The sequence below is a fragment of the Podarcis pityusensis genome, assembly GCF_964106645.2.
Source record: "Podarcis pityusensis genome assembly, chromosome: 12".
NCBI classification, from domain to species: domain Eukaryota; kingdom Metazoa; phylum Chordata; class Lepidosauria; order Squamata; family Lacertidae; genus Podarcis; species Podarcis pityusensis.
The window spans coordinates 11,170,251-11,458,608 of record NC_138037.1 but is presented as its reverse complement, the minus strand read 5'-3'; the positions used below and the strand labels follow the sequence as shown (position 1 = coordinate 11,458,608).

The window sequence follows — 288,358 nt, the reverse complement described above, 5'->3', positions numbered from 1 at the left end:
CCACTCCTGCAGCTCTTATTTAGAAACGGCAGGGGAAGGGGGTGGATTTGACATGGTACAGGCAATTCTATCTATAACGTTACACCTTGTTGTTGTTGTTTAGTCATTCACTCGTGTCCGACTCTTCGTGACCCCACGGACCAGAGCACACCAGGCACTCCTGTCTTTCACTGCCTCCCACAGTTTGGTCAAACTCATGCTGGTAGCTTTGAGAACACAGTCCAACCATCTCGTCCTCTGTTGTCCCCTTCTCGTTGTGCCCTCAATCTTTCCCAACATCAGGGTCTTTTCCAGGGAGTCTTCTCTTCTCATGAGGTGGCCAAAGTATTGGAGCCTCAGCTTCAGGATCTGTCCTTCCAGTGAGCACTCAGGGCTGATTTCCTTCAGAATGGATAGGTTTGATCTTCTTGCAGTCCATGGGACTCTCAAGTGTCTCCTCCAGCACCATAATTCAAAAGCATCAATTCTTCACCCAGGCCACATGTAAAGCACTACAATACCACTTCCCTCAAGAATTCTGTGAGCTGTAGTTTGTTACTGATGCAGAGAGCTATTAGGAAACTATTTGCCTCCCCGAGCTACAATTCCCAAACTGCCCTGGGGAGAGGGATTTATTGAACCACTCCGAGAATTGTAGCTCTGTGAAGGGAACAGGGGTCTCCAGGCAGCTAGCAGCACCCTGAACAAACTACAGTTCCCATAATTCTTTGAAGGAAGCCAGGGCTATTTAGAGTGGCATCATAGTACTTTAAATGTATGGGGTAAACAGGGTCATAGTGTGGGCCTTCTTGACGGGGGTCATGCTGAGACTGCTGGCTAAGAAGACACCCACCTTTCCAAAGCTGCTCAGCAAAGTTCACTGGGCAATTATTAGCATGAGCAAGTCAGCTTCATCTTAAGTGACACTTTGCTAACCAAGAGGTGATTTTGTTTGAAATTAAAATAAACATGGGGATTTGGGGGGGGGGAGAAATGTAGAGCACCGTGTTGCGTCTCCAAAGGTGTACATAAAACAATTTCACGCAAGGACAGCCAAGCACAACAGAAATGGGCACAGCTAAGGGAAACGGCATTACTAAGATGTACTAAAGGGACAGCTACAGCCTCTGCTTCTAGCCTAGGTGGCAGCTCCTTCACACACATTTGCCCTAGTTTCCCATTCCTGCAACAGGCTTCTCAGATCTAATGCCAGTATAAAGTTTAATCAGTTAGGATTTGTTATGCATCAGTTATCAAAAACTGTACAATCTTATTGCGGGAGATTAACAGCCAAACCGAACAAGTGCATATTCTTCCTAGTTATCATGAGAAAGGGCCAGTACCACAGAGTACTGCTGAGAGGCAAATACTCAGACCATAGAAATGCCATTGGTAGAGTGAGCTCTGTATGATGTCATTTCCCCTCCTCTCCCGGAGAGGAAGAAGCATATAGTGTGTTCCTTTCTTTCCCTTCCTGTGACCAGGGCTGGATACAGACCTGCCTCCGCTTGCTCCAGCTTGAAGCTGGTTATACTGTAAATGTGTTTTGCCTGCGTGGTTTTCGCTGCTGCCATTGCTATGAACCAATGCAAGATAATAAGTAAATTATATTTTTAAGCTTACTTCCCAAGCTGTTGCCAAGCAGAATATGAAAGGGAGAGCCAGCTACTACAGAGCTGAACTTGCTCAAAACAAGTCTAATTCTTATGCTTTAAATTTTGCTGCCAAGGATGGGATTTTGAAACTTTGTTCTACCCACACATGTGGGCATCAGAAGGGATAAATTGCAATTCATATATCCTCTCCTACCCATTAAATCCATCACACACTTATTACACACATACAAAATCTAAGGAAATTGGTTTTTTAAACTGCAGTTAAAAGTTTTCCCCTGTTCTATCATATCACTGCCTGTTTGTAGCTACCGTAAAATATCTCATAGCAGACCTGTGTCTGGAGCTTAAGTTGACATTAATTCATTCATTCAGTGAATGAATAGGTACCATATGTACTCTGAAATCTGGACAGGGATGTAGGATCTACCTTTATTTTTAACAGAACTCTTTAACTGCTCCACACCAGTCAACTAACAGAAACCCAGCAGCGCTACACAACCTTAAGCAGCTGTTCGTAATGGAAGTTCCCTGCACCATTGAGACAGTAATGGCACTGCTGGCTCCATTATAACATCTTTTAGCAGGGAAATTCAGCAGAGGTGAGGCAGCCCCTCTCTTCCACCTGGAGCTCCCTGTCCATGCATTGTCAGAACAGATGGTGCTGGACCGATGTGGATGGTAAGACACATACAAAAACCCTCCAAACCTCTCCTCTTATACCTCGAACAAGAAGGCACAGCTCAGTCATGGAACATATGTGCTTGAGGCATACGATCCCAAGTTAAAAAGAGAAACCGCCTGTAAAAGGCCTTTTTTAAGAAGTGTATTGGGTTAACAAAATTCATTTCTCTGGAGAGGAGCTGCTATTCAAAGCAGACCATTGTATTCTGTCAGACAGGCCAATGGTCTGAGAAGGCAGCTTCCTCTATGTTCAGTTTGACTGGCAAAAGACCAGTCAAAATATTGTAATTAGCATAATGACTAGTATCAATGTTGATGCATTCTTAAGAAGCCTTCAAAAGATCAAAGCACAGAAGATTTTAAAGCTTTAGTGGGTCATACTTTTATAACGTATTATGATTTGAATCTGACTCTGCTGTGATGAGAGGCAGTTCGGCACTGTGGGCAGCCAGAGTCAACCTAATGTCCTTCTGATTAAAAGCCGCCTTTCCTGGGAAGAAAGCACAGGGCACCTCCTTATTGCCACTGAAACGCAAACTGCTTAGCGGTGAACTGCGTGTTCAACACGAACCATTTGCAATCCCCACACAATTAATCCTAGCTCATCAGGGCACGGGCAGAATAATTACAGTATAGGCAGCACCAAACCCATTTAAGAACTTATTCCACAGGGCTGTAATTATAGCCTGTCCCTAATCCTTTAATTGCCACCAGCATTTGATGTGTTGCGGGCGAGACCACAGGATAAATGGGGGTGGAAGGGTCTCAGCATAGTCCAAGGCACCAAGCAGAGCAAGTAGTTGCCTGGTAAAAAGAACGTATGACAGCCAAACTAGACAAAATGTGTATTTGCCTATAACATGGGTGCTGGTGGTCTCTTTTTATAAAATGCAAACAGCAACCACTGAGGATGGCAGTCAATAATTATCAGGGGGTTAACCCTTTCCTCCTTGATACAGTCCTGATTAAAATTGCTCCTCTGTAGCTGCTATTTGCAATGGGAGGGAAATCCCCCCCCCATTGCTATCAACAGGAGTTTCCATGGCAAGATTATCTTTCTCCGATCCCCGCTTACATTCTGCAGCCCTTTGTGCAATAGCCCAAATGGTCCCCAATGCTCAATAGGAGTTTTTGGGTGGCGGGCATGGGAAGCTGCAGTGGGTGGGACATGCTTTGTGCTAGCGCAAAGCTGGCGCTGGAAATGGACGTGTTCCCCCTCTTGTAATATTGTTATTTCTGCAGGTATGGCTAGCGTGGTACTGCTTGTAAGATGCATTGGAATGGGGCTTCCATAGCCAGAGGCACTATAACTCTGTATAAGAGAAGCTGGCGGCATACCATGGAGAAGGGCTTTTGCTTTCATACCCTATTTGTAGGGGTATGAAGAGGCATTTTGACTGACCGTAGCTGGAAACAGAATACAGTGGTACCTCTGGTTAAGAACTTAATTCGTTCTGGAGGTCCGTTGTATTTTAATATTTTGTTGGAAGGCGCCCAGAGTGGCTGGGAAAACCCAGCCAGATGGGCGGGGTATAAATAATAAATTATTATTATTATTATAACCCCAAACTGTTCTTTACCTGAGGTACCACTTTAGCCACCGTGCAATTTCTGTTCTCATCCTGAAGCAAAGTTCTTAACCCGAGGTACTATTTCTGGGTTAGTTGAGTCTGTAACCTGAAGCGTCTGTAACCCGAGGTACCACTGTACTGGGCTACTGGGCTTTGTCTGGCACAACAGGGGAGCACATATATATTCAAAAGCAAAAGATGACAACTGGAGCACAAACAGTATGTGTACAGTATTTCAGTGTCTATCTTTATTATCCTTCTGAGGCAGAAAAGGGAGGATATTCCCAATGGATACTTAAAGTCCAGCACACCTTCATACATTTTGCCTTATGATTGTCCAGGTATCTTTAGGTGATTTCCCATAAATGCTGACTGAAATAGAGACTGCAGGGCAACTTCTATGCTCTCTTCAGATTCCTGCCAATTCCCCATCCGGTCACAATAGACTCCACAAGCAATTTCCACGGAAATACACCTTTTATGGAGGGGGAAAGAAACTGTGATATATATATATTACTGCAATTCGGTTACACTCCTGGGACTCAGCTGTACAGCTACAAATAAAATGTTTTAAGTGTGTTTTAAGTGCAATATACAATGTGACATTAAATGGCGATGGGGAGCCTTATGGAAAATTCAATGTATTTTTTATTTAAAAAATTGAAAAAGCATTTTCAGAACGGTTTTTATATGTGTGTAGATTCCACCTTGCTTTAAGTACCGAAGAGCAGAACTGCAAGTTTGCACAAAACTGAAATCTAGAAAAAAAAATCAGAGTACAGTACTGATTTTTGGATTTTGAAGCTCTGTTAAATGATACTACTTTCTAGCTTGGTAATAATGCTACATTGTTAATACAACTGAAAAACAGTGCTGTTCTTTGTGTCATACACCAAGTATCCTTTTAGAATGACTCTTCCTTGCCTGTTATCTCCACATCCTGTATTTTTCATTTGGTTCTTTTTTCACAGTTGTGCTTTTTTAGGTATTCTACTGGAGATTATTTTAGGCTATCCTCTAAAATAATAGCTCTACGCGGGGCTGCCCTTGAAGGTGTCCCAGAAACTCCAGCGGGTGCAGAATGCTGCAGCGAGGCTCCTCACGGGGTCTCTGCCATGGAAGCATATTCACCCAGTGCTTTTCCAGCTGCATTGGCTCCCGGTGGAGTACAGGGTCAGATTTAAGGTGCTGGTTTTGACCTTTAAAGCCCTTCACGGCCTAGGACCCTCGTACCTACGGGACTGCCTCTCCCAGTATGCCCCACGGAGAGCCTAAAGGTCCATAAACAGCAACACCCTAGTGGTCCCGGGCCCTAAGGAAGTTAGATTGGCTTCAGCCAGAGCCAGGGCCTTTTCAACTCTGGCTCCGGCTTGGTGGAACACTCTGCCTCATGAGACCAGGGCCCTGCAGGATCTGATTTCTTTCCGCAGGGCCTGTAAGACAGAGTTGTTCCACCTGGCCTTTGGCTTGGAGCCAATTTGATTCCCTCCCCCTCTTTCTTTTTTATTTCCCTTTCTCTTCCTGCGGCAAGGCTGCATTTTAATATTTTAATGTTTCAATATTTTAATGTATTTTAATTTTGTTTTTAAGTTGTATTCATTCAACTTATTTTTATTATTGCTTGTTAGCCGCCCTGAGCCCGGCCTTGGCTGGGGAGGGCGGGGTATAAATAAAAATTATTATTATTAAAATGTTTGCAGTTTTCCTCAGTTTTGTGTCACCAGCTAATTTGCTAAGTGTTATATCCCCTCCCCTCAGCAAGCTCACTAATGAAGATACCGATACTTAAGAACTCCACCCTGACCAGACTATTGCTGATTACTTCTTTCCAGTTTGGTGTCAAGCTTTTACTACCTATTGAAAATATGTTTTCAACCAAATGTACATGTAGATTGTTGTTTTTATGCAGTCTACCTTTCCCAAACTGTGCTACAAAGTATCAAAAGTGTTTTTTGAAGTTTTTGACTGCTTCGCTTTGCTCCCACAAAACTCCTCTTCCCTTCCCTTGCCCTTCCACGAAGCCCTTAACAAAAATGTGTTAAAACAAATTCTGGTCAAGAAGAAAAATCGACATCACTGGTCACAGCCGTACCAGACTGTATTACTTCATTTCACAGCAACTCCGACATTATGTAATGCTTTTCAATTAAGCAGAAGATTATACATTCCTGCTTCCATCCCTTTCCCTAGTGGTTTTGAGTAAGCTTTTCGCTCTGGCATCTTCAGACACTCGTTTGGCAGAACTGTGTTTTTTTTCCAGATGAGAGAGAACAGCATGATCATAAAGAATGAATTATTTACAGGAAGATCAGCACTTCAAGTCACGTCAAGGCTTTGCTAATTGTATTTAATTGAAAGTTCCATGGCGAGACATATGCACAATGTTCTTCAGATTTATAACAAGGAAACCCAAGACTTATTAAACATTTACTAGTGAGACAACCCAATGGATAGGCTGGTGGGATGGAAAGCCAACCACCTCGAATTAACAATTAAAAAAAAAAATTGAGCTCAAATTCGTTGACAATAAACTATTTGGTGGTCAGGAGTTTGCATTCTTTTATGATTGTACATTAGACACAATGAGTTAGCTCCTGACCAAGTTGGTTGCACTTAGTGCCTACTGAAATCAATGCAACTTTCTACATTGATTTCCATGGGAACTAAGTGCAATGAAGTCAGGATCTCATCAAGAATATATGCGTTGGATGTGTTAACCAAGAACGCAGTGGATGTAGCCTACCTTGATTTCAGCAAGGCATTTGACAAGGTGCCCCATGATATTCTTGTAAAGAAGCTGGTAAAATGCGGTCTCGACTATGCTACCACTCAGTGGATTTGTAACTGGCTGACTGACCGAACCCAAAGGGTGCTCATCAATGGTTCCTCTTCATCCTGGAGAAGAGTGACTAGTGGGGTGCCACAGGGTTCTGTCTTGGGCCCGGTCTTATTCAACATCTTTATCAACGACTTGGATGATGGACTCAAGGGCATCCTGATCAAATTTGCAGATGACACCAAACTGGGAGGGGTGGCTAACACCCCAGAGGGCAGGATCACACTTCAAAACGACCTTGACAGATTAGAGAACTGGGCCAAAACAAACAAGATGAATTTTAACAGGGAGAAATGTAAAGTATTGCACTTGGGCAAAAAAAATGAGAGGCACAAATACAAGATGGTGACACCTGGCTTGAGAGCAGTACATGTGAAAAGGATCTAGGAGTCTTGGTTGACCACAAACTTGACATGAGCCAACAGTGTGACGCGGCAGCTAAAAAAGCCAATGCAATTCTGGGCCTCATCAATAGGAGTATAGCATCTAGATCAAGGGAAGTAATAGTGCCACTGTATTCTGCTCTGGTCAGACCTCACCTGGAGTACTGTGTCCAGTTCTGGGCACCACAGTTCAAGAAGGACACTGACAAACTGGAACGTGTCCAGAGGAGGACAACCAAAATGGTCAAAGGTCTGGAAACGATGCCTTATGAGGAACGGCTAAGGGAGCTGGGCATGTTTAGCCTGGAGAAGAGGAGGTTAAGGGGTGATATGATAGCCATGTTCAAATATATAAAAGGATGTCACATAGAGGAGGGAGAAAGGTTGTTTTCTGCTGCTCCAGAGAAGCGGACACGGAGCAATGGATCCAAACTACAAGAAAGAAGATTCCACCTAAACATTAGGAAGAACTTCCTGACAGTAAGAGCTGTTCGACAGTGGAATTTGCTGCCAAGGAGTGTGGTGGAGTCTCCTTCTTTGGAGGTCTTTAAGCAGAGGCTTGACAACCATATGTCAGGAGTGCTCTGATGGTGTTTCCTGCTTGGCAGGGGGTTGGACTCGATGGCCCTTGTGGTCTCTTCCAACTCAATGATTCTATGATTCTATGACACCAATTCACCTGAGATTTGATGGGCAAATGCAGGTAATCTCTTCTAACATTGGACAGGGTTTCAAAGCTCCAACAACTTGGACTTCATAACTTTTCCTGAATTCTTATGGCTGTCACTGAATGTCTTCAGCCCATGTTTTATGAAGAAAATACTTGTATAATTCCCGTAACAAAGGTTATTTGCTTGCTTCTTGCATATGACCAGAGAAAGACCCAAGGAGGAGCTCTGGAGGTTTACCACCTTTCACATAATCCCCACATTTGTGCATAAATATACAATAAAAGGCAGTGGGGAGAGCAGGCTTATTTACAGTCATTTGCACTCAGTGGTTCCTTCTGACCACACAACCCAATTTTCCCTGATCCCTGTACCTACTGCAGACCTTTTTGCAATATCCAGAACTATTCCAGAGGGTCCCCTAACCCTCAGCATCAACTTTTTGGGTGTGGCAATTAAGTGGGTAGGAGGGACCAGCAACAATAGTGGGGGGAGGGGCGCTCCTTGCATGAGTGGAATATGCTTTCTGCTACTGATTACAACCCACTATGTCAAAGTGCCAACCTGAGGTTATGTATTTACTTCAATATAGCAGCGCCAACCAACTAAATCTTCTACATTCTTCTACTGCTACTGTTGGTACACGATATGAGTGGGACTGATCTATTTACAGTCATAAAGCTTATATCTGCGACCCCCAGGCATGCTCTTTCCCAAACGTATAGGGACAAACTAGCCCATTCTTGAGCAAATGTGGAATTTCCCAGAAACGGAACCTTCAACAAGAAGCAATTTAACCACAAGAACAGTTATCTGTGTGACCATGTTCACAGCTTTTATTTGATCAGTAGCCAACTACTACTCACTAGTCCCCCAAATTAAAAAATAGGAAACACAAATTAAATAAATAGCAGTAATAAATCTCATACATTACTTTCGGAGGCTTAAAAATTCATCTCACTCACATAAAAAGCAGTACCATTTTCAAAAACACACTTACATACTCATAGAGAGCCCTCTTGCTTCACCAAGGCATTCCACTCTATGCCTCAACCAGAAAGCGGCAGCGCTCCCACAATCCTCATGCATCGCTAGTTCTTTGTGCTCACTCAGAAAACCCACCTGATAATTGTCGTAAAATACAAAATTCTCCAAAATAAAACATTTGTATTGCAAGGTTACAGTACTTTTAATTTTTCTACAAACTAAGGCCCCATTTTACAATCTCATCTGTTCAGGGAACCATGAAGTCTCAAGAGGACCCACTGAAATTGAAGGGGTAATTTTCAAGCATAAAATCTCCTCCTTACATATTGGGCTGCAGGGCTGAGATCAATGCAGGAAACTTTTGAGCACTCTTCCCTGTTCCAGAAGTTTTAAAGCAATTTTGGCTTTTTTTTTCTTCTTGGCCTCTGTTTATCCCTGCAATTCCTGTTTCCACCATCTTCCAAACAGGAGCTGCCTCTTACGTCTAGAATCTAATGCTGAGGAGAGTCTCAAATCGTCAGCATACGTGTGACTTTTGTTCAAAAGGTTCTGGGTTGTCCATTTCATTGCAATGCATGATTCCACTGCACACGGTAGGACTGAAGTCTTCCTCCCCAAGGCAAGCGAACATCCACACTTGTGTTCTGATATTTACACAAAGTGCTTTCTTCTCCTTGCCAGCAAAAGGATCTCCATTAGACACAAGAGCAGGCACCACCACACGACGAGAATTAAGACATAACTCCAAAGACAGGATTGTGGCGGCAAATACCAGGACCGTATTCCTCATAATCTTTCTTGGTGTGACATACTTCAAAGAACTCTGACTGAGAAAACAAACAGAGAAAACGAGGTGCATATGAAGAAGCAAACAAACCAAGATTAATAACAAAGCATACTACAAAGCAAGTACGAAACAAGTGTGGTAAGTGCAAAAGAAGGTTAATCAATGTACAGTGGAACCTCGCTTTTGGAGCGTCTCGGAAGCCGGATGGTTCGGAACCCGAACACCGAAAACTCAGAAGTGAATGCTTCCATTTCCAAACATGCCTTGGAAGTCGGACGGCTTCTGAGGCACGTTTCTCCATTTTCTCCATTTAAATTGCTGACTGCCCATTGTATCTCGGTTGTCGAACGTTTCGGAAGTCGAACCTCTTCCGGAACGGATTACGTTCAACAACCAAGGTTCCACTGTACTCTAATTCCCCTCTTGGATGTTGGATTGGAAACGGTGATAGTAGCAGAGAGATTGGACTTCAGAAACAACAGTGGCCAATTGTCTTGGTTTCAGGCATACACATACACAAACACTCCAAAATGCATTGCGACCCTCAACAATAATTATTATTACTTAATAATACAATACAATTCAGGAGAGGTCAAGGCATACCTTCCTACAATTCACCACAAATTATGCCATAATGAGTAAATATGAATGTAAAATTTCAGATCTAGCCTGCAAAATTAAACAAAACAGAAAATAAAAAGTGGTGCCCTCCCAACGTTTTTGGAGTAAAACTCCCACAACCCTTGACTATTGGTCATGCTAGCTAGAGCTGATGGGACTTGAAGTCAAACAACATTTGGAGGAAACCATGTTGGCTACCCCTGAAACAGAAGACAGTAGAGCTCCATATGATAATGCAAAATAAAACAATACCCAGCAATGGAAAGAACACCAAACGAAAGTTAATCTTGTAATAATTCTCCTTTATCTAAGGAGAATTATGCCACCGTGCATGGGATTGGAGGAGATGGCCTCCAATTATTTTCCAGTAATGTTATTCTATAACGAAGTGTTTTCATAAGAAACATACTGTTGATGCAAGCATTGATCCTCCAAACCAGACTGCATAGCGCTGCATATGGTGACTTATCACTTGAACTTCAACAGGTTTGGGCTGAAAAAGCAAACACAACCAGCAGTTCAGTATCATCAAAACACAGCATGACCTTGATTAACTGAACCTGGTCAGAGCAGCAACTGTACCTTGATCCCAGATAGTTGCTATGAGAGAAGGGAAGGAGAATTCTGAATGTCCAGCTATGCAGAGACAAACAGATGTACTGAGGCTGGTACAGATTACTTATCCAGCATTCATGCAGCTTGCCCTGTCTGGATCCCACACCTGTTGCAAGTCCCCACCGCTTCAAACAGCTTCTACCTCCTCTCCTGCATAGTTGGCACATGCCAGATCCAAGCACCTCAAAACACATTCTCATCTCCCCACCCACGCATCCCACCTTCTTGCAAAAGGATGCTAGAATCACAGCATTGTCATCTACAGTCCAGAGGGAAATGGACAAGGAATTGCAGAAGTATATCCCTGCTTCTATCATTTCTACACTGTGGTTCCATTTTGCAGGTCTAAATTTTCATATCAGCACCTCCAACTGCTGAAGAGACCTAGTTCAGTTATGAAACAGCAACACCTTGCAGTTGTGGCAAAATGGAAACTCTAGAGAACAGATATTGGAGGAATGAGCTAAAATGCTTGGGGGGGGGGCAAAGAAGCAAAGCTATATCTGGCACTGCTGAATATATATGATGGTCAGAAACAAGATGCTCCATATAAAAAAAAATGTTATGTTTATCCTGGTGATGGCGAATAATTGGTGGTATAAGGGAGGAAGTATAATGGAATGGCGTAGTTATATGAGGCATGTTGATTTCTTAGAGAAATTAACAAAGTGCAAACACTAAGGAGGATGACTTTACAGGTAATTGGTATGGCTTTTTGCAGCAGGCTTGAAATTCTTCGAATATAGCACTTGTTTTGGTCACCCATGGCACACTGTGGAGAGACCCATGAGGATGAGTGGACTATTAGTTATTGGATATGGGGACTATTTTTGTATTTCTTTGTATTATTGTATTTATCATGTTATTGTTCTGTTTTTGTTGTTCAAACAATAAAAATGTTTCCAGAAAAGAAAAGAAAATTCTAGAGGCCTTCTGAATGTTGCGATTCCTTTGGATTGGGAAAAATCCAGAAACAGTCAGAAGCAGTGCTCATCACATCACCTCCTCAAGTGCTAGAGCCAGTTAAAGCCATCTCCCCTTTGCTGCAGCATCTCAGGTCTGGGCTTTGGCTTCACTAGATGCTTTTAGTACTCTAGTAAAAATGTCATCTGATTTAAAGGCCTCATTAACAGAGCTACGTGTGCACTTGCTTTGCTCGTTCAGGCATTTAATAGACAGTAAAACCCGTTTACCTTTATCCGACCACCACTGAGCTCTTCGCTGGTTTTCAGTCGAGCATCTACGACCCTCTTCAAGTCTCTCTGCAGCCGGCGCCCAAAATCCCTGAACATCGTGGATCCTCCTGAAAGAACCACATTCTATAGGGCAAAGAAATGGAACAGTTTTTGCCCTTTAGGCTATATGACCCAGGAGCAGCACTGAGCACATGGTAATTCTGAGATAAAGCGCCATGTGCACTGCCACTGGAGGAAGAACAGGACACAAATATGCTAAAGCCACGTTACATTTGGTCATTCGGAAAACTGATCATGCCAGTGACCATAAGCCACTGTGTAGCCATAAGCAGACAACCAGCTTACCAAGCTAGCAACTATAAAATGCTGCAAGTTTACAATGCGCTCAAGGCTGTTTTGGGGTTATGTAAATCTGCCCTTAGCCTTAACAACACAGAGAGACTTTGAAAATAAACACGAAGAAAGGGACTGCAATCCTGAAAGACCTAAGACAGACCTGCCTCAATAGGCACAGAAACACATGCAGGGTCAACTAAAAGCAGCAACATTAATACAACAGCATAGGTGGCTTTTAAAGGTATATAGCAGGACTGAGGGGGTGGTTCAAACTGGCCCATCTAGTCCAGCATCCTGTGCTCACGTTGACCAACCCACCAGCAGGACAGAAGCACAAGAGCAATCTCCCCTCCTGAAGTTTCCAGCAACTGGTATACAAAAGAAATTCCACCTCCAAGGTCCCTGGAGGCAGAGCATAGACTCTATCATGGCTTGTAGTCATTGACAGAATTACCCTCAAGTAATTGGTATAATCCTTTTTTAAAAGCCATCCAAGTCGGTGGCCATTACTGTCTCTTGTTGGCTTATCTCATACATGGGGTGATTTGCGCTCAGGAACGGCCTCGGTCCTGTATACCTGAAGGAGCGTCTCCATCCCCATCTTTCAGCCTGGACACTGAGGTCCAGCTCTGAGGGCCTTCTGGCAGTTCCCTCGCTGCAAGAACTGAGGTTACAGGGAACCAGGCAGAGGGCCTTCTCAGTAGTGGCACCTGCCCTGTGGAACGCCCTCCCAGCAGATGTCAAGGCAATAAACAACTATTTTACTTTTAAAAGACAACTGAAGGCAGCGCTGTTTAGGGAAGTTTTTAATGTTTTATGCTGTATTGTTTTTAATATTCGGTTGGAAGCTGCCCAGAGTGGCTGGGGGAACCTAGCCAGATGGGCGGAGTATAAATAATAAATTATTATTATTACGAAGGAAATTAACCTCTTCCTCCATGCCCAGTTCTTCCAAAACTTTGTTTATGTATCTTGAAGTCTTGTATCTTCTGCATGTTTTCCTTATTCTTAAAATACATATGACTGGGGGAGAGAGGAAGGCACTTGGGTCTCCCATAGCAACAGCCTATATCTTCTTGGACAGACTCTGACTTTTGAGTGCCATGAGTCTTAGTGGCATTTTTTTTAAGTGCTCTAAAAAGTACAGAATGTATAAGTATTGTGACCTAATGATGAGAGTCTGTCTGCACCTGAATCTTCATTATTCCTCACTCTCCCCCTTGTGCTGACCCACTTTCATATAAGCAAAAGAAGTTGAGCTACCCTGCTATCACCTTGCATGCTGCAATCTATATTCTGCAGTTTTCACTGTGCTGAACAAGAGCATTCAAGTAAGTATAGTCCTACCATGAACCAAGGGCAGCTTCTGAAAATAAACTCCAGTTGTAATGAAAAGAAATACCATATTTAATTATTAGGCAGTGCAGCCAGGTATGTCATGTTGATCAGACAGTGCCACCTATCTATCACGGTCAGCTTTTAAGCTAACATCTTTGAACAGCCTTAATGGTTTGAAGGCATTTCTTTAATCAGCCTTCACAGCTTAGGACCTTTGTTTTTATCCAGCAGACAGTAGGGCTGTGTGATAAATCGCTGTATCATTGAATACCAGTACTGAAATAACATCATGGTAAGTGTTTCAATAAGGCAATATACCAGTGACTAGTAAGTCACTTAAACTACTTTTAAAAATAGCTGAAAAAATATTAAATATATTATATGGAAGTTTATTTAAAGTTTTTATTAAATCTACTACTTCCTTGCATTTTAAGGCCTTTCATCACCGCAGGGAGCCTCGTCAAGGTCCTCGGCTGCTGCGGGGAAGCGCGGCACACCCTCCACTGCTGCGGGGAGGTATGGCGGGACACTCTGTTGCCGCTGGGAGACTCAGCAAGGCCCTCTGCTGCCACAGATATATATCACAATATTGATATTGTGATATTTAAAAGTAAAGGGACCCCTGACCATTAGGTCCCGTCGTGACCGACTCTGGGGTTACGGCGCTCATCTCGCTTTACTGGCCGAGGGAGCCAGCGTTTGTCTGAAGACAGCTTCCGGGTCATGTGGCCAGCATGACTAAGCCGCTTCTGGAGAACCAGAGCAGCGCACGGAAACGCCGTTTACCTTCCCATTGGAATGGTACCTATTTATCTACTTGCACTTTGATGCGCTTTCGAACAGCTAGGTTGGCAGGAGCAGGGACCAAGCAACGGGAGCTCACCCTGTCGTGGGGATGCGAACCGCGACCTTCTGATCGGCAAGTCCTAGGCTCTGTGGTTTAACCCACAGCGCCACCCACGTCCCCATTGTGATATTTAGCTGGTGATATATCGTAATGTTGAAAACCAGGTATCGCCCAGCCCTAGCAGACTGCCTTTTGTCCAGCAAGACAATAGAGCTATTTAAGTCAAATATATTGATTTCCATCACATTTGGACTTTAGAAAAGGAAAACTTCCCAAAACAGAGGAACTTGGTAAAAAAGGGAAGTTGGCAAAAAGAATAGGAATAAGATCAAATCTCTCCAGAATGGTGTTGGGTGAGTGAGTGTCAAAACAACAACAACAGAAGCTCAGCTAGAATGCATACTGCAGCTCAAGAAAGGTACCACTGAGAGCAAGAGGATGCCAGCATGGCTAATGGGCAGAGTGAAGAAAGCTAGTTGAGGAAAAAAGGCTTCTATCTTCCGAACAAAAAGGAACATAAAACTCTGGCAAAAGAAAAGGAAGCAGGCAATACAGCATTTAAATTAGAAGAGCACACCACGAAAAGAATAAGGCCACCACTAACAAAATGTTTTAATACATTATGAGAAGCTTGAATTCTGCTAGGGAGGTGGCTGGACTTTTGGACAAAAAGGGAATCAAAAGGAGGAAAAGGAGATTGCAGAGAAGCTGAATTCTTCCAATCTGTCTTCACAGTGGAAGACATACAACAGATCCCTGTGCCTGAACTAACTTTCTCAGGAAGGGAATCGGAGGAACTGAGGCAAACGGTTATGACAAGAGACAAAGTTCTAGGCCTTACTGACAAATTGAAATTTGAAAAATCACTGCATCCAAATGGCATCCACTTGAGAGCTTTTAAGGAACTCAAAGGTGAAAATTGCTGATCTTCTAACAAAAAAAACCAGACACCACCGCTGAGCAGGCCCATCGCACATGTCCCATCTGCTGTATTTCAAGCAGTGCAAAGTTACAGAGCATAGATACACCCATGGTGTGTTTCAAAATTGCATCAGTCACCAACTATAATAGTATTTGATCACTTAAATTTCATTTTTAGAAACAACTGATTTACATCCATATGTTTCCTTTAATGTTCAACCTCCCTTGTTCTATTACAATCAGCTACAATTCCAAAATAAAATACTATTTAAATTGTGCAATTTTAATTTTATTTTTAAAAGATAAGAAAGTACCCAAAATGAGGGTGATTAGAACCCTGTACGATTGGGGAGAGCTGGAACACTCTGAAATGCAGAATGGAGGTGATCATCTTTGATTACTGCCTCACATGGCCAGCCATGTTGAAAAGAGCACAATTTTGTCAGCTGAGTATAAGAGAATATTGACTGATGCTCAGAAAGCAGCATAACAGGGAAAAATATGGAGCGCTCCGGGGAAGATCTAAGTAATTTAATCCCAGTTGGAAAAGATTTAAGAAAGAGAAACCAACGGAAAGACAGAAATTAATAAAAGCAGACTTCAGCTAGGCTCCCTGCTATGGAGAGTGCAGTGGGACTCCCAAATACAGTGTTTAGCATTTAAATTACTAACATACCCTAGAAATACAAAAAGGAAGGAGCCAGCAGGGAAGGAGCAGCACTCTTTGTTATTACCAGAGTGCTAACAATCAATTTCTTCTCAGAGAATCCACATGACAATAAGGCTCCCATTTTCCTTCAGTTCTTTTCTCTCAGGGTTGCCTCCCAGCTTATTTTCCTTCAATTCTTTAGACACATCTAGGGAAGTAGCCAAATAATACCCAGAAACTGGCATCATTAATGCATGAATAGCCAGACAAGCTAAGGGCTGCATCTTCAACCTACACATAATTAGCTTATACAATTCACAAACATCAATGGGGTTAGGTACAGGAGAGAATTCACAAACAAAAGCTAGCTACCAGATTAGGTGGCTTTCAAAACCTATTACAGAAAGATTCATGGAGGGGAGAGGGATCCATCTACAGTCATTACTGAAGCAGAATCTCCACAGACAGTGTATGTCTGAAGTGTCTGCTATTTACTAAGTTTCTCGAAAGGTATGTTTACATGGCAAATGCCAGATCTTGCCACACTAAGGACATTCTGATGAAAGTGAGATGACTATATATATAAAAAAGAGTCTCATCTAGTATTATCATGCTAATGAATAGCTTGAGAACCAGCCTGTGGAAGTCGAACCTATCAAAAGCACTCATTCTCACTTTATGTCTATACAAACCTTCAGGAACTTTTCACCAACGTTCTTACCTATTTTAAGGGAAATAAATGCAGGAAGTGCCTCTCAAAGTTCAAGTTTTCCCCAATTCCCACCCCTGGCTGCATTTGGATGGTTGTATTGCAGCTTAATAAGCCCAAATATGCATTCCCTGCTCTCCTCTTCCTGCAGGGCACATCAACAGAGTGAGTTCTCCAAGGAACCATAATTTTCTGTTTTATCCAAACAGAAAACTATGGTTATTACCTTTGGAATAAGTCAGGATCTGTGAGATGATTTCTCCCGCCATGTGATCTTTAGATGATGAGTGGTATACGAACGTAATAAACAATAATAACACAATCAACTTCTAGGGATTGCAGTTGGTTAATATTACTTGTACTGCCAATCTATCACACCAGCAAGACATGACCACTGCTCTTAGATATTAAAGGATTAAGGGCTTCTGTCACTTATAAAACTAACTGCTTTCACTCTTTGTTCATTCGTTTTGGGATTTGTACACATAATACGCTTTACAGAGGCTCCTCTATGTCAGAGGTGGCTCAACCATGGTCTTCCAGATGGTGCTGGATTAGAGTTCCCTCCCATCATTGATGACCACTGGCCATACTGGATGGGGCTGATGGCGTCCAACAATATCTGGGAGACCAAATGAACATGCATTAAGTTACCCCCTCCCCCAAAAAAGACAACCCCCCCAAACTGTACCTTATATAAAGGGCGCCGAACATCAATGGGGCAGTTCTGTACAACGTCATCAACGACATGTGAAATGGATTCCATAAAGTCTGGATTGGCAAACTAAAATAAATGTAAGTAGAAACACAGGTGATGGGTTCATTATATGCACACACAAGCAAGGCTGCGGTGAAAAGGCTAAAGAGACATAGTTTAGAGGACTATGTTAGCCCATTGCAACAAGAAACGTCTCAGAGTGCTGTGCCACAGTGAAGACTGACAAGGTCCTTTTGCAGACAACAGCCTACTTCATCAGATCCACCCAAAAGACAGCTCAAGTTGACATTGGTAATAGCACCTCCTTACTACTTAAACCTCACACGTGCAGCCACAGTAGTAATTAATACCATTTGTCTACCACCAGTTTGTCCCACAGATAATCAGTGGGTGTTAACTTTCTTTCTTTTTTTCATTTTCATTCACTTTGTTTGTATGTCGTTTTCCACACATGAAAAAATCATGCTCAAAGCAGCTTTCAACAAAGAAAGCAGGAATGCATTAAAAAAACCCAACTCAGTACAAAAACAATTTTGTAATAACACAGGGGAGCAACAAGTAACTTCTGTAATACATTGGCATCAGTGCAGCCACCACAAACTTATCTGCAAGAGTTATAAGTTAACATAATATGTTAATATCATATCATGGAAGAAGTGCTTCTTCCATGGCTTATACAACGCTTAATACCCATTCCTAGTTGTTCTCAGTATAGAGACTGCAGGAGATTAAGGGCTAACTCCCTCGTAAATTCTACAGTGTTACATGGTAAGCTCCCCTAAACTAGAAAGCAAAGAGAACTGTTAATAACAGTTGTGTGTGTACATTTAATTCTAATGCATCTTACTATGATTCAGCCACAAGGTGGTGCTCTCTCACAAGAAGTGCCATTACATTCCTTCCTAATATGACTAGTACAATTATTACTTTTAATATTATTGTTGTTGTTGTATAGAGTGTTAGAGGAGGGGCAGTACCTCTGGCGGGGGATACATCGTGCTCCTTCTGGGGTAGTCTGTCCACCTGTGGCTCTTAGACGCTGTCAGCATGTGACAGTGGACACACACTGGAAACACCTTTTAACTGGCCGGTTAAACCAGGTAAGGGTAGCTGATGGGTCTTAAACCCTCAGTGAGTCAGGGGCCTCCCCTGCATGCAAAGACACACTCCGGTGGATTGAGCAGACAAGACCAATAGTGGGTCTAACAGTCAAGAAGGCAGGTTTCTGCACATACTATAGAGGGAAGTGAGGGGCAGATGGGGCTCGTCAACCTGGGAAGGGAGTCCATCTAGGAGAAGGAAAGCTCTGATCATAACCTCTTATGCCTTGCAGGGTATCTTCAGGAAAAGAAAAGGATAAGGAGTTAACCCTACACAAATCCGGAGTGGAGTCCCTAAGGTGCTTGGATGGCGCCTTGTACACCTCCTTCCAGCAACTCCTGCAGTCAAGACGGTGCCAAAAGCATTGCTTTCTCTGAGAGGAGGGTCTTGTCATCTGGGCAGCCCAGGACCTCCATACACACTGCCCTGGCTTGCGTCCCAGAGAGCTCACTCCAGTGCCACAGTGGCCTGTCTTCACCCCCTGAGGCACACTCCATTGTCTCTCGAGAAAGATGGATGCCAACAACATGCACTACTACAGCAGACTCTTACCTCTGGATGAAAGAAGATTTCTGGCCCAAGAAACCTTTCATAACCAACATCTATGATAAATTTATTTTTGTTGATTGAATTGATGCCTGTATACTGCTTTATCCACTTGCGTGGATCTGTATCATACTTGGCAAATTCCTTCACTATGTCTGGACAAATATAACAGTACTTTTCCTATGAAGAAATACAAAGATGAAGAAACACAATTATTTTATTGAATTAAAGGGATAGGCCATCTGAATGCAATAAGGTCTCATTCCCAATTAAGTGTACATCTGTGGCCTTAGGCATGCAATTGAGAAGAGACACAGCAGCATCCAAATCAGTAGGAATCTGTCTTAAAAATGCTACAATCAACTGCTTGTGAGCAAATGGCACTCTGTGCTTGTAAAGAAGCACTCTCCTCTCTGGCTGATCTGCAGTCGAAGAGAGAGAATATTCCTTGCAAAACAGCTATATGGGAAACACCAGTGGGAGGGTTTGCCATCTGAACCAAAATTCAGGGTCTCAACCCCTTGACACCCATAATAAGCACAAGTAAAAAAAGTGGAACTGCAGCATATCAGACTGCCTGTTTACTCAAAATATGATCTTTCTATGTCACCAGGAACATCAGCTCCTGCAGGCAATTATGGCCAGAAGCAATTCCCATGCGTAGCCAATGCAGAGAAAAACATAGCTCACATGAATTGCTTGCAGGCATGCCTGCAATCATCTCATGTGATTGGATAGCCAAGGGGCTTATGCCACTGAAGTTGATGCCCTTCCCTATGCCTGGCAAGCGGGACAGATCTAGCTGGCTGGCTTTGCTCTGGTTGTCAATAAGCACCATCTATCCCTTTCTGTTATAAGGAGGAAGAGGACCAGAACTCTGAGGACACCTTGCTGAAACAGAACATATAGAACCATTGCCTCAGAGGAAGAAATGATTGCCAAATAAAAAGTTTGGGGCTTTTGAAATTAGTTTAATAAAAGTCTCGACTCTGCACCAGTTTTGAGTTTCACCTCTTCTTGCTTTCTCAGTCACCGCTACCCTAGTTTCCCTTTCACAACTTATTTTCCCCATCAACCCCCTCCTTTATAGGACACAAAGGGACAAGAGTATGTGCAAGATTACAGGAGATTATCCTTCTTACTTCCTTTCCCCAGGTCCCAAAAACTCTAACTAGCTGTCTATGCATGGCACCGCTGTGCTGCAACAATCACAGAACACAGCTACTAGTAATAAACTGAGAAAAGATGGGGCAGGGGGAATAACAAAGTTGTTATATTTCAATGATTCACTGGCAATCTATTTCTGGACAGGCTGGTTAGTTTCACAAAAGTGTTTACCTTTATGGCTTTAGCTGTCTCCAATGATTGTTCGGGTGGAATTCCCACCTCCCTCTCCCTTAGGAGCTGTTGAATGAAATATGTAATATCTCTACCTGCAATGGGGATGTGTTTGATGCAACTGCCAATTACATAACCTTCTGCCTATAGGAGAAGGAGAAAAAGGGGTTATGAGTAGTAGATCCATAGCAACATGTTCAAACAGTTGCTGCTATCTAGCGTTTATAGCTCAAGAGAAGCCATACCTATAGCACAATCCTATACATAAGTCGATTAGACATAAGCCCAATTTAGTTCATTGGGACTGACTCCCAAGTAAGTTGGTATCAAGCAACTACAACCTCTCTTGCAGTTCCTACAACCTCTCTTGCAGGTGACTAACTTTTTTCTCCCTCAACTTGGATTGCACTGGGCCCACAGCAAACCAGTCCCTGAGATGCCACCTGCTACAAGAAGCCACCATTTGGCACTGCTGTCGCCTAAAGCGTAATAGGCAGGCATGCAAAATATGTACTCATGAGAAATGCTCAAGACAACCCATTTGCCAAGTGCATAATATAAACTAGGATGGAAATAAGAAGGGCCCTGGTTCAAGCAAAACAGTTGTGTGAACCAGTTCTTACTTTCATGCTCTAAATGGAAGTTTTGCTTCTTCAGGGTCCCAAAAGAATTAAGCTGCAGTGACAGAAGCACAGTTGAAAGCATGCCCTAAGGGAGAAGCAGCTATTTTAATCAACCTGGGCAGGGATCCAAAAAGCTACTTTTCATGCACCCAAAGGTTTGCATGGTCCCAGTGGGGATTTTGCCCTTTTCTTTCATCCACGTCACCACCTTGCCATACTGCACTAGAAATTACTGCAAAGCACTCTTCTTCGTGAGCCTGCCTTTGAAAAGCGTTCAGAAACTACAGCTGGGGCAAAAGGAGATGCCCTTTTTGGGCTTCTACAGATGGAGCCTTCTTTGAAGAGCACATTAGTCAAGCTTTGCATAATGTCCTGCTCATTTCCAGCTGCAATTCAAAATGCCAGTTATTACCTACGAAGCCCTGAACAGTTTGGGACTAGGATAGTTGAAGGATCACATCCTACCACATGAATCTGCCCCACCACTGTGTTCAACATTCAAGGCCCTTCTCAATGCTTGACACCTTCAAAGGCATGTGGGGGACACAGGACAAGGCTTTTTTGGTTGCAATATCCAGACAATGAAACCCCCACCCTAAGGGAGGGTTTTATTTCTTCAAGCATTTGGCATGTGTTGAATTTTTTTTTTCCACCTTTCTGTGTTGGTTTTGGTTTAATGTGCTGTCTGATGCTTTATTTGTCAACTTTATTGTATCTTAGATTTTATGGTATGTGCTATTTAATTTTAAGTGGAAGCTACACTGAGGACTCTTCCAAAGCAGGATATAAATCTTTTAAATGCAATACCACTTGTATTGCATTTTAAACGCATACTACTTGTAAATCTGAATGGACTTTCAAAGTGGTTTACAATAAAACAAGAGTTTTTTGTTCAAGAAACAGGAATCAAAATTTCATTTGGGTTCTTTGACTTAATGTATAGATTCTGAGATCCTGGACAACTTAGTTTTTCCTACACAACACCGTTTTTATATGTCCTTATTTTCAAAAGGCAAGCAAGATCTTCACATGCTTCACTTAAAAGCATGGTCTTATTTGAGATCAAATCAGTGTGTATCTACCACATTCTGATACTAAATGTTAAACGTGTTGATTTAATAAATTCCCTTGCTTATTATTTCAAAAATTCACATAATAATATGCCTGTGCTTTTCAGCTGTGGTAAGAAAAGCACATAATGTTGAATATACATGATGCAGAACACATATACTACTTACCACTGGAATGACATGGGTCACACCATCACCACTGTCAACAACAGTTCCAGTTAAAGTACGTTCCCCAACTTGCCGTGAAGTCCAAGACGCAGCTAAAGCCAACACGGCCTGCACAGGGTAAAAAATTACAACCACCACCATTCAGCAGCCATAAAACCACCACCCAAATTTCCAGCCAAATTGAGAACTAACAGATTAAAAACTAGAAACGGAAGAGCTGATAGGAACTTGAGCTATGAAACAGGAAGCCTTCCGTTCAAATCCAGCTTAAGCCAAGAGTTAGCCTGAGGGTGAAACCAGCCGCCATGATAATTGCATGAATGCAATTCACATGTGCTTTTTTGTTATGTAAATAGAGTGAAAGCCTGAACAGCTAAAACTACTATTTGTAGTTCAAGGAAAGCTTGTATTGGTGGCAACAGTGGCTTCATTCAAGATGTAAGTAGCAACTTTCAAGAAACCAGTTTTTTTCACTGTGATGGGGTGGGAAGAGAAGTGACATCATAAAGAGATGATAAAATGATAGAACCATAGAGTTAGAAAGGACCCCATGGATTATCTAGTCCACGCTTCCTCAACCTTGGCCCTCCAGATGTTTCGAGACTACAATTCCCATCATCCCTGACCACTGGTCCTGCTAGCTAGGGATCATGGGAGTTGTAGGCCAAAAACATCTGGAGGGCCGGGGCTGAGGAAGCCTGATCTAGTCCAACTCCCAGCAATGCAGGATATGCACCCATACCGGGATCAAACCCGTGATCTTGGTATTATCAGCACCACACTCTAACCAACTGAGCTAACCAGCAACTTTCCCTCCTTAGCCCCTCTGCCACAGTCCAGGGTTTGCCCAGGATTCCCCATAGGTGCTATTAACACAACAAACTAACAAAAAAACAAGCATGTGGGGCAGCAGTGGCCCATGCGGCAGTGAAGGTGAGGTACCCCAGACCTCCTGGCTTCCGAACACAGCATGAGGGGAAGGGACAAGGCACAGGGAGCTCAGCATTGTGTGGTGCACCAGAGCTAATCCAGCACTTATATACCTGCCCAGCACCAAGCTCCCTGCACCTTGCATTTCCCTTTCTGGGAAGCACCAGTGCCACGCTGTGTTCAGAAGCCACAAGGACACTGGTGTTGTGGTGGAGCCACAACACAGGCTGCTACTGATGTGGGAAAACATACAGGGATAATAATGCCAGTGTTAAACAGGGATTGCCAAGACAGCAATATGTTAAGAACTTTAAATATTGGGAAGGAGTTAAGTCTTATCTAAAAGAAATAAAATCTCCATCTGCTATATAAAGCATGCAGGAAGGTTGCCTGCTGGGCCACCTGGGAGAGGAGGGGAGAGAGAGAGAGAGACTTCATATTATGCCACTTCTAAGAAAAGTCTGTCCCAGTACCATTAGATGTAGCTTCTTGAAATGAAAAGTTTAGAGCTTAAAGTGCTTTTATCAATCACTTTCCACAAACATAAGTAAAACAAGAACATCTAGATTGAGTTGTAGCAAAATCAGAGGTAAATAGCAGGAACATAGGTAAAGGTAAAGGGGTCCCTGACCATTAGGTCCAGTCATGACCGACTCTGGGGTTGCGGCGCTCATCTCGCTTTATTGGCTGAGGGAGCCGGCATTTGTCCGCAGACAGCTTCCGGGTCATGTGGCCAGCATGACTAAGCCGCTTCTGGCGAACCAGAGCAGCACACGGAAACGCCGTTTACCTTCCCGCTGGAGCGGTACCTATTTATCTACTTGCACTTTGTGCTTTCGAACTGCTAGGTTGGCAGGAGCTGGGACCAAACAACAGGAGCTCACCCCGTCGCGGGGATTCGAACCGCCAACCTTCTGATTGGCAAGCCCTAGGCTCTGTGGTTTAACCCACAGCGCCACCCGCATCCCTAGCAGGAACATAGCATGCATTAAAATCCACATAAAAAGGTAGTTCATGTACAAAACAGATACAGGAATGCTCTATTGGTCCTGTTCACCTTCAGTTTAACAAATGATCTATTTGCTCCCTTCTCTCCCTCATTAGCTATCCTTTAGCTGGCACTCTTCCTAGCCACATTAGATGGAGAGGTGAGGCCACAGGACCCACTCCACTGGTTCAGCTGAGAGACCCATCGAACCCCATTTGGCTCCTCCTCTCCCCTCAAGTGTTTCCATTTAAGCTGATCATTATAAAAACATCATAATTTTAAGAACTGGTGCTTGAGTTTGCTTGCTCATCTTCCCTCCTCATTCCTTTGATTTTCCATCCTTTAAATTGCAAACCTACAGGCTGCAAATATATCGTTTCTCACTTATTGTTTGTAAGGTGCTTTTTGTAAGAAGCCTTTTTGGCTGAACAATAGATAAAAAAGCACCAAATAAATAAATATGGATTTCATCACATCTAACAAAAGTTTTCACCTCCAAATTAAAGCAACCGTCACACTCTAAAAACCCTTAATTTAGGTAATACGCACAGAGATGTCCATACTTTATTCTGCGAAGATACTGTTCACTGTTAGAGAGATTCACTGTTTACCTGAACCGCAATGTAAAGTCCTGGCACGTTAAAAGATTCAAACATGATTTCCGCGAGGTATTCTCTGTTCTCAGGAGTATTCAGTGGTGGCTCAGTCTGTTTTTAAAAGATATTATTAAATTATAAAAGCATAAAACACATTTTATTAAACTTGGAATTGACACTGTGTGTGTGTGTGTGTGTGTGTGTGTGTGTGTGTGTGTGTTTAGCAGTCCTGTTTTTATAAAGATATGTGAATCTAAGACAGCCTTCCCCAACCTGGTGCCTTCTAGATGTTTGTACTGCAATGCTATTCAGCCCCATCAGGGACAATGCAGTCCAAAACATCCACAGGGGAGAAGATGAGGAATACTGACCTAAGAGAACATGGGACTAACTATTCCCCAGTATTCCCCAGTTTTTAAAAAAGTTGTAAAACATACATTTAAGAATGGCAAACCTTTGGCCTGTTCTTCTTACCATCAAGAAGTAGTGATCTTCTGGTTCAGCTCGAAGATATTTAAAAATAACCTGCTCCATGAATCTTTCCATAAGATCCCAGTCTTCCACAATACCATGTCGTATAGGCCACTGAAGTAAAGGTAAATGGAAAAATATCACACTACTGAAAAGCATGTCCCTTTTGCATAACATGAGTAGGTTTATATTCTGTTGTCTCAGTCCAGCAGACACGCTGTACACAAGGAACTCATCATGAGCAGGGCCCAATTGGCTTCCAAATAAGAAAAACAAGTCATGCCTGACACTGAAATGCTGAAGGGAAGAGTCCCTTTGCACGCCATGTTCTGTGTACACATCATCATTCAATGGCTTTCAGTTGGCAAATAATATGAAACTGTCAAGGCAGTGTGTGCTCTGACCTTGCCATGCCCTACATACACCAAGTGAGAGTGCTCTCAAAGTCCTTTGCAATACCTTAACTCAGACAGCAGTCATAAAGGCAACAGTACCAGGACAGGAGACAGGAGATGCAGCATGGGAAGGGAAGAACCCTTGCAATGCTTGGCCTCTGCCTGATCAGGAGAAAGCCAACATAAACTTGAACAAAACATGTAGACACAGTGCCATAGCTTATGGAGTCACATATGCAAGGAGCTTGCAGTCTAGGTTGCAACAGCGGGAGAGAGAAGAGAGAAGTAAAGAGAAAGGCAAGGGGACAAATACATATGTACACATAACCTTGATTGAAATGAAAAGGAAGTAAGGACTAAGGGTTAAGCTAAAGACTTCACAGGTTTTAAAGAGAGATTTGAAGGAAAGAGGCACCAAGTACAGGGAAGGGCTTCAAGCATATAGGGCAGCAAAAGAGGAAGAGTGGAGGTAATTAAAGGAGCAAGATACTTTTGCGTGGTAAAGGATAATCAAATCAGAACTCTCAAATCCCCAATTCTTCTCTGTGCATTGGTCATACCCTCTGTGCATTGGTCATACACTCTGAGGTTGCTACATCTTAACAACACATCCATAAAAGAAGTATTGTGGAATCAGATTGGTTAAAAACATGTGTCCTCACTAAACTGAACTGCGCTACATCTTGCAACAGCCTGCAGAGCTGCATCTTGCAAGAGGAAAGATCAGCCTACCCCACACCTTCTTTCTTCCTTTCTTTTCTTTCTTTCTTTTGTTTGAAGGGTGCTTCATTTTTTACTCCAGCCTTACCTTTGTAGCATAGGTAGGTTTATCTACGGCTTCATCTCCAATGAAAAAGTCTAGATCATCAATTCCTTGGGTAAGCCTCCTCTGTGCTTGGTCACCAACTTTTGCCGATTCTCTTATTGCAATACCTACATTAAAAGAATTACAAGGCGCCATCCCATTAACACCACCCTTTTCTAAACTCTAAAATCCTAGCCAAATATGTACAATTTCACAGCCAGGTGGCATCTGCAATTCAGCATATAAATGGACTGGCAGATTATTCAAGTTGTATCCATGGTGTCAGGTAAAGAGGAAGTCCCTTGTCTGCTAAGGCAGATCCCTGGCAGCAACACAATGGAGATAGGCAGGAAACAGGACTTGTCATAGCAACCAGAAACTGGTCTAATGAGGGCTGGACCTGGCAAAGAAGGAAAGCAAGCTTTTCTCTTCAGTTATCCACTAGCCAAGCACAGTAGTGTAGTAAATACCATTTCTCAAAAAAGAGCAAAATGTACTCCACCCAAAGAAAGCTGAGCTAGAGAGCTGAAAAGCAGTCGCCTCTCTTCATCAATCAGCACATATTTTATAACGAAGAGTAAAAATTACTTACATGATGGGATAATGAATTGTGGTTCTGTATTCCCTGCATAACCCAGTTTTGTATACCTAAAATAAGAAAGTGAACCAGTCTTCAAATGCGTATTGTGGAACAACAAAGCTGCTGTTATACAAATGTGCTACACAAAATACTGTATAATTAGTGACTCACACAACACTTAGTGTTTGGACTAGCCTTGTGTTTTAACAACTCGCTTGGTAGCCAAAGGTGATGAGGTATATTTCCTGAAAGTCTGTAAGTTGGCTGGCAAAGCAAGGATAGGTCCCTTCAACCAGGTAAAAACCAGTAACTATTTCACCAGGCTACAGTTTTAACCCTGTTCTTCAAGAGACAATCTGAGGACCTCATCAAGGATCGCTATGCCTCTCATAAAATGCTAGTAAAATTGAATTGCCATGTCATGAAATAATGCATGTCTAAAAAGTGTGTCACCAACATGTAAAGTTTGGAAAGCTCTGGTCTATGGTGTACTCGGGGCAGCATCAGGGCCAACTTGAGGGCCAGGGAAGGGGCGCTGCTGTTGTCTATAGAAACTCTCTCTCTCCAGGGTCTCTGTCAAATTGTGGGGGGATCTAGACTGTGTGTTTCTGACACTGGGCAATCAGGACAGATTAGAGATTCTGCTGGTTTACCACCCACCTCGCTGCCCAGCAGTCTCCCAACCTGAGCTGACAGAGCTGGTCTTGGAGGCAGTACTGAGGACTCACAGACTGCTGGTTTGGGGGGACTTCAACATCCATGCTGAAGCGACTGGTCCTGAGGTGGCTTAGGACTTCATGGCTTCCATGATAACCATGGGGCTGTCCTGACATGTCTCTTGCTCAATGCAAGGCACACTCTAGAGTGACCTTGTTTTCTCAACAGGGCAGGAAGAGGGTGGTCTGAAAGTGGGGGAATCATGCCAATCCTGGCCCAACTGCACTGGCTGCCAATTCATTTCCAGGCCCAATTGAAAGTGCTGGTTTTGACTTATAAGGTCTTAAATGGCTCAGGAACACAACACCTCAAGGACTGCCTCTCCTCACAGGAACCGACCCAGACCTTGCCATCATCATCTGAGGCCCTCCTTCACATGCCTCTTCCATGAGAGGTCTGGAGGGCGACAACATGAGAATGGGTCTTTTCTGCAGTGGCCCCCTGCTTGTGGAATGCTCTCCCAAGGGCGCCAGGCAATCATTCCTCTTCTCCCAGGCCTTTGGTTAATTAAACAATTATGTGGAGTGGGCATTATTTTTTCTTTTTATATTGCAAACCACCTTGTGATCTTCAGATGAAAGACAGCATAGAAAACGAATAAATAACAGTGATAATATACCACCACTTTTAGAAGTTGTATTAATTTACAGCAGAGTCCTGAGCATGCTTTCCTAGAAATAAGTCCCACCAATTCCAGTGGGACTTGTTCCCCAGGCATGTATGTTTAGGGGCACACCCTTAATCCAAATACAGCAAGGCCTCAACACTAGAAATTTATAAGGCTCCCAAGGAGACCTTACACTGCTGAAACTAACAGTTAATATGAAATGCAGTTTGACTTCAACATCAAGGCACATGTCATTCCAAACAATCTTAATATAGATCATTCTGACCATGTGAAATCAGGGGCATGTAAACTGATCGCTAGGGAAACTTGTCAGAGAGAGAGATGATTTATACAACTGAAAGAGGAGCAGAACCTGGCAGACAGTGCGTTTAGGTAGAAGAAATGAAGTAAAATAAAAAATTCAAATCATGGCCAGGGAATGAGATACAGGATGAGTGGTTGTTAATCAAAGGATCAAGCAATTGCTGAAACCATTTTGGGTTCTACTAATGAAACACATGCCTGCAATCTAAAGGGCTCACATCTGAAGACTGCTTAGTTGGGGTGTCTAGAGGGCACTATCTTATTATATCCAGTGCTAGCTAATATGTATATGAAGCCACTGGGAGTGGCCGTTAGGAATTTTTGGGCCAGGGGCCATCCATATGCTGATAACACTCAGCTTTATTTCTCCGTAACATCTTGAGTTGGGAGAGGCCATGAAGTCCCTGGACAGGTGCCTGGAAGCATTGGCAGGATAGATTTGAGAAAACAAGCTGAGCTTGAATGCTGGCAAAATGGAGCCACTATAGGTGAGTGGTTTCCATGTCTGAGACACTGGTCAACTCTCTACCCTGAGTGGGATTACACTCCCCCTGAAGGGCTAGGTTTACACTCCGGGTGTGCTTCTGGATCAATCTTTGTCACTGGAGGCCCAAGAAGCCTCAGTGGCTAGAAACACCTTTTACCAGCTGCGCCTGGTACAACTATAGCTGCTCCTGGCCCAGGAAAGCTTGGCTACAGTAGTTCATGCACTGGTTACTGCAAGTCTGGATTACTGCAATGTTCTCTATGTGGGGCATCCCTTGCGCTTGATCCGGAAGCTTCAATTAGTGCTGCAACACAATTGCTGGCAAGAGTGAAACCCTTTCAGCAAGTAATTATCTTTGCTCAAAGACCAGAAACTGGTTGCTGATTTGCTACCAGACCAAGTACAAGGTGTTGTATTTTTTATTATTTATTTGCTTGTTTTATTTATTTAATATAATTTATACTCCACTTGATTTTTGCAAAAAAACCCAACAAAAACAAAACACTTCCTAGTGGTTTACAAGAGATAAAACAGTAAAATCAAGCCCTTAACAGCTTGGGGCCAGTTTACTTGTGAGATCACCTTACCCCATATGTGCCTATTCAACCACTAATCTGTGGAAATGGCACTGTTATAGGTCCCACATAATACAGTACTTGTTCTACATATATAAGAAATCAATAATTTAGTGTGGCAGCACTCATTGTCAACATACAAATGCTTACAATAATGATATGCTTATTTCCAGAACTAGAAAAATTTCAGGCACATAGTTTTGTGCGCAATTTGACATTTTTCAAACTAAACTCATTTTGTCCTATAAAAATTTTACACAAATGCTCAAATTATGGGGAGGCTTTTTGGAGTTTAGGTGGGTGTGAGAAGTGAGTGCATTTTAATGGCATCTTGAAAACACCTGTTAGGTTTATCCACTAATTGCTTTTTATAGCTCAGTCGGTAGAGCATGAGGCTCTTAATCTCAGGGTTGTGGGTTTGAGCCCCATGTTGGGCAAAAGATTCTTGCATTGGAGGGGTTGGACTAAATGACCCTCATGGCTCCTTCCAACTCTACAATTCTATGAGATCTCTGACTGCCCCCTCCAAGCAAAATGTTAGCTAATCCACGGCCTTGCTGTAGCCTGTGTCTCCTCTGCTCTCCATGTGATTTTAACATTAGCCAAATACCAAGGAGAGCACCTTCTCCACTGTGCAATCTCCATGGTCCATCAAGGAGGCCTGCTTTGTACCAAGCAGAGACAGAAGGGCAGGCAGAAAGGCATTTTTAGTTACTCCCCCACTTATGGAACTTTCCCACTTGCCACATCCAAACCAGCATTTGTTTTTATTTTATTTTTTATCAATATTCTCTCTATTGGGGCTGCTTTCCGGTGAGCAGGTTTAAATAAGCAGATAGATTAGAAGTTTTACTTTTCTACATATTCTGAACTTCCAGCATAGAGCAGACCATAAAACCGAAACAAATGGATCTTCCAAATCATTTGAAGAAGGAAAGAGGGGGCGAAAAAGATTTCAGAGAAGAACTCATTTTCATTTCCTAAATTAACAAGAGTGTGTGTACATACTACAGATAGCATCTAGAGAGCAAAACTAGTCTCTGGAATTCTACACTAAAGGAAAAAGTCAATTCCACCTGTAAGCACAAAAACCGACATCTGACATCAGAATACTATCACAAATTGTGCAGCTACACTTAATTTGCGTATTTTAAACCAAATGGCCCAGATCACAAGAACCGGACAACTAGCTATGTGTGTCCAGCAGGGCTTTGGACTCATGTTTCTCAAACCCTGGTCCCCCACTTTGCATGGCTAATCTTTCAAAAGGAGCAATGTTTTAAAAGTAGCTTGTGTTGTGTCCTCTAAAAGCCAAGTGCTCTATGGGGACACCCAAGCCCTGAGGAGGCACTAAAAATAGGACAGATCCAAGCCGTTTTCTCCTAGACTTTTACAGTCTGGTTAGAGTCGTTTATTGGTCATGTTACTTAAAAAGGAAAGTCTAAAAATAAATGCAATGGGCTGTGAGAGAGGGGCATTGGAAGAGGCACTGCTGTTTAGAAGCATGGTGCTGAATTTCCAGAGAGGCAGTTGTGCTAGCCTGCTATAACACGAAACAGCAGAGAGTCCTACAGCACCTTTAAGTCTAACAAATCTATTATGGCATAAGTTTCAGTGGATTTCAATGCATGAAGTGCTCCCTAGAGTTGCAGGTATAGTGGTTGTGGTAGGTTGTAAACAATAAGGTCAGAAGGAAATTAAATGCAGAAAAACAACAATTATGTTAACAGTGGTCATCATAAAAACAGTTGTTGTTGATAACACAGGCATCCTGGCATTGGAAATCCAATTTACTGTACACCTAAATTATTTTTATTACACTTTTTCTCGATTCCATCATCATCATCAAACCTTTATTGGCATCACTTCTCGATTCCATATGGATACTGAAGATACAGTCAAAATTAATCATCTTCACAATGTTTTGTGGGTTTCATACTCTCCTGGCAACAGATGGAGACTGACACAGACTCCAGCCTTACTTGCTCAACTAGGACTTGCTTATCTGTGACTGTGACATCAATCATATGTCTTGGCAAGAAAGCACTGGTCAATTGCTATACAATTCCTACCATATGGCACATGTGCACTTCCTAAGAGAGTTCTATCCAGTGTTACTCAAATTCAGAACAAACCAACAAAAATGAATAGATATGCTTAACTTACATCCAGTGGCGTAGCGTGGGGGGTGCGGGGGGGCCGGCCGCACCGGGCGCAACATCTGGGGTTAGGGTTAGGGGGCGCAAATTACTTGCCTTGCCCCGGGTGCTGACAACCAACGCTACGTCACTGCTTACATCCATTAATTATCAAGGATCTGCTCCAAGTAGAAATTTGTTGGCTACAACCCAGGAATCCTGCAATCCAGGAACTTTAGGTGATCAGCCAGCACTTGCCAGAAAGCCTGGAAAGTGGCAGGTCTCCAGCATGCCAGCCAGACGTAAGAGGGGTTTGCCTTCTTGGCAAACTTGGCCAATCATACACTTGCAAAATGTGAAGTGTGTGTGGAGTAAATTGGGCAGGGCTTTCAGGAGGGTGTTGGCAGAATTTGTAGTTGTGGGATTTGGGGATGCACGTGCAAGAGGACTTCAAAAAGAAGGGTTGTAACTTGGGTAAATATTATTCCAAACACAGGAAGAACTACATTGTTGCCCATCTGGTGACCATATACAAAAAAAAAACACCTTTTAACAGTTGTACAGAGAGGTGGTAATTTAAGAAGATCCTCATCTGCAGCGCTAGAAAGTGACAAGCTGCACATGTCCAAGTGCTACAAATAAGAACCATACTAAGTCAAAAATTCCCCTACCCAGTGACTACTGGAATTATCACCCCTCCACCTGTTGCTTCTATGAGTCAGTTCCAGACTAATGTTGCTGCAGTGAGTTCACCTTCACCTTAATATCAATGTAACAACTGCTTCATGATGAATTTAAGTGTCATTTATTTTAATTAGAACCAAGTGTGACTAACAAAGATCCAGCCCTATGGTTTTAACCTTCCTCCACCATTACTTTTCTTTTAAACCAATATGGGTTTAAAAACTTGATTTTTCCCCTTTTACAAGAAAGCTGCAAGAGTTTTTGTAAATCAAAGATTTATACAACCTGTAGCACACAACTGCAGGTATGCACATGCATTTCAAAAAGTATTCAATAAATAGATAATTGCAGGCTTATAACACTGATAAATTTCAAGGTTATATAGATCAAACCACAATGTGAGAATCAAATGCTTTAGCATGTATGACCAAAAGCTTCTATAGTCACCAATTCTTCTACAGGAGGTTAAGCAAGAAAACAGAGGGTGGGGGACTGGGTGGGGTACAAGGGCTTTACATTCTGGCTTAAGAGATGGATTTTGAAATGAATTTGTGATTTAACTCTGTCATTTGCATAAGGGAAAAGGTGAGGAGAGAGGGAAGGATAACATCATCACACTGTACATATAAAACACTTTCTGTTTCCTACAAGAAACTCCTTCAACAAATTCCAAAAACTGACCAAGTGGTGGGGAGCCTCAACATGCCAGCATATTCTCAACATCTTCTGAATATACAATCAATCATATCAAAATATATGAAATATGAGGTTGGAGGAAGAGTTTAAGAGGTAGGAAAGCTGGCAAAATAATATAACTGGGAGAAAATCCACAAGGGATCAGAAGAACAAAAAGGATGACAGTAGGGCAGAAACCCAACAGAGGCAATCATTTTAAATATGCTAAATTGTGGGTATGGCAGGCAGAGAATCCATGGACTGCGTGCTGAGCTAAGGGTGCCTCAACAGCATGATGAAGGTCAATCCAGGTAATACACCATTAAACGAGAGAACAAAATGAAAGGTGGTTGGTTGCTTTGGAGATAGCCCTTGTTGCTTTGGAGATAGCCCTGGTTCAGGGGAGGGTGTGCTGTTTGTGTAAAACAAGGATGGCACAAATTAGCGAGGCGGGGGTGGGGAGAAGTATTATGAGTTCATTTTGGACACTTTGAAAGCACTGGCAATGGAGGACAAGAGAGCAGGAAGGGCAGAACAGAGAATCCTTAGGATTTCAGACTCCTGGCACCTCTGTTCATAAGAAGGAAACCTAGACAGAGGCTTGCTTCTTAAAGCTGCGGAGATGAAGGGGCATTTCTAGAGGAGATAAAGCAAAGCAGCTATTATTATTTTTAAATTTATATACTGCTTACCGGTATGTGCCGAAATGACTTCTTATTAATAGAGGCCACCGAAGGCATCAAGGATAGAAGGGAGAGCGAACGGACCCTGGGGTGCAACCCTTCACTAATCTCTTTCGGCTGTTTTCAAGGAATAAATAGGCCATTAAAACTTGACACTATAGCGGCAGGAAGGGGAGAAGAGGCACCAAGAGAAATCTCACATCCTTTGGGGAAGGGAAGATGCCGGAGGAGGTTAGCCTAACAGCAAGCATCCCTGAGTGGGTGGAAGAGAAAGACGAAAAGGCAAAGCTGGTTGTGGCAAGGATGGAATTTGGGCTGGGGGGTTGACAATGAGAACACGTACCCCCACCCTGGGGAGAAGGGGGTCAAATACTAAGCCGCATCAGTATTTGGGGTAGGGTGGGGTGGGAAGATGCTGGCAGGGAGAGGATGCCATGGACAACCCCGAGATGGAAAGAGGAGATCGAGAGGAGAGGCAGCGAGTCTTTTTAGGGGTGAAATAGAACATGCTAAGGAAAGGGGGCTATATATGGAAGGGCCTTGGTGGTGGAAGGAGGGGGCTGGCTCCAGTTCTCCGAGAGAAGGTGCCCATTCTGGGGCGAAGGAGAGGAGGGTTTGGGGGCCGCCGCGCAACGCCTGAGGCCGGCGCCCGCCTTCACTCACCCGGTGCCGCCGTCCACGACGCACGGCGGCAGGTGGCTCGCCATTTTCGGGGAGGCGGAGGGGCCTGGGAAAGCCACCGCCCACCACCAGCAGCAGCACCAGCCGCCGCCGCCGCCGCCACAGCAACGCTCCGCAGCCGACGAGCCTGACAGCGGCGGCCGCAGCAGCAGCAGCACGCTTGCGCCAAGGCCCACGCTTCTCCCGCTGCCACCCCCCACCCCGCTCCTCCGCACCCGCCGCGGCGGTTTTAAGCGAGGCGACGCAAAAGCCACCCGTCGTCGCCGCCGCCGCCGCCGCCGGCGCCTCCCCCGGCGGCCATTTTGGGATGTGGCCCAGGCTAGGCCTTTGCCCTTGGTGTCAGCGGTCGCCTAGCAACAGGCGCGGCTGAGGCTGGAGGGAGAGGAGAGGGCCGGTGTGCCCGGGGAGAAGCCCAGGGGCGAACAGCGGGGAATGTGCCTCGTGTTGTTGTTATTCTTGTTTATAAATAAAGTGACATTAAAAACGAGAATATATATATAGTATGACCTGTAATACTGGCTGTTCCCATCTATCTGGGCAACCAAACCAACTGCCATCTTCCCGCTTTTCTCTCTCCACCATGCCTTTCTCCTCTTGTGTCATGGCTTTTAGATTGCAAGCCCGAAAGCAGGGCCTACCTTGTAATAAGAAATTCTAAGGTCTCAAATATATAATAAATATTCATAAATGCACATATGTAAATATATGAACCATGTGTCTGAAACAGTACAGGATAGCAATCCTGAGGCCATTTTAACTCTCCCAATGACCTCAAATATTCCTCTGCAGTAAGGGAGGCATTATCTTTTCACTTACAAATCCTGTCTTAAGGCCGTATTTGTGTATGAATAGGGTGAGCCTGTGACTTGGATTCAGGAACTAAAGAATTAATCATCACAAGAAAATGGCCAGGCTGCCCAGGTAATGCAATCAGCAACTATTATCAGGTATCCTGGCAGACAGGATTTCTGCGGTACATACATCTGCGCCTCCTATGATGTATGTATGATGATTTTGGGGTGGTCTTTGGCTAAGAGGGTTGGGCAATGTCAAAAGTCCTTAAAGGTTCCCATAGTGCTTTTTTTCAAGGGGGACGCAGGGGGACACATACCCCTAAACAATTTGTGAATCTAAGTTTGGCCTCATTGAGGGGCAGTATTTCAATATAAGTAGGAAAATAAGAGGTCCCCTATATTTTTTTAAGAAAAAAAAGCACTGGGTTCCTGCACACTTTTGTGCAGGGTCTCTCCTTCCTTGGAAGGAGGGGAGGGAACTCTGCTTTGTGATCCTGCCTCCATCCATTTGCCAAGCCCCAATTTTTATATCAATCTTCTTCTTTTTTGTAAGCTGCTCTGAGAGCCTTTTTTGTGGGGGTTGGAGCTGGATATGCTTATTTTAAGAAATAAACAGGAGCAGGGAAGGAGAGTTGGGATCTGGAGGTTTTGGGGCTTTTTCCTCAGGGTTCGTTCTTGCACAGTCCTAACACATGCGGTAAGAAAATGCTATAGGCTGCAACATGCATCTTCTTCACAGGCATGCAGCAATGCCTTCCAGCAACCGTCTAAATGCCAACAAAAGACTCAAGGACATAAACCAGCTTTAAGATGCAGCAAGGCTGTTATTTCAATGGCTGCTGTTGTGGTGTTTTTCAGGGTCCTTAATGTTGAACAACACATTTTGAAAACACTGATACATATAATAGCATTCAAATATTGCAGCACATGAGAATACTATAACAATAGATTGCCACTTTTTATAGACATTATGTCCAAAGCAATGCTGTACGTTTCTAGGAAACCTTTCTAATATGAAAGGAGTTCTCTTGAGAACATTTTTGCAGCAGTGAGTTGCCATGGGGTGGGGTAGGGATACAGATACAGATTATACAGATACAGATATATAGATACAATATAGATGATACTGATTTGTCTTCTGCTGCTTACCTAGGGAAGGTACAGGATCAGGATTTTGTTTCGTTTCATAGGTTGATTTTGATATAAGTAAAAAAAAAAACTGCTCCTTTTCCCTTACGGGGTACCCAAGAGCCCATATAGAGTCCCTTTGTAGGTTCTCTATCAGTAGGAGAAAAAATCAGAGACCAACTAGAGAATATTGAGAAGCAAAGCAGCTAGTAAGCCTGAACATTATTGACTGTTGCAACAGCGTGCTCTGCCACACGCAGGAGAGAGGAGGAGGAGGACCACAAAGCACGTGTGCTTGCCCTTATATAGCCATTTTGAAATTCCCTGCCCTGGAGCTCAAGACCACCCCTCCATACATCATGCATACATCACAGGAGAGGTGTAGCCCAAGACCACCCCCCAAAAACATCATACCTACATCACAGAAATGGCGGTCTACAACAGAAATTTGAATGTTGTTTTTCCCTGTCTGCCAGGTTATCTGATAATGCCTTATCTGATTGCCTTTTCTGGTAGTCTGGCCATTCCTTTGAGATGGTAATTACTTAATTCCTGAGACAATGGGAAGGCTTTTTCATTTCCTCCCTTCTTGCAGAGAAACATTTGGTCAGTTTAGGAGTTAAAATGGTTTCAGGACTGTCTTCCTGTGCTGCTTCAGACATGTGGTTTATATATTTATGTACGTGTTTGACTGGTACATTTATGACAGTAACTGAATCCATTTCAGTTAAACTCCCTTAGTCACCCTGGTTGATGATGTTCATTGGGAGAAGGATCAAGGGAGCGTGACTGCTCGTTCTTCTTGACCATACTTGACCCTATTACATGAGAGTTACCTTCTGATGCACCTCACGTGCCAGTGATACCATATATACTTGAAGCGCAAGTGGAAAAGACAGCAAACACTCTGTTCCGCCCCCACCCCACTCCACCCCTCTTTATGATGTTTTTGAGTCATTTCCATGTTTGGCGCAATGCGCATGTGCGTGGATGCGCACATATTTAACGTGCACAATTGGGGGTTCTTTCCTAAGTAAGGTGGTTCATTTTCTAATGAACCTCCAATTCGAAAACACTTTTAATTCCAAACACACTATCACTTCAAATTCAAATTCTGTCTGATAAGGAATTACCTGGGGCAAATTCCCATGAAAGGTGGTATAAATGCAATTTAATCTTACCTAATCTATCCATCTTTCAGTGTTGTGAAACAAGGTGGAAATGTTTATATAAGAGAAATTATGAAGAAAACACAATGAGGATTCAGAGAAATGAAGTCCTTAGGCAGGTAACAAAGGTACGTAATGCTGCCAGATTAAAAGTCTGGCAGCTATTGTTAAGATTTATCAGAAGCATCTCCATGATGCAGCTTTTTAACATCACTTTCCATGATGTTCTTGTTAAGACCTGAAAAGTCTGAAAAAGTGTTGAAGGTGTAGATTTGTGCAGGAATACATCCTGCAAGCAGCAACGTCAAATCCTACCATCAGAATAAATTAAATAATGCCCTGGAATTATCTTTCTTAAATCATTTCATTTGTGAAAGCTGTGCAGGAGTAGGAATGTTTGGAAAAGATGGAGAAGGGACATTCAGGCGACAGTAAGGGGACGCGGGTGGTGCTCTGGGTTAAACCACAGAGCCTAGGACTTGCCAATCAGAAGGTCAGCAGTTCAATTCCCCATGACGGGGTGAGCTCCCGTTGCTCAGTCCCTGCTCCTGCCAACCTAGCAGTTCGAACGCATGTCAGAGTGCAAGTAGATAAATAGGTACCGCTCTGGTGGGAAGGTAAACGGCGTTTCCATGCGCTGCTCTGGTTCGCCAGAAGCGGCTTAATCATGCTGGCCACATGGCCCGGAAGCTGTACGCCGGCTCCCTCGGCCAATAAAGCGAGATGAGCGCCGCAACCCCAGAGTCAGTCACGACTGGACTTAATGGTCAGGGGTCCCTTTACCTTTTTAAGGGGTGTGTGGAGAAAATGGCCACAATAACTTTAAAGAGACCAGCAAATTTCTGTTCTCCAGAGCCAAGCTGCAAACTGAACTATGGGAACTCATAAAGCTTACCTGCTTCCCCAATCTTTTCCACACCCACCCAATGCCTAAAACAAAGCTTTCCAAACTTTTCATGCTAGGGACACACTTTTTAGACATGCATCATTTCAAGACACAGTAATTCAGTTTTACTAGCAAACCGGAGGTTAAACTAACCCCTTTCCAGCCCCGGGAGGAGTGCGGGGAGCGTTTGCGCAACACAGCTACACATTGCAGCGGACACACTAACGTGTCACGACACACAGTTTGAAAAGCTCTGCCCTAAGAGATTCCTGCAAACACCCACACAGAGTGCAAACTAACTTTGGGGAAACTTATCTGTCCTTTCCCACACTCCAGCTTACTCTTAGACCACATAATTGGGTGATAGAGGTTGAAGAGGGGGGAATGTTTTCTTCTCTTATTGTTTGTCTTTGCTGCTGCTCCTTTGTTGTCTGTCTCCAGTTTAATGTTTGGAGATACAGAGGTTGGCAGGAGAACCGTAGTTTCCCCACTATTTTGGAAAATTCCCAAGTGAATCTTCTAAGAAGAGCTTTAGATAGCTCACCCATCTCTGGTACTCAGTTTGTGCCAGGAAGCTAGTGGTCTGGGGTGCTCACTCACATCTGCACCACACATCCAGAAAATTCAGTGGGGAACAGATTAATATTAATAATAATTTATAACTTCACAAATATACATGCACATCCAGATGTGCATCAACTGCACATCTGGAACTACCTTACTAGATTGAGACAAAGGCACGTAACCCAATCCAAGTAATGCCACAATCTCTGCATTCATAATTTTCCTTAAATATAATGCAGAGCTATTTACATACTCCTCTTTGGACGCAGGTGGCGCTGTCGGTTAAACCACAGAGCCTAGGACTTGCCGATCAGAAGGTCGGTGGTTCAAATCCCCGCAACGGGGTGAGCTCCCGTTGCTCGGTCCCTGCTCCTGCCAACCTAGCAGTTCAAAAGCATGTTAAAAGTGCAAGTAGATAAATAGGTACTGCTGCGGCGGGAAGGTAAACAGCGTTTCCGTGCGCTGCTCTGGTTTGCCAGAAGCGGCATTGTCATGCTGGCCACATGACCCAGAAGCTGTACGCCAGCTCCCTCAGCCAATAAAGCGAGATGAGCGCCGCAACCCCAGAGTCAGCCACGACTGGACCTAATGGTCAAGGGTCCCTTTACCTTTACCTTTGAATCTTTCATAATGCAGTTAGTAAAAGAGCTAGTGGATGGTTACATTTGACCCATAGGTATGTCCAGCGCTGGTGACAGCATTTTATCTAATTTTTTCTGAATTTATAAAATAAATGTAGGGCAGTCAAGTATACTTTATCTTACTAGTGGACGAAAATAAGCAAGTTCATGTCCCCCGCCCCTTTAAGGAAATGAATCAAGCTCTGGAATCTTGGGGAAGAGGGAGGAATTCTCCCTTTTACACAAATTTAGCATTAAAGTTTCTAGACTTTTGTAATCCCGGTGGACCATATGCCACAATATAATATACATTTGATTATTTTCTTTTTGATCTTAACATTTGTAAGCCATAAATAATAGATTGCAAATGGAATTCTGGGAGTGAATTCATTTTAAGCTGCGCACTAAACTATTTGCAAATGTACTTAGGCAACAGTCCAAGAGAAACATTAAAAAATGTCAATCGGCTATTGGGAAGCAAAGTGTCACCATATGTTAGATTAGGAAATATAAATTATAAGTAATATCTGTCAGATCTACTAAGAGTAAAAGTAAGGAAAGATGTTATTAGGGGCTTAGGAAAACCTCTGTTCAAACAAGACCAGACTTTCAACTGAGGATGGCTTCACATGCTGTGTTTCATACACAGAAAGCACTTCTGTGTAGGATAATAAATCATGAAAATATGAATGGGGATTGTGTGATGAATGTGACAGATAAACCCCAAAGCAACAAGCCAGCAGTGTTTGTAGAAAACAGACACCCAAGATTTTGAAAGGTAATGAGTAAACTGCATTATTTCAAGAGCTCATCAGAGTAGCCACATCAGACTCTTGACCTGGAAATCCCAGCTGAGAGGGTGGGTATAGCATAGTGTCTCAAGGATTCTGGCAACCCTGTAACTCTGGTTGTGAAAAGAGGCTGCTAAATAGGTTAAGCTTAGCCTGCTAGATTCCCTTTTCCTGGGAGAACTGTATTTTGCATAATTAAATATATGGTCACATACAGGTGGTTTGTTGCCATAGGGCAATGGTGGCCAGGTGGCGTCTTCCAGATGTTGGTGTTGTTTGACTTCAGCTCCCATCACTCCTGACCACTGACCACTCTCCCACAGGAGGTAATGATGGTGAGCGACTAGGATGGCTTTAAGAGAGAATTAGACAAATTAATAGGATAAAGCTATCAGCAGATACTAGCCACGATGGCCCTGTTCTTCCTGCCTTTGGCCTGATCCAGTGTTGTTCTCATGTTTACTATCTGGAGTTCACCATGTTGGCTATTCCTGCAACAGAAGCTAATCAGGTTTAAGGTGCTGGTTTTAACCTTTAAAGCCCTATACAGCCTAGACCCTCGTACCTATGGGACCGCCTCTCTTGGTATGTCCCATGGAGGACCTTACGGTCTTCAAACAAAAACAGCTTGGAGGTCCCAGGCCACAGAGAGGTTAGGCTGGCTTCAACCAGAGCCAGGGCTTTTTCGGCTGTGGCTCCGATCTGGTGGAACGATCTGTCACAAGAGACTAGGGCCCTGCAGGACTTGACATCCTTCCGCAGGGCCTGCAAGACAGAGCTGTTCCACCAGGCCTTTGGCCAAGGCACAGCCTGACCCCCTCCTTTGGTAATTCTTCACAGAACTCTAGCCCAATGGTTGCCATCAATTTGATTTGAACTGATTTTATAATGAATTGATTTTAGAATGTTGTATTCTTTTACTAAGGGACGCGGTTGGCGCTGTGGGTAAAACCTCAGTGCCTAGGACTTGCCGATCGTATGGGCGGCGGTTCGAATCCCCGCGGCGTGGTGAGCTCCTGTCTTTCGGTCCCAGCTCCTGCCCACCTAGCAGTTCGAAAGCACCCCCAAGTGCAAGTAGATAAATAGGTACCGCTTTATAGCGGGAAGGTAAACGGCATTTCCGTGTGCGGCTCTGGCTCGCCAGAGCAGCTTCGTCACGCTGGCCACGTGACCCGGAAGTGTCTGCGGACAGCGCTGGCTCCCGGCCTCTTAAGTGAGATGAGCGCACAACCCTCGAGTCGGACACGACTGGCCTGTACGGGCAGGGGTACCTTGACCTTTACCTTTATTCTTTTACTGTTGTTAGCCACTCTGAGCCTGGCTTTGGCTGGGGAGGGCAGGATATAAATAAAAAATTATTATTATTATTATTATTAGTCAGAGAACCTTCTGAAAGGGGACTGGTCTTTCTTTCCCCCTCCCCAGGCTGGAGGTGGCGTCATCAAGGATCTGTGAAAGAGGACGATAGACTGGTAGTGCTGGAAATTAGTCTGAAAGAGATACAGAGGCGAGAGTCTACTGCTGTGGTTCGGGAAGGGCCGTAGCTCAGTGGCAGACCATATGCCTTATGCCCACGTAGGACTGGGAGAGAGTCCTGCCTGCAATCCTGGCCAGCTGCTTCCTGTCAGTGTACTGTATACAATACTGAGCTAGATGAATCAATGGTCTAGTTCTCTATAAGGCAGCTTCCTATGTCTCCACCCCCATCGTTCTGCCTGGACACTGAGGGCCAGTGCCAAGGGCCTTCTGGTGGTTCCCTTGCTGCGAGAAGCCAAGTTACAGGGAACCAGGCAGAGGGCCTTCTCAGTAGTGGCACCCACCCTGTGGAACGCCCTCCCACCAGATATCAAAGAGAAAAACAACTACTAGACTTTTAGATGACATCTGAAGGCAGCCCTGTTTAGGGAAGCTTTTAATGTTTAATAGACTATTGTATTTCAAAATTTTGTTGGAAGCCACCCAGAGTGGCTGGGGAAACCCCACCAGATGGGCGGGGTATAAGTAATTTTTATTATTATTAATAATAATAATAATAATATTATTATTATTAGCCCCCTGGAAAGCTAAATGGGGAGCAGGATCTGCTGCAGTATTCACGCTGTGAACCCCATGCTTATGTTCCCCATGCCTGTATATACTTATGTGTAAATGAAACTTGGCACCCCATAAATGCCTCAAGTCTCCAGTGACCTCTTTCCAGGAAAACCAACCCAGAGTGCATGCTGGAACCCCTGAAAATTCTCAGCGTAATGTGTGACATTATGTAGGATATGGTTATGGTTGTATTCCATGTGAAGGGAGCATAACAATCCAAAAATATGACACTGTGCAAGAAATGTTAGCTCAGCCCAAGAAGTTCACAAATATTTTTGACGATTGCAATAAGCCAAACTCCCTTAGTTTTTGCAAACAAGGGAAGTAGAATTTTCACCTTCACATTTTGCTTCACATACAAAAGAGTTTCCCATAGCAGTTGATTTCTCATTAATTGGTGGCACCTGTTATAAGAAAAGAGATCAAACAGAGCTCACATGGAGATGATGAAGCCGAAGCAACCATAAAGTCCAGTGCAATTGATTTTCTGCCTTATGTAAATCTAGGGAGGAAAGTGTTGTCGGATCTAACTGTCATTTTTGAGCTACTATCATCCATTATAAAATGAAGGGTTGCTTTTTTGAACAGAGAACTGCTGAGTTTAATGTGGCGTTTTATCTTTTGTTTGTTTTGATCCATCAATATATTAATGGGCTTTGAACACCGAATGCATTTTAACACATTAGCCATTACAAAGCTAAGCCTTCTTCCATAAGTTATACAGAAACTCACAGGTAAACTTTTGAAATTATGAATTCAAAGGAGAGCCTACAACACCGACATGCAAGTCCTTCATCCTCTTGTTCTTGCAGTTTGATTCTATTTAGAGCTTTTACAAATGCTATCTTGTTTAGTCTCTTAACAGGCTCTGTTATCCTTCTCACAGTAGACAAAGCTAAGATGAACTTTGGGAGCAAAAAGATGAAGGGGAGAAAAATTTACCAGCCAATTGAGAAAAAAAACATTTCAGGATGCACCATAAGGCAGGGGGAGGGACATTTACGCATCTCAGCTTCAATCTATAATACTGTATAGTGTTCAGAATTTAAAATATGTATTTACAGCGCAATCCTAATTGTGTGCACTCAAAAGTAAGCCCTATTAAATTCAGTGAGGCTTACTCTCAGGTAGGTGGGGCTAGGCAGCCTTATTTAAGATATTGTTGCACACCACCCCGGCCTATTATTATTGTTGTTGTTATTATTATTAGTTGCCTCAACCATTCTGGGCAGCTTTCAGCATATATAAAAACATAATAAACATTAAACATTGAAAAGCTTCCCTACACAGGTCTGCTTTCAGATATCTTCTAGAGACTCCAGCTTGCCCAAGGTTCATGTTTCCTTCTGGAAAATGAGGAGCAGTGGAGACTGTTTTGTTTTATGATACAGTATATGGTATATTTACATATATATACAACCTGAGCCTACGATGGAGGGGCTCATAGCATTGACACCGCAAGAGGGTCATACTTCTTCCATAGCCGCAGCAGCCTTGGATTAAAAAAAGACACGAGCCTTTCTCCAGCTTGTCGCGTTTTACAGACTGTCCCTATTTAACTCCAGTCCACATCATCCCCAACTGCAATCTTAAACTCCCCACTTTGCGTTCTCTCTGCTATCTCAGAGCTCAGGGAGGGGCTCCAACCATTTGCCGGCTGGCACAGAGTCTTTGCTTTGATGATGGCCCATCTCCCTGTGTTTGTTCTTTGTTAATGGCTCTCTCAGGCGATCAGCTGAACACGAGAATCTATTAAGAGTCTGACTTCCAGTTTAATTCTCCACATGTTGATTAAATTCTAACACCTACCAAATCCAGGAATTATGGGTACCTGGCACCCACAAACTCATTTAAAAAAATTGTATTACTTACGTCCTGCTTTTCAGTCAAACCTCCCAAAGCAGTTTACGAAGAAATATTAAAACAACTCACATTGATTAAAACTATATAATAAAACAGCCAAGACAACCTAGGTGGGGGAATGGACTATTTGAAACTTGGGCTGTGTAAATACTATGCCTTTAAAGTTCCTTCCCGCAAAGAATTCTGGGCAGTACATACCCCTCACAGAGTTACAATTCCCCGCAACCCTTCACAAACTACAGTGCCCAGAAATCTTTGAGGGAAGGAATGTGTTTTTAAAGATATAGTGTGTACACACCCTAGATTTCTCATCTGAACGACATGTTCCTTAGGTGGTGGCGATCATGGGAGGGAGAAGCCATCTCACCTGGAACCTTTGCAAGTAGGTAATGGGCAGCTCTCTGTGCTGTCATTCCCATCTTTCTCTCTTTCCCTTCAAGGCAAAATGGTTCTCAGAAAGCCCTACACTGGCAGTTGCAGGATGGAGAGGCCATCTTCCTCATGTTAACAGGTCCCCCTAGAACATTGTATTAAGTGGCAAACACATTCCAGCATTAGGTCCAATCTTAATATATCCCAGAGGGTCTGGGGCAACCCAGTCAGATGGGCAGGGTACAAATAAAATAATATTAAAGTTAGTAAACATGTAAACATGGGCCACTTCCTCCATGATGTAGAGGTAAAAAAATGTATGAAAGGGTAGATCGTACACCATGTATTCAGACCAGCCTTTGGTGGAGAAAAATAGGCATGTCTGTGCATAGGACTGCAGCAATAAGGTAAAAGAACTAAGCCACACTCAACACAGTGAATGTAGATACAGTGGTACCTCGGGTTACCTCGGGTTGTTTTTCTGACCTGCTGGCAACAGTTAATGCAGGCAGATGGCCACGCCCCTAGTAGGCTGTAGTGCATGGCTGATGTACAGTGGTACCTCGGGTTACATACACTTCAGGTTACATACGCTTCAGGTTACAGACTCCGCTAACCCAGAAATAGTACCTCAGGTTAAGAACTTTGCTTCAGGATGAGAACAGAAATCAGGCTCCGGTGGTGCGGCGGCAGCAGGAGGCCCCATTAGCTAAAGTGGTACCTCAGGTTAAGAACAGTTTCAGGTTAAGTACGGACCTCCGGAACAAATTAAGTACTTAACCTGAGGTACCACTGTACACACAGGTCCACACAACAAGGCAATTCATACTAGGGCAGTGAGCATGTGAAAATAAATGCCCATTGGTTCGTGTGGGGGCATTTGTTCCCTTTCTCCCCAGCTCCTGCAGGTATCGCCAGCTGGCTTCCACTTTGGATTTGCCCCATTGAAGGTAAACAGATCAGAAGGTGGTACGAGTTCAAGGGCTGCTACCTCAGGGAGCTAGAATAGTCTCATGCCATATAAATCCGGGTGGGCAGATGTGTCGAACCAAAGTTGAATGTTCCAGAAGCTTTGCGAACGCCATCTTGGCAGTCAAGATAACCCCACAATTACCGTAATTGGTAGTTGTTGTAGCAATGAGCTCATACGTGCTTATATTCACTTGCTTAGAGATAAGCTAATTGGCGTGCTTTGATGTTATCCGTGTGGGCTTGGGGTGCTGGGATCTGAGCCCAGAAAGGGGAGCTATCTGTAAGGTTTGGGTATTTGCCACCTGTGCCCTCATCTAGTCAGGTGGAATGACAGGTGCTGCTTTGTGTATAAAGAATGGATGCACGTTTGCTTGGGCACGGACAAGCCATCTCCTTTCTGCAGTGCCATCCCTTGTCAGCAAAAACTAGGCAACCTGGCAGGCTTCTTTAATATGTCTTTAATAAAACACTAGAACTGGCCATTCTGTTGTTTTTGGCATCCTTCTTTGGTATCCCTGCACCCAACCACTCCCACACACTCTCCTTTGGGTCTACTGTTTGGAACAGCAGACTTCAGATGTGTCAGATGTGCTTTGTTTAGTTTTTAGTAGAACCGCAGAGCCAGGTGCAAAAGACATATCACTGAGAATTAAAGAATAGGGTATCTGAGCACACTAGAAGCCTAGGAATTTGTTTGCAATAGCAGAACTGAAGTGCTTTCACACAAAAGTCCATTCCTGGGCAGCAAACACATGACTTCTCTCAAAAAACCCTGGGCACTGTTGTAGCTTATTAAAGGTGCTGGGAATTGTAGTTCTGTCAAGGGTAAACTACATTCCCAGGCTTCTTTGTGGGGCATTCATGCGCTCTCAAATACCTCATTTCACTGAAATGATTTCAGTAGCCTGAAAAGTCGTTTCTGCCATTAAAGAATTGTGAGTCATGCATTTACTGTATTTCATGCTATGAAAGGCATACTTACCCAGAAGTGTTAAAGGAGCTCCCTTGTTGCTGCCTGTAGTGCAAAGCTTCACTTTCATCAGGCTTCTCATCACAAACGACCCACATTTGCTGTGTGTGACTCATGGAAACAAGTGTCCCTCTTGGCCCGAGCTTGTGGGGAATGACATGTAATCTTAGTTAGAAAATGAGCAGGGGGGAAATTCACAGGCAGCTTCTTCTGCCCTCAGGCTGCTATTCAACTTTAAACATTCCCTTCTTAAAGCACAGCCCACATATGCCTTCCTTTTGCAGCATAAACTGGCCTGCAGGGGTGCTGACTTGAGCTTACTAAACATACTACTCATTTCCTAGTATGAAGGACAACATGGCGAGTGGAGGAGGGGAGAGATGTGAACACCTATCAAGGATGCGGGGAGCATTATTACGGGTTAAGTTGTACAGAATGCAACCTGCAGGTGCTGTTACAACACAGGCAGCGCTGACAGTCAGGTTGTGTATCCACAGCAGCGACCAGAAGAGGAATGACTGCTGGGAGGAGCACAGACAGAAGAAACTCCATGGTGCATCTGCAGCAGCACAGCCGTTCATCTGCCCCAGCTGCAACAAAACATGTCTCTCCTGTATCAGTCTCTATAGCCACAGCAGGTGCTGTCTCCTGAGACAGATGGATGTCAACATGCCGAGAGCTGTGGGGACCGCCCTAGACTTTGCGCATAGGAGTGTGCCAATCTGAACTTTTCTGGAAATTACTGTAGATCATGGCATGAGTAAAAAGATTGGCATAACTTAATATGACAGGTGGGTCGTGGGTGGTGCTGTGGTGTAAACCACTGAGCCTTGGGCTTGCCGATCGGAAGGTCGGCGGTTCAAATCCCCGTGACGGGGTGAGCTCCCGTTGTTCGGTCCCAGCTCCTGCCAACCTAGCAGTTCGAAAGCACGTCAAAGTGCAAGTAGATAAATAGGTACCGCTCTGGTGGGAAGGTAAACAGCGTTTCCGTGCGCTGCTCTGGTTTTGCCAGAAGTGGCTTAGTCATGCTGGCCACATGACCAGGAAAAACTGTCTGCAGACAAACGTCAGCTCCCTCGGCCAGTAAAGTGACATGAGCACCGCAACCCCAGAGTTGTTCGTGACTGGACTTAACTGTCAGGGGTCCTTCACCTTTACCTTTAATATGACAGGAGAGACCTTACATTATGAACTTCCTTGAACCCTGGTATCTGCTGTAAAACCAGGCCTGAGATCTGCTATCAGGGATTGTCTAGCATCTTCAAAAAGCATTCATTTCCTAGGGTGGTGAAGGCCAGGGACAGCTGATTGTGCTTTATTTATTTAGTCAAAGCATTTGCTCCCGTTCTTCAGCCAAAAAGGTTCCCAGAGCAGCTTACATACAATCAAAACAAGACAGTCCCTACCCGCAGGCTCACAATAAAAAAAAAAATGACACACAAGGGGAAAAGGATAATAAAAATCAAAACTCAGGCACCAGTTTCTAAACAGTTATTCCCGTAATGACCAGCTGGCACAGTTTAGGGGCAGGAAGTGCCTGATGGAGCTGGGGCCCCAGCAAAGCTAATGAAATGTACCTTCTGCTTCCTATCTCTCCCACTGAGAAGATAGGCAGCCTGATGGAATGGCTGGCCCCAGATGTCAGTTCAGGGAAGAGCAGGCCTAATGGAGAGACATACTTTCCCACTGGTGAAGTCAAAATCTCTGCATCGTTACATATAGCTGCAAACAGGCTCTGCATATTTTCGTTGAGATAACATGAATATAATATACCTGTGTTTGGGGGGATATGGAGCTTCTCCACATGCAAGAACCAACCCAGGTTTAAGTAACGAATGGCTTAGAACTCATGACTGTTCTAATGTTGGATGTTTTTCATCCTCTTGTATATGCCCCATGAGAAAGGCTGCTGTCGATAGTTAAAGAAGCGCTCTTTTTCTTACATGGTTTAAAGAGCAAAAGACATTTAAAATGCCAGTTAATTATAACTGGCATCTGGGTGAGCAGCCATAGAAATAGGATATTGCTACTCTTCTCGCCTTTTCCTATATCTGCACTAAGAGATCTTATGCAAACAAGCTGCTTCAAATTGCCATCTTTCTTTTACGCTTTATGGTTGATTAGTCTGAGCCGTTTTGGCTGATTTCCACTGTGCCATTCTTCATGCATTATGTTTTGACTGCGGCTTGTAGTTTTATCTTTCTGGCAATCCAATCTCATCTCAGTCGCATCATAGTGCAGATGGACAGCATAACAAGGCCTTACACTGATTCAGACTCTTGTCCATCTAGTCTTTCCTGTTCCTGATGCTTGAAATCCTTTTACTGGAGGTGCACTCTGGGGCATGGGGGAAGTTTGAGCCTGGAACATTTCTGCATGAAATGCATGTACTCTACTACTGCTTTATAACATCTCCTTTCTATCGCATCTTAAAACAAAGTTGGTTCCAGAGGAGCTGCAGTACTGCACAGAATGGAGGGGAAATCCCAAATGATACAAACAATTCACATTACATGGAGAGAACTTGCCTAAATTAGATTAAATATAAACTTTTGCCCTTTTCTTCCCAAATTTTCCATTTAGTAATGATGGCTAGAAACTTCTTCTCTAAAGAATGGATACTTGTGATTTTACAGATTCAGCAGCATGCCAGGTTCTGTATTATTCACAGCTGGGAAAGAGCTCTAGCTGAGGGGCAGCAACCTTTTTTAGCAAGGGGCCGGTCCACCATCCCTCAGACCATGAGGTGGCCCGGACTATATTTTTTTTGGGGGGGGGTAATAAAAATGAACGAATTCCTATGCCCCACAAATAACCCAGAGATGCATTTTAAATAAAAGGACACATTCTACTCATGTGAAAACATGCTGATTCCTGGACTGTCCATGGGCCAGATTGAGAAGGCGATTGGGCCGGATCTGGCCCCCGGGCCTTATTTTGCCTACCCCTGCTCTAGCTCAATGCTAGAGAACATGTTGTCACACATGGAGGCTGCCATATTCAATATCTGGCTTCTCCGGTAGGGCTAGGACTCGTCTTGGACACCATGGACAGCCCCTGCCAGGCAGTTTGAAAAATACTGAGCTAGGCAGACCCAGTACAATAGTTTCCTGTGTTTCTAGATTTCTACCCCACCATCCCCATGGGCCTTGCTCTCTCCTTCTTTAGAGAAGAGCTGTAGCTCAGTGGTAGAACATTTGCCTTGCATGCAGAAAGTCCCAAGTTTCTATCCCCTGCATTTCCAGGTACCAGCCACCTAGCAGAGGGTATGGATGCTACAGATAATTCTAACTGCTAGTCAAATCTGTCTGCTTTGAGTGCCTCCCATCTGAGTAACAGCAGGGATCATCATTCCATATGGGTTACCTCTGTTAGTGTTAAGGGTCATCAAACCATGGTGGGGAATGGAGATGTTGCTTAGCAACTAGGCAGAGTGGCATGATGTTCCTGAAGGTAACATGCACTCTGACTGGCTGTGTAGTTCTGAAGGAATCTTCTCCTCTGTATGTTTGGTTGAATGGCTCCCTGATACGTACAAGGCCTTAAGTAAGAATGACAAAAAACTTTCTCCTCAAATTACAGTTTTCATTCAGTTTCAGCAGAGTGTTTTCAGGATTTTCTTTCCTCTTTGGATTCTGTCTGCTTTATTTAAGATACTTTGCTAATTGAGGGGTGGGGCTGAAGATGCAGAACCTGAGGTAAAGTTATTCCCATCACTGTCCCAGGAGTGGCTACTCCTGATCAATTGGTCTTCTATCAAAGGCATAGGAGCAGGTTCAGTAAAACAGGAAATCCTATTAATCACACCCAGGACTCCCTCTCAAAAATAAAATCTTATATATACCTAATACCCCATGTTAAAAATTGCAGGTGGAAATCTGATTGTACAGGTGTTTATTTCAGGGGAAATTGCACAAACAGTCACACACAGAGAGAAATTGGAAATATCTCCTTCCATGTACAATAGTCCATGGAATGATCGCTTTGGTTCTTGCAGTGCCTCTGCTAGACAAAGGTAATTGTATCTTTGTTCAATTACCTTAGTAATTTAATGTATGCTCTCTCTTGGGATATTAAGAGGATTAATTCGCTCTTATTTGCAAAGTGCTTAAGGATCCTGTCACGGAATGCACCATGAATGCAATTAAAAGGAAAGTGTGTCTTTATAAGCAGCAAGAGAAATACGAAATATGATTGATCCTTCCCCCCCCCCCCCCCAAGTTCTGGTCAGGCTCTTGCCTTGCTGCTATTCAACATTTCAGGGGTTTTAGATGTTCGCACTAAGGCTCACCTTGTAACAAGTTTTAATTCTAAACATTTGAATACAGTATGCCCACAACTTACATGGGGATTATGTTCCAGGGATCGCGCCTAAAGCCAAGTCTCAACCCATTGGGTTCAATGGTGAGTGAGATTGCCATAAGTCATTTTTCGGGTGATGGTGGCTCCCCACCCCCTTTTTTTTGCCACACACCTAAAAAAGAATGCACAAAAATTAAATATGCATAAATTGTGGGCTTACTGTATGCACCTAAAATTGAAATCTTACACGTATTTACTCACTTATCCCATTATGTTCAACGGGTTTTACACCTCACGTAAGTTTGCTTAAAATGGTTTTTGGCCAAAATCCTAACGTCTAATCCGAAGTACAGTAAATCCTACTGAATCCAGTGGATCTTAAAGGTAAAGGTAAAGGGACCCCTGACCATTAGGTCCAGTCGTGACCGACTCTGGGGTTGCGGCGCTCATGTCGCTTTATTGGCCGAGGGAGCCGGCGTACAGCTTCCGGGTCATGTGGCCAGCATGACTAAGCCGCTTCTGGCGAACCAGAGCAGCGCACGGAAACCCCATTTACCTTCCCGCCGGAGCGGTACCTATTTATCTACTTGCACTTTGACATGCTTTTGAACTGCTAGGCTGGCAGGAGCAGGGACTGAGCAACGGGAGCTCACCCCGTCATGGGGATTCGAACCGCCGACCTTCCGATCGGCAAGTCGTAGGCTCTGTGGTGGATCTTACTCCCGGGTAAATAAGTGGAGGCTAAGACTTGTTCGTATGAGCAAGCCCCACCGAACATAGAGTGATTTCCGAGCAAACACGCGAAGGAGTTCACTGTCAGGCTACTGAATTCAGGTTGCTCGTGAGTAAGCGCGCCCCGAACTGCTGGGCACGAGCAACCAGCGTGCCCGCCCTGCAGAGCAGGAGGCTGCGCACCAAGCAAGACTCCCGCTTGAAATGTAAAACATGAAATCGAAACCCTTAAGTCGCACTGCAAAAAGAAAGAAAGAAAGAAGCCTCCACTCAGGAGCGCTTCCATACGTGCAGCGGGAGATGGAAAGCGTCGGAATAACAAGCTGTCAGTCAGAGACGCGCCGGAACTGCGCGTGCGCGAGGCAGAGCATCAGCGAAGGAGGCCCGGACGCCCCGCAATGAAGTTTCCTTCCTTTTCGCCCCCCCCCCCCCAGATCCGAGAAGAGCGCGTGCGCGGCAGTTCCGGCGACGCCTGCGCGCCGGAATGTGAGGCCGTTGGCGCCTCCCTCCTTTTACGGTTATGAGCGGCCGTTGCTGCGGGTTTCCCTCCGCGAGCGATGACTGACGGGCTCGGGAAGGCGGAGTCGGGCGCCCAGGTGAGGCAGAGAATGACGCACGCGCACGCCCCCTCCCCTCGCGCTAAGGGGAGCGGGGGGAGGGTCTCTCCCATGCCTCGAGCGGGTGGGGAAGACTGACACAACCCGGCATCCTGTTTCCAGCAGGGGTCAGCTATGGACGCTGTCGGGAAGTCCTCAAGCTGGGCTCCTGCCTCTTCCCAGCCACACACACACACACACACACACACAGTGGAACACAGTCTCTGAAGGTGAAAAATACAAAGAAAACAGAAAAAAGCTGCCAACGATATATTTTTAAAACCTTCAGGAAACTTCTCCACAGGATGGTTGATGGTGGGTTACCTTGAGGAGGTGTGCAGCTGGGATAGGCCTTGACACTTGGAAATTTTCTAACCCATCTTTCACCTCTCACACAGCGGCTTATACGAGCCCCTCACACGGTTTTTGTTTCTTACTTGTTTTTCCACCTGCATTTCAATGACACCTTCCTTTCTAAAACCGAAGGGTGGTATAAAAAGACTTTAAATAAATTGAGGATAAAGCAACAAACAAAAGCCCGTATGTGTTCACCCAGCAGCTGCCTTTGGATTGCCATGCCTCTGCTTCATAAACTGAGATGTGGGCTTGTTTCTCTTGGCCACGCTTTTCTCCTCGCCTGCGTGAGCCAGGAAGCAAGACTTCAGTTAGATGTTGTTTGCCATTATGTCTGAAAAGGAAGGCTCTGGTCAACGGCTTCCAAACAACCCTATGGGAAACCTTAGTTAACTGAAGATCTGTTTCCCTGTCTGCGGCTTGTAGCAGGGAAGAGCAAAGCACCTGCCTTGCGGGCCCTGGAGTTCATATCTTGACTTATTAAGGTGATTGACAGCCATCCAAACACAGCCAGAATCTGCTACAGACTGCCTCCAACCAATCTCACAATCAGCAGCAAGCTGACCTAGTAGACTTCTCTGGGAAGTGGTTCCATAAAAGAAGGTCCTGGATATAGTATTGCCACGTTTTTCCCTATCTTTGTGTCTTATGTCATGGCAACATGACAAACAGATTTTGAGGCCAGGAAAAGCTCCACCCGCCTAATTAAGTAGTCAGGGGAAAGCATCGTAATGACAGGTGAATATGGAAAATGTGAAGCGTTTGCCCTGTCAATGCCGTAATGGGCAAATTTCTGCCAGTCATTTATCTTCTACAATCGCTTCCAAGGGGTGGGGAGGAAGATGGCAGGGCCAGGTTTACAAGATGCTGTTGAGTCAGTGACAGCACTATGCAAACCTAACTTGACACACACCCTGGTTTCAGGATGGCAGTTGTGAGCTCTGGTCCCTGGTGGCTGTACCAAAACTTGGGGAGGAGCCATGACTCAGTGGTAGAATATTTGCTTTGTATGCAGATTCAATCCTTGGCATCTCCAGGCAGGACTGTCTGCAGTCCTGGATAGCTGCTGCCAGTCATCGTGGGCAGTACAGAGCTAGACAGACCCGTAGTCTGATCTAGTGTGAGGCAGTTCCCTGTGTTTACAAATGATAAAGAGATTTGACTCCTCTTCTTTTTTACATATAGAACTCTACAATTCTATTGTTTGTAGATTTAATATATGTCTGAAGTGCATTTGCTCCATAAATGTGAAGCTGTTACTAATTTATTTAGGGTATTCCATATCCTACTTGAAAGCCCCAAGGGGTTCTCAGAGTGGCGGAGAAAAAGTTTGTACAGTACAACTGCATCCAAAAAGATTAGCACATATAATAAGAAATAACATGGCGCCAGGTTTTTTCAGACTTTTTTTGCCCTCATTCTTGGACTTCCCACTGAGGAACTCTAAGGCGAGTGGGTTGAGCCGCTAGACTTCACTGTCCACAATGAAGCCAAGTACTCCTTTGGCCATTGGCAGTTCCCAGACAACAGTTCCCAGCAAGGACCTCTGACCTCGCTCAGTCCAAGATGGAGCCAAGTCTTCCTGATAGATGCCAGCTTCAGAATACAGTAAAAGCAACCCCACTCTGAGCCTTGGGAACTGCTGTCTTCAGTACAGAGTGGGTCCTGGGGGTACAGAAATTGGCAGTCTCTGTTTTCCAAAAGTTTATATAACCATCAAATGATTATTAAGAAGAGTACTTCATTTCCGTTACATCCGAGTTCCATTTTGACCATTTGTCCATGTCTCTAGTGTGCTGTAAAGGTTAGGCATGTTGGACTACAAAAGCCTTACTTTGGTCCGGTTGCTATCTTAGCCTAGGCCACCTCACAGGGCTGTTGTGAAAATATAATGATGGAGGGGAGAGAGAATGCTGTGAAGTCCTTTCAGCAACAATGGGATTAAATAAAAGCTGGGGGTGTTCTTGCAGTGGAATTTGTTAGGTTCGTAAAAATTTCAAACTCTCTTTGGAATGGATAAAAAATACAGTATTTAATAGTCCATTGTAGGGATTAATATTTAATATCCTAACAGTTTGGCTTAAGACGGTTAGCACAGAGGCTGGCTTTTGTTGGCTTTTTCTTTCTGTAAAACCGTTAGCTGACTCCCCTGGGATGTTGCCCATCGTACACAGCATGATGCTAAATGGCTGCAGTTGTTTTGCTTTAAAACCTAGAAAGTAAACATACATCAGAAGCACAGGTGCATTAGTACTTAAATTATCATAATAATTTCCATGCGCTGTTCTCCAGATAAGCACCTGCTGTTATATGAGAAAAATATGTGAACCTTTATTACAATATAATCGTATTTAGCCTGTAACAAACAGCGAGTAGGATACTTCTTGAGAGTGGCTAGCAAAGGGGAAGGAGGTAGAACAGCAGCCATGGAGTTGCATAGGAAGCTGTCTTGCACTAGATCAGACAAGTTAAGTATTATCTACTCTGACTGGTGGTGGCTTCCCAGGGCCTCCTTCACATTACTTGCTTCCAGATCCTTTTCATTGGAGATTCCAGGGACTGAACCAGGGACCTTCTACATGCCAAGTGTCTGTGCTGTCACTAACTAAAGCCCCTCCTTCAGATAGTCTGTGCAGAATGTATTGGCTGTGAACTCAGATGTAATGGTTTCCATATAGGTATGTAGTTTACAGGTCTCCTGGATCCATTACTGTCGCTTGTGACCTTGGTGGCACAGATGGCCTTCTATCAGCTTCAGCTGGTGGCCTAGCTACACCCCTATCTGGTCAGGGATAGCCTAACCTTTGTGGCCCATGCTCTGGTAACCTCTAGGTTGGATTACTGCAATACATTATACGTGGGGCTGCCTCTGAAGACCTTTCAGAAACTTCAGCTGGTGCAAAATTTGATGCCAGGTTGCTCACCAGAACAAGATGGTTTGAGCATATAACCCCAGTCCTGGGCCAACTGCACTGGCTGCCAATTAGTTTTCAGGCTCAATTCAAAGTGCTTAGGACCTGAGGACCTTAAGGACTGCCTGTCCCCATACGAACCAAGTCAGACCCAGTGCTTGTCATCCAAAGCCCTTCTCTGTGCCCTCCCCCTGAAAGCTTCAAAGGGTGACAACACGAGAATGGGCCTTTTCTATGGTGACTTCCCATCTGTGGACTGCTCTCCCCAGAGAGGCTCACATGGTGCCATCATTAGATGCCTTTAGGCACCAGGCAAAAACATTCCTCCTTACCCAGGCCTTTGGCCGTTAAATAATCTATAGCTTCTTAAATATTATGGAGGGGACTGCTATCATGATTATTTTATTATTATGCTCTGTATTATGTTTTTAATGTTGTGCAATACACCGTCCTGGGATCTTTGGATAAATAATAATAAACAATAATGTAGTGCCTGTAACCTTTGTCCCTTAAATCTCTTAGTCAGTCACTGTGAGGACCCCCTCACACATACTGTACATCTCCAAATACCAGTATATAGAATACAGATCAAAGGAAGAATGAGTTGCTCTTCCAATAGTCTCTTGCACAGACCATATAAGTGTGCTGTTATGATTTTAACAAGAATTATTTTTTTTAAAAAACCAATTGTAATTAAAAGTAGTACCACCATTATAAAACCAGCAACGTATCAGTCACAATTTAGGGGAAATTAATCCAGCCCCACCTCAAAGGCATTTTGAAATATTAAAAAAATGAAGTCTTGAATTAAAAAAAGCACTATTACACTAAATAAAATGTCATCCTCTACCTTTGTGCTGCTTAAGACACAAACAGATACAGCTTGGGTTGAATGCATTTATCAGGAGGTTTGTCATATTCAGACACTGGCTCCTAGACATCATCCTCCAAAATCAAAGTGTAGTTTTTGCAGTTCTTGTGTAACGTTTCGGTATGTGATGTTTCCACTTCCACACTTGTCTTTGTGTCTCATATCAAGTATATTTGCTTGTGCATTTTAACTTTGGTTAAGTATTCTATATTCATTTTGTTAATCCTAGATTCTCTCTGTGTGTGGGAGATACACTGGAATATGTCATAATTATTTGTAATATTACTGCTTTAAAGGTCTTCAATACCCACCTTCTTGTGCAGAAGATGGCATAAGGAGCAGAACTTATATGATAAAATTGCAGATTGACTATCAAAATTAATGCAAATTAAAGAGTGAAATCACCTTGGATGCAAGACTATTAGGGCAGAATATTCCCCTGTATATAGTGCCTAGTCATGGTGACTATGTTTTGTGTGTGTCTTTCTCCTCGTACCCCAGGACATTTGTGGTATTGATACAAAACACACCATTAAATTGAGAGACTTGTCCATCTAACACAAAAATCCATATTGCATTAGGCTCCCTGGCTGTGCTGTCCATGAATTTCTTGGTAAATGTCATGAAGCTTGCAGACCAAAATAAATGGCCTGTTTGTATCTAGAAAGCTTCAGCAGAAGACAAATGGGCAAATAAAGAAGAAAGATAGTTTGACCTTTTCTTGACTGCCTACATGCATGTGTTTCGATCCAGCCTGCATTTGGAACCAAAGCTGCTTTAGTTGCCCCAGTTGGATTATCATTTCCCTTGACCGAAAAGGACTGGACAGTACAATTCTCTTAGTCTTTCTATATCACTCAAATTTAGGCACAGCCAACAACCAGATAAGGTGAGACCACAATCTTTTTTGTCGGGGAGTAGTAATGGAGGAAGATGTTTTATGGAAGTCGTCAGGTTAACAGTTCCTCTACCTTGCTGTTAAGTTTATCTGTCTGAAGTTACAGAGAGATCATCTGGAGGTATTGGCACACTGAGGACCCTCAAATATATTTTTTCCCCAGGTGGTCCAGATGGAAGAGGACAAACAAGCAGCAACTCACTCTAGGCAGGATGGAATGGGATTGTTTAGAGATCCTGGGTGCTTAGGAAAGAAAGTTGTCCAGTATTTATCTGCATCTTCATCCTTGATGAATCCTGTTCAGTGCTTAGGAGCATTGCCTGATACTCTTTTCAGAAAATGTGTTGGTGGCAGTGGATTGAACCATTGTTTTGCCAGCTTTGTTTAATGTGTAGACTAACATTTGCTGGACTGGGGGAATCTAGCAATCACCATCACCATGCATGCCTTTGTTACACTGAAGGTCCAATGTGTAATAATGCCTTTTATGCAGGACATTTGCTGTCAAAATGCCTGGAAGCTAACAGCTGGTGCAGAATGTGGCAGCCACTTTCTTGATGGGGGGGGGGCAAGCCATATACATACATGCTGCATACTGAACAAAATGCATTCCCTGAAAATCATTTGTTAAACAAGCATTCGTATAATGAGTCCACATTTCCATGGATTCCTATGGGAATATTTCTAATATGTAATTTTTACGATCTCTCCCCGCTCCCTACATGCATGGTTTCTGCCCAAAAATGACTACTGCTAACCAGCAAACCACAAGCAAGGAAGTGGGCAAACTTGGATATCCAAACCTGCAGCATGTATAGCAAGGTTTGGACATCATTCTTTTCATTTGGATAACTGATTTTTTGCATAATGAGCAGGCAGATAGCAGGCCCTGTGTGTACATGCTGGTCTGTGCTCTGTTGACTTTCAGATTCAATTCAAGGTGATGGCTTTGAACTATTTAGCCTGACTGAGCCCAATCTGCATTTGACAGCCCCACTCCCTATATGAGGCTTTCCATCTTCTGTAATCAAGAGAATCCTGGCAATAGCCATCTTTAATCAGGAAGCTAAGATCAGTGGGGAAATGCAGTAGTGACCTCAACACTATGGCACTCACTATTGCAACTCAAGAGACTTACCTCAGCACTAGCCTGCAAACTTTTAAAAATCACGGTGGTCATATTTAGGAGGAATTTGCGATTCTGTATTTATTTTATGTCTGGTTTAATATCTCTCTTACTCTAACACTTACAATTGATCCATTATATGCTAATACAATATAATAGAATGTTGCTTTTAGAGCATTAAGACTTTATTGCTGGATTTCAGATTGTAACAGAGTTTCTTTTATAAGCTGCTTTAAATAAATTTGGTGAAAATACATAGAAATCAACCAAAATAGCAAGTTTTATTGAACTGACTTCACTGAGGATACAGTGTATTCTGTTTATGCATGCTTTTCTGCCCACCAGTTTTTATTTGGATTCTATAGGTGGTGCCATGTCTAGAAATTTAAAAGTAATTGAGATATACTTTTAATTGCACATGCAGCAGTGCAGTTAAAACCAGCTGCTGGGAAGCCATTGAACTCACACTAAGTTTTGTGCACAATCAATACATTTAGCTTGTTGACTCATTAATTTCAGTAAAGTTGACTTTCTCTTTGTTTCAAAGCTGCTTGCACGACTTGAGGGCAGAAGTTCTCTGAAGACGCTTGAACCTTGTCTGTTTGCTGATGAAGGATATCCTATTCATGGTAAATACATACAGATCCTTAAAAATATTCACAGTAATAATTGTGTGGCATATTGGAAGATAAATGGTAAACAAACAAACAAATTAAAATTTATGCTCCCCATTTTCTTTTTATCTTAGCTTTGGAAGGGAAAGTTTTTTTCTCTTGCTGCCTGAGAACAAATTGGTTGGCATAAGTGTGTGTTACACACATCAAGAAAAGAAAATATATTCACTTGCTTTCCAGAAGTGTAGCTGTATTGGTTTGTTGTATTAAAATAAAATAATCAAATCCAGTGGGGCTTGCTTCTAAATAGACCTGCGTAGGATAGGGAATTTGATTGTACTGAAAAGTTGCACATGATTTCAGGTAGAGGTGTGTGTGTTACAGCTGAAAGCTGAGCCATTTGAAAGGTATCTTGAACAGCAAATGCCTTCCTAGCTTAAACATTTGCTTCTTCATTATTAAACAGGAGATATTGTTGAATTCCATGGTCCAGAAGGAACAGGAAAAACAGAAATGCTCTATCATCTTATTGCCCGCTGCATTCTTCCAAAATCTGGTGGTGGCTTGGATGTTGGTGTGCTTTTTATTGATACAGACTTCCATTTTGACCTGTTGCGTTTAGTGACTATTCTGGAGCACAGATTGCCCCAAGGCACAGAAGAGATGATAAAGCAGTGTCTGGGGAGGTTTTTCCTTGTTAATTGCAGCAGCAGCGCTCAGCTGCTTCTTACTCTTTTCTCTTTGGAAAACATGTTTTGCTCTCACCCTTCCCTGTGCCTCTTGATTATTGACAGTATATCAGCCTTTTATTGGATTGACAGAGTCAATGGAGGGGAGAACCTTAGCCAGCAGGAAGCAAACCTAAAGAGATGTGCGCAGTTCCTGGGGAAGCTTGTAAGAGAGCACCACTTAGTTTTGTTTGCAACAACTCAAACAATCATGCAGAAATCACTGAACACATCTGAAAGTTCAGGAAAACACCACAGTGAAGCAGATATGGACTACCGGCCTTACCTCTGTCAGTCGTGGCAACGGCTGATAACTCATCGAATGTTTTTCTCCAAGCAGTGCCATTCAGGCACCGCAAAAGGATTTTCAATTACCGCTTGCCATGTAAGAAATAACAGTGTTGTAAAACGCCCATTTAACATTACAGAATGTGGGATCCAGTTTTGACAGTGGACTGTTTTTTAAAAAGTAGACTACAATTTGACACTACAGTCAAGTTAGTCTTTTAAAAACTTGTGCCAATTTTTTATTAAAAAAGATTTAATTTTTTATGCCAATATTTTCTAAAATGTAAATAATAAAGGTTCAGGATTGTCAGACTTTGTGTCATGCAGTATTGAAGCCTTTAAAAAGAGACCTGTCATTCCAAAAAAGATCATTTATCCATAGTGTGTTATTAGCTGCTTTTGGTGCTCATCCCGTAGAAATGGAAGCTGTTTTGAAGCTGAGCACTGCACAGTTGAGCTAGATTCTTTGTTATATAAGTGCATTAGCTGACACTCGGTACTGCACACATTTGAATTTAATAGGAAGAACATAAGACAAGCTTGTTGGATCAGGCCAGTGGCCTATCTAGTCCAGCATTCTGTTCTCACAGCAGCCAACCAGATGCCCATGGCAAACTCAACATAAGCACAACAGCGCTCTGGCCACCTGTGATTCTCAGCAACTGGCGTTTAGAGGCATACTGCTGCCAACGGTGGAGGTAAAACAGCCATCAGCGGATACACACTAAGGTCCCACCCCACTCACCAACTGCTTTTATCCACATTTACCCTTTCAGATGGGATAGTATTGGGGTTAAATTGGGTTGCTTACTTTTGACCTGTAACTTGAGTTGCAGTTCTAAAGAGTACTGAAAAACTATGCATGCAATGGTAGAACAAATAAAGTCACTGTCCTGCATAAGATCCAAGTAGAACATTTGTGTTTGGAATGCAGCGTGCAACTCATCAAAATTCTGGCAGACCAGTTTCATCTAATGAGAAATGACCCGCAGCTCTGGCAAGAAGAAAACCATATTGAATCAGTAAAGCAAATGCTAATTGTATTGGCTTTGGAAAGCTTCAAATCCTTTGCGAAATAAACTGTCTTCTGCATTATTTACAAATCCAGTACATACAACGGCTCCAAAAAGAGGAAGGTTCTCAACAAACATGGGCAGTAGTTCAGATGACCTTCCATTAATTGATGGTGGAAATGTATATTTTTGACTGCTCAGTGTGTATCGTGTACGTTAATATACTGCAACCCTTGATAGGTCGGTTCTGTAATCTACATATTATGGATGGAGTGGATGAGGTCCCCTCTTGATAACTCTGGCTGAACAGGAAGGTGCTGTGGAGTGATTTTGAACAGGAATTCATAATTTCCCTATGAGATTTCTATTATGGACTAAAAAGAAAAGCCATCCACTAGATTTTCTTTTTATAATGATTCTTGATTCCATACTCAGACTTAGGGATAAAGTTAAGGAGCTATTAAACCCTAGATTTTCTCAATTAACTACTTAATGATCATAAAGTATTACTACCTTGGTCCTGTTGTAAGATGATTTATGAAGAGACTGTCAGAAGCTTGAATGAAAGGCACTCTTTCATTTCTTTTAAGATTAGATCTTACTTGACTCATGAGTTGAAAGTTCATCATATGGAGCATTCTGCTAGATCAGACCAAAGACCTAACCTGTCCAGCACCCTGTTCCCCAGATGCCTGCAGGAAGTCCACAAACAAGAAGTGGTCAAGGTGATTAGATGAGTCCAGCCACTCATGTGTATGCTTGACCCTTTGGGCAAAAAAACTGGAAGATAAAGAAGATTGAGTTTTCTTCCCTAGAACATCAAAATTAATTCCCAACTTTGCTAAATCAAAGACTGCCATGTTTCTCCTTGTTTCTGCTGTCTGTTTACCCCAGAAACCTGTGTGTTTCATTTAAGGGCCAGGACAGGTCTGGACTATAAGCCAGTCTCCAGTTTCTTAGAGATGGGGAGCCCCTTGCCTGCTAAAGAGTTCTGGAAAATTAAAATGTCTGTCAGATTTTTACGAATCCCTGGTCCCTTTAAATTTCCTTTTTCCTAGTGGTCCAGAGAGCCATGCTGAAAGACAGTATCATCCTGTTTTACTAGTTTGTTTTTTTGGACCAAGCACCTTCCATCATTGGTTTTGGCCTTGGGAAAGTATTTGCATACATGGCTCCCGAGCCCTAGCAAAAAAAAAAAGTTATCTTTTTATTGTCTACCCTATAAATTATTTTCACTGTGTGTTTGGGAATTGTAAACATGATTTATTTTTTAAATGAAGAAGAAGAAACCCGAAATTTGGTTATATTCATTAAAATGGCAATTAGCAAGCCTGTTATACTGGAGCTCTTGGACTGAAAGAGGCATTACCATGGCAGGGATTCTTCATAGTATGCCAGCTGAACAGGTTTGTGGCTTAGGCTGCTCTGTCTGTGTCAGCCCCCAAAAATATTTTCACAGCCTATATTGAAGGGTCTCTTTGTGTCTCTTTCTCTCTCCCTCTTCCACTGAGGGGAGTTTGCTTAAATATTTTATAGCTGTGACTTCTGCTGCTAAAAGAATGAGTTAATCTCCACTGCATTTTTGACCTGGAGGGGGTGCGGATACTAGTGCATATTTGGTGCAAACTAGAGGAGCGTTACTCTTTTCCCAGGTGGAAACACCATGCCAATTCATCTCTGAGTTAAGTGGTGACTGAACTGCAACTATTTTTGCTCATCTGGAAGCTCTAATGCACCTCTCCAGTGGATGCCATTCACATGTCGTTATTTAATTAATTAACAGCTCTGCCAAGGGAAGCCAATAATGAGTCCATTAAAGCTTTTCTTTCCCCCTCTCTCTCCTTCCCTCCCCCCACTTTCCCCTAAAAGGTAACTAAATAACTTGTATGGTAGGAACATATGTTGCACTCTGTTTCCTCCTTGGAGAGCACTTAAAAGTGCAATCTGTTTATATTTTGAACTATTTTATTTTATTTTAAATCCACCTAACTCAAGCTGCCTCTGCTCCCATTTGGAATGCGTTCTGCAGAAAGCTGGTGTGAGTCCTTGCTCTCTAGAAATAGCAAAGGAGCCTTTGCTTGGTTCAAGTGCCAAGCCCCTTGAAAGAGCCTGGCAGTCTCAACACAGTTCCATCATGCCACATGCAAGACTGGTGCCTATTACTACACCGAGGAGGAAAGAAGAGAGCTCCTTGCAGTAAGTAAAATACTTGTGTGCAAATACCAGTGTCTGGCCAACAGCTCGAGCGAGTTGGTTGGCCCAGACCGCCAACGCAAATGAGAGCTCATATATATGGTGGGGAGAATCGAGGGACCTTAGTCTTACAGAAATGATCTGAAAGAAGCACCTTTTGCTCACATAATGGCAGCACTGCACTGATCACAGTCAAGCCCCAACACCTTGTGGCATGCAGTTCTTCAGTATCTTAGGGTGGCTCACCATGTGCTAGACTGCTTTTGCAGTTTCAGACAGGCAACAACAAAGGTCCACCATGCAAGGCTAGTGGGCTTCATTATACAGTGGTACCTCGGGTTACATACGCTTCAGGTTACAGACTCTGCTAACCCAGAAATAGTACCTCGGGTTAAGAACTTTGCTTCAGGATGAGAACAGAAATCGTGCTGCGGTGGCAGCAGGAGGCCCCATTAGCTAAAGTGGTGCTTCAGGTTAAGAACAGTTTCAGGTTAAAAACGGACCTCCAGAACATATTAAGTACTTAACCCGAGGTACCACTGTACTTGGCAAGCCACAAGTTGAATCCCTGCTGTGATTCATCCCTGTCCTTTGTTGCCCCATATAAACTTTCTCTTTTGTTAAGATACAGTATTTTCCTTTGTGCAACGGATCTATGTGTGACTCTCAGACTCCGTTCCTCACTCTGCCTTTGCCTGCTATTGCTTTCCTTTCTGGCTGTGCAAGTTTTCCTGGTTCCTTGGCTCCACCACTCTTGTTACCTGCTTTCATGCATGCAAGCCTTTTGAATATGAGCTCCAACCTGGTCCCATGCTTTTTTGCATTAGTTTCGTATTGTAAACATCTTCAGATATCTGAAGGGTTGTTGATGGATGGAGCAAGCTTGTTTTCTGGGCCTTCAGGGGGTAGGATCCAAACCATGGAGTCAAATTGCAAGTCAGGAGATTCCAACTAAACATTAGGAGGAACTTTCTGGTGGAAAGATCTGTTTGAAAGTGGAATAGACGACTGTTTGCTTGCTTGTTTTGTATACTGCCCTTCATCTGAAGATCACAGGGTGGTTTACAGCATAAAAATACAAATGAGAGCACCTCAGAAGATGATGGACTCTCAGTCACTGGAGGTTTTATACAGAGGTCTGATTGCTATCTGTCAGCGATTTTTTAGTTGTGACTAAGTTCTGCATTGCAGGGAGTTGGACTAGATGACCCTCATGATCCCTTCCAACCCTACAGTTCTGTGGTTCTATGAACTGCCTCCCTAATTTACAATGAAGGGTGTTCTATAAACATTGTCACAAAATAATAATAAAAAGGTAAACTGGGACATTTGCCATGTAACTGCCATGCCACACCACCTCCCCTCCCCACCCACCCCCGCCCTGCCAAATGAGCCTGGCAAAGAGAGAGCTAATCGCAGTGCCATCTGTGGCGGTTCCACAAACAACCAGCACCGCAGCCAGTATTTGCACACCACTAAGCGAAATTTCCTTTGCGGCCTGGTCTGCGTTCAGACTTCTGCCCCCAGAGCCCAGCGAGGAGGCCCTCTTTGGTTTCCGACGGTTACTTCTAGGGATGAGAATCCAACTTGTTTATTAACTTGTCAAGTTAAAAATGTGCAGTTTGGTGCTTTCTTTCCTGGCTTGTTTTTCCCACTTAGGGTCCAAGCTGGGGCTGTGTAGCGACTTTGTGTTCCGCGCTGCCCCCTGCCCACTCTTCCCCCCTTCACCTCCCCTCCCAGCACGGACCAAAAAAAAAAAAAAAAAGTACTGTGCTGTTTTTCTAAACGTCTCTCAGGCATTGCCAGGGCACTGGCAGCAAAGCAGGCTGGCAAGAGACAGGCCCTGTCTCTGTTCTGCATCGCGGAAGTCGAAGCATATCCCAAAGGCCTCAGGCCAGCACCTCCCTTCGAGGGGAAGGCGACCAATCAGCTCCCCGATGATATCATTACATGGCAAAGGCGCTTCCCTCTTCTAGCACTTACTACGATGCCAACTCCAACCCTCAGTGTGTTTCGCCTCAGCCTGGTCCATGCACTGTAATAATTAAGTCAACTGGAAAAAATATTGAAGAAAAGAACTGAGGGAAAACAGCATGTAGAGGCAGCTGGAGGCAGCAAAGAAGGCCCACAGAGAGCTATAAAGGGCCATTGTGTAGAAGCTACTCCTGACTTCAGGATATTTAGTTCCTTGCAGGAGCTGGAGAAGATGGGTAATAAGCTGCCCTTTATTTCCAGAGGTGTCCTTCGCAGTCACAGCTGCGTCAAGATCAGCCTTGGAGATATGTGGGAACAGTGCTAGCACTCTATCTCTTCCTCTCTTGGCGCTTCCCACTCGATTGAATGGCCTTGGTCCAGGAAAACAAAATAGCCTCTGTGCAGAAAACAGCCATTGAGCTAGGAAAGAGATGAAGTGGCAATGAAAACAGCTTGGGAGGAAATGATGACTCCCTGTGTGAAAATGCCTTTTGCCAAAACCACGAGCACCATTGAGAAGAAAAGCCCTCTTGGGTTTGCTGATAAGGAGCGATGGAGCAAGCAAAGCGGGCTATCGAGTTCTTTTGCCAGTTCACACACTGCCCGCCATGCACAGCAATGGGACCTGTTGTCAGCAAAGCAGCCTGCGGACTGGGGTGTGGGCGGCAGTGGGTTGCTTCGCAAATGAAAAAGGAAGTGCTTTCCATGCCCTGATTCCAGGTGTGTGAGGGTCGGATGAAGTTGCTGGTTGTGCATGTTCAGTGGGACCATAGCTCAGGGCTAGATCCCTTGCTATGCATGCAGAAGACCCCAAAGTTAATGCTTAAACTTTAAAAGGATTGTCCAGGGGGAGAATGCCGTTGGCCGAGACCCTGAAGAGCCACTATCAGGTCATAAGTAGAACTAGATGGATGATGAAAAGACATGGAAAATTTGGTTGATACTGAAAATTCTGAAAAACCAGTTTTGTGCATTCATATTTAGCTGTGATTCTTGCATTGCAAGGGGCTGAGCTAGATGAGCCTGGGGTCCCTTCCAGCTCTACAGTTCTGTGAGTCTAAATATGACCTGTAATAAAAGAGCTTCCAATGTCTGTAGGAACTGTAGCCAGCCTCCATGTAGTAGGCACCAGTATGTGCAGGTTCTGCTATCTTGGGCAACAGATATTTCATATTATAATTTTTAAAACACCACACTTTTCAAGAGAAGACGTTCACATACAGTGGTACCTCGGGTTAAGTACTTAATTTGTTCCGGAAGTCCGTTCCTAACCTGAAACTATTCTTAACCTGAAGCACCACTTTAGCTAATGGGGCCTCCCGCTGCCGCCACACCACTGGAGCACGATTTCTGTTCTCATCCTGAAGCAAAGTTCTTAACCCGAGGTACTATTTCTGGGTTAGCGGAGTCTGTAACCTGAAGCGTATGTAACCTGAAGCATATGTAACCCGAGGTACCACTGTGCTCAGTTTAGAGTCATTGAATGATGTATATGTGAATCATTCCTCCAGCTTTTGGCCTGTTCAGGCTTGCTGTCAAAGGGTGTCCTGCCCTGAATGCATTTCATTATCCTTCAAGTGATAATCCTGCAACCCCCAGCAGACCCTCCAACGTTCGGGGCGATCCAAACTGGGATGCTCGTTTTTGGTCAGCCACTCCGGCACAAGCCAACTGACTCCCACAAGAGCACCCAGCCAAAAAATGAGCCCCTTTTGGTCAGCTGCTCTGGTGTGAGTCAGAGCACCAGTCCAAAATGCAGGACATTCCAGGATCCAAACAGAAGCCAGGGTGGCTTCTATCATTCCAGGATGTCCCACTTAAATTAGGGCAGTTGAGCAGTATGCCCTAGATGCAAAGGCAATATTCAGTCTGCAAGTAATGGATGAGATGTTGCCTTGCTGAAGGTAACGCATATAGCCATAATCCATTGCTTCTCAGTCGTTGGTTTGTGGACCCCAGGTGGTCCACGTAACCCACCCAGGGGGTCTGTGGCAGCATTCACATAACAAAAACACCATAGAAATACATTTTTTTTCCCAAAAGTAGGGTGTCCATGGCTTGGCTTTTGAAAAACGGAGTCCACCATACTTAGCTAATTGGGAACCATTGCCACAATCCATTATATGAGACTCATTTCCTTTGTTGGGCAGAAAGGGCATACATCTTTCAATTTTTTATTTTTTAAAATCAGGAGAGGCAGAACAAACTAAATTAGTTCTACAAACAAGCAGAGCATTGCAGTGGAAGGAGGAGAGGATAACCTTACTAATGTTCATCCACATTATTACTTTTTAAACAAGAGCAGCATCAATGATGCAGCATCTAAGTGGTACAACAGGAAGGCATTCTACTGTTAAAGAATGAATCACCATCAAAATAATGTTAAAAGTTAAACATTTTGAAATGTCACTTTATGAACAATTTGTGACCCAGGGAGCTGAGCATAGGCCACCAGTGTGCCTCAGACATCAAAAGCTGGAGATTTGTTAAGGAACAGCTGGGCTGAAAGCAACGTCTAGTGAGCTTGTGCAGATGGTTCCAAATTATGCCAGCTTGTTTTATGGGCTCTAAATAGGAAAGTATGTGACTCGTTATAAGCCATGTGATCTGCACTAGCCAGTAAGGGGACCCCGACAGAGTTCTGGTTGCCTCACCCTCAAAAGGATATTGTGGCGTTAGAAAAAGGTTCAGAAAAGGGTAACCCAAATATCAAGGTGATGGTGGGGCTCTCCTATGAGGAACTATTGCGGCATTTTGGACTTTTTAGTTTAATGGATTGCAAGAGGCATCATGATAAAAGTTTTTACAAAATTGGATATGGCCATAGGCGTCAAGGCTATGGGGCTCCCCAGCCCCAACATATGCAGAGACAAGGCAACGGAGGGCTCCGACGGGCCACCCTGTGGTGGCAGAGAGCTCTCCAAACCTTCTAACATCACACATGTGACATCACACAATGAGCCCCCGAACTGTCGTGCAGAACTTAGCACCTCTGGATCTGGCCCAAAGTGGATTGGGGGGGCGGATCTCTCTCATAACACTAGAACTTGCAGACATCCAATGAATCTGAATGTTGGCAGATTCAGAACAGAAAAAAGTAAGTACAGTGGAACCTCGACTTACATATGGCTCTACTTACATACCATTCTGGTTACGACTTTTTTTAAAAAAATAATATTTATTGAAGATTTTAAAATTACAAAGAAACAAAGAAAAAAGTAGACAAAAAGAGAAATTAAACAATACAAGTCAATAAAAACAAAAATCAAAGAGAGAAAAAATCACACAAATACATCAAAAGCAAAAAGCAAAAATAAACAAAAAATTTAAAAACAAATCCAATATTCCCAAATCTTTATCTTTCATTAACTTGTTTCATGGACCTCCTCACACCTCCCTTTTTTGTATTCTAGTTATTGATTATCACAGCAAATCCTTCCCATTTTTCATAATATTCTGTCATTAAATTACCTTAATCTATTTTAACCTTATCTTACTATAAAAAACCCTAAAACTTAAAGCTTGAGTCTTATCTATACCAATTTCTCATAACCATGACATATTCTTGCATAGTTCTTTATAACATTTCTGCTAAAGCCAAATAAATTCATTCCAACATCTTTTTTAATACTCATTAATTTTAGAAAACATTCCTAAATAGAATTTTTAAAACTTTCTCCAATTTTCATCCAACGTCTCTTCCTCTTGGTCACGGGTTTTGTCAGTCCTTTCTATCCCATCCATCTAGTTCATTAACCTGGTAACCTTATGTCCGAGGCCCTTAAGTCTCTTCCATGTCCCTTCCGCAGATCTTCTTCATATTTATACCCGTACTTTACTTTGTCTTCTGCACCTTTCACACGTGGAGACTCCAGCTTGACAGTATTTTTATCCTTTCTCGACAGATCAGCCCCTTTTCCATAGTCCACACTGAACTCCATGTGGTATTTAAAAACATTTTTCAAAATCCCTCCAAAATTGAGGACCCCCACAACTCCAAACTCCTCCCGATCCAACGCCAGACTTGAAAAGTCAAAACATCCTTGCATAGGGGGGTCTATCCAGCCCCCCATCTCCAAACCAAACAAGACTCTATCTCTCCAAGTCTGGCTTTTTCCAAGTTCATTTGTCAAATCTAACAACTCATGATCCTGCTGGGCCACAGCTCCCTCCATCTCTGCCACCCGAGGTCCAACAACGATCTCCTCCTTCATCTGATCTGTCAGAGCACATTCCTAATTTGATTCCTGAGTGGGTTCTATATAGGTACCCATTACCTGTCCAAAATTTCTGATCGCAACAGTCATCAAGTCCGTCTTCTCATGTAACTGTTCCAATAGAGCACTTGTTTTACAGAAAGCACGCACCAGAGCCTCTGAGCACATTGTTATACAAGGTCAGAAGTCTATTCCCACGATCTTAATCTGTTGCAGCTGCTCCCCAGTTCAAGTTTAGTAACAGTTTCACAAGCTCCCTCTAGGGGAAGAACTTCTCTTTGTATCCAACTCTTTTCTTTTCTTTTCTTTTTTAACAGCAGATCTACTAACAAAGTTTCCTTTTTCAGATATTTTGTCAATATTTGTTCCTTTAAATTGCGAAAGAGCACAATGGAATCACTATGTTTCTCTTCTTTTAACTGTCTGTCAAAAACCTTTGTCTATAGTCAATGAACTTTCCCAAAAACGTCTGTCCTGACACCCCGCTCCCAGGTTCAAGACGGTGGAAAAATTACTTTTCTTACACTCTCTTCTGCAGGTTTAAGCAATCCGGAAAACATCCCCCCTCTTCTCCTGCTTCCGAAGGGGGTTCAGCAATTTTATATGATGAAAGTTGATCCTTTACAAACGATTTTCTACACTCTAGTTTGCCATGTCTTTGCTTTAATCTATCTACAAGAAACGGAAGGCTGACTTCCTGTTTAGACCTTCCCGCTTCAGTGCCAAATTAAGAGGAATTTCTTAATCCAATTTTCCGTTCTACTCACAGATCGTTGTTTAAAGTCCACTTGTCCAAATTTGATCTGCTCACGGGTAGTTGTTTTGTAGCCAAATTGTCCCAGGAAAAAGGTAGCGCTCTCCGGCAACGGCTGTGCGGCTTCGCTCCACGGAAAAAGCAGTTGACTCTCAGCACCGCGCCACTAACCCCTCTTCGCTCCGGAGCCCGTAATTGGGTTCCTTTACGAATTGGGGGGGCGCAAAAGGTGCCCGCCGAGTCCCATGGTCACAGGCTTCATCCGCCTGTGATTTTTTAAAGGGTCCCTGCTTCGCCGTAGCGGAACAGACCCATTTCCCGTGGAGCCAGTCCCTCCAGATCAGAGGGAATCCGCCATTACCGATGGCGCCACCCCGGAAGTTCTCTAGTTACGACCTTCAGTAGGTGCTTCGATTTATGAACTTTCCTCTACAAACAGAGGCCTTGCCAGCAGCCCGGAGCTTGCCCGGCCAGTGGCAGCCTCTGCCGCCAGGGAGAGGCCTCCGGTTTGCCGGAGCTCACCCCACCGGCTGCTGAGCACTTGTTCTTGTGACTGTGCGGCACCCAGTTCAGCTACTGGTTGTCTGACTGCATAAATGGATAAAGCCCCCCCCCCATCCAAACAATGACTACTGTATCATCAGTGCACATAACAAAAAAAATTAATGTTAATTTTTTTCAGCTACAATACTGTCTTATTTATTTTATAGTACAGTACATTGATTATTGCCTTCATTTTATGGATCTATGGTCTCGTTAGACAGTAAAATCTGTGTTAAATTGCTGTTTTAGGGAGGTGTCAGGGAACTGCCATCGGAAGGAAGGGAGGTGAAAGGGCTCACACAGGTTGGGAGAGACTCAGCAGCTGAAGAGGGAACCAGTAGGGGGAGAGGAGGTGAGCTGAGGGAAAGTGAGCTGGAGGGATGGCTCAGAGACACTTCCAGCGAAAACAGTGGGGAGGTTTCAGGACCTCCTGTAGGGACACCCACTCCTCGCCGGAAACTGTCACGCAGAGAGTCCAGAAGACGTGTTTCCGTTAAGGAGCTTTTATGTTGGAAGCGATTCCGAAAGCAACCACTGTCGGAATCTGCCAGCGACTGACGGAGCCATGTTTAAGGGGCTCCGTTACAGACAGAGGTTTGCAAACTTGACCAAACTCTGAGGGACTTGGATTTTACACACAAGCAGCTCATCGTCCCATCACAGGAGGGTTTTTCATCATCTAGAATGGATCAATTCACTTTTCCATTACTTTCTATGGAAAAGTGCGCCTCTACTTATGTATGTTTCTAGTTATGACCGGACCTCCGGAACAGATTATGGTTGTAAGTAGAGGTTCCACTGTACCTCTTCACACAGTTCATAGTTAAAACATAGAACTCGCTCCCAAAGCAGCCAGTGATGTCTACCAACTTGAATGGCTTTAAGAGAAGAACAAATTCATGGAGGAGAACAAATTCATGGAGGATAAGGCTATCAATGAATCATAGAATCATAGAACTGTGGAAGGGACCCAGGGGTCATGTAGTCCAACCCCCTGCAATGTAGGAATCTCAGCTAAAACATCCATGACAGGTGGCCATCCAACCCCTGCTTAAAAAACCTCCAAGGAAAGAAGAGTCCACAACCCCCTGAGGTTACACTGTAGGAATCTCCTTTCTTGTAACTTGAAGCAATTGGTTCGAGTCTTACCCTACAGGGTAGGAGAAAACAAGTTTGCTCCATCTTCCAAGTGACAGCCCTTGAGATATTTGAAGGTAGCTATCCTATCTCCTCTCTATGACTACTAGCCATGATGGGTATGCTGTGCTTCCGCTGTCAGAGGAAGTAATGCTTCTGAATACCAGTTCCTGGAAGCCACACTGGCGCAGAGTGTTCTTGTGCTTGGGTCCTGTTTGCACGTCACTGTGAGAATACAGTTCTGGGCCATAGCCTGATCAAGCATACACTTCTTATGCTTTGGTTGGTTGGTTGGGCTATTATTGCATTTATACCCCACCTATTACCCCAAAGGACGTGGGTGGCGCTGTGGGTTAAACCACAGAGCCTAGGACTTGCCAATCAGAAGGTCGGCGGTTCGAATCCCCACGATGGGGTGACCTCCCATTGCTCGGTCCCTGCTCCTGCCAACCTAGCAGTTTGAAAGCACGTCAAAGCGCAAGTAGATAAATAGGTACCGCTCCGGCGGGAAGGTAAACGGCGTTTCCGTGCGCTGCTCTGGTTCGCCATAAGCGGCTTTGTCATGCTGGCCACATGACCCAGAAGCTGTACACTGGGTCCCACGCCCAATAAAGCGAGATGAGCACCGCAACCCCAGAGTCGGCCATGACTGGACATAATGGTCAGGGGTCCCTTTACCTTTACCTTTATTACCCCAAAGAGCTCAAGGCAACATAAATGGTTCTCCCACTTTTCATTTAATTCACACAGCAACCCTGTGAGGTAGATTTGGCTGAGAGGCAGTGACTGGCTCCAGGTCAGCTAGTGAGCTTCATGGCTGAGTGGGGATTTGAACCCTGTTCTCCCAGATTGTAGTCCAGCACTCTAACCACTGTGCCACATGCACAACTGTCATCCGCACCACACTTTCTGAAACCAATGTGCTGTCTTCGGAGAAACAGTTGCCTAGGGTAGTATTTTGCAGGCTGCTGGCGAAACGCAACGTCGGCCCAGCAGAAGAAGCACTGCTTTAAGAAAAGATTCCTTGCAACAAATGAGTAACAGCTGCACATTTCTTGCTCTACAAACCTAATCATCTGTGAAAGGGTCCTTTGAGACCCATGAAAATAAAATATACCGAGTTAGTGTCCTGTTCTTCTGACTGAACCTCACCAGTATAAACTAATGAATACTCCTGTAACAACCAGAATTCACTAGAAGAGCAACAAATTCCCATTACACCTCGTTGGCTTCTCCTGTTGAAGTTATTTCCAAGTCCATCAGTTTTGCTACAAATGTTCCTGGAATAGGATCTACCTGGCCAGCCATTCCAAGGATTTGTCTGCCTGTGATAAATGCAATTCATCTAAATCCAGATTATCTCAGCCTTTGGACAAGGCCCAGTTGAACAGGTGGCTGGCCTCTGTCTCTTGAGATGCAGCCACATACTTTTCTGCAAGGATGAAATAGTTTTAGAGGCCATTAGGGGCTGCTATAGTTCAGATATTTGTTTGCTCCTTTTTCACCCCCAATAAATTATTATAAAAGAGAACCAGAAAACTGTAGGAAAATAGAATATGTGACTGCATGTCACAGTTTTGTACCCAAACCATAACTTTGTTTAACATTTCACGTATCTGATGAAGTAGACTCCAACCAAAGCTTATGCCATAATGATTCTTTAAGGTGCCACAAGATTTCTGATGAGTTTATCTAGTTAGCTTATTGCCTGGTGACACACATGATTTTATATACATATATTAACTTCAGTTTAAGTTAGCATGTTTTTGGTGATGGTGTCTCCACCTCCACCAAATTCTGCATTATTTCTGCAATCTCTTTGTGGATAAGCATTGACACCAGAGAATACTACATTTTCTGCCCGTCAGTGTACACAGCATTAGCCTAGATCAGGCATCCCTAATCTCGGCCCTCCAGATGTTTTGGGACCCATCATCCCTGACCACTGGTCCCATTAGCTAGGGATGATGGGAGTTGTAGTCCCAAAACATCTGGAGGGCCGGGTTTGGGGGTGCCTGACCTAGATGGACCAATAGTCTGACTTGGTTTCCTGTCCTGCCTAAGATTTCGGCAATTGCCTTGGCATATTATGTACAAAAATTACTAATGAGATTATACAACTTCCCCAATGGTATAGATGTAAGAAGGCAGCGATTTCCATTCCATCCTGACTTAATCACAATCGGCACTGTTTCCATTCCGCTGCAATTCGGTTTCCATCAAGTACTACATTATTCATCTCACTGTCTGTTATTCAATGTAATTAATATAATGTACATAAGTTATGAATGTCACCTAATTAATGATGTAATTACAGTAGCTGTACACTATTTATTTCAGTGCTAAGAAAACACCATTTAATTTTTTAAAAAATAAGATTTTATTGAGGTTTTACATAAGGTAATATAATTTAAAAAACCAAGCTAATCTAAATGAAAACAGAAAAAGGAAGAAGAAGAAGAGTTTGGATTTGATATCCCGCTTTATCACTACCCAAAGGAGTCTCAAAGCGGCTAACATTCTCCTTTCCCTTCTTCCCCCACAACAAACACTCTGTGAGGTGAGTGGGGCTGAGAGACTTCAGAGAAGTGTGACTGGCCCAAGGTCACCCAGCAGCTGCATGTGGAGGAGCGGAGAGGCGAACCCGGTTCACCAGATTATGAGTCTACCGCTCTTAACCACTACACCACACTGGCTGGGAAAAGGAAGAAAAATGCAAGGTCCTCTCTCAAAAGTAGATCTTAACCCTTGTCTCACACAGAAAGAGGTAGACCCTTCCAGCTCTCACCTGGGAGCTTCCCTTTCTTCTCTCAGCCTTCCTAACTGAGAGATCTTCCCTTCCCTGCCTCTCACACAGGGTCCTTCACCAGCCCTCCATCACCTTCCTCTGCATATAAATGGGGCAGAAGGTAGAGATGTTTGCTGCTTCTGTTTCCATTTTTGTTGGGATTCTCTGACATCACCACCAATAGGAACTTTCCTATTTTCTGTGCCTCTCCCTCCCCTGATCTCACACAGCGGATTTAAGAATGGAAATCCAAACAGCATATACTTTTCTAAATGTACATTTTCAGTAGCACCCTCCAAACAAATGCCATGCACAGTGATTCTTGATTTTGCTGTGTCTCTGTACACCGAAGCACTGCTGTCAGGTTGTCAAAACAACACCGAGATGGCTAAAGTCAAATTGCCAGAGGCTGCAAAATCAGCCAAGCCTAAATTGAATTAACTTGCTTGCTAGAAAGATGACGGCCTCTCCACCTTATTACCCATATCCCAGTCATCATTAGCATACAGGTAAAATACCCAAGCCAGGAAAGTAACAAAATAATTTGTAGAGATGGAAAAGGGATTGTCTTCATAACTATGCAACTGTCTGGGTGAAACAAATCATTGTTTCATAACCTCATCACTGGTAAGAAACTCCTTAATAAATGCTGGGGCATTTATTTTTAGGTAGGGGGAGAGAGAGAATGTTTCCAATGTGACAAACGCCACCACCATCACCTGTAATATGCAGGCAATATGCACATACAGCATATTCAAAATCAAGAGTGTGCCTGGCCTAGTCTTAAGAATTCATAGTAGTCCAGCATCTCACCTGAGGGACCACTAGTTATCCACCTCTGGGCACTGCTTGATTAAGGATTGTGTGAATACATATTTGATTTTATTGTTTTATCTGGTTGTAAACCCCTTCGAATGTTTTTTTTTTTAAACAAGCCGTGTATAAATCATTTGAAATAAATAACAAATAAATAATATTTAATGGATGGTCTGCAAGCAGCAAGTCTGGGTGTGCTGGCTTCCCTGGGCTTCACTCACCATTCTCCACTCCCACCTTGCCTTATTCTTCCAGAAAACTACCTCCTTAAAGCACTGAGTTCTGCTTTCAGCCTTAACCTAGTTCAAGTTATGAACTCTTATCAGACCCACCCAGCACACAACTCCAGATCACAGCCACTATCTGCCAGGTTCTTGCCTTTGAACATTTGGAAACCCCAAGCTTTGGGTGTGTGTGTTTTTTTTTGGGGGGGGGGAACCAAATCTTAAAAAAGCAGGGTGCAGATGATCCACCTACCCAATGGGCCTAGTTTATCATCTAACTCACGGATGCAAATTGTAACTGGCAGGTACTTCCTAAATAGGTGGCTTGGTAGGTCTGGCTGTCTCTGTTTCGAGCTGGCCAGGGTTTCTTCAGTTCAAGGCTACACACACACACACACTCTTCCTTTTACTAAACTTTGTACAAAAGCTTGTAAGGGGAAGTTAAGTCGGATATGATAAAGACAGATGAAGTATTTAATCCTTTTGGAGTGACTGTGCCACAGTGAAAAGTGTAGTATCTGAATGTTTCCTTGCTGTGCGTAAGGGGATTAGCATGAAATATGAAGATTCCGGAACAAAAATGGTCATTATATCTCAGCGATTCAAGAGATTACAGCTATGAGTCTATTTGCACATCCTTGGGAAAACCCAATGCTCAAAAGGCTGTGTTGTGCTTGAGATGCCTGAAAAATGATTTGGGCTGTGGCAAGCTCCCAGCTTCTTTTCATTACATGTCTTACGGCTGTGAACTGGCCCTTCATCTTGCACCAGTCCTATAAAGACGACCAGGAGTGACTGTAAATGTGTCCCTTGTAGCATATTATGGAGGACATTACAGGAAGGCTGGTCTGGTGCCAGCTTTTTCCTAGCTTAATGAATTTCTTTCAGGAATTGTGAACACTGCACTGAGACCACCAGTGAATATCCTCCTAAACCTCCTTGGTTAATCTTTGTAAGGAGCCTCTCATGCAATTGAATTCTGATTCTTCCCCCTTCTTGAGGAGGCGAAGCAATTGAAAACACGGACACTCAGACATTTTTCGTGGTGAAAACAAGTCCCAGCGCGGCCCATGAAGAGCCGGGATATGGATGATTCTGCGAAAGCTGCATCGCATCATCGTAACTATCAGCATAAAGGTAGAGAATTCTCTCTGCTGCTGCACCAGAGAGCAAGAAAACAGTCCCTGCAATTTATCACAGCCACAGAGAGCAGCTTTATGGGCTCAGAAGCCCAGCCTAACAATTCCAACAGAGCATGTTTCAGAGATATTTATTTACAAGTTTCACAACTGTAGACTCTGTCATAGACACAGGGTAGAAGTAGTACTGGATACAACCCTTAGTTTTGACATCTATCATTCATTCATTCATTCATTCATTCATTTAAAGGTTCCACCACTTCCATTACAGCTGGACAAGTGATAAGACTGAAAACATCTCTGCTGACTTTAATAAGACCAGTTGGAGGTTTTATTTACAACTAAGTGGTATATAAATGTTATTAAATCAACCAAGCAAGCGATTTCAAACAAGTTTCCATGCAAAGTTCAACAAGCAAGAGCAAGCCCAGAATTCTCTCTTGAGCCCTGTCCTCATAGAGCCAGAGGGTAACATTGACCCTTGCCAGGACATTTTTGGAGGACTTATACAAATCCGTGTTATGGAAGGGAATTAGGCATGCTTTACTCAGGCCGAACAGTTATTCCCTTTATGCATACACCCATTCTTGTAATCCCACAATCAACAAGGTATTAGTCATAAAGGAGATACAAGCACTGAAAACTCTCTACGTAAGTTGCTTTCTGCAGCATGGGTGGCATTCAGCTAAGTTTTACTCATCGAGTAAATCCACTGAATTTAATGAACATGACTGAGTTAGGTCCACACGTTACAGTGGGTCAGCTCGGAGCAAAACTTAGTTGAATACCATCCCCATATGTTGTTAAACTGAGACTAGCTGGGAAGGTAAGAGAATGAGGGAATGGAATACAAAAGTTAAGAATACAGAAGAACTCAGGTGGAAAGCGTTTTTCCACTTTTAAGTTTCTGAGTTTCTTTGGTTGTAAGTTGGTTTGAGTTACCTTGGGCAAGATAAATCAGACTAACAAATTTAATTACCGTATTTTTTGCACCATAACACTCACTTTTTTCCTCCTAAAAAGTAAGGGGAAATGTCTGTGCGTGTTATGGGGGGGAATGCCTACGGGTGGCATGCCTACGGATTTTCCTCCTCTAAAAACTACGTGCGTGTTATGGTCGGGTGCGTGTTATAGAGCGAAAAATACGGTAATAATAGTATACAGTAGCCTCCATGCATACGCCCAAGCCTGCATACAGGGGTGCCAACTTGAATAAAATATGGGGGGGCAGGTAAGTCCCATGAGAGACACTACAGCAGGAGTCGGCAAACTAAGGTATGCAGGCCGGATCAGGCCCAATTGCCATCAGGATCCGGCCTGCGGACTGTCTGTGGATCGGCGTGGGAATTCTGTTCATTCAGGCCGTGCCATTTTCACTCCTGCACCATTCATTCCCCCCCCCCACACACACACTGTGGCGCCGCCGCCGCCTCCCTCCTCCTGGCTTCTCCCTGCCCTGCCTAGAGGAGGAAGGGGGCTGGGCTCAGCACCATTTTAAGCAGCCCCTCTCCAGAGCCAGCCCTTTCGCGCCACTCATCTTCCCTCCACTGCCGCCCTGGTGCTCCTGTGGGCCAGAGAGTAGAGCGGACGACCTCGCTCTGCCTACCCACGAGAAGCAGCGGTGGTGGTGGCGGCAGCCCCTGGGAAGGTAAGCACAGCGGCGGGGGCGGGGAGGACTACTTGCCCCCCTTGCCTCTTCTTCCAGCTCCCCCCCACCCTGGTGCCACTGCGGGGTATAAATAATAAATTATTATTCTCCAGCCCGCCACAAGGTCTGAGGGACAGTGGACCAGCCCACGGCTAAAAAATTTTGCCGACCCCTGCAGTACAGTGTTCGTGGGTGAACACTGGAGGAAGAAGTAATGTATATGCTTACAAAAGAGCAGAGACCCTGGTCCCCAATATGCCATAGAAATGTCGCTTGGAAAAGTAGGGAAAGCGGGATCTGCTTTAGCCCCTAACAGTGCATGGCATTCTGGAGGAAGACACGGCTGACTGGCAAGCTAGTTAGAACCCAGAACACTTCTCTTAGGCTTAGGGAGTGATGATATGCTGCAACATTGTGTTGCAGATCTTATTTGTATGTGTAACATTCAAACAATTCACTTACTGTTTGCAGCACATTTCCCCTCCGTATTGTGCACACAAAACACGGGAACAGTTGCTTTAATATATAGCGTAAAAGAAATAAATCTCAAATAATGCTCATGAAAATTGTGCCCATTTTCTTCACTGGGGATATTTGACACATTTGTAAAGGTAAAGGGACTCCTGACCATTAGGTCCAGTTGTGACCAACTCTGGGGTTGCGGCGCTCATCTCGCTTTATGGGCCAAGGGAGCCGGCGTTTGTCCGCAGACAGCTTCCGGGTCATGTGGCCAGCATGACCAAGCTGCTTCTGGCGAACCAGAGCAGCGCACGAAAACACCATTTACCTTCCCGCCGGAGCGGTACCTATTTATCTACTTGCACTTTGATGTGCTTTCGAACTGCTAGGTTGGCAGGAGCTGGGACCGAGCAACGGGAGCTCACCCCGTCGCAGGCATTCGAACCGCCGACCTTCTGATCGGCAAGTCCTAGGCTCTGTGGTTTAACCCACAGTGCCACCCGCGTCCCTAACACATTTGTATCCGGTGCCAAAATATATTTTCTCTTACACACGAAAACCATTTGTGGCTTAGCAATAGTTTGTGCAAATATACAATTAGACTCTCCTATAAATAAATTTATAAGGATATAAGTGTCAAGAGCGGATTGGGTTCTTGCTTCAGCAGTGCACAAAACCACCCAACTAGATGACAAACAGCTGTCAAACACCATTATTTCCTTTCTCTTCTTGGGCTCAGTTGCAACTAATACACATGATGTCGCGGGCCGAAAGTGCATTTGCAAGAGAGCAGAAAGGACGCCATCACATCCTCCCCAGCCCTTGCCTTCTCTTATGGCAGAAGGGGCTTATAAATATACACACGTGTACACAGAGGTTGCACAGTCATCGCACGGGAGGTTTCCCAACTCACGCTACAATATAAAAAAAAGGAAAAGGAGTAACCCGCCTAGCTGCCTCCAACACGGCACGTAAATGGCAAGCCGCATCACCTTCCTCGGAGTTAGTATCCTTCCGCAGAAAATAGTGCTTCTGCCATTCTTCAATTTCCCCTGCGAATAACAGATCGCAGTAGGGGGAGAGAACTTCTCGGAGCACTGAAAGTACGGGGGGCGGGGGGGGGGCTAAAAGAGGCGGAAGGGAAGAAGGGAAGGGATTTTTGCTTTCCGCCACAGCTGGGATCAGAAAATTGCAATGGGAGGAACAGCCTTGCTCCCTTCAGCAGCCAGGATCCGGAGCAGCGCAGGAAGGGAGAGTAGCAACATGTCCCTGATTTGCATTTTTTTTTTTTTCCAAAAGCACATCTCTTATCTCCCAACGCCAACTTTGCGAGGCCAAACAAACCCAGGCGGGGGAGCCTTGGCAAGGCGTGACGCAGCAGCAGCAGCAAGCAGAAACAACAAGCTCTCTTTTGCAAAACAGCCTCGGCGGCGGCAGAAAAACACCACGCCTTGAGAGCCGCCAGCCAGCCAGCCAGCGAGCTGGGCCCGCCTGGGCGAATTGGGAAAGCGGCAGGCTGGGCTGGCAGCTCCTCCCCGTTTGCAAGCCGGGAGGGGACCAGGCCTCTCCTCCTCCCCATTGGAGCTGCCTTGCCTTCCGCGATGCACATAGCAGGGGGGAGGGCGCCGGAGGAGAGGCTTGCAGGGGAGGCCAAGGAAAGGGAGGGAGCAGGGCGCCTTGCTTGCGCAGCGCTGCCTTTTTCAGATCCAGAAGATGCAAAGCCCGATCTTCCTCCTTTCTCTCTTTCTCTTCTGCGCGCTTCCCCTCCCAGCTCCCCGCCTGGCTGCGTGTCAGGGCTCTCTGCCTCCTCCTGGGCCTGCCCGGTGCCCCGCGGGGGAGGGGAACCCCTGGCTTGACCTACTTTGTCCTAAAGTGGATTTGACAGGTTGGTCGCTGGCCCAGCTCCCCCTGCCTGGTACCTCTCGCGAAGCAGCCAGCTTGCCAGCCAGCCACAGCTCTCTCGGCTTCACTCTCGGCCAACCCACGCCCTGCGTGCTTTCCCCGTTCCCAGGGAAAAGCCTCATGCCCAGGCTCCAGAAAAACGCCTTGTGGTGCCATCAGGCTAAGCGATTATATATATACATACAGCATGCTTTCCTTTTTAGAAAAGCTGGGTCTGCACGCTCCCTTCCCACGCGCGTTTTCTCTCGAAGGGAGCCCTATTGATCCCGGTGGAGATCGTGGAAGGCCTGCTGAGGATCGCAGCCTTATTTTCATTGCCAGTCGACGGGCCTTTTATTTTATTTTTTTCTTTATTTTTATTTTTTTAAATATTGATACAGCAAGAAAAAAGGAAAAACACAAATACCAAATTACACACAGGAATAACCATAGGCACATAATTTTCTTAACAAACAATAAAACATATATTGGTCTTAACACTAAAGACCCAACCTCCCGTCTATTCCATATTTCGATTTCATATTACTTATTGCCAATACACACTTTTATCATAATTAAACTTTTTCTTAATATATCGAATTTCTTATATCTAGGTAAAGGTAAAGGGACCCCTGTCCATTAGGTCCAGTCATGACCGACTCTGGGGTTGTGGCGCTCATCTCCCTTTATTGGCCAAGGGAGCCGGCGTACAGCTTCCGGGTCATGTGGCCAGCATGACTAAGCCGCTTCTGGCGAACCAGAGCAGCACACAGAAACGCTGTTTACCTTCCCATCGGAGCGGTACCTATTTATCTACTTGCACTTTGACGTGCTTTCAAACTGCTAGGTTGGCAGGAGCAGGGACTGAGCAACGGGAGCTCACCCCGTCGCGGGGATTCGAACCGCTGACCTTCTGATCGGCAAGCCCTAGGCTCTGTGGTTTAACCCACAGCGCCACCCACGTCCCTTAATTTCTTATATCTAGCTTGCAACTATTACTGAAGTTCCTCGAATGCTGCCTTTTAAAAGTATCCAGATCCTTGCATGCGCACCATACATTTAAAGTACATCTCCCACCCCACAAATCCTGGGAATTGTAGTTCCCTCCCCGCGCAGAGCTACACTTCCCAGCACCCTTAAGTGACAGTTACCAGGATTTTGGGGGGGAGAGGGGGGAAGCCTTGTATGGTTGGTGGGTGCGTATGTATGCGCTGTTCTGACTAGGGAATATTAATGGGGTTTTGTTTTCATTTGCCCTGCAGAAAGTAATCTCTATGAGTAGTGGGGTAGGAAATGAGCTGCTGCTTTGGAGGCACCATCACCCCACTCTGGCACCTTACTGCCACAGTTGTATATGACTGATCCCAGGTAAAAACAAAGCCACAAAGAAGTCTGCCCCCACCCCCCAAAAACACATTTACCTAAGTATTATAATAGTCACGTTCACTCCACTGTCATTAAAGCTGCTACCAGGTATGTAATCAGACACCTGATCTTAAGTCAGAAGGATAATGAGTAGAGCAAGAACATTCAGTATGTTCGTGGTTGAGAGAGACTCCAGGGCTAAACCATCTCCCTCCCTGGGGCACAGCCAGATGGCAATAACTGGTGACTTGGGAGGGTGTTGAATCAGTGCATCAGAGTAGTGAGTGTCCATCTGCATTTGTCCTCCAGCGGCCTGAATGGCTGAGAGGCACCAGCTTAGGTTTGCAGTCCACAAATCTGGCCTCCTGTTCTAAGCCTGGAACTTGTGCAAGCCTTTTTCAGGGATATTTTCCACACTATTCAGTTGTCTCTTCCACCCACTCAAAGAAACCCCCCCAGGTGTTATCTCAATTATTTTGTGCCACAGAACACACTGGGCCCATCTCTCTGCATACATCCAGCCAGATTTATATTTGTTGCTTGCACTAAATGTTGACAAGCAAACCGAGGAGGTTCTTTCCAAACAACCTATTAAGCAATCATCCCAATTTGTTTGCACCAAGTTTGCCAGGAGGTTGGATGAAGTCAATTTTTTATTGAGCGTTTGTTCTGATTTATTTGTTTGCGAGGATGGTATGCAATGTTTCATCAGGCAAGTGTTATCCCACACTTTCTGGTGCATTTTTCTGTCACTTTTCTTATTGTGAGAAGTCTGGGTTTGGGGAAGAAGGGTGTTGGCTTTGTAGTGCAAGAGCATCAAGTCAGATTTAACTGTGCACCCTGAATCTGTTGGTATATGATTGTATCCTTTCCCCAAACTGTGACAGCCTGGAATAACCCTAACTTTGTTATATATGATCATTGCTTGGAAGCAAAGTAGCCAACAGGGCATAAAGATCCAAATTGTGACTGAAACTTGGAAATAAGTGCCACGGTGCTTCAAAGGGAGCATCTTTATTATTATTTATTGTATTTGTATTTCACCCTTCATCTGAAGAGCTCAGGGCATTTCACAGCATAAAAATACAAACTAAAAACACAAAATACATAATAAGAACAAGGAAAAAACCTAACTCATAAACCCCCCCTCCCACTTATGAGAGTTTGCCGTGCACATATCTTCCTCTCAGGCAATTATTTGTGAAGCAGTGCTCCACTGAAGGTTAAGTTTTTTACAGTGGTACCTCGAGTTACATATGCTTCAGGTTACATACACTTCAGGTTACAGACTCTGCTAACCCAGAAATATTACCTCGGGTTAAGAACTTTGCTTCAGGATGAGAACAGAAATTGTGTGGTGGCAGTGTGGCAGCAGCAGGAGGCCCCATTAGCTAAAGTGGTGCTTCAGGTTAAGAACAGTTTCAGGTTAAGAACAGACCTCCGGAATGAATTACCGGTAAGTACTTAACCTGAGGTACCACTATATATATATATATATATCAGTAAGCGCGCACGCTCTCTGTCTGTCTCTCTCTATATATATATCAGTAAGCTATATAATATAACTGAAAGGTTTAATAAAGTGGTGGTGGAGGAGCATAAGTCCTGCAATATCAGGTGAGGCATTTGCAATAGACTTGACCTCATGCAACCCAAAACCTGCTGTAGCACTGCAAGTCCAGGCCTGCATCATACTCCAAAGAGGGCGGTACAGCAAAGCAACAGCTCTGGAGCACTCTTCCTACTCTTGCTTGCGCTTATTGGTTACGATGGTCTGTCCTTTATTCTTTCCCAAGTGCTATTCCTTCTAGAGGTGCATTCAAACTAAGAGAGTTGTTCAACATTCTATAGACCACTTTTAAAAAAAGCTTTCATTGTACTCCAGCAATTTCACAACCAATAAGTATACGTTCAAATTATGTGAACTTGCCTGGGGAAAGGATGGTATCTGGTGGCCCTAAAAGATTTCAATGCAAACTATATACCCCTTGTGGATCCTAACAATGTTCATTTGGAAGTAAGTGAGATAGTCCCAAGTATGCAGCTCAACGTTATACAAATTTACTAAAAAGTTAAATCCCACAAGGTTTATTGAGGTTTAGTCTGAAGCAAATGTGCAACCTCAGTTGTCTCCCAACACCCAAGGCAAGCCTCCAGAGGGTGCCCATTATAGAAGCACTCATAGCCTGCAATAAATGATGGTGCAATTGTTACCCCATGGCTTTTCTGTGAAAACTCTCTCCTGTTATCACACAATCACAGTGTATGCCATTGTGCAACATTTCATTGTGTGGAAGCCTCATAAAAGCTAGCACGACATACTCTGTGTGAAGGACTTTGTTGATTTGTCATAGGCTTCTTATATTTTATATATACGAAAATGAACCAGTTTAGAAGCAGCAGTACAAGGATAGCCTTCCATATGTTGCTGGACTTCAGCTCCCATCAGCTGGACTTCAGCTCCCATCATCCCAGCCAACTGGTCATGCTGCTTAAGGCTGATGAGAGTTGGAGTCCACATGTGCAGAGCCACAGGGTCCCCACTCCCGAGATACACAATACTTTGGAAAATGGACATGGATGTTGCATTTCTATCCATTTTTCCTTTTGTTTAATCTCTCTCCCTGTATGCTGCTAAAGCTATACCCAGCCATAAACTCACAAAACAGCCACACTCTCAGCCTCCGCAGCTCCATGCACAGTATGGGGAAAATAATGCTGCCTATCTTTCAAGGTTATTGTAAAGCTTACTGAGATAATGCATATAAAATATGATATAATACACACTCAAAAAGCCATATACAAATGTTAAATACTATTATTATGCACAAACCAATAGCAACCCTTTTAAACAAAGCTCTACATTCACTTTGGATTAATGAAACTTTTATAATGACCACCAACTGTTTAAAAATATTGGCTAACATGGGATCACTGTTTTGTTTTTAAAAAAATCCAAATTCTGCAGCCAGGGTCATGCAAATTATGCAATCAGAGTCATCCAGCTGCGATTTTGATTATGGCTACACAGAATTCCTACTGATTTCAATGGGGCTTATTCCCATTAAATGGGGTTAGGATTGCTGCCTTAATTTACACAGGAGTAAGTCTTGTTGAATTCAGTAGCTCTTAGTTCTGAACAGAGGTGGCTAAAATTGCACTGTTATTTTCTGCCTCTAAAATCCTATGGCTCATTCAAAAGGTTCGAGGGTTAATTCTTTTATGGCCCATAGCTCTGGTTGCATGACTCAGCAGTTGTGATGTGGTAACTCAAACAATAGCTAAACCCAAATCTAGTGTCAGGACAAGGGGAGAAAGATTCTAAAAGGCCATAAAAAAGCAAAAGAAGCTTACTTGGCGCTAGATCAGGTGAGAATGACATGCACCCCACCTCCGAGGCAGATTTTTGCCCATTTCAAACTCCACCTCACTCCCGCCCTACATTGTCGCCCCATGTCCTGCTATCAGGACAGAGGACACCACGGAGCGAGCGTCTCCTCCTCCGAGCCAGTCTCGGGCTGTACTCTGGGACAAGTTAAATCCCATGTAATGAGGCTTAACCCCCGAGCCGAGCCTCAGAGAATCTGGGCAGGTAGCCAGCCAGCCAGCCAGCCAGCTAGGCCCCTATCCCAGGGGGAGTGGGGAGCAGGATTAGCGCCATCGCCAGCCCCCTCCACCTCCGCCCCCCAGCAGCAGCAGCCTCAGCAGCTGCGGCAACCAGAGATGCTGGAAAGCATCCCTCTCCCCAGGCGATCTCCCTTGCTGGTGCCGCGCTCTCCCCACGCGCAGCCCCTTGCCAATCGCGGCTCCCCACCCTCCAGGCTTCAGTCAGTGAAAGCTGACCTGGGCGGGTCTGTAATGTTGTTGGACCGGGGAATTACAACCGACGTGTGCGGGGTGTGTGTGTATAGCCGTCCAATCGACGGTGCCTTCTCTGCGCCCAGGTGAAATGTCACGCCCACGGCCTGCCAGCGCTTTCTCCGCGCACACCCTCCGCCGATCCCTGCCTTCCCCTACACGTCTGCAGAGCTATTCCCTGCTCAACCTCCGCTGACCTCGCAGGGGCTGGAACAATCGCGCGGCCGAAGCGCCTCCCACTTCGCGCCTGGGATCTTGTGCGAGAGGTCTGGGCAGGGGAGCGCAGCAGCGCAGCTGTTGTCAGGCGCTTCCACGTGTGCATATTTTGCAGAGCGCGCGGCGAGAGGCCCGCCCGCCCACACACCCCAAAAAAAGTCAGCCGCGCGTAGACTGCGTGTGAAAACAGTCAGGGAAGCCTCAGTGGGTGTGGTCGTGCGAGGGTGGGGAAGGCGCAGCCAAGCCCGTGCCCAGCATTCTTATCCCCACTGGAAGAAGGTGGGGTTAGGTGTCCTTTTCACACCCAGACTGGGGTCCATAGGAGCCAACACCGAGGGACCGGGGTCCCTTCGGCCTCCCCACCACAAATAGAAAATTTGACGGGGTCAGCCCCCGTAAAGTTGATGGGCATCAGAGGTGCCAAGTTGAATAAAATATAGGGGGGGGGCAGGTAAGTTCCGCCCTGCATAATCGATCACGCTCGCGGAGCGCACACACAATTTGAATGGCAATGCCCATAAACTTGGGGGTGGGGCTCATATGTTTTCTTGGGGAGGACGAAGGGGCCTCAACCATCATTCAAATAGTGTGCTTGCATTCAGTCTTGTGATCGATTATGTGTGGGGGGGTTATTTGTTCTCCCCCAATACAGTATTTTATTCTAAGTTGGCACCACTGCGCTGGATGAAAGGAGTTCACTCGCCGGTCCAGCGAAAGAGAGAGAGAGAGAGAGAGAGAGAGAGAGATAAACACACACACACACACACACACACGCACGCGCACACACAGACTGCCAATTTGAATAAAATATGCGGGGGGCAGATAAGCCCCGCCCCACATAATCGAACACAAGACGTGCACACGCACTGTCCATCGACTTTGGGGGGGCCCGGCCCCCTCAAATATTTTATTGGGGGCCCTTCGAAGGGATCTCGGCCCCTAGATGCTGGCTCCTATGCGCACGCAAACAGAGAGAGAGGCGCAAAATTCGCTTGCGACACATATGCGAGGCAGCCGCACCGGGACAACAAGTCCTCCTAGCTGCTTCCAATCAGTTGAGAGAGAGCGAGAGAGACTCATCCCGTCCCTGGATTCCGCGCTCCGCATTTTTGCCACAGCCGCCGCCACCACGACATTCGCCGCTGCCAACAGCAGCAGCAGCAGCGCCGCCCGTGAGGTCAGCGGCGGCGGCGGCGCGTCGAATGAGATGTCTGCGCTGAGAGGGAAAGGGCTGGCCGGTGGGCGGGCGACTTGGGCAGGCGCAGTGGGGGGCCCTGCCTAGAGCAGGGGGAGGGGGAGGGCGGGGAGTTCGAGAGAGGCCGAGCGATTGTCGCTGCCGCCGCCGCCTTCCCCTCCCTCCCTCCCTCTTCTCGGAAGGTGGCGGCGGTGGCTGCGCCTGTGAGGGCGGAAAACAACAACAGCAGCGCGGCGTTTTGAGCGGGCGGCTGTCGCTGCTAACTGGGCTATTGGCGCGCCTCAGCGGCTGTAACACGGCGACCACCGTCGCCACCTCAGGGAAGGAGGGTGTTGCGCCCGTCAGCCGCGCGACACCCTCCCTCAGAAACTGTCTCCTTCGCCCCTCCCCCCGGTTTCTTCTCTCTCTCTCTCCTCAAGTAAAACTTCCTGGCTGGCGGCGTCGCGGGCCCGCCTGAGGGGAAAAGGAAAGAAAGGAGCGAGGGAAGGCGGAGGAGAGGAGTCGCCCTGTAATGAGCCGGCGCACACCCTAGAGCGACCCACCTCCCTTCCCCTTCCCCGAACACACAACACACACCCCACCACCACCACCACACGGGCGCTTTCCAGTTGTACGTTCCCTTCCCTCAGCAGCAGCTGGAGGAGCTGTCAAAACTTCCTCTCAGCTGCCCTCCGCCCACCCGCCCAGCGTCGGCCTTCGCCTCCTCCCCTTCCCCCGGGGGCGGGGGAAGGGCACAGGGCCAACGTCCGATGAAGCGGCGGCGGCGGCTGCCTCCTCCTCGGCAGCAGCAGCAGCAGCAGGAGAAGGAGTCGTTCGTTGCCTGCGGCCGCCACCCTCCCCGGGGCCTTGTGTGAGGAGAGAGCGGGCGTCGTCGCGTGAGGGAAGAGATTCTCCTCAGCTGAGGCGGCGGGAGAAGCCGGCCTGCCCTGCGCGCGCCGGCGGTTGGTGGCGTCGTCGTCGCGGGTCGCTCTCCCCTCCTGCGCCGACCTCGCCGGCCCTCCCCTCCGCCCCGCCAGGAAAGGGGTCTGGCTGCGTGTGGGCTGAGGCGGGCCCTCCTCCCTTCGCCCTCCCCATGCCGCTACCTGCGCGCTGGTCCGCGGCGGCTGAGGCCAGCAATGCGAGGCGGAGGTAGGAGAGAGGAGGAGGAGGCGGAGAAGCAGAAGCAGCAGCAGGAGAAGACGACGACGACGACGAAGGGGAACAGCGGCGGCGGCGGTAGCAGGAGGAGCGTCGGGATCGCCGCCCTCCTCCTCCTCCTCCTCCTCACCCCCGTCCCCCAAGCTCCCTCCTCGCCCTCCATGTGCCTCCTCTCCCGTCCTGCTGACTAGGATGTCAACGGAGGAGCAGAGCCCGGCGCCGGCGGCCGAGCAGCCGCCTCCTCCACCGCCGCCGCCGCCGCCACAACTCCCCGAGCCGGGAGCTCCCCCCACGGCGGCGGCGGCGGCCGCCACAGACAAAAGACCTAGGGGCCGGCCTCGCAAAGATGGCGCTTCCCCTTTCCAGAGAGTCAGGAAGAAGTAAGTTCCGTGCGTGAGGGGATGGTGGCGAGAGGGAGAGGGGGAGAGAGAAAAGGGAGGCAGGGCAGGAGCGCTGTCAGCTCCAGGAAGGGGCTTCCTCCCCCTCCTCCTCTTTCCTGACCCAGTTGTCATGTCGAGAAGGGCCACCTCTGGCCTCTTTTCCTCCTCCATCCTCTCCCCTTTGCACTTTGCCTCCCCTCCCCTTCCTCGCCTGCTTCTGCCTTTCCTTTTGTTTATACTTTTTTCACTCCTCCCTGCCCCAGTGCCATATTGAGAAAGGCCCTGGCTTACCTTCCTCTCCTACTTCCTTCTTTCTTTCTCTTCCCCACCCCCCTGTTTTGTCACCGTCCTGCCATTCCCATTATTTCCCTTACTTTTAACTTCTTTTTGTTGTTCTCCTGCCCCAGGTTTCATGCTTGGAATTGCTCTCCTCTTTTTCTTCTTCTCGCTCTCTCCTTTATTATCCTACTCTTTCTATTTTTAATTTTGTTCTTCCTCTCTTCTTTTGAGATTAGTTTCTCTCACCAGGTCTTTTCTCTTCTAGCTTACTCAACCTATGCTTCTCTTGGCCACACACACACACACACACACACAGAGCAATATAGTGGGGTTTGTTTTTCCTTTTGTTTTGTTTTTTAAACCTGTTTTTAAAAGTCCGGTTTTGCCATAACAGGATTACTTTTGAAAACAAATTTCTTCTCACTCTCGCTGCATATAGGCAGCACGTCTATCAATCTTAGGATGGTGATTGTGTAATGGGAAGCTCCTCCCTAGGAGCTGTCAAAAGCCACAGCCAGGGGTATGCACAACAACAGGAGAGTGGCTGGGGGAAGATTGTGGTGTTTTGGCTTTGTCTCTTGCTACTGCCATCTTTCTGTTTGTTAGCATCCTGACAGTTAATGTGAAGAAATTAAATTAGTGTCTCATTTTATGGCTCTGAGTACTTGAGTATTAATGAAAACAAGGAGCGTTATGTTGTCCTTTGCTGAATCTGACACTGGAGATGCAGGTAGTTTTGGCTTTCTTTTACATAGAAAGCATCATTCAAAAATTAACATACTTAATTTTGTACTGAGGTTTGGGAGTACTTTGATACTAAGCATCTGTGCTCTGTGTAATAATTAATATGGACTCAGGTAATGTACATGCTATAATTCTGTACTGGTCTTTGAAGCACACAGTTCTTCTGCCTCCAGTTAAATGGAAAAGAAAGGGGGTTATGGGTAGTAGCTAACTTTTAGAATATTACTTTCCACCTCAAAACAAAACAGACACTATGCTTTGCTTTCAACAGTTCAGCTACTTGATTATTATTTTTTTAAATCAAAGGGATATGGGAAACCCCACTCATGTGGGCCTTGACTGGATAATGTATAGCTAAAGTTGACACTGCTGTTTTTATTGCATTTGCTTTATGCTGATACCAACTCATTCCTCCTTTTTATTTGATTGCTCAATAAAAGCAATCCTTTAAATTTTCAGGCAAAATTCAGAAATGTGGTATTTTCATGTGCAGGTGGAAGAGAAAAATTAAGGAAGTGAGGAGAAACAACTCACCAGCTTTTTCATCCATGGCAATGTATCCAGGAGGCATAGTACCATCAGTTATTGAAGACACCTCTATTACCTATTAGCTATACTTGGTGTAAAAACTAGCATGAAGGCCTTGCCATTAGATGGCTTTCAGAAGTAATAGTGTGCAGCTACAGATATGTACTTGACCTGTTCTTAACGGTTTAAAAAAAAAAAAAGGTTGTTTTTTAAGGTGGTTTTTTTAATTGACTAGGAAGTAAGGTTGTGATGCAAAAGCGATTTCTATATTTTTCTATGGTTGCAAAATAGTCTACACATACACTGTGTATAGAAGAGAACATGGGAAGGTGCTGTACTGGCAGGTTTCTGTTTTTGGAGTGCTGCTTATTACTAAAATGTGTATGAAATACACACAAACAAATGGATAACAAGAGAAATCCCTGCTTATTTGTGGCTACCATACATTCGTCTGAATTGCCTTGCCTTGGGGGAAATTGTGAGCATGGAGACGGCAGTTTTCAAAGAGAAGTTGTACAGTTGTTCCCCAACCTTAGATATCTTTGTTTACTTTTGTTTATTGTACATCTCACACAGAACATACTATAGGGATTCTGCTTGTGGCAGACTGCAACACTGGGGGAAGGAGATGGTGTTTAAAGTATGTAGTATGTGCCGTATTGGTCAAAGCCAGTATCATGGATTGTTTCTGTAATGGTATGTACTGGTAAATACAACTCATATGGTGGAGCACTGATGGAATGTGTTCCTCTCATTTTATAGACAGGCTTCCTTGCTGTGCACCAGCTGCAGCCACCAGAACGCATAAATGACATGGTCCTTACAATGGACTTAAAATTAAGTTTACAATTATGGAACTCCAGTCTTGATATTTATGAATGACAGCAGACTAGTCTGATTCTGACAACAAGCCTAGCAGCCTTCTTTCCAAAAGAGGCTGGTGGAAAAAGCTCCTGGTCACTGCTACCAGTTCCAGATTCAGTGGTTGAAGAGAATCCCTAGGCTATAGTGATGATAGGAGGATAAACCCCATCAATAGCTGGTAAGCATATCCCTCCAGGTTACAAGACTGAGGCAATGATGGTTGGCAGGTCTTGACCGGATTCAACTTCAAAGGCTTTGCCTGCATCCCATTATTGACCAACATGAGATATGAAAAAATAGAAAGAGAGAGTGTGTACATTATGCTTAGGTTATTGATGACACCTCAGCAGTCTCTACTTAGATGTGATTTCGGCCTATCTCCATTATGAATGGGAATCAAATGGAACATATATTGTAGGAGGATTTCTGAAACAACCATTCCAAAACCAGTCCCATGTGCTACCTGACAAGCTACTCCACAAATCAGGAACTTCTCAAGGAACTATGCTATGGCAGTATGAATAAATGTTTAAAAAGGAAAAGTATTGGTAGATGCTTGTTCATGCAGCTTGCTGGATCCCCGCCCATGGCTTGTGAAAGCCACATGGGACAAGCAAGCTGCTTTGCTGATCTGTGATCATCAGAGCTTCTAACAGGGACCACACAACAGACCAAAATCCATTATCTTTGGAACCAAGTTTAAACTTTATTACTGATTTGTGGAAAGTTATTGCCTAGTTTCCAGCCTCTTTCTTTTTAAGAACAAATAATTAGGCAAATCTATAAAGCTATTTTGTTTCTTTACCCATTCCAGTATGCTTTCCAACCTGCTTTGAGAAAATGCTTGTGATCTTTGCCCAAATTTTATAGAGGAAATTATATTCCATGAATCTATTTACATAGCTGTTGTCAGTCATGAGGCACAGGTGATGCAAATGCCAAGTGGGATGTTGGTGTACTTCAGTGTTTTTAAAAAATTGTGATCCAGTTGCCTATGTGTTGGTAAGGTAATGGTTAGAACACTGCAATGCAGTCAGTGTGGGGCTAACCTTGGGGTTGGTCTGGAAGCTGCAGCTGGTGCAGAGCATGATGGCTAGGTTGCTTGTGGGGGCAAACCAGCATGTAACACTCTGCTTATAGAATTTGCACAGGCTGCCAGGCTGCTACCAGGCCAAGTTCAAGGTGTTGGTGCTAATATATAAGGCTGTGAATAGCTCAGGACTAGCTTATTTGAGAGACCCAGTATTTCCTTTATAGACCCAGTAGATCTTTGCAGTATATGGGAAAGTTTTTCCTGCAAGTTACAAAGATCTCAGAAGTCTGCTCTGCAGTAACTAAGCAGAGCTTTCAGTGTGGATGCCCCTGTTTTGCATTCTTGTTGAGATATGGCAGGTGTTCACTATCTGCACTTTCCATAAACAATTGAATACTTTTTTGTTCAGACAGGCTTTCCCAGCTGGATAATTTGGTCTTCGCTTGTGACTGTCTATTTTGTGTTTTTTAATGTTTTTGTTATACATTGCCTTGAGACGATTGTATCAAAGGCAATTTCTAAATTGATGGTTATGGTAATATGCTCTCAGTTGAATTAGGATAGTTTTAGTTTCAATTGTAATAAAACATTTTTTTTAATAAAAAAAGTCATAGACTTAACATCACCATATTTTTGAATGAAGGCTCTCAAAGTAAAGATAACCCGCAAAGCTGAAATGTTAGTGTTATACCTGTTTATTTTGGCTGTGTGACAAAAATGCAGAATAAGTAACATAACCATTTTAATGATGTTTCTGTTACCAAAGTTTTAATATTACTATACTGAAATGAATTCAGAAAAGTGTTCCTTGCAAGCATGTTCTGGGTACTTCTGCAATTCCTAAAAAGACTTCATACTAATATTTTATAGTAACCCATATAAGCAATAATTATGATTATTAGTTCAAAGTGTCATAGGTCACATGAAGGCAAGAAAATTTAAAATAATTAAGTAGGGTAGCATGTTGTTTGGTGCTTAAAAAGTAATGGCAGATAGATCTTCTTACTATAAATGCTGCGTCATATTTGCATCATATTCAGGTTCCAGAAGGTGCAGGAAAAACTCAGTGTAAGGACATTTCCCTTTCAAAACAGATTACTACATAAAGTATCATTTTCCTTTTTCTAGTGGGATTATGCTTAATGCAGATATCTAGCATGTCAATAAGATTGGTTTGTGTATTCTGTTATAGAGAGTAGCCAGTCATAGTGGCAATATAAACAAAACCATTATTGTACTGTAATAGCTGAACATATGTGTGTGCAACTAAGCTATCAGCAAGCCTGCTTTTTGAATGTTGACTGGCATATTCTTTGTGAATGCATATGCAACACCTTTTTGGCCTGTTCCAAATATAGCTTTTCACCTTACTCATATTGTGAAGTGAATGTAAAAATGGACCTCTTGTAGGATGAAAGCAGTTGTATGACTTTATCCAGAGAGTCTGGCGTGGCATTGCCCTTTATAAGTAGAAGACATCCTATCAAAAGAAACTGATAATAGCTGCAATCCAACCAAGAGTTAGGCATATAACTAAATAGCTTCTTTCAATAAACCAAAAATTGTATACTCATTTGGATTAATTTTGTTTGGGGGTGGGGACAACATGCATTTTTCTATTAACTGCAAATATTATACATGTTTGCCCAGAAATGTCACTGATTCAATTGGCCTTGCTCTATAGTAAGTGTGTTTAGGTATGTAACCTAAGAATCTCAACATGATTATTAGTAATAATGATGCTGTGATTGTTAATAATTATTTATGCATTCCCCATTCTTACTGAAACTTAACCTAAATGGGAGTACAATTTCCAATCAACTGAAAGAAAAACTCTGACACATGAGCCCTTATTATTATTAGTAGAAATATTTGCTATTAAAGAATGATGGGATAAACTATTCTGCTATTACATAATAACAATTAGAAATTTCCGTATCAAGTCATGAAAATGCACCCTTTTATTAGAATAAGTTGAAATGCTGCTTGCATTCCCCCGCTTGAATTTACAGAGGCAAAATCTCATAGACTTTATTTTATGAATATAGAGTGTTGACATATGTATAAAACCAATCCTCTACTTAAAAGTTTAACTTGATATCATTAAAAATTTTACTTGCTCATTCACCCCAAAGCCATAAACAAGTCTATCAGCTTGTATTTAGATACCCTACACTAGGATAGAACCCCATTATGTTAACATCTGCATCTCACAATGGCAAGGTGTATTCTACCCAAAGAAGCTTCTAAGTTTAGAATGAAGGCAGCAGATGGTGATGAGATGGGTGTAGCAAAACTAACAATGAGACAGCTGTGAACAGTACAATGAGTTACTGGGCATAGCATGTCAGGTGCTTAAGCATTAGTTCTTTTGTAGGCATTGCATCTTGGATTCTTAACAAGACATTTCTTGAGTGGTGGTGTAGTTGAATAGTTGTGTAGATTTCCTCTCTCCTTCTAGAAATGTCTTCAATGCTTAGGAAAGGCTTGAGTCTAGAAATATGGTCCATGTAGCACAGCATCCATATGGAGAGAAACTAAAGGAATTAGTAGATGATGAGGTGAAGATGTTATCCTTTCTCCTAGGCTTTTAAGTATGTGTGTGCGTGTGTGTGTGTGCGCGCGTGTGCGCGTGCTCTTTCTGTTTTTGCAAATCACCCAGGAAGCACGGCTGAAAGGCAGCATGTAAATCTTTAAAATTAATAAGGCTTTAAAACTTTGTTTTTTCTTTAGTGCAATGCTCCTGTTGCCCATTTCTGGGCCACACTGAATGGAGCACTATCAGAGCTAAACCAGTAGCAAAGCACAAAATTTTAATTATTTTTAAAATATTTATAGAGCGCCTTTCATTCTGTCCCTAAGACTTATTAATCTTTCTGATCTTAAAGTCAGGACCAAAAGCAGGACACACAATATCAGTTTCAAAACACAGGACATTCTTCAAATAACCAGACCTCAAACCATTTATGGCTTTAATGAGCATGCCCAGGTATTTAAACAGGGCCCAGAAATGCACCAGCAACCAGTAGAACTAGCACAGAACGTGTGATAGAGTCATATCACCTAACCCCAAAGAACACTCAAATGGCCATGTTTTATACCAGCTGAATTTGCTGGGTCATTTTCTAAGGCAGCTCTATGGTAGAGCACATTGCATTCTAATCCAGTCCGGGAGCGGGTGGTGCTGTGGTCTAAACCACTGAGCCTTTTGGGCTTACTGATCGAAGGTTGGCGGTTTGAATCCGCAAGACGGGTGAGCTCCCATTGCTATGTCCCAGCTTCTGCCAAACTAGCAGTTCAAAAGCAAACCAGCACAAGTAGATAAATAGGTATCGCTGCGGCTGGGAGGTAAATGGCATTTCCGCGCGCTCTTGTTTCTGTCTCGGTGTTCCATTGCGCCAGAAACAGTTTAGTCATGACCTGGAAAGCTGTCTGTGGACAAATGCCAGCTGCCTTGGCCTGAAGCGAGATCAGCACTGCAACCCCATAGTTGCCTTTGACTGGACTTAACCGTCCAGGGGTTCTTTACCTTTTTAAAAATTCTAGTCCAGATATAAGCACATACATAACTCTACATTGACCCACTTTCTTTAGGTAAGCCAGATGCACAGTAGACTAACAGCCTGCTTTCACAAAAGGCAGGGCTGGCTACCACTAGCATCTCTACTTATGTAGACAGTCCTGAGTCCAGAAGAACCTCCAAACTGTAAAATTGTTCCTTTGGCGGAAATGCAACTCAATTCAAAATTTGCTGTACCCCTCTACTGAGGTCATCTGATTTCTCTACCCATAGCATATCTGGATTATGCTTTAGCTTGTTCACCTTCATCTATCCCCAAATTGCCTCAGAAATTCAAGAATTCCACAACAGCCCTGGGATTTATAGGTGGAAAACAAATAGCTATATTTTATCAGCATACTGATGACATTGCAGCCCCAACATCTTGATGACTTCCCCAGCAGTTTCATGTAGATATTAAACTGTGTGGACAAGGTGGAACCCAGTAGCACCCTGTATGCCAAAGGCCCTGGGGCAGAAACCCCCCAGCACCACCTTCTGAGACCAACCCTTCCTGGAAAAACTGGAGTCACTGCAGTGCTATGCTTCCTCGGCAGGGATGGTGGACAAATTAATTTGCTCCATATCTGGGAACAAATTGACTTGCTATGAACCTTTTAGACCGTTGTGCACATTAGAAATCATTTAGTTTGTACCTCTTCAATCTGCTACTTACAGTTCAATAAACTGGTCTGAGGGCAACCCTTAAACCTTACCCCTTTCTTAATACCTTGTTCTCTAGCAGCACATTGATATTAGAGTAGAAGGAAACAGACTGGGGGTGGGGAAAGAAAGCAAATGCCAAAAGGGAACGGAAGATAAATATTCATCCAACCATCCCAAGTCCTAATGTAGGTGATGGTACTGAAAGCAGTTGAAAAATCCAGGAAAACTAATAGGATTGCGCTACTCCATCCATTCTCTGATGTATGCCATCCATTAGAGTTATAAAGGCTGTTTCCATCCCAAAATTTTCATTCTAAAACGGGATTGGAATGAATTCAAATAATCAAATAATCCTTGAAGCTACAATGATTTTTTTAAAACAATCAGTCATAAATCTTAGACTTGTTTATGTATTGTAGCTTCTTTTAAGGTATTACCTTCTACAACCAATCATGTAAAATATTAATATAATATATAATTTTGATACAATGCTAAATGAATAATGAAAGAACAATGGAAGTTCTCCATAAAAGTGGAATTTCCCCTTCTCCTCTTGAACTGTTCCAGTACATCTTTGTGTACTCCTACTTTTTTATAGGTGTCCTTTGTTTGGTTTTCTGCAATCCACCCAACCACTTTTTATTTGATTTTTATGTGTGTAATTTGGATTGTGACTTCTCAGTAAAATATAGTATTTTCTCCACTAAAAAGCATGCAGTGACCAGATATAATCCAGATATTAGGTGATGTGAAAACACTAAGCCAGGTATAAATAACTTGGTGGTGGGGTTAATGCCTTTTCAGAAGGAAAAGAGAAAGTGAAAGCAACACCGGTTGATGAGGACGCCACTAAAAGGTTTAATTACATGTAATCCAGAAGACTGGATCTAGAAGACATCTAGGAAGAAGAGGCAATATAATTATACATTACCTAATTGTGTGGGATCAAAACACAACATACATAAGCTTTGGATCCTGATTTGGGCATCTTAGGAAGCATCTTCACATGCTATGAGAAAAGTTGGTTTGTGAGGTGGAAAAATTAAAAGTTCCATTGTATGTATATAAAACCTTATATACGCCTGAAGGGATTCATGAACCTGGTTGTGAATGTGGTGTTTTTCCAATGAGGTGTACAAACATGGAAGCCTGCTTCTATATGCATACTTCCTTTAGCTGGATCAAGAGATCTATGTGTTTCACTGTACTCTGAAAAGAGGTTGGTTAGGCATATCTTTAACATAGATTCTGACTTGTTTGCCTTTAGTTCAGATTCCTTATTTTTGCCTGTAACTTTGGAGGTTGGTATATTTCTGAGTATCTGCTATGATGGATTAATTATTTTTTGTGTTACTATAGAACTGGCTAACTTCCAAGTTGTGATTGTGGAAATAACATATTTTGTTACTTCTGAATATTATTCGTTTTCTTGGGACTTTCATAGTAAAGGAAAGCACATTTTGGTCTCTGTCACTGACCAGAGGATCAGGGGGCACTGGAATGTTGCATCCCATGCCTCCTAGTAATCCCATGCCTCCTAGAGCTTCATGACAGGGGAAAGACCAGCCTGTCTCATTCATTAGCCAGAGAAGCAGCTGCTGCAGGTAACTTGTTCCCCTTCCCATGTCAGAAAGAACACTCTGCTTGAACAGTTGCCCTGGGGTCACAGAAGCATAGAGGGAGAACATTCTGGCCCCATCCTTTGGCCAAAGAGCAACAGCAACTAGTTCACATGAGAACAACAGCAAGGGAAGATCAACTTGGCCTGAACTGGATATAAATGCCGCTTATACCTCAATAGCATCATCCGACTGTAAACTGATCCCCCCTTTCCTTCCACTACCCTTCCTTTGCCCATCTTGTCTTCTTAGATCTTCCCATCATGCTTACAAACTGACTTTCACTTTTTAAAATTGATATGAGCGACTTTGGGGGATAATAATTGACTGAAAAACATGATAAAAGAATAGCTTGACACACACCCTGAGCTCCCCTTTTGAAGTGCAAAGTAGGCACAGTCATTTGTGCAGGTTGTGTCCAAAGTTATGGGACTGAGCAAGCAAGTGGGCACTCCTGTAAGTAGGCTGATTCTGCTCATATTGCCACAACTGGTGTCACATTCTTGAGGATGGAGGTCAGGGTGATAGTGCCAGCTCACTGTTGTACCTAGACTCAAGGTGCCTACCCATGGCAGGGATCACTCGGATAGCTGGAGGTGGGACAGTTACCACTCCATCCGAACTTGGGATGTCCACTGTTGCTGAGGTAGGCCTTTTTCCTGACAATCCACTTGGTCACTCCCTAGCAACTAGATCAGTACCCCCCAAGCCACTGGATCCTTCTCCAGGATTGGTTTCCAGACTCACATCACTTTCCTCTTCCCTCCTCTGCCAAGAAGTCTTTGTGGGGCTCATGACAATTGTTTCTTTATGCGAGTGAGCAAACTGCACCACCTTGAAAGTGAGCCTGTTCCGTATTAAAATCCTTGGACTCCAAGGAATGTTTATTAACTATCAGCTGATGGCAGAGATTCGCCTCATTTGACAGGATAGTTGAGTGGGTGAACCTTGTGCATTTAATCTTGGATAAAACTGATTATCTTGGCCCATTTTATTTTAGTTTCAGGCCTGATCTTGGCATGGAAATGGGTTTCATTGCCCTGATGGATTACCATGATGGATGGGAGATTTAGAATGAGATGTCAGTGTACTTTATGCTGATGTCATCCAGAGCTGCTGCTTTTCAACCCTAAGCACTGCTTGGAACCATGAATGGATGAGGGCCAATACAATAATATTCAGTCCATATAAGATGGAGGTTCTGTTGGTAGATGGCTCATCTACCAACTCATCTCCTCCTCGCTGCCAGGGACCTCCCCACAGCCTACTCATTCAAAGCTGAAATCCTAAATCTGGCCTTTGCTTCTGGCTACTATCACCCTGCACAGAAGCCCCCCCCCCCTCACTCTTGCTTGGCAGTCTTGCCCTCTGATGGTTGCCTTGATGGGCCATCACTGGCCTTTGTTCTCTGCTAATGGCCCATCCAGCTGGCTCTGTGGAGCTCACTGGGCATATTAGCATATCCAGGGGGTTTGGCAAAGTTTAATCATACCTTGACTAATTTTAACTTTTACTAAATCTAGGAATTATGGGCAATCTGCCCCTCACCCAACATCTATTATGCTATTTTTCCTTATGAGAAAGGTAGCATAACAGATTTCATTGTATAAATATTCTGTAATATAGAAGAAGCAATTTTAAACTACAATTTATTTTTTTAAAGTCAACTGACATGAAGTATCTCATTAAAAATCCTACAGTGTGCATAGTAATACTTCTGAAAAGATGACAGATACTCAACACATTTGTAGTTCTGGGGTAAGATATCCCAGCCTCTGTATCTCATAGCTATTGTGAGTTATATATGTGTTTAAACTCTAGCTGACCAGCAAGCTCTTTCCCTAAGGGATGCCATGATGTCATATTTTATGACATCATGACACATGTTAGAGGGAGCTTGGAAAAAATATTGTCCTGTTAATCAAGGACCTAGGTTTTTACACACAATGCATTTTTTTTATCCTTCACCCCAACATTCCTTATCTTCATACCTTTTTATATGTGAATTTATGTCTAAATATTATCTTTGTGGAATTCTTTTTCTGGATATACACTCAGCTGAATGACACAAGTTGGAATGTTTTCCCATTGCCAATGTGTTGTGGGTGGATGTGGAGTGAAGCATGTATTTGTTTTCTTAATGAAGTTATATAACTTCATCTAACCTTTAAAATTTTAAATTAATATTTCTAACTATTTTACACAACACCAAGTGTCAAATCTAGGCTAGTTTCAACACTAGAATTTAAATCAGTCAAACAGATTGTGTTCTAGTCTAGATGCGGCTTATTTAACCCCTTATGCATACTCAGTGTGTAATATTGTTATTAGTGAGAATCAAGTCTCTCTCATCTTTGACAAACATTCTGTGGCATAGATAGCATTGATAGCAGAGTGGCTGTTAACCCGATAGATTTTATTATATTTTCATTTCATCATATTTCACTATTCTGAGCCAACATAAAATGGTATGCTGATGGAGGGTGGTGGATTGGTCCTGCTTAATTAAGCAGTAGCCACTGTTTCCAGATTAAAAATTGTTGCATTGTACAGGACTGGACACATGATGTAAATCTCGCCCTGACTGCACTGAAGTTGCATCTGATACACTTTGTGTCAGATGCAGCAAAACTGCACTGTATCTATAAGGTTGATGTATCAATTACACGTGCATTCTGATTCTATTTGTTTCTTTCAAAGTAAGGCCCACAGATTTTCGAGTTTTAAAATTACAATCATAAGAGTTCCAAGTCGATGAGCATAAGATTACAGCCTTGTCTTTTTAACCAAACAGAAAATTTTGCATTATTGGGGAAAGTCTGAAATAGCCTAAGTTAAATAAAAACTATTCTTGTTTTAAAAACCATATGAATTTTAGCCGAAAAATAGGTTTTCTAAAGAGTAGTATCAAGCTTATTTAATTTTGCACAAGTAAACATTGCTTGAAACATACAGTGCCCTCCTTGGTTTAAGACCTTGTGATGGATAGGTTTACCGTAGTTTTGAAGGATAACTGGGTGAGTTTGTGATATTTTTAGAGGACAAGCTCAGGAATAAAAACTCAAGTGAAATAAAAGTTACGTAACGCTTCCTTTGTTTCTGTTCACTTGAACTGTATTTTTGGCAGAAGCTAGTTGAGGGACTGGAAAGGGGACAGAGAAGGAAATGGTACCAGTGTGTTGAGAGTAAGTTGAATGAAAACTCTAGTTTAAAATCGTACTGTAACGTTAACACACATACATTAGAGGTGGAGAAACTAAGTTCTTTAGCAAGAGAAAACAAGGCCTCTCTTTCCCTGCTTATGGCACTATTCACGGGAGGCAGACTGAAGCCCCTAACGGCCTGAGATGACAGGTTTCCTCCCTGCTTTGAGACTATCGACAGGCTTTTGGACATGCAGCTCTTAACGCAAATATGAACGTGAGTTCCGTCAGACCATGGAACCCTCAACTTGATTTTGCCCAACATTTTTCCCCTGTTGTGCCGACAGAGAGCTTATTGGAGAGTGAGGCTTATTGTGCTTGAGTAAATATCAGTTTGTCAAACACAGTACATTGTTAGCTGGTCAGGAAAGAGTTAAGTCAGAGGCTGCTTTCCTAGCGAGTGTGGCCGGGGCTCGTCGTTCCGGATCCTTGGTGGGAGAAATCCAGTCCGCACATTTGTGGCGCTCGGAATAGTCGGATCTACTTTCTCCAGCCCTGCTTTTTCTTCTTCTTCTTCATTCCTCCCCTCCCCTTCTCCTCCTCCTCCTCTTCCTCCGGCGGCTGTAGTGTTGGATGGGGGACTCCTTAAGGGGTGAAGTTCCGCGGCGTTTTGGGGGGCTCGGAAATAACATTTGTGAGCAGTGCCCGCGGTGGGGGTGAGGGCAGGACTCGCCTGGGGGAGCGCCTGCCAGTTGTCTTCGCCGAGGCTGCAAGGGAAGCAGCTTGGGAAGTGAAGTGTTGTTTGATTTGGGAGAGTAATATGGCTGATCTAAGGGAGTGCTGAACAATTTGTCTCTCTCCACGCGACGCTGGGCTTGGATTCTAACATGTAAATAACTTCTTCCTTCGGGTAATCGGCTTGGGGCACCGATGCCTGCTCCGTCATCCTTCCTACGGGTTTTGTGAAAGGTTACGCGGTTGTGGATGACGTTGTGCAGAAAAAATTGAACGGTGGTAAGTACCCTGCCGTCAACTTCTTTGTATTAAAGGGCAAAATATGACAGGAGCCCCGGAGCTATATATGGCAGACAGGCTATTTTACAGTTCTGTGAAGATGGATGGTGGGTTGCAATAACGATGGATAGTAGTAACCGAGGCACCGTGCAGGAAAGTTATCCGAATGGCTTAAGTTGACACTTGAGATATTTCGGAACAGTTTGTTATCTTTGCTTGTCAGGAAAACGTTTATATCCATGTGTGTTGAATATTCATAATAACAAGCACACCACTCTGCAATCAAGTGAAAAATCCAGCTCTGGCGTAGCAACTAATTTATAGCTAAAATGCATTTGTTCAGATATCAGAAATATACTTATTTCAAATGACATTTGTGACTTTTGTCTCTACTTGAATGCATTTTTCTTTGCTTGAATAGGATATACTAGAGAATATGATTTATAGGTTTAATAAAGTCACTAGAGAATCTCTTTATTTTTGCAAATAATTTAAGGAATCAATGTAAATACAAAACTTCAATAGAATGTTTAATATAACAATTCCTGCCTCTAATGAAATATCTTTAAAGAGTGTTTTCTGGAACATTGTAAATTAAACATAGTATCCAAACATTTTCAAATTATGATTGGTTTTCTACAAGAAATAGGTCATAAGTGAAAGAATAGGTTATGTAACTAGTTTGTTTCAGTGAACTTGATACACAGTATAAGGAGTTCTCTACATATAAGGCTTATAGGGTTAATTCCTTAGTATCTCTGAATATCTATAAAGTTTTTTAAAAGTATCGAGTGCTAGATATACATTATGACACATCAGTCACCTATCCTATCATAAAATTGGAGTGTTTAATTTTATTTGATTTCTGAATTTTTAACATAGCAGAATTGCATTATACTTCAAAATATCAGCACTTTATACACATTATTAGACTTGTGCCCGCTTGAAAATATAATGAGGCAGGTAGGTCTGTCTTGGTTTTACAAAGCTATTGCCACTACCATACAATTGTATGAAAAGTTATATTGGGGGAAAAAATTATGCCTAAATCAAAATCCTAACTATAGCTATCCTAATAGTATACTGAGAGTATACAAGCACTACTGGTACTATTTTCATGCACAATAGGAGAATCCTTGTAGTACAATGCCTTGTAGCTGAAAATATTTTTAGCTGTGATACTTTCAAGACAAATACAGGGTAAGGACAAGATACTGTTCTGTCAGCAGTGCAATGCAGCTGCATTCATGCTAAGCCATTCATTAATGTCTCTTTAAAGAGCACTATACAATAGTTTCTTAATGTTATGAAAGCAGTTGCTCCATACCCCTTGAATACAGCTGCCTCGGACACTACTTGTGCTGATGGTATCACAGATCAGGGACTCTTTACTATACTGGGGTTTTTTTATACATATGAATAATACTTAGCTTCAAATTACTTTTTTGTTTTAAACCTACTATGCTTACATGTGCTAGTTTCATCACTTCAAATTGTAGTGCTGACCAACCTTTTCGATTCTGCATCTGGACAATGTAATCTCAAATCCTAGAATAATGAAAAATGTAGTTTATGAGTAGTTTCTTCTTGTTTTGTTTCTTTGGAGTTTTATATTACACTAGTTTGATCATTTTTATTTTTATTTTTTGTCAGTTCAACCTGGAAACAGGCATAGTTATTCTTGTTGTTCACCACATTTAGCACAAGCAACAATGTATTTAAAAGTAAAGTACATTATATAGAATATATTTCATTCTTTTCCCTGCCCTCCCCCTATGAGTAATGTTTCTAATCAGACTCTGTAGGGACTGAGTAAAACAGCTCTTTACCAGCACTGTTCTATTCATATTTATTTGGAAGCTAGTCCCACTGTGCTCAATGAGGCTTACTTCCTGGTAAGTTGGTAATGCTTCTGTTTAGTTCAATGGTACTTGCTTTTGAGTAGATATGGCTTGGATTGTGCTGTAAGATATCCTGTGATTGTGAAAGCTAGCCATCTCTAAAACAAATGAGCTTGAAGTGATATTTCTGCTCTCTCCTTTCCTTTCCTTTGTCAGTTTTTTGTTCTGTTAGAAGCAGTGCTTTTTTTCTTAAAAAATGTTTAGGGGTATTCTCATTTTCCTACTCATTGAAATACTACCCCTCAATGAGGCCAAACTTAGATTCACAAAATGTTTAGGGGTATGCGTACCCCTGTGTCCCTCCCAGAAAAAAGCGCTGGTTAGAAGTATCATTTGTCTTGTTACTCTGAGGAATTCCCATATTCAGGTTGTAAGCATCACCCACCCACAGGGGAGCCTTTCAGGGCTACTTCCAGCCACTTCCACTTTTGAGGCCGCTAGCCATAATGAAACGAAAGATGCAGCACCCAAAACCAAAACAAGGCATGAAAAGTAGACTGAGACATAATTTGAATTTTGAAACTTATCTAACAAACACTTTCCTAGCCATTTCAAGCTGAAAGTGTGTGTCACATTTTAGTCCACTGTACGTGAAAACAAGTCACAAAACCTATACAATACTAAAACATCGACAAGTGTCTAAATTTGAGGCCCCCTTTGAGCTCGAGGCCTCAGGCCAAATGGTCCCCCTGGCCCCCCTCTGATTGGTTCTGCACACACGTGTGTTAATAAGATCATATGACGAGCCTTACTGGATCAGGCAAATGGCACAAAAACAATGCAACAGTAACAGATAGATAGACAGATAAACAGGATTTCAGAAGTAGCAGGTTCTGACCTTATGGATCAAGGAAAGCCAGGGCAAAAATATGTATCTTCACAAGATGCCTGATGTAAATAGATGGTGCTTTACATATGGCAAGCAGAAGGGCATATTTTGTATTGCAGTGAAACCATTCAGTGATATTCCATAGGATATGGTACCACAAGTAAAATTTCCCCAAAGATCTAAGTGACTGTTCATAATGTAGCTTATCTGCAGCCTCATACTTGGCATTGCTTGGGATTTCTAAAACAAAAAAAATCAGTGCAGTCTTGAAAGGTTCAACTCGCCCTTATGATTCAACATCATGTCCAGTTGTATCAAAATATAGTCTAAAACCTCTTCTTTGATCTCAGGAACCACCATGCAAAATTTGGTTACAATATCTTAAAAACTTTCCAAATGCATAACAAACAGACAAACAGTTTTCTAAAATAAAGAAAGAAATGCATTTGTAGCAGGCTGTATACAGCACAGCAAAGGCCTTTTTAATGTGAACTTAACTGGAGATGGGTGCAGGTTTACAGATGATTGTTGAGGCATCAAACAAGGAAGGGGGAAGGGAATGGAAAGACTTGCATCCAAAGGGCTGGGCAGGCTGCAGAGTTTTCCAGGTTGAAGAATGGCCTGAAAGCCCATTTCCCCTAGGTATCAGGATTGTGGCACCACAGTTGTGGAGGTGTGAGTAAAGAGATCTCTCTCTCTCTGTGGAAAAAGGGTTTGCACCACATATGGGGTTGGGGAGTGCATTTAGCCATCATAAAGTGTAACTCTGTTGTAGTCCCTCTTTGCAATGAGTCTCAGAGGACGTTTATCCAGAAGTCCCTCCCTGTCCTATTTCTTCTGAGTCTTCTCCAGTTCCAATATATGCAGTAGGGAAGAGGCACTGCCTGACTGCCCCAAGAGCCAAAACCTCAGGAGGAGGTAGCGATAGGATTTTTCTGTTTGAGGATTCCCATTCTACCACCAGCTGGATCTGCTGTTCTGTGTGCACTTCCACAGCTGTATAAAGTATGCATTGAACAAAATGCTTTAGTGGCGGAGGGCAATCAATCTGAGAGCTGTTGCCAAGCATGGAGTGGACTAAGGCTTTTAAAAACTGCAGCCAACTGGTAAGTGAATGGCCTCAGTTCCTTTGCAAGTCTGCAGAGCAACTTAGAACCCACTGGTTCTCCACCTCTATTTCTCAAGGGTGGCACTCTGCTTTCCCCCCTCCAATTCTCAATGGCAGCAGCGGAGGGCAGGGTGGAATAAGCAGTAAAAAGAAGGATGACAGGGGACATTCTAGCAGCACATGGAGGTCTGAGCCTTGTGGATACAATGAGGTGGGGGGAAGTAGTCCTCTTGGATTGCTTCATAAGCCATTCACTGTAATGTTCTCTGAGAGCAGCCTAGCCTTGGAGACTTGGGGCACTAAGAATAATATTAAGGGAATGAACACTTTGTTCTGCCTTACCTTACCAGTGGTGCCCATGTATCAAACTACATCTGAGACAGCCTGAGAAAGGTAGATGACTATATCTGACAGTTAGACAGTTGGGAAATAGAGAAGATTGTGTTACTCCAATATGAACTTTAAGAAGAGGATAGGAGAAATAACAAGAAAAACCTTGGTAATGTTTTATATAAGATCCTACTAGTAAGGTTGAAAATTTCAGGTGTGTTGTAACTTAATTGTGAAGCAAAAGAGACTACCAGCCACACCACTTGTGATGGAGTGCAGGGAAACAAAGTAGCTGCCATTCAATTAATTATCTGTGTGGTCACGTTTCATTATTGACTATGGAAGTTAAAACAAAAAAGTTCATACCCAAGAAGCCCTGCATTCATGCTTAGGAATTCTGAGGGTAATATAGTCTCTAAACCATGATAAGTTGTAGGGGGTTGGGTGTAGGTGGGTATCTTTTCTGTCATGTAAAAAGTGACACCTGAAGAAGTGCAAGCAAAGAATTGATATAGACAAGTGTTGTCATGTTTTTAAAATACTGTGAGGAGATGTGCTTATTTAAATGTATGAGCCTTATCAGTCCAGTTCTATTCCGAAACATGAAATATTAGCTGTACTTTACCAAAAAAAATTTAAAGTCACTAATGACTCACTTTACTGCATGCAGTGGCATTATTTCAGTATATACTGAAATATATAAATTAGCTTTTATATTGTAAGATTTTTTACAATGTAAATAACTCCAAGAAATCTAAAAACATGATTGGAGTGTCATGGGAATCATTAAGCACTGGGTGAGAAGTTATGTACTGTCACTATCATGGTGCCTTGTATGGTATGAGAAATAAGATAGTATCTCTAGGGAACAGCTTCTTTTCTAACTTGAAAGGAATAACAGTATGTTAAATTAATTATTTCAGTCATTCTGAAAGAAGAATTGTTTAAAGTGGAACATTTACATCTTGCAGTATTTTAATGATCAAGTGCATCTGTTTCCCATGACACCAACAGGTATACTAAGGGCAAAAAGGGTGATTCCATATTGTCAACAATGTAAGACACCTGAATGCTGACTGACTTTTCTGCAGGGGACTATAGACTTGAATCTTTAGTGTTTTTCAGTCTAGTCATGCTAGCTTTTACTACTCCTGTAGTATGTAGTTCACTTCTGAAGATGAAGGCTGTCTGGAATACATTTGCAACCTGAACAGTAAAGTCAGTCTGACATTAGTGATGCTGTTTACAACAGAAACAAAACTGAAATATGCTGGAGCCTACATTATGTTTCTTTGCCCAAACTGCGGGAGGCAGTGGGAGACAGGAGTGCCTGGCGTGCTCTGGTCCATGGGTTCACGAAGAGTCGGACACGACTAAATGACTAAACAACAACAACAACATTATGTTTCAATACAGGAGAAATGAATGGAAGAGCTAGATCTAGCACTCACACAGCTTAACAGAGGACAGGCCAGGGTATATCTTAAATTGCCTTGCACTCCCTGTTCTTTCTGGGAAATTCTAGATATTTTCTCATTAATTAAGATACAGTATGAAATTATGTAACAACCAGTAAATAAAATAAAGACTCTTCTTTGGTACAGTTAGTATCTTACCTTAAGGGAATTGTTTGCACCATTGGATACTTTCATATTCCTCATCTGTATATAAGTTTGGGCCCACACTCTTGTAACAATTATACATGATCCATCACCTTTTAAACTTGCACGTATTCAAAGATCCTGCATATTAGGGTATTATGTTGGGGAAGGGCCATATCTGAGCAGTAGTGCACATGCTTTGCAAGCAGAAAGTCCCAGGTTCCATCTACCTAGTGGGATCTAAAAAAGGCTGGGAAAGACTTCTGCCTGAAACTGTGGAGAAGTTTCAGAGTTATCAGTATTGAGCTAGATGGACCAGAGGTCTGACTTGGTATAAGACAGCTTCCCATGGGTTGTATCTCACTAAGTTCTACTTGGAGTAGACTTATAAAAACCAACAGCCCTAAGTTAATAATGCCCATTAATTCCAGTGGGTCTATTCTGAATAGAACTGTTTCAAGGACTTGGATCTCCTCTTGTTTGGTGAAGTATTGTCCATCTGAGCAGATATATGAACTGACAGCTGGGAAAAGTTCTTTTCTCTAGTTTCAACTAAACCATAACAAATGGCACTTACCAAATAGGAGGGTCCTGGCTCTCATTGGTTTAGCTAGATCTGTAGAACAAATTTAACTTTTTGTTAAAAGCAATTAAATTTTGTTGAGAAGTACGGCCTTCTATGGATCAGCCTTTCTTTGCTCTATGATTATGAACGAATTGTTAAGGCTGCAGTCCTATAAATGTTAACCTGGGGATAAGTTCTGTTAATGCGTCTTCTGATCCATTAAAAGAAAAAGTTTTTTAAAAATACATTGCATATAAACTAAAGTGAAAGAAGTACCTATTTCAGTGCAAGGAATTTTTTCTGTTCCTGAGAACCCTGCATAAAAACAACCATTATAAATATGATAAAAAGTTGTATGTTGAATTAATCTCCTTCCTTTACATTGTTCCTTCCTCCTCCCTTTCCTCATATGACCAATCTTTTAGATTGTAATCCTGAGAGGAGAGCTATTTTATGTACAACACATAGTTGTTTGAGGCACTTTAAAAGAATGATCAAAAGGCCTACCTAGCCTTTCCAGTGAGATCTGTTATTGGGTAAAGATAGCAAGGTAGAGTTTTCAAGATAGCCATGTTTTGAGATTAGCAATCATAGTTTTGAGTTTTTGAGAGTCCCAAATTATATACAGCATACTTCTGCATTATTTTGTATAAACGCACAGCATAAACACAGTCTTTGTCCCAAATAACTTGTAGTTTTGAGAAAAAGTGCAGCAGGTGGGTGGGACAGATGTATAGCATAAGAACATGAAACATTCTGGCCAACATGATTAGCATATGCTCTTGCCCACCAGCTGCTTTGTCTCATATCAAATTGTGCCATTCTTTTCTATTCACATCTGCATACTGCAGAAACACCTTCGTGTTAGTTTACAGTACTTTCTTGTTTTGAAATTGTTCTGTTAGGAGTGACACCAAATAATTTTCTGTGGCTGTTTGAAATTAACATTCTTCATGAAATTGTTTAAATATGAATGACACTTATGGATCTAAATGATATAATGACATTCCCTGCTAGTATCTTTTAGCAGCATAATATTCCATTTGGAATTGACAGTGACTTTAAAAAATGGGCATTAAAATTCAAAATTTAACTTTAAAAATACTGTTGCGGCAAAGGTTTCTTTTTTTAAAAAAAAGCTTGATTTACAAAGAGAGTGAATTTATCGTGAATGTAACACTTCCCATTAAAAATTATAATCTACACTTACAGTGTCCTAAAACTGAATAATGGCATTCTGTTAAAGACTTTCTGAGTTAATGGCTCCTTTTCAGTGTGTGGTAGGGGGAGAGAACCATAGGAGGGGGACAACTAAAACCCGGACTTAAGCTTTTTAAACAACACAATTACAAATGTGTCACTCCAGGATTCCAAAGGCTCAAGACTATATTGGATAATAATAATAATAATAATAATAATATCTTTATTGTCATTGCCCCCTTCGGGGACAACGAAATTACTTGACTGCTCCATAAAAACACTAATTAATCAATACAGTATAATACAGCAAGGGAGATTAGATGACTTTCAAAGTCCGGGCTTCCCATTCAGGGCCGAGATCGCTCTGGAGAAGAAGCTGTTCTTAAGACGGCTCGTTCTTGTCTTCATCGTCCTGTATCTCCGTCCTGACGGCAAGAGCTCGAAGAGACAGTGACCAGGATGCGATGGATCTTTTACTATGTCCAGTGCCTTCCTATGGCACCTTGTGGCATAAATCTGCTCTAAGGTGGAGAGTGGGCAGCCAACAATGCTCTCTGCTGCCTTAACAACCCTGCACAACCCCATCCTGTCCTGGGTAGTTACTTGAAAATGCAATGATGACAGAGCGGTTAGCCTACTGTGTCATCAGGGACGCGAGTGGCGCTGTGGTCTAAACTACTGAGCCTATTTGGGCTTGACGATCGGAATGCCGGTGATTTGAATCCGCGCGACGGAGTGAGCTCCTGTTGCTTTGCCCCAGCTTCTGCCAGCCTAGCAATTTGAAAGTACACCAGTGCAAGTAAATAAATAGGTACTGCTGAGGTGGGAAGGTAAATGGCATTTCTGTGCACTCTGGCACTCATCACAGTGTCCTGTTATGCCAAAAGCAGTTTAGTCATGCTGCCCACATGACTCAGAAAGCTGTCTGTGGACAAATGGAGGCTTCCTCAGCCTGAAAAATGAGATGAGCACTGCACCTCACATTTGCCTTTGACTGGACTTAACCGCCCAGGTGTCCTTTACCTTATATTTACTTTGTCATCACTACCACCACATATTAGATCCGATATGTGTACTCTCTTATGTTTTGCTGTATTCAGTATAAGATTTGCACCATCTAGCCCTCAGAGCATTCCTGTAAACAACAGGGCATCTGTAGCTTACTCTGATGGATTTAGAAATGACTATGTCTATGGCCCTTTTCCTGTTGCTGATCCACACTGAGACCAAGGTTTTGATGGGGGTGCCAGCCATATCATCTGGAAAATCTCACAGAGCATTTAGGAATTTATCAGCCTCCATGGGCAAATCATCTTAATGGGGGAAGTGTTGCTGCCAATCCAAACTTTACTGGGAAATGTTCTGTCCATGACAGTGCAGGGATTACCACTCTATCTCCTACTGAACAGTTGTGTAGCTGAGGGGGAAAAGGTATTGAGGGCATGCTTTACTTTGTACATCAGGGTAGAGATGTGCTGAAACAGCCACATGGTTATGGTGGCCGTGAAGTCTGGAGTTCTTTCAATCAAGGCAGCTTCCACATGGAAGTTGATAACGCCTCATATCAAATGTCTTGGGGTTTTCCAACATTACACTATACAAGAGACTTTCTTTGTCAGTTTAGTTTGGGAGACTGATGGGCATCAGGGTACTAGCAGAATATCCATTCTGTCTATCTGACCCAACCTCCTAGTTCAGATCCTGTTCCTAGGCATCCTGGGAAGGGAAACAGAAGCTTTATGAATGACAGCACTCTGTGCCCTAGTCTGGACTGGTGTTGCTCTGAATATTCAGGCAGTCAAAAATGACTAAGGTGTTTCTCTCAAAACACCCCCCCTCTTCTGTTCATGTTGCAGTGATGCAACCAGTTTAATATGAATGCAAGTTGAGGAAATACATGAATTTCAAGGTGGAAATTTTTATTTAAATCAATCTACTGTGCATAAAAAACATTAATTATTTGTAGCGATATTCTAACATGTCAGCCTGCTATCTCCATGCATTTATGGTAGGCATGACATGAAACTTCAGCTATATACAGTTTGGTGCAACCGTTATGAATGCTTTGATCTGCAGGCTTAAAATATCATAGTGGCTTGACTCCTAATCTGGCAAGGAAAATGTATAGGTAATTTGCTGTTATCTCTCTAGAGTTCTGGGTGGCTCCCCTATCCTCTTTGAAGGACATGGTCATCTGCCCTAATAAAGTATACAGTTCTATTAGCTTTTTGGAGGGAAAGAATAGAAAAAGGCATCTTAAACAATTATTTTAAAAAATAGAATCTTAAAATCTTAATCCTCATGCCTAGAATATAAATAACATAATGATCTCTAAGATACTGTAAGGAGAGTGTCTCAATGAGAGAAAGAACTTGTATAGTGTACATACAAAATACAGTACAGTCTGCATGTTGCAATAACTAAGCGTGTACCAGTTATAGATGTTAATTATCTGGTTAAATTCTTTCTTGGAAAAAAGAAGAAGTGTTTTTCTGAAGATCGTTAGTTGAATTTTGACTCAATGTTAAAAGTGCTAACTGCTGATGTGTATAAAACCATTGTTTCTGGTTTTTATTTTACAAATTGGCTTGTACCCAATTTTTTGATGGCAAGTGTTCATGCAACTAAATTTTGTTTCTGCTTTCATGGTCTAAGTTTTTATTGTGAGGCTGTGAGTATATAAAACCTATTCTGTGTCAAAAATCTGCCTTTCCATTTCCCATTGAAGGAGTAATGTCAAAGCAGCAGGGTATTTTCCTGTGGCCATCTGTACTGCACCTGATCGGTAGAGATGAAATAGTGAATACTTCTCACTCAACCTTTTTCAAGATCTAATTCACAATAGATAAACACAATAAAAATAAGTTGGGGCTGTGTGAATTGCCTATGAGCCGTAGTTTTTCTGAGAAGTTAGAGTTTTATATTGTCTAATTTTTAAAACCTAGTGTACAAGAAACAGAAGTATACAGTACTGGTAATTTTAGAATTTTCTAAATAGGTCTGCTGAGTTCTTTCATTAAAGCTTCATAAACCAAAACAGAATGTTGTCAGTAGAATATATGGAAATTTTAAGTTTAGAGACCCCTTTACTTATAGCCTGTTCTTTGTTCTAGATACTTACTGTATTTTTCGCCCCATAGGACGCACCGCCCCATAGGACGCACCTAGTTTTTTTGGGGGGGGGGGAAATAAAGAAAAAAAATTATTTCCCCCCCCCAGGCGCGGGGCTGGCGCGGGGGAAGCCCGAGCTTCTCCCGACCCCAGAACAGGCTGCTGCCTGCAAGCCTTGCGAGCCCGGCGGGACCTCCCGCCCGGCGCGCAAGGCTTGCCGACACCTTCCCGAAGCACGGGGCGTCCTCCGGAGGGCACCCCGTGCTTCGGGATGCAGGCTGCCGCCCCAAGCCTCGCGCGCCAGGTGCGGGAGGCTTGCGGACACCTTCCCGAAGCACGGGGCGTCCTCCGGAGGGCACCCCGTGCTTCGGGATGCAGGCTGCCGCCCCAAGCCTCACGCGCCCGGCGGGACCTCCCGCCGGGTGCGGGAGGCTTGCGGACACCTTCCCGAAGCACAGGGCATCCTCCGGAGGGCGCTCCGGGCTGCAAGCTGCATCCCGAAGCACGGGGTGCCCTCCGGAGGACGCCCCGTGCTTCGGGAAGGAACTCCCCCGGGCTCGAAAGGCTTGCGGATAGGTTCCTGAAGCCTGGAGAGCGAGAGGGGTCGGTGCGCACCGATGCCTCTCGCTCTCCAGGCTTCAGCGAAAGCCTGCATTCGCCCCATAGGACGCAGACACATTTCCCCTTCATTTTTGGAGGGGAAAAGTGTGTCCTATAGGGTGAAAAATACGGTACATTTTATTGTAATGTCCTGAAAACATATAAAAGTTTTAAACTGCTTTTGAAATGTCTTATGAGAGTTTAAACTTTTTCACAAATGATTTATAGTTTCAACGCTTATTTAGTTTTTAGTTTGCTAGGGACAGAACACTGTTGTGCTGGGATAGTCTTCCCTAACCTGGTGTCCTCCAGGCCCTGGCTGCAGCTGATGGGAGTTGTAGTCGAAAACATTTGAAGGTCACTAGGTTTGGGAAGGTTGTGGTAAGGTGCAAAAAGTTATTAATATGTGCAATTATTGATAAAATTGTCTAAGCATCTATGGTAACGCTGTTGCTTATGACCGCCAATGTTACAGTGGTGCATATGAGAGAATAGAAATATATTATGTGTCAGAAGTAGCCAGTGTGCTGCCAGCTAGACTGCAACAGCCGTCATCCATGACCATTTACCTGGATTACTAGGACTGATGGGAACTGAACTCTAGCAACATATGGAGGGCACTTCGTTAAGTTTCTCTGCTCTGATAATTTGATCCATTCCCCAACCCCTCTATCCTACTGGTTTTCTGGCTGCACAGAAAGGAACTAGTTCTTTTTGGCCAGTGGAGATGTATGGGCATTTTTTTCAAGGTTCGTAGAGGGCAATATGTGTATTTAGGATAATGCCAGTGAGAGAGTCCCATTGCCTATTTTGTCTGTGACTAAAATTGTGATTGCTCAATAATGTGAAACGGGATTTGTCAGTATTTGGGCAAATATAGTCAAATATTTTGCTTACACACAAAAAACTATTTAAAAAATCCTGATTTGGTAAGTGCTTTGAGTTTGCAGAATCATGTGCCCACCAGGGGCTTCTTTATGTGTCTTTGTTATCTGATTGGAGTGCACTGAACTCAAAACATATTCAGGGAGCTCACTCTCCATCATCTGTTGTGACACTAAGGGGTGTTCCTCCTACAATCCACTCAGCCCTTTCCCAGGATCCTGATCTCCATTCCCCAAGCCACTGAACCCCTCCCCAGGATCAGATGTTCCTTGAGGCTGCAATTCCACTCCCCTCATCCCACTTGGACGCGGGTGGCGCTGTGGGTAAAACCTCAGTGCCTAGGGCTTGCCGATCGCATGGTCGGCAGTTCGAATCCCCGCGGCGGGGTGAGCTCCCGTCTTTCGGTCCCAGCTCCTGCCCACCTAGCAGTTCGAAAGCACCCTTAAGTGCAAGTAGATAAATAGGTACCGCTTTATAGCGGGAAGATAAATGGCGTTTCCGTGTGCTGCGCTGGTGCTGGCTCGCCAGAGCAGCTTCGTCACGCTGGCCACGTGACCCGGAAGTGTCTCCGGACAGTGCTGGCCCCCAGCCTCTTAAGTGAGATGGGCGCACAACCCTAGAGTCGGACACGACTGGCCCGTACGGGCAGGGGTACCTTTACCTTTACATCCCACTTGGATCCTCCCAGAGGTCCCCTAGCTCCAACCCTCTGATCTCTTCCCACTCCTCCAGATCTCATGACCTCCTCCAGGACACCTCAATGGGACTCACATGGTAGGACTTCTTGGTATATCTGCTACAATTTAACTGTAGTAAATCTGGACTTCATGGGCAATGCTGCACCTCAACCCTTGGGTATTAATCCTTCTTCTCCATGTATCTTGGATGATGATGGGAAGAAGGGAGATGAAGACTGGATTGCACGTACACAAAGATTTTCCTTTTTGAAGATGAATGCGTAATCAGCATGCCCCTCTTCTGGCCAGTGTCCCCAGTCTCTCCCTTTCAGAACAGGTAGCCCAAAAAGGGAGATTGTGAGTGGGAAAGATCTCTGTCAGACTGGTAGAGCTTGAGGCAAAACAAGCACCGAATGGTATTGACTGGTGGAAAGCAGCTTGGTTTTATTCTAAACAAGTTACTCAAACTAAGGAACCAGGTGAGAGGTCAGGAGATAATTTACAGTTCCCCTTTTTATCACCTGGCAATTGTAGAACTAGATTATGCAATACAGCTTTCTGGCCTGTTGCACTGGTGGCATTTAAGCCTTGTAGATTGCTCTTATACATAAAATATTTTATTTTTTTATTTACCGCAGTTCTTTCCTTGTCCCCTTAAGCTATCATTACATGCTGTGATCACTTTGGAAATAAAGAGACAGAAACTGGGAAAATAATTCTGAGCATGCATAATGTGGCTGCCAGTTTATTAAGTGGAGCAGTGAGGTAGGATCAATGAATATCACTTCTGCTAAGTTTAGCAGGTGGGCTCTGCTCACATTCTCTGCTAGAATTCAGGGTGAGGGGAAATGTAGAAGGGGCTTCGCTTTGATGGGTGCCTGACTCTGGAATGATTACCCCTTAGAGTTACATAGGGAAACAGTAAAATGAACTTAGTGAATGATTCTTTTGATGGCTTTAAAAAAAGGTGTAAAAGGCAATAAGATGAAACTGTATTTCACTGGAGTTTTGAACATTTTTCAGTGGTTATAAAACAGCTTCAAACGTTAACACATTTTTGAAAATCTTGCAGGGAAGTTTTTAGACTTATTTATTAAAATGCATAAATTAAAAACCCAGTCTTTAATATATGTAGATCTACTACTGGATATTACAAGAGTGTGAAAAGAGAAGTAAATTGTGTGTCCATATTGTACCTATGTAAACAGAACTTTTAAATCAATTGAACATTCATTAAAATGCCATCAGAAAACTTAAAATGTGAAACTGTATCAGCATTAAAAGAGGTACAAATTATTTAATCAAATTTATTGAATTTTAAAATGAAAGTACAGTGGCAATGTATGCTTCTGTGGAAAGTTATTTAACATTAGGTGAAATCTCCACTTCAAAAAAGTAGTTCGCTGAACTGGCCTAAAAGAAATGTCAGCTACAAAGGAGTCAGACATTGACTAGCCACATTTGCCAGCTGTGTGTAAAAGCTACTTTGGACATAAAGGGATTTCACGTTTATTATGTGGGTGGGATGATGTCAGTTTGGTTGATTATGCCCCTTTCAAGCTGCTGTGATAATTACCTGCTTGTTACTAGAAGTGTCGAGCCCATTTTCAGTACTTGTTTGCTTTTGCTGTCATGCCCTAATTGCTATATAATTTTGTCCCTGCCAATTACTGCCTTGGAGTAAAATTTGGTGTAAAAAAGTTGCAAAAAACGATACCCATGTAGCCTTCATAATTTTGACATATTTTTTTTCAGTTATATGCCTTTATTTGTAATCTTTGAAGTCCAAAACCTAATTTAAAGCCTACAGAAGCGCTCCACACTTTTATTTGGGTGCACACCAACAGTATACTTTCTTCTCCTTTTTTCTTTTCATATGGCTGTGAATTAGGGTTAACTAAGTGTAAAATAACCCAGTTTATTGGTTGTTGCTAGTAACAAAGTACATTTTCTGAAATCATAAGCATACTAGAGCTTGGCAAACTAAACTTTATGCTCCTGGTCAACCATTCAATTACCAGTTCACCTTGACCAAGCCTCTACCTCTCAGTTGGTTTCTATTATTATTACCATTATTATTATTACTAAAGGAGATAACATTGTTATGTTTCATTTGGTGAGACTGAATGCATGAAGGATTACAAAGCATGTTGCATATTAAAGTTGCAGTGCTATGCATGCTTTCCTCGGAGTACGCCTAATGAAGATGGTGCAGCTTCTAAGTAAACAGGTATTGGATTACATTGTAAAAGTGTTTCAAAGACATAAAGCCACACAACCTTCTTCTGTCCTAGAGGTGTAAAAGCCCGGGGGGACGGACCTTCTCTCCCTCCTTGACTTTCCCCTAGTTCTTTTAAATGGAAGATTTGGAAACTTGGAGGAACTTGGGGCTGGGGAACTATGAAATATTCTCTCTTGGAATGTCTAGTGTGAATATTTTTATGAAATACAGTCTACAGTAGTGAATAATTCTTTGAAGATAAAAATGAAGGCTTATATTCAGAACCAGAGATTATTTCAGAAAAGAATGTTGAAAATAGACTGTTTCATGTTAAGTTGTCTGGGTCTAGGTTTGGAGTACAGTGCTACTAAATGAACTGTTCTGGCTGTTGCCTTAGTTACATTTAGTTTTAAGTTATTCAGTCATTCAGGCAAATAACTTCTGGCAAGTTTGAAAATCCTTGCTTTAAAGTTGTAACTGCTACCACCTTTTCTGCACCTGCCATATGACCATCCTCTGAATTGCTTAGATTTGTGAATGTGTATAATAAAACTGGTAATTCTTTTAATTGCTAGTACTAATAGTGTACTTCAGGCAGTGATGATATGGTGTGCATGAAAACCACATAATCTGGATAGCTCAGTTGGTTAGATAGTGGTTCTGATAATGCCAAGGTTGCAGGTTTGATCTCCTTATGGGACAGCTACATATTCCTGCATTGCAGGGGGTTGGACTAGATGATCCTCAGTCCCTTCCAGCTGTATGATTCTACCATTGCTTGAGGAAGAGTGTTTTGTGTTAGCTCCATAGAGTACCATAGCTGAGCTAAACATTTGCACCTGATTTCTACTGTTGCAAATGAGGGACAATTCAACAACCTCTTGAACACTGTCTCAAGATTTTCCTCAATACCTTTCAGAGAATTAAAAAGTTTTAGTTTCCTAGATAATTGCACTGTTGTAATAATTTTGTCTTTTACATATAAAGAATAGTAGATAGAGATGCCTGCAGGCACTACAGATTTTTTTTCTTTTCTTTTCCCCAGTTATTACTGAAGAAAATTCACATACCTCAGGCATATGCTAGGGAACACTTTTTGAGCAACTGGCTGAACGAAAGCTGATGACGGTCTGGAGCAGACAACCTTTGCTTTAATAAATGGAATAGGATTTCATTTGGTTCTGAAGTCATTTTTGGAGCAGTGTGATATGTGGATGGTTTAAATTTATGGGTTGTTTCCCTAGCTCTGGGCAAGTATTAAAACTCGAAGAACTTGCATGTTTTGCATCTGTGTCTGCTGACCAGTCCTGCATTGTGAGTGTATGGGGCATTAGGGGAGGGGCAGTGTCTCTGGTGGGGGACATATTGGGCTCCTTCTGGAGTAGTTTGTCTGCCTTTAGTCCCTACCCTGCTCTTACCTCTAACATGTGGCCCCTAGAAGCTGACAGCAGCTACACTCTGGGAAACCGGGTTGGCGGGCTGGCTAAACCAATTGAGGGTAGCCAATGGGTCTCAAACCCTCAGTGAGTCAGGTGAGTTAGGGACTTGTCTTTCCCCTGCATGTAAAGACAGGCTCTGGGGGACTGAGCAAACAAGACCAATAGCGAGTCCAACGATCAAGAAGGTGGTTTCTGCATGTGCTATTGTGGGAAATGAGGGGCAGATGGGGCTTGTCAACCTGGGAAGATAGCCCATCTAGGAGAAGGAAAACTCTGATCTAAACCTCTGCAGCCTTGTGGGGTATGTTCAGGAGAAGAAATGGCTAAGGAATAAACCCAGGGTTTGTGTTCCCTTCGGCATGAAGGACAGTGGAGGCCATGGTGTCTTTATGATATACAGTATTGTTTATTTACACACACATAGTCTGAGCCTACAATTTAGGGGTTCCCAGCATTAACACCCCAAGAGGGCCATCCTTCTCCCATAGCAACAGCCTTGAATTGAAGCAGAGATCAGGCATGGTTTTGTCTTGCAGGCTTTAGCCTGCACCTTGTATCTGGCACAGAGCCACTTTCCTTGTTACCTTTGTTTTTCTAACTGCTTAGAAAGACAAAGTACAGTGGTACCTCGGGTTACATACGCTTCAGGTTACAGACTCCGCTAACCCAGAAATATTACCTCGAGTTAAGAACTTTGCTTCAGGATGAGAACAGAAATCGTGCAGCAGCAGGAGGCCCCATTAGCTAAAGTGGTGCTTCAGGTTAAGAACAGTTTCAGGTTAAGAACAGACCTCTAGAACGAATTAAGTACTTAACCTGAGGTACCACTGTATACTTAGAGGGTCATTACCTCATCAGGAAGCCAGCCTGGCAATTCCAGGAATTGAATCCATGCTGGATCCAGGAACTAGAAGGGGGCTCAGACATACAGCCTATCCTCCCTTCCAATCTCATAACAATATTGTTCATAGCAAATTTGTAGACATATACTGTGATTGAGTGCCACAGGATCTCAAAAGCACCAAACTCCTTTGCCCACAAGGAGTTGCTTATGTACTTCAAAGGAAAGGGCCGCCTTACTTTACAATTTTAGCAGGACCTTTTACCAAGCTAATTTTTTTTCTTGCTATGCCAAATTTGTTAATGAAAGAAAATAATGCAAGCTTGAAAACTCCAAAGAGCTGTTGGTCTTAGAAGGAAGCTTCAAGAGACTATAGTTTAATGTTATGAGCTACAAGCAGCTTCTGTGTGGTTTAATAAATATAATAGTTCAGAGGCAGTTTAAGGAAATTAATGAAGATTGTCTTATGTGTCATGTACTTTAGGAGCAAGCCCAGTAGACATACCTTTAACTCATTCTATCCCTGACAGAGGAAGCTTAGCAAGAGAATACAAATAGTGTCATTTTAATGGCCTTTTCCCTTCATTCAAGACGAAACTCAAATTTATTTACCGCTTTTAAAATCCAGTTCTAAAGAGCTCAGTGTTCGGTTCAGAAGTTTGTTAGAGTCATCCCAACAGCCCTGAGGGACAGATTAAGCTGACATGCCCAGGGCCATCCAACAGGTTTCATGGCTGATTGGGGAGATCTGAACCTCGGTCTCTCCAGTCCATCACTTTTATCAACTGCACTACTCTGTGTAAGCTTTTTATTTTTATTCCATTTTTCCCTCATGGTCAATAATATACAATCTTCGTAATCCTTGCAGTGATCCTGTAAGGCTGCCTAGTTCTGGCCTTCTTGTGTGGTTACTATGAAAGGGTTGCCTTGAACCATAGACTTTCCGGACAATAATTTAAGCTGATAACTATTATATTAAGCAGGCAGATTCATGTAACTAGAGAAGTAGTTCTCACCCTACTAAGTATGCAACATTATAATCAAATGCCCCACAAGTCACAGGTTTAAAAAATGCATGTAAAAACAACACGCCAGAGGAGGCAACATTTTTATATAGCTACAGATAAATTTGCTATATGCATTGCTACATAGTTTTCAGATGGAATATGAGGTGATGGATTCTGGAAGCTCATACATAGAAGGGAGAAGTAAGTTCTCAAAAGTGCCAATTTTTGCTTGAGTCCGGTTAACTTTTTTAAAAAAAGAACCTGTTTCTCCCTTTTCTTTGTTACTATGACAGTGCCCTGGCCCCCTTGGGAATGTTTTTCAGGATTTTGTATATCACCTCCTGGAGGGATGTATGGCTTGACTAAACGTTGTTGACCTAACACCTTCTGAACTATGTTTGCATTTTCAAATGAGCTAATGTTCTGTGTGTTTTCTTTCTTTCAGGTGCACTCCAGTTATTTTAGTAGCAGGGATAGTCCTGTCATTAGACAGTGTGAAGTAGATGCCTCAGGCAGCTGATTTTGGAATTTATGAAAGGGTAGCATATTGACAGATATGTAATGTAAATTTAGGCTGTCAGGGAGGGGTGGAGGTACTTGTAGTATTTGTGTGTGTCCCTCAGGTGCCAAGGTAACTTGATCAGCCTTGGATCAGTGTATCTTCATATCATCCAACAATCTCAAGGTCCAAGTAGGTTGGTATCAGCAGAGGTGTCTTCTCAGGTACCTAGGTCTCAAGTTATATAGGGCTTTAGATGTCAACATATGCCAGCCTTAAATTGGTCATGGTCACATATAAATGTATAGCAATACAAGAATTGGCATTAATTCTCTGAGCAACATAAAATGTTAAGTATATTCAAAAAGTAAATTTATTCATATTAGCAATCCCCCTCCCCATAATATTTGGAGTTTGGGTGGAGCACAAACTCAGAAGTTGGTGTTAGGTGCAGAATTCAGCATTCTGAGTTTCAATGCCTTATGGCAATGGCAATAAGCTTAAAACCATGTGCAATGCCTAGTGAAATAACAGATGATGGAGAAGGGTTTGTGTAGGCTATCTAGGTTTGGGGACAAGACACAATTCATTGCCTATTTCCATGATTAGCAGGAACAGAATGAATTGCAGCATGTGCTTAGTTTCTAATAATGTATGCAAGTTGTTAAATTCAGTTTTCTTGATGAATTTGGCCTATTGTTTATATTTGATTAATAGCGATATTATAAGGCCAGTTTAACAACGAGATTTTTGTGGTATGTTCCTTAACATTGTAATGAACAATTCTGTAAGGTGCTCGCTTTTTATATAACCCCTATTGAGGTCATTATAGGCTGGGGAAGATGTGGTGGTGGGTATGGATGTGTCATTTAAATGAGTGTTGGTCAAAAATTTAGTGGTTGTTCCTCTTTCTGGTTTCTCCCCCATCCTTTGGGACCATAGCTGCCATGTTAACAAGCCATCAGTCCATGTGGTACTGTTGCTGAATGAAAGCTTGGTTCATAATATTACACAAATCAGAAGGAGCCGCCTGGCCTGAATTGCTGAAAGTTGGGTGGATGGCTGGGTGGGTGTCTTATTTGCCTTGGTTGCGTCTGCCTGAATTCTTAACGCTGCACAACACTGCAATAATCTAAAGTCTCCTTTCCAGACTTCCTGCCTGGGAGCCAATTTTGAATGTTTCTACTTGGTGTTGGACAGTAAGACAGATTAGGGACTCTTGTTGATTTCCCACTCACCACACTCTTCAGTAGTCTTCCTGCCTGGAGCTGACAGAGGTTATCTCTGGACTAGTGTTGAGGACCCCGAGGATGTTGCCAAGGCTGCTTTGTGAGGATTTTATGGCCGCCATGACAAATGACAGCAATTTGCCCCAGCATATCCTTGGCCTAATTTGAAGAGTGAGGAACTTCATTCATGGAGGCCAAATGCAGCCCTCCAGCTTCTGTGTCTGTCCTGGGGTGAGATAGGGCGGGGCTTAGACTGGTAATAGGGCTATAAGAATGTAGAGCTCTGATGTTGCTTCAGCAAGAAACAGACAGGGTGAGCTGTGTGTAGTAGCATCTTAAGAACTGTCCAGAGAGGCTTTCCTGACAGTACCCTATTTCTCACTTAAGTGACAGGTAAAAACTGTTTTTATCTGCCCAGGCCGTCAAAGCTTAAGAGATTCGGATTTTTAGCATGAAATCTTCTGCATCTCCTTTTTATACTAGTTTTAACTGCCTCCTGTTATTTGTTTTCCTGATTTTGGTATATTTTATGCTTTTATTTATAAACTTTTCTGAGAGCACAGCAGAAGAACAGCCAAAGTGCGCTTATAATAAATAAACAATATTTCTACATGTTGAACATAATTCTGATTCCAGCTTTCAGAGCAACTTTTTAATGCCTCCCCCTTTCTAAAAAAAACAAAAAGGAAAAACCCTGTATTGCTTTATATTGTACAACCGTATACTATTTATTCAGATGGCTTTTTGTACTAAAACCCAATTAAATTAAAGTATAAATATATTCTTCCAACTTCTATTTTGTAATTTCCCCCCAATGGAGCTATTTTAAACCTGTGCAGTAGTTGGAAGGTCTTTTGTAGTACAGTAAATGCAAAAGAAGAAAATTGCATGAAAACACCAGATGTGGGTATGTTCTCTATTGAAAAGAAGTAATTATATTCAATTAGTTCAAACCTGTGATTTTGCTAATGTTAAATGCATTGCTTGAAATGTGTTTGGGGGAGGGGGACACAGTTGAGAAATCATCAGTGTGGCACATTTAAAAGGTCTGCGTGTGTATATGTGTGTGTGTGTGCCGTTCTTTGCATACTAATATATGCACTGTAGGATGTAAATACAAAAGTTTACATAACCTGTGAAATAAACAGAAGGAAAATATTTTAATCTAATTGCCTAAAGGTTTTCTATAGGAGGTGAAAATTTTGAAGAAATTTGGTATTAGATGTGCTTTAAAAGTACCATTTTAATTGTTATGCCTCCATACTCTAGTAAAACCAGTATGCATAGATGCAGATGCTGTGATTAGAAGCAATATGTAACCTCTCCTCTACATTACTTTTTGAAGATTTTAGCTATTAGACCACACTTGACTACCCTTCCCAGACAATAAGAGCAAAACTGGCTTTCATAAATGTTGCTATTTCTCGGGTGTACTCCTTTTTCAAGTGGGATGAGCATGAAATAATTTTTCACCTGCTTACATTAATTTTCTTTTGTCTTTGTCCATGTAGAATTATACCCTCAGAAATAAAATATAACCCAAAAGTTTATTTGAGTAGAAACACAATATAATATTGATACTAAAAGAAGAGAAAGCAATCATGTATGCAAATGCGGGGACAGAAGCTTACATGTGCAAAGAAAAGAAACTTGCAGTGTATATCTAATATGGTATAATTAGATTCAGTTTCTTAAGTGTGCTACTTCTATGGGTTGATTGTGTACATTCTCTTGAGCATAATTATGGCAATCACAAAAATTTCATAGAGTTCAGTTTTATTCTTTTTATTACCGGTACTTTTACATAGCTGTGTAGTGTGTTGTAAATCTGAAAAGTTGTGAACCTGACCTGGCAGCATTTTAAACTTCAGCTCCTGTTAGTATATGACCCAATAAAATAAAACTGACATGTTTCCAACTCCTTTTCTTGTCTCTCACATCACCCTCCTTTCTTAATTCCGACAGCTACTTTACTACTCCTTTTAAAACTTCTTTTTCACTGTGGCTAGCACCACCCTTCTGCTGTTTTTTGTTTAGTGTGATTCTTTTGACAGCCAGATTATCATAATTTTGAAAATTCTGTCATCCTAGATTATATCTGAAAAATCTGGGTAATTTGTGTGGCGATTTAGCTGCACAGTTTTTAAATTCTCATGTAATGTTAATCCAATTTCCTATTGTATGCTGCAAAACCAGTATCTCATCAGATTCTTCTGTTGTGATGATATATTGGATTACATTTTCAAAGATGATGGCATGCTTCGTCAGAACCCATTATTTGTGGTGTGGTGTTTGATTAAAATTATTTCCAAATATATATATATTTAAGAGTGTGGTACTGTTTTATGAAGAAATAGGATTATTGAATGTTACACTGAAATATTCTTTTGTGGCCAGTTAGTGGGTAGGAGTTCTTTTAAGATTACTATCTCTGCCCACTTGCTGAGTAGTTTTTTTATTGACTATAAATTTTTAGTTTTAATATGCCTGAGGAAAGGTGATCTGATGTGTATGTTGTATTATAACAGACATAATTTTGCATCAGGCAATCCTCCTGTATATGAGAGAGAAGGGGGAATGGAATCATTTTTTTAAATGATACTATATTATTAATTGCATTTAAAATATTTTTCAAAAAACTGCTGGTCAACTAATCTCAGCACATTTTTAGTCAATTCAAAAGTTGTGTAATCTATTTATTGATTTAAATTTTGCAGTTCTCTTGTAATCTTCCAAATAATATTATCTGAAGAACTGCACTGCTAGTTAGTTGCTTACAAGTGTGCTTTGGATGTAATATTTCATGAGCAACTGCTTCCTTCTCTCTCAGATGGCAAACTACTTTTGAAACAAAGGAGACTTTCAAAAACAGTCTTTGATAAAAGGGATGTGACTACAGTTTAAACAAAGAGAGAGAGAAAGGATATTGACTCTATGAACCAAAAACTTTCAGCATTCCTAAAGTAGTTCTTTGGACCTAGCCTATGTATTTTTGATCTGAAACTTTCAATTGTAATAGAAAATGCAATGACCAGGTATGAGCAGATGGACTGAGTGGTACAGCCTTTCTCCTAGTAGCATATTCTATCTATCAGTACTATTAAAAATAGATATTTGGCTTTTAACATTTATAAATATCTGCTAATTTAATATTTAACCATTCAGGTGATTTTCTTTGTAGTTTTGTATTATTTTTTATTCTATATTATAAACAATCGCTTATATTTCACAGGCCTCGAAGTAGAGGAAAACCTGCAGTGGAGGATGAAGACAGCATGGATGGTTTGGAGGCAGCAGAAACAGAAAACACTGTGGAAACTGGTAAAGGCACATGTAGTAGCAATGCTTTCATAAATTTTGGGAATATGGGCTGTTTTCCTAGCATATATCCATATGTAAGGGAAAACAGATATAGAAAATGCAAGTAGAAAATGTATCTTTTTTTAAAAAAAAGGTTTTTTAAAGAAAAGTGTCGTTTGAGAAGCATGAATTTATTGAAGGGTTAAATTCAGTGCGCTAGCAGTTGCTGAAAGTAATAGTAAAAGTATATTCAATACACTTATCTCTGGAAAAAGAGCACAAAAGATTGAAGAAAACAGACATGGAATATTTTTAAATGGCTTAAAACCAAAGTGGAAAATTAGAAAATCAAAGAAAGGACAGGTTATTAAGACTACATTTGTACCTGACTACAGATGTAATTCAATTTTCAGTCTCCTCCACCTCCAGCATCCTGGGTACTGATTTAAAAAAAAAATAATAGTCCTTCAGTGCAATCCTACATTGGACAGTGTGCTTGTGCAGAACAGAATATAGGAAGATACTTCATTATAGGCAAAAGCCAAGGCCACTGTCTCTTTGCTTCTAAATGATGATGACCTTAGCAACAGCAGCTCCTCCATGTCTGCCTAATAAGTCTTAGAATGTTGCTTCCATGTTTCTTTATAGATGTCTGATTGACTTGCTTTTCTAAGTGAGGAGGCTTGTGGAACCTCCCAAGGCAATGACTTCAAGTTCCAGGCACTGCTGCAGAAAGATCCTGTTCCTCATCAGGCAGCATGTATAAGAGTAGCTCAGTAACAATCTTCAGAAGTAGGCTGAAAGTTTTCAAGATATAGTTAGATTTTTTTCCCTAGGAAATATCAGTCTGGTGTAACACAGTAGTTAAAACTGATTGCTCATAAAGATCCTTCCAATTAAAAGCTTTTGAAGTTATTTAAAGGTTTGGTTCTCTTGAGACTACATTAAAATGCTTATGCTAGCTATTTGAAGCTGTTTATGAAACAGAGGCAAGAAAAAGTAAAGTAGTTTTTACTTTTAAAGTTTATCTGTGGATATTTTCAACAAAATTCTATTTGAAGAATTGGCTGTTGCAAATTCAATAGAAATTGAATTTTATAATTTAATCCTTTAATCCTTGCCTTTCTCTTCAAATCCTCATAAACCACTTAACTCTTCTTTATGGTCATTAATCCTTCCTGTTGGTCTCCTCTATACTTTTTGAGACTCTGTTATAACTAACAAGATCTGTAAACTGAGAACATCTTATGCATCAGATTAGTGTTGCCTTTGAATGTTACAGGAAAGCACCTTATGATAAATCCATCAAGATTAAAGTAATTCCATTTACAGCATCCATCTGTATTCTTCACTACAATGAATGGTCTATTTTGTCAACCAAAATCATTTAATCATCCCCCCACAGCATATAAATACCCTGTTTCAGTGCCTGAATACAGATAATATAAAATTAGTTGAAAGAGGTAAAACCATATATCTGATAAGTATATGACAATGGCCAATAGAGTATTGTCTTAACCAGTTGTATTCTTATTAGTCTCATACTCAACTATAAAATAAACCTGTTTTTTTCTGATATTGAGTAGTATTCCAGTGGTGACGTCAGCTGACAGAGGGAATTCACTGGTAGAATGGGGAGGGAGGTAATTTTTAGTGATCCCTGCTTCCTACATTGCCATGAAGACCCTTCTATATCTGCTCTTGAGGAGGGTAGGTCCTCTGGAGCAGTTTTAGCTGGTTGCAGAAAGTTAAGGTTTAGGCAGATGCAGAGTGGAGAAAAAGAGAGCAAAGATTTGCTTCCTCTCAATAGGTTTATGAGGTAGGAAATATTGTTGACTGGATGTGTTCAATACAACTATAGTGAAATCTTCAGAATGGTGGTGATTTGCCTTCCATCAGCTGTCACCCACCATTGGCTAATTTCCATTGCTTTGTATATCGTAGCCTTCACGCTAATCAGATAAAAAATCAATCTTATAAAAACTAAACTAAAGACTTGAACATCAAGTCAGTCGCTGTAACAGATGGACATCTTGTGTGATCATTGAGCCATTCAAGGGGTTGTCAATTTTTTCCATGGAATATCTCAATGAAATTTCATTGAGTTTCCTGTGGTTGTCCTTCAACCATATTGTATGCTGCCTGACTGTAGTTTCTAGTATTGTATTTATGTCTTAAGTGGAGCTCTTCAGCCTCATTTCTGGGATGACTTTGAATTGATTGCTCATGAGTCTCAGACTGCTTTCATCCTCCTAAGACACATAACATTCAGGTCATTCAACAAAGCCTTGCCACTGGACCAGAATTATTTAGATTGCATCATAGGAAGATGTTTTCTTACTATAGGATTTGCCTATTTCCTTTGCTTACTTGAGGACTAGTAAATATATTACACTTTATTTGTGTTAACATGCTCCTCTGGTTTATTTATTTGGTTGTAGAAGACCTAATCTGAAACCTTTTCTAGAAAGGTGCTATTGTAATCACACAGGACATAAATTTATTTTAATTAACTGCCATCAAATAAATAGTTTAACGGCAAAGGTTACATATACCTAGTAATGTTATACCTTTCAACAGTTTGAAACATGTTTTTGGATCAGTTTAAACTAACCGTTTTCCTCTATGCTTTACTGCAGTTGTTATCAGTAATATGGCAGTTGGTTTCCTTCCCCCTCCACTGAAATGTCATATTATATCCTATGCTTTATAACATGTGTATGTTGAATTTTAAATTATACCATGTTATTAGCTGCAGTACTTTATAGCAATCTGTAGTTTATCTGTGTACTGTATTCCAATTTGATTTTGCTTTTCACTAATTAGACTTGGTCCTGCAGTGTGCCTAGGCTTGCTGTTGTTGCAGACAGCAGAAATCCTATGGAGGAAAAGACCTGAATGCTGAGGTCTATTGCATGTTATTCAGTCTGTTAATTATTTCCTCACTTCATTTGCATATACCCAATAGCGGGGGGAAAAGATGATTTAATGAAAGATGGAACTATAATAGTCCCTATGCACTTATCACTACAGTTCAAATAATTTGATATGTAAAATTTAAAACATCACAAAAATTGTGGTGTGAAACTTTAACATGAAGCCCTTCAACCTGTAAAAGTTCAGCAGCAAATTTGGGATATTGATGAAATAAGGATAATTAAATTAAAAGTTGCTTTATCACTATTTGTGTTTCAGTACCAAAACTAACTTTAGAAGAACTTGTGGACATAGAAATGTTAAATCTGAATTTAGCTTTCTTTTGTAACATTTAAATTAAAGTTGCAGGCAAAATTATTTCGAAGTAGTTTTTTATGCTTTTGAAACAATATCTCTATGTGCCTAGTTTATTAATTTTGTTGCCCTAGTCAGTATTAGTCATAACTAAATGGTGACATTTCTGTTTTTAAAACTGTCATTATAAATGATTTAAAAGATTAAACATATTGTTATAGGCATAGTCAGAATTAAAGTACAGTGGTACCTCCACTTACGAACGCGAACAGTTTCAGGGTGCCATTTGCACCCAGAAAGTCCGTAAGGAGAGTGCTGCTACTGTGTGTGCGCTTCTGTGTGTGTGCGCACAGCGAACCCGGACGTGTTTACTTCCAGGTTTGCCGCGTTCGTAACCTGAAAAGCCACAACGTGAAGCAAACATAACACAAGGTATGACTGTATCAATAAATACGGAGGGTAGCATATGTTTCCACCTGGATGTCTTAACTGCAATGTTTTTGAATACAAACAGAAAAACAGATTATGTGCATAGGACAATGCTGTGCCAGATTCTCTTAACACTTAAAAGTATGATCTTTAATCAAGTTACTCTCTTTTGTCAATCAGAAATCAAGGAACAATCTGCAGAGGAGGATGCCCAAACTGAAGTGCATGGTGATAAGAAGCTAACGCCAGTTCTTCAGCGCTCAGTGTCTGTGGAATCTGCAAGCTCCATTGCCTCTGTTGGTGTTGAAGCAAAAACCAGGTTAGAAAGAGAAACAGGCAGATGCTGAGTCAGTGGTGGGGGAAGGGCTGGGATCTGAACAAACAACACAGAAAATTCTGGGACTTCTTCTTTGGCGATCTCGCGTAGCCAAGTAAAATTTTCTTCCATGAACACAGTCTTAACAGTGAGTCCGTAAGTGACTGTGGAGGCCAATTCTGGATCCACACATCCTTCCACAGTGGAGATATAGGTTTAAGGGAGTTGATCACAGTGATGGTTTGTCAAATGTGCCTTCCTCTTAGCACATTTCTCCCTTTCATCCTGAGTTTGAGCAATCTTCAAAGTCCATGACAACTTTGGTAAAGGCCAAAGCTGGAGTGCTCACAGGCCAGTCTTTCCTAGTCGTCGGTGTTTATACTACATTTTGCCTTGAGAGAGTCTGGGACTACACTCTTTGCAGCATCATTCTATTTTGTACCATTAGGCTGTGCTGGCAACTGCTGTATTTGAGATAGTATGTAGGGGGAGCAGGAGTGGAAACGCATGTTTGCAAAATGTTGTCATGTATCAACCAACTTAAGTGGGTGTTATCAGTGTTGTAAGATATTGATGCAGCAGATTAAAATACTCCTGGAAATTTGTGTGTGGATTTAATAAAACAAAATACAAATCCTTTATTTTAAGAATGTTGGAAGCTGCCTTATATCAGAGCCAGTTTTCTTTCCATCTAGCCCAGAATTGTCTACTCTGCTAGCAGCCTAAACCTGCTTCATTACAAACATATAAATTAATTCTGAGTATTAAAACACGCACACTCTATTTGCCATTTATCTGATTACACTTCGGTCGCAACTATACCAGTAATGGAGTTAGTTGTCCCGAAAAGTACATACACATCTTGACTCTCAATAGAAAGTCAGCTATCCATCAGTCATTTGGAAAATTGCCATAGCAGTTAACCTGATGGCAGTGCTCCACAGTGTAGGAAATGTAAATATCTTGAGGGTGTTTGATGCATTTAAATACAATAACTGCACTTGGACGAAGATTAATTGGACATTTTTCAAGTGTGGACATTTGTCCCTTTATCTCCCTGTGTGGCCACATGAGAATAGGAAATTTGAGAATTTGAGTTACGTTATGTGATAGAGTGGTGCAAGTAGGCAGATATTGATTATTCAGTGGGTTTTCAGCACTGTATTAAGAGGAGCAAAGATGTTTCTTCTTCTTCTTCTTATTATTATGTATTTTGTGGTTTTAATAATCTAATTTTATGTTGTGAACCACCATGAGATCTATGGATGAAAGGCAATATACAAATTTTAATAACAACAACAACAACAACAACAACAACAACAACAATAACAGCAAATTACTGTACTGTGGTGCCTTTTGATCAAGCTCCATTTCCTGAGGCTACTAATGTTGGTTTTTATCTTATTTGAATACAGTCATACCTTGGTACTCGTACACCTTGGTACTTGTACATTTTGGCTCCCAAACGCCGCAAACCCGGAAGTGAGTGTTCCATTTTGCAAACGTTTTTTAGAAGCCGAACTTCTGTGGCTTCCAACTGAATGCAGGAAGCTCCTGCAGCCAATTGAAAGCCATTGGAAAGCCAATTGAAAGAACATTAAAGGAACTATATAAGACAATCAGAATAATAGACTTCCAAAGTTTGTTTCACAAATTACTAAAGTTTATCCAGCAGTAGTGTATTTACTGGAGTTGTTACTTTCAGTTAAGGTAGGATTTACCGTAAATTTCGCTCTATAACACGCAGATTTTTTCTCCTAAAAAGTAAGGTGAAATGTCTGTGCGTGTTATTGAGCGAATGTGTGGTCCCTGGAGCTGACTTGCCGGAGCGCAGGGGCAAAATAGGCAAAAATCAAGCAAAAATAAGATCGGGCGGGCGGGCGGAGGGAAGAGGGAAGGCGGAAGCTTTCCTGCAGTCTGCCTCAGGGTCTTACTGCCCACCCGCTTCTGTTGCTTTGCTCAAACTCAACAAAGAGCAGGGAATCCCCTGCCCTCCTGGCAAGCAGAGAGTTAAGGAAAGGATCCAGTCCTTCCTTCTAATTCTTTCCTAGTCACACTGCATGCAGGCTCCAGCCCACCACTTCCTCCTCTCGGTGCTCTAGGGACTCGCAGGCAGCCGAAAAGCAAAAGCATGCAGGTGGGAGAGAGAGAGAGAGAGAGGGCTGGCTTGTGTGTGGGGGGGGGGACTTTTGCTTTACAATGGTAGGTTTCTCATTTCTTTTCCAAAAGCAGAGAGCCCTGCCCCCAGGCCCCCTCCAAATTACAGCTTCTCCAAGCAATGTACTGCTGGAGGGAGACAGTATGCTTGTTTGGAAGAGAAACCCTGCTTCCCTGCTGGTAAGTAACAGCAGGCTGGATTGCAGAGTGAGACATGGAAATCTCTGGATTTATATGCTGTATATCAAATATCTTAATCTATACTTTCTACACGCGGCTGGTAAATCAGAATCTCCTGAGCCAGGAGGATTACAGCATCTCTCCTCTCCCCTTCATTAAAAGCCTAATACTCTTCTTTGAAGAAGTATAACGTGAGAATGTTTTTTTATATATTTTTTAAAGTTCTTTTCCTCATTGTGCGCTATACACTGATAATTGCTGCCACAATAACAATTGATTGAAAATGGAATTTAGTCTCCCCCTCCCCCCCCCCCATAGAGAGCTGTTCTTCAAACGTTTAGCCTTAATACAGTGGCTGATGTAATACCCTTCTGCTTCACTAGGCATTTTATATAGGGACATTAAAATTGATTTTCTACATCTTGGCAGATGAAAAAAAGTGTGTTACATGCCCTATTGCCCAAAAGTGTGCAAGCACAGAGCAAAGGTTGCAGTGACAGAGGTGGCCAAAAAAGAAATACCGTAAATAAAAAAGAAATCATACTTCGTATATCCTGTCTGGCTTGGGGGGGGGCTTTTGCTTTCCTTCCCTCCCCATTTAAAACGTGGTGACAAAGCACGGATCCACATGGATCCTCAGGATTTTTGCATTGGGTCACCCCAAATTCACCATCAGATCACATTACATGTCCATGGCTACAGTCTGTACCAAAAAAATCACGCACCCACTGTTGCCTGGGGCTGCAATGGTGCAAAAACGTGGTTACAAAGCATGGATCCACATGGATCCTCAGGATTTTTGCATTGGGCTACTCCAAACTCACTGTCAGATCACATGTCTGTGGCCACAGCATGAACCACAAAAATCATACACCCACTGTTTCATTTAGAATATTTTTTTTCTTGTTTTCCTCCTCTAAAAACTACGTGCGTGTTATGGTCTGGTGCGTGTTATAGAGCGAAAAATACGGTAATTTTTAATATCTATTTATCACTGTCTAAAGCTTTAAAGACTACTAAAATGTAGTACTAATAGCCCCATCATTCTTATTTCAGTAAAATGCAAAATGATGAACAGATGACATGTTAACTATTGCTCAATGGCACTTTATAAAATATTACTCTGTTCTGAAAGCCTAAGGATTGCATAACTTCTGAAGGTGAAAACTGGGCTATGGAAGAACTTACTAAATGCATCAATCAATTAAATTCTTCCTTTGCCTCTTCACACTAGACTGGAAGACGTTCTTAAGGTGTTTATGGTACTTAAAGGCTAATGCTATGTTCTTTTACAAAATTACTAGGGAATAAGTTTTATTGAAATCAATAAGAGTAGCAACATGAGAATGGGACTTTTCAGTGGTGACTCCCCACTTGTGAAATGCTTTACTGAGGGAGACTAGCCTGGCACCATCCTTATGTATTTTTAGGTGCCAGGTAAAAGCTTTCCAGTTTACCAGGACTTTTTGTCCTTAATTTCAAAACAGCTTTTGACATCTTTGTTTTTGCTTTCTGACTCTCTAGCAGTGAACAGCTCTGCGCCTTTTGTTATTGTGGGGAACGAAGCTCATTGGGACAAGGAGAACTTAAGCAGTTTAGTCCAACACCAGGGTTTATCGCTCCATGGAGCAACCAGTCTTTAAATAAGAGTGAAACTGGTGACAGCAATGACGGCATTTGTGAGAGTACTCCAAGGCAGAATTCAGTCCTACGCAAATCAAGAGGACAAAAGAAGTAAGTTTTTTTATGCTTACCAAAATATATACTATTTCAGTTCATGTTCTAGTCATCTGACTTGTAAGTAAATGTGCAGTAAGACAACATGCAGTTAGGGTTGCCATACGTCCGTATTTTTTTGCACTTTGCCTAAAGTTAGGGCTGCTCAAAAACTTTTTCTATTAAAACAAACCAACAACTTTTGGGGTGTCCTGGCAACCCTAGCCTAAGTAGGTGCTGAAAATGAAAAAAAACAAAACATATTTATGACATAAACTATAAGGGGCCTTTGTCAACAGAAAGTGTTTCAGGAAGCAGTAGCAGCAAAATACATGGACAATTCTATTTAAATAAGGTCAGTTAGATACTAAGGTGACAAAAGCCAGTGTGAAACAGTGGCTAACCCAGGTCAGGCTACCATGTAACTCCAGATGTTACTATACTCTAACTCCCATTGGCTCCAGCTAGCATGGATCATGGTCAGCGATGATGGGGTCCACAGATTAGCCAACCTGGGCCTATGGTGTTAGATTTTGATGAAGGAATCCAGGTTCATTTCCTTGGTCAGTATTAAATTTCTGTCCTGCCCCTCCTCCCGAGGATGCACAGGGCAGCTAACAGGGTTTCAAAAAGTACAATCACATTACAATCACAATTAAAATACTAACTAATATATATATCAAAATACAGACATGAAAATGTAATGCAGTTGATGGCAATAGGACCTAAGCAGATAACGTCCTCACTTCGTGCCAAAACTCAAGTGAACAGATATGTCTTTGATTGATGTTTTGAAGCAATCTGAGATGGGGGACAACCAAATTTCTCCAGAGTGGAAACTTCGTATATAGGTGGCTCTGCTTCATGCCACAACCCAATGGGCAAATATTAGTAACTTGATCATGAGCAGGGCCTCCCCTTCAGATCTTAAAATAAGGGTCTGCAGATGCAGGAAGTACGGTACTTGGGCCTCAAGCCATTTAGAACTTTGCATACTCGTACCAGTACCTTGAATTGGTAGCCCCCCCCCCGTCTTTTCCACCTGCTCTCTGCCAACACTGCTAGTGCTGTAGTTCATAGCACTAGGGATCTGTCTTTGGTTTGTGAGGGGGGGGGAGGAAACTTGCCTGATGCCCTCATCATCAATTTTTAGACCTTTTTATTCACTGAGGCCTTTGGTAGCTAAGTTGCCCTCTGTGGTGGTGCCCATCTTTTTAGGATGGATAGGATTTGTCATTATTATTTTCCTGGTTGGGCATTTTAGGTATTTTGTATTTTATGTTGCTTTAAATATTCTGGTTTAAAATGTTATTTTATCTTGTTAGGTTGCTTTGATTCCTTTCGTATAAAGCAACTCACAAATGTTATAGCTAATAATCATCATCATGGTGGGTCAGACCAGCAATTCCTCAGCATTTCAGACCAGAGATATGCTGGTCCAGCTCTACTGGAGATATCGGAAATCAGTCTAGGGTCCTTCTGTATTCAAAGCAGATGATCTGTCACTGAGCTATGAGTCTTCAGTACTATATACTGATGGAATGCAGTTTTTCATCAGCATGTAGTACTGCAGATTTTTAAAAATATAGTTAGGAGTTCCAATTTATTTCACTTTTATCCACAGCAAGCTGCAACTTAAGGGGCTGCTTTGCTGCTCTTTGGATTCTGTGGTCTGGCTGATTAGTAGTTGCTTTTGTAGCCTATGGGAAAGTTCAAAATTAATTTAGCTTGGAACAACTAGCCAGCTCTGTCCCCTGAGGATGGTGATGTAATCATACCCAAGTGCCATGCTGGCTGCTATCCAAGTTTAGGTACTAAAGCGATTGTTGTGTTGGAGTTCTCTGATTGGTGGCTAACCCTGGACTGCTGCCAATAGAATGAAGCAGTAAAGTGGGAAATGAAACAATAACAAAATGAAGCAGCCTTTTAAAGGGACTTAAGGTGGACCATTTTAATGAGAATTTGGATGGTCAAAACTTACAAGTGTATTAACTTATTTTTATTTGCATGGCTATGCTTTCTTTTACTTTCACCTGTGGGTATCAGCTTTAGCTCTGCCAGTCTGAATGCTCGTTCTTCTATAGAAATAAATTACTTAGTTGTCCACACATTAATCATTTTCAGTTTGACATCAGTGAAACACAAATGCACATTTAACATATATGAAGCTGGTATGCTGAGTTCAGACCACTGGTTCATCCTACCCAGCACTGTTTACTCCGGCAGTAGATATCTAAAGTCTTGTATAACTTCTTCTCCCAACTCATGCCACCCCAGTAACAGTGTCTTTTAATTGCGCTTTAGATTCCGAATAACATAATATTTCATTAGATAGTAGAGACTATTTGCTCAAGATACAATAAAAGTATAAACTGATCCAGTAAAATATTGAAGCAGGATTTACTATGAGCTGTGAGTTAGCAATGTGAGCCCAATGCACAATAAAGAAGCAAGTTAATCTAGAGTATACTCATTTCGTAGGTTGATACACTTGTGTCAGATACCTGAAAACCTGCCAATATGTATTTCTTTATTTTTCCATATAGTTTAAATGTAATTTGTATCTGGTATGTAAACCCATGTTATGTTAATTGCAATCATTTAACCAAATCTTGTATTCCACACAGAGAGAAGTCTCATCAGAGCATAACATCTTGTAGAAGTATAAGCACTCAAACTACTCCTGATGATCAGGTAGTCAAATTCTGGGATGAACTCAAAATGGTTGGCTTACCAGATGACATTGATGTCCAAGCCTTATTTGAGCCAACAGGTAGTGTACTACTAGAATATAGCTCCATTCAATATATTCTATATTTTACTTATCATTCAAATTGAATGAAGTTGTTTCTTTGAAAATATCTCCTTCCCGCTCCTTTTAAAAGGAGAAAATATAGGGAAAATGTTATTACTACCACTGTAGAAATACAATCTTTCAGATTTACTGGTAAATGTAATTCCCATTCTATCACAACATAAAGAGTGAATTAGCTGAACAAATACTAAATTATTTCAGTGGGTGTATATTTCATAGAATCATTGGATTGTAGAGTTGGAAGGGGACCCCAGGGTCATCTAGTCCAACCCCCTGCAATGCAGGAATCAATGTCTATCTTTAAGTTTTAATGTTCTTTAAAAAAAAATAAAAGAACATTCTTTCAGTCTAAGGATAAAATTATGTCCTTAGAGAGAGACAGAATACTTATTTCCCTACTTTGCTATAAGTGGTTGTGGATCAAACTTAAAGTTATTTGAAAGACCTGGAGTTCTTAACAAATTAAAAATGATAATTTTCTTCTCCAGTCATTATGTCGGTTTAGCATAGGGGTCAGCAAACTTTTTCAGCAGGGGGCTGGTCCACTGTCCCTCAGACCTTGTGGGGGGCCGGACTATATTTTGAAAACAAACAAACAAACAAACAAATTCCTATGCTCCACAAGTAACCCAGAGATGCATTTTAAATAAAAGGGCACATTCTACTCATGTAAAAACACGCTGATTCCTGGATTGTTTAGCAGATGCTATCTATACATTTTCCCTTTTGCTGTTCTGCAGCAAAAAGCTATAAAACTAATCCATTCATTTGCTGCTCATCATATGTTAGGTTACTGCTGGGCTCATCACCGCTGTGCGGAATGGTCACTTGGAATTTGCCAGACTGAAGAGCATCTACCAGTGAGTGTGGACAAAGCTGTTGTCTCAGGGAGCACAAAAGTGAGTTCAAAGTAATTAAGATTCCATCTCTCTTAAATCATTTAAAATAATCATTCTATTATAAAATGTTACAATTGCAGAAAAAGCATCCCTAATGGAGTACTGATTATTTGATTATTTGAAAATATGTTTTCCTGTTTCTGAAGTGTGTCACTTTCAAATATTAATTTGGGTGGTAGATCCAATGAAGAGAGAAAAGGAATATTGTGTTGTTCTACTAGCAAACCCAGCTGGCAAGTTCTTCTGTGGATTAAATATTTTTTAAAAAGCTGGAGTTAGCTGGTGCTTGATTCACTTCTACTGCTGATCTAAATGGCACTATTTCTGTTCCCAGTAAATGCAACTATATCACTCTGCTCATATATCAGTATCAAACATGGTTTATTGTCACAAGAATGAGCCTGTGCAAGCCTTGACATCAAATGCTTTCTCCTCACCTTTATTCTTCTGGAATGGTCACAGGGAAGAATTTGAAGCTTTTGCTATGATTGATTTTATTAACCATTGTTCGTTTTTGTTTTTGGACTCTAAACTGTGGTTGATCTTAACTATCGTTTGTTGAAACAAGCCCATTTCATGACCCATGGCTTGAAGCTGGCATGCTTTAAACGAATCATACTTAAGATAAGCCAACATTTGTCAGGTTTGGATCGCATGACAAGCTGCACTTAATCTAAAATCAAAGCAAAATCTTTTGAACCTGTTACATTTATGGCAGCAGAATGGAGTATGCAAGCCCAAGACCCATGCAGGCTTTTACCCATGGTTTGTGTTATCCTTCAGATGAAGCCTATGTGTCCCCAAGGTGAGACAACCATGTAGTAATTCCCCATATTTCCTCCTATCAGAGCTTCAAAGAGGCACAACTTCAGGTTGAGTCCTCCAGGTGTTTTCTGCATTTTAAAGTACCCAGAGATTTTGATCCAGCAGATTCACTGGCTTGAAACATTGTATTTGCATTGTAAATTGTATTGAAGCATTGTATTTGGTTTTCAGAAAGTGTGAATTGTGAAGTGTGAAATGATTTTACCAAAAAAACACCCTTTTTTAAGTTGGAGCAAAGAAGGCTATAGTGAGATATGATGAAGATTTTCTAGGGTAAATAAGGAAAAATATCTTTATGAACAAATTTTAAATTATTCGTGCATACCGTGTCTTCACAATTATACTGATAGGAAGAGTATAATAAGGCTTGTTTGTGAATCATTTTTTGAGATGCAGTGGAACCTCGAGTTGCGGACGTAATCTGTCCCGGAGGCACGTCCGCAACTCAAAGCATTCACACCCAGAAGTGCTTTTCTGCATGATTTAGTGCTTCTGCGCATGCGCGAGCGGTGAAACCCGGAAGTAACCATACCGGTATTTCCGGGTTGCCGCATGACACAACTTGAAAAGTCGTAACTTGAAGCAGATGCAACATGAAGTGTGACTGTATTTGAAACACTTTTCCACAAGTTGTTCTATTTTCTGACTCTAGACATTCCCCTTCCTCCAAAAACATCCCAATTGGTTGGAATTTTACTGTGGTTTGGAATCTTACTGTTCTGATGACAGTATTGTGGATTTTATATGTGCACAGATAACTGTACTTAAAGGTTTTCAATATGTAGTAAAAGTAGTGCATAGGTCGTTTGAACTTGGTTAATTTTTCATATATTATTTATTTATTTTTGTCTTGCATGGTAAGCCATGAAAGCTTAACCCTAAATATCATATGGCAAGAACATTTCTGTTCTATTTGGAAGGTTTCCCCCGTCATTCTCATTGGTTGGAATCCAAAGCGATAGCATTAATCAGGGTCTAATAGGAGATTTGGATGCTCTTCTGTTTTTGGGACCACTGATCCTGATTGGTGAAGGAACCTCTATGCTCACAGCTGATGCAGTTCCTCTCAACAAATGTTACTGGAGTGGTGTAGGGCTTGGGGTAGGGATTGACTATTTGTGGAAGAATGGAAGCCCTTTTGGGAATATGTGAAAAAACATCCTAATCAGATGAAATCACAAGCAGGATTTGAAACATGAGTAGAGGAAGAAAAATGACAACATTTGAAATAAAAGAGTATGTTTTAGGTGGAATGTCTAGTAGAATGTGGTATGTAGATGGGATGGGATTCAGAACAGCATGGAAGAAAAGGCAGGAAGTCAAAGTTTAAAGTGAAATGTAAAACAAACTTGAAAGCTGGAATTTAAAGAGTATAAAGTTTGATATTGAAAAAAGTTTAATAAAAATCAGGTTCCATGCTCTAGTAAAGTATGAGTTGAGGAATATAGTCCTACTTCAAAAAGACATATTGTTTAGTAGTTAACATGCCATCCTTTTTTTATCTAGTTGAATAGCCAGAATAGTTCACTATAGTAATTTCCTTCAGAGTATTCCACTTTCCCAAGGGACATACTTTGCTTCTCTTGCTAATCAAAATGATTGGCCAACCCACAGTGCTCTGCTCCAGGAAAGTTTATGATAACTAAAGATATTGCTGTTTTCCATTTAGTGTTAAAATGTTAATGAATAGTGTGTGTTTTCCCTCTGAGCAAGTCTGTTAAACTACTTCTGAGACTGGTAAGGTTCTTTACTTCTATGGTTTTTACCAACTGATGCCAATAATTTAGCACATGGCCTGTTCTTTGAAAATGCTTCGTGAAACATCATGTGTATACAGTAAATGAGACTTAATAAGAAAAATGGCATTTCATTTAGTTTAATCAGTTTAGTTTTTAGAGAAAGTCTTAGACAATAAGGATTGCTTATCCTATTACTTACTCTGGAGTAGTTCCATTGAGAATGCATTGACAGCACTAGCCATCTGTTTAGTGCTGCATGTACAGACCCAATGCATCATTCGGAATTCAACACAGCATTATTCTGCACATAGAGGTTCCACTTCAATAGGTATCCTGATAGCTCTATTGCTGAAAGATGTCTGTCATTGTCATCATCTTCATCATCCATTTTTTGTAACATACCTACTTTTCATTCTACAAATTCAGTTGAATATTAAAAACACAAACCTTGCACATTAACAACTGTTCACAGTTGCTACTGCTCATTCAGATATGCTTGAACAATGAAGTACCATTGTAGATTCATTGCCCTGACAGGCATGCCATTGTAGTCTACAAAATATTTTTAGTTATTCCAGGTTGAATTCAAGCCATGTACTTGCTTGCTTGTTTTACAGGTGCTAGCAGTATGGGGTCATTTCATTCTAAGATATTTTGGCATTGTCCACCAATAAGAAAAAATAGCTTTATTTCCTCCACTGAAGTGCTGCTTCTGATTTCTTAGTAAAGTGCCAAGAGAATGTCCTGTAGGAAATATTCTGTGTGAATGCACTCTTGGCAATGAAGTAGGAAAGCAGAGGCAGTCTTGTAAGAGTTTTCACTTGCTTTTCTTAACTTCAGTACTATGGAAAAGCGCCCTTTCTTGAACTCTACATTTTGTATGTCAGGGTACTAGAATGAAGGAAGAGAGGTTGTTGCTACAAAGAAATTTCAAAGAAAGTTTGATGCTGAATAAGATCAGAAGTACAATGAAAGCTTGGAAGCTTAAATGCTTTGGAAAAAGACAGAATAGACAAGGGCATCCAGAGAGAAACTGACAGAGAAACCACAAAAATACAAATAAAAAAGCTTGAAAGACCCCATCAGAGATGCATAAAAGGACTTATGTTCCTGAAGGGATTTCCACTGTACGCTTCCTTTATGCACTAGCACTTAGCAAAGCTGTTTTCTGTGTGTACCCTGAATTAACATATTATCATTGAGTTTTAAGCATTTTTATTTCTTTTTGCATAAATTGAGTAGGAAGCACTTAAAAAAAAATAATGGCCAAAATAAAGTACTACTTTTTCTTTTCTTTTCAGACACTTCCTTTAAAATTGCTAGAGGTCACGGCCCTGAAATAGGGGATTGAGATTGCTCTTCCTCACCTGGCTTTGTGGTCTTTTAGTCTGTTTACTTTTCAGCACAGGTGTTGCATGCATCTACCAATTTTCTTTTAAGCAAGCCCGAGATATGCTTCTGAATACCAGTTGTTGAAAACTACAGGAGGGGGAGTATGCACTTGTGCTCATGTCCTGCTCTCTTCTTTCCCACAAGCATCTGATTGGCCACTGTGAGAACAGAATGCTGGGCAAGATGGGCCATTGGCCAGATCCTTAGTATACTACTTTTCAATCTTGTAGTGAGGACTTACATTTCAACAGGAGTGTTAGGCGTCTTTTTGACACGATCTACTTAGGTTGTAAATAATTGGTGACCATATGTGACTTGAATATAGAAGACATATAATATGGCTTCTAGAATATGTTCTTTTAATATTTACATTTATTATGTCTTCTGTGCTCAATGATATTGTTCAGTGATGCATTTAAGAACATGTTCTTTTGTTGTATTCCAAATGGGAATCAACAGCTGGGAAAACTGATTATTAATGATAAGCAATAAAACTAGCTGTGCATGAATTTGTGCCGTATGCACAAATAAATACTGAGAAACTAATTTTATCTTAATTACTTATAGTTACAAACAGTTCTTAATGTTATAACAATAGGAGATTTGGAAGTAGGCAGTGTGTCACTTCTCAATCAGTAGTGAACAGTTGAAGGAAATGGGTTCAAAGAATAATTCCAGCACCTTATAGATTTATATAGGAGGAAAGGATATATAGGTCTGGTGTTGTAAAGTGATTTGAATATAATATGAGAGATGAGTTTTTAAAAACCCACCTTGGCTGAACTGAATAACCATAGATAAGCTTTATTATTCCACTTTGGTACTACCTCCTCTGTATAATATTGGTGCGATCAAAGTTGCCTGTATTACAGGGTTGTTTCAAGCATGGGACGGCTTTTGAATGCATAGGAAAAGCCCTATATAAATACTGACCCATAACTATAATAATGAAGAAGAAGGTGTAGTATGGTAAGGGAATTGCACATAAACCTGCACTGTATATTTCTGATTGTTCATAAACTGCTTCCAGTGGCTTCTTTGTGTTGATTTGCCTTTCAAAGTCATTGAGGCACAAATGGTATACAGATAGCATTGTTCTAGTATAGAGGTAACTGGCATGGTATCTTCTGATGTTTTGATCTACAGCTCCCATCATTCCTGATGATTCACGTGAAGCTGGGGCTGATGGGATTTGGAGTCCAAAACATCCTGTGGGCACCATTTTGGCTACCCTGTTTGAGTAAGATAAACCTGGGAATCTGCACCCCCCTGCGTCTCAGTGAATCGGCACCCATATTCATGTATATTGTTTTGTTTTTCTACATACTTCCAATAGTGGCATCCAATAGAAGCCTACACAAAGAACACAGACCTTTGGTTCTGTTCTCTTTTTTTTTTAGTTACAGCAGCATTCACTGGAGATTTGTGAGCACTGAACAGTTCTTCTATACGCTCAGAACTCATGTCATGTGAGCAAATCAGTTACTGAGTTGTTAGAATATTAAAAGGCTCTTATTAGGTGGGTTGTGGTAAGAGATGCATTTTTATAATTTTAAGAAAAATAATTGGTTGGAGTGGATTCATGCATCTATTACATCAGACTGCCTTGGCATCTTGAAAATGTTTGCTCCCTGTCAGATCTGGACTCCTATGATGGATACGTTTTCTGGAAAAGGTCGGCCATGGCAGCAGTGTTCACTCATCTGAAAAACAAAAAGGTCAAAGTACTTGGGTGGCAGGTAAAGTAAAGCTAGAAGGCGGGCGTTGCATACTAGTATAAGGGCCTCATAATCAGAGTCTCTTAATTTTATTTGGACCTGTTCCGTGCATTAACATTGGCAGTTCATTTATTTTGTCCGCTGCAAAAATGTCAACCTTATTAAGCACTATGTGGTTATTTGGTATTCTATCCACTTCATTTCACTTTTTTAATTGGACAAAATCAAGGTTGTGGTATTACTACCTCCTTTCATCATGGGTCCTAGCATTAAATTGCTGACCACTGCTGAAGTATCTGGAATCTGACATATGCCTAAAATAATTAAGCAGCATAGCCTTTCGAAAATAGAAGGCAAGTGGTTTTGTTTTGCTCACATCATTGTTAACCACTAGAAATTAATTGAACCTACCTTATCTTGGTTATTTTATGTTAAACTGTATTAATTGCTAATTGCTACTACAAAGTGGCAATCATTTTTAATACAATCATACAATATTTTTCATAGATTTTAAAAATACCAAATAACACGCATAACAAAAATGTCACACTTATTATCTATCTATCTATCTATCTATCTATCTATATTTATTTATTATTTTTGTTATAGTTGGTTCTGTCCTTTCAAGCAAAAAACCTGGTTAAATCAACACAGGCATATCTAACATAATAAGCATTCCATGTTCCTGATTCATAATGTATTGCACAGCCAAAAGAAAGAAGGGGATGCCTTAAAAATTTGAGGGAAAGGATGTTGTGCTGTGCCCATGTTGTTGGTTTCACTGCTGACTACACCTCTCAGTAGTTTCTAGTATTAGTCGATATGAGATTCTTCTGAAATCACCAGTAAAGGGTAGGTCTTGGGGACCCTGTGCTCCAGTGGTTCTTTTCTGCCTAGTGAGTTGATTCCAGAAGGTGCTGCAAGGGAACCTCTGCCCGGCCCATTGCATTTGTGCACTGGGGTTCTGCAAGATTCCATATCCCATGCTATCTAATGCTGAAATATGTCCTAGGAAGAAATGTAGACGATGCCCAGCTCTGCTTACCTAAACCAGGTAAGGTAGTGAAAGTTCTGAACAGGTGCCTTGACTCAGTAATGGGCTGGCCGAGAGCCAGTAACTTGAAGCTAGACCAGATGAGGACTAAGTTGGCGGGTTGCAAAAATTATTGTATTAATTAATATTCAGCCTGTTTCTATAGGATTTGACCCTTCTAGAAAGATCAGATCTGCAGTTTGGGTTTGCTTTTTAGATCCAAATCTGCAGTTGCATGTTCAAGTGGCATCTGTAGCCTAAAAGCACCTTTCATTGGTTAGCTAGCAGGAGCTCTTCTGAATTAACTTGATCTTGCCATAATTACTCTGCTTTAATAACATCAAGGTTTATTGATAATGATTTTTATTTTTCAATTACAATCCAGTAATAGCCTCATTATAACAATACCAATTTATAATACAATTATTAATACCAATCGTTCAAATACTGAATTTTATAATTTCAATAAAGTGGGCCCCCCACGTGCCAGATTTAATGAATTGATTATTTAGTTAATTTCTGCATTCCAAAATCTTATTGATTTCCATTCCATTTCAGTCATAATAATAATCCCTTATACAACAACTACAATATTAATAACTTCTATTCGTGTTGACACATTAAATCATTTCTAAAGGTACAAGTGAGGAACTCAAACTATATCCTTGTTCTTCCTGTGTGTGGCAATTATTCTGTCCATGGTGTTTCTTCTTGTCCTTGTAAGATGTTATATCTCTCATTCTCCTGGTTGTTGCTGTTATCCATCATGCCTTGGGCGGAGCTGGTATCCCATTGTTCCAGAAATTTCTCCATCGCTCCGTCCCATGCTTAATTGTTTTGCAACTTTAACATTATCTGCAAAAGTCACTCTGTCCCAATAAATAACCTGTTTTCACCATTTTTCCTCTCAGTCTGGGAAGAAGAGCGGTCTGTCGAACTGCAGATGACTCAGTAAAGAACCTTATCAGTTCCTTGGCAGTTAACAGACTCCTTTCATCCTTCCTTCCAACTGAAGATATATGAACAATTATACTTCCAATTAAATTAAATTCCAAGTCCTCTTAGCGTTATTGAGTTCGCTCCATAAATAATAAAGGATGGGGAAGAGTCAGCTCTAAGTTTCCATTGTAAACCTTTTGCAAAATAGAGCTTACCTCCCCTTTTCCTTTTTTTACACCCATGGTTCCAGTTGATGTTATATTCCATATTTATAATCCAATTTCTTCCATCCTTGCTTGTACAAATATAATTTGAACTAACAATCAGAGGAGGGTCGCCAAATCATAAATGTAGAGAAGAAAACTTTAAATAAAGAAATCAGAGGCTGCCCTCCCCCCACTGTCTTTTGCACTGAATGAAGTCTTATCTCAAGTTCAAACCTTAAAGTCCTTGCAGTTGATTTTGTTCTGCGGTTTGTGATCACATCTCTTCTAGCACGTTCCTGTACCTTAGTCTAATTAAGCTCTAATTAACAGGAGAACCTCTGCTTCTTAATGGCGGTGTTGGAGGCTTTTCAGCAGGCGAAGTGCTTTTGCACTCAGCACCTCCCTGCCCCCTGCATTCCATGCCAGAGCCAAAGCCAGGTACTGGGATGAACTGCAAGTAAAGCCCATTCCCCACCCCACCCCAATCCCTGGGGGAAATGTGCAAGGATAATTACCTCCAATCATCCTTGTTTTTCCTTCGCCAACAATCTCCCACTATTGTGGGGGCTGTCTCTTTTAAGGCAAAGCAGAACCGGAAGCCGATTACATCGAAGTTTAAAGTACTGCAGTCTTATGTCCAGGACTGCCTCCGAAGACTGTCCAGAAATTTTCCACTCGTACAGAACATAGCCACCAGGTCATTATGTAGGGCTCTTAGGTCAGAGTATCTCTCTCCAGTGCTTAAGGACTTGCACTACCTGCCAGTTTGTCTCTAGACACAATTCAAACAGCTGTTTTAACCTGTAAAGCCAGCCACGAACTAGGGTATGTTAAGGACTGCCTGTTCCTATACAACTCTGTGTCTGTGTCTGTGTGTGTGTGTGTGTGTGTGTGTGTGTATGCTCATGTTCTGTTCCATCTGCTTACACTCTTTGCTGCTAAGTTAGGTAGACAGGCAGGCAGACCCTTTTCTGGGATTGCAACTAGACTGTGAAATCACCTCCCCAGTTTCATTTGGCAGCCACTCACTGTATTATTTAGGTGCCAGTTAAAAAAGAAAACCTTTTATTTACCAAGTCCTTTGGCAGCATTTGAAATTATCTCTCCCTCTGTGGATTTTGGTATTTTCTACAATTGTATAGTTTTGTTCATTCTGTTTCAGTTACACCGTGGAGCTTTAGCACCCCCCCCACCCCTTCAGGCACACTAGGTGCTTTATGTTTAGTCGGAAAAGTGAGATAAAGCTGTACTGGGACAATATGTGAGCTTGCAGATCTTGATGTATTTAATCAGTGTAACTTTCTTAAAAACACATCTTTGTGAATATGCTTCAAAAATTCCAATATTCCCCATACCTTTTAAATACAATTGTCTCATACTGGGGGGGGGGGGGGCAAAACTGGGAGAGAGTGCAAATGACCTTCTTGCTATAATGGGCAATGGTTCTTGGGGTAGCATAAACATGGGTCTTCCATATGGTAGCTTTAATAGCACTTAAATTAAGAGTAATGGAAACATTACAGATATAAGCCCTTAAAAATTACCAGCTATAATTTCTACCAATTGAACAATGTGTGTTATGAAATAAATGATTTTTAGTTTGGAATGCAAAGTTAACTGAATGCAAAATTAAGAAACAGATGGTGAAGAATTATTATGGTTTGTTTTACTCCTGGGTGAGGGCATCGTGTGTGGTTGTAAAAATGTCATTACACTTCAGAAACCAGGAAGCAAATAGAATTTGCAGTTGTGCACATCTGTTTTGGGACATAGTTAAAGGACTGAAGAAACAATGTTTTCAAATATTTATCAAAACTATACAATTTACTTAACAGTTAATTGCTTCAGCTAAGAATCATGCTTAATGTACTGTGGAATTCAATACAGAAAGTTGGCAAATGTGTTTAGTCCCCCCAGGAAATGCTGAATAAGGCTAGTCTTAATACATGCTGAAAGCTCATGCAGCAATTAAGTTATTTAAATTTTTAAGTTGTAAAATAAAGAAATGGAAAATAATAGAAAAATAATAGAGAGTGTGGAAAGTAGTCCCAGTGTGTCCTCTCCTTCTTTATCCATTTGTAGATCTAAAATTCAACAAAATGCTTGAGAAAAATAATATACAGGCACACCTTGTTTTATTCCACTTCACATTGTTGTGCTTTGTGGATATTGCTCCTTATGAGGACGCTGGTGCAGCCTGGCCCCCCACTGCCCCTCTTCTGGCCACGGGAGTGGAGCTGGCTGGGATTTCCCCCCTTGCTGCCCCTGCAGCCAATGGGGCCCGGCTTAATATAATGCAGTATAGTATAGTGTGAACTTAAAAGTGTGGCTTGCTTTATTGTGATACTTTATTGCGGTGATCTGGCACTGAACCTGCAATATCTCTGAGGTATGCCTGTTCTGTGGAAGAATTTGTTTGACTAATGTGGTCAAGCTGAGCAGCAGACAGATTAAATTTTACATAGCTTTTAATAGGTTAAAAATTACAATAATGTTTTAACATTTGCTGTCTAATTGCTTTATATGGGTGCAATATAGACAAATTAGCTGTAAGAGTTGGCTTATGGCAAATCAGTACTGTTTGGAGAGAACCCAATTTAGCATTAAGGTCCTGACTTGGAGAATAGGAAAAAGGTATGCGAAAGGCATTTATAATAGAGAATAAGGGAAGTCACCACAAAGGCATAGGTAAGGGAATTTTTCCTCTCTAGAAGACACCTGCTATGTATTAGTTATATCCAGCAGCCAGAAGCTCTCTTTGTAATTCTGTCTTGGGCCCGGTCTTATTCAACATCTTTATCAACGACTTGGATGATGGACTCAAGGGCATCCTGATCAAATTTGCAGATGACACCAAACTGGGAGGGGTGGCTAACACCCCAGAGGACAGGATCACACTTCAAAACGACCTTGACAGATTAGAGAACTGGGCCAAAACAAACAAGATGAATTTTAACAGGGAGAAATGTAAAGTATTGCACTTGGGCAAAAAAAATGAGAGGCACAAATACAAGATGGGTGACACCTGGCTTGAGAGCAGTACATGTGAAAAGGATCTAGGAGTCTTGGTTGACCACAAACTTGACATGAGCCAACAGTGTGACACGGCAGCTAAAAAAGCCAATGCAATTCTGGGCTGCATCAACAGGAGTATAGCATCTAGATCAAGGGAAGTAATAGTGCCACTGTATTCTGCTCTGGTCAGACCTCACCTGGAGTACTGTGTCCAGTTCTGGGCACCACAGTTCAAGAAGGACACTGACAAACTGGAACGTGTCCAGAGGAGGGCAACCAAAATGGTCAAAGGCCTGGAAACGATGCCTTATGAGGAACGGCTAAGGGAGCTGGGCATGTTTAGCCTGGAGAAGAGGAGGTTAAGGGGTGATATGATAGCCATGTTCAAATATATAAAAGGATGTCACATAGAGGAGGGAGAAAGGTTGTTTTCTGCTGCTCCAGAGAAGCGGACACGGAGCAATGGATCCCAACTACAAGAAAGAAGATTCCACCTAAACATTAGGAAGAACTTCCTGACAGTAAGAGCTGTTCGACAGTGGAATTTGCTGCCAAGAAGTGTGGTGGAGTCTCCTTCTTTGGAGGTCTTTAAGCAGAGGCTTGACAACCATATGTCAGGAGTGCTCTGATGGTGTTTCCTGCTTGGCAGGGGGTTGGACTCGATGGCCCTTGTGGTCTCTTCCAACTCTATGATTCTATGATTCTAATTAAGAACTTCTTTTGGGATCACTCAACCCCTTTTCCCTTTCACTATGGACTTCCATGACATCAGATGAATAAGTTTTGCATTGTGAAGAATCATATGACATCCTGAGTTCCTATCACATTCCGCTTAAGCTCTTTCCTTTGTTCTAGCTGGAATAAAAAGAAAGAATGATCTCTGCCTCTGTTTCTTCTTCGCTCAGGTGCCTTTTTTATTTTTTCGTTTTCTTTCATGACAGAAATTGAAGCGCCAGCTCCTCCATCTTGGGGAAAATGGCAAAGCTAGGAAAAAAGGGAAAGAGTAATCAGGCTACAATTGCTCTATTTTTGGTTCTCTCGACTGATCTATGGAAACTTATTTAATTAAGCAATGGCAGAATTGTATCTACTTATTCCTATGGGTTACCATGAGTCAACACTCTGATGTTGCAGCAAAAAAGGTAATGCTATTCTAGACTCTATCAACAAAGGTATAGTTCAAGGGAATTAATAGCCCCACTCTATTTTGCCTTGATCAGACCAGTCCTGGAGTACTGTGTCCAGTTCTGTGCCACACAGTTTGGGAAGGATATTGACAAGCTGAAATGGCAACCAAGATGATAAAGGGTATGGAAACCAAGCCTTATGAGGAATGGTTGAGGGAGTTGGGTCTGTTTAACCTGGATAAGAGCAAACTGAGAGGAGATATGATAGCCATCATCAAATATCTAAAGGGCTGTCGCATGGAAGATGGAGCAAGCTTGTTTTCTCCTGCTCTGGAGGGTAAGACCTGAGCCAATTTATTCAAGTTACAAGGAAGGAGATTTCAATTAAACCTCAGGAAGAGCATTCTGACAGTAAGAGCTGTTAGATAGTAGAATGGACTCTCCTTCCTTAGGGTTTTTTTTTTTTAAAGCAGAGGCTGGGTGGCCATCTATCACATATGATCTAGTTGAGATTCCTGCACTGCAGGGGGCTGGACTAGATGACCCTTGGGGTCACCTCCAGCTCCACAATTATATGATTCTAAGTAGAAGGAAAGATAGAATGCATGGCTGGAACAAAATGTGTGAAACAGCCAGGAAACCAGGAAGAAACTGAAAGAAAGATATGGGAGAAAATAGGCCATTGTTAGCTATATGGAAGATATGGGTGCTGGGTCTTAATTTTCTAGTTAGTTCAGCAGCACTAAGCAGAATATTTATCCAAGACAAATAACATGTCAAAACTGTTAGTTCTGTACTAACCATGGAAAACTGCTTGTTCTGAGAGCTTGCTTTCTTGATCATGCAAAACAAAGTTTTGTTCTGCAGAATAAAGGTGTCTGCTAAGAGGCATCTTTAGCCAATCTCAAATGCCCTACCTGCAGCTGCTTTAAATTCCATTCAGTCAGTTGTGCAGTGTGCTTTGACATTTCCTGATTTTTTTCCCTTCAAAAAATGTCCTTATGAAATATTTCTGTGCTTCAGAATTGCAGTGGTAGCTTTTATGTAACACACCTTTAAAAACATTTTAATTGTGTGCTGTTTGAACTCTTCTTTGTTAAAGGTCAGGCAGAGTTACAATAACAACATACTTGAGCTCCTTGGATCATAACTTCTAGTCTCGTTTGTAGCAAAACAGTGCTTCTGCTGCAGGGGAAAAAATAAGCCTTCCAGTCAGCAGCTGTTGTAAAACTTCCCTGTGGGGATTTACTACTTCTGAGTGCTTTATCACTTGTGTATGTTTAAACAAATGCTGATTTCCTTAGGTTTTTTTTTCTTATTCAGATTTCATAAACCACATTGTTTATAAAAGTGGTTTTCTTGCTAAGTTTCCAAATGCTTCTAATTGCCGACATGGTTTTTTACCATGTGTTGTAAGGTTTCACTTCAATGCCTTTCATTTCCCACCCTCCTCTGTTTCTCTGCATAATATTGTAAATCAACACGTGTGAGGCATTTTTCACTGTTTCTCAAGTTTGTCCAGATTGTTCTCATTTCTGAAAATCTAATTTTATGCAGTCCACTTGCGTAAAATTTGGCTGATAACTTGAGGAGAAAGCAGTGTGAAGTTGAGGGGGTCAGTGCTGCTAACTTGATTGCCCAATGGAGTTAAAAGACTGTCAGACAAATAAGTAAGTAGGTTAGAAAAGTTATATGTGTTTGTAATTATTGTACTTTTTAAAAATAGGAACTCCTTTTAAATTGGCTGTGTGCGTTTTTTTAAAATAATGGAAACCATATATGTTGGAAGTTTGGGGTAAAAAATTCCAATATCCACAGTGCAGTTGTATTTGAATATGATGCATATTGAATATGGACCCCTACAGCATTTTAAATGGAAGTGTAACAGATAATATCAATAATATCAATTTTATTTTCACTGGAATATTTTCAGTGGCTGTCCCTAGACTTTGGAATTCCCTGCCCAGAGTAATCTGTTTTGCTCCTGTCTTGTTGGTCTTCTATCACAGAAAACCTTCCTTTTAGGAAAATATTTGGTTATTGGTGAACTTTAGCTGAAGGGCTTTTGATACAATAGTTAAGTTTTTTTTCCCTGGCTTATGTTTCTCTTTTATAGTAATGATTTCATGTGTTTTATTCTATCTTTAGAGTGTTTTGTTGTATTTTAATTTAATGGTATTTTTTTATTAGCCACTCTGAACCCCTCTTTTAAAAAAAGCTGTGATATAAACATTTTTTAAAATAAATATATTTCTACGCAGTTTAACTGCACTATAACATACTAGACAAATTGTTGATATGTACAGGTTGGATGTCAGTGGCTGAACATAGTAAAGCTTGATACATTATAGTGATTATATGAAGAATTCAGCAAAATGGCAAGGTATTTTAATTGAGTTATGAAGTAGTGATTTCCAGACTGAAGTTGACCTTCCTAAGGAGACATACTCAGAGTATATGAGTAACTTAAAAAGTGGCACCATTTCAGTCTTCAATTGTGGAGAGAATTCTGCTTATGGGAGATTAGGGTATAAGCTTTTCAGAAGCCATTGGCACATTGAGAGACAATGGTCTGCCATTAAAGCAGGAAGCCTTGAACTGAGGTTAATAGAGAGGTACAGGAAATGGCAGCACCTCCCTGAAGGTTACTTCCTGCTTTTGCCTTATGTGTGAATGTCACCAGGGTTGCAAGGAAATGTGCTTCCTTCTCTCCCAACTATCCCTATCCCTTGTGAGAGGAGTTGATGGCCCAGAGCTTCAGAATTGGCCAGGATCTAAGGCAAGGTCAGGACCCTGGACAAGGATCAAGGTGCTAATTCAGAGTTCAGTAGGTTCAGGACCACGGTTAGCACTCCTGCAGCTGAGGCAAATGGAGGAGGCTGTCTTGACACTGACCTAAGGAACTGCCAAAGCTTTTTAACATGTGTATGTTGAATTTTAAATTATACCATGTTGTTAGCTGCAGCACTTTATAGCAATCTGTAATGTGTGTTGCTCAGTTTATCTGTGTACTGTATTCCAATTTGCTTTTGCTTTTCACTAATTAGACTTGGTCCTGCAGTGTGCCTAGGCATGCTGTTGTTGCAGACAGTAGAAATCCCATGGAGGAAAAGACCTGAATTCTGCAGTCTATTTCATATTATTCAATCTGTTAATTATTTCCTCACTTCATTTGCGTATGCCCAATAGTGAAAAAAAAAAAGATGATTTAATGGAAGATGGAAATATAATAGTCCCTATGCAAAGCATCTCTTGAATTATCACTACAATTGAAATAATTTGATATGTAAAATTTAAAATGTCTGGTCTAGATAGTAAAGTTAATGCCCCCACACTGAGTGCTGTATCTGGACAGTTAATGGGTCAGTGCTTTTTTATGCAGCTGTTGACTTCTTCTAGGTAACAAGGTTTCAAGCTATGGGGATTTATTTGGTCTTTACTAATACTCCAAGGAGTCGATGGTCCAGTCATTTGAAGCTACCTAACAAAGGGTACCTCCTTGGTGTATAGGGGATGAAGTGCTGATTTTGGAATCTGTATACAGTATGAGAATTTCTGGTCTGGGACCACAGCATCAGTTAATGGACTGCTTATTTTTAAAGGCTGCTATTCTTACTTGATTGCTGTGACTGACAGTATCTATCCTCAATTCCTAAGGAATAATCTTACAGCAGTAGAAGTTCAATGCTAGATTATCCTTCTGTGCTAGGTTAAATTTAAATTCCTATATCCCTGCATCCCTGGAGAAGTACCTTCTGCATAGTATTGCCCCCTTGATATTGAGGGACGATTTCCAATCATCGTGGGAAAGGGAGGTCATTAATGAGGTTCAATCCTGCGGATTGTCTCTCCTTTACTTCGAGTCTATGACGTACAATCAAGCTAGAGCTGTGATCTCCCGGAGACTGAGTGACATTGCCAGACAAGAGGACATAGCCCAGGTAAAACCAGGGATGTTCCTAGGGGACCAGATTTATCGGACCATACCAGCCCCCTACCTTGCAGAAATCCACTATGTGGAATACCGTAGACTTTTTACAGCGGCTAGATTAAATGTCCTTGACTCTGCGATATTGTGGGGAAGGTACAGGGGAGTACCATACGCCCAGAGAACTTGTCATTGTGCCATGGGGGTGGTTGAGTCCACCGAACACATTCTCTTGACTTGCCCTTCTAATGCAGAGCTTAGACAAAATTTTATAGACCCACTCCTATGTCAATTCAGCTCCCTACCCGGAGAAAACCAGGTTTTACACTTGCTGAATAACGCCACTAGAGCTATACCTTCCTTGGTGGCCAAATTTCTCTTCTTAGCTTTTAAGCGTCGCAAGACTATAATTGACTGTATTGATATGGGGCTATCTGTTTAGCCCATTTTAGTGTTGGCTAAGTTTTAAAATCTTCCTGGATGTTTTTAACTGTGTATTGATAAAATGTACTTTTTTCTGACTGACGGTCGAATAAAAAGGATGATGATGATGATGACCTTCTGCATATTCCACACCAGCCACTGAAGCTGGATAGGATGACTTTGTTTTGGATCCTGTATTTTCAGGAAGTTACAACAGTGAGGGCTTACAGCAAGGCGTTCTTTATCGTTGCACTGATGTTGTGAAACTCCCTGATAAGGGAGAACAGTTTGGCACCTCCCTATATTTTTATTTTTTTAGGGCAAGTGAAGACCTGGGCTCATTTGTCCTGGGCTATGGTGGCAGTTACATGTAATATCTGTAATTTGAATTACTTGCTATGAGTATCTTTAAAACGTTTACTGTGTTCATCATTTATGACTGATTTGTGTGTATTTAGAATGTTGTTTTGGTACAGGTTTTGGTACTTTTGGCGGTGTGGGCAGGTGCCAGAGTTGACCCTGGACTCAATGAAGCACAGTGGACCAACACCAGCTGATGACATGGTTCCCCAAATCTCTTTTCTGATGAGAGCAGCTTTTGCATCTCATTTGGAAACCAAGGTCCCAGAGTCTGGAGGAAGAATGGGGAGGCACACAATGCCAGATGCTTGAAGTCCAGTGTGAAGTTTCTGCAGTCTGTGTTGATTTGAGGAGCCGTGTCATCAGCTGGTGTTGGTCCACTGTGCTTCATTAAGTCCAGGGTCAATGCAGCCGTCTACCAGGAGATTTTGGAGCACTTCATGCTTCCTTCCACAGACGAGCTTTATGGGGATGCTGACCTCATTTTCCAGCAGGACTTTGGCACCTGCCCACGCTGCCCAAAAGTACCAAAACCTGGTTCAGTGCCCATGGGATTACTGTGCTTGATTGGCCAGCAAACTCGCCTAACCTGAACCCCATAGAGAATCTATGGAGCATTGCCAAGAGAAAGATGAGAGACATGAGACCGAGCAATGCAGAAGAGCTGAAGGCTGCTATCGAAGCATCCTGGTCTTCCATAACACCTCAGCAGTGCCACAGGCTGATAGCATCCATGCCAGGCTGCATTGAGGCAGTAATTGATGCAAAAGGGGCCCAAACCAAGTACTGAGTACATATGCATGCTTCTACTTCTCAGAGGTCCAATATTGCTCTATTTGCAATTCTTGTTTTGCTGATTTCATTTAATATTCTAATTTTCTGAGATTGTTAATTTGGGGTTTTCATCAGCTGTACACCATGATCATCACAATTATAACAAATAAAGGCTTGACATATCTCGCTTTGCATGTCATGAGACTATCTCATATATTAGTTTCACCTTTTAAGTTGAATTACTGAAATAAATGAACTTTTCCACGATATTCTAATTTTTTGAGTTTCACCTGTATGTCTAAAACAATTAGTATAGATGAAGTGAATAATTTATTTAATGGTTTGCTGTAATAAATTAATTTATGAATCACCATACACTATTTTGTTTTGAATTCCATGCTGTGAATTTTTTCTTAAAAGTTATGGCTGGGATAATGAAAGGGACTGAAAAATATATTGTGTTGGATAAATTGTACTGGAATACCTTCAGTCTGAAAACTCCACTGTTTGTGCATAGTCTGGCCCTCTGAGTGGATTGTTCATTGTGCAAAACCAAAACCACTAGAGGTGTGTATTTCAGTGTGCCTACAGTAAATGGATTATTGGTTTGTGAACAGGAAATACAAATCCCAATCTCCAGTAAGCTCTGAGGTCTACTGGATGACTTGGACTAAGTCACTATGTTTTCCTAGCATAACTCACATGAAGATTGTGAGAATAAACCTAGGAAGTATTGAAAAACTCATAGCACACAGAAAAATGCTATACTCCTGTGAACCTTCTGCCTAGTGGGATTGATTTTAACCACAATACTAAATAGGTGCATGCTTTGTTTTTCAGCGATGTGCATATTGCAAGCACCTTGGAGCCACTATCAAATGCTGTGAAGAGAAATGCACCCAGATGTACCATTATCCATGTGCTGCTGGAGCAGGCACTTTTCAGGACTTTAATAATTTTTCCCTTCTTTGCCCAGACCACATTGACCAGGCCCCACAAAGATGTAAGTAGCAGTAGTGAGCTAAAGCTTCAGTTCATACCTGTTGATGATCAGTACAAAATTCCTTTTTTTGTTACTGGATCCAGATCAATTCTTTATTGCTTACCTTTTATTCAACTATAATAAAAGGGAATTGGGGAAGAGAGTTATGTCCCAGCCTTTCCCAACTTCCAGTCTTTAATTCTAGCTGCTCTGAGTAAGGTGAAGGGTTACAGTCAGGAAAGTGGCAGGAAATCCATTTCCCTCCTTTCCCAATCTGTAGCTCTTCAAACAAACTCATGAGAAACAAGGGAAGGAAGCCAGGCTGCCTACCATTGGCTTACTTGTGGCTGCTCACCCACCCACTTTGTAATCATCGCTCTTAATATATTAGTAAATAATTGTTCCCACTAAGCTGCTTGTCTTTTAAAAGTATTGGAGGACAAATTTTCCAATACTAGTTTCATTTTTAAAGGATGTAACCTGTGTGAAGCAGTTTGCTGTGCAAAGTGTCATTATGCACAGTCTGCTTTCATATGCACTTAAACGTCTGATTTCTTATATATTCTTCAGTTGTATTTTGCCAGCTTATTTAATTCTTATGTAGCATTGGAATAACGGGATAAAAATATTTATATAATGTAAAGCTTTATGACGACTCCTTCTAAAATGATGCAAAATTCATCTGTTAATTTACAGCAAAGGAAGAAGCAAACTGTGCAGTGTGTGATAGCCCTGGCGACCTCTTAGATCAGCTTTTTTGTACAACCTGTGGCCAGCATTACCATGGAATGTGCCTGGATATACAAGTGACACCTATAAAACGGGCAGGTTGGCAGTGTCCCGATTGCAAAGTGTGCCAGAACTGCAAGTAAGCAAAAGTAGACTGTGATTTTATTGTGTTTAGAACTGCAGGGAGTTGTGAAACTCAGTCCCGTCCTGTGACAGTTCTGTAGTCACCAGAGCCTGATAATGGAGACAAGGTGCTTTGGTAGTTGGAAGAGGAAATTCCCATAAAATTGTATTATTTAAAATGGGAGAGGGTGCTCTCTGAGGCAGAAATTGAGAGGTGAGGCAGACATGGAAATCTGTTTTAATGTATTGACCATGGTTATAAAAGGTGTAAGAGAATTTAACTAAAGGCTGTTACCTCCTCCTTTTCTTCCTCTGTGGAACTTGAAGATAAGCACTTGGACAGGTTTATGGGAATGGTCCCTGATTTCCATAACCAAACATGATTTGCTTACCAAAATGTTGATATGGCTTCTTCATTCTTGAGTGAAGAGTGGAGAAAACTTTCCATTAGGAATATTTGCTCTTGGTGCTGGAGACCCACAATGGATTGTGGATTCTGTTTGTTTACTGGCCCAAAGCACGGCACAACAGAGCCCTAGTTGAGTTGGTTTCTTTTTTTTTTTTTAAATCATATTTATTAAAGTTTCCAAAAATATAGAAATACAAAGAAAAAAGAAGAAGAAAAAAAGATATTTAAAAACCTTACTTTCATTGCCTACTTTCTGGGACTCCCCCCCGACTGTATTCCCCTTTCCTTAATTTGGTTCTACAAGCTCTCACTCCCAATTTGAAGCTTAATTTGTTTAACCCACTATCCAAATTGAATTGTACAAATCTTACCACCGTCCCACATCATTAACAAGAAAAGAAAAAAGATTTTCCCCAAGATCCACCCCAGTTCCTTCCACGAATTCCCTTTTTTTAAACACGTCCAATCAAAATAAAATGACATGCGTAAGTTATGTAAAGAACTAGAAAATAAGAGATATAGAAAAATTCAAAAGATGGTTACACAGCCTTTGGATTCCAAATCTCCCCCCCCCCCTTCCCCGGTTTGAATTCCCCATGTCCATCAGTCTATACATTATCAGCTTGGAAGTCTCAATTCATAACCAGATTTCTCCCCGATTCCATCTTGCCGGTTTTCTTTTAATTTATTAATTTTAATAATATTTAACTTCAAGTGTCCAATCTAACAAAGGCCTTTAATTTCCTTGATCTTTACCACTCCTCCCGTTGTTCTTTCCGTGTCGTAATCAGTCCTTTGTTCTTCTTATTCCTCACTTTCTCAGGTTTCTTGTCCTGTTCAGCTGCTAAAACTTTCTAATTCAGAAATCTGGTATCTCTACAGAGGTTTGTTATTCAGGAACAAAAACTTACGTCCAGTCCCTTCCTTTCTTCAATAGAAAATTCTATTGTCTCCTTTAATGTAAATACCTCTGTAGACAAAATACTATTTCAGTTTTGCAGCTTTCCCAGAAGATAACAAGTCCTGTGCGAATCCCAGAGTATTTTTCCACTTACGACCGTTCTTGTAATGTCCCGAAACCCCTCTAGGGGGATTGTAATAACTTTGTATCCTCTAATCCAAAAGTCAAATTGTTGCTTATTTTCCAACAGTTTATATCCATATTATAGCAAATTGTAACAAAATTAACCAGCAAAGTCCTCATAACAAAGTCCTCTTTATATTCTCCAGCTTTGACAGCTACTTTGACAGCTGTCAAAGTCTCCGTCTCTCTTCACCAGGCTCTGCGAATCGCCCCGGTTCCCAGGGGGGGGTTGCATTTTTCTTCTCACCCTCCACTCTTCTCCTCCAGCACAGTTCTTATAATTTCCCATCGTGAAATTAATGATTTTTATCAGGAGTATACTTCCCTTTGGACCTTGGTTACCCAGTCCTTGTTTTGGAATGCTTACAGTAGGGGGGGGGATTGACTTCCTTTTTAAATCGCCCCCGCTCGTGCCAAATCCGAAATTTTGAACCCGGTTTCCCAATTACTCACGGGTTGTTGTTAATAGTCCAAATTTTCAATGGAAGAAGTCAGCGCTCTCCGTCGAATGGCATGCGGCTGCGCTCGGCAGGGAAAGCAGAAGACTCAAAGCACCACGCCGCTCCCCGGCACCCGATCCGAAGCCTTTAAAAAGGCTCCTTCACGAGTCGGGAGGGCGCTAATGGTGCAAGCCGAGTAATCCATGTCCACGGACTCCGTGCCCGTGGTTTTTAAGGGTCCCCGCGTCGCCGGCGCGGTAGGACCCAGCCCCTGCCGAGCAGACTCCCTCCGGAGCTCGGAGGGAGTCCGCCATTCGGCGATGGCGCCAACCCGGAAGTCCTAGTTGAGTTGGTTTCAAGGAGGGTATTGAGACTAGTGCAAAGAAAAGGCCTCTCCCACCTACTAACTTCCCCTGTATCATTTACTTCTCACATTATCTGCAGCAACTTTAGCATATATGGCAAGGCTTTGATTGGTATTTCATTACTTCCATAACAATTAAGAGTTGTTAGACTTTTTAATTCTCGCTTTCTAGTATTTGTTTTTAATATTTGTGAGTGCATAATTATGATTTGAAATGTTGCACTGGTGGAGTAGCATGACATTTTATAGAGTCAAGTAATGAAACTGAACTATTGGCTCTATATTATTAGGTGTGACTTCAGGCTTCAGCATTGGATCATCTAACTTATTTTATAGTTGGTGCTTTACTGTTTAGTGCTTAGCTACCTTGCTGCAAAGTGCTATTTTGTTTTTTAAAGTATTTTCCTTCCTATCCAGCAAGCTTAACCTGCTAACCTCTTTCCTAGGCATTCTGGAGAAGACAACAAGATGCTTGTGTGTGATACATGTGACAAAGGGTATCATACTTTTTGTTTACAACCAGTTATGGACTCTGTACCAACAAATGGCTGGAAATGCAAAGTGAGTTTACATTTTGAAATTGGAAGTTGATTACATAAGAAGCCTGCTTTTATGTTCTTTTAGCCCACTCAACTCACTTCAGCTAATGAATAGCAACACAGAGAATCTCTGGTTAATCTCATGTTGATTTTCAAGTGACCTTTACTTCTGCCAACTACAATCTTTTAAAATAAGTGCAAAAAAAGAGGTATCTGAAGAAGTGTGCATGTACACGAAAGCTCATACCAATAACTAACTTAGTTGGTCTCTAAGGTTCTACTGGAAGGAATTTTTTGTTTTGTTTTGACTACGGCAGACCAACACGGCTACCTACCTGTGCAAAAAAGAGGGATAAGTATGCCAAATATATAACACAATATTCTTTTTTACCTCACATACTTAATTTACTAACTGTTTAGTACAGATTTAGAAATCATGAGATCAGTTTCTCGCCCCTTTGAAATTGACATTTACAAGGAAAAAGAAGTCCCAACTTACAATAGAGGAGCAGATATTTATTCAGACTATATTTACATTGTCAAGAGTTAGTATATAATTCAATTTTCAGGAGAAAGAAAGGATGCTTTTCATTTTATTTTCTGTCCATCAAAGGTTAATAATCCTTTTGATCATGTCTGCATGGAGACTTAAGTTTCTACTGGCAAGAGAACTATGTCCCATAAAAGACATCCTTGTCAAAGACTTTCTTGTCTAGTGGAAGTGCAGTGTGAAAATTTACCCTTAGGCTGCATTTTGAATAGATTATGGACTACTAGTTTTGTTCGTTAAACTTCCAGATAAATAAAATTAAAGTTCCTCTTTCTGTCAATGTAGAACATGTTTGCCAGTGATTGTTTTTGATGCAATAGCATAGTATCATAAACAGGAAATACTTCCTTTTCTCATATTTTCAGAACTGCAGGGTATGTGCAGAATGTGGCACACGGACCAGTAGTCAGTGGCATCACAACTGTCTTATGTGTGATAGTTGTTACCGTCAGCAAGACAATTTGCCTTGTCCTTTCTGTGAAAAATCCTCCAATCCAGACTTGCAAAAAGACAAGTTGCATTGTCATATGTGCAAAAGGTAGGAAACCTAACTATCATTTTAAATTATTGGATAACTCTGCTACTTCTTAATGGCCCTCAACCTTTTTGTTAAAGTGGCCCCATGTTGCATCCAGCTTTGATCTATTGAAGACACTTCATTTTCTGCAATATTATATGCGTATCAACTACTGTTCATCCATCATGAGACTTGCCACAAGGTTCTCAGAATCTTCTGATAAATTCTGTCCCCATATAGGGTTAACTGTTCAGTGTATGGTTGGCTTCTTCAAGTTTTAAATAGATCTGGAACTAAGTCTTATAGGATTATTGTAGTTATGTATATGTACACAAAACAATTACTCATTATTGAATGTAGCGCATTGGATCAGTTCTGCAAGTAAAGTGGATTCAGATGCTTTTATGAATCCCTTTTAGGTATTGGTTTGATTTGAGGTGCCCAAAAATCCAGAAAATCCAGAGTTTTAAAAATTATTATTTTTTACAATGAAGATAGGATTTCAGTGGGACATTTTAAATAAATTCATTAATGTGAATTTTTGACTAATGATTCCCTTAGGTGGATTCACATAGAATGTGACAAATTTCCCGATAACGAACTGGATACTCACTTAAAAGAATACACCTGCAGTCTTTGCAAATACTTAGAAGCAGAAGAGGAACATGTACAGGCATGTGATGTGATGGATACTGCCCAACTTCTTCCTGAAACTGGTACAGGTAAAAGACACTCTTTCTCCTTTCATATTTTCCATGCCCACTGCTTGTCTTTCATTTGATATTTGGGGAGCACGTCCTGTATAATATTATGGCTGCCAACATTGCAGCCAAAAAGCACTGGGGGGGGGGGGATACAATCATCTTTTAAAAATCTTCACACTACTGTACGTCATTGAGATTCCAGCTCCAAAGGCTCTCAGGACAAAGCCAGAAAACCTTTAACACTAAAACATCTTCCAGAAATTGAATATCGAATTTTATAGCACCATTCTCAGCTTTTTTTAAAAAAGGGGAACATGCTGCCAAGCAAAAGACTATTTTATTGAATAGGTTTTGCCATGGTTTGTACTTGAAGAAAAATTGTGGAATATATTCTTGTCTCACAGCAAGAGTGGCATTGCCATTTTAACAACAAAGAAAAATATGAAGCTTTTATAGGAGATGGGTTGTTTCATTCCATACTCCCAAGAGATTACTTTTGTACAATTATTTCAGATTTGAAGCCAATGTAAATGATCATTTCCTCATACTGAAGTTTTCACTTTAATGATGTCAGTCTCCAAGACGAACAGATTACTTACTGAATTCAGCAGCGCTACAAATTGTTCTGCCATTTTGAACTTTGCTAGGCTTTTTCACATAAAAAGACATATTCATATGCCTTTTAACAGTAATATTCTCTGTGGATCTCCTTTTTTAGGAGCTAAGAGTTTAATATTCTTGTAGAGGTCGTCTCCATGCTCCTGCTTGCTTTTGTGCATTTTAATGAGTTTTACTAGTATGAAAGCATGTTACTGTTCTGGCTTTTTAAAAGTAGATTTCAGGTTAGGATATACTACAGAGAGTTTGTGACCAAAAGATAGGTTATTAATTTGAAATATTGGGATTTTACAGCTTTTACAAGTTTTAAAATCCAAGTTCAGCATTTCTTCTTTGTTTTCATTGAATCATGGACATAGAATAAAAGTTTCCTATTTTACACTTTGGTAAAGTCTTTGGAAGTCACTGAGGTTGAAGCTATTTCCAGGATCAGTCTTAAATGGCAGTGTTAATTTGTACAAGAATGTTAATACTTGTGCTACAATTCTGCCAAATTTAAAGCAGTACAAGCTTTAGGACACTTTACCCTGACAGAAGTGCATATGGTATCCTAGTTGATTATGAAACTCATTCCCTTAACTTATGAATAAGATATTCTCTTATACCCAAATTTTGTACTTACCATCTAACTCATTCAGATCATGCTGACAGCATTCAGGCATAACAGTAAACCGTAGTTATCGGTTTACTGTGTATGAATTTATCCTGCTTGCTTCACTCTTCCCATCTACTACTGGGATGAAACGTACCACAATTTTTGGCATAGCATTATGCCTGAACCAAGGATTATGACTTGTTTTGTTGAAACAAACCATGCTTAGTAAAAGAAAGCACAAATTTTGGCTACAGACCATGGTTTGATCGAAGCATGTACTGCTAAACCAGGGATTATGGTTTGTTTCTCCCAAGTGCTGATGTTGAAGAGTAATGTGGGTACATTAGCTTGTGTACAGTAAACCATTAACTGTGTGTGCTCACTGTTAAAATATCATTTTGTGGAAGCAAAAAGGTCAAGCTCCAAGATAAGTTAATGATGGTGAGTAATACAATAAATGCTGCATGGAGATTTTTAAAAGTGTTTGCTTCTTAAGTTTGTGCAGATGAAATAGAAACAGAAGAAGGAGGAGATGTAGCCAACAAGGACCAACTAGTAATGGATAGCAGCCTTGCTCAAGAATCAACGGTTAAGTGTGGCACAGATGGTAAGAGCATTTTTCTTTTGATGTGACACAATACACCCATATACACATAAATACTGTATGTGGAATCTTATTTACAAAAATCTAAATCCAAAAGCATTTGGAGAATTAAGATGTTCCTTTTTTTCTTTTTCTTTTTTGAAGATGTGCCATTGGAACAGTACAAAGTATTGTTAAGGTCTTCAAAACAAATGCACAATATAAAAGTACAAAATAATTTCTATAATAAGCAGTGGAGTTAATAGTTGATTACTGGACTTTTCTTGCCAAGGCTGGGATGCATCTGTGCATCCTGCTCACTTGAGCAGTAGAATGAGGGAAGTCTATTATTCATTCCCAATGGTAGGGAAGAATTGAAAGATTTTTGTGAATGCCAATTTAGAAGGCAGTGAAAAAAAGCAGGAGAAGCTAGATAATTTTTTTTAATTATGCAAATGCCACTGGGGGTGAAAGTCAGCATATGGAGAAAATGCCAGTTGGAAAAGTCATAGGGGGGGAAACTAAGTTAGGGATCACAGAGGTTAAAAAAAATGAACATGAGGGTCTCATGTGCAGCTATTGCCTAAAGCAAAAAATAAAAATAAATATTGCATCTTTCAATCTTAATTATAAGCTCCAGAGATCAGCCGGATCCATTTTAAAAGCCTGGGTGTGTAAAAGGGTCTTGTTTTTGGAATTGATTTTGATGATGTGATTTCAAAATTTGCAGAGAAAAAAGTTAGGAAAAAGGTTTTTAAGTGCTTATGCTCACAATGTTAGGTAAATAAACCAGAAAATAACACTTGCAACTGTAAGTATCTTATTTTTCCTTCTGTTAATAATTTCAATGGGGGGGATGGACAAGAAATTTTCTGCACCGGGTACCACCTGACCTTGCTACACCACTGACACTGGGTAGAGTTTTGGTCACTGTACATAAAGAAGGAAATTGCAGAGCTGGGAAATGAACCGAAAAGGGCAGTCAGCATGACTGGGGGCTTTGTGCATCTTCCCTGTAAGGGAAGGCTAAAGTGTTCTCAGGATTAAGTTTCAAACTGTGGGCCACCTAATTGAATTGATTAACAGTTGAATCAGGACAAACAAGCAGGAACTATTTTTTCATACTTTATTTGCTCAAGAGCTAGACAAACCATGGAAGATGGTTCTGCCGATGGCTATTAGCTATGATTGCTAAATGGAACCCATATGGTTTGATCATATGATTTTGTTGATTAGTTGTTTAGTCGTGACCCCATGGACCAGAGCACGCCAGGCACTCCTGTCTTCCACTGCCTCCTGCAGTTTGATCAAACTCATGTTAGTAGCTTCGAGAACACTGTCCAACCATCTCATCCTCTGTCGTCCCCTTCTCCTTGTGCCCTCAATCTTCCCCAAGATCATATGATACAGAATGATAATAGAATATCTTCAGAATTTCAAGATGTAGGACTAGCAGTACAGGCCACACATGCTTGTTAACTGTTCACATATTTTTCACATATTTCACGAATGTTCACATATTTTTTAAAAGACACTTTTACACTAGAGATACTCTAATTTCAGACTCAAATGAAATGTTCTAATTTATTTCAGGCTTCTCATTAAATGAAAATAATGGTGAACTGGAAACAGAGGCTCCTGACCATTTTGGTAAAAGTGAAATAGAAACATCTCCTAAAAAGACTCCTGCATCTGATCTTAATCATGCTGATAAAAATATAGAAATGACAGAAAATATTTCAAATACAATGCAGCAAGTCTTAGACAAGCAAACTGAGGAAACAAAACAATCACAGGAAAGCACTGAGGTATTTGAAATGTCCACAGAGGAATCTCAGCTTCCACCAGAGATACCTGAGGATGTAGCAAAGATATCGGAAACCTTCAATTTGGTCAATAGCGAGAGCAGCTTCTGTAAGAAGGAAGAGCAAGTAGAAACAACGATGGTGTCAGAAGCTGCAGAAGGAGATGACACTCCTGAAAATTATGAAACGTCATCTCTTCCTGCAAATGAAAGTTGTGCAACTGACAGCTCACCACTGGAAGATAAATCTTTAAAGTCACCAGCTGAAACACAATCTTTATTTTCATCATCTGTTGAATTAAACAAGTCCAGTGTGTCTTCCTCACCAGCAGCCTCACTAGAGTTAGGCTCTTCACATGACACAATGCGTAGTCAGATGTCACCACTAGAATCCTCTATAACTCTTCCAACAACATACGTATCGCTCACTCCAAAAATTGGAATGGGAAAACCAGCTATCACCAAAAGAAAGTTTTCTCCTGGGAGACCAAGGTCAAGACAGGTGAGCATGTTTTACTGAAATCAGTTACAAAAAGCATTTTAGTTGTATTGTTTACCCGAATCATTACTTTGGCTATGACATCAAGAGAGGTATTTGTTTTGCCTTCCTGTCTGAAACTGAGACTACAGAGTCTGTTGTTAGCTTCTTAGTACACTTCTTTACCAACAGTTTACTGTGGAGAACTGATTTCATGAGTAAATGTTTGTACAGATTTTGTCAGAAAGAAAGAAAAAGAAGTAATTACCGGTATGTTTCCTGTGGTTTTTCTGAAAGGTTTGTATTCTGGAATTAATTCAAGGTAAAGCATATTTTCCAATATTACTAATTTAGCTAGAGTGTTCAGATGTCCAGACCAAACATTTATTACTTGTAGGTGGTGAAAAACAATGCTGTTCAAAGATTTGCTGTGCAAGTCTCATTTAATTCTCTTTAGAACCCACACATTACTTAGATAATTTATTTCACTGCTGATTTCATGAACTTCTTTATAGTTTCCCCCTCTATTCTTAGTCTGCATATATATTCTAAATGAAATAATATTAATTGGTAAAAAGAGAATAAAATGTCCTGATAAAATGGCTGATTTAGATTTCTAATTATTATAAATTATTCCTAGGTGCAGGAACCTTAAAAAACATGGATTTTCCTATGAAAGTTGTTTTTCATTTAGACAGGTTCCACCCCCCTGAAGAGTAAAATAATTAATGTTTTTATTTTATCACAATTTATTTAATGTTCATGCTATGCTTAATACTGAATACATAATTAGCCATGTCTGCTTTAGCCCACACAATTTTTGGTACAGTAATGGGTTTCACTGACTTCTACTAAATTATAATCCGTTTATATTTTCTTTGCAACCTCTCTTTAACAATAATGCATATACAGTAGAACCTCGGAAGCTGAACACCTTTGAACTTTCGGCTCCCAAGTGATTGAAACCTGATCGTGATTGTTCCAGTTTTTGGAAGCCAAAAATCCAGCGTGGCTTCTGATTGGCTGCAGGACGCTCCTGCAACCAATCAGAAGCCACGCATTGGGAGTTGAACGCTTTGGATGTCGAACGGACTTCTGGAACGGATTCCGTTCGACTTCCAAGGTACGACTGTATAGTTATGGTTGCAATCCTATGTTCATTGGAAGATCTGCCCTCAGAAGTCTCTTCCTTAGCAAGGAAGGTGGACTGCCGTCACACATCTGGCTTTACTGATGTTCTAATGGTGGAAAAGGCAAAAAGGAGGCATGTAAGGGACTGATTGGGAGAGGACTTCTAGTCCCCTGACACACAGTGGCAGCACTAGAAAAAATGGGCAGGGGCACAGAAGAGAAATATATGTCTAGGTGGACAAGTTGTTAAGGTCTTTGAAAGAAAATTAACAGTATATGTTAATGTAGAGTCCAGCAACTGGGCATGCATTGAAGGGCAGCATTCTAAGTTTTACTCAGAGAAGATCCATTTTTTGGCTCTCCCCCAAAATCTCAACAACTTTTGAGGCTGCAGTCTCTTGGAAGTTGGACATGCCTGGTATAATGTATTAATTGCCTAGTCTTTTAATTGAGAGTCTAAGAACCAACTGCATGAGAATCAATAGAAACTGTAATCTAGAAAAAGACCAATTATATAGGTAAACAGTTTTGCTTTTGGGAAATGAAGAAGCAAAATAAGACCCACTTGATTGAGCAGTATGTAAAACTTTAAGCATTTGTATCTCAAAATTGCCTCTTATCTAGCTGTCAATAGTAGATTTTGGGTGCAATTCAGATAAAATGGAACATACCTAATGTACGAAACCTGCTTCCTTCCTTCCTCAATTATTGGGGGAGGTGACAGGTTAGCACTTGGAAGGTAAACACTCATTCTAGGCAAGCCATTAGAAACAAATTGTATTATAAGCAAATATCTGATGCTTTTGAATGCTATCAGTTCAATCTTTTGTTTTCATTTCTCTGGTTACTATATTTGTGCTAGAATGTAACCTTTTAAGTTGTATTTTTAATCTTTTGTTATCCTTGCCCCTAAATCATGTGCTAGACATATATAGGATTTTGTGTATTTCTTCTGGCAAAGGACAATTAGCTTTCATACTACTAATTAGGAATTAGTTTGTGGGGAAATGGGTCTCTTGCATTTGCGTTTTTAAATCTTGTCTGTTGGAAACATTCCCTGACTGCAAAAAGGTAAGTAATGGGAGTACTTACCCCCACTAATTTGGATGGCATTTGGGTGGTATACTTGTGTAGGCCTTAATGCTTTTGTAGACAGGTAGCTGGCAGAATAAGAAATTCTCTTCAAGAAAGATGACAATGTTAGGAAATGAAGAGATTCAGGACCACTGGTCTGCTTTTCAAAGCCTATGTTAGCCATGCAACTTAGCTATTAAGAAGTTGGTAAAAGTGTATCAGTGGCTGGCAGCACTTCCTGCTCTGCCTAAATAAATGTACTGTGAGAGTGCCTCTTCTTACCACCTATGTTCCAGGAATCCAAAACTTTCCATAAGCACACCTGAGATTTGAGAAGATGTTCTGGGCACCATCATAAAATGGCTGCCATGGACACATGATCCATTACAGAAAGGCTGCTGTTGAGTGGACACTGCCTGTTAAAAAATGTTGGGAGCCACAGAAGAAATTCAAGATGTATTCGCCTCCCCTGCAACCTCCCTGCATCTTTAAACACAATTTTGATTTGTCCCATGCATGCTTATTTCCAGAAAATATGGCATGCTGCCTAAGATATTTGAGGAATTACATGAATACTATTTCAGTTTACATAAATATCCTAACACAGACCATGGGAAGTTCTGATGATTTACAACAGAAGTTGATGTAGGGACATAATTATATAAATTCTGACCATACTAGGTTTAACTTGTAGGTTTCATTTAAGAGAATGTTGGGGGTTTAGATAGAAAGAAACCAAACATGCTGCTATTTTGAAGGCAGTTGTGGCAAAGCAATATTATGCGCATTTACCAGCCAGCATGCCTTAAGTCTCAATAAAAATAATTACCACTACCGACACTGACCAATATGTATGTATAAAGGCTCACTGGATAGATGCAGCTTAGTTTTTTGTTTTAATGGTGCTGCTCAGGATCCTTTTGAAAAAGGAAGCTGCACTAGTACGAAGACACAGAATTTGATACTTCTAGCAGGACCTTGGAGTTTCCAGTGGTGGATATTATTGGTGTGTCCTGCTTCTTCTTCATTCTGATTGGTTAGAGTTGTGCAGGAGTTGGTTTCCGTCAGGGTCACACTCCCTGATAGCACAGTTAGTAATACATAATCCACTCCTGCACGATAAACCAGAAAAAATAGAGATAGGACACATCTGTAATATCAGACTGGAACTTGCTTGCTGTTGAACTGCTGCCTCTTCCTGCTACTTGCTGGCTGTGCCCTACCTTCATTTTGTTCCTGTTCATTATAGGCAAGTAGGAATGGACTTTCCATTGGGCAGTGTAGTTGTTAACATTTTTCTTAAACTTTTGATCTGTGTTGTTGATGCTGTGTGTTTCTTTATTAATTAATATCAATTCTAAGGAAATGGCAGTTTGTTTCAGAGTGCACACCAATTACTACTTTTTGTTTTATTTTTGTTTTAAGTAAATGAGCTTTCTCCTGAGTTGTGCTTTCATGGACATTAATCAAAAGCCTGAGTGTTCTTCCTGTTTTTGAGAATCTCTTTTGAAGATAATGGTCTTATTTAGACATGGCACCAGATTATGATTTGGGTAGTTAGCGAATTAATCTTCTGATGATGCACTCACTCACATGTGCTAATTGCTTTCATTATTTCCTGATTCTTGACAAACCATATTTTGCTATTTTGTCTGTATACATAACACTAGTGTGTCAGCTGACATCTTCAAGAAGCTAGCTGCACACACAAATGTAGACATAGTCTTATGTTTAGTATATTTAGGATGAAATTTCATAGAATCATATTTTAGTACTTTTATTAAGTTATGAAAGTGGAGTTTTAGTGCTACAAGACTTCTCAGCGCTAGAGTAGCCTAAAAGATTTTGTTGTACAAGTGTCTGTTTGATAAAACAACTGTATTTCTGAGGGTACCTAAAGTTTAGAGACTTCTTCCAGTTATGAGAGGGAAGAGGAAGCTGTTATCCTCCAGAGACATTGTGGGAGTCCATCAGTACTAGCCAGCACGGGATGACAGAAGTTGCAGTTCAGTCACATTTGGAGGGCCACAGTATCTCCAATCCTGAAATTTGAGGAACCCTATTCCTAAATATTTTTGTGTGTGGAAACTGAGAGCATTACTGATACTTTTCAAAGAAGCAGCCACCTGTTACACTTACTGTAGATGCATAGCAAAAGTGAAATAAAGGATTGGGGGTGGAGAGTTCTGGGATCCTTACAGATGACGTCTGATCCCCAGTCTCCATCTAGGGATTGTATTCCTATACCTAAAGAGTTATGTACAAGTATAGAAAACTCATATGCGCAATTCAGCTCATGGAAATTGCCTTGGTGAATCCAATCTTAGTCCATTTTTGGACTCTACAGAATACAGTATATTAGGCACTTATAGACATGATTGCTTGCTAATTTTATTTGATATAAGAATTTCAGTTGTTTTTTTAAATAGTGCTTGGGTGGTATAGCTTCAGCTCATGGATATTTTAACTGTTCGTTTATTTTTCATTTTCATATTATACCTTTTATTTTAATCCATTTTTGTCTGCTATGCTTCTTAGCTTTTCTGGTTTGTAATTTTTAAAAATTTATTTTAACAGTCACACAACATGGCCCAAGTCAGTTGCCTTCTCCAAGATGCAGACTGAAATATAGAAATAATATCGCCATAAAAATATAGCCATGATCCCAAATAGGTGTATCTTGGTTTAGTATTGTAGTAATAAAAGTTATAACTGAGTCACAGTCACACTTCATATCTTCCTCATGCCAAGCAATCTTTTGTTTTCCGGCAGTGCTTCTCTTTTATATTTATTATTTAATTAACATTTTATTCACACTTGAAGTCTGATGCTCATCCTGTATAAATGTGAGTGCTAGGTTGAAATTTATCCCAGTAAATCCATGTGTTTGTTAAACCAAGTATTTGTGTGCCTGCATGTGCTTTGCTTTCAGAACTTTTTATTTGCGTTCTTTATTTTTATTTTATTTGGCTGAGTTTTATACATCTATTTTCTCACCTGACATATCCTAGGGGGCTTGGAGTAGCCATAATACAGTGAGCCCACCTTCCTGGTCCCCAGACATTTCAGAAGGTCGGGAAACTTTTAAGTCCAGACCGCTACCTGGCAGTGCCATATGGAGCATCAAAGTGGTAATTAATTTGTATTTATATTCTTGTTATCCTTTGCTATCTCTCTGCTGTTCTCCATTATAAAAAGATACTAATGAAAACTCTTCTGAAGCATAGCTAAATTAATATGCTACTTAAACCCAATTTTTAAACAGCTGTATAACTTGCTTTTTAAAAATCCCTACATTCTCTCTCAGTGCATGCAGAATGAACATTGAGTCAATTTCTAATTCAGCTGTATGTGGTGCTTAACGCCTACAGGGTGTATTCTGTACACTGTAACTGGGCCATGTTGTATCTTATGAGTTCCTGCTATCAACTGGATGGAGTCTGAAATAAAACATAGATGGGAGACCAATGTATATGGTGTCTGAAACCTCCAGTGGCCAGTGCATACTTTAGAGGTTGCTGTAAGACTAATTTTCTCTGCTCCTCCTCCAGAAGGTCTCACACAAAGGGCTGCAGATTATTATTTCCATACAAAGAGTTTAATGGCAGCTTGTTACTAACATAAAAAGTAAAGGTAGCTGTGTGGCTCCACAAAGTCAAAAATCCATATTAGGACAGTACCTTTATTAGGTCAACCAAAATATCACAATATAGTATGCAAGGTTCTGAATTTTCCAGAATTCTTCACCAGAATCTAGCCTAAGATTTTTTTAAATCTCAAAAGCTGAAATACTAAATGTGCCCTGAAAGATTATCAGCATAATATAGATACAGTACAGATAAAATCAATATTTTTATTTTTGCAGTATTTTTGTGAAAGTTATTGTATTACCTCTTGTTTACTAGGTGCTGCTGCTTTTTGTTGTGCTTTCTGTTTCAAAATAACGTTTAGTTGTATACATTATTAGAAGAGATGAACTCTGTATCTGGAGTAACCAGCCTAAGACCTGAACAAGCTGAAAAGAATTTTTCTTCTCATGAGACTTAGAATTGTTCATTTGTATTCTCATTTTCAGCACGCTCACGTTTGATTGATATGTTTGTATCAGTAATTATACTATTAATTTAATATTAAGTTTCATGAAAATGTGTCCTTTCTTCCTGTCTCATTTACAAATTTTATAAATGATGTAAATTAATGGTGTGTTGGTACTTTCAGTTGATGACATCCTTCTAGGACTATCTGTGGAGCTAGAGTGAACATTGTTGTGAATTTTCTCTTAGCAAGCAATAGTTTTTCTCCCCCTCCCCATTTTCTCAAGTCATCAATGTCTATTACATACCTTGTGAATAGCGTGTACAGTGTTAGGTATGCCTTTGATGAGATGGATGGGAAGTTACTCTTAAGCCAATGCAGGATATAAGCATAGAGTGGAATCTAGTTGGTGCCTCCTGATCAGAGAGAAGGGAAACATTATTTGCCAGGTGACCTTTCAGGACAGATTATTGGGTAGCAAAAACTTCCTCTCCTCCTCTTCTGCTAGCAAATGACTCCCACTAAATCAAAAACCCCACCTGGATCAAAATTCATAATAAGATACTTGACAAAGGTTCATAGGCCACAACCCTCACTATATGCTGTATATCAAGATCTGTTCATATCTGCAAGCCTTGCAATGGGACATGCTCATGTGAAAAATACTGTTGTGTTGCAAAATACAAAATCCTGTTGTATTCTTACAAAGTCTGCTTTATAAGGAACATTTCTGTGAAGCATTGCTTAGTTTCATCTAAATGTTTTAATTTGCTTTAAACAGGGTCGTGGCTCAGGGTTTCCTGGGAAGCGGAGACCACGTGGTGCAGGCCTTTCTGGAAGAGGTGGACGGGGGAGATCAAAACTTAAAAATGGAATTGGATCTTTTCTTTCTCCAGGGGTAAGAATCTCTAGCATATTATTTGAGCAGGCAGAAGTCTTGATTCGTGTCTCTGCTCACAATGATCTGCTTTTACTGCCAGAAAACTGTTAAGTTTTTGTTTTCTTTTATTTGTAGGTCACCGATATGGACATTTCATCTAACAAAGATGAGGAAGAAAACTCAATGCACAATACTGTTGTCCTGTTTTCTAGCAGTGACAAGTTTACTTTGCATCAGGTTGCAATATTAATTCATATTTTATTATTTTCTAATGTCATTGGTTATTTCCCAATTTCTAAGCCTCAGATGAAAAGTGTAGGCAATATTTAATGGTATTGTTTATTCTAGCTGTCCACTTCTGGTGACATCCAACCTCTTCCTAGCAAGACATTTGACGATAGTTAATGTATCTATAGGTGTTTAATCTAGATAATTTATAACTTATTACTTGGTGGACCATAAAACAAGTAATAAGCCTGTTAGTGTTTTGTTAAATTTTGGATTAACTATTCTGTATATGGGCTACTATAGTAGCGAAAACAGAATACCATTTGTTGGGAGGCTGCAGTTATTGCATTGTGGGGCTACTGTCTTTTGAGGGCAGGTAATAGCATTGCTTCATCACTTGTTATTACACTGGCTGCTATGTAGCTTCTGGCTACAATTCTAGTGGTCTTTAAAGCTAGAGGTGAGTTAGATCTAAAGCTGAGCTGATATTTTTGGTCCATCTCTCTTTGGACATTTGCAGTGAGCTTCTAATATATTTTGGAAATTCTTGTAGATTTTAAAAATTGTTTTAAGACTTTAACTACCTGTCCTTACAAAAATGCTCAAGGTAGTTTTACTAGTATTACTGATTTTTGCTATATACATAGGGTATATTAATGATAATAATGAGGAGACTGTATACACCTGAAATTTTGAAAGAGAACAAAGTTTGCTAAAAATGGATTAAAGGTGTATATTTCTTCCATGTTTTAATTACCTGGTTCTAGTTGTTTACTTGAAAAAGTTTCTTTGATATTCTAGGATATGTGTGTAGTTTGTGGGAGTTTTGGCCAAGGTGCAGAAGGACGATTGCTTGCCTGCTCTCAGTGTGGTCAGTGTTACCATCCATACTGTGTCAGTATTAAGGTGAGCACTTTGAAATTATTGTCAGCATATTGTCCCTGCATATACTGCATTGATTCCAGTTTTTACATTATTAAGGAGTGTTTTAGCTTGTAAAATATTCCTCTGGAAATGTGATCATTATTTGTATGCAACTGACAAAGCACTTTAATTAAATGACATTTTATAAATGCAAGAGAAGTTAACCTTTGTGTAATTTTTCAGCTATAAATAGCACCGTTTATCTTGCAGATGGTTAAAAGAAAGTATTGAGATAACAGCTCAGTATTGAGCTAGATATAACCTAAGTATTAAGATATGAAGCAGTATAGTGTGTTTTGTTTTGTTTAAGGCTGGTTTCCTAAAAAAATATAGTTCGTTTTCATTTATGACCGCAGTAAGATTCGGTTAATTCACTTTGTCTGTTGGCTATCAGAATTTTCTGAAACTTAAGTAGTTAATTTCTTACATTCATTAAGCTAGGAGAGAATGTGCAAAAAGTTCAATTTGGATAGTTATGGGAAGACATGCACAGATAATAAGCTATTTGCTTCAGCATATAAACAATGAATCGTCTTTTAAGTGCAGTTATTTAAAAAGGGAATATTCTTTTAATGTATTAAATCACATGCACTTTTATGAAAGGGTTGTACTGAAGCTATAACACACTCTAGACAGCTTTTGTTCTCCCAGAATGATTAGTGTAGCAGAGGGGGTAAACTTTTGAACACTCCATAAAAGTAGCCATTTTAATTCTCATGAATTGATTTGAAGAAAATTTAGGTTGATTACTCCAACAGAAAATGTGACTTAAGCATGTTTTGAAGCAAAGTTTAAAAAGCATTTCAAACCCCGATTATGAAGGGAATCGGATAACTATTTCCAAGCCTATCTCCTTTTATTTACATATGTCTTACACCACCGTGTTGTCATACACTAGTGAATGAAAAAAGAAAACATTCAGGAGTGGTAGAGCTGGTTCACACATTACACTCTTAATGATCACAGCAAAACCAACACTGATTTGATTGCTTAAAATCCTGAACCTACAAACACCTTTCCTTACCAGTGTTTGCCTGCCCCTTGACTTTTCCTGTACTCTTGTGAAGGAGACAGTTCCAGCCTCTCATACTTAGCATGTCAGGAGCAACTCTCTTTTGTTTTCTCTCCCCCCCCTCCCCCAAGAAAGATGGAAGATTCAACTGTCTAAGAAAGAACTACCGTATTTTTCACTCTATGGGACGCACTTTTTCCCTTCCAAAAGTTAAGGGGAAATGTGTGTGCGTCCTGTGGAGTGAATGCAGGCTCCTTGGCTTCAGCGATAGCAACGCGAAGCCTCCGAAGCACAGAGGGAGCGCTCCCTCCGCTCTCTCTCCACGCTCCGGAGGCTTTGCATTGCTTTCGCTGAAGTCTGGAGAGCGAGAGGGGTCGGTGCTGTGCTCCGAAGGCTTCGGGTTCCTTTTGCTGAAGCCAGGAGAGCAAGACTCTCCTGGCTTCAGCAGAGAGGGAGAGGGGTGCTGAGCAGAGAGGGGGAGATTTTTTTTTTTCTTGTTCTCCCCCTCTAAAACAAGGTGTGTCCTATGGTCTGGTGCGTCCTATAGAGCGAAAAATACAGTGGTACCTCGGGTTACATATGCTTCAGGTTACATACGCATCAGGTTACACACTCCGCTAACTCAGAAATAGTGCTTCAGGTTAAGAACTTTGCTTCAGGATGAGAACAGAAATCGTGCTCCGGCGGCGCAGCAGCAGCAGCAGGAGGCCCCATTAGCTAAAGTGGTCTTCAGGTTAAGAACAGTTTCAGGTTAAGAACGGACCTCTGGAATGAATTAAGTACTTAACCTGAGGTACCACTGTACGGCATCTAGCCAGTACCAACTTCTTACCTCTTGCAAGGAATTGCTCCTTTTGAGGGTGTACGACGTAACTGGAGCACACTCGCTCTTTTCACAGAGCATGAACACTTCATATTTCTCCAACCATCTCTGCTAGTGGGAGAGAATCTCTAGGGTTCTTAATAAGCAATGTGAGGTTTTTATTCACATGATCACTTTGCAACAGAGTGATATGTAAACTGGCTTTTGCACTGTGACATACGGTGGTAAAGACTGATTCAGAGGTTTGGAACATTGTGCCTTGCTTCTGTCAGGTACCATGATGGACCTTTTCGAAAAACTTCTTTTTTCAAGTTTCGATGTATGTTTCTAAACTATAGCCATATTTAAGTTTAGGAAAGTAATATTTGGCACTATTGTACTTTTGTTTAAATGTCATAATGGGGAGGAGATGCCAAATAGATTTGTAAATCAAGAGCAAACTGTATTTCTCCAGATTTTGGAACTATGTTGTCTTTTAATTTCAGTAAATGTGAATCTTGATTTTGATATTTGCAATAACTGAGAGTATGCTGAATCCTTACATTTGGGCCATTTTATTTTTAAAAATATCTAAAACAAATTTTCATCCATAATCTTGGAGAGCACAATGTACATTGCTATTGAATGCAAAGATATTTTTGACTTCTCAAAAAATGAGGACTTCCCTCTAAAACAAAAAGGAGAGCATAAACATTTAAAAAACACTATTTCCAAATGATAGAAGCAAATTTATTGGGAATATAAGCCTGTAAATCAACTGAGGTTGTATGGCTTCCATAAATAATTCCCTATTGTCTTCCGCTATGCAGATAACAAAAGTGGTGCTCCACAAAGGTTGGAGATGTCTGGAATGCACTGTGTGTGAAGCCTGTGGGAAGGCTACAGATCCAGGAAGACTGCTCCTTTGCGATGATTGTGATATCAGCTATCACACTTACTGCCTAGATCCACCACTGCAGACAGTTCCTAAAGGAGGGTGGAAATGCAAATGGTATGTATAACTTCTCTCCCCCCCCCCCCCGCTTTTAATGTTTTCTTTTAATCTGACTATATTTTCTTTTAATTAGTATAGTACAGCAAGGCTGATTTGGAAAATTACATTTTGCTGTAATTTAAAGATAATACAATTTTAAGGTGAAAATAAGTATTTTAATAACGTGAAGCAGTGAATCTTGCCATGAGCCCATGTTAAGAAAGATATTGTTTTGTGTTTTACAGGTGTGTTTGGTGCAGACATTGTGGTGCTACGTCTCCTGGTCTTAGATGTGAATGGCAAAATAATTACACACAGTGTGCTCCCTGTGCAAGTTTATCTACCTGCCCAGTCTGCTGTTGCAATTACAGAGAAGAAGAGCTTATTCTGCAATGCAGACAGTGTGACAGGTCAGAGTTTCTGCTACACAGTGAATTATATATTTTCATACGTCAATAATTTGCTCATAGTGTCATGTTGACTGAAGATTGTTTTAATTTATCATATGGAATTTACTTTCTCTCCCTTATCAGAGTCGCTTTGCAATAAGAGAGAGCCTCTTTCAAAGAAAAAGCTGTAGCTAATATCAGAAAGAAGAAAACCACCATGGTTTTTTTTTAAAAGAAAGTTATCTCTTCATCCTGAGTTGATAAATGGCACTCTTGAGTTGGTTCATACATCACGTTATACTATAGTTTAAAACCAAGTATATTTGAATGTGGACATGCAACTCGCTGGTGTCCATTGATTAAACATTCTTGCTCTATTTCTCCCCTTTTACTGCTTGGAAACAAGCCATAGTCTGGTTCATCATAATGTCTGAACCCAGACTCATGATTTGTTTTTGTCCAAACAAACCATGGATGGAAATCAAGGTTTGTTCTTGGCTTACTGCTCATGGTTTGTTTGAGGGAAACCACAAGCCTCACTTGTTACATTGCAGCACGGCAACAGTAGGAGCAGGAGTGGAGCAGAGAGTGAGAAATGTTGGGCAGCATGCACCAGCACGATGTTTGTTCATAGTTTGTTTTTAACTGTGATGTAATACGACATTCAAGCCAGGCCTCTGATGCAACATTTAGAGGTGCAAGTTGCTTCTGTATTGCAAAGAGCACTCCCGAAGTACAGCCTATTGCTTGGGGAGAGTATAATCCCATCTAGCACAGAGTGAACACTGCTCCCCTGGGTGGACAAACCATCTACCCAAAGTACCCCTGTCTTATCTGACCATTTTAACAACTATCTTCTGGGACTAAAGCAGACTTCCTCTGGGGTTTTCATATCATTGCCTCTTTACAGAGAAACTTTTAAAGCAGTAGACGTGTTCTGTGCTTCTTTCAATCTAAAGAGAGTCTGAATGGTGTTTTGGCATAAAATGGTATATGTTTCATTTTCTCCTTTTTAACTTAACTTCCAGATGGATGCACACAATCTGTCAAAACTTAAACACAGACGAGGAAGTTGAAAGCACAGCTGACAGTGGCTTTGACTGTACCATGTGTCAGCCATACATACCACCAGCAAATGGTAAGGAATTTCTTAATTGGGTATCTAGCAGCGTAGCACTAGCTTTGGAAACAACTTCTTTGGTCTGTCTCCTGATTGGCAGATGCTGAATTGATTTCAGAGGCAGTACTTGAGGGAAATAATTTCTTTTGTCTTGCTTTTAGCACTGCAAGATTATTAATGAGGGAAAAAACAATTTAGAGTAGAAAGCTGGGTAAATCTCTTCCCAGAGGATTTGTAAGTCTGCTTAAAATTATAATAGCAGCAAGAGGGTGTGTGTGCCCACAAGTGAGAGAAAGACTGCACTCAGAGCACCATGATTTTGAGAAGATGAAATTCATTATTTAAGAATAACATTATCTTGAATATTTTGCTCCCAGTGTCAGATAGACTTCTCTTACCTCAAGATTCTCAGGATTATTTTTTTCATAAGTTGCATTAATAGCCGTAGACATGTAAAAATATGTGTTGTTTTTTACTCTAAGTCGGTGGTTCTCAATTAGCTAATTACTGAGGACCCCCTATTTTTCAAAAGCCAAGCCACTACTTTTGAAAATTTTGATAAGTCTATGGTAGTTACCTCTGCAAAGCAATTTTTTGAACAAAAAGTGGGGTAGCCCCTAATAAGCAAAGGATTTTAGGTATACTAAAAACACACCGGGGCTGAGCGATATCTGGTTTTCAACATTGTGATATATCAGCAGCTAAACTTCACAATATTCTGATATATCACAATGTCTGAAATTAGAAATCAGGCATGGGGATGAGGGAAGGAACAGTCATGGAGATCATTCAAGGCGTGACAATGAGGGAAGGCTCAGCTGTGGAGATTGGCTGCTTGAGGGGAGTTGAGGAAGCGGAGTCACCTCCACCTCGTGGTTTGAGTGGGAGGGGATAGGGATGGGGGGGTGCATGAAGTCGCTGTCAGTGGAGCAGCCAGCGAAGATGCATATCTACTGTGGCTGCTTTCCTGCTGACTGAGAAAAGCTGCTCCGCCTCAGTGCCTTGATGTGAGGGCGATCAGCTGCCCTGCTCTCCGTCAGCATGAGCGAAAGGCAGCACCTTGCAATCGACTGCCCTGCTTTCCTTCACATGAGGAGCGATATATGGCTGCGTATTGCCGGATCAAAATCATTATTGAGGTGTGATTTCAAAACCAATTTTGGCCAATATATTGAAAAACCGCACAATGCTAAAACAGACCATAACATTTGTGATTTTACCATGCAAAAATGACAAAAATTTAGCTGGAGGGAAGCAAGAGATGGGGCCGTGGACTCCCTGGATGTGTTCCATGGACCCCCAGGGGTTCCTGGACCTCTAATTGGGAACCACTGCTCTAAGTAATGATGATGGCAGTCAGAGTTACTGTACCATCTCTCCCTGTCAAATCTCAACTCTTTTCCTAACTGGCAGCCACCTAGACCAATTAGAATAAATTTACCTGATCCAGGCCCTATATAATAAATTCTCAAGGTGATCGACTCTCTCTTACCTCCCACTAAGCTGCTAATGCCAGACAGGCTTTTGACATAATAACAATATAAGGCCATGACCTTTGACAGTCAAAGAGGACACAGAATATCCCCCCCCCCCAATAAAACACACAGAGAAAACCTTCTAGGCAAACAAACATATATACCACATTTCTCTACTATCATATCAAACACATGGATAGCTATTCCTATCAATAGTTTATATTAACAATATCCTGTAATAACTTCCAGTTTTCATTATTTCTTAATACCAGAAACACATTTCCAAATTTTTCTCTTTTCTCACACCCATCCTTTTATATATATATAAAGGCATTGTCATAAGATTTATCCTCAGTTCAATCATTATTGTTCCTTATATTATGGAAGCTGAGGTGCTATCTACAAATGAAGCACAACCGCTACTCTGACTTCATTTCTCTTTCTTTATTTTGTGTCATATCACATTCAAAGGTGACCAGTGTCTTGTTGCTTCCCACCATTAAGGAATTCCAAATAGCAAAATTAATCATATTTCAGAACACTATAAAACCATGGTTTATATTAGATTGCACCCAATTTTTCTTACTATATTTGATAAAGAAAATGCCATTCATCATAAAATTACCTTGTTATTGTCTCCTCCACTTTGAATCTGATGTATCATATTAATTCAGCCATTGAAGCAAACTTCCATATTTTACCAATCCATTCTTCAATAGGTGGTGTCATTGATCATCTCCACTCTCACCTTCCTGCATATAAAATTTTAGCGGTGGTTACTGTATTAGAAACCATGCAGTAAATTCTTTTTGATCTTACTTCACTGTGTCTTCCACATAATTCAGAAAAAGGGTAAAAACAACAACACTGGGTCTAAAAGAATTTCATATCCTAAAACCCTTCTTAGTGGGCTGCTAATGGTTTTCCAATAACCATTTGATACCTAGAAGGTTTTGGGAAATGACTGTGATAGCAGAATGGCAGGCTTCCATCTATTTAAAGGGTCTTGCACCAGAGTCCTTCATGGAGGTTGCCCACTTGGCAGATTGTGTTATTGATCTTTAAACTAACTTATATTTCTTGTTTTCTTCATATGTTAATCTGCCAGCTGCCACATCCAAATCACTGTCTGTCCATACTATTTCTTGCTAGTTAATTCTGAAATTATCATGCTTTGTCTTAATTAGCTATTTCTAAGTCAAATGGGACTGCTGCCTCTTTGGCTTCCCAAATGTGCTTCTGTCTTTCCATCCCCCCGTCTCTCAAATTATCCAGGCTTTAACCTCTATGGAATGTTGTTTCCCACACCATTAAAAAATAAACTTGTTCAGGTTTACATCAAATTAGATTTTCATTCTATTTTAAAGGCATTATTTACATTAAAAAAAAATTAATTGATACCTGCCTAGATTTTTCAAGATGGAGCAGGCTGTGCATACAAAGAAATAAAATAAATGAATGCTATTGTTGAAAGGGACAAATGGTACATGGTGCTTTCTCTCACAACCCGGAGAAGGGCTTGATTTAAAGGAGCAATCTTAAAGCCAGCCAAAGGCCAACTGAGGGTCCTTTGGAAGTTGTGTAAGTGCCATTCTACCAGCAGAGAGGAAGACCCACCAGAGAGTCAGCAGTTATGCTGCCAGAGATCCTCTGGTATATCAGTAAGAAATTGTGTGCATAGGTGCCTTGGCAGAGTGTTCTGGTGCTGTGGGTAAAAACAGGTCAGAAAAAAAATAACTTGCAGGTATGCATGCATGGAATTAGGCTGTAAGCTTTACTGCTTTCAGTGAGAGCTGTTATGGAATTAATGTTCTTTAGATTGTGCCTAGTGCTTCCAGAAATTTAAGTATTTCTTCAACACACTATTAGCACATAGTTGTTTTTAATTCAGCCTTCCACTGTATTCCTGGTAACAGTGAATGTCAACTGAAATTTATTAACCTAAAAAAAATTCAATTGTTCAAAAATTTAATAATGCTCTTCTGACATGCCTGAGCACAAGAGACTTGCAGAAGATTACAAATGATACCAACATCAAAAACTATAGTTATAGAAGATTATGTATTTTAATACAAGCAACATCATCATCATTATTCATTTCATTTCTATACCGCTTTATATTTTTAAGGAAAAAAATCTTAAAGCGGTTTACAATACATTAAAACATCAAATAAAGCAATCTATAATAAAATGTTACTGAAGAAAGTCATATATAGGGTACACAGCCAAAGCAATATAAATAACAGGAAACTACAGTATTATCTTAAAAGATTTCAAAATAAAACATTACTAAAGGAAGTCCAATATAAAATGCACATTTAAAGTCGCATAGTTTACAAGAGAATAAATTACTGTTATAAGCATAGAACCTATCTAGTGTTGTTGCTGCCAGTCCTGCCAATGGTGGTTTTTGGCGGGGGGGGGGTGGCAGCTGTGGAAGCTCAGACTTGATGACCTGGGTCTGCACTGAGACAGACAAGATGATATCCAGCTTCTTCAGCAGCCTCAGCTTTTGTAGGTGGAGTCAATAAGGGCACTGCCATGTGGAAAAGGCCTACAAGGCAGGGAGCAGGTCTTCCAGGACTCACAGCCAATTTCAATTTTTATCTTTCAGTGCCTTCCTCTGAATGCTGTGAACCATCGGTTGCCACTCAAATTATAACAAAAGCAAAGGAATTTGGTAACTTTCAAAATTCTTTATTTCTTCCCCCTAACATGGTTACTGCTTAACCTAGAAATAAATTCTACAGTGTATCAATACGTTTCTTAGCTCTTTTTATCCTTTGTCATCATATTGCCTCTTACTAAAAGTTTTGTTTTTTAAACATGCAACTGCTCTTCAAAATTTATGGAACAGGCAGATTTTTTGTTTAAGTAAATCCCTAAAGTGAGCCAAAAACAGGGCTGAAATGGGACATTTTAGTGGGTTGGTTTTTTTCCTGGATTTCATTAATTTGTTACCTTTTCTCCCTTAACATGAGCACTGCTATAAATTGCTTATGGAACAGCCTTTATGGGGTTTTCCTTGGACTCAGTTTGAGTAGAACCTTTGCAGGGTCAAAGTACTTCTGCTATGGTGATAGCATGAATAAATATCTGCAGGAAGCAATCAAGAAAACTGTAAAAAAACAATGGTCTGGTTTGCATTTCATGCTAATCCAAATTTAGGCTTAGCAGGACCAGGGAGGAGCTCATTGCTGCTTCAGCCCTGGTAATTCACTTGCCACACTTTAGTGAAACCATAGTTTGGCTTAGTGTGCCATCTGAACCCAGGCGGTCCTGGAAAAAACCATAAACCACAGGACAAACCTTGGTTAGTGCTCATGGTTAGTCTGGAAAAGCAAAACTTGAAGCCCAGATTCAGATGTCGTGGCTTGGTTCAGCATGGCGCAGCAGTAAAACAATCAGGGAGGATTGTTCCCAGACTCTGGGAACCCACACACTTTTGCTAAACCATGGTTGAGTTTAGCATGACATGTGAACCAGTCCTTTGTTCTTTCTATCAGATTGGAATAAATAATATATCAGTGGAAAAGCTTTGTGTTATTCTGAACCAATGTTGATTTACTTCAGAAATAGTTCTGCTCATTTTTATTTCTTTTGCTCTGATGTTACAATGGATAATTGTTAGTATGTTAATTGCAAGTTCCTTAAAGTTGGGGGGGGGGATATAGTTACACAATGCTTGTAAGCTAAGGTTATTAAAGTTGTGTATTCCTATTATGGTTCATGCAAATTTCATAGACCCACCGAAGACATACACTCAGGATGGAGTCTGTCTGACAGAAACAGGGATGTCTCAGTTACAGAGCCTCAGTGCTGTTGTACCAAGAAGAAAACGGACAAAGCCAAAGCTCAAGTTGAAGATTATAAACCAGAATAGTGTGGCTGTACTTCAGACCCTGCCTGACATCCAATCAGAACATTCAAGGGATGGCGAGATGGATGACAGTAGAGGTAATTGTTGCTTTGTTCTGTATGTCGCTGTTAACAATAGAAGCAGCTTACAGAAGGACATGGGTTGTAGGAGGATATTGAGGCAGTTGGGATTTTCAGTAGTTCAGGTCTTCCAGAATAGAACCAGAAATTTTGCCCTTCAGTAGACAGAATGTGATAGATCTGCATGTAGCAGAGGTTTGGACTAGATTATTTCCAAGAAACCTTTCAACTATATATAACTCTTTGGTTGCCTGCTCTGCCTATCAGTGGCTTTAGCAACCTTTTGCATGCAAAACAGGTACTCCACCAACTGCATCTGGAGCCCTTTCATATTGGTGTAAGTGCTATGACATAAGCAATTAATTCCCGGTACCTTTATTAGCAAAGGGATGTTAGACTTTCACAATGGCGATGTTATACAGTGGTACCTCGCAAGACGAATGCCTCGCAAGGCAAAAAACTCACTAGACGAAAGGGTTTTTTGTTTTTTGAGCTGCTTCGCAAGACGATTTTCCCTATGGGCTTGCTTTGCAAGTCGTAAACGTCTTGCAAGTTTGTTTCCTTTTTCTTAACACCGTTAATACAGTTGCGACTTGACTTCGAGGAGCAATTCATAGAACGTGGTGTGGTAGCCTTTTTTGAGGTTTTTAAAGACTTTGGTGATTTTTGAAGCTTTTCCAAAACTTTCCCGACACCGTGCTTCGCAAGACGAAAAAAATCGCAAGACGACAAAACTCACGGAACGAATTAATTTCGTCTTGCGAGGCACCACTGTATAAGGAGATACATAGGTCATGAATGGATTTTAACTTTAATGAGAAATACCTGACTAGTACAATACTTACTGACACATAGTAGAAAGACGACTTGCATAATGAAACCCATGTAATGAAATACCCAGCAATATTGCTATTCATTAATATGATAAGTGCCTGCTTATGAGTACAGGTATATTAGGTGATTTTTTTTTATTTTATTATTATTATTATTATTATTATTATTATTATTATTATTAATACCCCGGCCCATCTGGCTGGGTTTCCCAGCCACTCTGGGCGGCTCCCAACAGAATATTAAAAACACAATAAAACATCAAACATTGAAAACTCCCCTAAACAGGATGCCCAGCTGTCTTTCATACCTTCAGTACCTTTTAGCAACTTTTAGTGACTGCCAGCTGCTACTCAGGTTGAAGAAATGGGACCTGGGCACAAGTACACCTGTCCTAATGACATTCAAGCCAGATGAACCTTAGATGACCCAGGCCCAGCAGACTTAGAAGAACTACTTGAACTTGGAAGCTCTGCTCAGTGCACCCCCCCATCCCACCATCAGAGGTGCATTGGGTGGCAAACAGGGCCTTTTCAGTTATGGCACCCTGCCTCTGAAATTCCGCACCTTTCTCTGCATGTCAGTCACCATCCCTAGTAGCATTTATACCTTCTGTCTTTTCCCGGCATTTGATTTTAGCAGAGTCCGTTTTTACTACTACTACTTCAGTGTGCTGTCATTTAAAATTGTGTGTGATTTTATTATGCTCATTATTTTATATATGCCATTACATACCTTAGGAAGCTTTTTCCTGAGAGGTGAGGCAGAATTCTGTAAGAGAAAATGACAACTTCCTATGAATTTTACTTTATAATTGTTTTATGTGTTTGTGTGTGTTTAAATTCAGAAGGAGATCTCATGGACTGTGAGGGAAAATCTGATACAAGCCCTGAACGGGAGCCTGCAGATGATGATCCTAAGGGAGTAGAAGGAACTGAGGGGATTAAAAAGAGAAAAAGAAAACCATACAGACCTGGTAGAGTACATGCTCCAGATGTTTGCATATTCATTAGGTTTATATTTATTTTACAAACTTGATTGACAAGATTTTGCTGAGAATTATCACTTCCCTGTTTGTTGTATATTACAGCTTCCTCTAACTGGGTTACAATTCATTTCCTTTCTGATTCTAAAGAATGGTGTTCCAATGTTGCGAAACAGGAGAACTACCCGTATCATTCTCTTAAGTACTAATTTTGTATTGAAACTTGCCATTGGATCATTAAACCTGATAGGTGCCCTGCTGTTCTGAGTGGTTTGCTTCCACTGTTTAAGACAGGAAAACGTATATGTGAGCACACACTATCTCCCCATAACACTATCATGGCGGTGCTGTTAGAGCACCTTTCATTAAAGCAAATAACTACCATAGCAGTTAAAATAAATTTCTTTTCTGCCCCAGTGCATGTGCAAAGTATAATAACTCTAGACAGTCTGTATCAGGAAGGGGGACACTAGTTTTGAAAGTGAAGTTGGAATATTGTTTTCCTTGTCACAACAACATAATCCAAACGTTTCAGATTAGACTCTTTTTCTATACATGTAGGATGAGGGAATTTTGCATGTTCCACAAGGATCAGTAGGTCTAAACATGGTTGTGAAATCAGTTTGTTCCTAACTCTCCCAACGTCTGTACTTCGTCTGTACTTCTACCTAATGTCTTACCCAGTAAATTATCCTCTCAGCAAGAATGAAAGGACATTCTATTTCACCCTTCCATATTCCATCTGGTTAAGTTTGCTAGATAGACATCATATTCTCCTCTTTAGTCATTGGGTTTTTGGCAGATGCTTTCCATTCTAATTCTTTTCTGATGGGGAACTCTGTAGCAGTTAGTTGATTCTTGAAAGCTTATTGTCACTGCTGATTGGCACTGACAGCAAGCCTCCCTTGCCAGAGAATACCGTAATTGGAAACACTTTAAGACTCTCACCTGATATTACATATGACATCAGGAGTGGGGCAGTTGGCCATGGCTTGCTGCCCACGGATCAAGGGTTCACTATCCCTGCTATAGTATGTGGGGCACTGGTGCATCATTTTCATTACATATACATCTCAGGACCATGCATCTGGATCACTCAGCGCTCCTGGACACATGTTCTGGTAGCGTAAAATAAGTTGCATGACCACCTCTTGTATTATGATGTAGAGCCAGGTCCTTACTAAATATGTAATGTGTATCAACTTCCAATTTTATACTTAAAGTGGACTTTAGTGTTTGTGAATCTACAAAAAGGTGAAATCCAAGTATGTTTTCCTAATCCAAATAAATTCAAGGTGTATTATGTGTGTGTGTTTTTACAGGCATTGGTGGATTTATGGTACGTCAGCGGAGTCGTACAGGACAGGGAAAAACAAAACGATCTCTTTCAAGGAAGGACTCCTCTGGCTCTGTATCTGAGCAGATACCCAGCAGAGATGAAAGTGGGTACTAATTATGTGAATCAACCACTTAAATGTGACACTGATAGTTATGTTAAATTATCTGTCACTATAGCAACATGTACTCCAATATAGGAGCATTATATTGTTAAGATTCATTATAATGCAATTTTTAAAAAATTAACTACTGGTTTTCTCCACATCTGTATTTTCAGCACTTCCCATAGCACATACTTATTCCTGAAGCATCATTTTAAAAGTGCCTGTCCTGAGCAGTTCATATTAATTTTGCATGTGTTTATCCTTAAGCCTGTTCCATACCATTTGTGCATTAATCTGTGGATTAAAAAAACTATGAAATTTTTTATTTAATTTTTTTATTTAAATGATTTTTGCAGTATTTTACTGCAAAATACATATAGAAATATACATTTTATTTCAGTGTATGCATTTCTATAAATATTTTATCCTAAATTACATACTTCAATATGTTTTTAAGCAAAAAAACTGTATTGTGAAATTCAGAGGAAGGATCACTGTATTCTGATCTGTGTGAATTAGGTCAGTTTACTTAAATTGTGGTCCAAATAAAACTCTTCTCCACCTCACCTGCAACTGCTTGCTCACCCACCCATCTCACCTTGTTTCTGCCATCTGTTCACACTGTCTCATGCTGCCCATTTATACTCAGAATTGCCTGTCAGGAGGTGGCTACAGGTAATGTAGTAGTGTTGAGGGAAAACCGACAAATGGGTTTCTTGCAGTGCAACCTTTTAAAAAATTGTAGTGATAGCATCTGCTCTTGATAAATGAGTTTAACCTGGTTAAATGCCTCCTTACATAACATGAACACAAACTCCAATACTTTTTATGCTCTGTTTAGAACCAGGGATTTTACCTTAATCAATAATTTGGGGTTTGGGTCTTGTTGTCTCAATAGGTTGTATCATTATGAAGGCAATGTTAATGAAATGCTATGTTACCATAGCTTTGTTTTAGGAATGGACAGTAACTGCAGAGTGGATGATACTGCAGTTGGATTGATTATATTGATTTACCCATAACTGACTTGTTCAGTTACCTAATAATGCTCATCAAAAGTAGGAATTCCCCTCAATCTTTTAGAAATCTCTCCTGATGCTTTTCATAACGTAGGTGGTAATGTGTAGGTTCCATATCTTGACACACTGCAGACATTTCCTTAACACTTGAAAAGGTGCTAAATGTATTTAAGTGTCGCTTCAGTAGCTGAATAACTCTGCACAGTATCATTTGGTTGACAAGAGAAAAATAACAACCCTGCTAATATAAAATGATAATATAATGAGAACTAATGAAAACACCTAAATGAAACATCCTTTTAAGAGGTTTAATTCAGTAACAATTTTTATTTGTTTAAAAATAGCATTTGTCACTTATGAGACTTTTTTTACTAAAATGTATACAAATACAGATATGCAATCTACAGTATATAGCAGGGATATCCAATAGGTTGATTGGGATCAACTGGTCGATACCTGGGAGGTTCGGGCCAATCGCGGGATGTTCCCCTCTAAATAAAGCTGAACCCTCCACCCCCAAAAGGGGTAGATTACTGCCAGTTTTTTATTCTGTGAGTAGATCAAAGTCTCTTGGGAGTTGGACCTCCCTGGTATACAGTATTCAACATTTATTTTCTGTTGAAGAAAAACCATTCCCTATCTTCCTCGAATGCAATTATTTCACAGTTATCTCAATTCAGCCCAGAAATAATTTTGTAGATTTTGTTTCATTTCACTTAGCATCTCTGAATACCTTAAGAAAACATTATGCATCATTTGCTAAATTGGTCCATCTCTGCAGTTCTGCATTATTGTATTTTTTATAATATTGCTGTTTTAAACTAAGGAGATGTACAGATGCTAAACAGAGTGGGGCAGTACCTCAAGAGTGGGCAAGAGTTATAAGTAAATTTGTTATTATGCATGATTGTCATTGTTAGGTTGGAGTGAACAACTGCTAGATACACCCGTTGATGAAACTACTCCTGTTTCAGAGAATACAGAAAAAATTAAAAAGCGTTACAGGAAGAAGAAAAACAAGCTTGAAGAAATCTTCCCAGCGTACTTGCAGGTATAGTCATTGCTATGCGTAGTGTGCTGCTTAAGATTAGCATTTGCATATATTGAATAAACTGTTAATCGGTGTAAAACACAAACATTTGCTTTCCAGTTGTGTAATTCATTATCACTCTAAGTTAATTTTGCATAAAGAGCGATCGTTTCAACAGCCTCCTTTTGCTATTAAGCATTAAAACATAAATTACACCTTTCCTTCTAATTTTCCTGTTTCGTTTGTTTTCCAACAAAAACAATAGAATGTTATTCAGACATAACCCAAATGTCTGTATTAATGTTGATATAGATGCTTCAGTTGAAAATAGTTTGCCCTTGCTAGGAGGATTTAATTTTGTATACTGATTCTTATAAACAGAGGCTATTTTTTCAGCAGCATGGAGCAATATGGAGAACTTAATTCTTTTCACCATATATTACCTAATATGTATGCTAAGATAGCTGAATTGAACCAAGTTTGCAGAAGAAAAGTTCCCCATCTACTCTTCACTCTAGCAGCTGTCTGTGTGCTCCAAAAAGCTTATCCAAGGGGTCAGGAGGCTTCCTGAACAACCTTGGATGGGCATGGGGAGCTGTTGAGTAATGGGGAAATTGCCCCAAATTGGAAATGTTTCTTCTTTTTTCATAGGATACAAGTATTTGAATAGGAAGTAAAGGGTGATGAATTAACTTCAAGAACTTTACATAAAAAAAATAGTCATTTGTGTTGAGTTTAATTTTACTATGTTCTGGTCACAAAGTTAACATTAAAGGTAAAGGTAAAGGGACCCCTGAAGTCCTAGGCTCTGTGGTTTAGAATGAAAATTGGGTGAACAATAGTTTTGTATGTAAAGAAATCAGTTTTTGGTTTTGTGTTCCAATGCTCAAATGTGGGGAATGTGTTTGTTTTTAATTGTAGGAAGCCTTCTTTGGAAAAGACCTCCTAGATACCAGTAGACAAAGAAAACCAAGTTTAGATAATTTATGTGAAGAGAGCCTTAACATTTCTTGCAAAGCAAATTTGAACACAAATTTCCTAGATCCATCTTCAGATCCACTTCTTAGCTCAACTTCCACTCCAGCTCCATCAAAATCTGGAATACAAGGTACACTGGTTTGTATGTTTTTCTTTCTTTTGGTAAGGGCTACTTGAAGAGCAGAGTTCTTAAAAGCAGGAATTTTGGGTGGATTGGTAGAAGGACAATGGTTAGGGAAAGTATTTTGAATAATTTCCTTAGCTATCTTATTAATAAGTATTCTCAGTGTGTTCTCTACTGCTGAGCTATGGTCCTTCTGGCAGTTTACAGTTCCTATAGGTTTCCAACACTGGTGGAAGGGGTGGAATTGTACTCAAGTCTGATAGCTACATTGTCTTGTCAACAGATGGCAGCAATTGGACAGTGGCTCTTGAGTATACTCTCTCATTATAGTGACAAGAATCCCCCTGATTTACCAAAGAGCTCATGTTTCTGAAGCAGTTCAGAAAATTGCTGGAGTGCAGATGGTATAAAACCAAAGATTATGAGGCCTGGGCCAGGACAGCAGTGGCTGACATTACAGTCTATGTTTATTATATGGGGAAGGTGTTATATGGATCCAAGCTGTTTCAACACAGGGGTGAGGAACATTTTTCAGCCATAGGCCACTTTCTGGCACCTACATGCCAGTGGTGAGCAAGGCCCAAACAAAAGGGCATGGGCCTAAAGTACTGCAGGAGCTGGTGTGCCCACATAAATGGTGTGCACACACCGCATAATTATGCTGCACACACATACATATATGCAGGATCTTGCTCTTTTTCACACATACACACAAATAGGCCTTATCAGTCTTAATTGCCAAAGAGGGTGATCCTCACAGAGATTGCATGGTTAACCCTTCCCTTCCTAGCTGCCCCCTTTGTGAAATCCATCCCCGCACCCATAGCAATTAGGCTTGAGTAAAGCCTTCCACTGGTACGGCTGTTTTCAAGCCTAATTACAGTGAAGGTTGTTTCCAGAAGAGGATCACAGCTGTGATTCCCTCCCCCCATGGCCCCCTGCACTGCAATTAAGCTTGGAGAAAGGATTCTATGGGCTCCAAATAGGAGGCTTTTTTTCAAGCCTAAAATCTGTAGGGATAGCTGGGGAGGAGGTGGGGGGGGTGCTGTGGGTGGGCTGTATCCTACCCATGGACTGCCAGTTTCTTGCTCTGATTTAAGTCATTGTAGGCCAATTCCCAAAGTGTAAAATGGTGTTTCAACTGATTACTTAAATTTGAGCTTTCTGTTTACAAAGAAATATTCAAGCCTCCTTTTCGTAAACAGAAAATAAAAGAAAGGTATCTGATTGGAGAAACACATACTCAAAATAATACTTGTTAAAAACCCTTGAGCTCAGAGCAAATGGATAAATAACATGGGGGAATCACAGTTGTTATGATTAAGGGCTTTTCCACACTGACCTTGCTTCCACTCTTTCTAGGCAAGGACTGTGATATAAAGTGCTGTGTCCAAGTGCCCTCCATTTTTTATTGCTCCAGAGCTTTCCCCTGGGGTCAAAAACCCACTCTTTAAATTCCAATCAAAACAAATGCCAGTCCACTGAAAACCCAAATTGACACTTGCTCCAATTTGGCTTTAAAGAAGGGTCATTGCGGGGAAAGCTCAGGGCAAAAAGACCAACCAAAACACACTCATATATGGAGCTTTAAAGCACAGACCTCTGCCTTGAGAGAGCAGAGTAAAAGGTAAATGTGGATAAGCTCATTGTGTAAAGCACCTGTTTTCTGTAGGTACCTCGGATGACCCATTAGCTGCCCTTGTGCTGAGCACTGATGATGACATACTTGGAATTCTTTCTGATGATTTAGTGAAATCTGGGGATCATTCAGGTACATGTATAAGTTCTTGTTGGTTTTGTGAAATTTGTCTTGAATTACAAAATTATCCTGTTCATGGTATTATGCAACTCTTTATATATGTATTTGTTATACCATAAGTATGCTTCAGCAAGCAAAGGACTCTTTCTTATTTCTTGCTTTGATCAATAAACCTGCACTTTATTTTACTTTGCACTTTATTGATGTGGGGATAACTTTTAAAAATCTTGTTGGTGTCTGGCATTCCCATGTACTATTTTAGCATGCAGCTGTATATACTTTTGGTTTATATTCTTTCTTGCTTTTTCAGCCTCTCCTTTTCTTTCTTTCTTGTTATAATCATCCATTTTATCTGGTTTGGATCTTGTAGGTCTTGATTTATGCACTTTCCAGGTTGAGAGCTCATCCTCCCCTTTTGGTAAGGAAATAAACAGTGGGTGATTCATGGTTAGAAGTAGTCATCTTTCCTAGTGGTTTCGGCTGATTTTTTTTATTTTTGCATGTGTAAATATATTCCATGTCACTAAAAATGCTTTCATGTTTCACTATCTCTGTGTGCAGAGTCTTGTGCAATGTTAAATACCTGCCTGTGCGGTGCACCTAGTAGTGTTTCAGAATTTTGTTTTAAAATGTTGTGAATAACTGGATTTGTGTGTGTGCCTTTCACAGTACAAAGTAACACGTTTCCTTCCTCCTGCACTATTTAAGTATGCTTTATAGAGCATCACAGCGATAGACTTGTTTTTAATTTAGTTTGTTGTATTATGAAAAGCATGAATAAAAAGTTTATATCAGTTTTTAATTTGGCCCTGGATGAACACAGCAACTTTGTCAAGCATAAAACACAAGGTTGGAGTCATTATTTTTAAAGATTATATAAGCTATTATCTCTTTAAGTATTATTTTTTGTAATGGCTTCAACATTGTATTTCCTAGTACTTAAATTCATATACTGCTAAATATTGTAGTTACTAAGTGGTGAGTAAGTGCTATAAGTGTGTTTATGATACTAACCCATATTAAGTAACATTTGTATGTAGAATTCCAAGAATTCTATCATTCTTAGACTGGAAATTCTCAGCCACCTCATTCTAATCTCCTACACAACCACCACTCCCAGTGCCTATATCACCCATCAGGAGTAACCCACAAGAAGACAGAGAGGTCATAAATAATCTAGATAGCCTGGGCTTCAGATCCCCTTGAGACAAGTTGACTAAAACTCACTCAGTTGAGCTTCAGCAACCATGACCATGTGCTGCTTAGCAAAATACTGTTCTCTGGTGTTCACTAGCCAATTCAACATGAGGAAATACTTAGTTCCACCTCTCATTGGTGTGATGTGATAACAGGAACAAGTCTAGTATAATTATTAATCATTCAACAGAACTTTTCCAAGTGGTTTAGGCCTTCTGCAGTTTGGCACAGTAGGACATGTGAACAAATCCTCAAAGCATGCCATGACACGTTTGCAAGGTTCTTCAAAGATAAGAGCCACTCACAACTGCCATGATTTGGATGCCACAGTTAATGCAGATCAGCCATGGGAAGTGTCCAGGACACCCATTTGGTCCAGAGATAGCCTTGCTTTTTTCAGTGGGGAGGAAGGAGGTCCTGTGCAGGGGCAAATCATGTGGAAGGAGAAGAAGGTGGGAAACCCACCCTGGATCCTTCTGTCCCACTCTAATCTATCTCCTCTCTCTCACAACTTTGGGAGGCTTCAGTGGTCAGGGGTGTGTGGACTCTCTGGAACTCTTTGGGGTGTACTGAATAATATAAGCTGATCTCACAGTGCTTCATCCTGTTCACTGGCTCTTAGTTCTTTCCAGGCTCAATTCAAGATGACAATTTTGAACTTTAAGACCCTTCATAACTTAAAACCAGGGCTCCTGAATCTTTCTCCATCTAGACCTTACTCAAGTGCCCCTTGCAAGTGAGATTGGCAAGTGGCTAAGGGAGAGAGAGGCCTTTACAGTAGGAGCACCCCAGCTATGGATTGACCTCCCTAGGGATGCTCACCTACACTTGCCTTGGTGTCATTTTGGTGCCAGGCAAATATCTTTTTCCTATACTTTTTAATCTCTTTCAGCTTTCAGCTGTTTCTATTCTCAGCAACTGTTTTTATGCTGTATTTGTACTTTCATAGTATCATTGTTACTGAATGTTAAATTGTTTTATTTCCTGTTGTGAGCTACCCTGAGAATATTATTACAAGGTGACCTATATAAATACTGTGAATAAATAATGTAAATTAAAAAAAAAGCCAGAATCCAGATTTAGATTAGTTATGGAATAGATGAAGTACTACAGGTTCTAATATAGAGAAAGCAGTTCAGAGAGGAGATGGAGATGTACTTGGAAGAAGAGCCTGGAGGGAGGTCTCACTTTTACTGTAATTGATGACAGACGCCATTCCAGGAAGTACAGAACCAGGAAGTGACTTGTAACAAAAAACTACTACTGTATAATGTATAGGAGAAAAGGCTAAATAGAATGTTGCTTTTTGCTGAGCATCCCCAGAGCCAAAGGTGGAAAGAGACACAATAATGTTTCTGGCAAACCACACCTAACATCTAAGGATAGTGCCTTGGGCAGAAGCCCCCAGTGTATTCTTGGCTCTCTTTGGCAAATGTTCTTCTTCACTAGAAAAGGTAGTAAATTGCAGAATCTTACAAAGAGGGTAGAGTCATCCATTTCTGCAGGCTATTTTTGTTTCACCAGATTTAGACACCATATTAAGTTCTGCGTAAATGTATCTATAGCAGTTCTAAAGAAAATATATCCTTTAACTATTCCGGAGACGGTTTTGTAGTGTCCATAGGTTAACTCTTACCTGCTGATGAATATTTGCAAAGAAGCCTCTAATGTTAAAATAATCCAATCACTTGTTGGAATTGTTAAATTCTTAATACCAGGAATTGTTAAATTCTTAATACCAGGAAAGGCTTATGATTCACGATAATATTCAGTCAGGTTTGCAAAACCTTCGTTTCTTAGACCAAACGAGTTTTTTAGTTGGGTGTGTTATAGAAAAATATGCTTCAAATATATTTTCCAAGCAGTTGTTAAGGCGCCTCAGCTTATTGCTGGTCTTTTAGTTAAAACCATACTTTTCCTTCCGTCAGCTGGACTAGATATTGGACCCATATCTGATGATCCAACCTCTATACCTCCACAAAGCGTCAGTCAGAGTTCACGGCCACTGAGTGAAGAACAGTTAGATAGAATCCTGAGCCCTGAACTGGACAAGATGGTCACAGATGGTAAATGTTTCTTTTATATCATTGCCTCATGAAGGAACTTCTTTTTAGATTTACTTCGTGCTTGGTTTTAATTAGTTGCAATTGCCACAATTCACTGTTCGTATATGTTTGCTAATGTTTCTGTTGATTTTACTTTGTTCAGGTGCAATTCTTGGCAAACTGTACAAGATTCCAGGTATGTTCTCTTGCTTTTTAGTATCATTTTATGAAGCTTACTAAATGCAACCGTACCTTATATACTCACATGCAGTGTTTTGCAGAGCTGGGAGGAAAGGATGTTGAAGACCTATTTACTGCTGTACTGAGCCCTTCAGCTACTCAGTCAACTCCTTTGCCACAACCCCCACCACCGCCACCTCCTCAACTCATGCATTTGCATAATCAAGGTTTGTTTACTATCTTTTTTTGAAAAATAAAAATGCAACTGCTAGCAATTCACGCACAATTCAGTCATTGTCACCCAGTCTTGTGAAAACTGGAAGCTAGAGTATTGTTTTTGTAATTTTTTTTATCAATAAAATTATCCTATAAGGGTGGATATGTTTCTTTTGATACAGCCTGTCTCCTATCTACCTAGGACAGTAGTGAGCAACCTGTGGCCTTGTGGCTGCATCCAGCCCTTTGGTTAGTGCAGGCCCACTCTTTCTTTCTCTTCCAAGTTGTATGTGTATGTGAGAGAGAGAGGTAGAAAGAGGAAGAAAAGGTGGCAGAGAACATTCTTCAGTGCTGCAAATTCCATCCACTTTTGTCTCTTCTCTTCCCTGCCCCACGGTTGCTCAGCTCCTGGCAAATTCTCCCTGAAGAAAGGTATCCCTTGACAGATTCCCTGCCCCCACTACTTCATTGGTTCCCACCCCTGTACCCAAGGATGCTTGGCCAACATCTTTTCAGCTCCTCCTGTCTCCAGCCAAGGAATAAGGATCATTATATGTTCCTGAAACCAAACCTTGTCTTCTTTACAGCATCCCAGAACCCAGAAAACAATGCCAAAACAAGGCTTCAGTCTGCAAAATAGCATGATGTGAGAGGCAGAGTTATTTGAGCTTAGTCCCTAGGTGTTATCTTCTTTCAAAGTCTTCAAAACAGAGTAAAATTTTTGAATGTTTAATATTTGGTGTATGCAGAAAATGTCCCTTCAAATGGTTTAGTTTAGTACTGTGAAATAGTGAAGCAGAGTTTTAGTTTGCTTTTCACATGCAAAGTACTACTGTTACATTTTATTTTCCCTGAGTATTGGCTTTCAGATAGTAATCAGTTTTTTAATTATGATATTTTAGATTGTTCAAGTTATTGTGTTTTATGGTATTGTGAGCCACCTTGGGTGGGCTATGCTCTAAAAGCCTATATGTAAATAAATTACTATAAATAAATATTATTTGTGTTTTCAACTTTTCTTTAAAGGAGAGAATGCATTTTCAAGAGTTCCACTTATAAATGGCCTAATTGGACCAAGCCCCCATCTCCCTCATACAACTTTGGTTCCGGGAGGAGGTATAGGCTCATTTTCTACAATAGCACAGCCACCATACACAGACACAAGGTGAGTAAAATTGAATAATTTGATATATCCTCTACTTCAGCATCGCTATAATGATATTCATTGAACCTATAATGATGCTAACGAGTTGGGCTCTCTGATTTCTCTTCTTCCCGGGTTTTAGAGTAACCAAAATTATTAATAATTTTGAGGTGTTGCTAATTTGTGTGTGTTTGTTGGAATAATGTATTTCCGTATACTGAAATGAACAAATCCCTATTTTGCTTTGCTTTGCCAGGGATAAGAATACAGCATTTAATGCGGTGATGAATGATCCCACCAGTTCTTGGGTTCCTTCTGCTACACCACTGGATGGTGAAGGTGATACCATGTCTAACGCGCAGAGAAGCACTCTTAAGTGGGAAAAGGAAGAAGCGCTTGGTGAAATGGCAACTGTAGCCCCTGTTTTGTACACAAATATCAATTTTCCAAATCTAAAGGAGGAGTTCCCAGGTTTGTTATAAATTGTAAAACTATAAAATTGGAAGGAACCTTAAAAGTAATCTTATCTAATCCAACCTCTTGCCAGTACAGGAAGTCCACTGAGTTAAACCTTGCATTACAAATCTGTTAGGAACCAATCTTATTTCATAAAGTTCAGCTTTTCTGAATTCTGAAAAAGGCAACAGTTTCATGTTTACTGTTTACTGATGCATTGATGATATTCCTAATACAAAATAACAAAATCTTACTCCTTTTTCTCCTCTGCATTCTCAGATTGGACTACAAGAGTGAAGCAAATTGCTAAATTGTGGAGGAAAGCAAGCTCACAAGAAAGAGCTCCATATGTGGTAATGAGTATTTGCCATTTTTGTTGAAACAGAAAAAAATGTTATGCTTCTGATTTCCTTTAATTAGTCTAAAAGTATTTTAAGTTTTAAAACTGCTAGAAAGCACACTGCTTCTGCAAAGTGCATTTTACATACATGAATTTCAGTTAGTTTCCTTAATTTACTTTTTATGGATTTGGGGCCATACTTACTTTCTTCTGACTGCTGTTTTGCATCTCTAAAAACCTAGTGTTGAATTGCATACTAAACTTTAAAAAAACTGACAGGATGATTTGATCCTCTGGAAAAGTAAAGATCATGAACATCACCCGGAAATTAATTCCTATAGCTGTTTTTAAATGGCTAAACTGATTATATTATTAACTGAAATGATGTTTGTTGTTGTTTTTTAATTTCCCATTTGCTCTGTTTAGTGCTTACAGTGGTTAGCTTGATTTCAGATAGTGTCCCAATTCTCTTCATATGTTTCATGAAATAGTGAAGCTGCTGTTGGTGTAAAACACATGGATAGGACTCTTTTTCTTGTACTGTTTTCAATGTGTGTGTGTGTATTTGTTTTGCTAACTGCACCTTTGATATGACATAGGTGCATTAACCTTACTTTGTGTGTCTAGGAAGATTAGTAGTTCACAGGTACCATAAGACTCTTTGTTTTTGCTACAACAAACAAACATGGCTACCTTTCTGGAAATGTAACCAAGGGTGTCCTAGTTTCTTATTTCCTATGTGAAATTTATTCAAACCCTGTAAACCGTTTGTGGGTTTTGTGTTGGTAATAAAGAATGGCATTACTTCCAATATCAGTCTAAACAAGTCTAAAAAATTACATGTGTGCTTGTTTTGCAGCAAAAAGCCCGAGATAATAGAGCTGCCTTACGGATCAACAAAGTGCAGATGTCTAATGATTCCATGAAAAGGCAGCAGCAGCAGGATAGCATTGATCCAAGCTCTCGTATCGACACTGAACTCTTTAAGGACCCATTAAAGCAGAGGGAATCAGAGCATGAGCAAGAGTGGAAATTTAGACAGGTGTGTTGCATTTGGTCTTTGATTCCCCTTTCGTCTAGTACAGCTGTAGAAAAAACTGCCCTTAATTAACATCAGATGCTAGAAAAGGAAATAGTAGTTTATCATATACTTTGTATATGGGCTGTGTACAGCAAGTATAGGTAGCCTCGGAAGTGACGTCTACATAATCCTAGCACCTTAACTGAGAATTCTCAATTTAAAGTAACAAAAAGTGGGGCTTAAATTAAACTTCCTCCATTTGCTACCGTTTTTTGACTGGCTCCATCCCCGTACCTCCTCTATATAGACTGGTAGGCCTCAGTAAGTTTTAGGCCCCTCAAACTGGCCCTGTGGTTAGAGAGTTTAAGAAGCCCCGCCATACTGCAGATGCCTGAAGAACTCAAAGCCATTTCATAGTTCAGCTTCTCGGTGAGGCACCACATGTGTAGAAGGTACCGTATTTTTTGCTCTATAAGACTCACTTTTCCCCTCCTAAAAAGTAAGGGGAAATGTGTGTGCGTCTTATGGAGCGAATGCAGGCTGCGCAGCTATCACAGAAGCCAGAACAGCAAGAGGGATTGCTGCTTTCACTGCACAGCGATCCCTCTTGCTGTTCTGGCTTCTGAGATTCAGAATATTTTTTTTCTTATTTTCCTCCTCCAAAAACTAGGTGCGTCTTGTGATCTGGTGCATCTTATAGAGCGAAAAATACAGTAATTCTCAGGTCATGAGCATTTGTAGAGGCTACTCGTAACTATTACAAATGAATTATTATTTCCACATGGTGTTTCACAAGAAAGTTAGCAGGTTTTTCCGCACTAGTGAAATAAAATGTCATTTTGATAGTCAGTGCATTTAGCATATGTAGACCAATGTATTGTGAGCTGCATACTATGTTAGCTCATGTGACAAACCACCATAGGGATAATTTTGTGTGACATAAGAAACTCAGAATAGGACCTTTAAAAATAAAGTTCAGAAGCCTCTGGTACTTTCACCTTGGATGGAATGTCCAAGGAAGTTATACAGTGTCCCTGTATCTTTTAACAGAGGTTGTCTTTCTTCTTCAAATTTAAGTATATATTCTCAGAGATCTGCACGTTTGATATTAGTCATTTGGAAGCCTGCATAAATAATATACATATTAGAAATAATTGGCCCCATATCCTTAATTTGTTGGAACTTTTCAAATGACCTTAAAATGTGCTTATGAATTCTTCACTATTGTTTGATTTCCTGATAGTTATAATGCAACCTGGTTTTTTCCTTTCCTAAAACAGCAAATGCGTCAGAAAAGTAAACAGCAAGCTAAAATTGAAGCAACACAGAAACTTGAGCAAGTGAAAAATGAGCAGCAGCAACAGCAGCAACTGCAACAACAACTTGGGTCACAGCAGCTTTTGAACCAGTCAGGTTCAGACACACCTAGTAGTGGGATTCAAAGTCCTTTAACCCCTCAGACTGGCAATGGAAGTATGTCTCCTGCACAACAGACATTATATACAAAACAGGTTCCTGGTACCCCTACTTCTACACCTTCTGATGTTTTCTTAAAGCCACAGGCCCCACCTCCACCTGCAGCACCAAATAGAATGCCTGTTCAAGATGCACATTGCCAGGCACCATCACAACAGATGTTTCCCCCTTGCTCCTCTACCAGACCACCTTCTCCTGTTGACCCTTATGCAAAAATGGTGGGAACTCCTAGGCCACCACCTGTTAACCAAAATCAAAACTTTGTCAGAATAAATTCTGTTACATCAGTAGATATCTGTCCACCCCCTTCACCCCTATCCAGGCCAGCTCCGGCATCTGAATCAACAGGGAGCAGGCCATCACCTGTCAGAGATTCATGTTCTTTGTCTCCAGTCAACATTGACCCTTATGCAAAAGCTCCAGATACACCCAGGCCTACAATGGGAACGGAACCTTTCTCCAAACCTTTGGGAATATCAAGATCACCTTTAATTTCCGAACAACCAGGGAAAGCATCTTTATCAGTGGGAAACAGCGACCCCTTTGCTAAACCACCTCCAAGAACAGATACGTTTCAAAGGCCCCGGATGTCTCCTGCTGACTCATATGCACGCCCACCATTGACTCCCATTCCTGCTGTTGAGGGAAGTCCTGGCCCATTTAAAACTCCAATGCGCCCAACTCAGTCCCCACAAGATCCGTATGTTTCATTGCCACCAACCCCACGGCGCATGTCTGTGGAACCCTATGAACGGCCTGTTTTGACACCAAGGCCAGTAGATAGCTTTTCACACAATCCATCTAATGACCCATATAGTCAGCCTCCTCTGACTCCACATCCAGCAATAAAAGAGACTTTTGCCCACCCACAAAGAGTAGTGCGAAACCAGGGTGATTCTTTTTCTCAGTCTGGAACTATTTCAAGGGCAGTTGCTCAGGACCCTTATGCCCAGCCTCCGGGTACTCCTCGGCCTGTTGCAGACCCCTACGCCCAGCCTCCGGGTACCCCTCGGCCTGTCTCAGATCCCTACGCCCAGCCTCCGGGTACCCCTCGGCCTGTTGCAGACCCCTACGCCCAGCCTCCGGGTACTCCTCGGCCTGTCGCAGACCCCTATGCCCAGCCTCCGGGTACTCCTCGGCCTGTCTCAGACCCCTATGCCCAGCCTCCGGGTACTCCTCGGCCTGTCTCAGACCCCTACGCCCAGCCTCCGGGTACTCCTCGGCCAGTCACAGACCCCTATGCCCAGCCTCCGGGTACTCCTCGCCCCACTGCTGTTGACCCATACATGCATCAGCCACTCACACCAAGACCTGCACAGACTGGAGACTTATTTGCTCAGGTTTCAGCTAATCAAAGGCATTCTGATCCATATGCCCAACCTCCAGGTACACCAAGGCCGGTTAGTAGTGATCCATATTCTCAACCACCAGCAACACCAAGGCCTGGAATTCCAGAACCTTACGGTAGACCAGCCCTAATGTCAAATCGTGATCCTTATCTGCAGGCATCACAGAACAGGACCTTACCTGGGACATTTGTAAGGCCATCAGATCCGTGTTCTCAGCCTCCAAAGCTATTGGGACCTGCTGTGACAGATTCTTTTAGCCATGCTTCAACAGCACCACCTTGTGATCCTTATGATCAACCTCCAATGACTCCAAGACCTCAGCCAGAAACTTTTGGAACCGCTCAGCTTCCCCACGATGTTGCAGATCAGCCAAGATCTGGATCAGAGGGGAATTTGGGCTCATCTGCAAACTCTTCCATGAGCTTGCAGGGAAAACAGTTCCCCCAAGCTTCTCCTGGCCCAGTACCAACAGCTGGAGCAACAAATACACAGACCACAATGTCTCAGGCAGATGCAGAAAAAATAAGACAAGTGAGTTTACTGTTGAATAACGTGCTTGTGAAAACCATGAGATGCCAGAGTTGATAGAACTTATCAATTGTGGCTGTGTTGTATCAGTAAATCATTTCTTTTATACTATAAGATGCAGGTATTTTGTATTCTGTGGCAGTAGTCTTATCATCAGTATCAGGCCTTTAACACTGTCTGTATCCTAGTGAAACCACTTCAGGGTTTACTGGTGACTACAAAGCCCTGAACAACATAGAACCGAGATACCTGAAGGAACACGTATTCCTTTATTTTCCTTCCTCTGCTTTATTTTCCTTCCTCTGCTTGTCCCATCTCTTGAGGGGTACTCAGTTACACAAAATAGGATCTTCTCAGTGGTGACACCCCAATTGTAGAATAATCTCCCCCTCGAGATAATGGCTGGTGCGGACATTGTTTAGTGTTTTTAGCACCAGCTAAAAGCTCATCTCTTCCTTCAGGCTTCTGATGCAGAGAGGGGAACTGATTTTGTGATATTAATACTGGAAGGAGATATGTGTTACTTATGTGCTTTCTCTATGTTCTTCTAATGTTTTATTTACTGTTTGTTCTGTTTTGATGTTTCATTATGTATATAACCTGTCCTGGGATTGCTTGCTGATAAAGGGTGGGATAAGAATGAAATAAATAAATGAGCTGAATTGTTTTTGTTCCCTGTCAGCGCCAGAAATTACGTGAGATTATTCTGCAGCAGCAGCAACAAAAGAAGAATGCAATCCGTCAAGAGAAAATGCCACAAGAGCCTACCACAGCACCTCATGCAGGATCTACTCAACCATGGCAGCAGCAAGAAAATCTGAACCAGATTTTTAACAGGCCTCCTCCTCCGTATCCTGGGAGTATTAGGTCAGCCATTGTCCCTCCCAGCGGACCGAGGTTCACAGGTTTCCCCATTGATGGGCAGTTTAATAGACCCCAATTTCCAGGAGATATGGGTGGAATGGCAATGAGACCTCATGGAATTAGGTATACTTCTTGATTACTTCATCATAAAATATGTCATTGTTTAATAAATTTGTGGGTTCTTTATCTATATGTTTTAAGTGTTGGTTATATTAAGTGACCCTTTAAAAATGTTCCGGTTTAAAATTATATCTTAATGTAATGCTGCAAACACATTAAAGGCTACACTCAATCACTTTATCAAACCTGCTGAACGTTTGCTTTTCTGTGAAAAACAACGAAGCAGGGGCAAAAATATGTGACCTCTTCAAGTATCTTTAATTTCAAAATTGTTCTACAAGTAGGTTTAAATTCTTTAGTGCAAAATATATGACAGAACAAAGGTATGTTCCGGGCAGTAATGAGGCTCTATTGAGACTGTAGGTTTAAGGACAGACTATAAATAATATATTGCAAACTTGTATTTCCTTATCGCAGTAAATGCTTGTTTAGCCCAGATAATACATGGATTAGCCTGAAACTTGATTTTTTTCACTTGTTTTTCTTGATTATTTCAGTAGTTATGTAAATTGCCTTAATTTAAACCGGTCCACTCTGTTTTGAAACCTACTCTGGATTTCATCAAAATATGAAGATAAGCATGTATTGCTGCTTTAGATGTAATGCACATCTAGTCCAATAATTTGTTTCATAAACAGCTAGTCAGAATGTAAATTGGATGGCAAAGGTGTCACTTCAATTTATTCAAAAGATATAATATCCCACAAAATTGATTTGTTGTGTAAACTTTCTACAATGTGCAATCCAAGTCAACCAAATATTTTCCCCCCAGATTTGGTTTTTCTGGAGGTGGTCATGGTCCTCCACCATGTCAAGAACGTTTCCTTGGGCCTCCCCAGCAAATGCAACGTGCTGGAGTTCCACCACAACTCAGAAGATCAATTGACATGCCTAGACTCCCTAACAAGCCACAAATGGGCAACCCTATTGGACTCTCACAGCATTTCCCACCACAAGGTATTCAGGTTCAACAGCACAACATCATGGGGCAGGCATTTATTGAGCTCTGTCACAGAGCACCCGAAGGCAGGCCAAGACTTCCTTTTAATTCCTCATCAGCTGTTACGAACACAGTCCCCCAGCATCAACAACATACAGGATTTGTACCTAGACAGGACTGTCAAGGCCCAAGACACCTAGAGCCCACAAGACGTAATTCTCAAAGCCTAAACAATCCATTGCATGTGGCAACTGGTTTGGAGCATTTACCGCCAGGTCAGCAAGCTATAGTGAATCCCAACCACCCACCTGTATTAGTCATGTGTTCTTTAGGTCATCCACCAGTTAATGATGCTTTTTCAGGAGGTTCTTTGCCAACAGCAACACCTACTGAGGCAGCAAGTGACTTACAGATTCCCAACCAACCCACTGATGCATTAGAAGAAAAGCTTGATCCTGATGACTCCTCTGTAAAAGATTTAGATGTCAAGGACCTTGAGGGTGTTGAGGTTAAAGATTTAGTTGACGAGGACCTTGAAAATCTAAATCTAGACCCAGAAGATGGCAAAGGAGATGAACTGGACACATTAGATAATCTTGAAACAAATGATCGCCACCTTGATTACCTCCTAAGATCAGGCGAATTTGACATAATTGCCTACACTGATCCAGACCACGATTTGGGTGACAAAAAAGGTATGTTTAGTGAGGAGCTAGATCTTAATGTCCCCATAGATGAAATACAAGGCAAAGCAGAAGATACTCAGCAAAAGCATCAGGATGAAAAACCTGCCACTCCTACAGCACTGTCTCCTCAGAAAAAAACGGCTGAAATCAGTGAAATTAAAACAGAAGTTATGTCTCCAAACACATTAGAAGAAACTAAATCTGAAAGTGAAAAAAGAGATGTAAGTGTGGCATCCTCCGGCACTCAGTTTATGACTGAAACAGAGTTACATGATGGAGAGGCAACATCTGTGATGCCCCATAATGTGGAATTACCTGGCAAAACAAATATGAATGAGGAAATCACTGTTCCCAGCTCAGATACTGTTCCGGGCCCTGCTCCAACATCAGCTCAAGGTTCTTGCAATATCTCTGGATCCACTCCTGTTCTTACAAGTTTGTTAGCTCATGAGAATTCAGAAAACCCTGATGTCGGGCCTCTGGGCTCTCCGCCTAATCCACAGCCAGCAGCACAAATCAACCCTGTTTCAAGTATGCCGCAAACTTTAATGACATCTGCTGGTCAAACCATGGAAAATACTGTACCTAATGTGAACATGGTTCCACAAATAAGCCATAACTTCTCACAAGGGACGGCGGTAAATCCAGCCTTTATTCCTGGCCAGACAGCTAATAGCTTTGGGGCAGTGCAGCCTGGTAATCAAACTGTGCCTGCTGTAAATCGACCCGGCCCCAGTGGTATGCCTGGGCCACAGCCGATGATGATTCCACAAACATTAGCCCAGCAGCAAAATCGAGAGAGGCCTCTTCTGCTAGAAGAACAGCCTCTTCTGCTGCAAGATCTTTTGGATCAAGAAAGGCAAGAGCAGCAGCAGCAGCGACAGATGCAAGCCATGATTCGCCAGCGTTCAGAGCCATTTTTCCCCAACATTGGTATGTTTTTGTTTTTTCTTTGATAATGCTAAGTGCGATAGAAACCAACAACCATAGACCGTATTTTTCCATGTATAACAACAATTTTGGGTGACTCAAAATTAAGAAAATACACTCGGCACTATCCGTGTATAAGACGACCCCAATTTTAAACATTATTTTAACATAAAAAAGCCTAGTCTTACACATGGTAAAGTACGGTATTAATACTTGGAATGTCCACCATTTGATAAAATTTATTGTCTCTATTGTGTTTTCTAATTTGTTCAATCTGTATGTAGAAAAAAAGAAAATAGAAATTGCAATAGGTCTGAGAGGTTTTCTGTTCCTACAGGGAAAGTGTGTATTCGGAATCCAATAGACATAGCTTGCTGAGCAGCTGAAAGCGTGGATTATAGAAGCCGAAATATTCATCTGGTGCCTAGCCTGAAACAATGCTGTCAACTTCAATTGAATTTTGGGGGTGGGGGGCTGCCAGTCCATTTTTACTGGCCCTCCTAGTATAGGAAGGAGGAATATGAGTGGGAATTTGAGTGAGAAGTAAAGGTGAAGGGAATAATTTGGGACAAGGTGCAGCATATTAGGTGTCTTCCACAAGGGGAAGAGCAAATATGCTTCTTCATTCTGCCAAACTCTGTTCATGTTCTCTATTTGCATATGCATTCAAGAGTGTGTGTGTTTCTGTTCAATTGGATTGGGCAAGCAGGTGCAGATCAGTTACACTGCCACTCCTTATAACCACATTCCCCACTGGTATATTCTGTTTCCAAACTCCAGTTAATATGTTAGTATTCTTATTGTCATTGTATATTCTTTCTTTTGGATTCAGAGCATGGTATAACATGCTCTGCAGGTGTGAGAATGGCAAAAACTTACTTTTGCTATTCTCATAAGGCCAAGAATGTCATGTTAGCAAGTCAGTTAGGGAGAGATCACTGCTCCAGCTCTCACTTCAATTTATTGAAATTTGTATACTCAGTTGAAGCAAGCCAGTAAGAGGAAATCCTTGAGGAAAGACTCTGTCATGAAGGCGACAGGTAGAGTAAAAACCTCAAAGCAAATACATGGGTGGGTGAAAGCAATCTACATAGTCCATTACCAGGCATCCTTCCCTCTCTCCCTCCAGCACTATGGTTACTTCTCTTGCAAACAAGGTATTATGCTGCTGGCACCAGCTCAGGGCTGGTATAAAGAGGGAAAATGGCACCTAAGAGAACTACTTCTGTCTAAAACATTCCCTATGATGCCTATCAGCATTCTAGCATCAATCTATTAGAGTCACCCTGTCTTAATGTAGTTTGAACCAATTATTAAGTGTGAATTTCTAAAAGACCTATAGTAACCACATTAAATTGTCTTTAAAAATAATTGAAACGTCAGTGGGCCAAGTTTTTCTGTCATAATTATGAAACTTTTAAAAATGGGCTTCAACAGGTTAGCAGTGGTGAACAAATGATATGCTTCTCCACACTGGCTATTTTATATAATGAATACTTATTCTTCTTAAATTTTGGTTTCATAGATTTTGATGCAATCACTGATCCTATAATGAAAGCGAAAATGGTGGCTCTGAAAGGGATCAATAAAGTAATGGCACAGAACAATATGGGCATGCCACAAATGGTCATGAACAGGTAGGCAAAGATTGTGACTATTTTAGCTTCTCTTAGATATCAGCATGAGTTTCCGCTCACTGAAATTTCAGGTTATTCTGATAGCTGTTACCTTCCTTGGGAGATTAGCAAAGTAAATTTTAGCATTAATTTTACCATTAATCATTAATTTCCTATTTTGTGATTCATGTCATACACACAAACAGCTGTATTCCTCTGCACATAGCAATAACTCTGTGGTATGCAGAAAAGGGCAGGGGCTGGGAAGGTGAAGCAACAGACTGTGCATGCCCAGGAGCACACTGTTTCCCTTCTGAGATTAGTTTATATCAAAATCTCATATTATTAACACTTCATTAATTTTAGCTGTAAAACAAATCCAAAATGTGATTTTATTTACCCATTACTAGATTTGCCTTTATGGGTCAAGCAGTGCCAGGAGTACCAAGTGGTGAAAGCCAGAATCTTGTCCAGCAAGCAATCACACAGGTAACGTGTCCTGAAATTTGAAGTAAAGCAGATTTTCGTAAGTGGAATTGTGGTCTAAAAGCTGCTGTGCTATAATGGATAGAGCATTCAGACAAACCTGCATCCATATCCACAGCCACTAATGTTTTCATGAGTTGAGTAAGTCTCTGGCCTGAAACCCTAGACATTTGAATTGTTGTCCTTACCTGATATGAGCAGGTGAGTTGCACTGTTACACCTTATTGCAATGATCATCTCTTTGTCAGAGGAGCTCATCATCCCACAAGGGAAGCAGGATGTTTTCTGGACTGGGTCCATAACTATGCCACAACCTAGTAGCAGCAGCCTCTTGACCACGTGTTGAATGTAGCCTGAGTGCAGAAATATGTTTCTTGTGCACAGATTCCCATTCCTCACAGCTTCAGAGCAACTGTAAAACAGAATTTTGTTTAACGCACTCTGTTTCTCCCCCACTTTCAAGGATGGAAACCTAACACCGCAGATGTCTAGGCCCAACCCTCCAAATTTTGGTCCTGGTTTTGTAAGTAAGTATATAACTCTCATAAACTGATATTAGACTTTGAAGCCAACTCCATGGGCACATATTATATTTCAGAATACACACAGCTTATTTGCAAGCCTATTCAAAGACAATAATTGAATTATGACACAATTAACTGAAATATTCTGCGCCAGTGCATAATAAGCTTTTGAAATGTGACAACCTACCGAACTTATAAAATGTGGAAAAACCAGTTGCAGAAACATCTCAGAATAATTAGCCTTGCTTAGATGATAATAATATTTGGGTAATAATAACCAACCTGACATTCATTTTCATATATATTTTATATAAACCTATTTTTAAAAGGGGGAGAGAGATTTTGTAGCCCCATTGTCAGTTTCAAAGGAGTAGCACTTGATTCCTTGGTTAGGGTAAGAAAAGATTGGCCTTAAATTCTGCCTTGAAAGATGTTAATGCATACTTGCATGCTCCAGATTTTGTTGATGCTTTACATCCTCTTTTCTTATTTTATTCAAAATAATTTATTTTTTCTCTATTACAAAAAGAGAAAGGTGTTAATACTTGGTGTGGGGGGCTGATACGAAAGAAAATCCCTTCTTTTTGAAATCAGTTTGAAAATGAGATTTGTGAAAGTTTGCAAAACCCATGGTAAGAAAATTGATTTGTTGTGTTTTATCCTTAGATGATTCACACAGAAAGCAATATGAAGAATGGCTACAAGAAACACAGCAGCTTCTTCAGATGCAACAGAAATTCCTTGAAGAGCAAATTGGAGCACACAGAAAATCAAAAAAGGCACTATCTGCAAAACAGCGCACTGCAAAGAAAGCTGGTCGAGAATTCCCAGAGGAAGATGCAGAGCAGCTCAAGCATGTTACTGAACAGCAGAGTATGGTTCAAAAACAACTTGAACAGGTGAGAGTTTATCAATAACTAAATTGCAAGTGTTGCAACAGCAACAATTTTAAAACTGGCAAAAGAGGTGGTAGCAATTTTTTATAAAGAAACAAAAGTATAAGATTCAGAGCCACATAAGTATTTTTATATTTTCACAAACTCCTGAATTATTGTCCCCTGTCAAAGCTATCATTTTTGAACAGGTTAGAGCAGGTTGCGGTATTCCCAAAATTTAAACCTGGTCTAGTCTAACCTTTGACTTGATTTTGGGACAAAATTGGTCTTTGCTGCCCACGTGCCTGGCCTGTGCCACAGAGCAGACAGAACAAATGCAACCATGTTGTTTCTCCTGGACCTCTCAGCAACATTTGATACCATCATCTATAGTACTCTTCTGGATAGCCTCTCTGGAATGAACTTGAAGATATCATGGACTGGGCCTTTTCTGGAGAGGCGGATCCAGCAGGTGCTGCTGAAAGACTTCTGTTTCCCTGTGCTTTTAACATTCACATGGAGTCAGTGAGAGAGATTATCCAGAGGTTTGGGATGAGTGTAAATAGGTAAATATGAATACATGGTTATAGAGAAAAGCATAGCACACAGCTTTACCTTGCATTCCCATTTACTACCTGGGAGGTGGTAGAAATCCTGAACAGGTGTCTGCAGGCAGTTCTGGAATGGCAAACAAGCTGAAACATAATCCAGCTAAGATGGTACATTGATCCGGATGGTGGTTTTTAACTGGCTATGAATGGAGTTGCACTCTTTCTGAAGAGTCAGGTCTGCAGTTCAGGGGTTTTCTTGAACCCATTTTAGGTGTTCATAATGGGGCTTAAATAACCACACACAGTAGGGAGAGCATGAATAAGCACAATAACTCTGTCCCCCATCTCCATTGCCCTCCACATGTTCAAGGGTAACTATCTTTAGCAGTGAAGCCTCCTTTACTTGTGGAGACTCCTACTCATTTTGGGACCCTGATTTTTTAGTTGCCCATGAGCTGGGGGCAGGGGGAGTGGAGCTACATTAATGTAATATAGTATAATACATATCAAATTAACAGATTTAAAGTCAATCAAATTTATTGTGGCATAAGGTTTCATGGACTAGAGTTCACTTTATCACAGGCATGAAGTGTTAGCCTCCATTGATAGTAGGCAAAGGTGAATACATGGGTATAGAGAAAAGCATATTAATCTATATTTCCTCTTGGCTAGCAGGGCTTGTATGTTGGGTGACGGCTCCACCTAACATACCATACCTTCTAAGCCACAGGAAATCTACCCTTCAGGTGGGTCAGTTGTTCTGTTTCCCTTCAGCTAGCAGGGATGGTATGTTAGGTAGAGCCATAACCCAACATACCAGCCCTGCTAAGCTGAAAGAAATCTACCCTTCAGGTGCGCCAGTCGTTCTTTTCTTTGCAGCTCAAATGTAGACAATATAAGGAAAAAGAGTGAATTTATATATCACAGAAATGAATATCAGTTAACTAATTTAAAAAAATAAAGAAAGAAAGTTTGTAAAATGTTGTGCCCAGTATTTTCTTAAATATTTTTTCATTGCTTATATGTATTAAGGTTTGTTTTTTCGCAGAAGTCTCCAGCTTAAGAAACAGAAAATGTACTTTTATGGGACATCACTTAATAACATGCTTACATTGTAGATACGAAAGCAACAGAAAGAGCATGCAGAACTCATTGAAGAATATCGGATTAAGCAGCAACAATGTGGAATGGGACCCCATGCAATGATGCCAGGTATGCCTGCTCAGCCTGCAATGGTCACAGGAGGATCTCCACCAGCAGTGGGTCAGCAGAGTTTCCCAATGGTATCTCAACAGCTTCAGCATCAACAGCATGCTATAGTTGTTCCTGGACAACCCAATCCACCCAGAATGCCAAGTTTGCCTGGATGGCAACCGCCCAGTGCTGCTTCAGCACACATCCCACACAATGTACCAAGGATGCAGCCGCCAATGGCACAGTTGCCGGTGAATCCTGTTACTCCCACTTCTGTGTCAGCTCCTAGCTCAAATGTGCAGTCAGGGCCACCACCACGTGTAGAGTTCGATGACAACAACCCATTTAGTGAAAGCTTTCAAGAGCGTGAGCGAAAGGAGCGTTTGCGAGAGCAGCAGGAAAGGCAACGAATTCAGCTTATGCAGGAGGTGGATCGGCAGAGAGCTCTGCAGCAGAAAATGGAAATGGAACAGCACAGTACAATGGGCTCAGAATTAAATGCCAGAACTCCTTTGCCTCAAATACCGTTCTTCAATTCAGACCTACCTTGTGATTTCATGCGGCCTCCACGGCCTCCTCAGCAATCTCCACAGCACCAACAGCAGCAGATGGGACCCATTATGCAGCAAGGACCTCTAAACTCCCCACCTCCTTCCAGCTTTCCGCAGTGTAGTGAGCGGCAGCCAGTGGGATCTTCCTCCTTTGTTCCCGATCCTCCCCCACTTCCAGACGGAAGTCCCCCTTTCCATTCTGTGAAGCAGCCACGTGGAAGCTTTTCACAGTACCAGGTTCGGCCTCAGTTTGCCACTGGTCTGCCTGGAGTTTCTCCTGGAACTGGCAGTGGTCCCCCCTGTGGTCAGGACGCCATGCCCCATGGAACAAACTTTCCTGGAACAAGTCAGTCTCTCATCCAGTTGTATTCTGATATCATTCCAGAGGAGAAGGGCAAAAAGAAAAGAACCCGAAAGAAGAAGAAAGAGGACGATGCTGAGTCAGTAAATACCCCATCAACCCCACATTCAGATATAACTGCACCCCCAACTCCAGTTGTTTCAGACGCTGTCTCCACCCCAACAGTTAGCACGCCTGGTGAACTTTCACGGCATCCAGGAGAATCGGAGGCAGAGGAGCTGCCAGGCTCATCACCTCCAAATGCTGCAGAGAGTCAGTCTTCCTTAGAATTGAAAAGTCAGCTCTCCAGTACTGATTTGCCACAAAACATATTGCCTGAGCAGCCAGGCATGAACCAGGAGACAGACAAGGACAAGACAGAGGCTTCTATGAGCATTCAGGAAATTAATCAGGAAAAGACAAGCGCTGATCAATGCCCTAGTGAGGCTGAGCCTAAGATGGAGAATGAAAATGGCATTAAAGTGGAAGAGGAGAAAGCTACTGTGCAGCCTTCCCCTTCTTTGCAGAATCAGGCACAACCTGACAGCATTCCAGCAGCAAAAGGGGAATCAGGGAACGAACTCCTCAAACACTTGCTTAAGAACAAAAAATCTGCCTCTCTTTTCAAGCAGAAAGCAGAAAGCAGCTTACAGTCAGAAGAGAGCGCTAAGGAGAGCAAATTCGTGGGGAAACGGGATCCGATGGAAGGCAGCATGGTAACCAATTTTTATTATTAACATCCACACTTAGGGGGTATTGGAAATGATGCAGCATTGTGTATTTATTGTAAATTTATTGTAAATTTAAAATAGCCCAGCTGCTAAGGATATGCCCTTAAAAAAAAACAAAGGCAGTACTGGTTGAACATGTTCCTCCTTCACAATGTTCTGTATATGGGCTTTCACCCCCTCTAGAGGTCATCAAGTAAAGCAGGAAATGGAGAAGCATGATTCAAAGGCAAATGCCACAGCCTTTGAATACATAGTTGCAGCATCCCAGCCTTTACACGTGACAAATATACAGAGCTACTCGCAAGCAACTGTTTTAGTGAATATCCAGTTTAGATGTGAGGAGAAGCTTAAGATTGTATGGAAAATTATAAACCTCAGTTTTCCTTTGACATGCTGAATTATGGTCCCTGAACAGATACTATCATAAAGCAGTCATTTGTTTATATTAGATAAGGAACGGCAAAAGTTCTTGTATTTCTGATTTTAAGGGGTTTTTTTAGCACTTGAGTCACACACTTACTCAAAATAAGTTAGTTTGAGCACAGTAATAAACTAGTGATATTCATTGATGAAGATATTCTGCATCTTAAAAAGAATAACTATAGTCATGCTGAACACTGAATAATATATTTTGACAGCCAATTTAGTAATTCATAGCTAGCATATCTTCCAGGGAGTCACTCTTGTAAATTCATAAACTCTTGCGCCTCCCAGAGAGAAACCTGCTGTTGTGAACTGATAATTGCACAATATTCTTGAAAACTGGATAAAACCAGTGCTTGGAAGGTTTTGCTGCCATTAGCACTCTGTTTGTATGTAAATAAACTATACTGATAATTTTAAAATGGCTTTTGTATTCGAACTTAAAAGCTATAATTTTTAATGACAGTGATTCTTGGTTTGACATTATTGGAATCTAAGATCAGAGAGCTTATTTGTGTCTGTGAAATATTACTGTAGAATGCTGGGGTTCTGATTTCATTAGGTGTGTATGCTTTGTCATTATTGCAGCCTGTCAAGAGCCTCTGGACACTGTTAAGCAAAACAACATGTTAACAAAAATACTAGGGCAGGAAGGAATCACATAGAAAGGGTGGCATTTCTCTAGCATGGGTGCAATTATATACTTCTAAACTTCACCCTCTGTTTCTCTTCACCCTCCTAAAATCATTAATGTCACTGGTAATTGTAGTGCTTTCTTTTTTATTGTTGTTTAGCTTTTTCTAAAAGTGAGGGGGTTGTCTGTACCTCAAAGAGTTATGATTTCTGCATTTCCCATATATTTATCATTTAAATTTGGGCAGTAACAAAAAAGCATTCAAACCTATACATAAAATAGGAAGAAAAATATCTGCAACATTTGTGAGTCTCTGTCCACCTTCTCCTTCAGTACTGCTTTTTTAAGAGCCAGGGTAGGATGGGTATTGCCAAAAGGAAAGGGAGATCTGGAATTGATAAGCAATGTTTCAGGAGCCTGTAACCTTGCACCTGGGACAAAGATCCCCACCAATATTCCTACTAGGAACTACTGTAAGCAGAGCTACAGCAAGGCTATATGAGTATGCAGATTTAAGTGATTGTGCGACATTGGCATCCAATAGACCAGTCTTTTCCCTTTCCTCATATCAGACCCCCTTCTTGAAGGCTGAAGGGAAGCAGGCTGGGTGCCTGATTAAAGAGTGCTGAGGAGATAGCAAAGATATATGGAGGCAGAAAAAAGCAGGAGGTTTGGAAAGTCACTTTAGAGTAAGCAGGAGCTAAAGTAATGAAAGGTGTAGCAATATCAGCTTGGGGCCCAGGAAATGAGGAAGGAAGGCAGTGTTTAAAGGGAGTAGCTAAGGTGACAAAGCATAAGGGAAAGGGGCAGGTAAGGCAGCAGACAGTGTTAAGGATATGGTGAAAGCTTGGGATTTTAGAGACAAGGATGGGCAAAACCTCCTTGGAACAGGGGAGGAAAGATGCACTTGCCTCCATGCTCATCTTCATAGTCGTGTTCTTACCATTTGGTGGGTGTCTTGCTTGTTATAGATAATAAACTAATAAAGTAATGCCAAATGTATAGTAGCATTATATGTTGCTTTATACGAATACAAAACAAAATGTTAAACTAAGTGATTTGAACTGATATATCTTTATCATTTCCCTCCCGCCCCCCATAAGCAATCATTAGGGAATCCATTGCAGGGTACATTTGGATGTGGTAACAGCCAGCTTCAGAGAGCAGATTTAGGACATGAAATGAAAAAACAACGAAATAAACGAACTCAGAGGGCGGGTGAGAAGGCAGCACCTCGATCTAAGAAGAGAAAAAAAGAGGAAGAGGAAAAGCATGCTATTTATCCTAACACCGAAACATTTATGCAGTTAAAACAGGTGAGCACTGAAGGGGTAAAGAGCTTAAAGACTGAAGATATATTATGTCACTGACTATACTGAGCACCGTAATGTTTAGGGGTTTTTTTAATATGCTTGTTTATTCACAGTAGTTGATAACCTAGAAATACACGTATTTACATTTTTAAGTACACTTAATATTTGCCTACAATGCACATCTACATTTATTGTGATGCATGATGGTGCTGACATATTTGACTTGTTGCCCCCTGCAACATAATGTCAGTGTTTTAGGGATTGCTTATGCATAGGGTCTCCATGTATACTTTCATGTCATATTTCAGAATGATGACTAGAAGCCCCAGAAGCATAAAAGACACTGAGGGAATGTGACAGCATATATTTTTATTGTCTCTAAATGAGTGAGTCAGCACAGTTTTGATGCCACCATGCCCACTTAGATGTCTCTTCCAATGGTCCAGTTTTGTAATTCTCTCAAAAGGAACCCCCCAAGGGGGCTTCATGTATCAAAAACCAGGCAGCTCATGTTAGTTGATTTCAGATAACTCATCCAGCTGAGCAAAGTTAGGGTGAATTTTCACAGTTGTTGGGAGTGTTGATGAAAGAATACAGCCAGGATCATGGAGAAGAAAGCAAGGAGACTGAGAAATGGCAAAGTGAAAGACACATGGTAAAGCCATAGGGCTAATGCATAAAAGACGAAGAAAGTGTCTGATGGAAGGTAGGTAAAAATAATAAGGCTTGGAGGTGAGACAGAAGAGGCAGAACTATTGCAACTTTCCAAATCATCATGAAAACATCTTTCTTTCTTTTTTAAATTTTATGCAATAAGCTTTTAAAACAATGTGTGTGTTGTTCATTTATCATTAATAGAAGGTTGGAAAACAGTTGCTGTGCTCCACGGTTGGAGAGCCACTGTCCTGATGGTGTTAGTTTATTTTATTTGAGAGCAAAATCTGCGAGTAAAAATGTATTGGTAAAGCCTGCTTACCTCACAGGAAGAGTGCATGAAAGGATGTAATTCCATACCTTAACCTGAGTCGGCAGTGTGATGCAGCAGCAAAAAAGCTAAAGGAATTCAGAAGTATAGTGTCTAGATCAAGGGAGGTAGTAGCACCAATCTATTCTGCCTTGGTCAGCCCCCCCAGTTCTGGGCGCCAAAATTTAAGAAGGATATTGACAATCTGGAATGTGTGCAGAAGTGTGCAGGACAACCAAAATTATCAAGGGTCTGGGAACCAAGCCTTATGATGAACAGTTGAAGGAGTTGGGTATGTTTAGCTTGGAGGAGACTAAAAGGAGATATGATAGTCATCTTCAAATATCAGAAGGGCTGTCACAGGGAAGGTGGAGCAAGCTTGTTTTCTTCTCCTTTGAAGGGTAGGAGACAAATCAGTGCTTGAACTACTGCAGTGCGCTCTACGTTGCGCTACCTTTGAAGGTGACTCGGAAACTGCAGTTAATCCAGAATGCGGCAGCCATACTGGTGACTGGGAGTGGCCGCCGAGACCATATAACACCATTCCCGAGAGATCTGCATTGGCTCCCAGTACGTTTCCGAGCACAATTCAAAGTGTTGGTGCTGACCTTTAAAGCCCTAAATGGCCTCAGCCCAGTATACCTGAAGGAGCATCTCCACCCCCATCATTCAACCCAGACACTGAGGTCCAGCTCCGAGGGCCTTCTGGCGGTTCCCTCACTGCGAGAAGTGAGGTTACAAGGAACCAGGCAGAGGGCCTTTTCGGTAGTGACGCCTGCCCTGTGAAACACCCTCCCATCAGATGTCAAGGCAATAAGCAGCTATCTTACTTTTAAAAGACATCTGAAGGCAGCCCTGCTTAGGGAAGTCTTTAATGTTTAATGCTGTACTGTGTTTTTAATATTCGGTTGGGAGGCGCCCAGAGTAGCTGGGGAAACTCAGCCAGATGGGCGGAGTATAAATAATAAATTATTATTATTATTATTATTATTATTATTAGTTTCAAATTACAAGAAAAGAGATTCTGACTAAGCATTAGGAAGAACTCTGTTCAACCATGGAACGGACACTACCTTGGAAGGTGGTGGACTCTCCTTCATTGGAGGTTTTTAAATAGAGGTTGGATGGCAGTCTATCAGGGATTCCTTTAGCTGTGATTCCTGTATTGCAGGAAGTTGGACTAGGTGACCTTTGAGTTCCTTCCAACGCTACATTTCTGTGATTCTGTCTGAAGTCCTTTATGTAAAGTGCTTGAAGGACTATCCTCAAGGCTAGTGTTCAATAAATGAGTTTTAAAAAACCTTGGGCTTCTAATGGTTACAGTCATCTTAGTGTAATTGAGTGGAAATTTACAGTTCATTGTTGCATATTGCTAGTGAAAAATAATTACTACTCATCTTTTCCTACAGCAACTCTCTTTGCTGCCTCTAATGGAGCCGATAATTGGAGTGAGTTTTGCCCACTTTCTTCCTTATGGCAGTGGCCATCTGAATAGTGGAAATCGCCTTTTGGGAAGCTTTGGTAGTGCAACGCTTGACGGGGTATCAGATTACTATTCTCAGCTAATCTACAAGGTGTATTTTTTTTCTACATAGATTCTCCAAATGTTCTATACGAAACAAAACATTGGGATCCAGTAGTAGTTATACCATGGTGTTTCATGAGACATGCTGGATTTTAAAAGATTTCATTTTTCTTGTTCTCCCATTGCCAACTTTATTATTGTTGTTCTTCACTGGAAAGTGGTGAGGCATATTTAAAACAGAATTCTGCTTGTGCAACGGGACTTCCCCTCCCATACTGGCAGACATGGGGGGGGGGGGGCGCAGTTCTGATGCACAAGTGGAAATCTAATGCCGTAGTGGAACCACACCATTGGATGTGACCCATTACTCACACTGTAAATATTTTTTATTCTATAACTATCTTTTCAAACTGATGCAATTGTGAAGGTTGTAATCCTAACCTTTAAAGTTATTTTTTAAACAAAATTCCCAGCACAATGCAAACACAAAATAATTTGAAGTCATAAAGGACTGCTTAATTTGAAGGATAGTGACTGTCCTTCCTTTCTCGTATGTATCACTCCATTTATTAGAGGCAGAAAACTGCTTTATGCTGAGTCAGACCATTGGTCCATCTAGCTCAGCATTGTATACACTGAGTGGCAAAGGCGCTCCTGGGTTTCAGACAGGGGACTTTCCCAGAGAGGAGATGCCATAAATTGAAATGTAAAGCAGATGCTCTACCACAGGCTTCCTCAGACTCGGCCCTCCAGATGTTTTCGGCCTATAACTCCCATGATCCCTAGCTAGCAGGACCAGTGGTCAGGATGATGGGAATTGTAGTCTCAAAACATCTGGAGGGCCGAGTTTGAGGAAGCCTTTAGATAGGTGGTGACTGATGAGAGGATCTCCTTGGCTATGGTGCATCAGCTTAGCCCAAACATATGAGCATGTGGGCTCCCATAGAGGGGATTGTGGTTGCTTTGCTCCCCACTGGTCCTTCTGTTGTTCTGCTGCCCTGCACTGAACTAAGGCCTGTGTCATCCAAACCCAGGCATGTGGTTCAGTTCTCCTGAACAAACCGTGAGCCATAAACCATGGAGCAAATCTTGCTTACTACTTGTAGTTAGTCTGGAGAGAGATAAACCACAAGCCCAGCTGCAGATGACAGGCTAAGGCCAATCCATGTGCTGCAGCAGAATGAGGGTTTTTTTTGTTCCTTCCCAGCCAATCTTCTTGTCCAGAACCCACACACATGTGTTTATGCTAAGCTGTGGTTTGGCTAAGAGTGATGTGTGAACCAAGCCAGTCACCTCAGTTCAGGCATAACTCCAAACGTGACCTGCAAATTATGACTTGCATTTGCCATGCAAAATCAAAGCTGATCAAAGCTTGCAGTCCTGGTTTGCAGGTGAAATGCTTAGATATAATAGTAAGCTATGGTTTACCCCCAAACCCAGCAATTAACTTCTTATTCTTAGTATATTATCCTTCCAGATTCATTCTCATAGCACCAAACCAGGTTTTGTGTTGCATCTGAACCAAGCCAGTGTGAATGGTAGATAAATAGTTGCATTATGTATGTGCAGTTGTAAAATAAAAATTACGTTCATTCTGTTGGACCTTTTGTACATAAGATACATAACTTATCACGTACCAGATAAACTTGCTGAAAGCTAACTTTAAATTATTTCCTCTTTTGCAGCAGAATAACTTGAGTAACCCTCCCACTCCTCCGGCCTCCCTCCCTCCTACACCTCCACCTGTGACTTGCCAAAAAATGGTAAATGGATTTGCAACCACTGAAGAACTTGCTACAAAGGCTGGAATGCTTGGAGGGCATGATGGTAAGTTTTCACATGTATGCCAGAGTATACATTTTCAGTTTTCAGATTGTCTGAAAACCATTTACTTACTTTTTTCAGATTTGAAATCCACTTTACAGCAGAATGTTTTGACTTTTTGTTATCATTCCTCACAAAATGTATAGGAACAACTTTGATGAACATTTTGTGCATATTCTGTGCTTACATAATATATACATGGCCAGTATAGATAGCTATATTGTTGGTCCTCATAAAGTGGGCATGAGCTTCCCTCATCCTTTCATTTGTATGAGAATGCTGCAGATTTTCACAACTTCGGCTACTGACTGAAAGTCTAATTAAATGTAAAACAAAAGAAGTATAAGCTGAAGTTAGGATCCATTTTTTGATTCCCCGCCCCCTTTTATAGGTCACTGAATATTTGGGTCATTTGTTTTTTCTGTTCTTGCTGCATTTCAGTTACCAAAGCTCTGGGACCGAAGCAGTTTCAGCTGCCTTTCAGACCACAGGATGATCTGTTAGCCAGAGCCATGGCTCAGGGTCCTAAAAGTGTGGATGTTCCTGCTTCTCTTCCAACCCCACCTCATAACAATCATGAAGAGCTGAGGTAGATATTTTCTCTAATTATTTTTATTTTTAGCTTTGTGTTGGGTATCTGTTATCTTAGGTGCTCCATGATGCTGCTAAATTCTAAATAACCATGTTACTCAGAAGTAAGTCCTATTGAATTCAGGTAAATTGGATCATACATGGCCGATGGTCATCCAACCTGTGCTTAAAAACTTCAAACAATGGAGAGTCCTCCACCTTCCAAGGGAGTCCATTCCACTGTCAAACTGCTCTTACTGTCAGAGCGTTCTTACTGAGGTTTAGTCGGAATATCCTTCCTTGTAACTTTTGGATCCATTGGATGGGTGCAGGAGAAAACAAGAAGCTTGCTCCACCCTCCATGTGACAGTCCTTAAAATATTTGAAGATGCCTATCATATCTCCTCTCAGTCTCCTCTTTACCAGGCTAAACATACCCATTTCCACTTTACACATCTATATGTGAAAAACATTTCCAATTATTTTCCCTCTCAGGGTTCAGGATCCTTGTGATGACAGAGACACTCCTGACAGCTTTGTTCCTTCCTCCTCTCCCGAGAGTGTAATGGGCATGGAAATAAGTAGATACCCTGATCTGTCAGCAGTAAAGGAAGAGATGCCCGAACCTGTTCCATCCCCCATCATTCCAATTCTACCTGCCAGTACTGGAAAAGGTATTGCCAAAATATTTTCTAGATGTTTCTACTAATTTCCCCACTGGCATGTTCATGTGCCTCCATTCCATGCATGTTTAATTTTGTATCTCTCCCTTTAACTGAAGGTTCAGAAGAAAAAAGGAATTACATCAAAACAGAGCCTGGTTCTGGCTTCTTTGGCTCTCAGCTTGGTCCTTCTCAAAATGGTCCAAAATCTGGCCTTGTATCCATAGCAATTACTTTACATCCCACAGCTGCAGAGGTAAGGAAAGTTCCAGTGAGCTGCATGTATCTGTGACAATGTTGTGCCCCATGTCCTGCAGACGTTATGGCTATTTTATTTGTGTTGCAGTACAACAGTTGTTGTAAACTCTGGTTATTAGTTTCAGTGCCATTTCTTTAAATTGTAAATCTGCACCGAAATACTTCCCGCAAACAGTTTTTTGAAGAAAAAGACACTTACTTAGATTGTGGAGGGCTGGGTTCACAAATTCACAATTTCCTTGTTTTATCACATGCTCTTTGAAGCAGCTGCTTTCCTTGATTTAATAATAATAATAATAATAATAATAATAATAATAATAATAATAATAATAATAATAGATTAGGTGCCTTCTTAAAAAAAAGAAAACAAGGGCTTCTTACTAATGTAATCCCAGCCAATCAGGGATCACGTAGCTAGTGTGCTGATGTTTCGTCATAAGGCAGTCAGTCAAATTTACTGTCATTAAGCTGAACAGAAGTGAGCCCAGGAAGCATTGCCCTCAGTCCGCCATTTGGAGTGTGTGCAAATGTGTGACCTGTTTTACATCCCTCCCACCCCAAAACTGGACGAGAGCATTCAGGGGAGGGGGGAGGTTGTTCTGCAAAACATGCACTGCTCCATTTCAGTGCAGTCCTCTTTTAAATATGTGATGAAGAAAAAAGATGCTATGCACTTGTCCTTTTTCCTTTTCCCACTCTAGAATATTGGCAGTGTGGTGGCTGCATTTTCCAATCTTCTGCATGTCAGAATTCCAAACAGTTATGAAGTGAGCAGTGCACCAGATGTCTCATCCTCTCTGGGAATTATGAACTCTCACAGAGCAAATGTAGCCTTTGAGTACAGGCAGCACTTGTTACTTCACGGTCCTCAGTCAGGCACTGTAGGGCCTCCTGGACTAACAGGGCCTTACGGACTCAAACAACATAATATGCCATTTCCCCCAAGTGGTAACGGTGAGTAAGGATATATCTTCTTTCGGTTTTGTTAATTGTAGTTGTTTTTTAGAAAAGGTGGCAATGAAGAGTTTAATCCAAGGTGAGAAAATGACACTGTGCTTCATTTTTCTGTCTCCTCAGTAATACGAATCATGTTCTGGTGAGAGTGACTAGGCAAAACCCATACTTGTGGAACGTTGTCCAGCGGCAGATATTTTGTCACATTAAACTGCAATGTAAAAATGTGTAAATAGAAGCACTGTAAAAAGAATAGGGTGGTATGAAGGGGAAGGGCAAAGTAGGTCCACAGTGGTGGAAGGTGTGTTGCTGTGCAACAGTTGTAGGGAAATTGTGCTTTAAAAATGAAATCAGGATAAATTATTTGGAGGAACACGCACGCCCATGTTAATACTTACACTGAAGTAATGCATATGCTCTATTCAGAATGACACTTTGTAACTTGTTGGTGTTCTTGTTAAGTCTTGGCAGGCTATAAGGCACACAGTCCACATGTTGCAGATGGTTCAGGGTTGAGGTCACAGTGGTGCTCTCATTGTAAAGTCGTAGTTCTGGGCAGTGGAGTACGGAAATCCTTCAGTGATCTACCTTTCCTGAAACAGGTACTACTGTGATACCCGTTTGTCTATTATTGTTTTTTGCTTTATAAGGTTAAACTACAAAAAGAGGGGGTCAGGTTGATTCCTACAGTTCATATACTTGACATTGTACAACTATTTAATTATTACTGTTCTGCATTTTGGAGGTGGGTAGAATTCAGTAGAGATTTCTCTTTCATTAACAAGTGGTCTCTGGCAAGTTAGAAATAACTCAAAAAGCCATTCCAGAGTAATAAGGTTTTATCAGTTGCAGGAGAAGAGAGTTCATAATTTTAAAAAATCTTGCTCTCATTTTATTTCTGCTGTTTCAACAGTTCTATAAAAATAAAGATCCCTAGGGATTCTCTAGCCTGTGAATAAATACCAGAGTGCTTCAAAGTAGAAATTTCAGAAGTCTGCATGCCTCCATACTAGCACCACCAGCCAATTTATCTTTCCTTGAAACTATTCTCGCTACCAAGTAGTTTCGTACAATCAAAATCATATGTAAAATAATGGTAGATTTGGCATGTAACTACAAGCCAACATTCCAGCATTTCTTGTTACAAATAGTGCATAGTGAAAGGGCTGTGTGTCTTAAATTAACATTCTGAGGTGCAGTGTGAACTATTTTTTACATCAAGAAACAAATATACTGTATTTTTCTGTGTATAAGACGATGTTTTTACCTGGTTTTTTTCAGTCAAAATTTGGGGGTTGTCTTATAAACAGAATGTGGGGAGGGGAGAGAAGCTTGGCTGCTGTCAGGTGACATGGCGGAAAAAGAATGGCACTTTGCTCATGCTCAAAGTCACTCTTTCCCCCTCTGCCAGGAGTGAGCCTGATGCATGGAGCCTAAGCTTCATGAGGCATCCTGTAGAACACTGGTTCTCAACCTGTGGGTCCCCACATGTTGTTGGACTACAATTCCCACCGCCCCTGAGCTCTGGCCTTGCTAGCTAGGGGTGATGGGAGTTGTAGTTCAACAACATCTCGGGACCCACAGGTTGAGAAAGGCTGCTGTCAAAGCTCCTCTAGTGCAGTGCTGAAGAGGACGCCTTGTCACCCTGTGCGGAAGGCTCTGCTCTGCTGCCCCTCCCGCCTTCCAAAACTTTGGCCCAACCTTCTCTGCCAAAGTTTGGTGACGTCAGTGGTGCATTGAAGTTGTTATTTGGGGAGGGGAGCAGGCGGCTCCTCTGGTTCTGGCACCTGCCTGCTTCACCTTGCCTAGTCCACGGAGAGGTGACTGGCATGTGAAAGCCCCTGGATCTACTCCCAGCTACAGCAGCTCTGATCCTGGAACCTGGGTATTGCTGCTGCTGCTGCTGCCATGGTCTCTAGGCAGAGCAGGATTGGGCAGGTTGTGGCTTAGGCTGCGAAGAGCTTGACGGCAACAGACTGGCCCCCTCTCTTCTATGTGCCAGCTCATTTTGATCCTGCACACTTTTTGCCTGGGTCTGAAGGTGATCTCCCGAAAAAAGCTCCCCCTGTCACTCTAACTGAAGGAAAGTATATGAAGAAGTGTGCATGCACACGAAAGCTTATACCCAGAACAAACTTAGTTGGTCTCTATGGTGCTACTGGACAATTTCCTTATTATTTTATTTTATTTTGAAAGAAAGTTGTTTTGTTTGATGTTTCAAATACTGATTTTTAGAATTTTGGGTTAAAAAAAAGTGGACTGTCTTATTCATGGGGGGTGTCTTATACACAGAAAAATATGGTATTTCATCAACTCACATTTACGTAATTAGCAAAGTCTTGAGTTATAAACACATTGACATTACTAGCAGCATAAGTGAATGCTTTCCCTAGTTCATTCTGAATAGGATTTGTTCTCCAAGATTTTGTATTAACATAAGAAAAGGTTTCTACAAGTAATGGGCAGCTTGGTTTTTCTAATTTACTAAATGTACTAAAAATGAAATTCCCTGAAGTTCATGTTTACGCTCTTTGGCTTATTATTTCCAGGATTCTAGAGAGAAGTCTGAAAGAATGGGGAACGACATTGTCTTCTGTAGCAACAACTGCTTTGTTCTTTATTCAGCATCCATGCAAGCTAAAAGCTCAGAAAGCAAGGTAATTCCCAGTGCTGCTGCATTAATAAAATACACAATAAATATTAATTGAAATATATACAGTGATTCAGTTTCTTTCAAAATTCTGAAGCTAGATGGAATACTGTATTCTGATTTTTTTTTAAAAAAAATGTTTGCAAGATCCATCTCTAGTGTAAACGAAGAGTAGCTTTCATCTCAGTTAACTCTAGAAGATTAAATCAGTACCTGTCCCAAAAATTTCAGTTTTGTTGCAATAGAGGGCACAATCTATTAAGTGTTTTTCCTGTGCTGGCATCATTTGAAGCAGCAGGTAACACATGCAGCAGATATTCCCAGTGCATTCTAGCCATCATTCAGTGACATACATATGCATGATACGTCCCATGATACATTCAGAATATTTGGTTCCATCAGAATCTTATCTTGGGTGGTGTTTTATGATATCATTTTCAGGTTGTCTCCCTGGAGTATCATTAACTCACTAACTTTGATTCAGGAATCCTAGGTAACTTTGTTCTGTTAAAACTTTCTGCTTAAAATTGCAATCTGACATGCCTGCCCATGAATAAATTTGCTTGTAAGTGGAGAAGTATATCATTGCAAACATCAAGCCGGCATACTTACCTGCAAGTAAATCAGCCTTAAGTTTATAAATTCCTAGCACATGTCTTCTAAGCATTTACTGTTATTATTAGTCTTACTGGTCTACCACACTGCATGGGAAGACACAGCACCAGGAAGATAATAAGGTTTCCTCTGCAAGTAAAATAGGATGCTGCTGGTTCATGCATTCATAACTACCATAATACATCATAGGCATCTGACTTTGAAATAATATTGGCCAAACGTGTTTTCCTTGATTCCATATTTAATTGCTTTATTATTTCTCAGGAATCAATTCCAACCTTGCCACAGTTTCCATTGAAGGAGGCAGCCCCCAAAGTGTTCCATCAGTATAACAACAACATCTCTACGTTAGATGTGCACTGCCTGCCTCAGCTACAGGAAAAGATTTCTCCGCCTTCCTCGCCCCTTATCACCTTCCCTCCTGCTTTTGAAGCAGCCAGAGTCGAGCCAAAACCAGATGAGCTTAAGGTAACCGTGAAGCTAAAACCCCGCCTGAGAACTATACCAAATGGTCTGGATGACTGTCGACCAGTAAGTAAGAAATGGAAAGGAATGAAGTGGAAAAAGTGGAACATACAGATTGTGATTCCTAAAGGAACATTCAAACCTCCTTGTGATGAGGAGATAGATGAATTCCTCAAAAAGCTGGGCACAACCATTAAACCTGATCCAGTGCCGAAGGACTACCGAAAGTGTTGTTTCTGTCATGAGGAGGGCGATGGGCTGACAGATGGACCAGCAAGACTTCTAAACCTTGACTTAGATGTTTGGGTCCACTTGAACTGTGCTCTTTGGTCTACTGAGGTCTATGAGACACAAGCTGGTGCCTTAATCAATGTGGAGCTCGCCCTGCGAAGGGGCTTGCAGATGAAATGCATGTTCTGTCACAAAATGGGCGCCACCAGCGGCTGTCACAGGTTAAGGTGCACCAATATTTATCACTTTACCTGCGCCATTAAAGCACAATGCATGTTTTTTAAAGACAAAACTATGCTTTGCCCTATGCACAAACCAAAGGGCGCTCACGAGCAAGAACTCAGCTATTTTGCAGTCTTCAGGCGGGTATACGTCCAGCGGGATGAAGTCCGACAAATTGCCAGCATAGTCCAACGGGGGGATCGCGAGCACACCTTCCGGGTGGGGAGCCTCATCTTCCACACGATTGGCCAGCTGCTGCCACACCAGATGCAGGCCTTCCATTCTTCAAAGGTGCTCTACCCTGTGGGTTACGAGGCCAGCCGGTTGTATTGGAGCACACGCTATGCGAACCGCAGGTGTCGCTACCTGTGTTCCATTGAAGAGAAGGATGGTCTTCCCCTCTTTGTGATCAGGATCATTGAGCAAGGCCATGAAGACCTGGTTCTTACTGACTCAACCCCTAAAGGTAACACGGAATCTTGTGAAAGTCTTCGGCCTAAGTGCTAGATGTGCATTTCATTGTTTACATTCATTTGATATTTCTAACTGATTACTGGAAGCCATTAGGCCTATTGCATGTAAGTCCACTTCACACGAGCTAACTCGTCAATGCACAAATGACTTCTTTGTAGCAAATGGTGAGTACCCATGTCAGTATTGTATGTGATGATCTCCGCGCTATTTTGCCATGTGTGCGTGCTGTGTTCATCATATAGGACAGTCAATATACAAAGTATAGATGGTTTTCCATGCAGAAGTGATATTGATGTAAAGAATTCATCTTGGGAGCAGGAGAATCCTAAAAACACAATCTGCCCCTTAGTATTTTAGAGCAATTCTAGTGTTACATCCAAAGTAGATATGACTTTAAACAAGTTTATTGTGGTGATTTTTTTCCCTTGCATTTATTTTGTGATTCACTGTAATTTTTATCCTATGCAGGTGTTTGGGATAAAATCCTAGAGCCTGTTGCTTCAGTAAGGAGGAGTTCTGAAATGCTGCAGCTATTCCCTGCATATCTAAAGGGTGAAGACCTTTTTGGTTTGACTGTCTCTGCAGTGGCTAGGATTGCTGAATCGGTAAGAGGTCATGCGGTTGTACTAGGCCAGTTCTTGGCTTGTTACTCTTTAGTAGTAAATCATTGTCTGTCTTAGACATGGGACTTTTTTTATGCGATGCGCGTAACATGTGTCCAGGCTCTATTGAAAACTTGTCATAGAGTCTGAAGGAAGAAATAGTTCTGCTGTAGATTGCTGTGCCATAACTAGCATTAAAATTTAGTCAGTGGAAAGCCCTGAAGCAGGCCTTTGGGCCAGGGTTATAGGCTCACTTTCAGAGGTTTAGAAACAGGAAACAATGGTTTGATGTGGTGTATTGTAATTGCCTGTCTGCCCGCCCGCCCGCCCGCCCCACCTCTTTCTCTTCTCTTCAACACTTATGGCAGCAGGTTTTGCAGGTAGAAGTATGCATTAGTAGATACTATGTGAGTGGGCAAAGCACCCAAGGGCTTATTGAGGATTGCAGGCTAGGATAGAAAAGGCAGGGTTGGGTTTGTACAATCGGTTTGTGGATCTGTACTCTTAAAGAAAAGCAAGAAGGAAAAAGAAGGCAGTTTTGTAAAGCACTTCACTGAGTGCTGTCTCTCTCTGTGTGTGCTATTCTAATTCCTAAACCTATTCCTGAATCAGAGAACATTTCTTTGGCTGTTCTGCAACTGCATTGACATGTGACTCCTTGGTGTGTTTACAGCTTCCTGGGGTTGAGGCTTGTGAACATTACACCTTCCGGTATGGCCGAAACCCTCTCATGGAACTTCCTCTTGCCATCAACCCCACAGGCTGCGCCCGCTCTGAGCCAAAAATGAGCAGCCATGTCAAGAGGTTTGTGTTAAGGTATTTTATTTTAAATTCACATAGTACAGCCCAGGGTTTATAGGCTGCGTAGGATACCTGTGCTTCTGTGTGCTGCTTACAAACCCTGTTGTTGTTGGCTGTGTATGTGCATGTTTGAGCCAGGGGAGCTGCTTTGTTGTCTCTGCTAGCTGGCTTTGAATGTCTGTCTGTCTTTGAGTTTGTTTTTTAAAAAAAACAACCTCTAAATGTCATAAAATTCAGAGAGATCTTCAGTTTTCCTTCTTTGTCTCTTCTGTTATATGACCCACTACTGCAGGCCTCATACCTTAAATAGCACCAGCACTTCAAAGTCATTTCAGAGCACAGTTACAGGAGAACTGAATGCACCTTACAGTAAACAGTTTGTTCATTCAAAGTCCTCTCAGTACCGAAAAATGAAGACCGAATGGAAATCCAACGTCTATTTGGCACGCTCACGTATTCAGGTCAGTTGCAACAACTTTGCTGTGCAATGCATTCATTCTTTTAAAATTTTGCCACTGTCTCTTCCAATCAACCATGAAAACAATATGAAGCCATGGTCCAGCTCAGATTAAAATCAGGCTCAATGTAAGTTGTATAGCATATTTTGGTGTTCTGTACTGGGCTAGGGGGAAATTCTCTGTGGGAGGAGGAGCTAGTAATAGCTTCATTGTCATGAACTGATCATTACTTGATTAAATTTGACCTTCAGGCTTCTTGTAACCTTCACAGTGGTGGAGGGTCAACACTAATGGTCTGCTTCCAGAGGATGATGAATCCAGACGGTTTTCTAATATCTTCGGGGGAAATGTGTGCTGCTTGGAATATAGTTTCTCCAAGTCAGCCATCTTGGTCTCAAGGGAACAAACATCTGTTCAATATGCAGATAAGCTGTACATGTGACAGTCTGTAAAATATACTATCACCACCACTACTGGCCTTCTATCTGCATATTTGCTGTTGATGTGTTAGTTAATTTGGGAGTTTGGGGTTTGTTAGGTCACAAAGGGGGTGGACAGAGTAGTCTGCCTTGCTCATCTCGGCCTGCTGCTAAACTTGCTTGGCCGGTAGATGATTGGCTCCACAAGAGAGGAGCCCCAATTATGTAGACAGAGTGGACCTGACTTCTGTTATTCATGAACTAGTGACATCCCAACTTTGCTATTGCATATAGGGCTGCCTTTGAAGATTGCTAGAACATTTCCATTAGTGGAAAATATCTATCAATGTGGGCCAGATGGCTGGTAAAATATATAACATCAATAAATTTCATATACTGGTGTTGATCTTTAAAGGAGAAAGGAGCCCTTCATACTTGCCTGGGCCCAGAGATCAACTGTGGAGACCCTGCTGTAAGGCCTGCCTGTAAGATCAATCAGATTGGTGGGCATAAAGAATAGGGCCTTTATGGTGCTAGCCCTGCACTCGTGGAACTTCATCTCAATGGCTCCTTCCCAACTGCAGGCCTTCAAAAGGGCTTTATAAGCCCATTATTTTCAAGCCACTTACTCTTAAAGATGTTATGATCTCGCTGATTTGAAATTGTTTAAATGTTTTAGCTGATATTAATCATATGATGCTTGCCTGTTGCTGGACATGCAGCTGTTTTTCGGGGCTGTTTCATATATGTGATGTATTTGTGATCCTGTATTTTATTAATATATTGTATTGTGGCTTATGTAAGCCACTTGTGAGGTTTCTTGCCTAAAAGACTACATGCAATTTACACTATGAATAGCACTTGTGTACTGGTGGGCTATGTTAGTGTTATTTTTCCCCTTGCTGATTTGAGCTGCACTCTAAACACCCTTAAACGGGAGTAAACTCCATTGAACATAGAGGGACATACTTCTGAGTAAACATGTGTAGGATTGACTGTAAGTTTGCTAAAAAGCATCAGTTCTGTCGTGTAAGTTCTTGTACCCTAATGCTAAACCACACCAACATAGTGTTCAGGTTGTGCACTCTGGTACTGAGATATTCCTAAAGCATCTACTATTCTTTGTAGGGCCTGGGCTTATATGCTGCTAGAGACATTGAAAAGCACACCATGGTCATTGAATATATTGGAACCATCATCCGCAATGAGGTAGCCAACAGGAAAGAGAAGCTTTATGAATCTCAGGTATTACATAAGGCAACTTAACCTGTTTCAAGAACTCATGTAAGATAGTCAAAAATGTGTGAGCTCTTCTCTGGAGCAAACAGCTATAGCTTTGTGAATGCTGACATGTATTACAGCTTGGATGTGAAGCACTCAGAACTGTGTCTTCAAATAGCAGGAGCACCTGGTGTTTCTGGAGAATTTCAAAAAAATGGCTCAAAGTATTAACAGATGTTCATTGTGCTTCATAAACATTGTGTGTGAAAAATGTGTGTTCGTGTCCATATGAACTGAGATCTGGGCCCATATGTGTAGAGAGATCTGTGCAACACAGAGACTACATACACACCAATCATTCAGAGCAACATCCATGTCCCCACTACCATCCTGTGGCTATAGGTACAGATTGTGCAAGACTGTGAATTCATTTAGAACAGGAATGTCCAATAGGTCAATCGCGATCTACCGGCCGATCGCTGGGCATCCCTGGTCGATCTTCTCCCCCCCCCCCAAAAAAAACACAACTCAACAACTTTTGCTCTCCAAAAACAGCTCAACTACTTTGGTCAATCCAATGGGTAAATCACTGCCTGTTTTTTAATAGTGGGAGTAGATCACAGTCTCTTGGAAGTTGGACATGCCTGATTTAGAGGGACTGAGACTATTAATTTGTGGCTGTGTCTGAGCCTGTCTCTAAAGGATCTTCTAGGTTGCCTTTTCTTTTCAATACATCTAGTCACAAAATACTAGTAAGCATGCTCTGCTTTCTGTGTTGGGTATAAATATACCCGAGTCTCCCATAGTATGCTAATGGGTTGTCTCATTATGAATCTGAAAAACACTTTGAACTGTGTGTCATTCCTTTTGTTTGACTGATTGACTCTTCTTGTACAGATCTGACAGCATTTTCTCTCTGCTTCCCTCCTCGCAGAATCGCGGAGTGTACATGTTCCGCATTGACAATGACCATGTCATTGATGCCACATTGACAGGAGGTCCTGCAAGGTGGGTGGCTCTTGAGAGGAATGGTGATCTCATTTTTGGATGCCAGCCATGTTCTCTTTGCCGGCTCTTTCCTGAGGAGTTCTACTGGAAGTGTTCTTCCGCAATTGCCTTTATTCTCTAAGTTGGCGCATTCAACTGTCATACTCCCAGTAAACTCTAAAGCTGCCTTATTAATTTACTGTAGCCTTGATTTGTGCTCTCAAAGCAGATGTCCAGCAATAGAGTACTTTTTGAACTTTTGTTTTTTCCTGGGCAAAGGAAAGTATATATATTTTACAGTACAATCAGTTTGCTTCCTCAACACTTTAAAACATGTGCCTGGATTTCTCTTGTTTTCCCCACCCCCCACCCCTTGTAGGTATATTAACCATTCCTGTGCACCAAACTGTGTGGCTGAGGTGGTAACCTTTGAAAGGGGACATAAGATCATCATTAGCTCTAGCAGGAGAATCCAGAAGGGAGAAGAGGTAGGATTTGCATAGCTTCTAGTAGCTTAAACCTTTATTTGTAGAATATGCTCAATTTCTTCTTTCTAAAATTCCTAGTTACAAAAATGTTTCAGCACTTGCTTCTTTTTTAAGTACCATGATTTATTTATTTTCTGTTGACTCGTCAACTGGACAGTCTCACCCCCTTGTATTTTTTCCCATGCACTGCTTAGCATTTTAGGCAATCTATTAGAAGCCATTCTGAAGAATGCCTTGTTAAAGTTTGTTTATACTGTAAAGCTGTTTAACATTTACCACTTTCCTCTACCCACATACCTGGGAGTAACTTTCAATGAACTCAACAGGGCTTACTTCTGCAAGTACACATATAGAAGTGTGCAGAATGTAAAACATTGCTTTGTATGCTGAAACGTCACACTAAATAGGATATTGGAAAACTACTACTTAAAAAAATATTTCATTCTGGTGTAACTGTTTTGGAGCCCATTCAAATGCACACAGCAGTGTTGTAGAGTTCTTGGGCAGCGTGCAGACTGTTTCATGTGGAGATGTATTTGCCCCCAATGTGGAAAGTTACTTTGATAGCAACAGATAAAGGCTTTTCAGGTGTATGCTTCCAAACACCTCGGGGAACATTCTTGCACCTCAATCAGCACATTTGATTCTGCACTATATTTTCAGTAGCAAGAACTCTGGCAAATAAAAACAGCCACAATGAGCTGGTTAGACTGGTTACCGAAATGGGGTATCTCCTAAACCAACCCTTAATCTGCAACACCATTTCAGGATATTAATAATATAAGAAGAAGAATTTATTATTTATACCCCACCCATCTGAAATGGTTGCCCCAGCCATTCTGGGCGGCTACTCAGCCCATTATCACATTACAGATGAATATGGCATTTGCCACTATATTGATTCAACGAGGCTGAACTTTAGCACCCTAGGCATAGTTCACCTTGCAAGAAGCTGCTTCTTCCATCCATAATCAATGTTAGCAACTTAAAATCCAACAACATATGAAATTGAGAACGCGTCCATGTATATATGAGGTGAGTAGTTGTTCTTGATTTTGCAAACACCAAACCTAACTGGCAGTCCCTTTCTTTCAGCTCTGTTATGACTATAAGTTTGATTTTGAAGATGACCAGCACAAGATTCCATGTCACTGTGGAGCTGTAAACTGCCGAAAATGGATGAACTAGATGCATTCCTTGCTGTCTCCAGGGGTTGCTTGTCCCAAGGAAGAAGTGATTTTGATTTTTTTTTTTATTTTTATGGGGTGGGTGTGGGTGGGTGTGAAAGCAATCACTTCTGAAAGTTGTATTCTACACCAGTGTGAAGCAAGCTGGCAGAATATGGAGTTGTTGCCTGATGTCCAAGGCACACAGAGGTGAAACTGATCTCCAAACCAGTCCAGCACTTTTGATTTTATGAACTCATAAGGAGAAATCGTTGAACTTGGGCAGAGAAGCTATGGCTGAACTGCAAAAGGGCAGTGGGGCATCAATGAATGTAGACTGAAATCACCAGCGAAAGGGAGACGTCCAAAGTGCTGGCCACAGCCTTACTTATTAAAGGGGCAGGCCCTCTAAATACAGAAAAATAAATAAATAAAAGTAGACACCACTGAACAAGGAATGTACTGAAATGACTTCCTTAGGGATAGAGCTAAGGGAAATAACTTGCACTAAAATACATTTAAAATACTTGATTCCATGAGTCAGTTTATTGTAGTTTTTGATTTCTGTAAAATAAGAGAAACTTTTTGTATTTATTATTGAAATAAGTGAATGAAGCTATTTTTAAAAGGAAAAGTTAGAAGCCAAGCTGCTGCTGTTACCTGCAGAACTAACAAACCCTGTTACTTTGTACAAAAGTGTAAATATTTTGAGGAATAAAGTACAGTATAAAAAAATAGTAATTGACCAAATGCTACCAGACTTTGCAGCAGTTCGGGTGCTTATTATAAAACTTTGATAGGGATGTTACAATATGATCTCATGTATTAAAAATGCCATTACAATTGTTATGGAATAACCAAAATCTCAATTTAAAGAGAGGTTTTACTTTATTTTTTTAATCTTTAAAGCAGGCTCAACTGTGCTCTATTAATAACTTTTTTAAGTAACCGTTAAGACTGGTAGAGAGCATGTATATTACAACTATGACTTTTGTAGATGTCTGAGGAAATTTAGACTGATTTATTTTATTTGTATTATATTGTTACATCCCTATTTCTTAAATCAGGTTTTTTGTGCTTAGAATTTGTGATAACTGTGAATAACTGCTAAAACCACCCAAAATAGAAGCTGAACATTGATTTTCTTTTCCAGAAAAAAGTAGTGGGGATTACATGAACTGTTCAGCTTACACTAAATCATGTAATGAAAATAGAAATGTGTAGTGAGAGCGTAAGTCTAATACAATAGCTGCCTTCTTTAAAAGTAAAAACAAAGAAAAAATTAGGTGTAATTGTGCTTTCAGCTGCAGGACTCTGGCAATAGGGTTTTGGAAAATGTAATTTAAAAAATGTGTTTGTATGGATTGTTTTGTTTACATTTCTTTAAAAAAAATAAAACACTGTTTGTGTTTGCTTGTAGAAACCTAATCAACATTTTGAAGCAGGTTAGTTTTTTTATTTTGTACTTTAAATTCTGGTACTGACACTTCACAGTCTAAATATTAAAAAAATGAAGTTTTTTGTGTGCACAGCGAAAGTGGACTGTAAAACTGTTGATATATTCAGTGCTACAGTTCTGAACTTGTAATGTATATGGCATGATGTATTTTTATCTTACAGAATAAATCAATTGTATATATTTTTCTCTTGATAAATAGCTGTATGAAATTTGCTTCTCGAATATTTTTCTTCTCTTGTACAATATTCCAACATCCTACCAGTATTTGTCCTACAGGTTTTTTCTGTTCTGTATAATAGTTATCTAATGTTGGCAAAAAATGAATTTTTGAAGTATACAGAGTGTTATGGGCTTTGAAATTTGTGGAAACAGATTTAGAAGATCAGCATTTACAAATAAAATATTTTACATCTATAAATATTACCTCTATATTTTCATTTGGAAATGTTTCTTATTTTACCAGAATGTTCCTAGATGGTTTACTTAGGAGCCTCAAGATTTGGTACAGCACTGCGCTGCCATTCAAAGTAAATCCATCACCTTTACTCCAAACTAAAATACCAAAAGCAATGATTTAATTGCTGAGAGGCACATAGCCTCGAGCAGATAAAGTTGGAAGAAAGCCACAGTGCAATTCATATAATCTGAATGCTTCCCAGATTATTTATAGTATATGGCTTTTGAATGATCTGCAGAGTAAAATCACCGCCCACAAGAACTCCACCCAATTTTCTATTCTGGATACCATAGCGTTCCACATCTGGATATAATCTGCTCAATTCTTTGAAAATAAGGTACAGTAAATATTAGGACAGATTCAAATTCCTTGAATTGGCGCTGTAACTTCCACCCACAGCTTTCTTTCTGTATGAACACAGTACAGCTGATAGCCATTGTTTTGTTGGATTATATACTTAATGAGAGCTGCTAGCTTCACTGAAATGAAAGTGCAGTGTTCATAGTGTGCTGTGTTATGTGCTGGGGATGCAGGCCTAACTAGACAACCTGTTAAAATAAGACAGGTGGCACACACTAGCTGGTATTCCATTTGTATGTTGAGCAGCATACAGTCCACAAATCAGCAAAAATTAACTCTGTGGCAAATTAAAACTTAATAAATTCTTATAAGGTACAGATCTCCCCCACCCCAACCCCTTTGGACAAGGTCCTAAGCAGATTGCTCGATTTCAAAGAAAGAAAGAAAATGTTTCAAACATTGTTAACCCTGAAGTATTTTCACAAGTTTATTATGCAACTGCATTTTAAACCAGTGCTGAATGAACCAATAAAGGAAAAATCAGCAATTAATGCTTTCAATCCAGAGGAAGAAATTAAAAAGTCCACACAAGTGTATTGAGATACGTACATCTTGCACCATAATCATTTCTGTTGACCTCTTCACTCAGAAACTGATTATAACAGAAAAAGTACCATACTTGCTCTTAAAATGCCAATTTGCTATTGCAAGTCAGCCCCTACCTGAATTCCAGTAATTGTTCCCGACTGCTGCAGCCCCCATTCCCATACCTCCCTAAGGATTCCCAGATCGTCAGGGGAGGCTTTTGGGATACAGGGGGGCAGCAGGGAGAAGACATGAGACCCACTGTATAAACCTATTTCCACTTCATGATTCTGGATGCTGCCCAGAGTCATCAAAATCTGTAATGACTTATTTTAAATGCTGTGACATAAAATGTTAACAATGTAACATGTTAAAATTAATGAATTAAAATTAAATACAGAGATTTGTTTAAAAATGAATATTCTTTTTCCAGATCAGTTAAAATAATTCATCATCCAATCAAAGAAAATAATAGTACAGTAATACTTGTGCAAGAAGTACAGGCAAGACAAGGTAGTCATCTGACTATTGGAAATATTCAATATTAATTTTCTTTCCTAATTAAATACAATGGTCTAACTATTTAGAGTATCTACATTTGCCAGGGAAGTGCAAAAAACTTACATGAATTGCACTTCTATGTGTGTAGAGATTGAAACATGGCTGCCACAGCTCCTATTCCGCTTGCTTCTAAAAGCTTCCCAAACTGTTCCGTTTCAGAAATAGCAGCAGGAACTGCAGGCTCTATAAGGTCAACTATAGGCTACTGTGGAAATGGGCCTTCACTGTCACTCAGCTTTCAAAGCGCCACTGCTGAGGGAGGGAGCCGTCACAAATTGCCATGGTCACATATCCTTTGAGGCTAAGCGGATCAGCTACCTTCATGCATTGCCCAACGGACACCTGATAGAGTCGATTATGTTTCTGGAGACAGAAAAACAAAACGCAACAGTTGAGGCAAAGCAGCTCAAAACCTGCTTCTGAATGAGAATATTTTCTTTGCTGGGGTGAGAAGAGCTGACCTTACTAGGGCAGTTAAATGTTGCCCTGATTCAGTCACCACTCATCTAGAGGACAGGAACTCTGAATAACTATTCAGGCACTAATGTTTGAAGCTTGATGCTGCAGTGATCTGTTTGGATCACTTTTCTTAGCCAAATCTATATACAGTGGTACCTCGGGTTACATACGCTTCAGGTTACATATGTTTCAGGTTACAGACTCTGCTAACCCAGAAATACTACCTCGGGTTAAGAACTTTGCTTCAGGATGAGAACAGAAATCGTGCTCCGGCAGCGCAGTGACAGCAGGAGGCCCCATTAGCTAAAGTGGTGCTTCAATTCAAGAACAGTTTCAGGTTAAGAACGGACCTCCGGAACGAATTAAATACTTAACCCAAGGTACCACTGTATTGCAAAGCTGGGGAACTCTGCAAACATTACAATATCTTATCACTGTAGACAAAAACAGTGAGATTATTGCTTCCATGAAGCTAATCCCGGAGAGCTCATCTCATGGGATATTGCTATAGGTCAGCTTTCTCCAGCCTAGTACCCTCTAGATGATTTGGACTGCAGAACAGACTTTCATTTCAAAATAACCAGACATGGTAGTAAAGAGGCACATTTTCAAAATGCAATGCGCTACCCTGGCGTCATTTCTTATTGGTTAGGAGGGAGGAGGGAGAGAGCAAGCAAAGCTGGAGACACCATGCCTGCAATGCAAAGTGTCCTTCAGCTGAGCTACCCCCTGGGAGGCTGTTAAGTCTCCATTTTTTGCTTAGCGGCATATTGCCTTGTGGAAACACTTATCACAATGTTATTTCAATACAGTACCGATATTCAACAATATGACAATTTATTGCACAGCTCTCCTGCAGACATGCCCTCCAGTATGTAGAGAGTATTGAGGGGCTGGTGTTGAGAGTGCAGGGCACCATTCTCCTCCCTCTTGCAAAATCTTTGTGTCGTTCTGAATACCTGATTAGATCTACAGTCAACCCATATATGGCCAGGTTTTTGCAAATTGGGCTCTGGATTAAATGTTTCCAGCATGGCTACTCCCCAGGAGATAAATGTCTTCCATTGTTAAGGTTGTCAGGTTATTCCATGCAACCTCAAAAGGAGGTATTTGGATTTCTATTCCAACAATGTCCCATTTACATGATAGTTCACTCCTCCCCTCATCTCCACATAATTTAGATGAGCACACACATCATTTAATAGGAAACCTGTACTGAAAAACATTAGTGTGGAATTGTTAACCCATATGTGATTTTTAGAATTAGAAAATCACATACCTACCCACACAAAGACACACACAGAAAGAGATCTGAAATCATCCACTCTTGTCCACAACTCACCCCAAGCACCCATTGCTGAGATCCTCCTGATCCATGGCATTTCATAAGGCGTGGTGGATCAGAAGTGCGAGATTCAGACACATCCAAGCATAGGAGATTGTTTAGGATCAGCTCATGATCTTCATTGTAAAGCCATACCTAATAGTGAAATTATGTATTTATTTATTTAAAAGCATTTCTAAACCTCTAAGTATTGTACAAAAATACAAGAAGTAAAATAGTAACACAAAAACAACCACAAATCACTTTATAAAATATGCCACAGTGTAAAATCTCAGCTTTCTAAAGTATTTTGAAGCAGATTAATTTCCTACTAATTGCATTTAAGTAAGATTCCCTTCTTAACGTTTTCAAATTAAGCATTGAGTGAAAAAAAATCTGTTTACCTTAAGCAGAAAAAACTACCGCAGATACTTATTTTCTGTGAACAAGTATGAGCTGAGCTTTAAAAAGGAAATATATTAGACCAATCTGAACATGTGGAGAGGTGCTAGCAATGAAAAACTCCCAGTTTTCTCCCCCCCCTTTTTTTGGCTTCTCTAAAATTACCTAAAAGTAGGGAGGATGCCAGATGTTGTTTGCTTTAATTCTGAAACCCTCTAACAGCTGTGCATTTTTGGATCAGATATAATTTCTCTGTCTATTTTAAATCCACATTCATATGGGCCAGTAACTCTATTGAACTTATTTCCAGGGCATGGGGCCCCTCCTTAAGGCACATTTTGAAGCAGATCTGTTCTTGGTGCCCTGGAAAGTTCCTGGAATGGACCTCAAGCACTGAGCAGAATTCTGAATGTATCACCTAGTGTAGTGAGGTACTTAAGGAATCCACAAAGCCTCCTTTTAGTAAGTGATTTTGAAGCAGACAACAGTGGCAAAAATTTGTAAAAGTAGCTAATGGATACTGATAATGTATTTCTCTGAGTGATCAGTCCTGAAATAACAGAAAGGAAATTGAATCAAACAGAAAGATTTATGTGACGTAAGTGTCAAAAGTTATAGATGACCAGAGCATACAGTGAGAAGATATCAAGTGAGAGACCCTTTTCGTGCCTATAGAGGAAGGAATTTGGGTGTGGTTTGTTTTTAATGTTATGAAGGAGTGATCAAAATAAAGCAACACTGTGGAGACTATAAAAATGAACAATGCTAGGGAAAGAAACGCAAGTAGAAAGTACCGTATTTTTTGCTCTATAAGACTCACTTTTTCCCTCCTAAAAAGTAAGGGGAAATGTGTGTGCGTCTTATGGAGCGAATGCAGGCTGCGCAGCTATCCCAGAAGCCAGAACAGGAAGAGGGATCACTGCTTTCACTGTGCAGCAATCCCTCTTGCTGTTCTGGCTTCTGAGATTCAGAATATTTTTTTTCTTGTTTTCCTCCTCCAAAAACTAGGTGCATCTTATGGTCTGGTGCGTCTTATAGAGCGAAAAATACGGTAAGTTCTGTCTTCAGGCACTTACCTGATTTTGATCATTGTAATCACACTCTCTGACCACAACAAGTCCTCCTTTTTGACTTGGGTGGCCTTGGGCAACAAGACATTTATTTGTCTGAAGATGAAGCAGCTGCAAAAGAAAAACACACACACGTAAGACAACTGGAAAATGTCTGCAATCACAATACTATTCATTCTTGCCGTATTATATAAGGGAGAGGATGGGGGGAGAGCATTATGGAAAAAATGAGACACATTTGGAGGAAAGAGGCAGAAGGTTATTTTATGTGCTCTCTATAGAATTTCCCCTAACAACATAGGCGTAGCCAAGGGGGGTAGGGGGCAGCTCCCCCCCCCATCAAGTGAAACAATAGAAATACTTAACTGACCAATCACATCCGTTCTGCCCACCTAACAAAAGTCCTGGCTCCACCCATGCCTAATAGTTGTATCTCTAGAATAATTTTCACTAGATCAAGGTATTGTTGCAATCACAGAAGCAACTCTGTTGACAGATTTCTAGGAGATATGCGTAGTAGAGACTAGTAAGGACACAAAAGTTTTCAGCACACAGACAAAGTAAACTATAAGCTCTTCAGCCTATCTTTTTTATAAAAAAACAACAACTTTGTGTGCTGATAAGGTAACCTCAGAGACAGCGACTTTGCCCAAAGCTACTTGTTGCAGTCTCAAGGCTAAGCAGAGATAAAAGAGAAAGTTGCATGCACCTATGTGTTGGGATTCAAGCCTTCATCAGGAGAAACTGGCCACTCTCCAGGCACCTGGCTTGATCTCCTGTTGACCTCCCTGTCTGCATTCCCGGCAGGATCCAGGCTAGGTCGCGATAGGCGATCCTTCTCAGAGTGAGAAGAACACCCCCCCCCTTTCCTGCCCCCCCCCGGGCAGGGGAGAGAGATAGACAGAAACGTATTTACATTCCTTTATTTCTGTCTTTGCAGCGTTACAAAAATCATGACTGCTCTCTTCAAGCTTCAGCAGTCGAGAGACAAACTCCTTCTGTACTTCCTGTACAGCTCATATTACACTCTGAGCTAATTCCGGTGCCCTCTGCACTGTGAATTGACTGTCCCTCTGTTTCCCACGGAACAGTCCCAACATTCCCATTATGTTTTGCTTTCAAGCTACCAGCTCGCGGCCGCATTGCTTCTATATCGTAACATACTCCCCCATATGAATCAATGTGCGCTGTGAGCAAAGCGTGATCCAGAGAAGAAAACAAACAGTTGTTATACATATAACACTCGCCTGTTGTTTCGGTTCCACCCTTGGAACCACCCGCCACTGGTTTCCCCAGTGTACCTCTCTGGTTGTCTGTCTTCCAAGGAATGAGTGCATCTGCATTACCTTGGCTAGGGAATGTAGTGTTACGCTTAGCAACTCTCTGTTGTGTCTTTGTCTCTGACGTAGACACAGCTTCAACCTGTCTTGAGTTGTCTGCAATAGTAACACATGCTACAGCTGAGTTAGCAAACTCTTTTGAATACCTCTTGGGTGGTACACCCTTTGTAACTCTCTCGGACCTGCGTATAAGGTGCTGATCCTCTCTGCTTACTGGTTCAGTCTCAGGACTCTTTGGAGAACCAGTTCCGATAGTAAACAGTGGTTCATCCTTCACCTGTGAAGGTCTTTCCATTGTGTGAGATTTCCTCTCAATGACTGTGTCAACTGAGCTCTTTGAGCTATCACTGTCACTCTCAGTACCACTGTAATCAGTAAAATCATCATCATCTGAATTGTCCTCAGTGGGAAATGTGTGAACAATTACTCTCTCCTGTTCAGGAGCACTCTCTAGAAATTTTGTGAGAATCACTTGACCAGATTCAGACAAAATTACTCTGTAGAGACCCTTTTCATAACCCACAAAAATGCCTCTAGCATTCTTTACTCCACCTGGAGCTTCAGTCTTCACATGAGACCCAAAAACCTTAAAATGGGCAACAGAAGGTTTTCTGTGGAATAGCTTTTCAAAAGGAGAACTTCCCAAACCTTTTGAAACCTTTCTCACCCAACTGTAACAAAAACACAATATCGATTCCGCCCAGTACTCATGTGGCAAATGTGAACTCAGCAATTGCGCCTTCATCCCATTTTGCAATTCTTTGTTCACTTGCACACAGATACTTCTGTTCCATGCTTCTGCAGAAACAGCAGTCTTGTGCCTTATGCCTTTCTTGTCCAGGAAATCCTGAAAATCCTGTAAAAGAAAAACTGGCTTTTCATCTGTGAAAAGACAATCAATGTTAGCATCGTGAACATTTTTAACCTTGTCACAAAACTCTTTAAACCTTTCTAAGGCTTCTTGTGGTTTCTGCAATATATATACCCACACATAATGAGAGAAATAATCCACACACACAAAATAATATCTTGCATTGCCTCTAGACGGTGCTAGAGGACCAATCACATCAGCATACACTCGCTGAAAAGCTTTGGTTACTTTTGTCGTCTTCTGGACGTTTTTCAACACACCTGCGAGAGAAATCATGTTAGAATCAGATGCATTACAATTTATGCAATCACTTTGATCAAAAGTCAACAAATACAGTCCATCTTTCTCTCTGGCAGAAAGATACAGCTCTCCATCTTTGAAGATTTTGCAGCTTTCTCTATCATAGGACAAAGTCAGTCCTTTCTTTGTGATCTGCGAAACACTCAGCAGATTGAACTTTAAATCAGGAACCAGATACACATTGTTTATAGTCAAGTTCAGACTCTCAAGATACACAGTTCCAAACCCGGTCGCTTCCAGCTCCTGGCCATTGGCCTGTTTCACAGTGAAGCTTTGCTTCTTAAACGTTGAAAACAGATCTCGCCGCGATGTCATGTGTTGCGTCGCTCCAGTGTCCAAAATAAAAGCGTTTTCCACTTCTGGTGTGGCTTTTAGTGACATCAAAGCCATAGCTGGTTCCACTTGGGACTTGGTACGACTTTTGCCTGATGCCTCAGGCTTTGCAGAGCTTCCCCTAGCTCCTTTCTGCTGACGTGGCCTCTTACAGTTCCGCTGAAGATGCCCAGGTTGGCCACAATTGCGACAACAAACAACGTTCAGAGCTTCAGCTTGCTCTTTCCTTGCAATGGCAGTGGGGGCGCTACAACTCCAAGCTTCTCTCCCCGTCAGCAACATCCATTGCAGCAAGTACAGGAACAGCAGCGTTCTGTCTTTGCAGCGTTACAAAAATCATGACTGCTCTCTTCAAGCTTCAGCAGTCGAGAGACAAACTCCTCCTGTACTTCCTGTACAGCTCATATTACACTCTGAGCTAATTCCGGTGCCCTCTGCACTGTGAATTGACTGTCCCTCTGTTTCCCACGGAACAGTCCCAACATTCCCATTATGTTTTGCTTTCAAGCTACCAGCTCGCGGCCGCATTGCTTCTATATCGTAACACTATGCACATTTTTATTTTGCAAAAGAGGCTAACTTAGGAGTAATTAGGTCAAGGTAAAGGGACCCCTGACCATTAGGTCCAGTCGTGACCAACTCTGGGGTTGCGGCGCTCATCTCGCTCTATAGGCCGAGGGAACCGGCGTTTGTCCGCAGACAGCTTCCGGGTCATGTGGCCAGCATGACTAAGCCACTTCTGGCGAACCAGAGCAGCGCACGGGAACGCCGTTTACCTTCCCGCCAGAGCGATACCTATTTATCTACTTGCACTTTGATGTGCTTTCGAACTGCTAGGTTGGCAGGAGCTGGGACCGGGGAACGGGAGCTCACCCCGTTGTGGGGATTCGAACCGCCGACCTTCTGATCAGCAAGTCCTAGGCTCTGTGGTTTAACCCACAGCGCCACCTGCATCCCTACATCATCTACAATTCTTTGGAAAGGTAAGGTTTTTTATCTCCTTCCACTGTAAAGTCATTTCCAATATATGTGTTCCTAAAGAAGGGTTGTCCAACACGCGGCACACAAGCCACTTGTGGTCCTCAAGGCCTTTCTTGGTGGCCCTTGCTATGTATTGAAGATGCAGGGAACTGGAAGTGACAACATGAAAGCCTTGCCCAAGTTTGCTTGTGACCAGCACAGGCCACTCATCCCAGCTGTGGCTGAGAATCCACCTTGGGGGCAGGATGAGTAGAGAGCAAGAAGGATGTGGGAGAAAAAAGGAAAGGAGGGGAGTAAAAGGCAGTTTCTTCAGCCAAGTAAGCAATGTCTTCCTTGCAGAAGATTCTCTCATCCAGAGAGTATCCCTAACTTGAACTAGAGCTAGTGAGTGTGCACACACATGTGTGCATGTGTTGAATATTTTGGTGGTGGTGGCAGGGCTGGAAGCGGGAGTGGCAAAGGAGGAGAGAAGGGGAAAGGGGGCAAGAAAGCAATAAAAGCAAAATGGCAGAGCTGCAGTGAGTTGCTCATTTTCGCACTCTTTTCCTCTCTCTGACTTGCCCCACCAAGAGCTGGTAATAACTTGCTTGGCTCCTCCCTCTCCCTTCCTCTTTCCTTTCTGGAGTCCTGCCTGCATCCAGCAACTTCCCTCACACCAGGCAGCCTCCATGATTTTTGGTCACTTTTTAGGTAGGTAGGTAGGTAGATAAATGTGTGTATAATAAATAATATTAAATACAGTGGTACCCCGCAAGACGAACGCCTCGCAAGACGGAAAACCCGCTAGACGAAAGGGTTTTCCGTTTTGGAGGCGCTTCGCAAACGAATTTCCCTATGGGCTTGCTTCGCAAGACGAAAGCCCATAGGGAAATCTCCGGGACAGCGGGGAAGCGCAGCGCGTCTTCCCCACTGTCCTCGGACCTCCTCCCCCGCCCGGCATCGGAACGAAGCTCCGATGCCGGGCGGGGGGGGGGAAACGCCTCCTCCCCCCCCCGCCCGGCATCGGAACAAAGCTCCGATGCCGGGCGGGGGGAAATGCCTCCTCCCGCCGCCCGGCATCGGAACGAAGCTCCGATGCCGGGCGGGGGGGGGGAACGCCTCCTCCCCCCCCCGCCCGGCATCGGAACAAAGCTCCGATGCCGGGCGGGGGGAAATGCCTCCTCCCGCCGCCCGGCATCGGAACGAAGCTCCGATGCCGGGCGGGGGGGGGGAACGCCTCCTCCCCCCCCCGCCCGGCATCGGAACAAAGCTCCGATGCCGGGCGGGGGGGAAATGCCTCCTCCCGCCGCCCGGCATCGGAACGAAGCTCCGATGCCAGGCGGGGGGGGGAAATGCCTCCTCCCGCCGCCCGGCATCGGAACGAAGCTCCGATGCCGGGCGGCGGGGGGGAACGCCTCCTCCCCCCCGCCCGGCATCGGAACGAAGCTCCGATGCCGGGCCGGGGGGGGGAAATGCCTCCTCCCGCCGCCCGGCATCGGAACGAAGCTCCGATGCCGGGCGGGGGGGGGGGAACGCCTCCTCCCCCCCCGCCCGGCATCGGAACAAAGCTCCGATGCCGGGCGGGGGGGAACGCCTCCTCCCCCCGCCCGGCATCGGAACGAAGCTCCGATGCCGGGCGGGGGGGGGAACGCCTCCTCCCGCCGCCCGGCATCGGAACGAAGCTCCGATGCCGGGCGGGGGGGGGGACACCTTCTCCTGCCGCCCGGCATCGGACGGCTTTCCTGAAGACTTGGGGTGGGAGGAGGGTTTTCCTTCCCACCGCCAACAATCAGAATGCTGTTCTGAATGTTGGCGGTGGGGAGGAAAAACCCTCCTCCCACGCAAGCCCCGGGAACAGAGGGAAAGCGCTGCGTGCCTTCCCCTCTGTTCCCGTACCTGTCCTGAAGGCTTGCGGTGGGGAGAAAAGCCCTTCTCCGCACCGCCAGCCTGGCAAGCGGTTTCCCTAGGAACGCATTAATTGATTTTCAATGCATTCCTATGGGAAACTGTGCATCGCAAGACGAAAAACTCGCAAGAAGAAAAAACTTGCGGAACGAATTAATTTCGTCTTGCGAGGCACCACTGTATATTGCAAACACTTTATGATATGGAAATTTAATTCAGTGTGCCCCCCCCCCCCCAGGTTCTGTGTTGAAGTACTCTTGTGGCCTACTTGGTTTGAGAGCTTGGACCACCCTGTCCTAAAGCAAGAGTGCTTCTGATCAGACAAGAGATTATAGTCACCTACAAATGTGAAAGACATTCATCCATAACGAAGGTTGTTAACCTGCACAGGAAGCAAGGCAAGTAAGACTGATATGATACCTTTAGCATATTTGATCTAAAAACTACAGTGCATAATTACAGATTTTCAAAGCTACTCTTATTGCGAAGCTGCACAACAGCTAGAAAGTAATAATAGTTGCTTTTAATTCAGATGCCAGCTTTTGTGATCTTTATAACTACATTTTTCAGAGTATGATTTTAAAGAACCTGAAGAGTTAGAACAGCATCTTACCCGTCCACGTTGCAATGTTTTTGGTCGTTTTTGCCCTTTGTTGAAAAAGAGTGGCGGCGGTACTTTGGCATTAGAACCAGAAATTTGCATCTCTGGGTATATATTGTCTAAATACCACTTAAACGATTTGCAGTTCAACTTTCTTCTCAACTCCACACGATCAGTAATATTCCCATAGTTCCTTGTCCGTAATTCTGGTCGCAGAGCAAAATACTGTTCCTATGTCATAGAGAGGAAAGTGTGGTAGGAAGAATTACAGTTCAGAACAATGATTCTATTTTGAAGTGAGGATGAATACACAGGACTGAAAACAAAACAAGCAAAAAGCCAATTTCTCTGAACTATAAACCAATGCGGTTTGTACATGCTATAAAGCTACACTTTGAAACTACTGTGCCTATCCAGCCAATAATGACCAAGGGCAGAACCACACATTTTGGAACCTATGTGACCACTGCCAAAAACAGCATTCCCCATCTGCTTTGTCTCTCATTCCTGGATTCATGACAATCACACTGTGAATGTCCCACTCCCTCAACCAACCAACGAAGTGGTGCAGGAGTGGGAAACCAATGGGATACAACATCGTCATCATCATCACACCCTCATTTCCATAGGTTGACGAGGGGCTAACTGGGTTGGGACAGGCCTCAATCACATGACAAAGGCAGGAGCAATGATTTGTGGGGGGTCAGCTCCCTCTATTCAGTTTTTCATAGCAGCTGCAAACTGTGTCCATTTAAAAAAATCTGAACATAATTGTCTATCTCCCACCCTGTAAGTAAGAATGTGAAGATAAATAGTGAACATATAACCTAAGTTAGAAAACATAACTGCAGACCCCAAAGGGCTGGGCCCCAGTTACCCCCTCGTAACCAACGAAACCTATGCTTCAGGTAGGACCAATTTTGTTCTGATTCACTGTTTTACTACATGTCACCAAGAATAGCAGAAGATGTAGAACTGCTGGTTTCTGCACAGAGATCATCCAGCAGCATTTGGTAAAATCAGGATGGAATTCCACCAGTTTCCCTTCAGTAAAATTGAGAATGTTTAATGTTCTATATTTCATTTCCATCACTTACGCCTCTGGATTGGATTTCTTTAATCTTCGCTCCTGCAATTATCAATGCATTTCTAAACTTTTGTTACAACTCAGAACCTATATTGAAGGTTCTGATACCACACAAAAAGTAGAAGATGAAAAAACTACCACTTTTCAGGAACGGGACCAGAGTTTCTGAATATCCATCCCTGCTGTGACCACCAAGGCACCCAGATACATCCACCTTTTGCTATGGCTTGTAATTCTACAGTAGAGGCCATCTTGCCTTATATTCATCCATCCACACATGAGCTAGCCGTAGAGAGTTGTGCGCCATGGTGTCCTGCCCGCCTGGGGAGCCATAAGGTCGCCTTTTACGAAAGATGTGTCCGACTCTGGAGCATGGGATGATGAGAAGTTTGCCCCCACACATCCAGATCTGCTCAGAAACAGAAGTAATAAAACAAAGGATAATTACTCAAGGAAGGTCATATTAAGCATAGGTGTGGTTTCTGAAGATGTTGAGTCTATTTAGCATAGTTAGAAAGGATTACAGCTGATAGAAGCTATAACTTCTAGATCAGGGTTTCCCAAACTTTGGTCTTCAGCTCTTTTGGGACTACAATTCCCATCATGCCTGACCACTAGTCCTGCTAGTTGGAGGTGATGAAAGTTGTGATACGAAAAAGGAAATTTATTTTTAAGAAAAATCAATTATCTGGTCCGACCAGAAAATATTCCCAACACCTAGTTTAGAAGAACTTTCAACATTCACAGAACTGCTCTGCAAAATTAAAGAAAATTACTGCGCAACCATAGTGTGTAAAGAAATGCGATTCAATCATTGTCCTCATCCAAGAAAAAAGGTTATAGTCTACAAAAATAGCATACATACCCGAAATGATATTTCCAGGTTTTCCCCTCCCCAGATGTCCATGCCGCTATCATATTGTCCAAGTTCATTGAAATATTCTCTGTCCATTGCAAACAAGCCGCCTGCCATTGTAGGTGACCTAAAAGAAAGTGTTTTCCGAAGCTATACCTACCAATGATGGGAGGAGAGGGGGGGGAGTGCTGAAGTCACACAAAATTTACAGAGGATTGATGTGAGGTACGTATGGTTATGAATCAAATGTGGAAGTCCAGCAGCAGGGGGGGAAATTGGAATACTGGCCAATCAATAAGATATTTAAAAGACTAACAGAGTGGGAATAGAAACTCACATATGATCCAAACACCAGCCCCTAATTTTTTTTAAAAAATGGTGACAAGGTGGTGTTGAGCATCATTTCTACTCAAGGAAACTTTGAAAATCTGCAGAAAGACAGTGCAGACCACTTGGGAGGCAGGTAATGGCTTTTAGGAAGTTATTCTGGATCCCCAATTCTGATTTTTTAGCGTGTAATTTTTATTAATTTTAAGTTTACTGATTGTTTCATTGTTGTGTGCCATCCTGAGAGGCCCTTATGGCTACATGGAAGGGCATAGATGTAATGAAGTAATTGAAGGAGTCTGCCACTTTTTCTACTGTATGATAAGCATTGTTCTTCCCTTACCCTCCCTCATTTGTGACACATCTCTTAGGCTTTTGTACAAGGTCTTAAGGACCTTTACTTACCAATTGTTCCCATGACAGGTTACAAATTAAAGCAGGAGTCACCAACTTGGTGCAGAATTTGGCGGCCAGGTTGCTCACTGTTACAATACGGTTTGAACATATAATGCCAATCCTTGCCTGACTGCACTGGCTGCCCATTAGCTTCTTGGCTCAATTCAAAGTACTGGTTTTGACCTCTAATTTTGCGTTATGGCACACTTCCTGTGTCAGCCACCAGCACTCTCTCAAAATTCTAAATGTACCCACTAGTCCAAAACATTTGGGAACCCTTGAATTAAAGGCTTGCCAAACTTGGAATGAACAGCATTTATGGATAAGTCATTTATTACCGTATTTTTTGCCCTATAGGACGCACTTTTTCCCCTCCAAAAATGAAGGGGAAATCTGTGTGCGTCCTATGGGGCAAATGCAGGCTTTTGCTGAAGCTTGGAGAGCGAGAGGGGTCAGTGCGCACCGACCCCTCACGCTCTCCAGGCTTCAGGAAGCTATCAGCAAGCCTGGGGAGCCCGCGGGAGTTCCCGCAGGGCTCCCTAGGCTGCGGATAGCAGCCTGCTGCACAGAGCGCAGGGCGCGCTGAAGCAGAGCGCCCCGCGCTTCGGGCAGACATTGGGCAGCCCCACAAGCTTGGGGGACAGCGGGGAGGCGGAGCGCCGCCATCCCGCTGTTCCCTGACCTGGTTTGGATTCCCCGACCTGGTTTTGCGGGGAAAATAAAGGGAAAAAAATTTCCCTTTATTTCCCCCCAAAAAAACTAGGTGCATCCTATGGGACGAAAAATACGGTATATGTTGATATCAACTCATTAACAGCTTTGCTGAAATTCTGGTTTCAACTTTCCTGTTAAAAATTAGATGTTGAAAGAGATTTCTCCAAAGAAAATTATTGACATTTGCTAGTACAGCTCATTGCATCAATTGGCTATCCCTTTCCTTCATTCTTCTTTTCAGTTTAAGTGTTCAGACCTAAAGATGAGTGTTGAAGCAGTTGTACCCCACTTTTTTTATCTTCCCCTTCCTTGAAGGAGCGCATGGTTGCATATACGGTACTCCCTTCATAATATGGTATGTTCTTTAGCATATGGTACTTAGAGAAGGTATCTTACTACATAGCATATTATGTAGCAGCTTTGCTGCTAGCTTACTGTCTTTGTTTACATCAAGTTGTCTTTAAATGAAATATTGTTTTATTGTATTTTAATGTTTCTCACTCTGTGTGAACAATGCAGTGTGGGTTATAATATAAATAAGTAAATCTTACTTGATTGGAGAAGTGGCTCCCTCAGGGCCTTCCAGTTCTGACAAAGGAACAAGATCCCATTTAAAGTGCAGACCCCAGTTGAACCCTCCACGGACAACTGGGGAAGAGCTGTAGGTAAGCGTGTCAGCGCTAATTATATCAATGACAGGACAAACCACTGTTTTCCGTGATTCCTGGATGGGTGTCAGCAAAGGTTGCAACCACAGCTCATTCACCTCACAGTGACTGTCCAGAAACACAAGTACCTTCCCTGAGAAAAAAGAAGCACAATAAGAACAGAGAACAAAAAGCAAGGCAATCAGAGTCAGAGTTACATATTTTCATTATTCTAGACATATTCCACTCTAGCAGAGAGAGGGGAACAATATGAAACACAGCAGCCTGATGGGGAAATCTCAAGTACTTGCTACATCCAGGTAATTCCACTTTTCTTTCTTTTAAAAAGGCAGAACTCTATCACACTACACTTGGGATGGATTATCTCATGATTACATTTTGAGGGATTCCCCCATCTATGTGGCTATATACAAGAATTGGGCCTTTCAAACTTCAGTGGGAAGGGGTGTGTGTGATTATTTACTTATTCTATTAACAAAACCCAACTTCCACTCCAATGGTTTTCCTAAACTCGTACTACAACCACCATATAATATCACTTACCCCTTTGAACCCTTAACTTATCAACAGCCCTGGTAAAGGGGATATAGACATGGTGCAAAGCCTGACAGATAACTACAATATTTTACAAAAATATTAATGTTTATTTACTACAAGAGTATGTAGTGCACAAGCTTATGTGGTTGCTTTGGCATAGTACTCTCTCTTTAAATAAGTATGCATTTGCTAAGTTGTTACTGCCACTTTAAATATCAACTGCTTATTTTACACTACCGTTATTAAACCATGGCAGCTCTGAGGAAGCAGTTAGGTTACCCTGTTAAAACCCTTTTGCCAGACTGCCCTTGTATCTACACCATCCTGCTTAACCCTGTCCTGGAATCTTCCTCTGACTCTCCACCCGGAATCCAGAGCCTACCATTCCAAACTGCTTCTCACTTCTTCTACCTCAGTGCTGTAGACAGATCCCACCCCTCTCATTCATTTAGCTAAGCCAAGTGACTCACCTACCCCAGCAAGTCTTTGGCCACCAAACTATGCTGCCTTCCTCTCAGCTCCTCCTCTATTGTCTTCTTCTATGGGCTGTTCCCTATGAACATCAAGCGCCAACCAACATGGGCTGACTCCTGCTCCATCCCAGGTCTGGCCTTAGCCAATCACATGTCTAACTAGGAATTCTACACCTGCAGCCAGCAGTCAGATAATGCATATATTCTACCCTTCTATGCATAATGAGCGTTTTATCTCCACCCCCTCTTCAGGTGTCAGTTAAGGTCCCCCATGACATTTAAATCAATTTTCACCTGATCAGACAGAAGACACCCCCAAACACATTATAATACAAATGTCAGAACACATTATAATACTCAAAACTTGCCTCAAACAGGATTTCTTCCTGTTCAAGAAATCAATTTTAGAGTAACTACAAACACACAACTCAAATAGCCAGACCTTGTCTTGTTGGAAAACACATGGAGTGAGAGGGTGGTGACCTAAATTGTAGCAATTATTTGGATACTAATAATGTAATAATAAGTGGACTAATAGTTTCATTTCTTATATCAAGTACTTTTTCTAGGGAAATTAAGTTACAGCATCCTTCAGATTTTGGGGGCGGGGCAGGTGTGGAATCACCAAGAGTATTATTTATATAACTTGTATCCCACAGCCTTCATCATGAATGCTCTCAGGAGGCTAAAATGATAAAAACTATACTAATGATCATAAGAGTCATCCATTACAATTATGAGTCATAAACAAGGCCAAGGGGGTAGCCAGTAAAAAAGATGCAATTATGAGTTTTAAAAAGCCCAACAAAAACTTAGAAGTTATTCCTAAATGAAAGCCAAGGTTGGAAACCAGAAACTCAGGAAATTCCATTCTAAAAAGGCAGTTAGGTGTTCCAATTATAGCTATAAAATTTTCCTACTTCACTGGGTATAGCTTAGGGAAGCTATTCACAAGCCGCAGCACTGAGCTCAAATAGTAAAGCTGAACAAGTACTGCTGCATGTTCGGAACTTCAATGTAATTATACTGCATTAATGTAGATGATTAACACGCATTAATTAGGAGGAGCTTAGATCATCATTACAAATTATAACACAAGCTTTCCTGATTCAACACTGATTATTGTTCATGCACAATGCAGGCTGATTATAAAGATTATCAAAAAGATACTTTAACCTAATTAAATGTTATAGCCACAACAAATCTCTCTGGGGAGATGACTGTGAATCAGTATGAATGGGGTATTTGTAAACAGCTTTAATAAGATGCCTTGTCATAATGGAAACAATTTAACTGCCAACCTACATGTAGTGAGCTAGGGCCAGATAAGTTAGTCCCTTTTGGGGAAAGAAAGACAAGCCACAGTTGTTTTACTGCATTTCACAAACCCTGGTTTTCACAACTGGTACATATTATGGCGAAATAAAAACCTTTTATAACAAAGGGATTGTTATAACATTACTTCCCAGGCTTAATACACTCAAGATTAGAAGCCAACCTCAGATTTGCCCCTTCCCTGCTTTCCTCACCATGAGCAGAAGTGGGATGATCCTGGACAGCAAGAGAGATTCCATATTTAAGTAAGTTAAAATAGAGAAGAGATAGCCAACTACACTATTCTTGAATGTCCACCCTATTTTCCAAATGGTGGTTCACTATAGTCTGACCCCTTCACAAGTATTCAGGTTCTATACTGATGCTGACAACTACCTACAGAATATTTAACCATCAGGAAATAACAGGAAGAAGCATACATATTAAAATTTGAGACAGTGAGAGAGTTATATTTCTTATCTACTAACTGTGACTAACAGTGGTCTTCTCAGCAACAGACTTTTATTTGCTTTTGAATCCAGGGATGTTCTATGTATTTTGCTGACTTATTTTTTGTTCATTTTAATGATGTATTTTTAAAAGACATCTGAAGGCAGCCCTGTTTAGGGAAGTTTTTAATGTTTAATGCTGCATTGTGTTTTTAATGCAGTGGTACCTAGGGTTAAGAACTTAATTCATTCTGGAGGTCCGTTCTTAACCTGAAACTGTTTCTTAACATGAAGCACCATTTTAGCTAACGGGGCCCCCTGCTGCCACCGCGCCACCGGAGCACGATTTCTGTTCTCATCCTGAAGCAAAGTTCTTAACCCGAGGTACTATTTATGGGTTAGCGGAGTCTGTAACCTGAAGCGTCTGTAACCCGAGGTACCACTGTATTCAGTTGGAAGCTGCCCAGAGTGGCTGGGGAAACCCAGCCAGATGGGCGGGGTATAAATTATAAAGTAGTAGTAGTAGTAGTAGTAGTAGTAGTAGTAGTAGCAGTAGTATTGTTTTGCTTGAAAGCCGATCAAGGAGCATTTACTATGAGAAGTTTCATATTTTTCTTTATTCTTCATTAAATGTATTAAAGTCACAAGCAATTTGGACAAACCATCATGATTTAGAAGTACTGAACAAGCAAAGGGACTGCATGAATTCATAGATATAAAGGACATTACCTGTAGCATGGGAAGCTCCAATCATTCTCCCACGAATTAGCCCTTCTCGCTTCTCATTTCTGACTAGCTTTATATTGTTCGGAAGATTTTTTGTTAAATAAGCATCCAATTCTTCTTTCAGATCAGCTAGAGTAAGAAAAGGCAAGGGGAGTAAGATGGCATTTAGTAATCTGTCAGTAGTCCAAGTATCCTTAGACTACACTGCACAAAATTAGCATATAATGCAAGAGTCTTTCACCTAATTCACTACTGTCATCCACCAAGATAATTTCATGGAGAAGATTAGATGGGGTGCGGTCCAAAACGCTATGCACTGTCCGAAGCAAGGCAGAGAATGCTTCATTATAGAAACAAATTATAATGCTAGCATAGGGCAGATCATGAGGATAACTTTTTTCTTTACACCTGCAAGAAAGAAAAAGCACATATTATAACACATGGTTTTCAAAGAATGTTGCTAATATTTCACGAGCACCCCATATAATACCAAAATAGAAGCTGCACCCTCCCTTTTATAATAACCATGCAATATGCGTGTAGCTGTTTCCCCCACAGAATCTCTTTCACTCATGAGTTTAAGAAACCATATGCCCTGTGAATCATTGGCACCTAAAAAAGGAGTCTGGCAATTGAGTTGCTGAGGAATACAGGATTTTGTTTTCTGTAGAGGATGCAGATTTATCCTTCTACTGTGCGTGCTTGTTGTTTGAAGAAACTGAACTCTGCATATTTTACATTTCTTCCTCTGCATTACATTTGTCCACTAACTTTTTTTTTAAGATAATGAAAACAGGGAATTTAGAGAACACAGTCATCCTATCTCTAATGCCTCCACAGATAAGTTATTCAAAATCCAGTCCTTTCCCCACCTCACCCCACTCATTTTCTTCCTCTGCTCCTTCCATTCATAGCCCTTTCTTCACCTTACATTTCATTCAACATCCTCCTTTCCCCATTTAATTTTTCTTTCAGCACTGCGATACCTTTCTAATCCTGATAACCTCCTAACAAACACATAAAGCTGCTTTATACAGAGTCAGACCACTGATCCATCTCATTCAATATACTCCACACCAACTACAGCAGCATCTCAGACAGGGGTGTTCCCCAGTGATACCTAGAGGTGGCAGTACTTGATTCAGAGATTTTTCAGCATGCAAAGAATATATGCTCTTTCCCCTTTTAATTCTCTACTTCCCTACTTTACTGTTCCATAAAACTTTAAACACTATTCTTTAAATTTCTCCACAGCTTTTTTTCCTGTCCATTTGCATGTCTTTCTAAGACCCAAATATCTTTCCCTTTCTATTCCATTCTTTTCCCCTTCTTCAAGCTATTCCTCATATTCAGCAATTTCCACGGCTCATTTTTACTTTTACTGACCCCTGTACGTACAAGTAGGGCCTCCTATATTACAGAACCTCTTACAATTCTATAGCTTAGAGAAAATATGTAACAGTAATGATGGGGAGGGAAAAGAGATTGTATATCTAATTTCCAGTTAAGCTTGAGTCCTAGGAATTCTCAATTAAACACTGAATTCAAAGGAAAGCAGGGTAGGGAGCTGTATTTTTCCTTCCTTCTCTCCAATATTGCTTCTAGAAAATTATACAGGTTACTAAGTTTTGCAAAGTATCTTGCAGCCCTGTTCATAACCATACTTAAAACACAGAATGATGTCAAGAATGAACTCAATGTTCACTCTGTCCTAATAAGGAGATAAAGGCCTTTTAAGTGAGATCTTTGAACCTACACATTACAACAGGATCATGACAAAGCCAAAATCAAAGCTCAAAAAACAAAATATTCAGTGATCTGCAACTATTAGGGCTGTTTCACAAATCTGGATATTTAATTTGAAATGAAAAGATTGGTTTCTCAAGGTGAACAATATATAGCTGCATTACAAGAGAAAGGAAGACAGCCTTTTGTGCATGCATATGTTAAAAGTTGGTTCTGAATTTTTAAATTCTGTATGGATAGCAATGCCATAGTGATTATCAGATTTTACATTGCAAAGAACTTCACACACAAAGGGCACAATCCAGCCAAAGTTAAGCACTTTAAGCAACAGAAAAATACATATTTGTCTTGCATACTGCACAGCAAGAACCGTCAAGCAATTCTACATGTTATGCATATTTTGCCAATGTAAATATAAAAAGGAACTTATTTTCAAAACCATGTTATTTCTGAATCGCTCCCTTTCTTAATATAATTTCTGGTATGGTCTGAATTTCTTACTTCTCATCCTCTCTCATTTCCATCAGCTCTCTATTTGGGGGGAAATATGCTCATTCGACAACTCTGAGGAGACCTTAAATCTGTAGAGGACTGGAAGAAAAATGTTTACTTGATGAAAAAACTACAATGTCACATGTGATATCCTTTTTCTTTCTTTAGCATGGCTAAGAAATAGAACCCAGGACAGGGCTATGAAATAGACATTTTTCAAAGAGTCAAGTTCTATTGGGTGGAGGGAATAAATCAGCTGCCAGATTTTGGGGGAAGGGCCAAAGCTGCTCTCCCCCCATGAAGAAAATATGGGGGGGGGGGGGAATCCTATGGGAGAAAGTAAAGTAATACACTTAAGACTGCTGCTGTTCCAGATGTGTAGCATGCACTCCACTCACAATATGAAGTGCCCTGGACTCCATCTCAGAGGAGCCATACAGGAATGCAAAAAGTGCCTCCCCTGTGGTAGTTCTGATTAAAATTTAAACCAACCATATGCATGCCTACAAACACCGTAAAATGCTTGATGCTCCCATGCTTGACCTTCTGACTTTCCCCTTCTGCAGGACTAAGCCATTTTTGCAAAGCACTGAGCCCTTTCTTCAGGTGCTATTTCCTTCCATGTTCACCTTCTCAAAAGCAGCTAAACAGCTCCCTAATGGAATCTCCACCCCCACCCCCAGTATATGTAGGAATATATATATAGGCACACTGCCAAAGGCATCGCTGCAACATACAAGCCCCATCCTTCCCACCGCCCATCATTCTGTTGGCCTTTTTGCTAGATCTTCACCATTCGGCTCTTGAAACAAAGCATTCACTTTATCGAGAACATGCAGAAACATACTTTGCATCTCTTGTGTCTGGCACATCTCTGTGATATCCCAACCGGTTACTGATGAGCATATTGAAAGCATGCTTTTGATAGCCCAAGTCTCTCACTTCCTGGTCTTGCTCATTAAAAATCATACCTGCAATGGAGAATGTGCCAAAATCAATTCACTGTCTAATTCATGTATTGCCAATGATCAACTTCTTAAACTTACGTGTTCAGCTAATGATATATTCCAATTCAAATTACTGCCCCATACTCATTTCCTGGCCCAGGGAAAGACAAATGAGGAGGTCTCACTGCCAAACAGGATGGCCTATATAAGCTCAAGGCATTTATAGCAATATTTGTGCAGTATTTACCATACGACTATGGTACTAATGAAGCTCTTTTTTCAAGTCTTAAGAGAGCCAGAAGAGGTAGCTGGAATACAGTGGTACCTTGGGTTACATACGCTTCAGGTTACATATGCTTCAGGTTACAGATTCCGCTAACCCAGAAATAGTACCTCAGGTTAAGAACTTTGCTTCAGGATGAGAACAGAAATCGTGCTCCGGCGGTGCGGCAGCAGCAGGAGGCCCCATTAGCTAAAGTGGTGCTTCAGGTTAAGAACAGTTTCAGGTTAAGAACGGACCTCCAGAACGAATTAAGTACTTAACCCGAGGTACCACTGTATTGCTGTTTGGGGCAGGAGGGAGTGGGGGAGAAGGACAGCAAGAATGTGGGAGGCACAAGGCTAAAATACACACACAATTTGCAAAGCTGGTCTCAATAATTTTAAGTAGTCCCCAGTGATATAGCTGCATGGGATTTCAGAGGAGGAGACATGGCTGTGTTTGCGTGTTGATTCAATACACCTAGTCCACGCTAACAAAGCGTGATCAAAAAAGTAAATAAGAATTTTTAGCTTCTCCAATTTCATGAAGAAAAACCTACTGGACAAAAATATGTTTCTGAGAGCTACATGCAGTAATAGCATTCTACATGCATTAGTTAATGCTGAATAGGTTCCTCCCCCTGAGGAAGTAAGAAGGAAATTGAGGTTGGGACCCGGGTGCAGAGTACAACTGGCTCCATGAAGAAAAGGTGCTATAGTACAAGACACCAGACAGAGGCTACACAATTCTGTAGTAGTGACTGCTAAGCCCCTTCCTCATTCTCAGTTGGGTCTTATTCCAGGGATTACACTCATTTCCCCTTATCATAGGTGGAACTACAGTAAAGAGACCATAAGCGGCTACATGAGCCGTTGTAGGGGTTCATTGTTGCCAGTTCTGGGCTTCCAGACTGGCCCACCACCACCTTCAATTATGAGAGAAAGAGGGGGGCAGAGAATGTGGGGACACTTAGTTCCTTGGCTGGGATGTTTTTTTGAGGCTGGCAGATTCTGCAAGCCCTCAAAGATTGTGGGTTCCTCAAGGTTCCTGTTCCCCTATAATACCAAGACTCCTACAGAATCTTGCTCTTCCAAAGGTCTCCTCAAAATCCAGACCCAGGTGGATTCTAACAAATACATTTCAGACCAAGCTGTACCCCTAATACTGTAGAATGTGATTCATAATGAATACTATCCTGAATGTCTGGCTTTCATATAATAAATAAAGCAAGTCTGATTACCTTATCAGGTGATAATTTCTTTGCAGATGGCAAAATATCCCTAGCATATTTTGGCACTAAACTAGACAAAGATCTATTTGTATTTTAATGGTTTATTAAAATAGCAGATTTAATTGAATTGCCTCTGCATTTTTCATTAGTAATATATATGTCTGGCAATTACTAATCTGGGTAAACCACTGTGCTTCAAGAGCAAGCACTTTTCTAATTTAGGGCTCCCATTCGTTTCCTGTCTGAAACTACATAGGAAGACAGAAGCACTTCACATCTGTTTTTCACAATATGAGTTTCAATGCAGTCAATTACTATTCACTTACCCATTTCAGGAGACATCTCAGTATCCCCCTTGATGGGATCCTGTGCAGCATTTCCCAATGGATTCCTGTTCTTACTGTATCTGTGGTGAGCTTCAGGTATGTGTACTGGCCCATGGACAAAACGGGGATAGATCTTTTTAGGAAATGGCTTCTGAGGTTCAAGCCCCTTGATGGGCACATTCTTGAAAGACTGGGTCTCTTCGCTGAAGTTGAAATAAATAAAGAGTAGAAGTGTCCAGGTCACAGATGTGAAGAGGCAGCCATAGCAGAAATAGCGAAGTGTGACACTTCCCATTGTAATCCTAGCATTGTTGTTAGCACATTCTCAATCCCCTAAAAAAATATAAAAGAGAAAAGGGTAAGATTTCCAATTACAAGCCTCTTCCTGAAAGCTGGCCTTTCAGAAAATGATCTATTTTAAATTAACCGTATACTGTAATAATGTCTTGAGCATGACAATTTTTCATTCTATACAAAAGCATCAAATCATACATCAACTTATCAGTATGCCAAGTTACCATAAAATTAAGGAACAGCAATGGATACAGAAATTTTAAGTGAAGCATTAACAGTATTTTTACATAAATGATCATTGCAAATATTCTACAAAGAAAGCACCACATAATAAGGTTACATTCTCAAATGCCTTGTGGGCATCTCAATAAAATGTCTCTATCTTGGATAAACTTCTGGCTTCCTTTTTGTAAATCAAGCATCACTCTCAGAAACTAATACTCCCTCCCGTCTCCTTTAAAAATCCTACTGCCCTTGACTTAACAAACATTTTGTGTTGTATCTGCTTTGGCACTAACAGTGGTTAATGATAACTAAATTCCTTCTCAGGACTTGCAAAATCTGCTTCAGAACCTGATTAAAATAGGTATTCAGTCAGTGAGTCCTTCCTTTTTTTAAAACTAACAAGCTACTTGCAAATTCAACTGTTAGAAACAGACCGATCTTCACCTCCAATCCTGGCCCTCAGCATTTGGAGCAAAGAGTGTGAGACGCAAAGAAAGAATGGCACAAATACCATGTTAAGCAAGTAAAGTTACACTGGAAATGTCAGGTTGAGACACATTAACAGCAAATGTAATCTGAACTTTAAACATTTACATCCTAACTGCTTAAAATATTTGCAGCACAACAACTAATTTTTAACAGGGACCAAGTTTTGAACTGAGCAAAGGCTGAAAAGACAGCAACTTTAGCTCTATTTCAACTCATCCTACAGGAGAAAAGATATGGGTTCTCAAGCTTTGTTCTCTTAAACACACAGAAACTCTGGTTCTTCACTTGAGTGCTGCACCACTTCACTCTTGTTTACCTATGTCAGAAAGAACTACTGCAGCACCATGTCAATGCAACAAGGGATTGCTGCAGGTGAGGTGGGAAGACCCTGGATCATACCAAGCTCCGGGTCACTAGTCTCTGTTACTAACTTATTGTGTAGTTGCAACTACAGAAAATATTCCTGAGTTTGAGGTGCAAGTGTTGTGGATTGCAGAGGGAGAAAAACAGAGCCAGGTGTATGTAATTCCTTGTGTAACTGAAGGGGAGGGGAAAGTAATTACATTACTTAATTGTGTAATGTAATTAAGCACAAACATGATGGCCTCTCTATGTTGGCTACTCAGTAGAATTCTCAAACAAGGAACAGTCTATTTCCTATGAGAATGTCATAACCAGTTCAGAAATATGTTCAGTTCCTGCCCCTTCCTACTTAATTTTGAAACTTATTCTTAATTTTGCTTATAGGCCACGCTGCAAAAAGCAGTGGCAATGATGCTTCAGCCTCCCACAAATTTTAATTTGCCCACAAACCTGCACTGGCATATATACATATACATGCTGCAATATTACAAATAATATATGCTATGACCTCTGAATTTAGGTCTTCTGAACAGAAGAGAGCTAAGGCTGCAATCCTATACCCATCAATTTAGGACTAAGCCCCTTTAAACTAAATTCAATGAACAGACATGCACAATGAACAGTACACACTAAGTTTCCAGTATTAGCTGCTGGTCATTAACAGTGAGACACTTTGTCCTCACCAGTACTGTAGTACAATAAGGGACTGCAAGGTCAATTTCCTAGATACAAGTAATCCAGTGTACCTATAAAAATTAAGTCGTCTTCACAGAGTTTCTTCAAACTGTATCCATAGCACTTGGTTAAATGAGCTGTAAAGGAATGCTGCAGATACACACATCTCAGCTGGACAGTTTTAAGATTCGCTTTCTGAATAATAAAGTGAAAAAAACAAGTACTGACCTTTCTCTATTAAAGTGCACGATGGCAGAGGACAATGTTATGTAGTAAAAGCATGTGCCCTGTAGTTACAGCATAATCTAGTTGGTGTTTTCATACCAATAATTATAATAAAAAGCACAGCAGCCCTTTAATTAAAACCAGTCAATTCCCAAAAGGATTCAAATCCCCACTCAATCCACTGGGTGACCTTGGGACAGACTATCTTAGGATTGACCTACCTGACAAGGTTGTTGGCAAGGATAAAATGGAGAGAGAAAGAAGCGTGTAAACCACCTTGAGTTCCTTGGAGTAATGGTGGAATATAAATATAATAAAAATGGTTTAAAGGGGGGGGGCAATTTGTGTGCCACTCTGGAAAAATACAGCTACTCTTAAAATTTGATTGTATATATAATTCTACAAATTTCTCTGGTATGATCATGATACAGCGATGACATTCACAATGACATATCACAATCGACACAGGAGACAGTTATAAGCAAGCTAGTCAAAACATGAAGTCCAAGAAGTAATGCTGATATCTTCAAAACAGATGCATTTCTTTCAACCTGCCTATTTTATTTCAGCTTCAATGTTCCCTTTCCAAAGGTAAGGGAAAGTATCCTTCTTGTTTGCCATATTACTCTAATTCTACTTGATGCTCTTTCTCCTGGGAGACGCAGAGGTCCGAAATATCCCTTTCCTCCTTTATGTTGCTCAAGAAAAACAGATTCAAGAAAATAGTGTTTGCAGCATCCAAACCAAATTGCTCAGACCATCTCAGTTAAACAGTACTATTTAAAGAACAAAATAGCATCAGGCATCTCTACACAAGATACCACTTGTATGGCAGAAGACACAATAACAGAAGACACCTCTTACACAACAGTCTCTAAACTAAAAAGTCCCAAATGCTGTAGCCTTTCCTCATACAGGACTTGCTGCCCCATCATTGTGGCTGCCCTTTTCCAAACCTGTTCTCTTCAATACCTTTTTTAAAGTGAGAAGATCGGAACTATACTCCAATTGTAGTCATTCCCACAGGAAGTATGATGGTCCCCAGCCTGGATCTTAAAAAGGATTAGAAAAATTCATGGAGGATAAGCCTATCAGTGCTCTGCCATCATGGCTGTGTTCTGCCATCATGGTGATATGCTTCTGATTACCAGATGCTGGAAACTGCGGAACAGAGGAGTGCTCTTATGCTAATATCCTGCTTGCAAGTTTCCAACAGGCATCTGGGTAGCCACTGACAGAACAGGATGCTGGACTAGATGAGCCTTTTGTCTGATCCAGCATGCTCCTCTTCTGTTCTTATGAAGATCAAGCAAGTCTACCATCACATTCTTAAAGGGGTCTAATAATAATAATAATTTATTTATACCCCGTCCATCTGGCTGAGTTTCCCTAGCCACTCTTGGCGGCTCCCAATCGAATATTAAAAACACAATACCGCATTAAACATTAAAAGTTTCCCTAAACAGGGCTGTCTTCAGATGTCTTTTAAAAGTAGGATAGTTGCTTATTTCCTTGACATCTGATGGAAGGGTGTTCCACAGGGCAGGCACCACTACTAAGTGAAGACTGAGATGCTTAGGAATCCAAGTCCCATGTCCAGCACTGACTTCCACACTTGTATGGTACAAATAGATTTATACCATGTTGCATATAGTCTTTGCTCCATGCCGCAAGCCATGCTTTATTTGCCTTTATACAACTCAAGTAAAAAATATTACCAACTTGAAATACAAATTTCCCAACCCATAATTAATTCCCTGAGTGCAAAAATTGAGTTTGGCATCAGAATGTTGCCATGTTTTCTTTCTTTTTTAGCTGAAAGATACTGCCAATTCTGACTATGGTGAAATGACTATATTCCATTCTAAACATCATTGCTTCCACAGAGTTTTAACTACTTCTAGCTTTTCTAAAGCTTTCACTGATTTTGCAGACATGAGGATTCTGTCAACATTTCCCCCCAAACATGAGACAAACGGAAAGGCGGTTCATTATTAAACCTGACTAATAAAAATCTGAACAGTTCTATATTCCAAAGAGCCATAATATGCTATAGTCTGGTTACAAAGTAATTGCAAGCTCCCAAATAGTTGAAAGCTGTAGGTACCTAGATTGGGGCAAATAGCCTCGGTTTACATAAGCACTTTGATTAGCCTTAAAAGAATAACAGCTTAAGGTTTGTAGAAAACAAAGGTGCTCATGGCTTAAATGGTGATAACAAGGATGTCTGTTATCCTACCCAAAATATAAAACTTAAATCTAAAAACTTTTATGCAACCCATGCATGCTTTTAGGAAATGTAACATTCTCAAGAGAGTTAGGAAGAAACAGAAAATTAAAGCTGTCTATAGTCATGTGAAACAGATATTCAGGCAACCTTATAATATATTAATATATTTAGCTACTGCTAAAATTTTCTAAGTATCTATAGTATTTTTTCCACAACAATAGCTAGGAGTACTTGGCTACCATCACAGATCAGACTGAATAAGCTACTAAAAGTTTTATGGCCAAGCTGCTGGATTGAAATATAATAGATTGGTTAAATGTCGCCTAACAGGATCACATGTCTCAATGCGAGGCAGATAGACCTTTTTCTTGGCACACAAAAAAGATTTCACGGTTGATAGACCAGGCCTAGAGAACCATGAACTGATCAAGGTGAGGGAAAGTGGAACCACTTCCAAGAGGTGCATCAAGACAGGTTTGTCTCTTAAAACACCACTAAAACCATTCACAGCAGAAGAAACGCCTAGCCAGAACCAAAAGCTGAAGTGAAAGCTTCTAAACCCTTCCAAGCAGAGTTACCAACTGGGAGATACAGAGGGGTACAGGTGCACTGGGCCCCATGCCAGCAGAGGTCATAGAATTTTAGCTTTCTTTGTATTAAAAAAAGGGGGGGGCAGCAGTCAATCAGATATATCAAAAGAAAGTTAGAAAACAAAACACAAAAACAATGTTAAACAAAATAGGTTTTCCTCCACAAAGTGGAGGGCGTGTGTGCGAGCTTAATCCAGCCCTCAATATTTTATTCAAGTTGGTGCCCCTGATTTACAGGTTTTGAACAAAGGAACTGACTAGGCATGATACTACTACTGAGAAAGGCAGGTCATGTTCATTTTCCATCTAGCACCATAGAAGAGGAATCTGAGCAATACTCCAATCTAGCTGAAACACATCAATAGAGTTGTGAAATATAGACTAGCTTACTATGGCATCATCCTCACTGAGTGAAAGACAGGAAAACAAAGGCTTTCTGCTTCTTCCGCATTCTAAAAGCTGAAAAACTGGAACGGTCATTAAAAATGCAATCAATAAATAAAGTTCTAAGATTGTTACCTAAGGTGAACTATCAATCTTAGCTTAAATCTATGCATATACCAGCCTTTAAATAACTTAAGAACTGCACTCTTTTTTTACCCCTCTCAGATCGGAATTGTTTCAGCATTCTTTGGAGAAAATGCACTTCCCAATTCTCTAACTTTGGTAAGCTGATGGAAATGAAGAAACTGTAGAGGCAATACTATCGCTTCCTTCACTTTTTTTAATTCTCCTTTTTTAAAAAAGAAATGGTTGCATACCACTTTTGTCTTGCTAAAATTGTTTCATCTTAAGCCTCTTTAAAACTGTACTATTGGTTTCCAACATCCAATTGAAATAACAAATGGGTTATTGAGGAAGGCAGAAGCCTAAACATTTAACAAAGCAGCTGTAAACCACTCTATTTGTTTATTCAGTTATTTATTTGTGCATCTACTTTAACTATACACATGCACACACATTAAAAAAAGACTGGCAATCATATCCACCGCTAAACCCAATATGTTTTGACTATACACAATTTTGGCTTTAGGCACAATCTCTAGAACGTAGCCCCCACATAAGTTTTCCTACGTCAGTTCTGTAATTTTCCCTATATTATCCCCTGCTTCAATAACTAGTACTTAATCAACATGGTACTAAACCCATCTCTGCCAGAAGATTAGACTTTGTAGGGTTTAGCTGGATTACTGCAGCAATCAGAGGCTGAAGAATGGTTCTCCTTTCCATATCCTACTTTATCCTTCTATACACTCTCCACAACAATTGTTCAGTCATGAACAATACTTCAGTTATGAGAATACCACCCAAAAATAATAAAAGGGCACTACCTATGCAACACATCACTAGTAGTGACAGTGAAGATAAAAATAATAATACATTGTTCTCACCTACATGCACGCTGGGGCTGTAAAATCCACATTTTACAAATGTCTGCAATACAATAACAGGATGCAATTGCAATATACTAAGGAAACAAATGAAAGTTTTTTTCTGATTCACTGTTAATATCCTAATCATCTGCCAATTCTCAACACTGTAACTGTGATAAATAATAGTAAGGATTGTTGTTGCTTAACCTAGTCAACATAGTAGTAATTAAATCCCTGAGCAAAGTAAAGCAACTCCCTGTCCCGCACTAACTTGTGCCAAGGAAAACGCAAGGATTATTGAAGCACAGAAATCCAGGTCATGTGATATGTTAAGAATGGAGCTATTCTGTCTCCTACCTCACACTGTTGCTATTTTCCAGCCAACAAGGTTCAGGAGTTAGGGCATTCCATAGCAGATATAACATGACACAATGGGAGTTTTTAAAACATTATTTCCAATGTTATTTAAGCTTGAACTTTCCACAATAGAAAGATGCCTAAGGTGACAATCCTATAGACATTTACCTGAGAGCAAGTGTCATTAAAGTCAATGGGATTCAGTTTTCAGTAGACATGCATAAGGCTACAGTGCATAGGAATATTTTGATCAATACACTGAATATTTTTCTGTGGCTAGTAAAAGCATGCAATAACCCATGGCTATACAAAACTTCTAACCAGGGCTTAAAGAAACTCTTACCAATAAAAAAGTGTGAAAACTTACTTCAGATACGTCTACTCCGTGCTATTTTTCTAGAAAAAGAGATGCCAGAACTCACCATAAATGCCTCCCTTGTTCTCTTATAATAGCAATGGTGCCCTGCCACCTCAGAGGTGCTGGAACTGAATTCCGGTGAGTTCTGGCTGAAAAAAAGCCCTGCTTATCCTTAAAAATTACTACCACATATCATTCCTATAGAAGCAGGGATGAAATTCTAAACATCAAAATCTGTACAAATATGAAGAGAGCTTCCACCATGACATTCGCTTCTGCCTTACAATGGTAGGGAATCTATGATGTGGTCATCATTGTAGAATGCTATACATTTCAGTATACAGAAAATTCTGGTTCACAGCTGTTTCTCCTTTTCTACAACTCATGTTAGAAATGCCTGTTCCACTTTCTTCACTACATTATGATCAGCAAACAAATAAAATTCTAACGGTTGCTCAGTGGCAAGTCTGACTGAATTAATTGGGTCTGACTCCCAGAAAAAGTGTTTTGGACTGAGGCTTTCTCTCAGCTGCCGATTTATAGACTGCCACATTCTGACCCGGCCTGAAAGCATTCATTAGGTAGCACAAAAGAGCATCTCAAAGGAGCAAAACCATCTTGCTCATTAGTTGCAAGAACTTGTAAGCAGCTGGTTATATATATATATATATATATATATATATATATATATACCACCCACAAATCTTTCAACTCCAGTTTCCCAACGTCCAATATCTTACAAAGGTGGGAGGGAAAGGAACACAACAACAACAACAACAACAACAACAACACAACAACCCCACACTTCTGCATACTGTACATACTGATCTTCCACCTCCCCGATCGCACAGTGTGTACAAAAGAGGAACCCACCTAACCTGCATGTGGAGATCTCGAAAAGGTACCTCCTGGCACTGCGGCAAGCAGGAGAGGAAAAAGGAAGGCAACAACTGGCCTGCGAAAACTGCTCATATTTTTACTCACCTGATGCACTGTTGCCTCAGGTGCACGTCCCCCTGACTGACCGGTTGATTTGCCCTCTCCAAAACGGGAGAAAAGAACCGATTCCCTCCCTCCTTCGTCTATCCCCACTTTCGGAATTTAGATTATCAGGCTCCCGAGCCAGCGTCTGTCTCTCCCCGGCCCCTCCCTGCCAAGTTTCTCCTCGCTCACCGAGATTTAGCGCAATTCCCTGCATGTCTTACACACGCCTAGGTTCCACCGGCGCTGACTCCCAGGTTAGCCGGACACGAAACACAAGAGCGCGCGCGCGCGCGCACCCCAAACCGTCCTTCGTTTGCTAAGTTAGGTATGTTCCGTAAAAGAACGTTGGAGGATGCCGTTAACATTTAAGCACTGACAACGCCGGGGGGGGGGGCGGGGAGAAGCAGGACGTTAATTCACGGGCTGACTGACTTCGCAGCGAGCGTGGCACGGAAGAGGAGACTCCGGACGAGGAGGAATGCTGCTGGCGGGGGTAGGAGAAAGGCGAGAGGGGCCGACGCGGCTCCCCCATTCAATCGGCGCCCCGGGAGCAGGCCCGGCGTCCGCACCAAAAGCGCAGCCGGGCGACTCAGGGCGCTTTCCTGAGGCGGGGAGGAGGTCTCTGCTGCCGCTGCCGGTACCTCAGACTCACCCGCGTTGTGGCCACCGTGCGACGCGGCTGCTGGAGGGCGGCGGGGCTCAGGAGCGCGACTCGGCGGAACCGCCACCATCCTCTTCACCTGAGGGAGAGAGAGAAAGGCGCTGGCGGCAACGGCTCTCTGAGGGGAGCGCGCGAGGGGGGTGGGCAGCGGCGCGAGGCACCAACCGTCAGCGGGAAGGTGGGAGGGAGCCGGAGGAGCGGGGAAGCGGGTGAGGGGGGAGGAATAAACCGCTCCTCCGCGAGCCGCCTCGCCGCGGCCGCTTAGTGGGCACGGTCGGCCACGTGACGTCCCGCTCGCTTGTTCGCAGGCGCGAGCGTGCGTGCGTGCAGTGCGCGTCGCCATGACACGAGAGGCAGGGCTGTTTGCTGCTTCCCTCTCCCGCTGCTCTCTCTAGCTCTCTCTCTCGAGCGGCGGGACAGGCAAGTTTTAAGGCAGGCAGGCGGGAGATCCGGCCCAGCCCACGGCTTTGGTTTCAATCCAAGGGTGCCTTTGAAAATGTGGCTGGTGCACAGCACGTGAAGTAATAACGCAAAAGAAACTCTCCCAGAGGTCTTGCATGAATTGGAAATAGAGAAAGAAAGAAATATCCACTCTTGTTTATTTTGCTACATTTTAAAGAGGTCAAGTACTCTACTAATAGTTTATAATGCTGTTTTAGATATCGTCTTTTTGGCTGTTTGTACCTTTATGCCTCCGGCCCTGAGGTGAGAAATGGCTTTCCTCCTTGGGGGCCAGATTCCCTCATAATGACAGCTTTGGGGGCCGGATTCTGACAGGGGAAGGCAGCAACTTTTTGTTTATTTATTTCTATGCCACCAACACAAAGAGAGAAAGTGGCTGTGAACAGCACTGGTAAAAAGTTGCATTGGTAAAAATGACTTCAAAGGCTTGAGGAGACTATTGTGGTTGCTGGGTGTGGCATTCATCTTCCTTTGCAGCAACCCCTAATCTGCAGTTCTGTGCTCTCTTCCCTAGTGTGATAGATGTGGTTTCTTTCTTGTGGTGAGGCTTCCTGTATCAGGTTAATGGTGATTCCAATTTCCCACATGCACTGTGTCAGGAAGATTTTGGACATTACGTGGCAGGAGAGAGTCTCAAAGAAAGATGTGCTCCCCCAAGCCCACATTCCCAGTGTGTTCACACTCCTGTCTCAGCGACGTCTGCTGAGCACAAAATGGAAGATGGCAGGATCCCCAAGGACATACTTTATAGAAAGCTGGCTTCAGTCACAAGGCCCATTGGCAGACCAACTCTGCATTACAAAGATGTTTTCAAATGTGACATGAAGGCTGGCAACATCCCCCACCCTGTGGGAAGCCCTTGCAAGATGATCACAGCGCCTGGAGACAATTGGTCAGGTCATGTATCCACAGCAGTGACCAGAGGAGGAGCACAGAAAGAAGAAACGCCTGGGCATACTGTATCTGCCCCAGCACCTTCATCTGCCCCAGCTGCAACAAAACATGTCTCTCCCATATCGGTCTCTATAGCCACAGCAGGTGCTGTAACTCTCGAACTTCACCCCTGAAGACACACTTTTCCACTGTCTCCCAAGACAGACAGATCCCAACCATGTTGGTCTCATCTAAGAAGACTATGGTCAATGTAAGTTTTTCATTCGTAAGCATGAAAAATGAAATTTAAGGGTCTGCGAATGGGCTCAGCTATTGATCTACATCATGTGGAGGCAGTGTTTTAATCAACAAAAAGTACGCCTCCATTCTCACAACTTTAGAAAACACTTGCCTTAAATGTGAATGTTTTGGGGGGCGGATTCCTTTGTGGCATAGGTTATTTGAAAGACCATGATTATTTTTTCATAATGATAATTAGTAAACCTAAGGAGCAAATCTGTTGTTGTGAAAAAAGTACTAAATGTCAAGCACTTTAAACATTTCATAAGAATCCATAGCAGAAAGGCTGTTCTCCACATGGCTTAATCTAGCTTGGCTTGACAGCACCCACATTAATTGGGTGTTGCAGGGACCCTAATCTTGTTCAGAAGGCAGTGTTTGCTCAAAGGAATGCATGCTTTTAATGCTCTTATGCTCAGGCAGCTTAGGAACACATGCAATTCAAGAAACTATTAATTAATGGGAATAAAGAGCCACTCCCCCCACTAATCTCTTACACTTAACCTCCTTCACAGTTTCTAGAGGGCAGAACATTTCAGTGTTTCCATCTGTTAACTGTTCAGCACCTCGAGGGCAATGTGTGTTAGAAAAGTTGCTAAGGCACAAACAGCCTCTAATATGCTCAGAGTCTTTTAGAAAGAAAGCAATAATATAAAGCATGTACAATTTGTCCTTAATAACCACAACATTCTCTCTGTTGGAAGCCACCTTTTGCTTTGCTGGACTGTTTTCCTGGTACAAAAGCAAGAAAGCAGCATTTTTGAAGGAATTGTGTCATGGGGACGGTATTCTTAATCCATCTTTCCTGGTTCAGAGGCTTGGGGCCTGGTATTGCATATTTGAGGACCATAGTAAGCTGCCTCGTGCTGAGTTGGACCACTGATCTATGTATCTCAGTACCATCAATGCTGCCTAGCAGCAGCTCTCAAGGCTTTCAGATAGGGATATTTTCATCCTGGTTAGACATGACAGAGATTGGACCCAGGACCTTCTGCATGCAAGGCAGAATGCTGTCCCAATGAACTAAGAAAGGGTGAGTGGGACCATGCCCCCCCCCCAGCCCTTACCCTTGGTAGGGCCTGAAGTCCCACCTGTTGCTTCCTAACCCCATCCCCTATGCAGAATCAAGCATAAATAAGAATAAAATGATCTTGAACCATCTAGCATTGGCTTTACTCAGAAAGCTGAGATCTGTTCCATCCAGATTTAGCCCTCTGGTGGATTTGTGTACATGTATTACTTTATTTTATGGCCTGCCTTTTAGTATTTTGACTCCCAGAGCAGCTTGCAAACAATCAAAGCGACTGAAAACTTTAACAACACACAATATGGCGGCTAACAGATTGAGGTTGAATCCTGACAAGACAGAAGTACTGTTTTTGGGGGACAGGAGGCGGGCAGGTGTGGAGGATTCCCTTGTCCTGAATGGAGTAACTGTGCCCCTGAAGGACCAGGTGCGCAGCCTGGGAGTCATTTTGGACTCACAGCTGTCCATGGAGGCACAGGTCAAATCTGTGTCCAGGGCAGCTGTTTACCAGCTCCATCTGGTACGCAGGCTGAGACCCTATCTGCCTGCGGACTGCCTCGCCAGAGTGGTGCATGCTCTGGTTATCTCCCGCTTGGACTACTGCAATGCGCTCTACGTGGGGCTACCTTTGAAGGTGACCCGGAAACTACAACTAATCCAGAATGCGGCAGCTAGACTGGTGACTGGGAGCGGCTGCCAAGACCATATAACACGGGTCTTGAAAGACCTACATTGGCTCCCAATACGTTTCCGAGCACAATTCAAAGTGTTGGTGCTGACCTTTAAAGCTCTAAACGGCCTCTGTCCAGTATATCTGAAGGAGCGTCTCCACCTCCATCGTTCTTCCCGGACACTGAGGTCCAGCACCGAGGGCCTTCTGGCGGTTCCCTCACTGCGAGAAGCCAAGTTACAGGGAACCAGGCAGAGGGCCTTCTCGGTAGCGGCGCCCTCCCTGTGGAATGCCCTCCCACCAGATTTCAAAGAGAACAACTACCAGACTTTTATAAGACATCTGAAGGCGGCCCTGTTTAGGGAGGCTTTTAATGTTTGATGTAGTACAGTATTTTAATATTTTTTTTGGGAAGCCGCACAGAGTGGCTGGGGAAGCCCAGCCAGATGGGCAGGGTATAAATAAATTATTATTATTATTATTATTATTATTATTATTATTTAGATATTGTATTACAATTGACAACACCCAAAGGCTCAACAGAGGCAGGACTCTGCCCCCAATCCAGATGGTATCAAAAGTTTCAAAAAGGAAGTATGGCACCAAGTGGGCCTCCCTGGGAAGAGCATTCCAAAGGCAGGATGCCATTCAGTCAGTAGAGCATGATACTTTTAATCTCAGGGTTCTGGGTTCGAGCTGCATGTTGGGTGAAAGATTCCCTCATTGCAGGGAGTTGGACTAGATGACCCCCGTGGTCCCTTCTACCTCTACAATTCTTTGATTACAGAAAATTACTTCTCTCCAGTCTGCAGCTAGCTGGCTTCAGGAGACTGGGGAACCCAGAGAAGGGCCTTTGAAGATTTATTTTATTTTTGAAGATTTGTTTTATTTTTTCACAAAATTTGTATACCACTTGATTGTAAAAAAAAACCTCAAAGCAGTTTACAAAGATGTAATTTATGTACAGGAAGGAAGGCAGTCCTTAAGAGACTTGGATCCCAAGCCATGTAATGAAAGCGCAGGCAATCAAGGGAACTATATAAGGGCTGCCCCCTTGGCAGGGGGTTGGACTCGATGGCCCTTGTGGTCTCTTCCAACTCTATGATTCTATGATTAAGAGGACTACATAAAGGCAGGATTTTTCTGCCACCATTGCCTCCTCAGTGAACTGCCCTGCAGAGCTGTTTTGGATGGTGCGTGGACTAGTTAGATTCAGTCTGGAAATTGGAGCAATGTGACCCTCTAATAAATACAACGCATTTGTGAGTTATTTTTAGGATAAACCTGCTTGCATCCATGCTGCCTTTGATGCCACAGTTGCAATGGATACAGTGAAGGTGTTCAGAGTGCCAGCTGCTCATGAGCTGTGGGGCCACTTTCAATTGGTGCAACCTGAAGATGTGGACAGGATTCTTGCAGGAATGAGGTGGTCCCGATGTCCTCTTGCTCCTTGCCCCTCTTGGCTTGTGATGACAATTTTAGGGTAGCGTGACCAGTTTGGGCACTGGGCACCATGCTGCGGGGGGTGCCACAACAATGGTGTAGAATTTGAGAGCCCAAAATTGTGAGAGTAAACGAAGACCACCTAACATGACCAACAGTCAAGGATGATGAGTTGTAGTGCATCAACATCCGAAGGGTGCCACATTGACTATCCCTGTGTCATATCATTATCACAAAGTTGCAGTATTACTTTCCTGTTGTTATGAGGCTTTGCACTTCAAAAATTTGCCACTGCTCCGCCAATCTCACATGCAATAAATACTCTTCTCTTCCATCTTTGGTAAGATGCCACCCCTGATATATCCACTAGGTGGACCTCCAAAGCAACACAGCACAGAAGGAGGCTGATCATGAGCTAAGAGAAAGTTCTGCGTTGATAGCTCTTATTGTCCCATTAATGCCTGGAGTTCCTCTGCAACTACATAATCACAGCTTTAAAAATGATTCTGGAAACTTTGTGGTTTCCTCCTAAGCTTGCATTTTGGTGTGTGTGTTTTTTCCATACTGCCTGCAGCACTCCAGTTTATTCAGGACCGTAGCTAGGGGGTGGCGAGGGGGCGCAAGTGGAGGGGCAAAATTGGCTACAAAATATGTCCATAAATATGTCTATAAATAAAAATATTGATTATTGCCTCATAAGAAAAGGTTTTAATAGAAGGTGAATTGAATGGGGGAGGATTGGAGGAGAGGCGGAAAGAAGAGCTAATTTGTCCGTGGCAAGGGGGTGTAATCTGGACAGTTTTGCCAGGGGCACAATATCAGCAAGCGACGGCTCTGGTCTTACTAGGTGCATGTTAAGTGAGATCCACTCAAGCTGAAGTACTAATGGGTTTCTCTTCCACAGAGCAGCTCTGATGTAGCCTGAGTGAAACAGGATGAATCATCCTTTTTTCCCTTCACCATTGCAAAGTACCCAAAATAACACTTTAAAATTTCTGCGACCCATTTCTTATGGGTCAAACCATAAAAGCAATTGCCTGTCTGCTGTTCAGCTCCTGAGATGTGCTGAAAGCAGTGGCAGCTGGTACCTCTTGGCACCGGTAGGGTGGGGGACTGGGACCCTGGCAGCAGGTGGAGCCGAAGCCAATGACAAGCTGAAGCCAACTAATTCTACTTTTGTTGCCGCTCTCCTCCCTGGTGAGTTCTACCAGGAAAATGCTGGGATGAAGGAGGAGGAAGCTGGCATTCAATGCTGCCACCCTTGGGCTGAGAGTAAGTAAGTAAGAAAGCAGGCTGGTTGGTGGGGTGGTGCCTTGAATCCTCTGCACACATGACTCATGCAAACTTCTTTCTTCTCTTCTTCTTTGACAATCACACATAGCCGAGTAAGTGTGTCTTCCATGAGCACGGTCTTAACAGTGAGTCCGTAAGTGACTATGGAGGCCAATTCTGGATCCACATATCCTTCCACAGTGGGGACATAAGTTTCTGGGTGGGAGTTGATCACGGTGAGGGTTTGCCAAACGTGTCTTCCTCTTGGCTCGTTTCTCCTTTTTGCCCTGAGTTCAGGCTTCGTCAAAGTCCACAACACCTTTGGTAAAGGCTGTTCTCCAATTGGAGCACTCAGAGGCCAGTGTTTCCCAGTTATCAGTACAGTGGTACCTCAGGTTAAGAACTTAATTCGATCTGGAGGTCTGTTCTTAATGTGAAACTGTTCTTAACCTGAGGTACCACTTTAGCTAATGGGGCCTCCCGCTGCCGTCATGCGATTTCTGTTCTCATCCTGAAGCAAAGTTCTTAACCTGAGGTACTATTTCTGGGTTAGCGGGGTCTATAACCTGAAGCATCTATAACCTGAAGCGTCTGTAAGTACCACTGTACTGAGGTACCACTGTACGTCTGAGGTACCACTGTACTTATGTTACATTTTTTTTTTATTTGCCTTGAGAGTGTCTTTAAACCTATTTTGTTGTCCATCCGTATTTCACTTTCCATTCTTGAGTTGGGAATAGCGTAGTTGCTTTGGAAGACAATAATCAGGCATCCGAACAACATGACCAGTCCAACGAAGTTGATGTTGAAGAATCATTACTTTGACACTGTTGATCTTTGCTTCTTCTAGTACACTGACATTAGTTCCCCTTTCCCAAGTGTTGTGTAAAATTTTTTGGAGACACCATTAATGGAATCTTTCAAGGAGTTGGAGATGGCGTTTATAAGTGGTCCATGCTTCACAAGCATACAGTAAGGTTGGTAGTACAATAGCTTTGTAAACAAGCATTTTGGTTTCCCTGCAAATGTCCCAGTCCTCAAACACTCTGCACTTCAATCGGGAGAAAGTTGCACTCACAGAGCTCAGGCGATGCTGGATTTTGGCATCAATGTTGGCTCTTGTGGAAAGATAACTGCCCAGGTAGGAAAAGTGATTGACACTTCCCAACTTTACACCATTTAGTTGGATATGTGGTGCTGCAGAGGGGTTGTTTTGTGCTTGTTGGTGCAGCAAACGTCTCCAGGCATGCACCAAACTCTGCTTTCTAAAACTCCACATTCAAGGTGTCTGCAGGGTATCTCAAGGACAACCAGGCACAATGTCACTCCCCAATCTCTTGGGTTGTGTGCTAGGGCTGCAGCCTCTTGAGACAGATGAATGCCAGCGACTATCCCCTTCAAGCATGTAATCTGCAATATTTTGTGGCAGGTCCCTCTTGAGCTTATTAATTCTGCTTGCAGCACAAAAACAAAGGGGTGGGCTGGAACACATCCTTTGCATGCAGAAGTTCCCATGTTTGATTCCTGATTTTAAGTAGCCCCCCCCCCCAGACTTGGAGTAGACCAAAACATCTGGCGGGCGCCAGATTGGGGAAGGCTGGTGTAGAAGGATCCGATAGGGACTAGGAAGACATCTTTTCTGAGACCTTTGAATGTTGCAGCTAGTCAGCACAGACAATACTAGGCTAGATGTACCAATGGCCTGAGTCAGATTCTGTCTAATGCAGCTTCATGTGTACGGTCAACATTATGGCTGAAATTGATATTTTGGAAAGCAGAATCCATTGCCTAATCCTTCCAGCTGCTCACCCATGCAGCTACACAACCTAAAGATTTGCTCTCTGTTCTGCCAGCCTGGAGCTACTCCTGCCTACCCCATATCCTGTGTCACTTGGTGAAACACACACACACACACACTGAGATCACAGAGAGCTGCGGTTTGGTATGGCTGCCAGCAGCATTTTATTCATAGTCTTTGGTTTCCTCCTGTTGGTTTTGCTAGTTGGCCTTCTCTGGGGTATAATCCAAGAGGAGGGTTATTGTTGGCTCCACAATAATGATGCAGGAAAGAGCAGCGGCTGTGCCATTCCAGCTTTTTGCTGTTTCAGAACCTGCCTAGACTGAAAGATTTCAGTGCTACTATCAGCAGATCTGCTTTGTCTCTCCCAAACCCTGCAGGTAACTCCTGCTGTTGGCAGAGGTTCTTGCTGACATGGGTTCGGGTGCCAAGTGTTAAGACATCTGTGTTGGAGCAAACTTGATAATTTTCTGGAACGTAGATCAGAGGCAAGCGCATAGCCTCCCTGGTCTTTAAGGATAAACATGAAGGTAGTAGTAGGTTCAACAGGAAAAACTTAGTCTGTTGGGGTGGTGTTTTGTTTTGTTTTTTTAACTACTTTGTTTCTCAGTGCAGAATTAAAGCAGTCAGGCTAGCCATGGATGGCACAGAAAAATATATATGCAATGTTGCATTCATTTTTGTTTTTATTTTTAAAGAATCTATTTATTAATTTTCACCATAAAATTACAACTCCATAGAAACGAAACATCAACAGAAATGTGCTTTTTAAATATTTGAATTGTTCCAACTTTACGCCTTAACTCTGCACTGAATACACTTTAAAAAAATACTTAATTACATATTAACATGTGTCCTTGTAAGGCAGAGCCCAAGTTGGAATTACATGAAAGCTAATTATTGACCAGCTTATGGTATCATAATATTTGATCTAAACTCTCTCATTCCCCCCCCCCTTTTTCTCTTGTGCTCTTTGAGCAAGAAAACTCCCAGGGGCACTCCCTTTATAATCACTACAAAATAAACCCTTGCAGCGGTTCTCAACTTGTGGGTCCCCATATATTGTTGGACTACAACTCTCACCATCCCTGAGCTCTGGCCTTGCTAGCTAGGGGTGATGGGAATTGTAGTTCAACAACATTTGGGGACCCACAGGTTGAGAAAGGCCGCTAGAGTCTAGACGTTTAATCAAGGCATCTAATAAGTTCTGAGCCATTGCCAACAGCTCAGTGTGTGTGTTTGTGTGTGTGTGTGTGTGTGTGTGTGTGTGTAATTTTTTCATAACAAGGATGCAGGAAAAAAGGTGTATAGAGCTGTGTGAAGATCTGATATGTAAAGGAACTCAAAAACAAGGCTGCCTGTAAATTTCAAAGAGGCAAAACATGGTGTTTAATTTGGCAAGTTCAAAAGTGGAGGAGATTGCTCAACACTTCTGTGTCAGAGAAACCATGTGGGAAAAAATAGGTTGAGTGCTGGCATTTGGCTCTTGTTAAAAGAAATATATATGCTCCAAAATGCTAAGGATTCTTTTTTAAAGAAATGATAATATAAGGACACAGTTATAGCTTGTGCCAGCAATATTGCCGAGATAATATGCCTTTTGGATAATGTTGTGTGAACACAGGTTATAAATTCAGCATTGGAAAAGCTGGAATACTAAATTGGAAGGGAAGCACAACCACAATCTGCTGCCCAAATACTAGGTGAGGATGGCCAATTTTAAGGCCCCTTCTCTCCCTTCTTGCAGGTTTTAAACCTTAAAATCAGTCCTAGATATGTCAAGAAACTGCTATTAATGAGGGTGCAGAAGGAGAGTGTCTTCTTTGCAGTAGCAAAGTAATTAATCTACTTTACTGAGAACAGCTCACAAAGATATGAGCATAAATACATATTGTGGGGTTGCTCCTGCTAACATAGCTAAGGAGGGTGGGGACAATCAACCTGGAGGTGTTCATGGCACCTGGAATATCAGATGGATGGATGCAAGCACAAAAGTTTTCTGACCTCAACTTATTACTATTGCCCCCTGACCCTACCCACAGCAAGAGATGGTTCACCAATCCTACTGAGAAGAAAGGTTTTGTAACAAGTCTCCTAATTTGCATTTAGGGTATTAGGGGACATAGCAGGGTTGCTATATATGTCTACACATTAGGGGTTTTTTTTAGGCTTGGTCTAGAGATGTATCTTCCTGTTATGGACATCACCTTATGCATTATTTTACTATCCTTATACAAGGTCCTATGTGTCCATATCATCACATGCTAGCTGGAACTAGTTACTCCTGTTGTGAATATATCCTTCCTAACCCCCACTGAAGCTCAATATTAACGTGATCAGGAGAAATCAAAATTAGTTTTAAGGATGTTTCACAAATAAACATATAATCTTTTCATATGCTCTACCGACTGAGCTATCCCAGATTATATTTTATTACACAACTTGTTTTTAATGTTTGATTTTTTTAGTAGTATTTTAAATGAATATTTTCGCTTGTCTCTTGTAAATTGCTTAGAGGTATTTTGTTCTAGTAAGCAAAATATTCATTTTGTTAAATGAATGAGTGAATGAAACCCTAGGGAAAGTAGTTATCTGTGAAGCACTAAGGGTCTCCTACAAATAATTCTAAACATCCATTCCAAATTATGATTCTCAAGTTTCTTTAAGAGAAGCCATGGCTGTCAAGGTGGTATGAAACTGACATAAGCATTACACCCAGGGCTATAGGTAGATTTGGATGTAACTGTTCCTTATTGGGGGGGGGGGATCTGTGAAAGGAAGGAAAGAAAGAAAGAAAGAAAGAAAGAAAGAAAGAAAGAAAGAATCATGCTTCAATGCTGCCTGTTGCTAAGGGCCTCATTTTCAGTGATGTGTGTGTTTTGTGGGTGGAAAGACTTGGTATGATTAAGCTTTGTTCTGGTAGATTGAATTTTCACTATACCATATTGAAGTGGTGACAGATTTTTTTGGTAAGTAGATGGAATGTTTTTTAAAAAAAAAAAAAAAAAAAGCTGTCTGATCTTGTTTTAATTAGATTTCTGCAAGTGAGTTAAATGAAGCAGAACTTCACCCGAGGAAGATGAACAGTGTTTTGTTGTCTTTTTCTGAATGCTAGAAAAGAAGCTGGTATATGCTGATTGAATTTCAAGTAGCAATAGAACAAATATGCAAAGGATAATTGTCTCTCAATCCAAGGCTGTTTTCCTCTTCAGTTTCCCCTCATATGGGAAAATCAAGGGTCAGCTATTGCAGGGACAACCAAAATCAATTCATTTTTCTGTCTGAGGTGAAGCACAATATGGCATTGTGTGTATAGGAAACTGACCATTGTGATAATTGAATTTTACTTCACCACATGTCCTCCATTGCACCTGAGGACATCTAGCTAGCTTAGAGGACTGACTGACCCCACTCTGAGCCTCTGCTGCCTGAGGCAGCTGCTCATTCTACCTAATAGCAGAGCTGGCCATGAGACTGTCCACCTTTTTTTCCTCCCACATACTTGTAATATACATTTATGTGGTTGCCACCTGGTGGCGAAAACACTAAAGTGTTTATTGAGAAAAGTTGGAACCGAGCATGCTCAAAGCAGCCTTTTTTTTAGGAGTGGTTCCAAACACAAAAACTATGTAGCAAAAGCTAATAAAACCAGTTACTGTTTCATCTTACTGGTGTAACCTACATACAGAAGTCAGGTGATTAAAGACTTCCACTAGCTGTCTTATTTGTCGCAAAATCTCCAGTGCGTTATTTGTAAGCTTGAAAACCTGCTCTGGAGGAGTGGAGATGTTGTCATGATTGTCACAAGTGCCCGCCAATCAGCACTGCACCTAGCCACCCCTCAAGTGCAAACAGTAAGAATGGGTTTCTGCCGATCTTAGTGCTTAAGAGAAGGGCTGTACATCAGATTTAAGTTGAGAAGGCGCAACGTTGCAGTGGGCACCACTGCTCAAATTATCGATATTTGGACACATCACTTCGGCTGCAAAACTGATCCCATAATTCTGTCACCAATGGAAGCGAAAGCCTTGAAAAAGGTCAATATGGAGGTCAAATGGCTGAAATATTGGGAAATTTTGGAACAAGATGGAGATAGACTGAAATTGCAGAGTTTTGAAAAATTAAAAAACAAAGTGCGAGACTGGCTTCATTATTTTCAGATAATGGAGGCATTTAAATTGGACAAGAAAATTGGCTTCCAGATGGAAAGATCAAAATTAGAAACTGAACTGTTAGAACCTAAAACTAAGAATTTGTCAAGAATGTATAACTTGCTGCTGAAATGGAACACTCAGGATGAAACGGTAAAATCGGCTATGATTAAATGGGCACAGGACGTTGGACATAACATTATGTTTGCTGACTGGGAACAGTTGTGGACCACAGGTATGAAATTTACGGCATGTAACGCCTTAAGAGAGAATATTATGAAAATGATATACAGGTGGTACATAACCCCAGTCAAGCTTGCAAAAATCTATCATTTGCCCGATAATAAATGTTGGAAATGTAAAGAAACTGAAGGTACGTTTTTTCACCTTTGGTGGACGTGCCCAAAGATTAAGGCTTTCTGGGAAATGATATATAATGAATTAAAAAAGGTATTCAAATATACCTTCCCCAAGAAACCAGAGGCCTTCCTCCTGGGCATAGTCAGCCAAATTGTGCTAAAAAAGGATAGAACTTTCTTTATGTATGCAACAACAGCAGCAAGAATACTCATCGCAAAGTATTGGAAGACACAAGAACTTCCCACGCTGGAGGAATGGCAGATGAAATTGATGGACTATATGGAATTGGCGGAAATGACTGGCAGAATCCGTGACCAGGGAGAAGAATCGGTGGAGGAAGATTGGAAGAAATTCAAAGATTATTTACAGAAACATTGCAAAATTAAAGAATGTTAGAGTGATGCTGGATTGAAAATAAGTGGTTTCCAGCTGTACAGGATAAAGTTATAGATAGACTATGATTAAAGATTAAGATTAAAGAAGTTTAAGGAAATGGAAATTGGGTACTTAAGAGGTAAAATTTCAATGCTATATTATATTAAGATTAAAGATTGGGATTAAAAAAGTGGAAAAGAAATTGCTGGACAAACATTTTGGACTGGAATACAAAAGAGGGAGGTATGAGGAAGTCCAGAAAATAAGTAAATTCAAAAACGGAAATGAAAAGGTGATATTGTTTTTAATTGTTCTGTTTTTTTTACTTTTGCTTTCTGTCTTCTGTGTTTTTTCTTTTTTTGGATTATATATTGAGTATTTCTGTATTTCTTTTTTATGTTTTTCTGTTTAATTTTTTATTGAAACCTTAATAAAAATCATTTAAAAAAAAATAAAATAATAAAAGTTAACAAAAAGGGCTTTCCAAAAAAAAAAAAAAAAAACTGATCCCATAATTCATCATCATAAACTTTATTGCACTAGCCAAAGGCATAATCCAAAAACATCAGAAATCACTACTTATACAGTAAAACCGCCGTCAAATCTAAAATTCTTTGCTACATAGGATAATAGGTAATTCTCATATAAAATATACATATTAAATCTCTGAGTCCGCTTTGCAGGTATCTAATTCTTTTGTCCTAATCTTCCTAGCTGCCAAGGCATGATTATTATTTTTTAAAACTTATGAATCATAATTCATTTTCTTTCATTATTTCTTGTTTCCACCAACAGTAATTGACAGAAGCTGCTACATTTAAAAATTCCCAATCCTTTATGTAATGAAATTACCAATAATCATGCTTGTCATTTTATTACTACTCACTGTTTATACTGAGCAAATGCCATAAATGCAAATGCCATAAATGCATACATTATCAATAACACCTAAGGTGATAATGCAGCTAGAGTCATAACCTAAGGAATGGTGCAAAATTGTTATGTGGAATGCTTGGTCTTTCTGGACTGACCCACCATCCCACTTGGTTTCTTAACAACTAAGACTTTTTCTCGCATTAACTTCGGGATCTCTCTCTCTCTCTCTCTCTCTCTCTCTGTTTCTCTAGATCAGCCTTTCTCAACCTTGGGACCCCAGATGTTGTTTGACTACAACTCCCATCATCCCTGAATACTGGTTCTGGTAGATCGGGATGATTTTATGGGGACCCAAGGTTGAGAAAGGTTGCTCTAGATGATGCTCAGTATCATGGGGAAGCTGTGGACCAGAAGATGTTGTTAGAATCCAACCCCCATCAACTTGGGATGATGGAATCCAACAACATCCAGAGATTATTCACCCTGATGTAAAATATGCATAACTGAACACTATGCCTCTGAAGAAAGAAAGTAAGTTACACTTCTGTTCATGGCAAAAGTGAACAGCAGATGAAGCCACTTTTCGTTAGTGTTCTAAAAGTGTCATGATGAGAAAGGATGTCATGTTCCATTGCTCTGTGTGGGTGGGGAGTAACATAAATCAATTTAAAAATAAACCCAGGGTGAATGTACAAATGGGCCCTTATTCCAGGCTATGCTCATTCTACTGCTTTTTATTTATTTCTGCACAGCAGCTGTTTAGAAGTGAGCCCTGGAGCATTTTTACACAACAGACCAAGACCAGTTTTATACCAGTTAAAGTGCCACGGCACAAAGAATTCTGGGAACTGTTTGATGAGCGTTCTAACAACTACATCAAAGTTCTCTGATAGAACTACAATTCCCAGGGATCCCTAGTAAAAGTATGGTCGGTCCATTTACTTTTTGTATTTACATGCCTTATTTCTGCCAAGACACTTTACAGTCTTAAGGGACTGAAACAAATGACATAATAACCAAGGTTGGCTGTGGGGGGAGAGTTCAACTGCAGCAGGCTCTGTTGCTCTCTGTGCCTGCCTCTTTGCTCTATATATTTTGGCTGTGTTGCATATTTGTTTTTCTTTATTGCACTCCTTTCTTTCAAGAAGCTTAAGGAATGCCTGACCCTGTGTGTCCCAAGCTGGTCACTGAGATCATCTAAGGGAGTAAAGGACTTGACGTCTGGGAAAGAGTTGCTAGATATTTAAGGGAACCATAAACTGTAAACTTAAACTACCAGCTGACAGCAATCCTAAACTGGGTTTCCCAGATGCTGGCAGGGCCAGAAAAAAACAAAGGATTTCAAATCAGCAGATGCAATTCTTTTCATACTTTGGAATGGTCCTGTTTCCTGGGCCAGTTATAAACAAGGATCTGTAGCTTTCCCCCCCCGCAGGGTCACAGTGCACAGCTGTGCAACAGAGGCATGCAGAGAACTGGTCTGCATTGACCAACTAGCTATGGACTTTGGGTTGTGTGGGCAGAAACCTGTTTGATTGATGGATGATAACCAAAGCTGACTGTCATACTCTCAAAGCGATGTTTCATGTAAGAACCAAACACATTAGGGTGAAATACCACTATGTGTGTGAGGTGATACAATAAGGACTTGTTGAATGGGCATAGAAATGACAGCCAACATTCTGACCAAGCTACTACCAAGAGACAGTCTGGAGAACCTTCGAGTCAATATGAGACTGGGTGGTTCATTAATTGTGCATGCAATTTGCCTGAGAAGTGCAACCAGCCTTATATAACCAACATGCTTAAGGCTAATTAATGCATGAAGGGGTTAATGCCATAGAGTAAGCTGTACGGCCAGGCTTAGCTATGTCCACTTCCCTCAACAATAAGATTATTGTTCCTCTTCAGTTAACCTGAGAAGCTCAGTATGTAAAGAGGTTTGAGCTAGTTGTTCCAGCTCAAATTGCTTGGCTCTCATCAGCCATTATTGAGTTCCTATACCAATAATTTAGGAACTTTCACCACTTGGAACTAAACTAAGTTTTACTACAGTGTAACCTTTCTGACTGATGTATAGAAAAGCACATAAACCCGACCTTTGAATAGTTTGTAAGTTTTACTACAATGTAACCTTTCTGACTGATGTATGGAAAAGCACATAAACCCGACCTTTGGATAGTTTGTAAGTAAACCACTTTTAACTTACTTTATGTGCAGTCTGTTCCCATGCTGGGGGCAGAGGGGACTATTTTTGAACTCATTTTAAAGGGTACATTTTAAAGGTCTCACAGCCTATACTTCAATGCTTTGCTTTGCTACACATTTTGTGATTTTAAATCTCTCCTGGGGTTCTCTCACCAAAGAGGACTTGCCCCAAACCTGGACCTTGGCATCCAGGAATTTTTCTTGTGTTTATTTATGATCAAGGCTAGTTTTTGGACTCTGCCAAAATCCCAGCTGCATGTACTTTGGTGTTATCAGTTCCACTGTGTGCCTCAAAAGGACGGCAGTTTTATCTGGCCTGCAGCCAGGGAACTTTCAACAATCAGGAAATCCAGAAGTGGGAAATTTGCAAACCTTAGCAGGAGGCAGGTAGCCGACTGAATAGAAATTTGCTCTTTGATCCTTCAGCAGCACCATTAAAGGCTTATCAAGCTGGGCATCCATCTTACAAAGGAATGGGGCCTGCCACTTTAATAGCCGTTGGGTGAGCCAACACCACACCAAGTTAAATTGTGCCAAAGAGTGGTCTAATATGTTGCTAATCTGATGGCCTGCAGTTTGTTGGTTTTTTAAATGTCACCATGTTTTCAATAATCATCAACATCAGCCCAGTACCATTTCTGCTAGTTAGTTAATTTTCTGCATGAGTTTCCTCCCTGCAAAAGGTGGAATATGATACATGATGGCAGACCTCACAAGGCTGGTGTGGATGATGCACAAAGGATTGCAGGAAACCTTGCATGCTAAGCATACAGGTATGTCAGCATGGGGTTTTCAAGCGCTTCCAATGTAGTTTTTAAATAAACCTTACCCCACCTCAGTGGTCTTCTTCCATACCCTCTTTCCCCAATCCAAGTCAACATTTACATTGGGGACATATTGTGTTTGTTTACAAATGTGCTAGCCGAGTGGGTGTTGCAGGATGCAGAAGCAAGCACACAGGTTGGAAGTGTCAGTCCCAAAGCCGCTTCAGTCCTCCTGGCATCCTAAATCCAAATCAGTTTTCCATCAGCTGTATTGAAATTGCTGCTATTAAGCTCTTCTTGCACATACTGGTTTGAGCTTCTACCCTGTGATTCTAGAGGCCCATTCGTGCAGCCTGCAGCAAGCAGAGGGAGACAGAACTGCCTATCTCAGATTTGCTCAGCTTGGCACATGACCCAATCTGCCGTGATGTGGTATAAGGTTTTCCACATGTTTGTCAAGCAAGCTGTATGTTTGTCAGGATCTTTATGTAGGCAGTTCTCAGAGACAAGTTTGAATCTGGTAGGTAAGGCTGTTATGAAGTCTCATGTTCACACAGCTTTCAGAAATGCAATCAAAATAAGTGTGGAAAATGTTTATCAAGAGGCAAATGTGTGGGGGCGTTTTGAGAGAGCTGCAATTTTTGACAGAAAATGCATAAAGTACAATCGGTTGCAAGTTATGCCTGGTATTGGCAGCTCTCTTTATAATAGAAGGTAATGCAAAAAGAGGATTTTACTTGGTAAAAAGAGTGTTTTTGCAGAATACCATCCTCCTATGTACTATGCATCAAAATGTAAAAGCTGAGCTAGTCATTATGTTTGCTTATGGCATGAAGAGTATAAAACAGTGTGACCAAAGCTCAGAGCAAACATATTGTAAACATTTTAAGAAGTCTGGGAATGTTCTGCAGGTCTTTATAAGGGAACATTTGACTTCCATAACCCAGATGTAAAGGGTAGCTGGGGTGGGGGCAAATTGTGTGATGAAATGCAAACAAAAAACTGTCACGTGCCAATTTTCTCTGCCTTTCCCCCTCCCTCCTTTGACATATCAGTACAGGTTTCTGCATTGCAAAGACCCAGACTCAGCCTAACTCTTTCCAAATGACTTTGTGGTTGTATTTTTCATGCGTACTAGTGCTGAAAGATCATATTGTTACCATGCCAAAAACTGGCCCCTATCCAGATATGACATTGCTGCCCCCAAACTGAAATGATGATGCATTTCTTTATGAAACATGTGCAGGACTAAACAAAAGCAAATCAAGTAAAAATGCATTGCTAATTGCTGTTCAAATCTAAGCACTAGGGCTGCTCTAAAAGTGATTAGGCAGCCACCAAGCAATTTATTTTGGAATGGTATTTCCTTACTCTAGGCCCCTGATGGTTTCATGTTTGAGGTTTTGCTTTAAACTGTTCAGGACTATTGGCAGAGAGTGTTTGTTTGTACTAAGCTAAATCACTGGAGAAGATGTTGCTTAGTTTGTATTCTGCTAACTGGAGGCACAGTGTTTCCAGCTGCATAGGCATTAATTGAAATCCATATGCAACCTGGTCCCTTCACATTTCTGCCCTTCTCTCTGCATAGTCAAGGTTGCAACTCTTAAGGAAGTAGGTGCATGCATAGTATGGGACAGACCCTTCAGAGCAGCTGGCTTGCAGTGGGAATAGTACTCCTAAGGCATTTCAGGGTGTCTTGCAGACCTGGTGGGTTTGATCATTCTTAGCTGTTCAAGGAACTGGAAAGTTTTTATCTGTTGTGACCTTGTCTTGTGATTGTGTGTTGTACATTTACCGTATTTTTTGCTCTAGAAGACTCACTTTTTCCCTCCTAAAAAGTAAGGGGAAATGTGTGTGTGTCTTATGGAGCGAATGCAGGCTGCGCAGCTATCCCAAAAGCCAGAACAGCAAGAGGGATCACTGCTTTCGCTGCGCAGCGATCCCTCTTGTTCTGGCTTCTGAGATTCAGAATATTTTTTTTCTTGTTTTCCTCCTCCAAAAACTAGGTGCATCTTATGGTCTGGTGCGTCTTATAGAAAAATACGGTAGTTTAATAAGTTTAAGGCTGCAGTCCTATCTTTTTAGGAAATAAAGCCTATTGATCACAGTGAGACTTACTTCCAGGTCAGCACACACAGAGAAAACAAACATTTTATATTCTTATAAGAAAAATGTTTGGCTTCTGCCTCCCATCAGTTTCTCTGATCAAAATGATGCCGTTTCCAGGGCGGATGAAGGCAGACACCAAACCATTTTGCTGTAAGAATTTTAAATGTCTGTTTTGTTAGTCATATTGAAACCATAGTGGGAACCGAAGCCTAGTCTTCCCTGTTTTGCTAGAAGCCTTTTTGATGACTCAGGCACCCTTAAGAACAGCTCTCTCAGCTGGCTGATTTGAAAGGCAAACATGCTGAATGACTACAGTCAATTCAATAAAACTTGGCTGGCAAGACAAGCAGAGAGAACACTGGGCCATTTACAGGACCCCGATAGCCTCACAAAGGTGGACATCCTTGGCTCAGGTCCAGACTTTGCAGATTCTAAGGGGTTTTGTTTGCTTCTTGTCTTAGTAGGTGGTATTACTTTTCTTCACTTCTCATTGCACTCTCTTATTTATCCACCTCTTTTTCATCTGCACATAAAGTCCTGGGTTTTGAGCTGGTAGAATGGGCCTCAGAATTAAACACCTCCTTAGACATGGATCCTGGTGGGTTCGATGCAGGCATGTTACCACTACTATTTGTAAAACACTTTGTGTTGTTGTTTAAAATTTATGTTGTATAAATTTATGAAACAAATGAAATAAACCACTCAGCAGTGGTTTCCTAATATATAGAAATAAATCAGGAATTGCCTGCCTTGCAGCATTTGGGACTTTTTAGTTTAGGGAGAAGGCGAGTGACATGACAGACGTTTATAAAATTATGCATGGAAAGGGGATAGAGAGAAGTTTTTTTCCTCCCTCTGTCATAATACTAGAATTTGTGGGCACTAATTGAAGCTGAATGTTGGAAGATTCAGGGCAGAAAGTAATTCTTTATGCAGCGCATAGTGAAACTATGGAACTGTCTTTCCCTTCAACTTCTGAAGTTCAGGAAGTTTTTAATGTGTGACATTTTAATGTATTTTTAATCATTGTTGGAAGCTGCCCAGAGTGGCTGGGGAAGCCAAGCCAGATGGGCGGGGTACAAATAATAAATAATAATAATAATAATAATAATAGTAATTATTATTATTATATTCAAAGGGCCACCTGAAGCAGGTTGCTGTAAGCACACCAGAGCTGGCCTGGGCAAGCACTGCAGCAAAGACATGGGAACACCAACATGCTGCAAAATTGTTTATAGTGTAGGCTGAGCCTAGTCCATGCCAGGGAATCGTTGGCCCGCGTCCTCAGATCCAGAGAGAGAGCAAAAGAAAGCACCAGGAAAGATCCTTCTTTGGAGGAAAGCAGTTTATTCTCTGTGCACAGAGACAGCCAGCAGAATAATTTCTGGAAGACTGGCTGCCCCGAAATACGCCTCTGCAAACTTTCTTATACCTTGAGAAAGCTCTCTCCCTCCTCCCCCCAAACGCCCTCCAGAAACTTCCCCAATCAGCTGGAAAGTTTTCAACTTATTTCCTTATATGGAATGGCATGTCTATATTGCTAGCCCTCTAAGCAGCCCCCTCGCTGGCTAAGCGTCCTGCATCCCCTCCTCCCGTCTCCCTCCTCCCGTCTCCCTCGTCTCGTATGTGTCTTTCTTATCTTGCATTCCTAAAGTAAGAAAGCGAGGGGCCTCTGGTTATTTCTAGCTTACAGTCTCCTTCATATGTGCCTTTCTTATCTTACATTCCTAAAGCGAGGGGCCTCTTTTGCAGAAGTCAAATTAGCTCAGAAATTTACTTAGATCCAAAGTACAGAGAATATAGAAGATCCTTCTTAGGTACAAGGTACAAGGTATAGAAAGCATATAGAAAGCAATCCTTCCCTCTCCCTTCACTCCCTCCTCTTCTTATGAACAACCTAATACTTAGGTTCGTTCTGGGGTAGGGGTCTATAATCTCTCATGAAAGCAAGCACACGAGGTCCCATCATGCGAGACATCATCTTCTCCATCATATTTTGCATACATTGCATCAAGCAGGGCATACAGAAGCAGAAAAGCAATAGAAGCATTATTGGACTTATCACCATAATAAATATCCTCCCCATCCATCCACCTGGGAAGATGCCGTCCAACCAAGACATATCCCAGCCCTCCCAGGTTTGTACAGGGACATGTGCTACCTTTTCAATGCTTGCTGCCAGATCACGGATAGCCTCGCCGTGGTCTGAAATGTTGAAGCAACATGCTCCACCTGTGAGATTTAACGCTGCACAAAAGCCTCCATGTTGCGCCAGGAGAAAGTCCAATGCTAATTGGACTGAGAGAAACGCATTGCGTGTCTCATCCAATTGCGTAGCAATTAGCCTAAGGGCCGTGGCTGTCGTGTTAGCAACAATCTCTACCACTGCCTGGAGTCTGATTACGCGGTTCAAGTTATAGATCGGCCCCCTTTCCCCAGAGATTTTCTCTCCCTGATTCCATGAGGCTGGAGCATAATGGGCCAGTATCCTTTCCGGAGGCCACTGATTTTTGTCCCAATTCTGGGAGCTGCCACCTGCAAGTGTTGCCAGGTCAGCCGAACGCCTCCTTCTACGGGGTGCAGAGGCAATCTGGTCAGGAATCCACATGGGGGGTATTAAGTAGGCTGGAAAACAGACCCCATACCATCCTCTTGGGAGGGCATGATAGGCCTTCCTGCCACACACCCAGTAAACGTCCTGACCATGGGCAGATATGGTGCCTCTCAGCAAGCGGGCCAGGCATGCAATCAAATTGGAACCAGAAAAGGTTCCTGTCTCGGACTCAAACATGTTAGTCGGGGCTGGGAAGGTACGATCACAGTGGGAAGTGCCCACATAGGTCTGAGCGTCACTTATGTCATTTGATTTGTTGACACAAAGGCAGCCAGTGATCCTGTGAACCTGGAAAGGGACGGAATGATTCCATAAAGAAGAATGGTTGCCCAGAGGCTGGAAGGCAACAAGTGGAGTTGTAACCAAGGATTCATTCCAAGGCACAGGGAGGAGTGGCATTCCTCCCAGAGCATCTACAGGGGCCAGAGTGCAGACGGCACAATTGGTCCGATTTGCAGAGAACGCAACCATCTCAGCAACCTGAATCCACTTATTATATGTGTGGTGGGCCCCCCCACGATTGCAGCAGTTGTCTGGTCACTG

The 288,358-nt window shown here is 41.6% G+C and overlaps 4 protein-coding genes and 3 long non-coding RNA genes across 24 annotated transcripts; 4 read left to right on the top strand and 3 right to left on the bottom strand.

Moving 5' to 3' along the window:
• Positions 1-8,543: 8,543 nt before the first annotated feature.
• Positions 8,544-34,855, bottom strand: ACTR3B (actin related protein 3B). 2 transcript variants are annotated; one of them, XM_080974213.1, is made up of 12 exons: positions 34,623-34,855; positions 27,082-27,137; positions 26,493-26,617; positions 25,293-25,403; positions 24,834-24,929; positions 22,305-22,412; positions 20,444-20,587; positions 19,112-19,285; positions 17,432-17,524; positions 11,938-12,063; positions 10,539-10,622; positions 8,544-9,544 (listed from the first exon to the last, which is right to left on the bottom strand). In XM_080974213.1, exons 1-12 carry the CDS (start codon positions 34,664-34,666, stop codon positions 9,239-9,241), a joined length of 1,467 nt encoding a protein of 488 aa, XP_080830339.1. In that variant the 5' UTR covers positions 34,667-34,855; the 3' UTR covers positions 8,544-9,238. The 2 variants fall into 2 exon arrangements, with proteins under 2 accessions (XP_080830339.1, XP_080830338.1); XM_080974212.1 differs by having other exon boundaries at positions 9,318-9,548; positions 34,623-34,852.
• A 4,529-nt stretch (positions 34,856-39,384) lies between these two features.
• LOC308459177 lies at positions 39,385-52,325 on the bottom strand. 2 transcript variants are annotated; one of them, XR_013977857.1, is made up of 5 exons: positions 52,186-52,325; positions 46,876-47,006; positions 44,917-45,066; positions 39,796-40,944; positions 39,385-39,438 (listed from the first exon to the last, which is right to left on the bottom strand). It is a non-coding gene; the product is annotated as an uncharacterized lncRNA (long non-coding RNA). The 2 variants fall into 2 exon arrangements; XR_013977858.1 differs by lacking the exons at positions 39,385-39,438; positions 39,796-40,944 and adding an exon at positions 42,961-43,090.
• A 31-nt stretch (positions 52,326-52,356) lies between these two features.
• Positions 52,357-60,594, top strand: XRCC2 (X-ray repair cross complementing 2). The gene is made up of 3 exons (XM_080974274.1): positions 52,357-52,493; positions 59,202-59,283; positions 59,735-60,594. Exons 1-3 carry the CDS (start codon positions 52,455-52,457, stop codon positions 60,442-60,444), a joined length of 831 nt encoding a protein of 276 aa, XP_080830400.1. The 5' UTR covers positions 52,357-52,454; the 3' UTR covers positions 60,445-60,594.
• On the top strand, positions 52,500-57,341 carry LOC308459178. Its single transcript, XR_013977859.1, has 2 exons — positions 52,500-53,585; positions 56,626-57,341. It is a non-coding gene; the product is annotated as an uncharacterized lncRNA (long non-coding RNA).
• Positions 60,595-88,429: 27,835 nt separating the features above from the next.
• Positions 88,430-234,088, top strand: KMT2C (lysine methyltransferase 2C). 12 transcript variants are annotated; one of them, XM_080973918.1, is made up of 60 exons: positions 88,430-89,221; positions 125,946-126,034; positions 129,854-129,992; positions 133,851-134,060; positions 136,670-136,815; positions 137,647-137,756; positions 156,076-156,238; positions 156,914-157,085; positions 159,813-159,927; positions 160,821-160,993; positions 161,534-161,694; positions 163,386-163,496; positions 165,066-165,778; positions 170,971-171,090; positions 172,776-172,892; positions 173,010-173,111; positions 173,904-174,008; positions 176,671-176,852; positions 177,080-177,244; positions 178,252-178,361; positions 182,433-182,498; positions 183,545-183,775; positions 185,439-185,564; positions 186,896-187,015; positions 188,955-189,085; positions 189,986-190,172; positions 191,839-191,937; positions 192,296-192,343; positions 195,051-195,188; positions 195,331-195,363; positions 195,449-195,574; positions 196,590-196,728; positions 196,964-197,178; positions 197,443-197,516; positions 198,363-198,545; positions 199,805-201,880; positions 202,560-202,864; positions 203,634-205,420; positions 206,943-207,054; positions 207,444-207,522; positions 207,983-208,046; positions 208,710-208,942; positions 210,588-212,270; positions 214,446-214,658; positions 217,029-217,193; positions 218,830-218,971; positions 219,410-219,557; positions 220,034-220,212; positions 220,320-220,456; positions 221,160-221,412; positions 221,875-222,014; positions 223,962-224,069; positions 224,942-226,061; positions 226,538-226,674; positions 227,345-227,487; positions 227,765-227,933; positions 229,478-229,594; positions 230,505-230,578; positions 230,937-231,045; positions 232,141-234,088. In XM_080973918.1, exons 1-60 carry the CDS (start codon positions 89,034-89,036, stop codon positions 232,231-232,233), a joined length of 15,093 nt encoding a protein of 5,030 aa, XP_080830044.1. In that variant the 5' UTR covers positions 88,430-89,033; the 3' UTR covers positions 232,234-234,088. The 12 variants fall into 12 exon arrangements, with proteins under 12 accessions (XP_080830044.1, XP_080830050.1, XP_080830042.1 ...); XM_080973924.1 differs by having other exon boundaries at positions 185,436-185,564; positions 189,009-189,085; XM_080973916.1 differs by having other exon boundaries at positions 185,436-185,564; positions 217,029-217,067; positions 218,833-218,971.
• A 798-nt stretch (positions 234,089-234,886) lies between these two features.
• Positions 234,887-266,775, bottom strand: GALNT11 (polypeptide N-acetylgalactosaminyltransferase 11). 5 transcript variants are annotated; one of them, XM_080974126.1, is made up of 13 exons: positions 266,505-266,775; positions 263,171-263,247; positions 257,690-258,022; positions 255,771-255,894; positions 252,927-253,093; positions 252,689-252,814; positions 249,070-249,319; positions 247,091-247,208; positions 246,482-246,634; positions 245,151-245,369; positions 238,835-238,939; positions 237,375-237,512; positions 234,887-235,936 (listed from the first exon to the last, which is right to left on the bottom strand). In XM_080974126.1, exons 3-13 carry the CDS (start codon positions 257,982-257,984, stop codon positions 235,805-235,807), a joined length of 1,827 nt encoding a protein of 608 aa, XP_080830252.1. In that variant the 5' UTR covers positions 257,985-258,022; positions 263,171-263,247; positions 266,505-266,775; the 3' UTR covers positions 234,887-235,804. The 5 variants fall into 5 exon arrangements, with proteins under 5 accessions (XP_080830252.1, XP_080830251.1, XP_080830254.1 ...); XM_080974125.1 differs by lacking the exon at positions 263,171-263,247; XM_080974128.1 differs by lacking the exons at positions 263,171-263,247; positions 266,505-266,775 and adding an exon at positions 266,042-266,186.
• On the top strand, positions 266,256-268,169 carry LOC308459206. Its single transcript, XR_013977899.1, has 2 exons — positions 266,256-266,345; positions 267,490-268,169. It is a non-coding gene; the product is annotated as an uncharacterized lncRNA (long non-coding RNA).
• The last annotated feature ends 20,189 nt before the right edge of the window (positions 268,170-288,358 follow it).

Bases quoted from the DNA above. Each gene is read 5' to 3' on its own strand.
- GALNT11 (XM_080974126.1), bottom strand. From the start codon at position 257,984: ATGGGAAGTGTCACACTTCGCTATTTCTGCTATGGCTGCCTCTTCACA. The intron at 245,370-246,481 runs GCAAGATGGCCT...TCTATGACATAG, and splicing joins TGTGGATGGATGAATATAAG to GAACAGTATTTTGCTCTGCG. The intron at 238,940-245,150 runs GTAAGATGCTGT...TTTCTTTTGCAG, and splicing joins AAACATTGCAACGTGGACGG to CTGCTTCATCTTCAGACAAA.
- ACTR3B (XM_080974213.1), bottom strand. From the start codon at position 34,666: ATGGCGAGCCACCTGCCGCCGTGCGTCGTGGACGGCGGCACCGG. The intron at 24,930-25,292 runs GTAAGAAGAACA...TTTTAAAAACAG, and splicing joins AAGATCACTACTTCTTGATG to ACTGAGCCACCACTGAATAC. The intron at 20,588-22,304 runs GTAAGTAGTATA...CTTCTCCTATAG, and splicing joins TGACCCATGTCATTCCAGTG to GCAGAAGGTTATGTAATTGG.
- KMT2C (XM_080973914.1), top strand. From the start codon at position 89,034: ATGTCAACGGAGGAGCAGAGCCCGGCGCCGGCGGCCGAGCAGCCGCCT. The intron at 177,245-178,251 runs GTCAGAGTTTCT...CTTAACTTCCAG, and splicing joins CAATGCAGACAGTGTGACAG to ATGGATGCACACAATCTGTC. The intron at 230,579-230,936 runs GTGGGTGGCTCT...CACCCCTTGTAG, and splicing joins TTGACAGGAGGTCCTGCAAG to GTATATTAACCATTCCTGTG.
- XRCC2 (XM_080974274.1), top strand. From the start codon at position 52,455: ATGACTGACGGGCTCGGGAAGGCGGAGTCGGGCGCCCAG. The intron at 52,494-59,201 runs GTGAGGCAGAGA...TTTGTTTCAAAG, and splicing joins AGGCGGAGTCGGGCGCCCAG to CTGCTTGCACGACTTGAGGG. The intron at 59,284-59,734 runs GTAAATACATAC...ATTATTAAACAG, and splicing joins TGAAGGATATCCTATTCATG to GAGATATTGTTGAATTCCAT.